This window comes from Bos grunniens, chromosome 2 (genome assembly GCF_055505025.1).
Source record: "Bos grunniens cultivar Pamir isolate PY7600 chromosome 2, Bosgru_T2T1.0, whole genome shotgun sequence".
NCBI classification, from domain to species: Eukaryota; Metazoa; Chordata; class Mammalia; order Artiodactyla; family Bovidae; genus Bos; species Bos grunniens.
The window spans coordinates 65,081,761-65,330,203 of NC_141166.1; the positions used below are offsets into that span (position 1 = coordinate 65,081,761).

The window sequence follows — 248,443 nt, forward strand, 5'->3', positions numbered from 1 at the left end:
AGGAGCGTCTCATCAGACATGGTTTAATCTTCTAAACCCCTTTTAGTTCCTGACTCACCCACTCACCCGCAAATACAACCACTACATCAGTAATTCTAGAAATAAAATTTGCATTTAGCATTATCCTAGTCTATGATCACCCAATAATGAAAATAACCATTGTTTGAAAAGCCCAACAATGAAAACTCCCATAAAATAGTCTTTAAAACTCTTATATTTAAATTACTAAAGCACATCTTTATTTTGCAATTGAACAATTTAAAGTCACAGCTAGAGTTTTTTTCACGTTGAACCTGAACAACTATTTCTCAGTCAAAATGAATCGTGGCCAAGAAAATACGTATAATGACTGCATTTCACATAAAATTGCTTTCAGGGTTAAACAGTTTCAATGCAAACCAACATTTTTATCCTGTTTGCTGTTAGTACATAAAATTCATTGCAGGAATTCTAATTTTTCACGGAAATTAAGACAAATCCACAAGGTCTTTCAAGCACACAGTAAGCTGCAGTGACAAATGCACAGAATGCATAGTGATGATTTCAAATAACCCAGTGTTGACCAAATTCAAGTTCACAGATTTTAAATGAACTATATGATTCTTTGTCTCCTAATTACGGAAAACCATAGGGAAAGAGGTATTTTTGTGAAATAGGGGAAGAGAATTTAAAAAGTTAAGGGGCTAATCCCATTTAGCTACTAGTTCAGTACAACCAAACGTGAAATGGCAGCAAACAATGTAAAATCATAATCTAATTAGAAAATTAACTAGACTTTTAACTAGGTGACTTTTTGCCCTTCATATTTACATATAGCACCTGTGACAAGAAAAAAAATTCCAAATTGAAACAGTCTCTACATAGAAATACTATTTTTAAAACTACTACTTAAAAATATCACTGATGAGTCTATCATATACTATCTGTCCTAAAAATTAAGCCTACACTGTAGAAAATAAAGACTAGCTTTTCTTATTTGAAAAGATTACAATATGGGATGTAATTGCAACATCCTGATGCTGTTGGAACACCAGGCTGGACAGTTTTTATTTGCCTAAGCACTAATACTCTAATGACAGAAAAGGAAAACAGCTTAATGTAAACTTTTAGTCTCTTAAATCTTGCCCTTCAACATGTATACAAAGTGTCAGAACTTTGCCCCTTTCAACTTACTGGTGGTGAAGCACTGACTTATCACCTAATTACAACTCAAAACAAAACAAATGGATTCCAGGTGTTCATTATGTAATGTACAAAAATGCAAAGCAGAATGATTTTAGTGAACCAAATGTGGCTGAAGCTAGCTGACAGAACTCAGAGTCCAGCAAGACTGTCAACTGGGTAGCCTTTATTGTACCAAATAAATTACAGAAGAGTGGCAAAGCTAAAATCACACAAGTTACCTTTTAAATATCAAACGATCAAGGGATCATTGTAAAGCATTTAAACGTGGGTCTAATCCAATGAGCTCTACGTGCTAATGTTATATGTTTCCATATTTACAAGACTCTAGGATAAATTTTATCTTTAAATGTATAAATTAAGTCAGTAGTAAGCTTGAAATAAAGTGCTATTTGAAATTCAAAAAATCAATTTCAGCAATGAAATATGACCTACTCTATTGGATACTAGGAAGCTTGAGTAATCTTGTCAACTAGCTGAAGGGTTGGCAAAAAACTGGAACACAATTCAGGAATAGAAATGAAGAAGCTTCTTTTAGTAACAGGTAAAATGGGTTCAAGCGTGCCTACAGTGAATTTAGGGAAAACAAATCAGAACCTATTTTAGCCTAAGATTGTAGGGCTGAGTCTCCTTAATGATTTTACGGTGATAATTTCATGCAGCAATGTGACATTTTAGTTAAGATTATCAGATTATCTGCTAAATTTTGGAAACTCTCAGGGTTGAGGGGGCCTGATATTAATCTTTTAACAACTATAACAAAAATTAATGAAGGAAAATATTACATCATAAAGACTACGATAAATGGAAGTTTAAAAACCTTTTTTACCTTGGAGAAATGGAAGTAGGAGCCCAAATAATAAAGGCCCCGCTGAGTCAAGCTCAGTGCATGATGAATAATCAATACTACCTTTCAAAGAAATTGTTGAACAAATTAATCATACCTGTTGGTTTAAAATGTAGAGCTTTTTTTGTCTTCTGTTCAGCTAAATTAATAAACCCTCAGCCATGTAAGACACCACTGCTATAGGTCAGAGTTGGGCTCAGTGGTTTTACCTGTCCAAAATACTGAGAATAAAAAACAAACTATCTGTCAGGGCCTTTGCACTGATTTACTGTGGTGAGTGTTAGCCACACTTTTCTGGCTTCACCGAAGTCACATACTCCAGACAGCTGTCCTCATCTGCGGCTGAGACAGGGACGGAGCCTGAGAACTCTCCTTCACAGTAAACACATGCAGCAGAATGCTTACCCTCACACACACACTCCCCCAAACCAGAGGTCTACAATTTAATGATCTTATACTTAAAAACAGTATGCACACATTTTTTGTGAAAATTTCTATTCTAGAGCTAACACAAAGCAAAGTGAAAAAGAAGGAAAGTATTTGAAATATTGAAATATGCTTCAGTAATGATCATTGTTTATAAATAAAGTGACATTTTCTTCTAAAATTGCATTTTGTATAATGAAATGGGAAACACTCTTTCCTTTTCAATTCCTTGCTAACTTTTTTTTAAAACAAAGCGTATCCTTACCCTTAAGATCAAGTCTTAATTCTAGTAACATTTGAAAGATACATTCATTTCTTTACAGCATGAAAGACATACAAATATTATTTTTTTTCCTTTTTAAAGAACAAAGCAAAAGAAGTTAACAGTTTCAATCTTTTGTCCATAGAAAAATATTTTCTATATCATTTACACAACAATAGGTAGGAAAATTCTACAGTGTTTAACTGAAACTTTCTATGAGCAAAACAAGGCTTTCAAACATTTTCATTCTTATACTGGTTTTAGGAACACATTAGAACCTCTTCCTAAAACTATAGTCTTAAACTTGCAATATTGCTAATACCTTTCACTTTGTAAATTAAAAAAACAAAACAAACAAAAACTGGTTTACTTATTTATTCACTGAACCCTGCCTAGTCAGCATTGATGGACTGTACCCCAGTACCCCTGGCTGCCCAATCAGCTTAGATTACGACAATAAAGATAACAATAACCACCAAACTTTAGAAATCAACAATAAACTGTAGAAAAAGCATACAAATAAGTAGCAGCAAATTTAGATATGGGAACAAAAATAACTATTTGGTGTCTACCCACAACAATTTCACCCAGATTATAAAAATAAAATGTGTCATTTCTCACTGAAATAGGGATTGTTTTTGATAACATTGTAAGGCTTACTGTAGGAATTGCTACTGAGAAAAATGAAGTCTATGTATAGTAAAATGTGTTGAAAATAGTTGTAGATATTGTAAAGTAAGTTAATCCCCAAAAGTACAATTTTGAGATTAACTTCATGAGCTCTCTGTAAAATTGCTGAAGTTGCCTAATAGCAGTTAGCCCTCAAATAAATTTTGCTATTATACAAATTCCTTTGGAGCTATACAATTCTCTAAAAACTTTATAAAACAGTTGCTACAAGCTGTGTTGTGATCACACTGAGACACCAATAAAACTTTGCCAACAGATCAGTAATTCTGATACTTGATAAAATTAATCCAATGGGTTTTAAAACATAGGTATTTTACTTAGAGGAAATACCAGGAAAAAAAATGGTTGCAGAAACTGTAGTTGGCTAGCTGAAGCACACATTGAGAACCAATAAGCTATATTAATATAAAGCAGTTACTTTGTTGATGTGGTCATTTACATACAGAAGTTGTGGCACAATTTATCTTTCTCTTGTATTATTAAAAGGTATTTGTTCTAACAAATATTTTCCTTAATGTAAATGACTTAAATGCAAATTGATCAGAACTACAAAATAATTACTACAAAATAAAAGAGGTGTAAACATATCCCACATTATTGTGGTATAAATAATTTTTATGAATTCAAACTACTTTGGCAACCTTACCATCAGAATATCTTTAAATATTCAAAACACAGATATTACACAGAACATTGTTAAAAATCCTTATTTCCTTCTTCCTTCCTGATTTAAGATTATAAAACAAATATAAATGCTTTAATTCTACATGTTCACATTATGAACATAAATTATTTAAGTGGACATACATTCGAAATCTTCGTTCTATGTTTCAAGTGCTTTTAAAAAATCAGTCTTCTAATTTGCTTTTTCAAATGTTTTCACACTGCATGTACATCAGCCCAAATACTTGACAAAAGCTATTGTTTAGTCAGGGAAGCATGACAAGCAGACAGAGTGGAGCCCTAATTAGATTGCTTTTTAAAGCCTACTTGTTTTCTAAATTAAGTAAAAATACTGCCTGAGTATAATTCTTGAGCTGAAATAGACTATAAACTTCACAAGAATTTATGATATTCACAAGTTACCTATAGTAATAGAAGGTGAGCCTTGATAAAATCTTTCAAGTTTCTTTCAGCTCTCAGGTTGTGGTACATCTAGTGGAGACGGGAGACTTTTGTTCAAATAGCTGATTAGACCTGGCTAATCACCTGCCAACAGATTATAAACAACTCCCATAGTTAACATAATCCTTTACCCCTGTTTGTATCAGCCTTGGTGAAATACACAAATGCATAATCGCATAAAACATCTCTATGTGTATATACTAATACTTGAAATCTTCAAGCAGCTGTCATAATGGCTTAAAATATTTTTATACACTCGAAGTCAGTTTTTATATATAAATTTTCTCTTTACTCTTAATCAACATGGTCAACCCTTTCCGCCCTCCTACTTGTGCCAGCAGGCTGTACAAAGGAAGTGAATTCTTATGCTATTTACTCTGCCTTTATTTTGAATTATGCACTGATTTAATAAATACTAAGTGTTCTTCTTATGAATGCAGTCTATTCCAGAATATTCCTCAACCTGTGTACACAGTGCTGACACAAGTCAGATGGTCAACACAACACCTTCAAAGAACGTGGTAAAACCATCCTGAATCAGAGGCAAGGTTTTTTACAAACATTCTTAGCATTTACAAAAGTCCTTTGATTCACCAGGACCTATTTCCAGTTGTGAGAATAGCAACATTGATTTCTTGCACGTGTGGGTTGTTTGGGGGAGGCAGGGTTGGCTGCTGGAGAGGGGAGTAGTTTAGATACAAGGAATTTGGCATTTTTGTCACACATTATTACATTGATATGAATGGAACCTAGAACTACTAAGTGTACAAAAACTGCGATTATTCCTAGAACTCTACTTAGATTTATGAACAGATCAAAAACATTCCCAGGCAGGGAGTCCCCTGGAAGTCCAGTGGTTAGGAATTGGCTCTTTCACTGCCATGCACATGGGTTCGATCCTTGGTTGGGGAACAAAGATCCCAAGGCGTGGCCAAAAAATATCAGGCATAAACTCTTATTTGTTAGGTGAACAGGGAATCATAATTAGCAATGTTTACTTTAAAAAGCTGTAGGGATAATTTAAGTTTAAGTTACTAATAAATATGTCTTTGAAAAAGGATATTTTCTGTACATAAAAATACTGACAGGGTGTAGCTCCCAGAAGAAAAATTCATATATGAGAAATTTAAAGGTAATTTAAAATTTTTAATATATTATCATTTAAAAACTGGCATTAATGATTTACAAAGGCAGCAGTGCTTATTGTCAATAAATGATTAGTTACTTTCCAAAGTGTAAATGTAACCCTAAGTCAAAAAACATGACACCACGATCTGCTTACATCTATACAACTTTACCTTTTTGTCCATGGTTGTCATATTCTGCCCATACAGTTAGGATAGGTTTTCTTTTTAATTCAGGTAAAAAACTACTGCCAAAACAGTTACTAATTATGTAGACTCCCAACATTTTACTTTTTCACATTTCACCTTACCATGATGTCATACAGCAGTCTAAATCACACCTATCTGTTGGCAGAGAATGGAATGTTCAAATAAGACTGTGTGGCTATTTACTATCTTATACTGTCTTGACTGTGAAATTCAGAAACAGATACAAGAATTTCACTTTGACATAAAGGTTATGCTTACTTTTCTCTTTTAAAAAAAAGTAAAATATTTTAATACAACAATGTATTTGGTATTTTGGCTATTAACGTTTAGGACTTAACTTCATAAGATTTACTATTATGGATTTTTAACATTTGAAATAACATCATTTAGATTATGCCAAAAATTTAAAAATGTACATTTTCCCGCTCACACTAAATGACGTTCCAAAATATCTACCATTCAACTGTAAATTTTATCAAGACTATACAGAAATATTCAGAAACCACTGGTAAATGAATCTATTTTAACCATAATCCATATAAAGTAATTTTGTAATGTAACATTTCAATAGCCAAGAAAATTCCCACTTATATTAAAACTGGATAATTTTAAAGTTCTATCTCTCTGAGGACTTAAAAAGAAAAAAACAACGAAAAAACCTGAAGAGGATAATATACACACTCTTATCAGGTCCTCCATCAGGCTGGACAATCAAAACTCTCCATATTAACATGCTTATAACTTAATAAGTATATATAAATTGGAGTAGTTGTACACAAAATGACAAGAAAGTCCTCATCTTAGCTGTTGAGGGATTACATTTAGAAATAACTCAATAATGTTATATTCCTTGTTTGTAGTATCCCAATCAACAGACCAGTGTGAACAAAGCTTAACAAGAACTGAAATGAATGCTAAAAAGGGATAATTTAGTTAGTGATAGAAACAAGTCACAATTAGCTGCTTTAACTTTAGCTTATTCATATGTTTAACTTCAAAGTGTATATTAGGTGCCATTTCTAAAGGTAGGGGTAAAATAAATATGAAATTTGAAGAATAAAGCATCTTTTAACTTCAGCTGCTAAACTGTAACCCCTGTCCCTCAGGAAAGGAATGTGCAGGTTTTGAATAATTCCATAGCAGCAGAGCACTCACTCAGTAGGTCACAAATTATCTTGGCTTCTTGTGGCAAAATACAGGAATTGAGTAAGAAACAGAATTTCATTACCCTCCTTTGACTGCATAACTCTCAATACGAGAAGCCATTTTAAAAATGGTGAACTGATTCAAAATGCATAAAACTGTAAATGTACAATATACATACATACCTCCTAGTAGGGTCAAAGGAGTGCCTTTTCATTAGACATACAAAGACGTCGCAAGGCACTTAAGGGGTTAAGACACAATGCATGCATTCCTTTACATCAAGTATGTGAAATCACATGATTTGGAATAAGCCAACCTTATGATAAATGTTAAGTTACATTGTTAAATTCAAGAAAATTTGTAGATTCATATTTATACTTTCTATAAGATGCTGGTAAATGGACAATGTGCAGCATTTCCTGGGAAAAGCAAATTCCACTTTCTTCTTCCAAACAGCAGGTCTCTATGGGGGGAGTGTAGGGGAAGATGTGCTGCATCCATAGGCAGTGTATTGGCTAATATTGAGAATGATATTGCTAACATTTAAAAAGTAACATCTGGTCATCAGTATAGTAAGAACACGAATCACTGGGAGACACCAGAGCTGACTCCTGATGTTGAATGCTTTTTGCTTTCAAGATACAGGTATACAACAGAGATGCTGAGAATTCTGAGCCTTGTTTGTGGCAATTCTACCAGAAGGGGACGGCATGGCACCACCACAAGATGTCATAAATTACCCTGAACATACTCAGTTATTCACTATTTGTTTGGAGCAAAGAATGAAATAGTCTTCAAACACATGAATTATAGATTTTGAGAGAGTGACTTTTTCTTTAAAACATAAAGTGCAACAGTGCTGAAGTTTTCAGTTTTTGTTAATTCTTCTTCTTCTTTTTCGTCTGTTTAGATACCATTTCCTGTGAGCAGTGTTATGGCACAGTGACTATAATGGAAAGCAATTTCCAATACATTTCCCAGACCTTTGCTTTCTTATTTATTTGATGATGTCGTTAAAGGTTTAACAAATCCTTCTTCATAAACTTTCAAGATAGCTTCACATACAAATCTGTATTGACTCTGAAAAATAAAATATAAAAAACAGACTTGATCAGAAAGACTAGAAAATAAACAAACAAAAAAGACCAACATCTCACCTGGCTTGCTTATACAAGAAATACAAAGTAAAACTGCACGGATACATAATTTTTCACTAAGACTGGCAAAAAAAGTTTGACAACATATTTTGTTGGCTAAACTCACTCATACATTGCTAATAGGAATGTACAATACTACAAGCCTTATGGGTGAACACCTGGCAGTATCTAACAAAATTACATTAATGTATCTATTGACCCAGCAATCCCACTTCTAGGACTCTATCCAAAAGATAAACTAGAAAAAGAAACTGAAAATATTTATTCATAAATGAGGCTATTCACTGCAGATTTATAAAAACAAAAAAGTAGAAGCAATTCAAATTGTCATCAGTAAAGGGCTGGGTCTGTAATCAGGTACATTCTCAAAGTGGGTACTATGAAATGGAGAGAAAAGGAAAAAAGTCTACAGAATATTACAGAATGATTCCAGGATATTTTGCTAAGTAAAAAAAGGCAAGACAGAGAAAAGTGCATATATTATCTTTATAAGAGAAACGGGACAGGGATATAAATATGTACCTAACTCAACGTGTAAGAAAACAGAGAAGGAAGGATAAATCATTATGGCTTGCTATAAGGAAAGGACTCAACAGGGTGAAGGAGAGAGAGAGAGATTAGACTTTATTGAATATACTTCCTTCTTTCATAAATTTCACTTTGGAATCATGTAAAGATATTCCGTAATTAGAACATGAATTTTAAAAGCCTCTATAAACTGAAAATACATAACATATCCATGTGTGTATCTAGTTGATGGCATAACCACACAGAAAGGAGCTATTTCAAAGGACTTTGAAACAGTAATTTGACTATATATCTTTTGTAGAATATATATTCCAAAACAAAATAACTGTGGAAAAGAACTAAAAATTCTCTTTGGTAATCGGTGTTAGCTTTGTTATTCTGAGACTTTGTTGGGTATTGTGTAATAAAACAAATGAGTACTTGTGACATGCTACATCTTCCATTTCCAGTACCATGGAGAACCTGCACTCTTGTTAAAGAAGGAAAAAAAAGGGACAAAGATGTTAAGTAGAAAATGGTAAGTGAAAACACTGTGGTCTGAATCTGTAGCGGAAGCACCAGTGTTAACTCGTGATAAGTTTGTTTTCCCTCTTCTGGCCACCGAAGATTTTCAGACACATACTGACACTTAGCCAACAGCAATAAAAATCCCTCAGAAGGTGGTCCCTAAAATAATTCCTACGTCTTCCATTTCCAGTACCATGGAGAACCTGCACTCTTGTTAAAGAAGAAAAAAAAAGGGACAAAGATGTTAAGTAGAAAATGGTAAGTGAAAACACTGTGGTCTGAATCTGTAGCGGAAGCACCAGTGTTAACTCGTGATAAGTTTGTTTTCCCTCTTCTGGCAACCGAAGATTTTCAGAGACACATACTGACACTTAGCCAACAGCAATAAAATCCCTCAGAAGGTGGTCCCTAAAATAATTCCCCAATAAAAAGGACCAGAACTTAATGGAGAAATTACTAATGCTAAGTCTGGGACAAGAAATGTACAAGCAGGACATCTATACTGATAGCAATAAGCTATCAAAGTCACTAGGTCTTAACATAAAGGCTCAGGAGCTAGAATGAACAGTCTCCTAGGAACCAAAAATGGAAAAAATTATGCATATTTAAGAAAAATAATTGCAATGGGTTGAAACATATCACACATAAGTTTAAATACATGAATTCAAAACAATACCAAAACAAACAAAAGTAAGTGGTCGCCACTGGGAGAGGCCAATGAACCAACTCATTACATTAAAAACTTGTAAGTAAAGGGAAAGCATCAAGTATTTATCTTGCCTTTCCTATGCAGACTGTATCACCAGTTAACCAAACAGCAGATGAGAAGTTTTAAAGAAGTATTCCAACTCTTTTAAAGAAGTATTCCAACTAATAAATAAAAAAAAGGAGTAATAGAATATCATCATTTTGCAAGCCAAATGGATAAATGATGCAGACACTGATCACTCAAGGCTGCTACCATCACAAAAGGAAGGCAGACACATCATGTGCCTCTCGAAGGAAGAACATAACACCACGAAGGTGCTATAGGCTACAGATCCATTTACCAGATAAGACAGAGAACACCACCTTGTTCCCACCAGAACGCAACCAGCAAAACCTAGACTATGGGAAAACATGCAGCACAAACATCCTGGTTTGCTCATCAAATAAACTGCAAGATAAAGAAGAGAGATTGGACTTCTCTGGTGGCGCAGTAGATAAGAATCCTCCTGTCAATGCAGAGAATATGTGTTTGATCCCTGGTCCAGGAAGATTTCACATGTGGAGCAACTAAGTCAGTGCACCACAACTACTGAGCCTGCACTCCAGAGCCCACGTGCTGCAACTACTGAAGGCAGAGCACCTAAAGCCTGTGCTCCGCAACAAGGAGAAGTCACTGCAATGAGAAGCTCATTCGCTGCACCAAAGAGTAGCCCCAGCTCGCCACAAATAGAGAAAGCCTGCACAAAAGCAACAAAGGCCCAGTGCAGCCACAAAAAAAAAAAAAGAGAGAGAGAGAGGTAGGAAGAAGATACAGATTAAAAGAGGTTTAGGAGACAAAGACCAATCAAAATATGTGGACCATATTTGAATCTTGGCTTTACACAAACTGTAAGAACAAAATCAAAAACTTATTATGTATGACATGATCCAGCAATTTGACTCCTGAGTATATATCTTAAAAGATTGAAAGCAGTGTCTAAAAGACACTCATGCTCACACTCATGAGACATTCATGCTCACAGCAACATTAGTCAACAAAACCTAAAAGTACCATCACTAACTCAATAGACATGAGTTTGAGCAAATTCTGGGAGATAGTGAAGGACAGGGGAGCCTGGCGTGCTGCAATCCACGGGGTCACACAAGTTGGACATGACTTAGCAACTGAACAACAACAAAAGGTGAAAATAAATGTCCAATAACGGATAAAAGGATAAGCAAAATGTGGTATACACATACTATGAAGTATTTTTCAGCTTTAAAAAGACAGGAAATTCTGCCACACAACATGGATGAGCCTTGAGGATATTATGCTCAGTGAAATAAGCCAATCGCAAAATCATATATGTACGATTCCATGTATATGATATATCCAGAGCAGTCTGATTCACAGAAACAGAAAACAGAATGATGGCTGCCAAGGGACCGGAAGAGAGGAAAATGGAGAGTCATAGTTTAATGGGTACAGAGTTTTAGTTTTTCAAGATGAAGAAGTTTTAATGATTGGTTATACAACAGTGTGAATATACTTAACACTACTGAATTGTACATTTAAAAATGGTCAAGATGGTAAATTTTGTGTTCTGTATTTTACAACAATTAAAAATAAATCTATTATGTATGGATATGGATATAAAAACCTCAAGAAAATACCAGCAAATCAAGTCAAGCAACACATAAAGAGAATTATATACCATGTCTAAGTAAGATTTAGCTCAGGAATGCAAGGTAAGTTTAACACTCAAAAATTAATCAATCTAATACACTCTATTAATAGAGTAAGACACAAACCACATGATCATCTCGACAGATACAGAAAAAGCATTTGACAAAACTGAACACCCTTTTGTCATGAGACCACTCAATAAACTAGTGTGAGGGCACCTTCTCAATTTGATAAAAAAGCATTAATGAAAATCTATGGCTAACATGATACTTAGTGGTAGAAAACAGAAAGCTGTCTTCTAAGGCCAGGAACAAGACAAGGATGTCTAGTTTCATCACTTCTACTTAACACTATACTGGAGGTTCCTGCTGGGGCACTTGGGCAAGATGAAGAGAAGATATGAAATGAGATAAAAAGAAAACCATACCTATATTGGAAAGGAAGAACTAAACTATATTTGCAAATGACACAATTTTATAGAGAGAGAATCTTAAGGAATCTACTTTCACACATACAAAAAATTGAGTTAATAAGTGATTTCAGCAAGGCTGCAGGCTACATGGTCTATATTCAAAACCAGCTTATTTCTATATTTAAGCAATGCATAATCCTAAAACAAAATTAAGAAGACAAGTCCACTTACAATATGACCAAAAAGATTAAAAAAAACTTAAGAATACATTTAACAAAAAGAAGTACAAGATTTGCACTTTGAAAACTACAAAATACTGCTGAAGAAAATCAGTGAAAACATAAATAAATGGAAAGACATTTTGTGTTCACGCTTTTGAACATGGATTATTATTAAATGGCAACACTCTGTAAAATGACCTATACATTTAATGCAATCCCTATCTTGCTTTTTTTGAAGAGAGGACAAACTGTTTCTAATGCTCATATGGAAATGCAAGGGACCTAGAACAGCCAAAACAGTCTTGAAAAAAACAAAGTTGCAAGATACAGATTTCCTGACTTCAAAATTTATTATAAATGTTTAGTATTCAAGACAGTGTGGTATTAACATAAGAACAGACATAAAAATCAACGGACTACAACTGAAACTCCAGAAATAAACACTTGTATTTGTGGTCACCTGATTTTTGACAAGGGACCCAGAAACAATTCATGAGGAAAGAATAGTTTTTTCAACAAATGGGGCTGAGACAACTGGAGGTCCATACAGAGAAGAATCAAGTTAGAACGCTACCTCAAACCATATGTAAATATTAACTCAAAATGTATCAGACATGTGAGACCTAAACTATAAAACTCTTGGAAGAAAAGGGAGGGATAAATATTTGTGACTTTAAATTAGGCTGTGATTTCTTAGCTATGACACCAAAAGTATACGTGATTAAAAAGAAAACTAGACTTAATCAAAATTCTAAAAATTTGTGCTTCAAATTAATCAAGAAAGTGAAAGATCAGTATAATACACTTGCAAATCACAGATCTATAAGAGACTTTATTTAGAAAATATAAAGAACTCTTAACAATTCAATGATAAAAACCCAAATTGCAGAACAGGCAAAAGACTTGGATATTTCTTGAACAAAGATACACAGATAGATGACCACATGAATCATTACTTATTACAGAAATGAAAATCAAAACCACAATAAGATACCACTCTATATTTAACAGGATGGCTAAAATAAAAAAAAAGATAATGACAAGCAATGACAATGATGTGGAGAAAATGGAACGCTCACATTCTGCCAGGGGACTGCAAAATGGTAACATCTGCTTTAAACAGTTCCTCACATTACCTAGCAATTTCTCTCCTGAGTATATACCCAAGAGAAATGAAAACATTTCCACACAAAAACATATATACAAATGCTTATGGTATCATTATTCACAATAGTGAAAAAGTGGAAACAATCCAGAAGAATATGTATCTATTCAGTGAAAAAGGAATGAAGTACTGATTATACTACAGAATGTATATCCTTTTAATGTTATGCTAACTAAAAGAAGCCAATTATAAAAGATCAAATTATAGGATTCCATTCACATGAATGGTCCAGAATAGGCAAACCGATGGAAATCAAAAGTAGATTAATAGTTGCCTAGGACTAGGTTGGGGAAGGCTGGGGAAGATACTAGGAAAAATGGGTACAGGGAACCTTTTTTGGAGTGAAGAAAATGAGCTAAAACTAGATAGCAATGATGGTTGCCAAACACCATGATATACTACAAACCAGTGAACTGCACATTTGTTATAAAGGTGAATTTTATGGTACGTGAATTATATAAAGCTATTCTAAAATTTGAGAAGACATGATTAATATGAAACAACTGGAAATCTGAATACTGGCTATTGCTAATATTAGAGAATTATTGTTAATTATAATTTGGTGTGATAATGGTATTACGGTTTTGTTTAGAAGGAAAAACACTCCTTATATTTTAGAGAAACATACTGAAATACATATAGACAAAATGATATGGTATCCAGGGTTTGCTTCAAATATGAGGAGAGTAGGTAGCCGTATAAAGGAAACGTGATGGCCAATGCCAGGGCTGAGTACGCAACACAGTGTTCAGTACATTACATTGTCTATTTTTGTGTAAGTTTGAAATTCTCTATAATTAAATGCTAATAATATAGCAGGCATTTATTAGACCACATACGTCAGTTCACTTGAGTAACCTTAATGCTGCCAACAATGCAAACATTCCACAATGGCTTAATATAAAAAATAATCTTAACTTTAAATTTTCATGATTCTTCTTTTGATTCTTGGAACATAATTCAGAGTCATTATAAAATACAGTAAGTTAATAGCTTAACTTAATATTAACAGTAAGTTAATAGCTTAATTTCTATGATTTTTGCTGTTGCAATTTAAGTTCTTATGGAAAAAAGAGAGGCAATTTCCCCATAGCTGTTTCACAGAAAGCAGTCTATCAAGATTCTCCAGTCTAGGGACACTATGGTTCTCAGCATTCCATTTGACTAAGTAACACAGGATAAGTTGCTCCTCTGCACCTGTTGAAGCAGTCAAAAACTAGCAAGCGAGGGTAGTGTCGGCAAACATTTTCTATAAAAAACCAGATAGCAAACATTTTTGGTTTTGCAATCACATGGTGGCCTGCTGCAACTTTTCAGCTCTGCTACTGTAATGTGAAAGCAGCCATAGATAATATGTAAATACATAGCTGTGGCTGATTCCAATAAAACTTTATTTATAAACACAAGTGGCAGGCCAGGTTTGGCTCATGGACAGTATCTGCCAATCCCTAAGCTAGAGTTATTACCTCCTGGAAGAGAATTAAAAAGAGAAAAGTATAGTTTGGAACATACACTGATAACAAAAAACCATGACGTTGAGAATATACACTTACACATGAGCTATGTAGTACTTACAGGAGTTTGGATCATCATGGCTCGCTGATCTCTCATTGTTCTCACAATATCTAGTGGATAAACTGGCTGATTGCATTCAATGAGACACATGGCTGTTTCCATAGTAATAAGAACCCCAGTTCTTCCAATCCCAGCACTAAAAAGGATAAATATGGGGCAAAGTCTTACTGATACTGTTCTGTTAAACTCCTTATGCCTTTTGTGCAGAAACTTAGAGAACTGAATCATATTACAGTAGAAGAACAATTTGATTTTAATATTTTAACAAAAGTGGCAAAGCAACTGGAAACCATTTTGAAAACAAAAAAAAAATTTCACTTAATACAGATTAAATGGTTTATAACCACCTCTCCCCCACTGTTAGTTGCCAATATACAACTTTAAAAGTGTTACATTTCAGTTTTTAAAATCTGAACTTCTAACAAATAGAAGATTAGTGACATAATAGCTTTAAAATGCAAAATAAGAGAATTACAATAATAAATCATTAACAAAAGCAAAAAAGACAACTAAAACACTAAAAAAATTAGCTTTTAAAGCCAAATTTAATTTTCATTAAACTTTACCACTGAGGTGGTTAAGAACTTTGTGAAGCATTCTGCAGCTACTGAGAACTAAGGATATCCAACAGCCGAATGTGCCCACCATTCCTGTCATCTGCCTCTCAAATAACTAGGCTAAAATCTGTTTTAATGAATGTGAAAGTCTACCCTTAAAAAGTGCTGGAAAGTATAAGGATAAAGAGATACCTTAATACATCCTCTGAATCAAATCACTTAATAACAGAAGTAACAAGGAGAAGGAGAAAATATTTCCTGGCTCCTAATCTCTGGGTCTGTGGCAGTGAGGCTGGAGTCACTGATTTCAGTCCCTTGAGGGCAGATGGGCGCCTGAATATGAAAGGAAGGAGGGTGTCCACTACTGCTCACTTGGAGCTCCTGGAAGTGGCACATCCTGAGGTAGTATTGGGTGGAGTCATCACCGACTCAATGGACATGATGAGTATGGGTAAGCTCCGGGAGTTAGTGATGGACAGGGAAGCCTGGTGTGCTGCAGCCCATGGGGTTGTAAAGAGTCAGACATGACTGGGCAACTGAATTGAACTGAACTGAACTGACTCCAAGGATGTGAAATGCCAATCAAAGGTCTTAGGAGGGGCCAGGATGGAGTACCTTGCTGGAGGGGGAAATCCAAACCTTATGATACAATCTAATTCTTACAATATTGTTATTTCTCAAATCTATAATACCATTAAATTTAAGACATAACCCAATTTCAGAAATGTTTGACTATGAAAAAGATAAACTTCTAAGAACTAGTATTATTTTTACTTTTTATGATAAAGTTTCTGCCAATTGTATGTTAAGTCATATTCTTTGCTTTCTACCTTCAGAACACAGCTTTGAGTTCTAATTTACCAGAATGACAATCACAACTTAAGGGCAAAATAAGAGTACATATTCCCTTTAAAAAATGACCTATTTAATCACTACGTCATTCAGTAGTGTCCAACTCTTTGCGACTCCACAGGGGTCAGAGCCCACCAGGCTCCTCTCTCTGGTGGGGTTTCCCAGACAGGAATACTGCAATGGGTTGCCACTCCCTTCCGGGCTTCCCTGGTGGCTCAAACGGAATCTAGTCAGTTACTCAATCATAAAAGACAGAAAATAAAATACCTGCAATGAACAACTATAGGTTCTTCCTTGCCAGCCCTCTTATTTCGTACGTGGCAAACAAAATCCAGGAAGTCGCTTGAATCGTCAGGGACTCCGTGGTCGGGCCAGGCTATGTACTGGATTTGAGTGAGTGGACGACTCTCGTTTTTCTACGTATAAATGAAAGATTATGCAACTGACTTAGAAATAATCCTTAAAATATATGTAAACATTCATGTCATTTTAATTTTAGAAGCAAAAGAAACTACTTTCGTTATGCCCCAAAAGTAATGTATAAATTCAATAAAACTCAAAAGTTTAAGGAAAAGGGAAGAAACCACTTTATAGAAACAGCTGCATCCATTTAAGAATCAGTCACCTGGATTATCACTCTTCTTATAACTAAATTTCTATATTTATATTTTTAGGATGATAATCAGGTAAACAGACAAAAATAGATTAAGATTCCAGAGAAATGTTTAAAACAAAATAAAAACTAGGTGAGCAAAAAAGGTTAAAAAAATTTTTTTTAATGAACGAAGTTGGGCTAATCCTGATAAGAACAAGTGAAATTATGGACACCAAGAAAATAAAATCTCAAAGTAAATGCAGATTAAAAACTGGAGACCATAAAACACAAAATCAAATCAATATTTAATTCTTCTTTGGGAATCAATTTCTCCATTGGTATAATGGAGAAAGTAAGGTATTGAATGTATACATCTTAGTTCAAATCTCAATTTCGCCAGTTAAGACAGTATTTCATGGTCTCATTTTCTTCAACTGAAAAATGAAACAACATCTACACCTAAAAGGGATAGTCTTACGTTACAACTGATTCATTTCAAGGACCTGCAAATCACCCAATCACAGCTGTTTGGAATCATATACTCATAGTCAGATTCCAACACTGTGAAATCTGGTTACTGTCACTTACATTGGATGAACTTCCAAAGAACATGAATGTAAAGGTACTTAAGAAAAAAGAATTCCCAGAGAGACCTCAATTTAGTCTGGGAACTAATGTTACAGATAATTAAAGGCATCTAATACAGAATACCTTTGACTATTATTGTTAACAAAAGAACTTAATGGTACCAGTAATCTGCAAGAAGGATAATTAAAGTCATACTTTATTAAGTTTTGGGGAAGTGTTTATCTGTTTGTCCATCTATCCATCCATGTACATATGTATTTATGGCAGCAAATTAATTTTCCCAATTATATTTGGCTCAAAAATGAAAAAAACAGCTTCTTGGCTTGCTTTGTTACATATAAACAAGCACACATGCCCAAACCCAAAATTCATTCTGATAGTATCTCCAGCCCATAAGGTTTTGAAACTGTACTTTCTTGTAACTTCAGTTTTATTCAGTGCCAGATTCCTGCAGTATACATTAGCAAAACTTCTAGCTCCCTTCCTTTCTAGTCAGCAAGGTCCCATCTCACTGGACTCTTCTGGTCACTTTCAGGGATGGGGTGCGTTAGGAGTGGTGTGTGAGTGGAGTTAGGGGAGATGTGGTCTCATCTCCGAAGGCTTCACTGTGGATGCCTGTGATGTTGGCTCTTCTCCAGCAATCACTCCTTTCTTCCTACAGCCCCTTAGCCCCAACATGGCTGGTGTAGGCACTGGCAGCCTGACAAGACAAGCAGATTCTGCCTCCACATACATCTTCCAGTTGGGTTACTGAGCTGGCATTTATTCATCAGTTTGCACTTCTGGCTTTAATCTGGAAGCCAAATGGAGGGACTCAGGGAGCAGGTAAGGAAAACTAACAATTAAAAAGCTGTAAAGACACCCACTCCAGTATCCTTGTCTGAGAAATCCCATGGACAGAGGAGCCTGTCAGGCTACAGTCCATGGGGTCACAAAAGAGGTGAAGATGACTTACTGACTAAACAATAGCAGCAATCTGTCTGATGTTACAGTGTCCTGCCTACAATCTTACCCTCCTAAATAATGAGGAGATTGTGAAACTGATCTTCTCCACTCATTTCATGTTCAGTCACTTAGTCATGTCCAACTCTTTGTGACCCCATGGACTGTAGCACAACAGGTCTCCCTGTCCTTCACTAAATCCCAGATCTTGCTCAAACTCATGTCCATTGATTCAGGGATACCATCCAACCATCTAGTCCTCTGTTGTCCCCTTCTCCACCTGCCTTCAATCTTTCTCAGCATCAGGGTTTTTTCCAATGAGTTGGCTCTTTGTATCAGGTGACCAAAGTATTGGAGCTTCAGCTGTAGCATCAGTCCTTCCAATGAATATTCAGGATTGATTTCCTTTAGGATTGACTGGTTGGATCTCCTTGCTGTCCAAGGGACTCTGAAGAGTCTTCTCCAACATGACAGTTCAAAAGCATCAAGTCTTTGGCCCTCAGCATTCTTTATGGTCCAACTTTCACATCCATACACAACTACTGGAAAAATCGTAACTTTGATGACATAGATCTTTGTAGGTTAAGTAATGTCTCAGCTTTTTAATACGCTGTTTAGGTTTGTCATAGCTTTTCTTCCAAGGAGTAAGCATCTTTTAGTTTTCTGGCTGCAGTCACCATCTGCAGTGATTTTGGAGCCCCCCCCAAAAAAGTCTGCCACTGTTTCCACTGTTTCCCCATCTATCTGCCATGAAGTGATGGGACCGGATGCCATGATCTTAGTTTTTTGAATGTTGAGTTTTAAGCCAGTGTTTTCACTCTCTTATCTCACCTTCATCAAGAGGCTCTTTAGTTCCTCTTCACTTTCTGCCATAAGGGTGGTGTCATCTGTGTCATCTGCATATCTGAGGTTATTGATTTCTCCTAGCAATCTTGATTTCAGCTTGCGTTTCACTTAGCCCAGCATTTAACATGATGTACTCTGCATATAAGTTAAATAAGCAAGAAAACAATACATAGCCCTGACATACTCCTTTTCCAATTCTGAACCAGTCTGTTGTTCCATGTTCAGTCCTAACTGTTGCTTCTTGACTTGCATACAGGTTTCTCAGAAGGCAGGTAAGGTGGTCTGGTATTCCCATCTCTTGAAGAACTTTCTAGTTTGTTGTGACCCACACAGTCAAAGGTTTTAGGATAGTCAATGAAGCAGAAGTAGATGTTCTTCTGGAATTCTGTTGCTTTTTATATGATCCAACAGATGTTAGCAATTTGATTTCTGGTTCCTCCACCTTTTCTAAATCCAACTTGAACACCTGGAAGTTCTCAGTTCATACACTGTTGAAGCTAGCTTGGAGAATTTTGAGCTTTACTTTGCTAACATATGAAATGAGTGCAATCGTGTGGCAGTTTGATCCTTCTTTGACATTGCCCTTCTTTGGAACTGGGATGAAAACTGACCTTTTCCAGTCCTGTAGCCACTGCTGACTTTCCCAAATTTGCTGGCATATTGAGTGCAGCACTTTAACAGCATTAGCTTTTAGGATTTGAAATAGCTCAGCTGGAATTCCATCACCACTATTAGCTCTATTCATAGTGATGCTTCCTAATGCCCACTTGAGTTCACATTCTAAGATGTCTGGCTCTAGGTGAGTAATCACACCATCGTGGTTATCTGGGTCATTAAGATCTTTTCTGTATAGTTCTTCTGTGTATCCTTGTCACATCTTCTTATCTTCTGCTTCTGTTAGGACCATACCATTTCTGTCCTTTATTGTGCCCATCTTTGTATGAAATGTTCCCTTTGTATCTATAATTTTTTTACAGAGATCTCTACTCTTTCTCATTCTATTGTTTTCCTCTATTTCTAGGCATCGTTCACTTAGGAAGACTTTCTTATCTCTCCTTAATATTCTTTGGAACTCTGCATTCAGATGAGTATATGTTTCCTTTTCTCCTTTGCCTTTCATGTCTCTTCTTTTCTCAGCTATTTGTAAGGCCTCATCAGACAACCACTTTGCCTTTTTGCATTTCTTCTTATTGGGGATGGTTTTGATCACCACCTCCTGTACAATGTGACAAACCTCGCTCCATAGTTCTTCAGGAACTCTGTAAGATCTGATCCCTTGAATCTATTTGTCACTTCCACTGTATAATCATAAGGGGTTTGATTTGGGTCATACTTGAATGGTCCAGTCATTTCCCTACTTTCTTCAATTTAAGTCTGAAATTTGCAATAAGGTGTTCATGATCTGAGCCACAGTCAGCTCCCGGTCTTGTTTTTGCTGACTGTATACAGCTTTTCCATCTTCGGTTGCAAAGAATATAATCAGTCTGATTCTAGTATTGACCATCTGGTGATGTCCACATGCAGAGCCATCTCTTGTGTTGTTGGAAGAGGGTGTTTGCTATGACCAGTGCATTCTCTTGGCAAAACTCTGTTAGCCTTTGCCCTGATTCATTTTGTACTCCAAGGCCAAACCTGCTGTTACTCAAGGTATCTCTTGACTTCCTACTTTTGCAGTCCAATCCCCTATGATGAAAAGACATCTTTTTTTTTGGTGTTAGTTCTACAAGGTCTTGTAGGTCTTCATAGAACCATTTTACCTCAGTTTCCTTGGCATTAGTGGTTGGGGCACAGACTTGGGTTACTGTGATGGTTTGCCAAACTGAATGGTTTGCCCTGGAAATGAACAGAGTTCCTTCTGTTGCTTTTGCGACTGCACCCAAGTACTGCAGTTTGTACTCTTTTGTTGACTATGAGAGCGACTTCATTTCTTCTAAGGGATTCTTCCCCACGGTAGTAGATATAATGGTCATCTGAATTTAATTCATCCATTCCAGTCCATTTTAGTTCACTGATTCCTAAGATGTCGATGTTCACTCTTGCCATCTCTAGTTTGACCACTTTGTCCACTTTTAATTTACCTTGATTCATGGACCTAACATTCTAGGTTTCTATGCAGTATTATTCTTTATAGCATCAGACTTTACCTTCACCACCAGATGCACCCACAACTGGGTGTTTTTATCACTTTAGCTCAGTCTCTTCATTCCTTCTGGAGCTATTTCTCTGCTCTTTTCTAGTAGCATAATGGGCACCTACCGACCTGGTGAGTTCATCTTTCAGTATCATACCTTTTTGCCTTTTCATACTGTTCATAGAGTCCTCAAGGCAAGAATGCTCATTAAAAAGGGGGAATAATCTAATAGCTGTCTGTTGTTATTTCCATTTCCATCTCCATTTCCATTGGAGATGTACTTCAATACCTTACTGATATTACTTGGAGAAAGAGATGTATAATTAACACCCTGGTATGATTTTTATGAATAGGGAAAATATTAATAGTAATAAGTATTATTTACTCAATTATTTTTTTACTGATCATTCATACTTAGCTACAGAAATTGGAAATATTATACTAAGAGAACATATTTTATAAGATTCCAGTGTATCCTAATGAAGCAAATAGTTCAATAATTTTTTGTATTTCCTAATAACTAGGACTCAAGATTAAAAACATTTTCATCTTTCAAAGCCTTTACCTTAAACATAACAGCTCTAATCAGTAGGCCCCCCGGTTCCCCTACCTCCTGGTTGAACAGTGTCATCTTCCTGAAGACATATGCAGTGTTCCCCTCTTCTGAGTGGCAGGTGACTTGGTAGCAGCCGTAGGATGAACTTCCTGTGGGTTCCGGCCAATACTGGTGACACTTAACCTGGTATCAATAAATTTTAGAAATAGACATAATTTAGGTTCTCCAATTTTTTTAATATTTTAATTTTTAAGAACTTTCAAGCTTAAAGAAATATGACAAAAATAATTTAATGAATTCTCATATACCCTTCAATTTCACTCGTCTCACACACTAGTAAAGTAATGCTCAAAATTCTCCAAGCCAGGCTTCAATAATACGTGAACCGCGAAATTCCAGATGTTTAAGCTGGTTTTGGAAAAGGCAGAGGAACCAGAGATCAAATTGCCAACATTCGCTGGATCATCGAAAAAGCAAGGGAGTTCCAGAAAAACATCTATTTCTGCTTTATTGACTATGCCAAAACCTTTGATTGTGTGGATGACAATAAACTGTGGAAAATTCTGAAAGATATGGGAATACCAGACCACCTGACCTGCCTCTTAAGAAATCTGTATGCAGGTCAGGAAGCAACAGTTAGAACTAGACATGGAACAACAGACTGGTTCCAAATAGGAAAAGGAGTACGTCAAGGCTGTATATTGTCACCCTGCTTATTTAACTTATATGCAGAGTACATCATGAGAAACGCTGGGCTGGAAGAAGCGCAAGCTGGAATCAAGATTGCAGGGAGAAATATCAATAACCTCAGATTTGCAGATGGCACCATCCTTATGGCAGAAAGTGAAAAAGAACTAAAGAGCCTCTGATGAAAGTGAAAGAGGGAAGTGAAGAAGTTGGTTTAAAGCTCAACATTCAGAAAACTAAGATCACAGCATCTGGTCCCATCACTTCATGGCAAATAGATGGAGAAATAGCGGAAACAGTGGCAGACTTTATTTTTCGGGGCTCCAAAATCACTGCAGATGGTGACTGCAGCCATGAAATTAAAAGACACTTACTCCTTGAGAGAAAAGTTATGACCAACCTAGAGAGCATATTAAAAAGCAGAGACATTACTTTGCCAACAAAGGTCCATCTAGTCAAGCAGTCGTGTATGGATGTGAGAGTTGGACTATAAAGAAAGCTGAGCGCTGAAGAATGATGCTTTTGAACTGTGGTGTTGGAGAAGACTCTTGAGAGTCCCTTGGACTACAAGGAGATCCAACCAGTCAATCCTAAAGGAAATCAGTCCTGAATATTCATTGGAAGGACTGATGTTGAAGCTGAAACTCCAATACTTTGTCCACCTAGTGCGAAGAGTTGACTCATTGGAAAAGACCCTGATGCTGGGAAAGACTGAAGGTGGGAGGAGAAGGGAACGACAGAGGATGAGATGGTTGGATGGCATCACTGACTGAATGGACATGAGTCTGAGTAATCTCCGCAAGTTGGAAGAGGCCTGGCCTGCTGCAGTCTATGGAGTCACAAAGAGTCGGACATGTCTGAGCGACTGAACTGAACTGAACATATACCCTTCACAGAGATCTGTCAACAAGCAACATTTTTTTTTGGTCATTTCTTCTCTTTGTAATAAGAGTCTGTTTGGATATATTTCGAAACTTCAAATATCTTGTTTACAACAAGCTTCCAACCTTAAGTAATTATTACTACGAGGGTGGCAAATGGTATACTAATCGCTATATTTCTTAGATTTAATAGTAAGAAAGACTCTTCAACTAAAATGGGAAATGCAATCCATTTACTTTCATAAATTAGGATTAAAAAAATAAGATTTAATGACATACAATTCTGTTACATTCTATTCAGCCATTTAAAACACACTACTCTATCATTTTTAGAATATCCACAGAGCTGTGTAACCCTCACCACAATCACTTTTAGAATACATTCATTACTCCCAGAGGAAGGCCCACATCCATCGGTAACGACCATGCAACTCCTCTAAGCCACCTGTCTCCTTCCATCCCAGACCTGGGCAACCACTGCTCTACTTTCTGTCCCCTGTGGCCTACTTTGGACATCACATATAATTGAACCATAAAATATGTTGTGTTTTGCCGGGAGCCCGCGAGAGACATTCCACTCGTGACAAAGGTCATGAGGAAGGAGGCTCGGCATACGCAAAGGCGGGCTCGAGCCTCAGGAGTCCCCTCGGATATTCTCGAGCATCTACCCCCCAAAAACCAGAGTCTGCCTGCTTTACTGCTTTGTGCTCTCACCTCTGACTTTACTGGGGGCTGTCCCCCACCACCATCTCGCTCTCTCTGTCAAAGAGTTAACTTACAGCTCCAATTAATAAAGTTCCTGGGCAATTAGGAGTGTTTAAATCTCTAACTCGCCTGACAAGTTTACCCGGACTCCTACAGCTATGCATACGATTGTTTACAGTCTCCCAGCCTCCAGAGGCACGGGAAGCTTAAGATATTCAAATAGCTTAGAGCCTCTCAGAGAGTTAGAAACTGTCAGAATAAATCTAGTAAAAGATTTCATTGATGAGCCAATGTTTGTTGCCAAGTTTCCACATCCCCTGTATTGTATCCATGAATGTGTATTAATTAATAAAGTTGGTATGTAGAAAAAATAAGTAGTGGCCTTGGTGTTAGTAACTTTAGACCCTTAAGGTAATAAATTCTTTCCTTTGTTGTAAACCCATTACACATCCGCCCTATATGAATGAAATTTTATCTTCGGAAGATGGCGCCAAACCTTAAAATAATTACTCTTAGAGAAAATAAGTCTTTGTTGATAAGTCCTTGTCAAGAGTCATAAAATGTTAATAAGCCTTCTGGCCAGAAGATGATGTAAATCACCTAAACCATTTGTATATGATAAATTTGCAGGAAAGAAACCCTGGTTTTTGATAAGGATCAAAGACTGCTGACTTTGCATCCCCTATTATCCTCTATGTGTAACTTAGGGTATAAAAACCCCTGTTGAAAATAAAGCTACGGGCCTTGCTCACCAACGCTTGGTCTCCCCATGTCATTTTACTCCTTAACTTCCAGCAGAGTCTCCATCTGGAGCGTGGATATCCTCTGCGACCATTTATTTGCCTGGGCTTCTAAGACCCACTAGAGAAGGTGTCTAAGGTGGGGCACCTTCCGCTATTCGAGAGGGCGCCTGCGGCCTCCGTGGTCAGAGCTAACCTGGTGTCACGGGTTATATTGATTTTCCGCGTAAACCAAGCTACTCAGCTTCTTTTATCCACTGAATTTTCCTACTGAGCTATCCTCATTCTATTACTCTTTATATCTCTAATTAACATTTGAATAGGTCACTTAAGCCGTCTCTCCTTCGAATATCCTTGATCAGCCGGGGCTGGACCCCGGCAGTGTTTGGTGACTGGCTTTGTTTACTTAGAATAATGTTTTCTAGGTTTATCCATGTTGCAGCATGTATCACTTTTCATACCTTCTTATTGCTAAATAATATTCAACTGTATGACTACACCATATTTTATCTGGTACATTTCGCTTCTTTCTACCTATGGGCTACTAAGAATAACGCTGCTGTGAACATCTGTGCACCAGTTTTTGTGTGGACATGTATTTAATTCTCTTGGGTATTTCTATGAGTGAAATTGCTGAGCTGCAGTCACAATGTTTAGCCGCTTGAAGAAATGAAGGGTGTCTTCAAGGTAGTTGCATCATTTACCAAATCCATCAGCAAGACAGTAGGTTCCACTGTCTCCACATCATTACCAACATTGATTATTTTCTGTCATATTTACTTTAGCTATCCAACTAGCTATGAAGCAGTATCTCACTGTAGCTTTCACTTGCATTTCCTTGGCGACTAATGATGCTGAGTATCTTTTCATGATCTTATTGGTCATTTGAATGTCTTCTTTGGAGAATCATCTATTTAGATCCTTTGGCCATTTTTAAATGGGATATTGTTATTTCATGGCTAAGTTGTATGAATTCTTCACACATTATAAATACAAATCACTTATTCAAACATATTATCAGTCCATTTAAATAATAATAATAACAGCTAACATCACATTTCTTTTAACACAGTATGTGTTAGTTGCAGTTTTAAGCATTTAACCATGATGATTTTAATCATGACACCATAAGAAAGGAAGTTTAAAGATTACAAAAGAGAGTAAATCAATATGAATATTTTAACTATAGATGTAACGTAATTTGAAAAATGTCTGAGCAATGTGTAAGATTCAAGTATGACTTACTCTGCCACGTTCAACCTGTGTGGTCAACATCACAACCATGGAGGAGCCTTGTTCCCAAGTCATCTGCCAAAAATCTGTACAAGTGTGTGGTAATGGCCCTTGACAAGCAATGTACTGATTTATAATTCTAGAAGAAGGAATTTCCATCTAAAAAGAAAAAGACACAAAACCAAAATTGCTTTGCATTATTACTTTTTCTTAGGATCAAATATAGGAAAATCATCTACTAAATGATAACTGAATTAATCTCAATAAATTGCAGAGTCAGTAAAACAAATCTCTATCAACTATTTTATTTGAAGAAGTTTCTTGGCAATGTGCAGTAGCTATATATACTTATCTTTCAATTAGTGGAAACAGAAATTTAAATATTTTCCAAAGTACTCTTATGAAATTAAAAGCATCTATATAGAGAATCCTGTTTCACAGGCAGGGACTTGGTATAGAAATAAAAAATATTTCTCTCTATAGGAAACAAACACTATATATAAAAATAAACAACAAGGTTCTACTATAAAGCACAGGGAATATATTCGATATCTTTTAAGTTAAAATGGAAAAGAAAAAAAATGTCTCTAAACAGCTTATTAGTAAATTTTGTGAGGAGCAAAAATTCTGCCATTTGCTTTAGTTTAGATTTTTCATATTACATATGTGTTTGTATATTATGTAATATGCATATAATTATATATAATATACATATAACATGAAAAGATTGGCAAGTATTTTAAATTCATTATTTTCAGAAGTTAAGACTGTAACTATTTGGGGAAGATAAACTATCATCCTATTACATTTTAAACACTGAATTCAAAAGGTGCATGTGTTTATTTCTGGGCTTCCCTGGTGGCTCTGCTGGTAAAGAATCTGCCTCCAATGTGGGAAACTTGGATTCGATCTCTGGGTTGGGAACATCCCTGGAGAAGGGAACGGCTACCCACTCCAGTCTTCTGGCCTGGAAAGTTTTATGGACTGTATATAATCCATGGGGTCGCAAAGAGTCAGACATGACTGAGCGACTTTGACTTTCACCTCACTCACCATACTGTTGTTAACACTTTGAACAATAATAACAACAAGCACTTAAATTATTCACAAAAAGTACAAATCAAACTGTAAGAAATTACCATTTTTTACCTACTAGATTGAAATATCAGAAAATTTGATAATACCATATACGCATATGTAGCCTTTATCAGAAACCACAGGTTCATATATGCATTGGAATTCAGAATTTGGGGGATTTTTGAAAGGTTCTTCAGTGCACACACCATGTAATAAGTAATGTTCCTTGCAAGCTATAGGTCATTATTCTGTAATCAGTCATTATCAAAAAGTCTACAAATAATAAATGCTGGAGAGGGTGCAGAGAAAAGGGAACCCTCTTGCACGGTTGGTGGGAATGTAAATTGATACAGCCACAGTGGAAGATGGTATGGATATTCCTTAAAATTCTAGGAATAAAACCACCATGTGACCCAGCAATCCCACTCCTAGGCATATACCCTGAGGAAACCAAAACTGAAAAAGACACATGTACCCCAATATTCACTGCAGCACTATTTACAATAGCTAGAACATGGAAGCAACCTATATGTCCATCGACAGGTGACTGGACAAAGAAGCTGTGGTACGTATATACAATGGAATATTACTCAGCCATAAAAAGGATCACATTCAAATCAGTTCTAATGAAGTGGATGAACCTACAGTCTATTATACAGTGTGAAATTAAGTCAGAGACAGAAAGATAAACATCGTATACTAACACATATATATGAAATCTAGAAAGATGGTACCGATTAATTTATTTCTGAAGAAAGAGATATAGAGAACAGATTTATGGACACGGGGAGTGGATTAGAAGAGGGTGAGATGTATGGAGAGAGAAACATGGAAACTTACATTACCATATGTAAAATAGATAGCCAATGGGAACTTGCTGTATGACTCATGGATCTCAAACAGGGGCTCTGTATCAACCTAGAGGGGTGGGATGGGGAGAGAGATGGGAGGGAGGTTCGAGAGGGAGGGGACATATGTATAATACTTACAGCTGATTCATGTTGAGGTTTGACAGAAAACAACAAAATTCTGTAAAGCAATTATCCTTCAATTAAGAAACAAATCAACTTTTAAAAAAAGTCCTCATCAGAGGTACAAAGTAAAGTTGATCCTCATTAATTATGGATTCGAGAACAAACCTCAAAGTTTAGATCAGCCCCTCTTATTACAAACGACAAAGGTATAATTAAAAAAAAAACTTACATTTATATAATTTGCATTGATATAGTCTTCATTACCCTTTAAAATGACCCGTGTAGCATCATCTGAAAAAATTTAAAAGAAAGAATATTTTAATAAAGTTATGTTAAGAAGATTAAACTTAACACACAAAGAGAATAGATACTTACAAGGCGAAATATCTCTGTATCTATTTTTGGAAATGTTCTGAGGTAATTTGGCACAACACATTGTCATTCCAGGCTTTTTCCGATATAGTTGCTAAAAAAAGAAAGTATAAGACAGGTTCAGAAAGCCATCGAGAGTTTTTACTTTTTTAGACTTGATTCTATGCTATCAAGAAATGGGTTTTTACCTTGGAATACCTCATCTATACAATGATGTATCTTAGGTTAGTAAAGTATTAAACCAGGTTTGCAAAGCTGAATTCTGCAAAATTTCTAATTTGAATTATAAACATTTTGAAAAATGGTAAAACATGTAAAAACAATTTTGCTTACAGAAAGAGTACCTGAAGTTTTAAATAGCAAATCTATAGGAAATATTTATTTCATTTATTTTATATTTAAAGGTACTCCTTTATTTCTTTTTTAACATATATCCACTCTTTGTTAGATTTTTCTTCCCATTTAGGTAGCGTTCATTTAGAGGTGTTTAAAAGGAAAACTGATGTGCCCTAAATATTTTATCATCATTTATCTATAACATATACTCCAGAGCAACAGATATTAATGATGGCTAACTATGTTGAAAAAAATTAGAGAAGGATTAAATATGACAAGGCACAAAAACTATTCTTTAATTCAGGATTTTTAAGTCTATAATAGTCTATCTTCATCTGCAGCCTTTCATAAAAACAGCTATTTAATTATAGAAAAAAATGTTGTTTGATGACATAGACCTATAAAATATTTTCTCCCTCTTTTAAACTGATACCTATTAGTGAAACCACAGCTAGAATTTGGGGAGTAATTTTTAAAACTTTACACTTTACAGCTCTTTTTGCCAATATTTCTCAGTAATATTTTATTAATACATTATAACTGATACTAGATTAGGCAGTTAAGAAGTCATGAAATTAATAAAAAAATATGGGCAAACACCTTTTCTATATCATGTTACTTACATCAAACTGTGTCAGTACTGTTCCTGTGATAAGGCCCTCAGCCAGCTGGATCATCGACTCTCGTAGGGAGTGGTCATCCTGATGGACACTGTCGAGAGGGGCTTTCTCAGGAATGTACTGGAAGTCTGGCTCATTTTCTAGCTTTTCTTCCACTACATCATACACAGCTACAAACACAAAACCAATATGGAAACCTTAATGAACTGGCAAAAGGAATTTATCAGATATTATTTAATTTAAAGTGAAAAAAATATTCACTTATTTGTCACTCATCAGATCTGAGTCTGGGGTCACTGTATATGGGCCAAGAATGTTGTAGAGTTGAAAAAGTACCTCTGGGGAAAAGAAGGGTTCTTGGCCATTATTGCTGAAAATGTCTGCAACTTGCAGAGACAGTAAGAAAAAGAGGAATGTCAAGAAGATCTGCTCTGAACATATCTGTCCTTAATCTGTAGAATCTTGGGCAACAGCACCAATGGAGACCTATCCACCACACATGTAGACAGGAAGAGTTACACATGAACTGAACAGAATGCTACACTAAATATGTTCTATTGTTGTTTTTCGACATATTTATTAAACAACTTAGAGGACTAGTTTTTTTATTTTTTAATATATTTCTTTATTTGGCTGCACAAGTAAGGCACTTGGGATCTAGTTCCCTGACCAGGGATGGAAACCAGGCCCTCTTCTGCCTTGGGAGTGTGGCGTTCTAACCACTGGACCACTGGGAAGTCCCAGGAAACCAAATTTCCAAGGAGAATTCTAGGCCAGAATTCATAGTCATGGGAGTGAGGAGAGCCAAACTCTAGGCTGTAATCCTTAGCCCAGTCTCAGCCTGCCCTCCTCTTCTTTCCACCCTCAGCTTCACTCTGTAATTCAGGGGCCTATAAACATACCATGAACAACATCTCAGTCCACACAGAAGCTCAGTCTACACTCCTGTGGAAACTGCTTCTTATGATACCTTATTGGCCTATATCCTGACACCAACCCTTGGGAGAACGGACCTGGGAAAACTGGCCACAAAAACCCAGGAAGCAGGCTCAGAGCTATTTGGTCAGAGAACTGAGAGTTGAAAAAAGTGGTCTAGAAAGGAAGGAGAGGCCATAGGTGCTGGCTTGCATGCACCCTTGGTCCTGCAGAATCCTGACCCCCATGGGGGCAGCAGAGCTGAAGAAGGACAGAACCTTCTAAAGGACAGAGTCAAGCTCCTGCCTTTAAGAGGCTTTGTTCCCGCTCAGATACAAATGCATTTTTGAGAACAGATTTCTGAAATGAAGAATGCAAAGACAAAAAGATATGAATGCGTTTTGTCTAAGAAGAAATAAGATTTAAAGAGGAAAAGACCAGGAAAAACAAGCAGAAAACTGATATTTTTGACAAACATAATTTAAATTTTTGATTATACATTATTTTTTTTAAAAAAATGGATATGACACCTACACTGAAAGTGAATCCTGGTACAGATTTTAATGATAAAACAGTATTAGAAAGATATTTGCCAAAAGAAGTAGGTACCAGGTGGGTTCCTCTCCTAAAGTATAAATGGGGTAACTTGGAATTGCAAAATGACCATGCCTTTTCCATTATATAGACTTTTGTTCATATTCTCTCTCTGTACTAGTCATGAATTTGCAAGCAGGTAATGAACGTCTTCGTGAATAAATGTCTTCAACTATAATACGATGTTAATTCACTTGTCTCACTGGATGGCTGTAAACATTAAATGAGAAGGTATGGAAGAGCCAGGTCTATGGAAAGCATTTAAGAATTATTAGCTAATATGATTATTAAGTTCTCCAGGATCTGTTATCAAGAGAAAATTGAAAAAAATAATCAAATTCAGAGACAACTCTTAGTATGAAAATTAAGTTGCTTTATGTGACAGAAAATGCCTAAAAATATCCAATCTAAATAAATGAGTTCCTTTAAAAGTCAAAAATGTAACATTCTGTTGAAGTCTTCTAAATTTTCCTAGAAAGCTAATTTTTTTTTTTTTAAAACAAATTGAAGGTGTATGGCAATTCTGTGTTGAGCAAGCCTACTGGTATCACTTTTCAAGCAGCATTTGTTACTTTGTGTCTCTCATATTTTTGTAATTCTCCCCAAAAATTTTAAACTTTTTGTTTTTATTATATTTGTTATAGTGCTCTATGATCAATGATCTTTGATTTAGTATTTCAAAAAAGATTATGACTCCCTGAAGGTTCAGATGATGATAGCAATTTTTAGCAATAAAGTATTTTTAAATTAAGGTATGTACATTACATACTTAACAGACTACAGCATAGTATCAACAAAACTTTTATATGTACTGAGAAATAAAAAAAATATGTGACTTGCTTTACTGTAGTATTTTATTTATTTACTGTGATATTTATTGTGATGGTCTGGAACTGAAACTGCAATATCTCCAAGGTCTGCCTGTAGAGAAGATAAAATGAAAATGTCTGTACCCAAGAGGCAAAATGGGTGTGTAGGGGAGTAGATATTTCTAATTACATTTTGCTCCTTATGGTATGTAGTCAGCAACTAACAATGTGACATTAACCAATAATTACTCTTCTGACTAAAACTATGATTAACAATAAACTGTTCAGAACAAAACTAGAAGAATATGTCTAACACTAGATAGTACAGGCACTTAAGAATTTTTTCTCAGAGGAGAATGATTAATGTTGAGGAAACTTGAAACTATGCCATTATGAACACAGGTTGAAGGACCTGGGATTGTATAACTGGAAAAGAAAAAAAAAGGACAGCTTCTAGTAAAACTCACTGCAAAACACTGATGAGGGATTGAACTTATCTGTATTATGTTTAGTCTGCATACTGCATAGCACAAAGAGACAGCACTAGAAACACTGGGATTGAAGGAAGATGGACTTTTAGGTCAATTAATAATTTCACACTGTCCACAGGGGGAATGAACTGCTTCAGGAGCCACTGAGCACTCCACACATGGCAGGATATTCTTGAGGCTGTCATGGAAACTAAACTCTAGCTTGTTGGTTTTCTACAGGTGGAACAGCAAGTATATCTGAGTACCTAGGACTCCTTGAGCACCTTGGGGGTGAGAGAGGCAATTTCAGTCATGGTGGTCTGGAGAGAACTTCCTGAGGCTGACATCTCAGCAGAGCCCTGAACGATGTGAAGGTATACACTGTACAAACGTCAAGAGGAGTGCTTTAAGCAGAAGGACCACCAAGAAGGCCATTACAGACAACAAGAGAGTGAGTAAGGCAGAGGGGCAGGCAAGGTGGCTGAAAATTTGCATTTGACTCTACATGTGAACAGTTCTCTGGTGGCTCAGTGGTTAAAAAAAATCCACCTACCAATTCAGGAAACGTGGGTTCGATTCCTGGGCTGGGAAGATCCCCTGGAGAAGGAAATGGCAAACCACTCCAATATTCTTGCCTAGAAAATCCCATGAACAAAGGAGCCTGGTGGGCTACAGTCCATGGGGTCTCAAAAGAATTGGGCATGACTTAGCGACTAAACAACCACCACTCTGAATGGAAGCCACAGGTCACACACTCTGGTGTGACCAAGTTCTAAGAAGTCCACTCTAGCTGCTGTGTCTAGTAATAAACATGAGGGAATTATTAAAAACATGCAGTAAATTATAGAGTACCCACCGTTAGGACGAACTAGAAGGACCAACTCCCCAGAATGTCTCTCACAGCTCGCTTTGATCAGCAGGACCACCTGGTCGTGGGTGTGCTCTGCAATGTCCCGACCGTTGATCAGTACCACTTGGTCCCCTTCATTCAATCGAGGGACACACAGGTCAGCCTGTCAAGGGATGCAAAGAAGGTTTCAAATTCACATGTAGCTTTCTGGAAGTAAGGAACAGCAATTTACTTTTATAGACTCCAGAGCAGAAATAAAATTACATACTGAAATCATCTATCCATTCACTCATCTATTAAAAAAACAGAAATAGAAAACTCACTTTCAGACCTCCCTGGTGGTCCAGTGGTGAACAATTCATCTGCCAATGCAGGGGACACAGGTTCAATCCCTGGTCCAGGAAGATGGGGCAGCTAAGCCTGGGCACCACAACTACTGAGTCTGTGCTCCAGAGCCTGTGCTCCGCAACCAGAGAAGCCACCAAAATGAGAAGCCCATGTACAACTAGAGTAGCCCCTGCTTGCAGCAACTAGAGAAAGCCTGCATGCAGCAATGAAAACTCAGTGCAAACAATAAGAAATTAAAAACAAAACTCACTTTCCTATAAAGACATCCTTTTTTTCCTTCTTTATTAATAATTTTCCCCCTGATGCCCTAGTACAATTCCAGACATACAAGTAAGACTAATGCTCTCAAGTGCATAGATCAAGGTAGCTCTCACTTTGCACTGTCCAGATACATACAATTTCAGTTGCACAGTTGAGTTAAATAACACCAAACTCCTAACATGGTGCGAATTTCAGTTACTGCATAAATTACAAGTAACTGCATAAAATTCAAAACTCGCTGTTAGCCCGACAGTCCAAAAATCACTATATAAATCATAAATATGCAGCATGATCAATGACCAATCACATCCCTTCTTTCCAAATGTACTGATGGCTTGTTGTTATGCATCAGTTACTCAGTTCATATGGAGATAGCAAAGCAGGTACTTGTGTGGTCTCCTTGTCTCCCAAAGATAAACCCATTTTGAGTAAGGAGTAACTGGCCAAAAAGTTACGAGAGCAGCAAAGAAACAAAAAGGGACAGTGCTGAAGGTGAAATTCAAAGTGAACATAAATGGAGTTATAGAAGTAACTGACTATGTAAATATCAACATTTCTATTGTTTGAGAGACCCTAGATATGCAGAGAAAGGAATTTAGAGAAGATGAACTTATTAGAGAGAAGAACTTATTTAGAGAAGATGAACTTTCACAAATGATGAAAGTGGCTGTGACAAGAAGGATGAAGATGTCCAAGGAAGTGATGCTGGCAAGAAACTTCTTGGGACTTCCCTGGCGGTCCAGTGGTTAAGACTCCACACATCCAATGCAGGGGGTGTAGGTTCTATCCCTGGTCAGGAAAATACCATCCCACATGCCACAGTGTGGCAAAAAATAAAAATAAAAAATTGAGAGGAAATAAAAATGGACAGATCTTTAAAAAACAAAAACTCAATCCAGGAAGTCCTGGAAGATATTTCATATCACTGAAAGTGCAAAGGGCAAGGGGACGTGGGATCCAAACTTAGATAGAATTATCACTATTTGTTGAGATAAATAAGGAAAAACGCTCACCCTGTAATTTAGGGTATATGACAAGAAAAAGAAAAGCACTGTTCACAAATTACCTTTGGTAAGTTTTCACAAAGAAATAAAATACTTTGATTCTCAATGTTTCTAATGTTCTGAATTACAGGATAATAAATCAGTATTAGTTTATTATTTCTTCATTTCCCAATACGTTTAAAAAAGAAAGCATTAGAAATTTTAACGTTCTGATAAAAAATTTAAAGGTCATGGAAAAAAACACAATTTTCCCCATTGACTCAGTACGGGTTCAGGCCATATGGTTATATTTATAGCCCTGCACCACTGTGCGAAAACAAACAAGTAAATAAGGTAAAAGAAACCAACAGAAATAGGGACAGCCTGTTCCAGGAATACAGTAATGAGAATACAACAGAATTAAGTTTGCAGGATGATGGAGCTGGGCCTTACAGAAAGGGCTGTGGCAAAGGCTTGAAAGATGGAAGCAGGACTAAACTCACTATATAACACAAAGTCAACGAAATCCAACAAGGTACTGTCATTAACAGAAAGAGCACTGATCCAGAAGTCAGGTTCTTCCACTGCTGCTTATGAAATGTGTGATTTTAGACACCCGAAATTCTGAAAATGGAACAGGTATCTATTTTAATTATGCATAGTTGTAAAATTTAAAAAATGAGATATTTCAATGTAAAGAATTAAAACCTGGGAAAATTCAAAATTAAGGTTCAGACCATTTCCTTGAGGTGCTCTTTCTCTATTTCTCGGCATGTTATAGCACACTACTAGTTACCTATTATAACTGAAGGGAACCCTCTTACACTTAATCATCTTCTGCTCTTTGTCAGGTATAATTTCTTACTTGCATTTCATTCTGATTTGGAGTCTACATCAGATGAATTTTGCTGGGACAACAGCTATTGGCTTGAATATGATCAGACAGGAAGAAATACACGACTTTGGAAATTGCTGTTGTTCAGTCACGAAGTCATGTTTGACTCTTTGCAAACCCATGGACTGCAGCACGCCAGGCTTGGAAATAACTTGAAAATTACTCTGTTTCAAAAGGTGTCCAATAGAGAAAATGACATTAAACTATTTTAAACACTGCCCTTTTCTACCAATCACCTAAAATGAGGTTTCTAAACACTGTGATGGTCTCTAAGTTAATAATATTTATTTTGTTATTTATTTAACTGATTCTAAAGTCAGCCACTATTTACAGAACATCGTTCTGGCAGAAAGGAAAAATTACCAATATAGTAATCTGTATAGCCTAAAAAAAATTTAGAATCATACAGTTCTGTTTGGAAATTAACCTGTCTATAGAGTGCTCCCTGAACATCCTTGACTGAATTGCAAACTATCCACGTTCACTGCTCAGAAAAAATCAATATTTGTTTTATGACTTTACCTGGCATACAAATAAAAAAAGATTTCTGTCCTAATTGTAAGGGCAATACATGCTCACCATCATGATTCAGACAATTAAAAAAAGGAAGCAAGAGATAAATATCAGTAATTCCACCACCACAGTGAAATACTGTTAATGATTTCAGCATGTTTCCAGATTTTTAAAACATAACTCAATTAAAAAAACTGGATAAAACACATATGAAATTATAATATGTATTTTCATTTAGTTGATTTATAATATTGTGTTAGTCTCAGAAGTACAGGTAAGTGATTCAGTTATACATATTAATACAGGTATGTCTTTCAGTTCTTTTCCATTACAGGTTATTACAAGACATTGAATATAGTTCCCTGTGCAATGAAAGTAAATCCTTGCTACTTAACTATTTTATATACGTGGTGTGTATCTGTTAATCCTGAACTCCTAACTCACCCCTCCTAGCCTCTTCCCTCTTTGGTAACCATAAGTTTCCTTTTTATGTCTCTGAGTCTGTCTCTGTTTTATAAATAAATTTATTTGTATTATCTTTAGATTCTACATATAAATAATACCATATAATATTTGTCTTTTTCTGTCTGACTGACTTCACTCAGTTTGATAATCTCTAGGTCCATTCACATTGCTGCAAATAGCATTATTTCATTCTTTTTATAGCTGAGTAGTATTCCATTGTAAAATATTTTTCAAAATACTATCTTACGAAAACCTTTCCATACTTACATAATACTACATCATCTATTATTTCAATAGCCGCAAACCAAAGCATAATTTATTTAGTCAGCTCTAATGATGTACATTTTGATCTTCCCTCCAATTTTAATTTTCACAAACTACAATGAACATTGTTGTGTATCCTATGTTCTGTTTCATAAGAGGTAATTTTTAAAAGTAGAATTATCAGGTCAAAAGACATATATTTGACTTTTAGTTAAAACTTTTGTACTGGGGAAAGCTATACATTGCACAGTTTAAAAAGCTGACTTGGTCTGTAAGATTATTAGGACAAGAAACCATTTTCTGCATTCTTCCCTATGCTCTCCTCATCCCCCCACCACCTCATTTGAGGCAACTAGTTTCAACATTTTAGCTACAGCTTTTGTATTTACCTTAGTATCACTATGTAACTTTGCAATTTCATTTTTTAGTTTTTATTTTAGACATTATCTTTCTACTTGATAAATGAGAATACAGCCACCTCTCACCTCATCTTGCAGTAGCCCTGTCCCCCAATACATATTTTCCTATACATACTAAACAAATAATTTTGGACTACTTCCCTTATCTTTCACATGTGTAGTAAGTTTATTTTATACATCACATCCCTGTCTTGTCACTTCTGATCACAAGGGATTTGTTTAAAAGAGGACATTTGATCCAAGCTGAATCTATGAGGTTTTGCTTCCTCTGAGTCTATAATTTAGAGTGAGGAGTCTAATGACTCTGGGGTGCTAAGCTGGTTACATAAAATACAAACCCAGAAGTTGCTGGTAGGCACATCCCTTCAAAAGAACTGAGGGACATAATAGTGGCAGCTACACAGTTTCTATTTAGTTGAAATTTTGGAGTCACCATCATATCTAAACAAAGAGTGTGTCTGTGGTGCTAATGTTACAGGAACTTGGCTTGAAGCTGCTACTAAGTACACTTTTCATTTAGAATGTATTTTATTGTAGCTTGAGAGATTAAGCTGATTCCAGTACAGACCGGTTTACACCGAGAAAGAAAAATTCACAAAAAAAGAAATGGACATGAAAAGTAGTTCTGATGATTTGTAAAATTCTTTCTAGAAGTCTGATTATATTCCTGTCTTGGGGTTTTGTGATACACCTCTACAGGTGTACGAAAAATTTTGTATTTATAATTAAGCCAGGGGTATGCAGTGACAGACTTTATTTTCTTGGGCTCCAAAATTACTGCAGCCATAAAATTAAAAGATACCTGCTCCTTGGAAGGAAAGCTATGACAAACCCTAGATGGTGTACACCCTAGATGGTGTATTCAAAACCCTAGACATCAATTTGCTGATAAAGGTCCACATAGTCAAAGCTATGGTTTTTTTCAATAGTCATGTATGGATATGAGAGTTGAATCATAAAGAAGGCTGCTACACAATTTCTACTCAGTAGAGATTTTGGAATCACCAAAGAATTGATACTTTCAAATTATGGTGCTGGAGATTACTTTTGAGAGTCCCTTGAACTGTAAGGCGATCAAACCAGTCAATCCTAAAGGAAATCAACCCTGAATATTTATTGAAAGGACTGATGCTGAAGCTCCAATACTTTGGCCACCTGACGCAAAGAGCCGACTCACTGGAAAGGACCCTGATGCTGGGAACAATTAAAGAGGAGAAGGGGGTGACAGAGGATGAGATGGTTAGACAGGATCACCGACTCAATGGACATGAATCTGAGCAGACTCTAGGACACAGTGAAGGACAGGGAGTGCTGCAGTCCATAGGCTCACAGTGTGCTGTAGGCCACGGGGTCACAAAGACTCAGACACAACTTAACAACAACAAAAATTTCACAAGTACTCTGTTATTTGCAATCAACAAGTTCTTAAAAACCAGAACCAAAACTATATATCATGATATCCTTGATCAATCTTGACTGTGATCTTCAAATCAACTTTGAGGTTGCTGCAAAGCACCAAAATCCCATAACTGGTCTCTTTCTCTCAGGCTGCAGGTTCCTACCTTTCCCAGGACAGAGACAGTTAAATGATAATGGGTACTGACTCAAAGTTTTTTAAGAAAAATGCAGTTAAACAGAATAAACAACAGAAACGGGAATCTGAAAGCAGTATTTACTATATAATGAGCAATAAAAATGATGTATCCACAATTTATTAAGAATTGTCCTTATGATTCACAAGCAGAAAGTTTATGAGTGCTGAAGCTGAAAGAAAGGGCAGGGGGGCAGGGGGATTTTCATCATCATGGGTACATACAGTATTTTCTTTACTTTTGCTTAGCATGTTCACAATAAAGAGTTTCAAATAAATATTTTAAACAGAAAGTAGACAAATATAATGTAAATAAATGATTCTAAATGAAAAAAGAAGTCAATGAAAAAGCAAACAAACTATACCTCTGTCTACATTTTGCTATTTAGAGGGGTTATTTTGATAGAATCTAGAGTCTTTGTAAAAACAAGTATTTGAAAAACTGTTCTAGAAGATAGGGAAGAAATAAAAATTAACTTCTCAGCAATTTAGGAGATTCAGCAAACAACATGTGATACTTGACAAATTAAATGATTCATTTCATTGTTTTATTTATACTAAGAAAATAAGTATGTATTCTTGAAGCTAGGATCACTGAGAAGGCTGTTGAACTCACAGGGGTTCCTGGCGCAACTCGGGACACGATCACAGGCATCTTCTGGTCACATCCTCCCTTCACATTAGAGTAAATCAAGCATTAGTCAGCATAACAGATATAGAAACACCTTATTTAAAAGATAAGTGCAATACAAATTCTAAGTTACCTTTACATTGAATCCAAACCTCCCATTTTCATCAGGTTTCATTCTGATTAGAACGAGATTATCATGTGGAATACCACCGTTAGGCTTAAAAAGACAAAAATAGATGACTCATCATTCTCTTCATTTATAGGCTACTTACTTTCAGATATACAGGAAGCATGCTTTGTGTATGTTGATATTATCTAAAGTGTATAAAGAATCATAATTCAAATTTCTCTCTTGCCTTACCACTGTATACTGGACTATAGGCGCCAGAGTAACAGGGCCTTTATTAATTACCTAATTAATTAACCACAGTGTCCCTAGAACCTGGCTCAAAGCTTTGCACAGAGCAAGTATTTGTAAGTTTTACATGAATTCATGATTCCCTCTGCTTTTTAAAAACAGCTTCATTGAGACACAATTTACTACACTTCACCCATTCAGAAAGTATAATTCAAAAATTTCTGCTACAGTGACAAAATTGTACCAACACCCCTACTATTTAACTTTAGAACCTTTTCCTCATCCCCCAAAGAAACCCTGTGTCCATCATCAGTCACTACCCCTCTGCTTGCCCCCATCCCCCAAGTCCTATTCAACCCCTCATCTATTTTCTCTCCCTCTATATATACATACTTGACTATTCTGAACGTTTCATGTATGTAGAATTACACAATATATGGTCATTTGTAGCAGGCTTCTTTCACTATATGTTTTATGCCTATTCTTTAAGGTAAGTATCTGGCTAATTCTTTCTTATCCTTCAAGACACAGGTCTGAGATGATCATTTCTGGGAAATCTTCCCTTAAATCCACAGCTGAATTAGTTGTATTTATATACTTGTGAATTCCCTAAAGTCACTTCTAATTACAGAACTCATCCTCCTCAATGCACCAGTAGCATCTGACACAGGTGATTACTCTCTCCGTGACCTTCTTCTCATCAGCTAGCTGGCTAGTTTTCTTTCCTACCATTTTGTCTGCATCTTTTCAGTTTCCTTTGCTTTCCGTCTCCCTCATGTTTATAGCTTGGAGGACTAAAATTTCAGAATCTCTTATTAAGGTAATCTGCACACTCTACACTTCCTGTCTCATGGTTTTAAATATTCTGTCTACATGCCATCAACTCTCAACATTATAACTTCAGCTTCAATCCCTCCCTTCAACTCCAGAATCATGTCTCTAAATGGATTCCTAGTAGACATATCATTGTGCCCCTATCGAGCTCCCGATATTCCCCCCCACACCGGTTCTACCTGGAACCTTTCACGTCCCAGCAAATGGCAACTTCATCCTCCTAGTTGTTTAGGCCCCAAATCTTCCTATTATCCTTGATTATCTCTCCCTAGTACGCTACAACCAGTCCATCAGCAGACTGTGTCAGCTCTACTCTAAAACTCCACCCAGAATACAGCCATGTTGGTCCAATCACCACTGCTTAACAGGATGACACCTCATGGCCAGTTTCTCTACTGCCACCCTGCTTTTGATTTTTTCTCAACATAAAAGCCAGAGTGAAACCATTAAAACCTAAGTGACAGCACATTGCTTCTCTCCTCCGTTATGTCCATTTGCTTCCAATCTCACTTAGAGACTGGACAAAACCTTTACAAGACCGGGTATTTAGGATCTGGCCCTTTCCTGTTCCTTCTAGTTTGCTCATTCTGCTCTGGCCACACTGACCCCCTTGGTGTCCTCTGACAGTATCAGTCACACCCTGTCTTTGCACTGTTGTCCTCTGGGCTTATCTGCTCTCTTGTCAAGTATCCATGTAGTTTATCACCAAACTCATCCTTGGCTCACACTGTAATACTCCACTCTGGAAATTTCCTAGCCCTTTTCTGCCTTGTCTCTGTAGCATTTATCTAATAGGCTATAAATTTATTTAATTTGTTTACAGCTCGTCTCATCCTTATCCTTAGAATATAAGTTCCTTGCAGGCAGAGTTTTTTAAATTTTATTCTACTATATTCCCAGAGCCCATAACAATGCATGGCACAGAGCAGGTATTCAATAAGTAATTTTTGCTTGAGTGGAAAAACAAACTAGACTGTAGATTATTTAACAGCAGGGACAATGTCTGATTTATCTTTGTATGCCCACTACCTACCTTAGTAGGTAAAGAAAGACCTCAGTTAACTATGAACCAATGAATGATACATAGGAATCACCACACAGGTAGCACTAAAGTTGTCATTCATTTTGAATAAGGATTTTGATCTCTATGATGTGTCTGTGGTGGTACAGTAAGTGTGGGAGAACTTTAAATGGCTGCCTCTGGCTTTTCACTTTTAGACAGTGAGGGAGGATCATGGGTGAAGAACAAGAGGGTAAGTGAGCAATGGCCAACAGGCCATTTGGCATCACCCACACCTCCTGTGGGGCCTCCTCTCCTTGTATCTCATTTTATTCCTTGATATCCCTTTAAGTTTCCTGAAATACACCCATATTTCTGTCTGTCCTATACTTCTTCATAAACACAATGTATCCTTAAAATTTATTAACAACAATCTGACCTTTGATTCATCTACTTGAAAAAGCAATGAAAATTCACAAATCAGGGGATTCTAAAAATTTACCATTTTTGTTTGGTACAATGTACTAAAATATCTCATGGATATATTTTGAAGAACACAGCAATTATATATTCCAAAGACCTGCATTCAATTTCAAAAGGTTGATTAAAATGATAAAGTTGCTGCACTTAATTATATAATAAAATTAATGATATTTAATAGGCTATCAGCATTTGTTCTGGAAATGTGCTTTGCAAGACTGAAACCAACAAATCTGTCAAAAATTAACTTCTAGCGCAATGTTTTATAAATGATGATAAAAGAAAATTCCACAATTGGGTTATATGATGGCACAATTTATGAGTAAACATATGATGAAAAAGAGAAAGTACTGTAATATAATTTACAGATAAAACAGGCTAGGGTACAAAAGAAATTTCATTTACAATTAAACATTTTCAAAGAAATGTGAGTATCTGAAGAAACTACTTACAGTAGATTTTTCAGGAGACGATGGAACATCAAATGTTTCATTAACATGGTTTTCCAGATCTTGTTGAGAATGTGAATAATGAATCTGGCTCCAACTGTTTTTCTTTGATTGTTTGGGTGGTAAAGCTGGAGGCTGCCCATCTCCAGGAGTCTCTTGTGATCTAGTTAGGAAAAGAAGGGAAAAAAATTAAGTATTTTGGAAGCTGTCTTACAGAATTGTTATTTTATTTTATTTTACTTTATTTATTTATTTTTTTTTCAGAATTGTTATTTTAAAAGCTGGGGTCAAGCAACTCAGATATTTACTATGTCTAGTAGGAGACAAGCTTTGAATACCATATTTATTTGCAAATGCCACTGTTTAATGAAAACTTTCTTAACTTTGAAGTTTAAAGTAATAAATCTAATTTCTTAATTTATCAAATCTGTAAACAATTCTACAGATTGTTTATATAATAAATAATAAAATAACTTTAAGGATACCCCTATGAAGAGATTTATTGATCTACCATAACAATGTATATACATTTCCAAAAACCCCTTTCTAAGGTCTTCAGTGGAGTTCTATGGGCAGGCAGAGAGATAACTGAGAGCCAAGCTGTGCACAGATACCAAGCTATAACACAGATACTCGGTGCCACCTTAGAAATCAAGGGATTGTTCATTTTATTTGGAAATAAAATGCAATCTATGGAAGTGATGAACACAATGGGCAAGAGTGCTGAGTTCACTGAGGGGACAAAACTAGAGAAGACAGTGTTGGAAAACCTGATTTTAGGTGAGGATGCAAGAACCCAATTAACATTAGAAAGCAGATGCCTTAGGCAGAAGCAGCAGGAGCAGATGAGCTGACTCTGACAGGGGAAACCTCAAGGTTAAAAATGCACCTTTTAGGAAGGAGCACAGTGCATGCAGTAAAAGTTGAGTTTTTCACAAAGGCCAGAAGGGGGAACCAGTGGTTCAACTTGGACCCCAGAAAGCCTGTGTCCATAGAAGTCTTGGACTTGAAGGGACCCGGAAGGGGAAAACTGACCATCAGTGGGGTTTTTATTTATCTCAGAGGTCGCAGGAGATCCTTTGGGAAAATAAAAGAATTTTTATCCCACTGCCTAAGGACAGGTGAGAGAGAGTTGACAGCTGCTGTGTCAACCTCATGGCTGCTGCTGTGGTAATTAGGACAGGCTACAGACAGATGCTGCACATCTACAAGGCCTGCAAGAAGCAGAACTGTACCCTTCAGTCCTCCCTGGCTGACATCAGGACTGGCTATATGATGTGCTCTGGGCAATGAAATATGAGTAGCCACTTCTGAAGGGAGTATTTGTGTTTGTGTTTCTCTCTTCCCTCAGGCAGGAAACCAGCCATGTCCCAACAGGGGCTGCTATCAGTCTGAGCCTTAAATGATCATGACATAGAGCAGAGCCACAGGTGATCCATGAGTATACGGAATGTAAGGGAGAAAGAACCCTTGTTGTACGTTACTGTGAGTGGGGAGACTCTGCTACCATGGAATAATTTGGCCCAAGATAACTGACACACAGGTTATTGCCAGAGTGGTTCTTGGAGACATGCTGCTCTTGGTAGAGAAGCTGTGAACTTATTGAGACTTGCTGCTAGACACGTGGTAGATATGGCAGTGATACTAAAACCTGCTTAGTGCCGAGGTAGTCAGCCAGGATTAACAGTGAATGATCTAACTTCTCCTAAGAGAAAATACAGCTCTTCTAATCTAGTATAAATTATACTTGCTAAATACGCAGATTAACAATAACAACCACTCAGCGGTCTACATCGAAGTCTTCAGGGCTCAAAATGCTCTAAATTCTGGTAAGTCTATAAAGACTGCATCAGAGAGCATATCTCCCCATTTCAGCAAAAGCTTCTCTGAGGTCTATCTTGATGGCTAGAGACTCCAGGTCCCAGACATACTAGTTTTTATTCTGCTAATTTCAATTGCCAAGAACTCAAGCCTCTGAGATCTAATACATTCAAGGGTTGGTGGTCCAAGAAAATGTCCTCACAGATTACAATAGAGATGTATGTTTCCACTATGGCCTGCTGTAGGGGATTAGGACAGGTAACTGTAGGCAACCCTTGGCAGAGCCTCAGATATGAAATTTCTAAAAAGCAGTTATCAAAATACTCTAAGACTTCACGAAAACCAGAAGTCACTGGATCTCACATGGATTAATCAATAGGTCTCATCTCTTCTTTAGGACTAAGTATTACCATGTGGGGAAGGTGAAGAGAAGCTTTTTTTTTAGTTTTGCATATGGCTATCACACCTGGGAAGCATTTCATATTAAAACTAAAGATCTTGGCAAAACTATAAGGTTAAGATCAGGTGGGAATGGAGTCAGAGCAACTTTCTTTATCCTTGGTTCAGCTAACTGTCTAAACATAGTGCCAAGACAAACAACAGGGACAAACATACACCTGATAGGCAGCACGGTGTCTAAGTGAGCCATGCCTGGTGGGCAGGGGCATCACGGCAGCAGCACTCAGTTACAAGAGGGGACACTCTGCTGACTGCTGAATCTGCATTTCCGGGGTTAGAGACTAGGGGTATATGGTCCAAAAAACTATAGACGTGATTTTTATTATGTGCTTTTGATTAGTACCTAGAGAAGGAAATGGCAACCCATTCCAGTCTTCTTGCCTGGAGAATTCCATGAACAGAGGAGCCTGGCAGGCTATAGTCCATTGGGTCGCAAAGAGTCAGACACAACTAAACAACTAACATTCATTTTGATTAGAAATTATTGTCCAAGAACAGTGGCTGCAAATTCATGGCTTGTGGGCCAACTTTAGCTAACAGACATTTGGCCTGTTCACTGTAAAACTGTGAGTTGACTACATTTAAAAAATTACAAATCTGGATTTCCAGAATGAAAAACTTGGAAGCTCTGGAAAAAATGGACCAGCACTACAAGTTGTTAACAACTGAACAAAGCCAAGTGATAGCTGCTGCCTTTAGGTGACCATGGGCATTCCAGTCCACATGAATCCCACCCACACTTCGGTGGGTGTCTGAATATACCTTCTCCTTTACTTATTCAGAGTCTGCAAGAAGACACAGGAAGGAAGAGACTTTAAGTGTACTGACCTGAGTTGGGATTTGAGTCAAACTCTATAAAGAAAAGGTAAGGAGAATACAGTGCAGGCTGGAAGGACTAGGCAAGATCTCAGAGAGGAAAGACAATACAATTTTGGATTTCAGGATAGGACTATCTGTCGTCTTTCATTGTTTTATGTAACTTTTTTGTTAAAGTAACTTCACAGAGAGTGAGACAGGCTCTCCACAAGTCTGATTATTGCAGAGGGTTATTATAGTTTGTCTGGGGAACTTTCACAAACTAATTATGTGCTCTCCCAGTAATCCTGGTAGCAATTACCCTTTCTATTTTTTCAACTTCAATAACCAAACATTCACTCTCTCTTCTTTCTACCTATCTTTCTACAGTGTATAAAAGTAATTAAGAATATAAACAAAGACTCCTAAAATTCTTATTCTGGGCAAAAGCTATCAATTACATTTTAAAAACATACCCATATTAACTCATCTTATTTTAAGAAATAACTTCCGTGTTCATATTTAATGCAGAAGTATTACATGCAGTCAATCTACTACTTAAACAATTATCTAGGAAGATGACTTTTTTTTTAAAGCAACAAATTTTATTTAGCATAGTCAGTCCCAACATTCAGCACAAAAAAAGTTTACAGAGGATAGAAAATGCATTAATAAAAGCCAGTCTTTACCAAAAGAAAACAGAAAACATATTATTGATTCAAAATATTTTACACTTGAATGATAAACGGCAATAACTTATTTGGGACACCTACTAATATAAGAGAAAGTAAGAGAAGAAAAGAATACTTTAGAAAAGTTCAATCTCCATCTGGTATCAGAGAAGTCAGTAGAGGTCACTGAGACCAGCAGTCTTTCTTGCTTTCTGCATTAGTGCCCTCAGCTGGAACTGTTTATGGGACAGAAGACGTACATGCTTTAGGAAGATGTCTAGGTCTGTTACTCCCTGCCTCAAAGCTTCTCCCAGGTAAAAAATAGTGTCTTCAATAGCATTTTCCTCTGCATACAGATTTAGGATCTGTTTGTATAGTGGGGCTGTGGGAATGATAACTTCATCAATATCATTGTTTTCAGATTGATTTTCCATTTTCTCCAGAGCAGAACTGAGTTCTTTCTCAAAAGTTCTATGTTTTTATCAACCTCAGCTACTTCTTGGGTAACCATCTCTTTGAGTTTCTGGTGACCTTTTTTCAGGTCTTCCTCTGTTCGTTTCAAGGCATTGAGTTCTGCCTGGGCACAATCCGTTTCCTCCTTCATCCGCCATCTCAGTCTGTCACTGACTGCTGAGATGAGAGAGGCTTGGATAGTGTCCTTGCTGATTGTGCCATCTCTACTGGGACCAAGAGTGGTCACAGGAGGCTGGGAAGGGTACTAGGAACTTGTTGTGGCAGGATACTGACCACCAGGTCGGTAAGGACAGCCTGGGTAACCACTCGGATTGGGAGGGTACCCGGATGGTATGCAGAAATCCCACTTGTCATACCTGGCATGTAGGAAGAATCTTGTGGCCCTATTGCCTGGTATGGTGGATAGGATGCTGAAACAGTAGGACGAGAGAAGACTGGAGGTTCATCTCCAAACACCACAATCATGACTTGAATAAGCCCCAGTAAGTCTGACTGTGGGTGCTTCCATTCATGTAGATAAGGAAGACGTATCTTACCATTAGCATCCACATGCTTTCCTGTTTTAATAGTCATTGAGCTAGTAGGCTTAACAAAACAGATAGGGGGATTATACGGATATGTGTCCAGCAGCCACAGGCAGATTGGAATATTCTATGTATTACTTCTATAAGGCACAGGAATTGTTCCAGTAAGGTTCATTAGTTCCCTGGAACTACCATCATTAAAAACGTATGAATCCAATACAGGTTTGAGATCTTTGTATAAAGTAATAACGTTAACAGTTTCACATACAGTTAGGTCTCTGTATTTGTACTTGGACACCATTTTCTTGAGCTGGCTCTCCGACCCTGCCACGGTGGCCGCCTCGTGACTCCGGTCTCTGCAGGCAAAGGGTCAGCCACTCCGGGGCCGCCCCAGGCTGCCCCACAAAACCGCACATGGACGAGCCAGCCGCCCCACTCCCACCCTCCCTCTAGCAACAGGAAGTCAGCCTCCACCGGAAGATGACTTTCATAGGTAAACCATGTATTGTAATTTAAAATTATAATACATTTGAAATAATATCATGAAATAGGCCAGTTCTTTAAAAAGCTTCTATTTCTAGGCCAAAGCAAAAACAAACAAAAACTGCCAAGGAAAACAGAATGAAGAGACATCACATACTCTGGAAGGACAATCAGGCAGTGTAGTGGAACGAAGCCCTACAAGGAATAACAGCTAGCATCTGAAAGAAGGGATCTATAACTTACAGGAAGACCAGCATCTACTATCAGGTAGTTTAGACAGGACTTGGGAAATAGGAACAAAGTAAGAAGAGGGATCAGGGCTGTGGCTGGGGTCTTACAAGGAGAAGTAATCAGCTGGCTTTAAGTATGGGAGCTGGGGAAAAAATTGGTCATACAGACAGTATAGAAAATATAATCTCAAAGAGATGATTATAATTACTCATAAAAAATAAAAATAAACAGGATAAACCCTGAAAACTGTAAATTAAAAAAAAATGCTGCCAAAAGTTTAACCGTACCAATACATCTTTCATACATATAAGTATAAAGTTTATTCTAAGTTAAGAGTAGAAAACAAAAACCATACTCTTGGTAGACACTAATACAAACTTAACAGAAATGATGGCTCCTTTTTCATTAAAACTCTCATTTTTTAAGATACACACCAGGAGCTCTTGTCTCATTCAATTACAATCACTAGTGTCACCTGTCTTCATTAGGCATTTACCCCTGCCACACTTCTGTGAGATACAGACAAAATTCTGGTTCAGAATTCAGGCTTCTTGATATTTTGGCTAATTTATAGTAACATTTAGAGTATTTCAAAGTAAATAACCATTTCAGACTGGTTACTAATTTATGCTCAAGACAATTCAAGTGTTTAGAAACTCCCCAGGATATGATTGGTGGTGGTAGTTTAGTCGCTAAGTCATGCCCGACTCTTGTGACCCCATGAACCGTAGCCTGCTGGGCTCCTCGTCCTTGGGATTCTCCAGGCAAGAATACTGGCGTGGGCTGCCATTTCCTTCTCCATAGGATATGATTAACAGAAGAATACACTTGAAAATGTCATATTATTTTATCAGTAGGCATCTAGTCCGGAACCAAGGTCGCAGACCTGAGATTTCTGGTTTCAACCAAACTTCAAGTCTCCGACCTTCACTTCCAAATGCAAGTCCTGGAGACTTTTGCCGGAGCTGGATGGCAGGTAACCATACTTCAGTGAAACAGCCTACACCTGCACTTAGTCCTGCTCTCACAGGTACAGCATCTCACGTGGTGAATCCTCTGAGGCCCCGCGACTTAAGACTCTTACATCGAACCCTCTTTGGTTCTTTTATTTCCTTGTCCTAGAGCAGTTCAGTATTTGCAGGTTAGACTGGATCAAGACTGGCATGGGAGCTGGGTTGCACTGAGCCTGCAGGCAAAGTGATCAGTGCCAGTAGTTCAGAGAAGCAAAGGGAAAGCAAAGCTTTGAGGACTAGTCAAAAGGAATTGAAAAGGTAGGACAAAGACACAGTGACTCATTAGACAAGACTGGAATGGGGCAGTCTAGGAGAGAATAGCTCAGGGAACTAGATTTAACATTTGAGAATTATGAAATCTGCAGTCTCTGGTGATTAGGAACTGAATGATGAAGTTGAGAATCTGGGGAATTCCTCATGGTGTTCAACCGGATATCCATACTTCAGACATGCAGACAGATAAAGGGTTGATAATATACTTAAAAGCTGCTGGTATACACTGCCCCCCCTCAAATTAAATGAAAGATGTATTTGTATTTATTATAGTTAACATATACTAAGTACATTTTCCCCTGCTGAACTACTAATAAGCATCTCATTAAATGTTCACAGAGGTCCTATGAGGTAGATATGATCGTCCTGCTTTTACAAACAAGGAAATTAAGGCTTACAGAGATAAAACAACTCACCCAAGGTCACAAAATTAGAAGTGGTGGAACCAAGTTTTAAACCCAGTCTGAATCCAGAGCTTGTGCTCTTAACACAAAGTTATAGTTGCACCTCAAAGAAAACAACTGCAAAAAGCAGGAGGAAACTTAATTTAAATCAGGGGTTTCTTAACCTGTAGCACGCACACATGGTACACATACTTTAAGGGCTTCCCAGGTGGCGCTAGCAGTAAAGAACCCACATGCCAGAGACCAAGGTTCGATCCCTGGGTTGGGAAGATCCCCTAGAGAAGGCCATGGCAACCCACTCCAGTATTCTTGTCTGGAGAACCCAGGGACACAGAAGCCTGACAGTCTTACAGTCCATGGAGCCACAAAGAGTTGGACATGACTGAAGCAACTTAGCATGCATGCAAACCTGTAGCAGTGGACCCTTTTCTTTAAATGAAATGCTGCTCAGAAGCCAGTTTTTAAGATAGACAAAAACTAAGCAACCCTATCTACTAGTATCTGAGGCTTCAACAGACCTTGTCAGAGCAAATGCTGAACATGACTATTTTCTTTCATTCCATTTTGCTTATAATGGTAGCATCTTAAATTCTACCAGAAACTGTTTATATTTAAAATGAACAGAATACAAGACCAGGGCTCTAACAACATCCATATTTACTTTAATTGATAATATATTCCTAATGCAAAGGTTTTTGATATATCTGAAATCAATAACTTGCCTAAAATGATCCAAAGTGGGGGCTAGATGGGAACAAGGACTTGAAACACATACTGTTCAAATTTTATCCACATAAAAAATTTATGGACAAATTACCACCCGTCTTAACTTTTGGATGTTAAAGAAAAAAGGAGAACCAGGAATGTGATTCTATAAGTGTTCCAATGCCCAACTTTCAATAATATGCTTATCTTATTCTCTGACATTTTGGAAAATGTTATGTGAAGAACAAAAAATGAAAATATTATACTTAAGTGCACTTTGCTGTTACAGGCATATTCTAAAACAGCAGCAAAAGAGTTGTTAAAATTGTCAATCAAGCCAAGTGAGTAAAAACTTTCCTGACTTTCAATCCAGTCAGTTTTAAATTTCCTCATGAATGCTTCAACAACAGCAGTGATTTGATTTGCTTACTCTGCAGTCAAAACAGTTCTCTATTGCAGCCTTTAGCAATCTGTATCATAATAAAAATAAAATTTATCCATCTCCCATTCACATGCTCTGCTGATTACTTTTTAGAAATAACTGAACTTCCCTGTTACATATCGGTATTGTGGTATGAATTTATTTTTTTAAAAATCTGTTATTTTTAAAGTAATTTAGGGCTAATGATTATCTTAGAAAAATTACAAACTAAAAATAGTCTGATTTTCTGTGGAACATTTAAAGAAAGGAAGGAAATGGTAGGATGTAGTTTCAATCACCCCTGCCTTTAAATGGTAACTTTATTCTAAGCAATAAAACAGCCTCCTATTTGTTTCCACAATAAACACACCTGTGAGTTAATAGCATTTTCTCCTGTGAAGCAGGCAAGCTCACCCAGTGCCCCAAGCCAGGACTCACCTTAACTCCCATGGACTCATTTAAAAACCAGGCAACTGGTGAGCTAGCTCAACATCTATTTCCATGCACTACACTGAGACACTCTGTGCTTAATCCAACATATTGCTGGAACTCTTTTCACATTTGACCAAGGTAAAACTAAAATCTATGGAGTCCAAGTTGAAAAATATTTGCTCTAAATGGAAAAAAAAATATCAACAAAGCCTTGTCCAGGATACAAAGTTCTACAGACTGGCTCAGGTAAGAAAATCTGAGTTTTAGTTCTGTAATTTGGAACAAATGCTGTAAGTGTGGCTTTTTCTCTTCTATAAAGTGGGGTTATATACCTTTTCTATTTTATTGAGTTCTCTTGAGTAGAATAGTGAGATAATTTATGAAAAAAGCTGACTGTAAGCTACTAATGTTAGTTACTATTATTAGTTTACCATTATGCTTGTCTTTTCAGAACTCTCTCATTAAATTGGCCGAATTTCAGACGCAGTTATAGATTCAAAACTGAATACAAACACATAGGCTTCATAAAATACATATCCAGAGAGAAAGCCCAAAACATCTGAAATTCTTGTGGACTGGGCAGGGGAAGCAAACACTCTGCATGGTTCCAGTCTATGCCAAACCTGCTTTTCCATTTCAGGTCAGGAAAAGACAACAAAGGTATTCTGAAGAGGGTAAGTGATTTGGGGGATTTGTGTATCTATACAATTCACAAAAGGAAATATTCAACTGTATGTGTATGCAGATGTGTATGTGTCTCCACGAAAACAGCCCTTCAAAAACCAGACTGAGACCATGTGGTCAGGTCCCGGGAGTGACACTGATCTGTCTATAATGAGATGGGCTTTGTCATTCCTCTATGTGGTCAGCTTTCATGTGCTGAAAGCATGTCATTCTAAAATTTAATCAGTTGGCATTTCAATCACATCCTTAATTATTGTACACTTCTTAAAATTTCAGAAATAGAAAATACATGCTTATTATTTACAATCAAACAAAAAGGTTACAGTTATAATTTTTAAAGTGATAAAACATTATAAATTTCCACCAATCTTAACTCTCGTCCATCCACAGTGCACACAGGGCACACTCCACGGTGTGCAGTGTGTATCTTTCTATTCCTCCATCCTTTATAAAGTACACACACAGTCAAGATCTTTCATGCAGATGTACATTAGCCAGACTAACCACCCAGTGGTCTTGACAGCTTGGCTGCTTCCCTGCTGGCCATGCACTGAGGACAGCAGTGGCTCCTCTGGACCAGGCAGGCTTTCCCGGAGCACAACACTCCACCTGTTCTCCATCTTTCCATCATTTAGACCCACCCTTCAACCCTGATCACTTTTACAATATTTTAAACTTCTTTTTCCTTCTCAACAATTAATGGATCATCTTATCTATTATCTTACAAAGTATCTTTTTCCTAATTTGTACACTGTATTTTTACTTCCATATGAATTAGCTGCATTATATGAACCAATAAATCAGGAAACTGCCTATTAATATGAGGTAAGCATGTTGGCATTAAACTGACATACTGAGTTATGAAGTTTAATTTACGCAGTTTGTAATGAGATAGAAATAAATTTTAGAAATGGTACATGCATGCTTTCTACAACTTATTGTCAGTGTGATCTTTTCCCTTGCTACTTAATTTCCCTCAATACTGCCTATTTATTCTTATGGCTCCCTTCCTGAAAAATATTAAGAAAATTCTACCTTTCATCACCTTACTGCCGGACCACAGTGATACATTAAACTACAGAAATATGTAATGGTATAAACTAAAGTTCAAGAATATATAGAGTCAAAAATAATAACAACAGTGATTCTGTGAAGTGAGGGGCCACCAAGACCTTCAGGAACATATAAGCACATTTACAATGAATTTTTAAAACATTGTACAAATAAAATCTTGTATCAAATACCATAATTTCCCAGATTATTTCAAATGAAATAATTTGGGGCATTATTATTTATAAGAAGGAAGCTAAATGAAAAAAAGCCTTACGGTGATGATTCCAAAACAATGCTATTAGCTTGTGTGGAAGATGGAGAGTGATGATTCCCGAAGGCCTCGCTCGGGGAAGCGTGGACCATGTGGCCCACCAGATGACCCACCGAAGATGGCCGCAGCCGGGTTCCCTCTTGGGTGAACGCAGAATTTCGACTATGAGAAGAGGAAGAGAAACTGAGTGAAAATGTGCTTTACCTCAGTATTTTCAAGTTTCTTAATTATATGATTGCATTAGAAAGTGGGTATGTGTTTTAAGACTAACCACATTTTACTAAGCTGAGTCTCTGACAAAGACAGTATGGGGTAAACAGAAAGAACACAGAATAGGAAGTCAAAGATCTGAGCTATAGTTAGCAATCTGCCATGGGGATTTTATCTGTTTCAATCATCTGTTATCTCTACCAACCTTAATGTTTCTGGGTTTTAGTCACTACAGATTTGCATCTTAAGCAGCATTTACAAAATAAAAGGAATAAATAATTCAGAAATATTTTTTCATATTTGGTCTGAACTCTTTTTTAATCCTTTAATAAATTCTTTCATTTGTAAATGGGGCTTTCTATAATTTCTAAGAATAGAGATATTGAACACAACATTTCCATCCTCATAAGAGACGCAGTCACTTTAAAATTTAGGGGAAAATTTTTTTTTTTCAGATCATACCTAAAATTGTTTTATTACCAGAAAGTTTGACCAGAGTTAGTGACAATTAATTAACTCAATTGTCTGGTTTAAATTTCTTGTGTTTTCTACAATTTTCTGTAATTGTTTAGAGGGATACTGGAAACAAGAAAGGCTGGCTGGAAAAGAGACCAGGTTCGGGATCTTCTTCAAGCAAGTTGATTAGCCTTTGAATTTATACGCAGTCTATTATAAAAAAGATAACTTAGCAAGATACTGAGAAACTTTTGAGTCTATTTTATTTCTAGTAGTAAGGAAGACAACATGCTATGAACCAAACTGTTTATGACCATACTTTACATCCAATACAGTAGAAATTTACTCTTAAACTGACACTCATCAGCAAAACAGCTTTTAGGATTTAGTGCACATTTATTGGGAGAAGGCAATGGCACCCCACTCCAGTGTTCTTGCCTGGAGAATCCCAGGGACGGGGGAGCCTGGTGGACTGCCGTCTATGGGGTCGCACAGAGTCGGACATGACTGAAGCGACTTAGCAGCAGCAGCAGCAGCACATTTATTGAACATTAATGTGCATAAAGTACGTCCAAAGGAACTTCTTTAAATATTATATTCCATGCAAAACTTCAAATATTTTTTGGGTTAACAAGAACAGTCAACATTCAACTGACACTCAACAGTCAACTGACACTCGTTTTGTTATCATTATCTTAATCACATACATATAATACAACACATCTGTTAACTCTATAAAATTAAGATAACATCTTTGGCCAGAACAAATGTATTATTATTACACCCTACACCCAAGCATCCAGCTTTTGTGAGAAATGCTAGGATGAAACATATTCACAGTAAATACTGAATATCTGTGCTCCTCAGCAGAGCTATGGCTGCGCCTGTGGGAACTGAGGCTGGAGACCACTGTTTCCTAGAACACAGACAGTCGCAACCCAGGAGCAGGGTAGGAGCTTAAGTAAGAAAATCACAGCACCTAGCATATTCAAGTAATATGTGGTCCCCTAGAAACTGTGTTGGAGACACACAAGGAAAAGGATTATGTCATCAACAACCATACCCCCAGATTTTAAGTCTACTAAGAGATCTTGATTTATTGGTCAGTAATCTGACTATGAAAGTCAGCTTTGTAGTTAAGGGAGCATTTTTATTTCCTGTTCTGCTTACATAGGGAGTTTCAAGATAAGAGAAAATAATGCCCTGGAGCAATGACAATCATGCCTGAATGAACAATTTAAATTTTACATATTATGATGTTTAGCCCCTAGAAACATAGAGCCAAAAATTTAGAACCTAGCAAAACGTACCCCTGATGTACTTACTGGTTAGGTGTTCCTGGTGGAGATCGTGAAGGAAGGCTCTGTGTTTCTAACCTGTCATCAGATAGTGAATTTCTGCTGACTACTTCCCAATCCATTAATTTCCGTGCCAAGGGTTTACTTGGGGATCTGGAGTAACAATTTAAATAATATGTAAAAATGTTTATTTGTAAACCCCAAACTATGTATCAAACTTTAGAAATCATCTTAATAGACTATAGTTTAGATGAGTAAACATAATGCTTTTACTTGTAAGAAATCAATGCATTTGGAAACTATTTACCAAACAATTTCTTAAGATAGTAAATCTGTTTACATGAAGAGAGAAGGCTAAGAAAAAGAAGGAAAGAGAAGAAGGAAGAGGAGAAAAAAGAAACAAAGCAAGGACAGTAAAGAAAAAAACAATGGAACAGCTGGTTAGCAAGTTTTCCCAGATACTATCAGTATTATAGGCATTATCTGTCTCTTTTCCACAGTTTCTGTGACTCTTATCTTGGGATGTTTTAATTCCTAACATATCATTTCCTGGGTGTCCTTAAACTGAAACCCTGATCCTCTGACTCAATGAGGACAGGACAAAAACGCTGTGTATATTTTATTTAAAATTTCCCCTTTTAAATACAGTAGGCTAGTGGATTTTTTTTCTTCTTTAGGAAACATTTAGAAAGTTAACTATTTTGTCTCACGGTGGGGCACAGCATATGTTTCTTAACTTTATATGGTCAGTTACTATAGTGATAAAGAGACTAAGTGATCTTTGCAGAGAACAAAAAACCTTAGAATTTTAGGTAAATTAACAATTGAAGTCATTTGTTATACATATTCAAAAAGTGGCCAAAGTTTATGAAACATACATGATATCTATTTAAATGCCTAGCTTTTTGACATGCAGAGTCATATGAAGATTAATGTAATGAATTAAGTAAATTACATAAAAATACATACTATATCATCTTCTAAACTCAGATAGTTTTATATTTCAGTAATAAATTCACTGATGCACCCATACCAGATTTAAAAAGCATGGTAATACTGACCAAGAGTACCCAAGAAATTTTACATACATAGTAGAAAACATTAAAATAATGAGTGGGGACCATCAATCCTAGCTTTGACCTTCCCTTAGACAAACCACTTAGGCTTCTACATCTAAATACCTAAATTTACTTGTAAAATATACGCTCCCAAGGTCCTTCCCTACCTTCTGAAATGACCTATGAGTATGTAAATTTTCAGTGCAATGTTTTAGTTTATTAATTTTACTAAATCACAAATAACTTTACTTCTGAATTCAAACCACACAAATGCTCTATCATTTCATGTACTCATAGCCAAAATATTTTTACATTGGCCAATGACATTGCTTTTTTCTCTTTTTATTGAAATATAGTTGACTGACATCTCCTTAAGAACACTAAAAGTTTTCTAAAAGAGAAGTAATGTTATCAATAAAAAAAAAAAATCATTGACTCAGATTTCACTTTTCATAAGTGAATTTGAAGTAATCTAAACATAAACACTTCCCATTATCATGAGTTTAAATTACAGGTTTTTCTGATTTGAAAATAACTCGGTATACTATTTAGCCTGCCTCATCACTCACAAAAAAGTAAATAATCTCATGTATTAGATTTTTTTAAACTGAAATAAAGATTATTATAACATATAGTATTTATAGCTTTTCTATTAATGCTAATTCTTAATGTAATAAATAGATTACTCACATATTAAGATTATTAAATGTAAACTGTTTAAGTGAGTCCACTAACCACAATCAGAGATCACCTATTTTCATTTTCTAAAAGAGGGAAAGAGTTACTTGAAGGAGGAAAAAAAAATCTAGTTATACTCACCTAATGTAAAGCAATAGAACACTTTACTGTTGTTAATAAACTAAACATGGATGGAAATGCTTTGCATTTAAAACTAAATTTCAAGGTATTTTATTTTATTAACAGTTTCAACCTCAGGGACCCACCCACTCAAGCTTGCTGTCTATGTTTCCTGTTCAGTGTGGAAATTTCAGAGAAAAAAATACCACACTTCATCAGTGTTTGCAATGTGGTAAATTTATTTTCTGACCATGGCACCTTATTTTTCTGTTGCATGGGAACATTTTTTTGTTTTTTTCTTAGATATTATATGACAATTGAAAAAGTCTGGAAGCAATTCAAAGAACTGATGTATCAGAAAAATAAAATAAATTAATATTTATTATTGCTGAAAAAGCAATCTTACATAAAAAAGTGTAAGGAGAAACCTTTTCTATCTATTTATACTGCCAACTGAAATCCCAAGGAGTAGGCAAGGACTCTAGAATTCTCTAATACGCTAACAGAATAATTAAATAATTGCTAAAAACCTCCAGGGTATTGTGATAGATGTGCATCAGATTACCACAATCCCAGAAAAGCTTAGTCTTTCAGAGCTAGTAAGATCATTAAAACAGTACTAATAAAAACCCCATCCTAGTGAGGACTTATTATTTCAAAGAGGATTCATATAATTCCAGCACAACAAAAGAAACATGACACTTCTTTGGAGCCCATCATATTGGAATTTTAGTTCTATTAGTCACTGAATAATACGTATTTGTTTTATAAGATAACCAATTAAAATAATTTCACACTTAATAATTTCACACTTTAATTATGTATATATAAAACAAAGAACTATCTGACCAGTGATCTTATTACTAAGTGAAGTAAGTCAGACAGAGAAAGGCAAGTATCATACAATACCCCTTATCACGTGGAATCTTCAAATGAACTCATTTACAAAACAGAAACAGACTCACAGACTTAGGAGAACAAACATGGTTATCAATGGGGAAAGCTGAGGGGCAGGGATAGATTGGGAGTTTGGGACTGACATGTACACACTGCTATATTTAAAATAGATAACCAAAAAACCTCAGATAAGCAGATGACACCACCCTTATGGCAAAAAGTGAAGAGGAACTAAAAAGCCTCTTAATGAAGGTAGAAGAGTAGAGTGAAAAAGTTGGCTTAAAGCTCAACATTCAGAAAACTAAGATCGTGGCATCTGGTCCCATCACTTTATGGGAAATAGATGGGGAAACAGTGGAAACAGTGTCAGACTTTATTTTTGGGGGCTCCAAAATCACTGCAGATGGTGACTGCAGCCATGAAATTAAAAGACGCTTACTCCTTGGAAGGAAAGTTATGACCAACCTAGATAGTATATTCAAAAGCAGAGATATTACTTTGCCAACAAAGGTCCATCTAGTCAAGACTATGGTTTTTCCAGTGGTCATGTATGGCTGTGAGAGTTGGACTGTGAAGGATGTGTGCCGAAGAATTGATGCTTTTGAACTGTGGTGTTGGAGAAGACTCTTGAGAGTCCCTTGGACTGCAAGGAGATCCAACCAGTCCATGCTAAAGGAGATCAGTCCTGGGTGTTCATTGGAAGGACTAATGCTAAAGCTGAAACTCCAATACTTTGGCCACCTCATTGGAAAAGACTCTGATGCTGGGAGGGGTTGGAGGCAGGAGGAGAAGGGGATGACAGAGGATGAGATGGCTGGATGGCATCACCAACTCGATGGACATGAGTTTGAGTGAACTCTGGGAGTTGGTGATGGATAGGGAGGCCTGGTGTGCTGCAATTCATGGGGTCGCAAAGAGTCGGACACGACTGAGCAACTGAACTGGACTGAACTGAACTGAACTGAACTGAAAGGCTTACTGTATAGCACAAGGAGTTCTGTTCAAGATTCTGTAATAACTGAAATGGAAAAAGAATTAATACTTGTATGTATGTAACTGAATCACTTTGCTGTCCACCTGAAACTAACACAACATTGTTAATCAACTATGCTGCTGCTGCTGCTAAGTCGCTTCAGTCGTGTCCGACTCTGTGCGACCCCATGGACGGCAGCCCACCAGGCTCCCCCGTCCCTGGGATTCTCCAGGCAAGAACACTGGAGTGGGTTGCCATTTCCTTCTCCAGTGCATGAAAGTGAAAAGTGAAAGTGAAGTCGCTCAGTCATGCCCAACTCTTAGGGACCCCATGGACTGCAGCCCACCAGGCTCCTCCATCCATGGGATTTTCCAGGCAAGAGTACTGGAGTGGGGTGCCATTGCCTTCTCCGTAATCAACTATACTCCAATATAAAATAAAATTTTTTAAAAAATTTAAATAAAATTGAAAAAATAAAACATATTGGGAACCACTCTGGGAAAAAAAGAACTAAGATGCAGATGTAACTATCTGCATATTTCTCAAAATCTGATATGCTCAAAATATTAAAGCATTAACACATACAAATAAAGGAAGTCACTTGCATGTGATATTAACATATAATACATCTATGATTTGGTATTCATATTAGAATATCATATTACAATAGAACCAGTTATGAAATCATGTTCAGTGTTTTTATAAATATCAAGCAGCAAAATAGTTAAGCTTCTTGTTAGGAAAAGAATAAAAAAATATAAGTATTTTGTTATGGTGCAGTTTTAACAAAGAAGAATCAGGAAAGTATTTATTTTGATTTTAACAAGTCTGAAAGGAGTGTTGCAAAAAAGTTATAGTACTAAGAACTAGAATAAACACATACATTCTAAGTTAAAGCAGAATTGATAGGAAGTAAATTATTTCTTTCTCAAGAGCAATTTCAAGGAAAATTATTTCAAATTAACATTCTGCTGTTCATTTTACCTTTATACAGGTCCTTAGAATTTTCTAACTGGAAACAAGGGTATCTATGACTGTAGAAAGGAGGAATTTGAATAATTTCAGTAGGCATATCTATTAGGGTAGATAACTTAAGTGTTCTTACTTTCTTTTCTCCTTTCTGAATAACCAAAACACTAACATGACACTAAGATTTATATTTAATAGAGAAATAGACAATATTTCCACCAATAAATCTAAAAATAAAAGCAAAAAAAAAATTTCAAAACTTCTTTGAACAAATGCCAAAATGAATTATATCATTCCAATTCAAGTTAAACTTATCACAGCAAAATGCCTATAGCCCTGACCAGCTAAATCTTTCCTATCAAGGCATTTTTCACCAACAATTTTCCAGTTGGGTAGATTATTCATACACAAATCAGGATGAAGGTAAATCAGGAAAGAAGAAAAAAAAAATTAAGTAAATTTTATTATTCGAACACACAAAAATCATGTTTTAATGATTTTATTTTGTTTCAAATGTCCTTACTCAAAGGCACTTGTAATATTATTTATTTTTACAAGCATTCCAGGAATACTGCTGGCACAGCCTCAGATTAAGTAATGACTCCTGACTCTGGAGGCAGATAAGTGGCAGAACAAAGGGAAGAATCTTAGAGTTAAAGCTACAGATTAGGCTAAAAGGACTTAGCTGTTTAAGATTTACTGACATAAATGACTGCAGATTTTTCAACACTGAAGAAAATTCCTATGATACGCTGCAGAAAAACAAGCAAGAAAAAGCATGAAACAATTTTTGAAACAAATATAGACATACATAGAAACATCTCGGTGAGTGTATATATGGTAAAATTTTGAACAGTAAACACTGTTTTGGGGTCAAATTTTTTCTTTACATTATTTGACATTGTTGGAACTTTGGAAAAAACTGAACTATCATTTATATGAGTAGAAAAAAATAAAGCAATTTATACTTTTAGAGGAAAGAAAAAAGAAACAAAAAACTTTTTACTCTAGAAACACAAAGCAGGGAGGTCTTTTGGATAAAGACTAAGAAGAAAATTAAAGTCAAAAACAAAATTGCCTAATTCTCATTTATTAAAACTCTCAGGCCTCCACTGGCAGCAGACTCTCAGCACAGGAACTCTTTAAAGAGCTGTGGCTACTACGGTGAATAAGACTGAGGAACTGCCATCCTCCTAGAGTTGACATCCTACTGCAGGAGACAGACAATAAATAGGATCATCGTTCACATCTGTGGCAGGGAAGGAATCAAACATTCACCTGTCTGATGCAGAACAGCAAAAACTACTGCAAAGAGGTTAAAAGTATGGTTAGAACCTAGGATACCTGGTTAGAATCTTGTCTGCATCCCTCACTATCTATATAACAATCTCAGGTATGTTGTTCAAACTTACTCAGTTTTCTCATTTGGATTAGATTTATTACAGTAATTCACTGAGTTTGAAAACTGTGAGTTAACATATAAAACCTGACTGGTACAGATAAGTACAAAATAAGTATTAGCCATTATGCAATTACCTGATCACCCTCTTTCCATTCACACCCCATACAGTGATCCTACCCCAGCAGCCAGGATAATCTTCCACCCTCCCCTATATTTTTATTTTGAATATTTCAAACATAAACAAAGTAGAAAGAAAAGTTTGATAAACTCCATGTACTCAGGACCCAGGTTTAGCAATCATCATCATGAGAATCTTGTTTTGCCTTTCCCACCAATTATTCTGAAGCAAATCCTAGAAACCATATATGATATTTGGAAATATTTCAGTTTATCACTCCAAAGCATGAGAATGCTACCATATTTTTTAAAAATATGTCAGTTTACATCCCTCCCACGCTCTCAGTCCCCGTGGCTCCTACTTAAGACTCCTAAGTCCTTACCATTCCCAGCACAGGGCCACAGAGACTCCAGCTGCCGCCTGCCACTTTGACCATTTCCTTGACTATGGCCTTGCACACTCTGGCCCATTATGGGCTCCAGCTTCACGGCCTTCCTTGCCACAGTCCTTTACCTACTGTAGGTCTCTGTGCACCAATTAGAGTTTAAACTTCATTAGACTCAAGATGTCTATCTTGTTCTTCACTGTATTTCCAGGGCCTGAAATAATGTTCAGCACAGTAGGTCTTCAATTTAATATTTGCTGCCACCAATCTGGTCATTCTCCCTCATCAGCTCTAATTATGTAATCATCTACTGGATAATACTGTTAGATTACTGCTCAGACATCTCAAACTAGACCTGTGCAGTTTAACTTTTCTATCACTATCCGTTTTCTCCTGTAACTCCTGTCCAATTTGCATCACTCCAATCTGGTAGTCTTTTCCAGATACTCCTGTCTCTCACATACCTCTACCAACTGGTCAAGGATTTGTGCTAGCTCTACCCACAAAGTAAATTCCTCAAATTTGTTCCCAATTAATCATTTCATTGCCAGTGTTTTAGTTCAGGCCTTGGCTATTTTCATTTGGATTACTGCCTAATTGGTCTCTGGGTATCCAGTCTTTACTTCCAAATCATTTTCTGTCCTTACTCATAAAACTATTCTCTAAACCACAAATCTGATCATGTCATCTCACTTTTAAAAACCAAATTGGTTATTTATAGATCTTAAAAAATGAAGATAACAAAACAGTACCCAAATAAAAAGCAACTTCTTAACAATATGATTTAAAGAAAGATGTAAATGGGCTGGATAATACATAAAATGAGTTATTATGTTTTTCAAAAGTGTTAACAAAAGGAAAAAAAAACTTCCAACAAAATGTAGCATTTTTTTCCTCAACATAATTTATTGTTTAACTAAAGACAGGATCATGTGGTAACTCTGTGATCATATGTGGGAAAAGAGTTTTCAGTAATTTTAATCTTGCTTTGAAAACAACTCAAGACACTGAATTAGATGTCACTTACCTTGCAAATACTCTGTCTTTATTTGCCTTTTCTTTGCCATACTGAACTGACTGAACTTCAGTTCGCCCACTGAAATATATAAAAATAATATATGTACATATATATATATGTACATATATATAAATATGTACAATAAGAAAACCTTAAAGAGAACCACAAGATAAAATGACAATACACAACATGATGAGATTACAATTACATGAGACGATATTTCTAGTGGAGAAAACAGAGCAGAGGTTAAAAAGAATGGACTATACTCCACTTCAATCTGGATGGATGAAACTTAATTACAGTTCTTCCATTAATGAACAAGGACTTGTTCCAAAGACACTGTTTTCAGGTACTCTTTCATTTGGAAGTTAGTGTGAAAGAAGTAATTTTGTGTGAGAGGAAACCCTCTCTGCTATGCCCTGGAAAGGCACTCCCTCTAGACTCAGAAATAGGCTGCTCTGTCCCAGCTCATATAAGCCCTGCCCTCACTCCCCAGTTCTGCGGTTTGGCTAGTGTCTTTACTACTACTACAACTGAAGTGACTTAGCACAGCACAACAGAGCACAATCAAGGGCCTGATACATGTGGACATCTTCAAAAACTAACTGCTCTTTCCCTGGGAAGCTTTTCTTCCTAATCTACTGATAATGATCATAGATATATCCTCAAATCTCTTCATGTCCAGATATAGGCAACTCCAGAAATTTTTATCAGAGAAGGAACAAAGGACAGAATGTGGTTGGGAGTTGGGTACTGTCTTGGAGCTGATCTGTCTCCAAGCACACCATTTATGTATGAGAATTTAGATTCCTCTGTGGTACTCCAATAGTTCATAGAAAATTTATTAAAAACTCGGTTCTCAGAAAACCCATTACCTGACATGTAACATACCTAAGTGAATAAACATAAATGTCTAGAATACCAAATAAAAAACCATTTACATATAGAAATTTAATATATACAAAAGCAGCCAAATACAGATTTCCAAAGCTAAGCAAGCAATTTTAAGATCATCTTCTACAGACAAGTATAGATAAATGTGAACAGAATGGCATGTTTGTTGAAGTTTTAATGGAAAAGTCAGAAAAATTATCATGATTTTAAAATTTAGATAAATTGATGTTTCTTGAGAAAATATATTTCCTCTAAGGATAAACTATACTTCCAACTGTGAACAAGGTAACAGATTTAGGTTCACTATTGCTTTGTATTTCCACACTAGAACAAGGACAATAATGCCCTGAATATTTTGGAACAGAGATAATAAGGGTATGTGTATGAGGAAGTTGATAGAGGAAGTACTAAATCCTCCGATATTCCAAATTCCATCCCTCAGTCTTCATAATATTTCAACATTTTAAGTATGACAATAGTTCTAGTATTCCTGTGTACATGCTACGTCCTAAGTCACTTCAGTAGTGTCTGACTTTTTGCAACCCTATGAACTGTAGCCCGCCAGGTTCCTTTGTCCATGGCATTCTCCAGGCAAGAATTCAGGAGTGGGTTGCCCATGCCCTGGTCCAGGGGATCTTCTAACCCTCAGATCAAACCTGCATCTCCTGTGACTCCTGAATTGCAGGCGAATTCTTTACCGCTGAAAACCGGGGAAGCCCCCCTAGTATTCCTAACCACTGCTTGTTATGAGGGAGGGAAAAAAGCATTTATCTAATGTGTATCCATTAGGCGTAGGACTGTGTCCAGACAAACATTTGTCCTGCTGCCATTCCTATATCATTTACAATACTATTAATCATTTAGGTGATTAAAGACATTTTGGATATGTCTTTTAAAGTTCTTAAGGACTAGAAAAATAAAACCTAACTTTTATAACTATAGACATACATGGTTTACTTATACACTCATTTAACTCCATGTTAACTGAGCTGCCAGAGGCCTCAATCCAGTCCTTCTCTGCTCAGCTCAGCTCTGCGGGAGGCTGGAGGTTCCTCTGCAAGCTGGCTTTCTGTTAGGTTCTGTTTTTTTCTGGTTGGAGACCAGAAAGTGGAGCAAGTCAGAAGCTGAGGACTGTCAAATGCTGGAGTTGCTGGGATAGAACACACAAAGAAACAGAACCCTGTGGATGGTGCCATCCGCAGTCAAAGCGGCACCTCCCTGACAGGTTCAGAAGCAACCTACAGTGCTCAACAGTGTAGCAGCAGGTCTAGATTTGTGGGCTCTATAGCCTATGAGTGACACAAGCTTCAAATCCTTAGGCATTACTCATTCTTCTTGTTTGCTTCTCCAAAAGCCCCCTTCCCTTTTGGATTTTTCAGTCTTTCTAACATCTGTGTAACCAGCTGCCATAATTGTTTTTATTTGAAAAATCAAAAAGGCTTTCTGTATTCCTGACTGATATGGTACTTTTCTGGTGAAGAGGATTCAAATGGGACACCACTACTCAAAAGGCTTAATTAACAAATTGAATTTCATAATAAAAATATATAAAGATTAAATTAAAATATGAGGGAGAAATTGTTTATATATCATATTATCCATAATATTATTCTATAAGGGTTATTATAATTAGAACACAGTGAAAAACTATACCATAATCTAAGAACAATAACTTCTGACAGTAAGATACTTGTCTTTAGAACAATGAGAAAATACCAGTTGGTGAAAGAATACAGGTTTATTTTACGTGATGCAAACAATATATATAAGCACAACAAAAAAGTAAACAGATTTAGCCACAGCCATACCCCTAAGAAATAAACCCCATTATAAGTAGGCAAAAATCATTCTGAAACTCTGTACATACATAGGAAAGGCTATAAATATGGACATAATGCTATTACAATGTCACTATGCTATATACGTCACAATAAAAATATTAAATGGATTTCCTTTGAATTAAAGGAAAGAAAAATGCTACCATTCATTATTTAAAAAAAAAAAAAAAAAGGAAAAGGAGAATAAAAAGGCCAGGGAAAAGCTTAAAAACTTAGCATATTAACATTTAATTGTTAATATGCATTCTCATAGTTCACTAGTCCCTGCTTTCTCTTGCCTTCTTAGTTTTATTATTGCTTGTACTTTGTCAAAGTTTACAACATATATTTTATGGGGGGTTTGCACTGGGTCTTCGTTGCTGCACATGGGCTTTCTCTAGCTGCGGTGAGCAGGGGCTATCTTCACTGTGGAGCACAGGCTGCTCAGTGTGGGGGTGTCTCTCATTGCGAAGCACAGGCTCTAGGCACATGCACTTACAGCATGGGGCCTCAGTAGCTGCGGCTCGTGGGCTCTGGAGCAAGGGTTCAGTAGCTGTGGTGTTTGGACTTTATTTGTTTGCATGTGGAATCTTCCTGGACCAGAAATAGAACCTGTGTCCTCTGCATTGGCAGGTGGATTCTTATCCACTGTACCACCAAGGAAGTTCATAATATTTTAATACTATGCTATAGTTTTAATTATCATAGTTGGTAAGGATTGGTTCCATATTTAAAGATTTTAATCTTTATTCTTAATTAGCTCATCAAGATTATTCTAGAGTCATTTTGATTTCTCTTGGATGACTTAAACTTACCATTAAAAAAAATTTTTTTTTCAAAATGAGGTCAGAGATGTTATATTCCCTGAGGTTTTGTATATGTGATAATGCCTATCTACTGGCCCTTGTTCTGAATGGGAACCTGGTTAAGTGTAATATTTTCTGCTTATTTTTTTCCTTTAAGACTTTGTAGACAAAGGGTGGCCCATAAGCTACATATAAACTTGAAGCAAGGTTTTATTTAGCATTTACAATGTTTAAAAATATTTAATCTAAAGTGATAAACTTCTAACAAGACTAATAAGGGATAATGACAAATTATCAATAACAAGAATGAGAGAAATGACAGTAGTAGATTCTAGAGATATTGAAAATATAATAGAGAAATATTGCAACTTTTATGCCAAAATACTAAAGAACTTAGACAAAACAAATTCCTTGAAAAAACATGAACTGTCAAAGCTCACCTAGGAAGAAAGAGAAAACCTGAACTGCTTCATTTGTGTTAAAGAAAAAAATGTGCTGTTCAAAAGCCTCCTGTATATCACACTTCTGCATTAGTAGAACAGAACAGGAAAATTCTATCAAATATTTAAAGGGAAATAATATTACTACAGAGACTCTTTTAGAAGACTGAAAATGAAGCAATACTTCCCAACTCATTCAATGACGCCAAAATTACCCTGACACTAAATCTGACAACAATATTACAAGAAAACTGAAGAGAAATATCCTTCATGGACATAGATGCAAACATTCTAAACTAAATGCAAGCAAACTGAATAAAATAATATATAAAAAGTATAACAGATCATAACTAAGTGGGGTTTCAGAAATGTAGGGTTACTTTACCACTTGAAAATTCAATCAATATAATTCAGCACATAAATAAAAAGAAAACCCATATGATCATTGTAATAGGTGAAGAAAAAGCTTTTGACAAAAATTAACATCTAATCCTAATAAAAACTTACCACAAATGAGAAATAGAGGAACTTCCTTAACATGCCTGATATACAGCATCTGTGAAAGCCCAAAACCAATAGCACACTTAAGAATGAAAGACTGAGTGTCCCCCACTAAGATAAGGAACAAGACATGATATTTGCTTTCACCACTTCTACTCAACACTATACTGGAGCTATCAGTAAAGAAAAAGAAATAAAAAAGATCACCACTACCCTGGCAGTCCAATGGTTAAGAATCCACCTGCCAATGCAGGGGACACCTATTCAATCACTGGTCCAGAAAGATCAAGATGGTGTGCCAAACTACTGAGCCCACATTCTAGAACCCACAAGTCACAACTACTGAGCCCATGTGCCACAACTACTGAAGCTTACATGCCCTAGAGCCTGAACTCTGCAACGAGAAGCCCGAACACAGAGAAAGCCTGCATGCAGCAATAAAGACCCAGCACAGCCAAAAATAAAACAAATAATTTGAAAAAAGATCAAACTGTAAAGGAAGAATTAAAACTGTCTTCATCCTCCAGGAAGAAAATCTGCTGGAAAAGAGTTTTTAAAAGCTCCTAGAAGACACAAGGTAAAGCAAAGTTTAAGAAAATCCAAGAGCAACATAAAAAAAAATTGCATTTCTAACTGTGATGAACAATCTGAAATTAAAACATAGTAAGACAACTTCTAATAGCATCAGCAACATGAAATAATTAAGGATACATTTGACAAAGATGTGAAAAAGCTATATACTGAAAACTACAAACAGAGGAATAAGATTTAAATAAAAAGATACCATGTTCCATGACTCAGAAAACTCAATACCATGTCAATTTTCCTGAAACTGATCTATAGTTTCAGCACAACTCCAATTAGATTTCCAGAAGTGTTTTTTGTAGAAACTGATCAGCTAATTCTAAAATTCAGATGGAAATGCAAACAACTTTTAAAAAGAACAAAGGTAGAAGACAAATACTACTGGATTTAAGACTGTTTATTTAACACCCATTTATTCTCTAGTTTTGCCAATATAGAGACACCCTCCTAGAAAAAGGCACTAAAATCCTTCCATTCACTTAAACACCCTGTGCTGAAAACACTGTGTTTCAAGGTTTTAACTATAAGACTCAAGTTCTCAACACTAATTCTTAAGTCTCATCTAGATTTCTCCCCATGGGTCCGGGGGAGATGATCAAAACACAGTGAAGAACATCTTAGGATTGTAGGCTCGGCTGGCCCAGAAGATTTTGCAGCTCCCTGACCACTTGGCTGGAGGATTTCAGGATTAGGACCCCAAATGGGCTGTGGCCACCAGCGGTGGAACACCACTGTCTTGGGTGCACCTGCCTGCCACCAACACGAATGGCACCCCAACTCCTCTTGTCCTCTTCACCACATATGCTGTGACCTGGAGTTTCTGGATTCCAGGCAATCTCTGTAAATACACCTGCTGCCTCAGCCCTGGTGACCCACACCAAGGGGGGAAAGACACACAGAACTGTTTTTCAACATAGCATCATTCCACACAAAATTATTTTCCTAAGCCTGCAGATTCTTTTTCATTGGAGGACATTCCCAAGGCTGTGAGTTTCTCCGACTCTGCGGCACCACTGTGAGAAGGCTGGCTGTGCGTGTCCAGTGCTGTGTGAGTTGGGCAAGCCCCTCTGGCTCCACGCTGGTGCACTCTCCTGAGAAGCTGAGGATGGGGCCCTGGACTCCGTAGCAGGACACCCATTTTGGGTGGGAAACTCAGGACCGCAGAGTACTTCTGTCCTGAAGTAACTCCTGGAGTGACAAAAGCCACATGCGCAGGACTACTCCACTGAGCAGCCGCACAGGACTGAGCTGGACCCACAGATGGGTCGTTGATGGCTGACCATTCTTGCCTATCTTCACAGGCTAAAAGTCACTGTCCTTCCTTTCCTGCCCATAACTGTACCTGCTGCTGTCACACATAAGGCAACCTCATGTTCTGGGACCAGCCAAGAACTGAGACCCTAGCAGGAGGCCCCTAGTTCATAGTAGACAAACTCCCCATTGAACAACTGCTACCTCATGGTGTTCTTGATGCTTCAGAATTGGAAAAGGATGGAGAGCACAGCAGTGTGCAGGCCACTTACCCCACCCCCACGATACCCTGAGGGGCACCAGAACCTCGCCTCACTCAGCCCCCCAAGCACAGACGACCTCCGTGCCCATCTGTCCTATGGGCCCTGGGCGCACCTCCAGCCACAGGCACCGAAGACAGAGGTGCAGGTGCAGGGCTCAGTGCATAGCAGGCTGTGAGGCCACCCAGACCTGCCATGGTCCCCAACATCTCATCTGCTGGGAAAGCTGGACTAAGACTCACTATTTAAAAAAGAGTCCAGAAATATGTCCACACAAATATGGACTACACTGATTTTCAGCAAAGGTGCAAAGGCAATGCTGTGGAGAAAGAATAAGCTTTTCAACAAAAAAATGCTGGAACAACTGGATATCCATATACAAAAAGATAAACTTCAATCCATACTTCACATCATATACAAAAACTACTTTCAAATGGATCACAGACCTAAATATAAGAGTTTAAACTATAAAACTCAGAAAAAAACAGAGGAATAAATCTCTCGGACTGTGGGTTAGGCAAAGATTTCTTAAATATGACAAAAGAAAGATCTATGAAAGAAAAAACTGGTAAACTGAACTTACCAAACTTATATGCTTTTCAGAAAACTAGCCACATGAAAAGATACCAGGAGGCAGTGGTCTGAATGTGGTGGAACTGGAACTCTCACAAACACTGCTGGCAGGTGCATAAAATGATGCAAGTTCTTTGGAAAACGACCAACAGTTTCTTAGAAAGTTAAACACACATCTACTATATGATTTGGTCATTCCACTCCTAGGGAACTTAAAGCAAATGTCCATACACATCCTTCCATACTAATGTCCACAGCAGCTTTATACCTAACAGTCCAAGCCCGAAAGCAACAAAAAGAAATGAACTATCAATCCAGGCAACAAAATGGATCAATTTCAGAATAATTATGCTGAGAAAAAGAGTATATAATAAACACAGAATATTTTAAATGTGTGCTTCAATTTATATAAAATCCTAGAAAATGCAAACTGATATTTAGGTGCAGAAAACACAACAGTGGCTACACAGAGACAAAGAGAGGTGGGAGAAAGGGCGTTTCAGAAGAGTATGAGGAAAATCCCAGGGTGGATATACTTACTGTCTTAATTGTGGTGTGGGTTCATGGATGTACATACATTATATATTCCAAACAAAAAATTTTAAACTTTAAAAATGGTAGCTTATTGTATATCAATTATATCTTAATAAAGCTTTTAAAAATGTAAAATCTGCCAGGACTAGGTCCACATTCCCCCAGGGGCAAGAACAGCCTGAAGGGCAAGTGTTGCTCCCATGCGAACCAGTATTTTCTTCTTAAATTATATAGTTCTTAAGCTCATTTTTCAAAAAGAACTATTTAATTTACTATTTAGTACTTGAATTTCCATGATGAGAAATCTGCCTCCTTCTTTTTTGTTTTGTTTGGCTGCACCACGTGGCATGCAGCATCTTAGTTCCTCGACAAGGAATCGAACCTGTGCCTCCTGCAGTGGAAGCACAGAGCCTTAACCACTGGACCACCAGGGAAGTCCATTGAGCTTACTTTTTTTCAAATTAATATCCAGGTAGAAATTTCATCCTGTTTCAGGGATGATTTTCTCCCAAAGTGGTTTCCTTAACTATCTTTTGTATCTATAGTCATCATGATTAGATTTTGTTTTCTATGGTACAGTCAGGGTAAATTACTTGATTTTTCTTTTTTCACCTGAGTCTGGTTTAAATCTGGTTAAAGACTGGTTACTATGACCTATTAATATTTTTATTGCCTAAATGAAGTGGTGTGTATATATTTACTGTGTATATCATATTTTCAAGAAGAGAGGGAATAAAAAATGCCGCAAAAGTGTAGTTCTTGTATAACAAGCCTGGTGGTCTTTAGGTTAGGGATGCAGTTTATCGAGGGAACACCGTTATGGTCTGCACTGCTCTCTCATGGGGCTCTCGTCTGTCCCTACTAAGATTTAGCACCAATAGATAAGACTGTTTGATTTTTCCTTGACTGTCACAATTGTTGTCATGTTGCTGCTGCTGCTAAGTCGCTTCAGTCGTGTCCGACTCTGTGCAACCCCAGAGACGGCAGCCCACCAGGCTCCCCTGTCCCTGGGATTCTCCAGGCAACAACACTGGAGTGGGTTGCCATTTCCTTCTCCAATGCATGAAAGTGAAAGTCAAAGTGAAGTTGCTCAGTCGTGTCCGACTCTTAGCGACCCCATGGACTGCAGCCCACCAGGCTCCTTGGTCCATGGGATATTCCAGGCAAGAGTACTGGAGTGGGGTGCCATTGCCTTCTCCGAACTATTGTCATACTCACTATCTAAATCTAATTACCTTTAAATTTACAAGTACTAATACCTTACTTTTCCCAATACTGTTTTTAGGATGGTGACAGGGAATCAATTATAACATCAAGCCAGTTAAGAATGTTCTGTGCCTATTTTGTGATTACAATTTCCTTAATTCTAGTTAAGTGCTGATAATGAGTTTTTGGGCTATTTTTACTACTTATTTGGAAGAAGATGTATTTTTGATGGTATATCCTGTACTACACTACATGCTGTGTTTTGTTTTTTCTGATTACATATAGGGCAATTATAAATGCTTGAGGTTTATAAATCTTTTCTGGGCCACACCTGAATATTCTCCTCATGAAAAGGTTTTCTTGTAAATATTTAACAAAGATACAATGGAAATTATAACATGAGTAGGTTGTAAATAATATGGTTGATTCTTTAGAAAACAATGACCTGGAATTGTCAATGGAACAAGTTTCTTAAGTCTGTTTATATGTTGAGAACCTACAGAACTTTTTGCTGATATAAATTAAGGAGGCCACATTTCACGGAGATTTTGACCCAGTTGGCATGTATGAGTAAGAGATTCTCTAGTTCAATAAACTAGACCTTTATTTAAGGGGAGGAAAAATCAACAGTAAAGAATCAAAGCATAAGCAATACTTACCAGTACCGGAATTTTGAACCTAATGTAAAATAATGTGCAAAAAAATTCTTTTGAGGTGGAAGTGGTCTGTCCAAACGGAAGAATGTGTGATGTTCTACACACGCTTTCCACAAGTTTTTACATGCTCTGTAGTTCACCATGTTAAATCCCAATAATGTTTCTCTAGATTCATGCTGTAATAAATGACAAAAGGCAGAGAATATCATGAAAATGTCAGAATCTAATGCTCCATTTATTTTTTACAGATAAATAGTCTAGTCCTACAAACACTAATCCTTCTTGTGTCTTTTCTGCTTATCCAATCGAGAACCAGTAATATAAATAGGTGGCAAAATGTGGACCTTATTTGGCAATGTTACAAATCATAGGAACTTTTACTTTAGAGTACAGTTAGAAATAAATGTAGGGCTTCCCTTGTGGCTCAGCTAGTAAAGAATCCGCCTGCAATGCGAGAGACCTAGGTTCGATCCCTTGGGTTAGGAAGATCCCCTGGAGAAGGGAAAGGCTACCCACTCCAGTATTCTGGCCTGGAGAATTCCATGGACTGTAGAGTCCATGGGGTCGCAAAGAGTCGGACACAACTGAGCAACTTTCACAAATAAATTTAAAACTTGATATATACCTATTTTCAAAACTTAATAGCTATAATCATTTTAAAATATAATCCTTGCCCACAAATTAAACTTTAAGATACATCAACATACCTTTCAACAATATTTTTAAATTTATAAATCTGTCTAGATTGTAAATAAGTAAATAAAAACATTCAGCACTTCAGAACACTATTTTGAAACTCATTTTAAAACTAAGTAGCAACAGAACAGAAGCATTCCTTTAACTTTTAAAACATTTGGCACCAATTACTATTTAAGTAAACAGTTTTTTTTTTACTATTTAAGTAAACAGTTTTTTTAAATCTATAGCAAGGCAGACACGTCATAAATGTAGAGCTCTGATTTTCAGTGACTGTAACCTTTGACCCTCCCAACCTGATTCAGAAATGTGTCATTAGCAGCACCTGTGAGTATCCTTCATCCTCCCTTTCTACCAGATTACCTCTGTAAAGGTGACTACCCTTCTGACTTTATGACCACAGGTTGTTATGTTTGTTTTCAATTTTACATACATGGACTCATTCATGTGTATCTTGACTTCTTTTGTTCATTATTATGTTTCTATATTCCTCCATTTAATTGTGAAGCAGTAATTGACTCATTTTCACTCTACACAGTATTCTATTGTATGACAAGACCACAGTTTATTTATCCACTTTTGACAGACATTTACTGTTTATAGCTTGGTAATGTAAAAATATCGCTCCTATGTATATTCCTGTATTTTGTCTAATGCATGTAGGTGTGAATTTTTGTTGTTGGATCATAGATGTCATGTGCTCACCTCTAGTAGATACCACCCAACAGTTTCCCAAGATGATTAGCTCAATATTCACTTCTTCCTACAAGCAATGAATGTTCCACATACTCCCAAATCACTGGGTTCACCAATCTTTTCATTACACTATTCTGATGGCTGTGAGGAATTATCACATTCTGGTTATAATTTGTATTTCTCTGCTGTTTAACGAGGTTCATGGTACTGGATGAGGAGATACTCTCAGTTCTGTTCTCAACTCTGGAGTGTCTGTTCAAGTCACTAATGTATTTCTGGATTGGCTTGGATATACAACGAAGGACATGGTGTGTGTGTTTATTATACACATATTCTATGCTATTTGCCATAGTTCTTAATTTTAACACAGTCCAAATTATCGATCTTCTCCTTTAATGTTCATTTTCCTTCTACATCCTATTAAGGCAATCTTTGCCTATCAAAAGGTCATGAAGATTTTTTTCTGTAACTAAAATACAGTAAAATGTCCATGTATAAATATTAAATAGTGATGCTAGAAAATGATATGTTAAAATATTACTTACTGATCATCAGAGAATTCTTAATTATGCATAAGAGTTGGCTTTGTATGTACTAACACTACCTCAGAGAATCGTTGTGAAGACTAAATGATATGAAAATAGTTGATACACATTATCAGGCACATAGTAAGATCTCCAGAAATGTTAGATACTATATTATTATTATTACAAATAACAAGAGTACCACAGGAAGCCAATGGAAAAATTGGCTTCAGTATCACCTCCTACAAATATAATTATCAAAAGTAAAATAAAATGTCTGTTCTCCAGTTTCCAGACATGATTTAATATATTTTATTCCTCTAAACATTTAAACATGTACAATAGTGTTCATTAACAGCATTAATCATAATAGCCACATTCAGAAATGGCAAAACTGTCCATTAAAATAATTAAGAATGAATAACTAATTGATAGTATATTCAGTCAGTAGAATTCCAAATAGCAATGGAGCAAAATACTGCTCTGTGTAACAACACAGATGAATCTCCCAATGCTAAGGGAAAGAAGGCAGACAAAAACATTCTGTGTGATTTCATATTTTAAAAGCTCAAAACAGGACAAACTAATTCATGATGCTACAAATGAGAATAATATTCAGCTTTTGGGAGAGTTAACAACTGTTACTGCATCAGCTCTGTTAGCAATAATACTAGCTTCTGAGGTGGTAGTAATGTTCTATATAATAACATTGTATATTATATACCTATCAAGCACTATACTTAATTTCTGCCTGATTTATTTCAAAAACTCTCTTCAAAAAACTTCCATATTTTGTGAATATAAATGATGATGAATTATACTTAATAGATCAAGATCCTCTATAAAATGCATTTGATTCAAATACATTTTGCACACATATAAACACCCTAAAATATGTGTTAATTTGTCAAGACTTCTAATAATGTCAAAGGATAAGGCTAATTTAATTCAGTGAAATAGATAAAAACTATTTATAAGATGACACTCTTTACAATACTGTACTTTCTACGATAACTCAACATGTTGTATTTATTGATAATATTAAAAAAGGACATTACCATTTCTAACAATGGCAGGAAATGTACTACACGTTCATGAACTACAAAGAAAACTAAACACTCAGATTCCCTACAATGAAATGAACTTACATATAAAAGGAAGTGCTACAGATTTAGTTTAAAAAAAAGAAAGGTACAAAGAAAAAGGACATATAAATCCTCAATTACTGACCTTATGAATAGAATACGGGGACTGACAATGAATATCACAACTGAAATTAGTTTCTATGTTCAAGAGACAGCAGAACAGCTATCTAGAATAACCTCAGATCAGAACCACAGAAACACTGGAGAAATAATTTGTCACAAACTATAAATTAACTTAGTTGGCAGTTATTAATAGTATTAATAACACTTTTATTTACACTAAAAGTTCTGTAATGAATATTTATTTCTTTATAAACAATTTATATTAATAAGAACAATACTTACCAATTCTTTTCTTAACTGAATAAAAAACTGTTTGCACTTAAAAGAAATTTTCACAATTTTCAACCTGGATAAAAAGAGAATGAATTGAAGTATTTAAAATATTGAACAAATATAAAAGTATCAACCAAAGAGTAGTTAAAAATAATCTTTTAATTGCATGTTTAGCAATATCTATTTAACTATATGTACATATACACCAAATAATATATATATACATATATACATTAAAAAATCAAAAGTTTTTGGTGTGTCATGAAAAAATAATTAGAATTTATACACTAAGTTGAGCTATTTTACCAGAACATTTACTGAGAACTTATCCATTTTTCAATTTTGTATCCAAAATTTACATAAAAACACATATTACAAGTTAAAATTTCAAGAATACCAAAAATATAGTTTATTTATTCTTTAAAACTACAAGTAGTTTCCTTGTTCTGCATGCAAAGAGCTTAGAAATCACCACTACATCCTAGCAACAAGTAAAGAGCTAAACAGACTTAAACATCATCAATTCTTCTTGGATCCGAAAGAAAGAGAAGAGCACAGAGCAAACTCTACCTCTGAGATTTGAGATATGAACAGCTGAGTACAGGGAATCAGAGCTTCCCAGGGAAGAGAACTGGGAGCAGAAACCATCAGAGGAAGCAGTGCCAGGGTAGGAAAACCTGAACTGTATTTCATGAATTGTTGAAAGCTCAGCATGGTTAACTATGAGAGTGAAAAACTCCAAGAGGACCCAGTCATAGGAAGGCCCTCACAGAATTCTAAGATTTATCTCCAGAAGCTCAAACAAATTCCAACAGTAAATATCAGAGGAAAATACCCTCAGGTTTCCAACAGGGAAAGGGGAAAAGAAACCATGTTGAAATAGGCCAGAGCACTCTGCTCTTAACAAGGTCTGCATTTAGGGGGGAAACAAGTTAACAAGAGCCTTAAATGATCCAGGGAAAGAAAATACCCGATTTCAGTCCACTCTAGAAATCTTGTCCCACCCAAAGAGGGAGAAAAAATTAAGAAACACTTGTGAAGCTCACAATCCAGAGGTTGAGGCTCAGAAAAACACAAAGCTAATCACAAGACTACACCCCCCACTCCCCCCAACCCAACCCCCACCTCATCACTACATTCAGTTCAGTTCAGTCGCTCAGTTGTGTCTGACTCTTTGCAACCCCATGGGTCGCAGCACGCCAGACCTCCCTGTCCATCACCAACTCCCGGAGTTCACTCAGACGCACGTCCATTGAGTCAGTGATGCCATCCAGCCATCTCATCCTCTGTCGTCCCCTTCTCCTCCTGCCCCCAATCCCTCCCAGCATCAGAGTCTTTTCCAATGAGTCAACTCTTCGCATGAGGCGGCCAAAGTACTGGAGTTTCAGCTTTAGCATCATTCCTTCCAAAGAAATCCCAGGGCTGATCTCCTTCACAATGGACTGGATGGATCTCCTTGCTTTCCAAGGGACTCTCAAGAGTCTTCTCCAACACCAAAGTTCAAAAGCATCAATTCTTCGGTGCTCAGCCTTCTTCACAGTCCAACTCTCACTTGCATACATGACCACTGGAAAAACCATAGCCTTGACTAGACGGACCTTTGTTGGCAAAGTAATGTCTCTGCTTTTGAATATCCTATCTAGGTTGGTCATAACTTTCCTTCCAAGGAGTAAGCGTCTTTTAATTTCATGGCTACATTACTAAGAGCCTATTTACAGCAGTTCCTTTTACCAAGGTTACCAATCAACCCTGAATATTCATTGGAAGGACTGATGCTGAAGCTCCAACACTTTGGCTATGCTATGTGAAGACCCAACTCACTGGAAAAGACCTTTGATGCTGGGAAAAACTGAGGGCAGGAGGAGAAGGTGGTGACAGAGGATGAGATGGTTAGATGGCATCATTGACTCAAGGGACATGAGTTAAAACAAACTCCAGTACATAGTGAAAGATAGGGAAGCCTGGAATGCTGCAGTTCACAGGGTCGCAAAGAATCAGACACAACTTAGTGACTGAATAACAATCTTTTACCAGGATATCAGATCGGCCCATCAAGAAAAAATGACAAGGGATACCAAAAGGCAAAACAAACAATATAAAGACACAGTATGTATCAGGACCAGATGTGAAAGGAGTGCTGGAATTATCATTCTGAGAGTTTAAAACAACTTACTTAACATGCTAAGAGCTCCAGTGGATAAAGTAGAGAGCAAGAAAAGATAGGCAATGTAAGCACAGAAATGAAAATCATGAAAAAGGGTACCAAAATATAAAATTAATATTCAGAAACCAGTTCCACTTCTATACACTAACAACAAACTAACAGAAAGAGAAATTAAAACAATCCCATTTACTATCACAGTAAAGAGAATAAAATACCTGGGAATAAACCTACCTAAGAAAATGAAAGACATGTACTTGGAAAACTGAAACACACTGATGAAAGACACTGAAAATGATGCAAACATATGGAAAGATACACTGTATTTTTAGATTGGAAGAATTATTATTGTTAAAGTGACCAATTACCCAAAGAAATCTACATATTCAAGGCAATCTCTATCAAAATACCAATGCATTTTTCACAGAACTAGAACAAATAATTTCAAATTTTGTATAGAAATACAAAAGACTCTAAACAGCCAAACAATCTTGAAAAAGAAAAACAGCAGAAGGAATCATGCTCCCTGACTTCAAACTATACTACAAAGCTACAGAAATCAAAACAGTATGGTACTGGCACAAAAACAGACACAGAAATCAATGGAAGAAGATGGAAAGTCCAGAAATAAACTCATGCATGCACCTATGGTCATGAATCTATGACAAAGGAACAAAGAATATACAATGAAGACAGTCTCTTCAATAACTGGTGCTGGGAAAACTGGACAGCTACATGTTAAAAAATGAGGTTAGAAAATTCTCTAACACCATAAACAAAACTAAACTCAAAATGGATTAAAGACTTAAATATAAGACTGGATACCATAAAACTCCTAGAAGAAAACATAAGCAAATAGTCTTTGACATAAATCATGGCAACATTTTTTGAGAACCATATCCTAAAACAAATGAAATAAAAACAAACAAATGAGACCTGCTGCTGCTGCTAAGTCATTTCAGTTGTGCCCAACTCTTAGCGACCCCATGGACTGGAGCCTACCAGGCTCCTCCGTCCATGGGATTTTCCAGGCAAGAGTACTCGAGTGGGGTGCCATTGCCTTCTCCAAATGAGACCTAACTAAACTTAAAAGCTTTTGCATAGCAAAGGAAACCAACAACAAAAAGAAAATCTACTGAATGAGAGAAAATATTTGCAAATGATATGACCAATAAGGGGTTAACATCCAACATATATAAACAGCGCTTACAATTCAACATGAAAACAAAACAAAAATCAAACAACCCAAGTAAAAAGTAGAACTGAACAGATGTGCTTCCAAAGAGGAAATGGAGATGGCCAACATGCATATGAAAATATGCTCAATACTACTAATCATCAGAGAAATACAAATCAAAACCACAAAGAGATACCACTTCACATCTGTCAGAATGGCTAGCATCAGAAAGACAATAAATGTTGGGTGGGAATGTGGAGAAAAGAGAACTCTCACGCATTGTTGATGGGAATGTCAACTAGTACAGCCACTTGTGGAAAACACTAAAACTACACCAACTAGTTAAGGGATATATACAAATTAAAAGATGCAAAATATAACATTAAAAACATATAATATGAAAGGGGAGGAGTATAAAAGATATTTTTCACAGAACTAGAGCAAATAATCATCTAACTTGTATGGTACCACAAAAGACCCAAATATCCAAAGCAATCTTCAGAAATAATAAAGCCAGAGGTATCAGGCTACCTGACATCAGACTATATATTACAAAGCTACAGTAACCAAAACAGTCTGGCACTGGCACAGAAATAGATATAAATATCAATGAAACAGAATAGAGGGCCCAGAAACAAACCCATGCTCACATGGTCAATTAATTTATGACAACAAGGAAAGAATGTACAATGGAGAAAAGATAGTCTCTTCAATAAATGGTGTTGGGAAAACTGGATGCTACGTGCAGGAAAATGAAACTGGACAACTTTGTCACACCATATACAAAAATAAATTCAAAATGGATTAAAGACAAAAATGTTAATACCTGAAAACATAAAACTCCAAGAAGAAAACACAAATAGTAACCCCTTTTGACATCAGTCTTAGTAATATTTTTTGGATATGTCTCCTCAGGTAAGGGAAGCAAAAGCAAAAATAAACAATGGGACTGCATCAAATTAAAAGATTTTGCACAGTGAAGGAAACCAACAAAAAGAAAAGATAGCCCACCAAATGAGAGAAGATATTCGCAAATGATACACCCAGTAAGGGGTTGATATCTAAGTATATAAACAACATATAACACAATACAAAAAAATTTTGATTAAAAAAATTAGGCAGAAGACCCGAAGAGGCATTTTTACAAAGATATACACATGACCCACAGTGACATTAAAAGATGCTCAGTATCACTAACTATCAGAGAAATGCAAACCACAATGAGATACCATCTCAGACCTGTCAGAATGGCTATTATCAAAATGACAAGAAATAACAAATGTTGATAAGGATGTGAAGAAAAGAGAATCTCTGTGCACAGTTGGTGGGAATGTAAATATGTGCCATTATCATGGAAAACAGTATGGGGGGCCCCAAAAAAACTAAAAACAGAACTACTGTATGATCCAGCAGTTCCACTTCTGGGTATTTATCCAAAGTAAATAAAAACACTGAATCAAAAAGATTTATGTATCCTTCTGTTCACTGCAAGAAGCAACATTTAGAACCTTATATGAAACAACTGACTGATTCAAAATTGGGAAAGGAGTATGACAAGGTTGTTTATTGTCACTCCATTTATTCACTTTTACGCAGAGCACATCATGCGAAATGCTGGGCTGGATGAGTTACAAGCTGGAATAAAGATTGCTAGGAGAAATATCAACAACCTCAGATATGCAAATGATACCACTTTAATGGCATAAAGAGAAGAGGAACTAAAGAAATCCTTGATGAGGGTGAAAGAGAAGAGTGAAAAAGATGGTTTAAGACTCAACATTCAAAAAAAATTAAGTTCATGGCATCTGGTCCCACCACTTCATGGCAAGTAGAAGGGGAAAAGGTGGATTTTTCTTCCTGGGCTCCAAAATCACTGTGGATGATGACTGCAGCCATGAAATTAAAAGACGATTGCTTCTTAGAAGAAAAGCTATGACAAACCTAGACAGTGTATTAAAAAGCAAAGATACCACTTTGATGACAAAGGTACGTATAATCAAGGCTATGGTCTTTTCAGTAGTCATGTACGGATGTGAGAGCTGGACCATAAAGAAGGCAGAGCACTGAAGAACCAATGCTTTCAAACTGTGGAGCTGAAGAAGACTTAAGAGTCCACTGGACAGCAAGGAGATCAAGCCAGTCAATCTTAAAGGAAATCAACCCTGAATACTCATTGGAAGGACTGATGCTGAAGCTGAAGCTCCAATATTTTGGCTACCTGATGTGAACAGCCAACTCATCAGAAGACTGCTGCTAGGAAAGATTGAGGGCAGAGGAGAAGGGGGAGACAGAGGATGAGATGGTTAGATGGCATCACTGATTCAACAGACATGAACCTGGGCAAACTCCAGGAGATGGTGAGGGACAGGGAAGCCTGGAGTGCTGCAGTTCATGGGGTTGCAAAGAGTCAGACACAACTTGGCAACTGAACAACCAATGTTCACTGCAGAACTATTTATAACAGCCAAGATACAGAAACAATCTAAGTGTCCATATGAGGGGATAAAGATGTGATGTATGTGTGTAGATGTGTATGGATGTTCAGTTCAACTCAATTTAGTCGGTTAGTCGTGTCTGACTCTTTGCGACCCCATGAACCTCAGCACACCAGGCCTCCCTGTCCATCACCAACTCACAGAGTCTACCCAAACTCATGTCCATCGAGTCAGTGATGCCATTCAACCATCTCATCCTGTCATCTCCTTGTCCCAAATTCAATCTTTCTCAGCATCAGGGTCTTTTAAAATGAGTCAGTTCTTCGCAGCAGGTGGCCAAAGTACTGGAGTTTCAGCTTCAACATCAGTCCTTCCAATGAATATTCAGGACTGATTTCCTTTAGGATGGACTGGTTCGATCTCCTTGCAGTCCAAGGGACTCTCAAGAGTCTTCTCCAACACCACAGTTTAAAAGCATCATTACTCAGTCATTGAAAAGAAATCTTGTCATTGTGGCAACATGGATGGACCAGGAGGGTATTATGAAAATGAAATAACTAGAAAGAGAAAAACAAATACCTTATGATTTTATTTATATGTAGAATCTAAAAAACAAAAAAGTGACTTACAGATATAAACAGCAAATGAATGGTTGCTGAGGGGAGGCTTCAGTGCAGATAAAGACAAATATGTGAAAGGAATTAAGAGCACAAACTTCCAGGTGTAAAATAAGTCATGGGAGTGTAATACACACGGAGGGAATACAGTCAAAAACACATAATAATTTTATATAGTGACGGACGAAAACTGGACTTATTGTAGTGATTGTTTCATAATGTATACAAAATACTAAACTACTATGCTGTATACCTGAAACTAATGTTACACTAATTATAACTCATTAAAAAAAAACTGTTGAAGCTTGTTTTATGGCTAATATATTTCTTCTTCTAATAAATAAGCTATGTATCCTTGAAAGGAATATGTATTTTGCTATTGCTAGGCACAGTATTGAAACGAGGGAAGGGGGCAGGGCGCAACCTTTAAAAGAATGACACAGCCACAGGACATGACAAAAACTGGTTAGAACCAACTAGATCCAAGATGATGGAAGCTTTGATTTCCAGTGGATCTTGAGCCTTGTTATTTGCTTACTGTAATGCATTAGCTACATGACACACCTGAGCTTCCCACTGAACCTGAGATTCAGTGCTAAAGAAACCTCATGCAATGTAGGAGACATGGGTTTGATCCCTGGGTCAGGAAGTTCCCTGGAAAAGGAAATGGCAACACACTCCAGTACTCCTGCCTGGAAAATCCCATCTTCCCAGCTTATTATTATTTGGCAGTTTACTTGCATGAACTCTACACCCCAATCTTCAGTTTATGTTTCTGCTATTGCTCTTCAGGAAGGCACAGCCCTGGGTGTGCCCAAAGTAATACTGAAATGACGGTAGTACCAGTCACCCCATCCTTTCAAAAACCACACCCAGCTGTGAACTTCTCTAACTGCCAACACACTGGTCTATTATTTTCAACAGTGCCCTATGTCATGAATTCCTTTAGAAACTAATTCAATTCAAATTGTTGCTATTCTGAAGAACAGTTTCTGTGGTAAGCATTTGAGGCTATCTCTTCTACTGTCCTTGATTTTGTCTCCTCTGTTGCCTTTGGGTTTCCCAAGAGAGTCCTTCTTAATTGGTCTGAGCTTTATAGTTAAATTTTGAACCTTCGTTATTATACAGGAGCCCTGGTGATGTGGCAGTTAAGTCTGGGGTTGGGCAGATGCCAGTCTCTAATCCTGTGATCCGGTCTCAGTGGGTTAGTGGTCTGGGCCTCTTGGCTGCACCCTTCAGTGCTCTGCAACTCACCCTTCCAGAGCTGAAACAAAAAGCAGAGAGAGGGCTTCCCTTCCTCCACCTCGGTTAGGCCCTGGTAATACCCATTTTGATTAAGTATAAATAGACTTCCTTAAGGACAGATCTTTGCTAATGAGAAAAGAAGGCTCTGAGCATATTTCAAACTACTTTCCTGCTCAACCCCTATATCCTGCCCTTCAATCACAAGTGGATTTTCTGTCAATCTTGGCCCTGAGATCACTGGTAGCAAAGGGCCCTTCCTAAGTAAGCAAGGCCTGAGGGAGTGTTTATCTGACAAGCTAGTCTCTGCTCTGTCTCCAGCAATTTGTCAACCACCCTTTATGTACTCCTGCCAGGTACTGCTGTAGCGGTGGTTTCTAGACCTGGTAAGCTGTCATTTCTTGTATTCATCTGTTTCTTCAGTTTTCAGAAATGCAGTATGCCCTGTGTTTTCAATTCTTTAGAAGATCTAAAAAGAGTTGTTGATTTGAGTTTTTTCAGAGTTTTTTTTTTTTTTTTTTCTTCTGAGAATAGGAGTAACAAGCTGCAAAATCTTTACCTGCTAGACTGGGAACCAGAACTGTCCCCTTCCCTTTTCATTTTACTAATGATGTTTTTTGATGAGCAGTAATTTTAATGAAGTCTAATTTACAGAATCCAAGTAATTCCCAATCCAGTACTCAACATTTTAAAGCATGAACTTGAACTGGATAATTTAGGGCTAATCATATATAGAAAGAAATGAGGAAGTAATTTTATTCTACACATAGCTCTACTTTTCAAAGAAGAGGTTAAATGAGAAGCTTGTGTTTCAGAATCTGAAAGACCCAAGTTTAAGGTTCCACTTCATATTTATCAAACTTATTAACCTTGGCCCAGTTAGCTTCTCTGGCATTTCTTATTCCTTATCCACAAAACAATGCTAAGGACATCCAAGTTGCAGGGTTATAAGGTACAGATAAAATGCATTAAAATCCATGAGTGATTTTCTTCCTTGCCTTAACCTCCTTTGAAAGGACTTAGGCCACCCCACCACAGCTCCCAGGACTGTTGTAGTCAGTGACCCTGACCCCATGACAGGCCACTGTCGACCCACACCTCCACTGGAGACTCCTGGACACTGACTGGCAAGTCTGGCTCAGTCTTTGGTGGGGGTCACAAAAAAACATCTATCTCTGTTTCATCGACTACACTAAAGCCTTTGACTGTGTGGATCATAACAAACTGTGGAAAACTCTTCAAGAGATGGGAATACATGACTATCTTACCTGTCTCCTGAGAAACCTATATGTGGGTCAAGAACCCTGTATACATACAGTGAGAACCCTGTATGGAACAACTGACTGGTTCAGAATTGAGAAAGGAGTACAACAAGGCTGTTTGTTGTCACCCTGTTTATTTAACTTATACACTGAGCACATCATGAGAAATGCCAGAATGAATGAGTTACAAGATGGAATCAAGATTAGCAGGAGAAAAACATCAACAACCTCAGATATGCAGATGATACCCCCCTCTAATGGCAGAAAGCAAAGAGAAACTAAAGAACCTCTTGATGAGGGTGAAGGAGGAGAGTGAAAAAGCTGACATAAAACTAAATATTAAAGAAAGTTCACAGCATCCAGTCCCATCACTTCATGGAAAATAGAAGAGGAAAAGGTGGAAACAGTGACAGATTTCCTCTTCTGGGGCTCTAAAATCACTGCAGATGATTACTGCAGCCATGAAATCAGAAGATGATTGCTTCTTGGCAGGAAAGCTATGACAAACCTAGGTGGTGTGTTGAAAAACAAAGACATCGCTCTACCAACAAAGGTCTGTACAGTCAAGGCTATGGTCTTTCCAATGGTCATATACGGCTGTGAATGCCAGACCGTAAAGAAGGCAGAATGACAAAGAATTGATGCCTTGGAACCGTGGTGCTAGAGAAGACTCTTGTGAGGCCCTTGGACAGTGAGAAGATCAAACCAGTCAATCTTAAAGTAAATCAACCCTGCATACTCATTGAAAGGACTGATGCTGAAGCTCCAATATTTTGGTCACCTGATGTGAAGAGCTGACTTACTGGAAAAGACCCTGATGCTGGGAAAGATTAAGGGCAGAAGGAGAAGGGGGCATCAGAGGATGAGACAGCTGGATGGCATCACTGATGCAATGGACATGAACTTGGGCAAATTCCAGGAGATGGTGAAGGACAGGGAGACCTGGTGTGCTGAGATCATGCAGTTGGACATGACTGAGCAACTGAACAACAGCAGATGGAATATATAAGATCCTTTAAAATCTGAATCCAATTTCTCTTCTAAGCAATATCATCTTAAAATCTTACTCCCTTGCTTCTGTCCTCAGTGAAGATAACTTAAAAAAAAAAAAAAAAATCAGGGGCTTCCTTGGTGACTCAGTGGTAAAAAAAACCCACCTGCCAATGCAGGAGATGTGGGTTTGATCCCTGATCCAGAAGATCCCACAATCCACAGAGCAACTGGGCCCAAGCACCAAAACTATTGAGCCTGTGCTCTAAAGCCTGTGAGCTGCAACTACTGAGCCCACATGTCACAACTATTGAAGCCCATGTGCTTTAGAGCCTGGGCTCCTCAACAAGAGAAGCCACCACAATGAGAAGCCCATGCACTGAAACTGAAGAGTAGCCCCAGCTCTCTGCAACTAGAGAAAAGTCTGCAAAGCAACGAAGACCCAGCACAGCCAAACATAAATAAATAAAAATCAAACCACATATCCCATCATTTGAACTTGCCACATCCTTTCTTACTATGAAAGAAATTAAGTGAAGTCGCTCAGTAGTGTCCAACTCTTTGCGACCTCATGGACTGTAGCCCACCAGGCTCCTCCCTCCATGGGATTCTCCAATCAAGAGTACTGGAGTGGGTTGCCATTTCCTTCTCCAGATTCTTACTATGAGGCCTCTGCAAATGTTTGGTACCTTTACCCCAAATTCTGACTGAACCTTCCAGACACACATTCCTCTTCCATACTCCCTCTTCATTGAGGAAATTTCTATTCATCCTTTAAAAACCACCTCAAATACAGCAAAGGCCAACACAATACTGCAAAGCAATTATCCTCCAACTGAAACAAAACAAAACAAAACAAAAAACCACCTTAAATATCATGAAGACACTAAAATTTTCCCTGGTAAAATTATATCATTGGTACTTCCAAAGTAATTTGTCAAAAACTCTTCCAGAATCTTTATTTTATAATAATAAATATATATATATGCATAAAGAATTTTGAAAATACAGAAAAATTTAGATTATCATTTTAACCCATATTATCTGAAAAGAATTTCTGATTTTGACATTTATATAATATGTAAAGTTAATAAAAAATGTTTAATTCTCTTCAGTAAATCAGAAAAGCATTAAAATTAAAGATACACATTTACCATTATGAAAATAAACAATCATAACTGTTTTTTCTGAAACACTTAATTCACCAATCTTCTTCTTATGTTTTGTAATTAATTTTTATGTGCTCACTTTTAGGCAAGGACCATGTCTCAAGCTGTTTTGTACTTTCCTCTAACCATAACACAAGTTGAATTACACAGAAGAATTTAAAGATATGACATGAAACATTAAATGATCTTTGGCTTTCTTTAATGAACTTTAGAGAGGTATAATCTATATATAAAATGAAATATCCCAATTTTAAATGAACAATTTAATGAGTTTTGACAAATGTATTGAGTTATATAATGTCCATCCACCAAAATCACCATATAGCAATTTGCATCACCTGAAAATGTCCCCTTAGCACCCTTTTACAGTCAATTTCCTCCCATTTTTAATCCCTGGCAACCAAGTGGTCTGTTGTCTCTATAATACGTGTTTTCCAGAATTTCATATAAATAGAAACAGAGTACGTCATCTTTTGTGTCAGGCTTTTCACACTTGACATCATGTTTTGAAGGTAGGGTCACCCATATTGTTTAGTGTGTCAAACAGTTCATTTCTTTCACTGCTAAACAATATTTCATTGCATAGATGTAATTTGCTTGTGCAGTCACCAACTGATAGACATTTGAAATTCTGTTTTGTGCTATTATGAATAATATAGCTATAAACACAGTGTGCACATCTTTATACAAACTTACGTTTTCATTTCTCTTGGGCAAATATCTAGGAACAGAATTGCCAGATTATACGGTTAATCTAAATTTAATCTTTAAGAAATGCCGGTTTTCCCAAGTTGGTCTATTACTTTGCATTCCCACCAGCAATATATGAGGTTTCTAGATGCTCTGCTTCCTTGCCATCACGTGGTACTATCATTTTTAAAAATATTTATTTATTTGGCTGCACCAGGTCTCAGTTGCAGCATGCGAACTCTTACTTGGGCATGTGGGATCTAGTTTGCTGAGCAGGTATAGAACTCAAGTCCCCTGCACTGGGAACATGGAGTTCTAGCCACTGGACCACCAGGGAAGTCCCACTGTTGTTCTTTTTAATTGGAGCTATTCCAGTGGGTGAATGGAAATAGTTCACTGTGGTTTTAATTTGCATTTCACTGATGACTGAGCATTTTTTTGTACTTATCTGTCATTTATATAACTCCTTTGGTGGAAGTATCTATTCACAAATTTTTCCAATTCTTTTAAATTAAGTTAAAAAGTTAAAGTACCTAAGAGTCTTTTACATTTTTTGGATAAGTCCTTTATCAAATATATACTTTACAAAAGACTGAGTTTTACCTTTTCATTTTGTTTACAGTGTCCTCTGGAGAACAAAAGTATTTAATTTTGAAGAGGTTCACTGCATCAGCTTTTTATTTTATATTTAATTTTTTCCTAGTGACCTACCAGGGAAATTTATGTTTCTTTTCTCAACATAATTGTGGTGATTTTCTAAAATAATAGCTTCTGTCAGTTATCATATTTCTATTAAGTGTTATATAAGTGACTAATTACAAAAATCTATTAATAATAATCACAGATATTGAAAAGCCTGGCCATCTCATTTCAGAGATATATAAATAAACAGATTGATCCAATATATTTCTTTTGTATTTATTTCTTCCTTAGAAAGGGCTTGGGCTTGGCCTTAGGGCTTCCCTGGTAGCACAGACAGTAAAAAATCTTCCTGAAATGTAGGAGACCCAAGTTAGATCCCTGGGTGGAGAAGATCCACTGGAGAAGGAAATGGCAATCCACTGGAGAAGGAAATGGCAACCCACTCCAATATCCTTGCCCGGAGAATCCACGGACAGAGGGGCCTGGTGGGCTACAGTCCATTGGCTTGCAAACAGTTGGACACAACTGAGCGACTAACTTTCTTCCTTTCTTCCCTTAGTGAAAATCATTGTCTTTACTTTTCAAAAACCTAAGATATTTATATGACATATGCACAAAAATCAATGTCGTGTTTACAATTTTCAGGCTATCCCCTTAGAGGGTAGTGGTAGATGCTACTTCTCTTTCTACCTCACTCTGGGATGCTAAAGTGATGGTTGGTAAGTCACTGGACAGTTAGGACAAGGACAACAATGCTAAGGGCAGTAGAGCAATGAGACAAAAGAAACATGAGTTTCAAACCACATGGAGTCACCTTACTTTCCCAGCACCAATCTAAACCATGCCAGTGTTCCAACTAATAAACTAGCACCCATCAAATGCATTTAAATGAGGTACTGTATTCAATACTTTGTACAACGCTCCAATACTTTGCCCACCTGATGTGAAGAGCCAACTCACTGGAAAAGACCCTGATGCTGCAAAAGACTGAAGGCAAAAGGAGAAGGGGGTGGCAGAGGATGAGATGGTTGGATAGCATCACTGACTCAATGGACATGAGTTTGAGCAAATTCGGGGAGATAGTGAAGGATAGGGAAGCCCAGCACGATGCAGTTCATGGGATCACAAAGAGTCAGACACGACTTAGCAACTAAACAACAACTGTATCCAAAGCAATTGGCAAGGTGCAAGACACAGAGTGTACATGATGATATTAGCTATTGTACTACAGTACAAATTGAGAGACTGTCTAAGAGGAAAAACTTGCAAAGTAGTATTTTCTTTAAGCTAAGAAATTTTTGAAAAAAATAATTCAACTATTTTTGTATCTTCTAGTAGATTCCAAGTAAGTGGGATAAAGTTGTATGATAACATTAAATAGTTCAACAAAAATATGAACTATATTTGGTAATACAATAGTAAAAGTGAAAAGTATTGACGGAAGTTCTTACCATGGAAAGGTATTCATTCGTACTCTGTTCTTATAAATCAGAATTCCTCCTGACATCACTCCAATCATAATTTCATTGTTACTTTGATCCTTCAAAAAACAAACAAAAAAAAATGGGAAATCTAAGATAATGAGTTTTAACTGATAAAGATATAATTTTTAAATATGATTAGTTATTTTACACAATGTGACATTATATCAAAGGCAGCAGTTAACTGCGCAATATATATAAACCCAGATGGTAACTATTACAATCATAAAAATAAGACATACTTCAAATCAAATTTAAATGTTGCATTATTAAAATTTATTAATAATGTAAAGCAAAAATAATCTTAGGCTTTTCCATAGTTTATAACTGGACTCTTTGGGATAGAAAATCCAAGACCACATCTTGTAGAATGTTAAGTTAGTATCCATCTTTCCATTTCTAAAACTATTACAATCCAATCACTGTGTAAATATGGTGTCAGGATTGCAAAGGTGAATAAAACCTGTAGTTCAGAGCATAGTGAAAGGCAATTTGTAATAAAACAGTATTTCCAATATAAGGAGAAATTCTTTAACTAACATAATACAATAAAAACATCACAGGAAAACAGAGTGGGGAACACTGTTGGAGAGTGTGGAAGAAAATTTGAATTGTGCTTTCATGAGTGAGTTTTCATGCTGATTCAACTTGAACAACTGACTTGCAACTATTAACAAACTAAGTAGAATTAAAAGTTTCCTCACTTGCTAAAAAGTCTTGAAATAGTTTTGCTTAACTTGAGACCCACTCCGGTATTCTTGCCTGGGAAATTCCATAGACAGAGGAAACTGGCAGGCTATAGTCTATGGGGTCGTGAAGATTCAGACACAACTGTGCATGCATGCAAGAGTGCTTAATTTGAGACATACTACAGGCAAACTAATATAGCAATAATGCTTTTATCCCTAGCATTCATGTGATCAGAAGATAGAACTAACTGATGAAAATATAACCAAGAGTTTATAACTGTCTCTGTAGGAAAAAATGTCTAAAATGTAGTTTCAATAATTTCTAATTACTAGAGTAAAAACTTGTTTCCCATCAGGTCACTTCCATGTGTTTTGTATATCCATAATTATATGTTCTATTAATACTGTTCTCAGGCACCCCACTCCAGCACTCTTGCCTGGAAAATCCCATGGATGGAGGAGCCTGGTAGGCTGCAGTCCATGGGGTTGTGAAGAGTCGGACACGACTGAGTGACTTCACTTTCACTTTTCAATTTTCATGCATTGGAGAAGGAAATGGCAACCCACTCCAGTGTTCTTGCCTGGAGAATCCCAGGGACGGGGGAGCCTGGTGGGCTGCCGTCTATGGGGTCGCACAGAGTCGGACACGACTGAAGTGACTTAGCAGCATCTCTTCTTAATGTCTCTCTGATGGATCATATCAAACCTAACCAAAGTCTACATCAAGTCCAACTTCTCTGTGAAAACTTCATTAGACCTCAGAATGTACTGAATTATACCATGAATATGTGATCAACAGTCCAGACTGTGGGAAACTAAAGGCGAAATGGCCCAGTTCTTTAACAAAAAAATTCTATACAGTAAAGGAAGAAGGCATTAAAAGACATTTAAAGTTATTCAGTTCAAAACACAAAGCAAAATAAATTATAGTATCTAGAAAGACACACTGGGTGATAAAACCACAAAAAAATACATAAGGTGGGCAGGAGCTGGGACAGGGTGTAAAGAAGGTTTCTGGAATGGCTGGCAGAAGTCTAAGGATGACCTGGGTAGTATTTACAAAATTGTCACGAAATCAGATTGATTATATTCTTTGCAGCCAAAGATGGAGAAGCTCTATACAGTAAGCAAAAACAAAACCAGGAGCTGACTGTGGCTCAGATCATGAACTCCTTATTGCCAAATTCAGACTTAAATTGAAGAAAGTAGGGAAAACCACTAAACCATATGACCTAAATCAAATCCCTTATGATTATACCTCCCGCACTGCTTCCCTGGTAGCTCAGAAAGTAAAGCATCTGCCTGCAATGCAGAAGACCCGGGTTCGTTCCCTGAGTTGAGATGATCCCCAGGAGAAAGAAATGGCAACCCACTCCAATACTTTTGCCTGGAAAATTCCATGGACTGAGGAGCCTGGAGGGCTACAGTCCATGGGACCACAAAGAGTTGGACACAACTGAGTGACTTGACTTTCACTTTCACTTATGATTATACAGTGGAAATGAGAAATAAATTTAAGGGACTAGATCTCATAGAGTGCCTGATGAACTATGGACGGAGGTTAATGACATTGTAAAGGAGACATGGATTAAAACCATCCCCAAGAAAAAGAAACACAAAAAAAGCAAAATGGCTGTCTGAGGAGGCCTTACAAATAGCTGTGAAAAGAAAAGAAGTGAAAAGCAAAGGAAAAAAGGAAAAATATGCCCATTTGAATGCAGAGTTCCAAAGAGGAGCAAGGGGAGATACGAAAACCTTCCTCAGTGATCAGTGCAAAGAAATAGAGGAAAACAACAGAATGGGAAAGACTAGAGATCTCTTCAAGAAAATGAGAGATACCAAGGGAACATTTCATGCAAAGATGGGCAAGAATAAGGACAGAAATGGTAGGGACCTGACAGAAACAGATATTAAGAAGAGGTGGCAAGAATACACAGAAGAACTACACAAAAAGGATCTTCATGACCCAGATAATCACACTGGTGTGATCTCTCACCTAGAGCCAGACATCCTGGAATGCGAAGTCAAGTGGGCCTTAGAAAGCATCACTATGAACAAAGCTAGTGGAGGTGATGGAATTCCAGTTGAGCTATTTCAACTGAAAGGTGACGCTGTGAAAGTGCTGCACTCAATATGGAGCAAATTTGGATAACTCAGCAGTGGCCACAGGACGGGAAAAGGTCCATTTTCATTCCAATCCCAAAGAAAAGCAATGCCAAAGAATGCTCAAATTACTGCACAACTGCACTCATTTCACACGCTAGCAAAGTACTGCTCAAAATTCTCCAAGCCAGGCATCAACAATATTTGATGTTCAAACTGATTTTAGAAAAGGCAGAAGAATCAGAGATCAAATTGCCAACATCCGCTGGATCATTGAAAAAACAAGAGAGTTCCAGAAAAGCATCTATTTCTGCTTTATTGACTAGGATAAAGCCATTACTGTATGGATCACAACAAACTGTGGAAAATTCTTCAAGAGATGAGAATACCAGACCACCTGACCTGCCTCCTGAGAAATCTGTATGCAGATCAAGAAGCAACAGTTAGAACTGGACATGAATAGACTGGTTCCATATAGGAAAGGGAATATGTCAAGGCTGTATTTTGTCACCCTGTTTATTTAACTTATATGTAGAGTACATCATGAGAAATGCTGGGCTGGATGAAGAACAAGCTGGAATCAAGTTTGCCAGGAGAAATATCAGTAACCTCAGATATGCAGATGACACCACCCTTGTGACAGAGAGCAAAGAAGAACTAAATGCCTCTTGATGAAAGTGAAAGAGGAGAGTGATAAAGTTGGCTTAAAACTCAACATTCAGAAAACTAAGATCATGGCATCTGGTCCCATCACTTCACGGCAAATGGATGGGGAAAGAGTAGAAAGAGTGAGTGACTATTTTCTTGGGCTCCAAAATCACTGCAGATGGTGATTGCAGCCATGAAATTAAAAGAAGCTTGTTCCTTGGAAGGAAAGTTATGACCAACCCAGACTGCATATTAAAAAGCAGACATTACTTTTGCCAACAAACGTCCGTCTAGTCAAAGCTATGGTTTTTTTAGTAGTTGTGTATGGATGTGAGAGTTGGACTATAAAGAAAGCTGAGTGCCAAAGAACTGATGCTTTTCAACTGTGGTGTTGGAGAAGATTCTTCAAAGTCCCTTGGACAACACAGAGATCCAACCTGTCCATCCTAAAGGAAATCAATCCTGAATATTCACTGGAAGGATTGATGCTGAAGCTGAAATGCCAATCCTTTAGCCACCTGATGCGAAGAACTGATTGATTTAAAAATACCCTGATGCTGGGAAAGATTGAAGTCAGGAGGAGAAGAGAATGACAGAGGATGAGATGGGTTGGATGGCATCACCAACTCAAGGGACATGAGTTTGAGTAAACTCCGGGCATTGGAAAGACAGGGAGGCTTGGCATTCTGCTGTCCGTGGGGTCGCAAAGAATCAGACACAACTGAGCAACTGAACTGAACAGACCTGATAGCTCAACTGGAATTCCATCACCTCCACTAGCTTTGTTCCTAGTGATGCTTCCTAAGGCCCACTTGACTTTGCATTCCAGGATGTCTGGCTCTAGGTGAGTGGTCACACCATAGTGGTTATCTGGATCGTGAAGATCTTTTTTGTAAAGTTCTTCTGTGTATTCTTGCTACCTCTTCTTAGTATCTTCTGCTTCTGTTAGGTCCATACCATTTCTGTCCTTTATTGTGTCCATCTTCACATGAAATGTTTCCTTGGTATCTCTAGTTTTCTTGAAGAGATCTCTAGTCTTTCCCATTCTGTTGTTTTCCTCTATTTCTTTGCATTGATCACTAAGGAAGACTTTCTTATCTCTCCTTGCTATTCTTTGGAACTCTGCGTTCAAATGGGCATATCTTTCCTTTTCTCCTTTGCCTTTCACTTCTTTTCTCAGCTATTTATAAGGCCTCCTCAGACAACCATTTGGCCTTTTTGTGTTTCTTTTTCTTTGGGATGGTCTTGATCACTGCCTCCTGTACAATGTCATGAACCTCTGTCCATAGTTCTGAAGAACTATGTTCTCTGTCCATCAGATCTAGTCCCCTCAATCTGTTTGTCACTTCCACTGTATAATCGTAAGGGATTTGATGTGGGTCATACCTGAATGGTCTAGTGGTTTTCCCTACTGTCTTCAATTTAAGTCTGAAATTTGCAATAAGGAATTTATGATCTGAGACACAGTCAGCTCCTGGTCTTGTTTTTGCTGACGGTATAGAGCTTCACTATCTTTAGCTACAAAGAATACAATAACCTGATTTTGGTATTGACCATCTGGTCATGCACAAGCGTAGAGTCAGTTCTCCCACACTGCAGGCAGATTTTTAGCAGCTAAGTCACAAAGGAAGCCCAAGAATACTGGAGTGGGTAGCCTATCTCTTCTCCGGCAGACCTTCACAACCCAGCAATAGAACCGGGGTCTCCTGCACTGCAGGCAGATTCTTTACCAACTGAGCTATCAGGAAAGCCCGTCAACATTAGTTATTAGGAAAATACAAAGTAAAACCATGATGAGATAAAACACACTTATCAGAAAAGCTTAAAAAGAACAAAACAAAACGGGCAGTACCATATGCTAAAAAGGATGTAAAACTATTGGAACTTGTAAATAAGCTGGTGGGGATGCAATGAGGCTCAGGTACTCTAGAAAACAATTTGGTAATTTCATATAAAGCTACAAAGGTCCATCTAGTCAAGGCTATGGTTTTTCCTGTGGTCATGTATGGATGTGAGAGTTGGACTGTGAAGAAGGCTGAGCACTGAAGAATTGATGCTTTTGAACTGTGGTGTTGGAGAAGACTCTTGAGAGTCCCTTGGACTGCAAGGAGATCCATCCAGTCCATTCTGAAGGAGATCAGCCCTGGATTTCTTTGGAAGGAATGATGCTAAAGCTGAAACTTCAGTACTTTGGCCACCTCATGCGAAGAGTTGGCTCATTGGAAAAGACTCTGATGCTGGGAGGGATTGGGGGCAGGAGGAGAAGGGGACGACAGAGGATAAGATGGCTGGATGGCATCCCTGACTCAATGGACGTGAGTCTGAGTGAACTCCGAGAGTTGGTGATGGACACGGAGGCCTGGTGTGCTGCGATTCATGGGGTTGCAAAGAGTCGGACACGACTGAGCGACTGATCTGAACTGATACACTTGCTGCATGATCTAGAAAGACCTTTCTGGGATTTGCACTCTACATAAATGAGAATTTAAACCCATATAGAAATTATAAATGATTTTTTGCAGTAGGCCTATTAAAAAAAAAGAAACAAAAATTAGGGAAGCAACCCAGGATATCCTTCAATGGGTAAATGGAGAAACAAACCATGGTACATCCACACAACGGAATACACTTCAGCAATAAAAGGCATAAACTATTGAAGCACAGTATGTCAGATCGATCCCAAATGCATTACTCTAATTAAAATAAGTGAAGTGAAGTGCAGTGAAGTGAAAGTCACTTAGTTGTGTCCGACTCTGCAACCCCATGGACCATACATAGTTCATGGAATTCTCCAGGCCAGAATACTGGAGTGGGTAGCCTATCCCTTCTCCAGGGGATCTTCCCAACCCAGGGATCGAACCCAAGTCTCCCAATATTGCAAGTGGATTCTTTACCAACTGAGTGATCAGGGAAGTCCCTAAGTAAAAGAAACCAGTATCAAAAGGTTACATACTATAGTATGATTCCATTTATAAGACATTCTGGAAAAGACAAACTATGGAGTCAGGGAATAGGCCAGTTGTGGCTAGAAACTGCGGGTAAGAATGAGGCTGGACTACTTAGGCGGAGCAGGAGTGCAGTTTTTTAGGGGCAAGGCAGGGGTGGTGGTGATGGAATCGTTCTGTATTCTGCTTGTGGCAGTGGTTACACAAATCTACACATGTTAAAATTCATACAACTGAACACCAAGAAAAACTGTATTTACTGTGTTACTTTAAGAAACAAATATTCCCATGCTCCCTCCCCTCAAATCTTTTTTCCTTCCCTTTAATCGTGAAGTTGTCATTCATTCTTTACTTTTCTACACTTCTCTTATTCATATAATCCTCTAGGCATACCAAATGTCTTCATGTTTTCAACCAAGCCATGTTCCCTCTTGATTTCAGGTTTTCCTTCATCTTGATGGGTCTATGATGGGAACTACTATCTTAGCTAATTAATTCTTACTCATTTTTCTGGCTTCAGTGAATTACTCCTAAGAAGCCTTCCCTATGCTCTGCTCCCAAGCTCAATTAGAAGTTCCTGCCATAGGATCCCACAGTATTCTGTACTTTCCCTTTCATGTTCTCAAATGTTTAATTGTTTGTACAGGTCTAACTTTTTCCCCTCACTGTCTAGTGTGCTTCACGAGGGCATGGATGACTGATATTTTGTTCACTGAGTCATCCTCAGTGCCTACAATGTACAAGGCATGTAACAGATGCACCACAAAGAAGGTTCTAAGATGTTTCATATCTTGCAGATTGCTATATATAACTTGGTTCCACCCTGATCTTTTTTCAGCCTACAGTCTAGAGGCAGAGAGAAAAGATCTTACCTTGCTTTTCAAAATAAAGTATTATTTTATATTCAATTAAATATTGTTATTCAGTTAAAACAAGTATTTTCTTTATGTGTCCTCTTCCCTCTTCCCTTTGTCCCTTTTTGTTCCTGATGCTGAAAATTTCCCTTCATGTTCACTTAACATCTGCACATCTTCTTAAGTTCTCCATATCCATATACAATAGAAACACCTTTTCCTAGCTCATTTTTTTTGGAGTCTGTACAAAATACTTAAAAATTCCTTTAATTTGGTACTCCACATTTATGGTTTTCTGAGTTTTTTTTTACAATGTAATAATTTAAACAACAAAAAAACAAATCAATAAAAAATAAAAGTTAATTATGTATGAGATCCAACCATGTCACTTAATTTAAAAAAGGAGTATCTAACATTCTTTGGTAGGCTCAGTGGTAAAGAATCTGCCTGCCAATGCAGGAGATGTAGGTTCAATCCCCAGGTCAGGAAGATCCCCTGGAGAAGAAACTGGCACTCCAGTATTCTTGCCTGGTAAATCCCATGGACAGAGGAACCTGGTGGGTTACAGTCCATAGGAGTGGCACAGAGTCAGACACGACTTAGAGACTGAAGAATAACAACAAACATTCTTTGTACTTCACTGACAGCAGTCAAAGAAAGCAGACAGCAGTCTAAACTACCTTTAGAAAACTGTTCAGGACTAAAATGACTGACTTTAGTGGTCTTTTTACTGTTAACCACAGACTAGTATACATATTTACAATTCCATTTGTTTTAAGCTGTATTATAATAAAAAAACAAAATCTAGTGACAACTTGTGTCCAAAAGTAATAGCCACAAAGAGAGAGGAAGGGTGAAGGGCCCATTTTAAAGAATATAAAAAGTTCAAGAGGAACTTACTTAAACACTTCAAGGTAAACCTGTCTGAAAACCAGACAGGTTTTCAAGTCACAAATGCTCAGAATTACCAAATACAGTCATGTGACTAAAGCAAGTCATTTGATTTTTTTTAAAGGAATGACTGACACAAGCTTTGCGAAAAGTAAGAACTAATCAATCCTCCTTTCCGAGAAAATGGCCAAAAGAAGCCCTATATAAAACCATTACATGGAGTAGGACTCTGAGTTCTCAAACTACTATCTGTCTGTGGGTATGTGTATGTCTGTATACAAAAATAAATTCAGAACAATTACCTAAGGAAAACTTAACTTCCTTTCAAGCTGGTATCCTTATGAGGCTTAGTAGTTGTCCCAAGAAAACATAAACCTATTTACCAATTCAACTGATGATTACCTATAATCCCACTTTTCATCAGGTATAGAGAACAGCTGTACTTCAGGTACTTCTAAAGGAATATAACCTCTTGATAATTACTTCTAAAGGAATATAACCTCTTGATAAAACAATCATAAAAAGGAATCGAGGTGACGAGGCACACAAACAAAGGACAGCTACATACATGTATGCTTACAGTAGGAGGATAACAGTCTTCTGGAAGCATCAAATTGACACAGTGAACAAGAAGTTAGGGTGTTATACAGGAAAAACCAGTAATTATAAAATTTCGTGTTAACAAAGGGATGGTGTAGGGGGAAAACCAAAATATGCAAATACAATTGATTTTGTGCTTTATAAGTAAAAATTTATAATGATATCACTAGATGATGAAAAGAATGTAGTAACACAGGCCTCAGTGAGGTGGAATCATCTTTTATAATAATGATTTCCATAAAAATGAAAACTACAAATAACTACTTTTATTGTAACAATTTTTAGTTTGCAAAATAAAAATTCTAAAGGCACTGTCTCTTATGGTCAGCAAAAATTATCCTTGTAACACACTACCTTGAAGAAAAATAATATGTAAAATTCATGGTTCTTGTCAGGTAATGAATCTTGAGTGACTGGGTTAGTAAAATTACTTATATTCAAAGGACATTGTCACTGCAATGTTGGTGGCACTCACTATTCCATTTGTTGCCTAATCCTATCAGGGAATTAAAAACTTTTTTTTTACTGAATATTTATGCTTAACTCAACATCAGAATGTTTTCTTCACTTACCCTTGCATAGTGGAATTCAACTCCATAGAGTTCTAAGGTACGTGCTGTGTTCAGGTAACTAAATTCTGCTTCTGCAGGAGATAAGCCTCTGTAAAAACATCACTAGGTTAAAAACTGTAACAATCACAATATGACCAAGTTACATAAAGGTTATTTAGAAAATTTTCAGCATTCTAATTAAATCTTTTACAAAATACAAAATGTACGACTATTCCTCTTAGTTATGTACAGTAACAGCTACCTTTTCTGGAGGGTACATTTTCAGTAATGCTAACTATTTTGTAGAATATGTTCTTATTTTCCAGAAACACAAGAATGGGTCAAGTTTTTAAAGTTCCAAGCTATACTTATGTATGTTACAAAGTCACTCTCAGACCAAAACAAGTATTCTTCAAAATTTGGTCTACACTCCACATGTGCATTTTAATCACACAAGGTACTTCTGACATATGCAGTCTTTGGGGCGAGCTCCAGAGCAGGGTTTCTCAGGGTGTGGTGCCCAGACAGGTGTTGACTCGTAACAAGGACAGAAATTAAGAGCGTCAAAGCCTTTCGTAGCACTTTGGCAGAGTTATTTTACATCTGTTGCATCTAACGACAACAAAAAGCAACTGTAATTTTTAAAGCCTTTGTTTATTTCTCCATTTTGTTTTTCGAGTGATTCATTTTTATTATATTTTTCAGAAGTACTGTTCCATGAGAGACTGTGGGGAAAACTGGCCTTCCGTCACAGATAGTTTCAGAAGTACTGTTCTATACAACCCAGTATTAGAATAAAAGGGGTTCAAATCGTTTATATTTTAAGACATATTCCAGTGATTCTTATGAACATAAGTGTGAGAACTACTACTGTAAATGCAAAGCCTTTAAAAAGGTTCTATTATATATAGTTCTAACAACTTTGGTTATCTGATATCAGGCTCTAGCAGAGCAAAAGCACCAAATTAAAAATGCAAAGATAACCATTCATTAATGATACCAGAAAAGGGAGTAAGCAGCTTGCCAATGTATGAACATAAAAATAGGACTCCTCAAAAAAAAAAAAAAAAAAAAAAGCAGATATACTTCAGTTTTCTATAAAATTCAATTAAGTTAAGTAAATACTCTACTTTTTCTCCAAGCCCCACAGTTAAACTGGTTGATTCCATTTTTTTTTTCTTTAAAAGTTTGCAGAATCATTTCTTAAAGGCAAAATAACCAACACTTTGTAAAATGTACAAACATTCTTCTAACAGAAGAGGCTTTTCATTATTGGTAAATTTTTTAAAAATCTGATTTATCTTCAAACCCTTAGTTCAGATATGCTATGTGTAGAACTTTTATAATAAATGACATTTACTTTTAGAACAAAACAGCCCCCACACCTCATGAAGCCAATCTATTAAAATTTTCAGTCATCAGTCTTATTTTAGATTAGGGGTCAGCAAACCTTTGCTGGAAAGAGCTGGACAGCTAGTACTTCAGGCTTTCAGGCCATTGAGGTCTCTGTTTCAACAACTCAGCTCTGCTGTTAACAATGTAGAACAATGAGGGAATCTGTGTGCCAATGTTCATTTATGGACATGGAAAAGTGAAATTTCTCAAGCTTTCATGTGCCATGAAATGTTATTTTTCTTTTGATTTTCTTCAACCATTTCAAATGTACAGACCATTTTTATTAACCTGTAGGCCATACAAAAGGCGGCAGGGGGTCATAGTTTGCTAACCTGTTTTTGACACATGGGCCATTACTCAATGAAAGTAAGTTTCTTTTTACTAAGAGTTAATATTTCTTCAGTGCTTACTATGTGCCAAGCACTATTCTGGGTATTTTGTATATATAAACTCACTTGATCCGTAAAATAACACCAGAGGTAGATCACTTTATCATCCCCAATTTACATATAAGGAAACAGAGAAATAGAGTGATTGGGCCAAGGTTTTAAGATAGTAAGCTGCCTCATTAGAATTTCAAACCAGATTGAATGAGTCTGATTCAGGCTCTTAGAATCTAGTCTTTCAATCAATACTTAACACTGCAAAATACTCCAGGAGTATTTTGAAAAGTGTGGTAAAGCAAAACTGAACTCTGAACCAATAAACAATACAACTTTCTATTCAAAGCAATGAATCTCTTCTTGAAAACTCATGTCACAGAAAATTAGACTCACAAAATATCAATGCTGAATATTGTTATGAATGAAAAATGTTACTATTTCAAAAGAATGTTTTTTATTCATTTAAAATTCCATGGACAGAGGAGCCTGGTGGGCTATACAGTCCATGGGGTTGCAAAGAGTTGGACTAACATAGAGTCATTACCGAACAGAATGGATTTCTTTCACACAGCTAAAAACTAGAAAAGAATGCTAAGTAGATTGATCTGTATATTATGAGTACATTATTAATATTCTAAAATTCCTTTTTAAAGAACTGGCAACTTTGTAGAATAGCAAATGCTATGTCTATTTACATATAGCTTTATGTTTCTTAACAGACATGAAAATAAGCCTCATATATTCTATGAAATGGGCTTCGCTGATGGCTCAGCAGGTAAATAATCTGCCTGCAATGCAGGAGACACAGGACTGGTGGGTTCAATCCCTGGGTCAGGAAGATCCCCTGGAGAAGGAAATGGCAACCTACCCTAGTATTCCTGCTGGGATAATCCCACAGACAGAGCAGCCTGGCAGGCTATAGTCCACAGGGTTGCAAAAAGTTGGACATGACTGAGCATGCATGCATTCTATGAAATAAGTGATATTTTTTAGTATAAATTACCTACATTTCTTTATAGTAATCATACTATTTTATATAATAGTAACTGTTCTATATAAAGTAAATAAAACCACATTAGAAATAATTTAAAACATTTCTCTAGAAGAGATATCATCAAGAAGTTTACTAAGTAAGCAGAAAAGTAAATAAATTCTTACATATGTTGCTGATGTAATTTTGTAATTTCTTTTTCAAAATCTTGAGGTTGATTAGGAATGAAAGAATAATCTGAGAGGTAGCCTGACAAGTTTTCTGATTGATTGTAGTCTCCAAGTTCAGCTAATAAATGGAAAAAATATTAACACTTTATAAACAAATATTCAAGTTTTACTGCCAAATCAACAATGTCATGAATTCCATTATATTTCTGGAAGTAAAATATCTGTTTCTACTGTTACCATTTAAGCAAGTTATAATGACACATTTAACATTTTTCTAGGTCTGAAACAACTTCAGGAAAAGTCTTTCCAGGAACTAAAGTAATTGCTAATTGGATGTTTTATTATGTTTTCTGTGCAGTCACTTTTTTCTGTATGGTAACATACGTCTGAATAACTCATACATTAAAGGTAATGCTCTATCAACAGAAACCATGCAATCATATGCTATTTGGCCAAAAACTGGGCTGATACTTACACTGAACAGCAAATGAAGCCAAAAGAGCAGCAGTATTATAAGGACAGGGCAATCTAATAAAATAAAACAGAAAATAACCCAAGGTTAAACACAATAATTTTAAAAGCACTATAATTTAAATTATATTATTCACACTTGAAGTTTCCAGGTGATTTACATGTTTAACTATTAAGTAATGAACTTATCTGATGAAAGGAATTCATGCTACATAGAGCCATCTTTCAATAGATAATCTGTTTGCAATGATCACAAACTACTAAATGCAGAATTAAAAGTATTTTTAAAGCCCATTACTAAAAATTTAAAATAGCCCACCTTCCAGTAAGAATGTCTTGTTTGATTTGCAAAAAATACTGGTACCTTGGGGAAAAAAAGAAAATTAGTATTTATTGGAATTACAAAATTTAGAGTTTTAAAAACTGTATATTTACATTAACAAATAAAACTGAAATATTTGCTTTTATAATGAACATATTAGCACATGTAAAGATATTTTAAAATAAACTTTCATAAATTCATGAATCCAAATATTTAGAATTCTTTGATAAATGAAATTTTATACTTCAAATATTTTGTTTCCTAGCTTCTATTATAAAACTCTCATGATTTTAAGAATTACATGACTGAAGAAGATGAGGGAGAAATACTCTGAAGATTGGTGTTTGCCAAAAGTAGAACTGGAAAGCACAGGAAATGTAAGTCAAGAGACACAGAGAACTGACAGTAGCAACATACTAGCGATCAACTGAAGAAAGTCACTCTTTCTGCTGAGCCAGGAGGCCAGCTCAACATAGTGAGCCTATGTTGCTCACTACAGCATCAGGCAACAAGAAGTTGCTAACTGTAGAAAAGCACTTTTCCATCTTCATTTGAGTTAAGACAGTTCTCTTTGATCGGGGGCAGCGGGGGTGGGGGGGGGGGGTGGAGTTCCCTTCCTTACTGTTGCTCTACTATTAAAATTGCCAAGTAGCCAATTTCCTTTAAAACCAACAAAAATTTAAGTATCCTATACTAAGAATACCAAGGTTGCTCACAAGATGGCCTTGCCCTTCTGTCCCTTCTGGTGGGTACAGTCATTCCCTCACTGGGTTTATTGGTGCCTGGGTAAAGGCACCTGTGCTGTATCATGTGGGCAGAAGATAAAATTGTGTGGCTTTTAATGTTTAAACAGAGAATTAAGACTTTCATTTCACCCCACTAAAAAAAGTACACCACAGACTCAAAATTATTTAAAATTTTAGTTGTTTGGCTATTCCAGTTATTAAAGAGTTCCATGACAATCAAATTACCAAAGAATGTAATTAAGATTTTTCAGAGAATCAGATATAAAACAGCTGATACAAATATCCTGGCTTCATATATTAATGAAGTACATAAACTCCTTGTGAGGCTTAATATATAGTATTACAATATTATCCATGTACTCAACCCAAGACAACATATTTCTATCTGGTTTACTTAATTTCATAATTAAAAGTTAAAGATCTCTGGTGGCAAACAGTCTTATAGTTAAGACTGAAATGTGTATATCCTTGATATAATACTGTAAATCCTATACAAATAACATCTATGCTTCCTGAATTTTGATTTACACACTGAACAGTAAGAACTGATGGAGTGGAAACCAGAATTAAAGTCCTAAGTTAAACCAGCCTATGATCTTTGGCAAATTACTTAAAATTTGGTGGAGCCTTAGTTTCTCTATTTGTAAAAAGGAAGTAATATCACTTGCCTAGTATATGTATCCGAGGGGCCCTAAATATGGTGATAAAAGTCCAATTTTTAAAGACAATTAAAGACCTTTAAGATAGATTAATAATGACTGACCTAAACGTAGAGACAATCTGTTTAAGTTGTAAAAATAATATAATAACATATCATGCACTAAACACCTACTATGTACTGAATATACTAAGCACTAAAAAGGTATGAAAGAAATGTCGTTTGTATCGTAATGCTGCTGCTGCTGCTAAGTCGCTTTAGTCGTGTCCAACTCCATGCGACCCCATACACGGCAGCCTACCAGGCTCCCCTGTCCCTGGGATTCTCCAGGCAAGAACACTGGAGTGGGTTGCCATTTCCTTCTCCAATGTGTGAAAGTGAAAAGTGAAAGTGAAGTCACTCCGTCGTGTCCAACTCTTCGCGACCCCACGGACTGTAGCCCACCAGGCTCCTCCATCCATGGGATTTTCCAGGCAAGAGCACTGGAGTGGGTTGCCATTGCCTTCTCCAGTGTACTGTAATGACTCCTAAGAAAATGCCAACTCTAGTTATGCCAGCACCTATTAATACAAATGACATTTAACCTGATGAAAGGTCTGTAATTCTTTTTTCTTTTTTTAACCACTAATACAAAAAAGAATCTCAAGGCAAGGAAGCACAGCAGACTTCCTTTTTGTGGGGTTTAAAGCAGTCCTTAAAACTGAGCAACTGTGGCTAAGGGTGTCCTACCCTACTCATGACCATAACCACTAAAGTTTTAAAGGAGTCTTTTTTTTTTAAACCCTGGCTGCATATTATTAATAGAACCACCTGGAAGCCAGGTCTCATCTGATACCTATTAAATCAGAATATCTAGGGGTCTGGCCATGGTATCAGCATGTTTTAAAGCTCCCCTATGGTGATTCTAACTTGTAAATAGGGTAGAAAATCCTTGATGTACAAATGGTAATAAAATTAAAATTTGCCATTTACTCATTTTACCAAAAAGCACCAGTTACAAGATTCCAGGACATTACATTATAAAGGATTTTTAAAATAATGCATTATTTCTAGGGAAAACATATTTTAGACTGATAAACTTTAGCACAATTCCACTACTACTACCAAACGTGATTTTACTTTATTCTACTTCATGAAGATAGTTTGACTTTAATTATCAGTGAAACATTTATTCCCTGGTTATGTTTCAACACAGGCTATAAAAGAACCAACACATCAAGCTTATTAAGAAATTTAAAGACACTGTTTTGAGTGAAGTAAATTATGAATATAGCTAAAATTGACATTTTAATTGTTTATGCTAACAATGTTTTCATAAACATTAAACACATTAGAAATCCAATTAAAAATTACTGGTCTTTTATTTTTCATATACATTTAAAAACTAGTTACATAAATACATATTATGGAATACTTGGTTATTTGATTTCAAGTTCCATGTACCAGTAAAAAATGCATTTTAAAATGCTTTATAATTCCCAATTTTCAGTAATTCAGAGCAGTTTCCTTGAAGTTCATCCAAAATTTGGGAAAGTTTTATTATACTGAGAACTATTTATTAAGACAAAAGATCCTATTATTTTAATTATTTAACAACAACAAAATCTGACTGATTAAGAGTTACAATATTAAACTAAGGCTTTCATATGATACAACTTTGCCTTTCAAGATAAATTATGTTGGACATTATTAGTGTCAAAGGTTAGGACTACCTAATCCTGGATCTATATTCCTGAGTTGTTATAAAAACGGTAACACCCTGCCCCACAACAAACACATAGCAAAGGACTCTCAACAGTGCTTTGCTTCTCCACTTTACCAAAGTATTCTAAAGGATAATGAAAACATTAACATCTAACAGCCTACCTACAGATAGCTTTAGGGGTGTGTGTGCGTGCTAAATCGCTTCAGTGTTTTCAGACTAATTGCAACATCATGCACTGTAGCCCAGCAGACTCCTCTGTCCATGGGATTCAGATATTTAATTTGTCACCTATCTTTTAGAGTAATTCTGAATATAGTCAATGACCTATATTCTTATATCATGTGGAAGGTATAATATACTAATTTTTAATTCTGTCTTTAAAAACAAAAACTACTAATTCTGTCTTTCAAGCAATATGTAAGGTTATCATTCAAGTTATTTTAATAATGACAGTTACCACACTGCGATTATTCCCCATGATTTCTACCTTAAACAGTTCACCTAACATTTATGTGATGTCAAAATGCTTATCTGGGTCATTCTTGTGTACATTATGTCAAGTAGAAGGGACAACAGGATTAATTGTAAATGAAGATCAAACTTAAAATGGCCAGTGATGTGGGGATTTTCAGCCTGAATGTGCTAGTGAACTCTCTGCCAGCATGCTCTACAAAGACACCTCCTGACCATCACTCCTACACACAATGGTTATGCATTTAATAAAGTCTATGCTCTCTTCAACGGAAGTAAAATACAGAATATGCTTTCACAAGGGGGAGAAAAAAAACTGGATAACTGTCACTATGCAGAATCCCTGGAATACAACTGCAGCATCATCTAATTACTACAATTAGTGACAGCAGTGCTTCTGAACCATTTTTCACAAAGTTAGTATTTACATGGTTCAGGAAGCTGCTTACGGCTGGATGAGCTGGCCCTAGGGTTACAACCTCCTAAATCTCTCCCAGCCATCTAAAAGTGGAGGAGGAAATTTATCTTAAAACATCCACAACCTATTCTGTGTGCTGGCAGGGAAGCTCAGAACTATGTCATGGTCATGTATTTTTGCCTAATTTCAAAATTTTGTAAGAGTTTTGACAATATTTTCAAGTAAAAATATGCTCCATAAACCCACCTTGTATATTCTTCTTGTAACTTGTTGGGGTCACTTACAAAAAATTTGACTCTAAAGTTCAAACTGTAAGGAGATCCTCCTAGAATTAATAAAAGCAGTTCTAATTAATCAGATTATATTAATCCTTTATCTTTATAAAGTATATTTGTATAACATCAAGTAAATATGTTTGCTCACTCTTTAGCTGCTTCCTTATTGGTTTGTTTGGATCCAGCCACCTCTGAAAGATAAATAAGTAAGACTGATTTGTTTTTTCCTTGAGGAACTAATACATCAATTCTTGCAAATCTATTCCATTTGAAGATTAATGCTAAAAATTGCATTTTTTGAAAAGGCCTACTAGGTGAGGGGGGAAAAAATCACTAAATTACACACTCATATCAAATGTAACAAAATTCTACAAGAAAGTACTGAATATATTTGTGATTTAAGATTTTGATTTAAATTTCTCATTAAGTTATAGTGTGTAATAACCTCTATTCCAAAAATAAAAATGCTTCATCACTACAATATGAATTGATTCTGTTAAGTATTAACAGCCTATCAATTTTTAAAAATTCTCTTTATCTCTCATAAAAATACTCTTGGCTTTATGCTCTCATTCAGACAAAATTTACAAATCATGAAAATCTACTCTTATGAAAAAAAGTTAACTCCTTCTCTATTCCTCAAAAAAGAAAACAAAACACTCCCCCTAAAAACATCCCACACTAATTTTTTTAAGAGACAATGTTTAGAGAAAGACTGCTTTTTTGTATATGAAAATTTCAAATAGTCTAAACACTTCTGAATACCACTTAAGCTCTATTTCAGGAAAACTATAAATTCAGAAAACATTTCAACAGCCAATGTTTCAGTTAAAAAAATTAAACACAAAACGAGGTCATAGATACAGCAGTATTTTCAAAGCACTAGAAAAATATAAGCTTATATATTGTTACTTATAAAGTATCCTGCTACCACCCACAGTTGACCCAATAAAGTGCACACAACAAGTGGCTGAGAGTAATCCACAAGTCTTTTCTTTCCACTGTCCAAAACATCCAACACATCAAATCCAAGTAATTCTACCTCCAAATCATCCCTAGAACTTAACAATTCTTCTCCACCTACTCTGCTACCATCCTTTAGCCTCTTAATAATCGTAGTCTGTCTCTTCTCTTCCTCTCATCCTTCATCCTCCAGAAGCTAGTCCTACTTTTTTTTCTTTTTGGGTCTTAGTTGTGGCCCTTGGGATCTCTGACCTTCGTTGTGGCATGCAAACTCTTAGTTGCAGCACATGGGATCTAATTTACCAAGGATTGAACCCAGGCCTCCTGGATCAACTCTGGTTGACGGTTCAGCTTTTGAATGCACAGGAAGATCCCAAACCCCAGATCACCAGAGAAGTCCCTAGCATAGTCTTTTAAAAGTGTCACTCCTTTGCTTGGTATCTGTTGATAATTTCTTAATGTAAGATCCAAAGGCCTTACTATGGCTTACATGGTCTCTCCTTACCTCTTCTTTTTTTATTTCTTTAATGTTTTATTTGCCTCAGTTAATTTAAAAAATGTATATTTCAAAGAGGCAATTCTAGACTCCTGCTAAGTTTTAGAAGCCTTACAATACCCATCAAAATAGGTGTCCAGTTCAGATTTGACAATTCCAGATCTGTGGCTGTCAAATTTTTTTTTACATATCCACATATCTACTCTCTTTTAGATACTTTTCCCAAATAAGCCAATACAGAGTATTGAGTAGAGTTCCCCTGCTATACAGGAGGTCCTCATTGGTTAATTATTTTATATACTGTAGTGTGTATATGTCAGTCCCAATCTCCCAATTTATCCCCCTTCCTTCCCTGCCCTGTAACTCTTGTTTGTTTTCTACATCTGTGATTCTATTTCTGTTTTGTAGATGAGTTCCTTTGTATCCTTTTTTTAGATTTCATATTTAAATGATATATTTGTCTCCTTAACTTCTTCCACTGAAGTTTTCCTAGCTTCAGTCATAATGGCCTCCTTTTTGTTTCTCCAAGATGCCTCAATTCCAAGCATCCTGATGCAAAGAATGTCCTTTCCCAGCTTTTACCATGGTTGATGTCTTTTGTTATCTGTCTCAACTTAAATTTCACTTCATTAGAAAGGCCTTCATTGACTGCCCTATCAAAAATATATCACAAAGCTCCTATCTACTTAGTTATTTTCCTTCTGGTAAGGAACATTAAATTCCTTTGTAACATTTTAATTGCAATGTGTTTGTTTTACTTTTTATTGCCTATCTCCTTTTGTAGATTATGAACTCGTTAAGGTAAGGAATAATATCTGATTTATTCAAAGCTGAAAGGGTGAGTACCCGGCACAAAATATAGCATATAACATCTACTAAAATTATCTGGTGAAGGGCTAACTAACCCTGTTGAATGACTCAGCAGTTTTTATTTCTGTGCCAATAATCAGATGGTTTTATCCCTACTTAACACATCTGTTCCCCCTAGGTATCCACCCATTTATCCACATTCTAACCCATGTATTTATTAATCTAGTGATTTTTTTCCTGCACATTTTCTAGAAAAAAAGCATAAATTATATTTATTTTACTGTCTGTCTAAAATCAAAATTTGGGACCATTTAATTCCCCATAGCCTGCCTTCCTCACTTAGTTCCCCTTCAAAACATTCTGATATCATAGATCCACATGTTTAAATATACAAGATATGTGAGGCTGGCACAGCTTAGAGAAGTACACTAACAAGCACTGGGAAATATCACAGATTTCCTCAGTGATGGCAATTAGACAGAAGGTATACTCTTGACTTAAACCATGAAGATGGAGCAAGATGAACTTGAGGGTGATGGGGTCAACTTCACTCACTCCACCCCAAAAATTCAGTTCAGATTCTAACTAGCAATTGTTAGTGAAATCTTCATAACATTCTTTCTCATCCTGAACAGGCTATTTCTTCATTTACTCATGTCGTCTAGTATCTCTTCCTGTTAAGTTTTATGGTTTTCTTCCTATAAGTTCTGATACCTGTAATATCAAAAGTTTATTCATAGATATTTAATGGATTTGGGTTTTCAAAAGAAAATCTATTTAATTTGCTATTTTGTTGGATTATGTTCCCTAATCAGTACATAGAAAGTGATCGACACTTGTTTGTTCAGTTTTAAGTCCTACTAGTTGTAAAACGTTTTCCAAAAGATTCATTTGGACTCTCAAGGCAGATTAATCATATCGCTAAGAAGATAGTTCTCTGCACCTTCATGCCAAACATACAAATATATTTATTCTACAAAGAACAGTACACGCTGCCTGAGGGGTTAAGAGCCTAGATGTTTCAAACAGTTTCTCAGTGAACTGTTTGACAAACTGTACTGCATCACCCTGAAAACTCTCCCACTTCCCCCATATTTCTCTTCTACATTCTCTTTTTGATTCCCTCTATTTGATTCTTCCACTAATCCTTGTAAGCACAGAATCTAAGAAGTCCTTAAAATTTCTTGTCTGCTCATGGCACTCATTTTTATTCTGTGTGTATGTACAATATTTGACATTAGAAAGCAACCAAAATCAGGCAGAAGAAACAGTACCCAAGTTTAATCTTGAAAAACAGAAAAACTGCAATGGGTGAGATTTATACATTTGCAGTTTTTTCCCTGAGGGCAACCTCAAATCCAGCACAAGGTAGGGGACAGTCTCACTAACTTGAGGTGTCAATGGACAGAGTTCAGGCGGAGGAAATCCTTGAGGAGGAAATCCTGATAGACAGGAAACAGTAGAAGCATTTAACTCAAGTCTAGATATAAAAGCCATCACAACTCTGGTTGACGGTTCAGCTTGTGCATGCACAGGAAGATCCCAAAACCCCAGGAAAAAGAAGCAGTTGGAAATATAAGGAAATGATATTCATTTCCGATAACTGAGATAACCGTTCACCCAAAGGGAAGCAGAATACGGATGTGGGTCCAGCCAGACGGCACTCATTCTCCATCCACAGTCCAAGTCATGCAGGGCCTCACTACCGACCTCTTTCTACAACGCTGAGAAGTTCCCTGTATCCTTTCGCAATCAGCCCCTCAACCCCCCAGGCAATCACTGATCTGCTTTCAGTCACTATGGACAAGTTTTGCTTGCTCTACAATTTACTATGAATAGAATAATCGAGTATATACCATATAATATTCCACTATGTAAAAACATAACAATTATTTTTCATCCATTCACTTACTGATAGATGCTGAAATTAATTCAGGAATGAGCTATTATGAATAAAGCTACTATGATCATTTGTATACAAAGTTTCACAGAATGTGTTTTCATTTTCTCCTGGATAAATACCCCAAAGGTAGGACTGCTTGGAGATATGTATTAAACCTATGTTCAAGTTTATAAGAAACTGCCAAACTATACTTTCCAAAGTGGTTGTATCCTTTTAAAGTCCCAGTGGCTCCACATCCTAGCCAAAACCTGGTACTGTGAGACTCTCATCTTTTAACTATTCCAATGGATGTGCAGTGACATATCATTGTGCTTTTACTCTACAGTTACCTGATGCACCTGTGCTTAGTATACGTCCTTTATCACAGCGGTAATGTTCCTTTCCAAGTTTGCTGATAGTTTTCATTATGAACGGATGTTGGATTTTATCCTATGTAAATTATGCCTTTGGGCTTCCCTTGTAGCTCAGGTGATAAAGAATCTGCCTGCAATGCAGGAGACCTGGGTTCAATCCCTGGGTTGGGAATATCCCCTGGAGAAGGAAATGGCAACCCACTCCAGTACTCTTGCTGGAGAATCCCTTGGCCAGAGGAGCCTGGCAGGCTGCACAGTCCATGGAGTTGCAACAGTCAGACACAACTTAGCAACTAAACTACCCAATTATGCCTTAATTATACTGTTTTTTAAAAAAAACAAACCCAGCAGGTAAAAGCATCCTTAATGGTGAGACACTGAGTACTTTCCTCTGACAGAGAACAGGCGAGGCAGTTTGTTCCCTTCACCTCTATTCATCAGTATCCTCATAGTCTCAGCTTTCATGAAACAAAGAATGAAAAAATAATGGGCAAAAAAATAAATAAATAAAGACTGGGAAGGAAGAAGTAAAACTGTTGCTATTCACATATGACATGATTTACACAGAAAATTCTAAGGAATCAATGAAGAAAAAGATACCAGAAGTAATAAGTGAATTTAGGAAGGCCTTATGATACCAGGTTGATACACAATCGTGTATCCTGGTTTCTTTCTTGAATACAGAGTTGGTTAAAAATTTTTAAATAAACGTAATTGACCATATGTTTACATGACAATCTCTGTAGAAAATTCTAGGGAATTTACGAACAGTGACTAGAATCAGTAAGTGAGTTTAGGAAGGTTGCACAATAAAAAATAAACCATTTCAATAAATAGTTGGTAACTGAAAAAGAAAAATCAATCCTCTCTCTTCACTGTGGAACTCTGTATATGTTACTGATTCTCTGTGAAATACTTCTCTGCACCCCAGATCCCTCTGCCATTCCCTCCGCAAATGAAACCAGGAGAGAACAAAAAAAAAAGATCTACCATTTGGCAGACTACTGAAGAGGCTTATACAAAAGGTAGTAAGAGTTGAATTGAGGTACACAGTAGAAACAGATGGAACGTGAGAGAAATACTATAAGAACATGACAGAAAATAAAAGCATTTCAGCAATCATGTCGTACTAAAATGTGGTGTGTCAAAATAAATCATCCTCAATGTAACTGCTATATTTCCTCAAACTGGATAAAATAATTCAAGAATACTGAGTTATGGTAAAATTAACTCAAATAGTACACTAAATTATTTTCTATGAATCATTTCTTACTTAATTAACAGCCCACTGGGTTAGAGCAGTGGTTTTCAAAATGTGGTTCCTTGAACTGGCAGCACTAGCATTATGGCGGAATTTGTTTGAAGTGTGAATTACTGAGCTCCACCCCACACTTTTTGAATCAGAAATTCTAAGCATAGGGTCCAGAAATCCTGAACTGTGAAAAGCCTTCAGGTGTTTCTGATATAGGTTCAAATTTCAAAGTCACAAGGTTAGGGGATATGGAAATAGTAATAAACCAGTAAAATATCATAACCATAACAAAACTATCATCAGAAGGATGAAACTGAAGAAAGAATAAGTGTAAGAATAATCAATTTAGTCCACTCTTTGTCTCACTGAAAGGCACTATAATTCACTCTGGGGGGAAACAAAAAAGTAAATACATTACCCTTGATGCACACAAGTAATATAAGGATCAAGGCTCTATTGAAATCATGCTGCTAAAGGCCACCAAGGTACATCACCATTAAGTGTGTATGAAATTAAAGAAATCATGGATAATGAATTATAGCCATTTACTCATTATTTTGCCCTCTCATTCAATACATATTTACTGAACAAAATTATTATATAAGACATTATGCTGACAGCTAAAGCTCTGATAAATAAGTTTTAAATCAAAGCAGAAGAAATTTCAAAATTCAAAGCCTTTAAGTAATTTTGTTTGCTGCACTGGAACTCGTTGCCAGGGGAGATTCTAAAGCAAAGGATAGTCAATTATGATTCTGTATTTCCACATATAACTCTAAAATCAAATGCTAAGTGCTTTTTTAGTTTATCAGTTAAACTGATATCAGTAGCTATGTGCCTAGACAATATTAATTCTGATCCCGTAAAGTGAGTATATAGTGTGTATATATGTGTGTGTGTGTATATATATATATATATATATATATACACACGCAACATACATTTATACACGTACATGTATAAATAACATATATAAGCTTTAAGATGAAAAAAGCTGTTAACTAATAAGAATTGACAACAATTCATTTTTTAGGAATATTACCAAATTCCTTTTGATCACTGCTGGTAATTTTATGGCATGATCACCCCCTCTCCTCAGTATGTTCATTTTTATAAGTCCTGTGTATCTATATCATTGTCTCTTGGGAAGCAATACTTTTCAGTAGAGAAACAAAGGCTTTGGAGTCAGATAAATATGACTTCAAATCCTTTCTCAGCTACTTAATTATCTCTGTAAATAAACAAGTTTTGTAAGCCTCAGTTTTTCATCTTCGGGAAAATTTTAATAACAGTTTCATAAGATTATTGTGAGAATTTGGTTTACTAACAAGTCCACAATAGATGTTTCATAAATGTTACGCCCTTACTCCTTCTCTTTTTAAAAATGGCATTTTTCTCCTTCAGTCCGTTAATTATCCTTAAAGGCTTGATACACTTCATACTGACAATCAGAAATGGGACAATAATGAGATTTGTACTCTAAAGGCTCCTCCTCAGGCATGTTTTCCCATTACACGGATTCCTCTGAATATTTAAATACTGAAGTTGTAGTGCTGTGAAAAGACCTGCAGGGGGAGTTAGGAGATTCAAGTCTAATTTCATGTAGCTTGGGCTTTAGGGCTTCCCTGATGGCTCAGACAATAAAGAATTTGCCTGAAATCTGAGAGACACAGGTTCAATCCCTGCGTGGGGAAGATCTGCTGGAAAAGGAAATTGCAACCCACTCCAGTAATCTGACTGGAAAATCCCATGCAGAGAGGAGCCTGGTGGGCTACAGTCTGTGGGCTCGCAAAAAAGTCAGACACAACTGAGCGACTAATGTTCTTTTTCAGCTTGGGCTTTATCTCTTTTATGTCCTTGGATTGGGGTATTTCTCATGAAAATTAAAGGTGGTAGACAAAATAATTTGTTCTCTTCTTTGAAACTGTATGATTCTAAGCTGGTAGGGTGCGGGGTGGGGGTGGGGGGGTCCACAGGGAGTGGTAGAATTCTTTTGGATCATCAGCAACTGGCCCCTGGGAATGTATCTTATTTCAGAAGGAATGCTCAAGATAGAAAAGTAAAACAAATTAAGAAAAAGTGTGTGTGTTAATGCTCAGTCGTGTCTGACTCTTTGCGACCCCATGGACTGTAGCCCACCAGGCTCCTCTGTCCATGGAATTCTCCAGGCAAGAATACTGGAGTGGGTTACCATTCCCTTCTCCAGGGGATCTTCCAAATCCAGGGATCAAAACCAAGTCTCCTGTATTGCAGGCAGATTCTTTACAACTAAGCCACCAAAAAGTAGGAGACAGCAAAAAGACCAACCTAGCTCAAAATATTTCTGCTTCCTCACATTCATCCTGCTGTAATTGTTTTACAGTACAAATGTCTTCTTGTGTATAAATTTATGTGACAGAATTTTAACTTCCTGTAATACATGTGGTCTCACATACAAGTCCTTCTGGAACACTTTCTTAGTGACCATGCTGGTTAAGTATTGATAGTTTATCTCTTTCTCCTCTGTTTACTAATCACTTCTTCAATCTATCTGAAGACAGGCTTATATTTAGAAAGTCTGACCTATGAGTGTCAGTAAGATCAAGTAAGAATTATCTATTTTTTTAAATCTCAATATTGCACATTGTAGTAGATACCTTTCAGGTGTTTGCCTGGTTAACAATTTATCTTTCAGTGAAAGGTAGCATTACTGTCATTTCTCCTCACTTCTATTCTCACATGCATTTATTTATCAAGAAATAACATTGTTTCTTCCAGGCCCTTGGAGCAGCCCAAGTCATCTGTTGAAGTCAAGAAAGTATGAGAAAAGTTTGTTTTTCTCATACTTTTCTCATTTCAGTTCAGTACAAAACGATTTATTTCCACTGAGACTAACTGGATCTTGCTTTATTTCATCCACATTTTCTTCAAGTTTTTCACACAAAATCAGTAAGCAAAGCCAAGAAAAAGTAATATTTAACATTTCATATTTACTTCCCACTAACCATTCATTCAGACATCCAGGACCTAACCATGAGAGCAAATGAGAACAAGAGATAGAAAGAAACTCTACTTTTCTCACAAGAGTTATTCATATTTTCCATAGTCCTTCTATTAATAAGGCCTCACAAACTGATTTCTAAAGTTCAGCCACCCCTGTATACAAAACATTTCCTTCTAGTCATTCTCCTTTACTAATGAAAAAGATATCATATTCTTTTGTGAAAAACCCCCACTGTATAACCATATAAATTTACAAAGAATTCACTATTTCTGTTATTCATCACATGGTATCTTCTATTTCTATCATGTGATCTTTCTAATAAAAACAATCCTTACTGCACTTACTAAGTAATTAGTTAATAATCTAAGGAACTTAATGCCCAAGAATTGTAGACCTCTGAAATTTAACCTCTGTCATTTGGAAGCATCTCCTGTAAATCTCTGTACTTGGAAAATTTACAATTAACATATTAAGAATTTTGGTGAGAAATAGCTTGCCATGAATGCCACAAAAAACGGATTTCCTCTTAATACAGCCTGATTTATGAAAGACTCAAGATACATCAATATTTTAAAAGTATTTACTTCAAAATTTTAATGTTAACATTATAACTTTTATGCCCAATATTTCTCTCAAAAAAGTATGAATTAGGTTTGCCATTCAGTTGTCTAAGACATATAGAGAGAGAAACAGGCATTTGATTAGAAGAATGACTTATGATCATGAAAGCCAAGGAAATAACCTAACAGATTAAAACATAAGAAACTGAAGTTTGAGGCTAACAAATTACCTCTAATCATTCAAATTAAAATTTTTTAAAAAACTCACAAAATCAGTGAACAATGTAAATCAGAAAGGACCTAGTATAAAGACAGAAAAACTGCAATGACAATGAAAGACAACAGCTTAAACTTACTGGGTTATCTGTGGAATCATCAGTCAACTGCAAACCAAAATAGTCACGCTCAGTCAAATCAAGATGCTTGAAGACTATATCCAACAGAACTTGCCCCTGATCATGTTTCTGGAAGAAAAACAAAAAGGAAATCAAACTCACAGGCTATATACTTACAGATTGTTAAAACTCTTGGACTCTTCTCTCATAGTAAGTTTGCAACTATTTTCATGTCAATGACTTGGTTGAGCATAAGAACTCCACACATCATACAGTAATTTAAAAAGTCTGACTCGGGGCAAATTGGTTCAAAGAGTATATAATTAAAATGAAGATAGAAGATATTAGGAGAACTTTGCAAATGTCTTCTGCTTTCAGGTTATTCAGTTCAGTTGCTCAGTTGTGTCCGACTCTTTGCAACCCCATGGACTGCAGCATGCCAGGCTTCCCTGTCCATCACCAACTACTGTAGCATACTCAAACTCACGTCAATCGTGTCAGTGATGCCATCCAACGATCTCATCCTCTGTCGTCCCCTTCTCCTCCTGCCTTCAATCTTTCCCAGGATCAAGTTCTTTTCAAATGAGTCAGCTATTCACATCAGGTGGCCAAACTATTAGAGTTTCAGCTTCAACATCACTCCTTCCAATAAACACCCAGGACTGATTTCCTTTAAGATTGACTGGTTGGATCTCCTTGCAGTCCAAGGGACTCTCAAGAGTCTTCTCCAAAACCACAGTTCAAAGCACAATTCTTCAATGCTCAGCTTTCTTTATAGGCCAGCTCTCATATCCATACATGACTACTGGAAAAACTATAACTTTGACTAGACGGACCTTTGTTGGCAAAGTAATGTCTCTGCTTTTTAATATGCTATCTAGGTTGGTCACGGCTTTTCTTTCAAGGAGCAAGCGTCTTTTAATTTCATGTCTGCAGTTACCATCTGCAGTGATTTCAGAGCCGAAGAAAATAAAGTCTCTCATGGTTTCCATCATTTCCCCATCTATTTGCCATGAAGTGATGGGATTGGATGCCATGATCTTAGTTTTCTGAATGTTGAGTTTTAAGCCAACTTTTTCACTCTCCTCTTTCACCTTCATCAAGAGGCTCTTTAGTTCTTCGCTTCCTGCCGTAAGAGTGGTATCATCTGCATATCTGAGGTTATTGACATTTCTCCCAGCAATCTTGATTCCAGCTTGTGCTTCATCCAGCCCAGCATTTTGCATGATGTACTCTGCATGGAAGTTAAATAAGCGGGGTGACAATATGCAGCCTTGACGTACTCCTTTCCCGATATGGAACCAATCTGTCGTTCCATGTCCGGTTCTAACTGCTGCTTCTTGACCTGTTGCTACATTAACTCCTGTATTTAATCCATGTCTTATTGTCCTAGTCTTACCTTTAAATTATGACAGGAAAGTAACATATTTGACTAAATACAATTTAAAATTTGCATGTGTAGAATAAATAATGTCACAAAAAGGGAAATAAAAACAGAGAAACTGATTTGTAGCAAACTGATACTATTCTAATTATACAAGTACACAGGAAACTTTAGAAAAATATCTCATTTTAACCTCACACCAATTTTATCATGTAGGCATTACTACTGTTGTAGTAATGTAATAGTTAATTCCAACTTTCCAAAGTCCCATAGCTACTAAGCTGTGGAACAAACAGAATGATAACTCTCTAAAGAAAAGTGTAACTAATCAATAAAACATGGAGAAACTACTAACACGTTCAGCAATAAAAGAATCAAAGTGGAAAAGCATAATGACACATTATGAGCAAAGCGAAAAGTGAAAGTCACTCAGTCGTGTCCGACTCTTTGTAACCCATGGACTATACAGTCCATGGAATTCTCCAGGCCAGAATATTGGAGTGGGTAGCCCTTTCCATTCTCCAGGGGATTTTCCCAAACCAGGGATCAAGCCCAGGTTTCCCACAATCAACCAAAAAGTAAAATACAAGGAGCAAGGTAAAAGTCACTTGATGCTGTTAACCTTGTAGACAGGTATATCTGTCCGGAAAGCACTTTGGAAACATTAGCAAAAGCAACAGCAGACGAGAAGGGTCATCAAGCACCAAGTTTCTCTTCATCTCTCTAATCTGCATTCCTGATGTTGCATTTATAGGCTGTAAGTAAGATGGTCAGAGCAATTTTAAAATTAAAACCCACAGGTAACAATGTTCAAAAGGAGAATCTTCCTTGTAAAGAGCTTCCCTTCCTGTTTCAGGGCCTCATATAGTTTCATCAATGGTAGGAAGCATGTGCTTCAAACAGTGCTTCACAATGAAGGACCCAACTGAATAACCTGTATACATTTTCTACATTAATGCAACTCAGCTCCTTGACCCCTCTACCATTCTCATAAAACTGGCCCAGGATGGCGAGGGGAGCAGACAGTTCAGTTCAGTCATTCAGTCATGTTCAACGCTTTGTGACGCCAAGGACTACAGCATGCCAGTTCATCACCAACTCCTGGAGCTTGCTCAAACTCATGTCCATCAAGTCGGTGATGCCATCCAACCATCTCATCCTCTGTCATCCCCTTCTCCTCCTGCCTTCAATCTTTCCCAAGATCAGGGGCTTTTCAAATAAGTCAGTTCTTCCTATCAGGTCCCCAAAGTATTAGAGCTTCAGCATTAGTCCTTCCAATGAATATTCAGGACTGATTTCCTTTAAGATGGACTGGTTGGATCTCTTTGCAATCCAAGGGATACTCAAGAGTCTTCTCCAACTTCACAGTTCAAAAGCATCAATTCTTCAGCGCTCAGCTTTCTTTATGGTCCAACTCTCACATCCATACATGACTTCCAGAAAAGCCATACCTTTTTAGATGAACCTTTGTCACCAGAATAATGTCTCTGTTTTTTAATATGATGTCTAAGTTGGTCATAGTTTTTCTTCCAAGGAGCAAGAGTCTTTTAATTTCATGTCTGCAGCCACCATCTGCAGTGATTTTAGAGCCCAAGAAAATAAAGTCTCTCACAGTTTCCATTGTTTCCCCATCTATTTGTCATGAAATGATGGGACCAGATGCCATGATCTTTGTTTTTTGAATGTTGAGTTTTAAGCCAGCATTTTCACTCTCCTCTTTCACTTGAATCAAGAGGCTCTTTAGTTCCTCTTTGCTGTCTGCCATAAGGGTGGTATCATCTGCATATTTGAGGTTACTGATATTTCTCCCTGCAATCTTGATTCCAGTTTGTGCTTCATCCAGTCCAGCATTTCACAAGATGTACTCTGCATGTAAGTTAAATAAGCAGGATGACAATATACAGCCTTGACTTACTCCTTTCCCAATTTGGAAGCAGTTCATTGTTCCATGTCCGGTTCTGTTACTTCTTGACCTGCATACAGATTTCTCAGAAGGCAGGTAACGTGGTCAGGTATTCCCATCTCTTGAAGAATTTTCCAGTTTGTTGTGATCCACACACTCAAAGGTTTTAGTGTAGTCAATGAAGGAGATGTTTTTCTGGCATTCTCCTGATTTTTCAATGATCCAACGGATGCTGACAACCTGATCTCTGGTTCCTCTGCCTTTTCTAAATCCAGCTTGAAAATGCAGAAGTTCCCAGTTCACATACTATTAAAGCCTGGCTTGGAGAATTTTGAGCATTACTTTGCTAGCATGTGAGATGAGTGCATTTGTGCAGTAGTTTGAACATTCTTTGGCTTTGCCTTTCTTTGGGATTGGAATGAAAACTGACCTTTTCCAGTTCTATAGTCACTGCTAGGTTTTCCAAATTTGCTCGCAAATTGAGTGCAACACTTACACAAAATCATCTTTTAGGATTTGAAATAGCTCAACTGGAATTCCATCACCTCCACTAGCTTTGTTCATAGTGATGCTTTCAAAGGCCCACTTGACTTCACATTCCAGGATGTCTGGCTCTAGGTGAGTGATCGCACCATCGTGATTATCTGGGTCATGAAGATCTTTTTTGTATAATTCTTCTGTGTATTCTTGCCATCTCTTAATATCTTCTACTTCTGTTAGGTCCATACCGTTTCTGTCCTTTATTGTGCTCATCTTTGCATGAAATGTTTCCTTGGTATCTCTAATTTTCTTGAACAGATCTCTAGTGTTTCCCATTCTATTTTCCTTTACTTTTCTGCATTGATCAATTAGGAAGGCTTTCTAATTTCTCCTTGCTATTCTTCAAAACTCTGCATTTAGATAGATATATCTTTCCTATTCTCCTTTGCCTTTCAGTTCTCTTCTTTTCTCAGCTATTTGTAAGGCCTCCTCAGACAACCATTTGGCTTTTTTGCATTTCTTCTTCTTGGGGATGGTTTTGATCATGCCTCCTGTACAATGTCATGAACCTCCGTCCATAGTTCTTCAGTCTGTCTATCAGATCTAATACCTTGAATCTATTGGTCACTTCCACTGTATAATCACAAGGGATTTGATTTAGGTCATACCTGAATGGCCTACTGGTTTTCCCTATTTTCTTCAATTCTGAATTTTGCAGTAAGGAGTTCATGATCTGAGCCACAATCAGTTCCTTGTCTTGTTTTTGCTGACTGTATAGTGCTTCACCATCTTTGCTGCAAAGAATATAATCAATCTGATTTCAGTATTGACCATCTGGTGATGTCCATGTGTAGAGTCAGCTCTTGTGTTGTTAGAAGAGGGCGCTTGCTATGACCAATGCATTCTCTTGGCAAAACTCTATTAGCCTTTCCCCTGCTTCATTTTGTACTCCAAAGCCAAATTTGCCTGTTACTCCAGGTATCTTTTGACTTCCTACTTTTGCATTCTAGCCCTCTATGATGAAGAAGACATTTTTTTTGGTGTTCTAGAAGGTCTTGTAGGTCTTCATAGAACCGTTCAACTTCCACTTCTTCAGCATTAGTGGTTGGGGTACAGACCTGGATTACTGTGACACTGAATGGTTTGCCTTGGAAACAAGGAGAGATCATTCTGTCATTTTGAGACTGCACCCAAGTACTGCATTTTGGACTCTCTCATTTATTATGAGGGCTACTCCATTTCTTCTAAGGGATTATGGCCCACAGGAGTAGATATAATGGTCATCTGAATTAAATTCACCCATTCCAGTCCATTTTAGTCCACTGATTCCTAAAATGTCAATGTTCACTCTTTCAATCTCCTGTTTGACCACTTCTAATTTACCTTGATTCATGGACCTAGCATTCCAGGTTCCTATACAATATTGTTCTTTACAGCATCAGACTTTACTTACATCACCAACTATATCCACAACTGGGTATTGGTTTTGCTTTGGCTCAGCCTCTTTATTCTTTCTGGAGCTATTTCTCTACTCTTCTCCAGTAGCATATTCTGCACCTGGGGAGTTCATGTTTCAGTGTCATATCTTTTTGCCTTTTCATACTCTTCATGAGATTCTTAAGTCAAGAATATCAAAGTGGTTTGCCATTCCCTTCTCCAGTAGACCATGTTTTGTCAGAACTCTTCACCATGACCCATCTGTCTCAGGTGACCCTACATGCCATGGCTCATAGTTTCACTGAGTTAGATCCAAGTAAACAGTTTGGTTAGTTTTCTGTCATTGTGGTTAGTCTTTAAGACTAATTGAACATTACTGTTTTTAAAAAGCTAATAAGGTGAGTCTAATGCGCTTGTCTAGAAAAAAGAGTAGATGCATTTTTCCCGGCCACCTGAGTGAAATCAACAAACAACAACAACAAAACATAAAATTTTTTTTTAACTCTGAAAGAAAAGAAGTAGCAAGCAGCAGGGCCAGGGAACTCCTAGTGTTTTCTTTCTGTTTCTTTTTACTGAAATAACATTCACACAATGCAAAAGTAACCATTTATGAGTATGCACTTTTGGGAATTCCCTGATGGTTCTGTTATTTAAAATCTGCCTGATAAGGCAGGGGATACTGGAGGGACTGATGTTGAAGCTGAAACTCCAATACTTTGGTCACCTGATATGAAGAGCTGACTCATTTGAAAAGACCCTGATGCTGGGAAAGATTGAGGGCAGGAGGAGAAGGGGATGAAAGAAGATGAGATGGTAGGGTGGCATCACCAACTCGATAGATGTGGGTTTGGGTGAACTCCAGGAGTTGGTGATGGACAGGGAAGCCTGGCATGCTTTGGTTCATGGGGTCACAAAGAGTCAGACACGACTGAGCAACTGAACTGAACTGAACTGAACAGGTTCAATTTCTGGTCCGCAAAGCTTCCAAATACCATGGGACAACTAAGCCTACCCATGATAACTACTGAGCCCACAGGCTCTAGAACCTGGGCTGTGCAATTAGAAAAGCGACCGCAATAACAAGCCTGTGCACCTCAATGAAGAGTAGCCTCTGCTCACCACAACTAGAGAAAGCCTGCATGCAGCAACAAAGACCCAGCGCAGCCAAAAATAAACAAACAAGTAAATAGCTCAGTTCAGTTCAGTTCAGTTGCTCAGTTGTGTCCGACTCTTTGCGACCCCATGAATCGCAGCACGCCAGGCCTCCCTGTCCATCACCAACTCCCGGAGTTCACTCAAACTCACGTCCATCAAGTCGGTGATGCCATCCAGCCATCGCATCCTCTGTCGTCCCCTTTTCCTCCTGCCCCCAATCCCTCCCAGCATCAGAGTCTTTTCCAATGAGTCAACTCTTCGCATGAGGTGGCCAAAGTACAGGAGTTTCAGCTTCAGCATCATTCCTTCCAAAGAACACCCAGGGCTGGTCTCCTTTAGAATGGACTGGTTGGATCTCCTTGCAGTCCAAGGGACTCTCAAGCGTCTTCTCCAACACCACAGTTCAAAAGCATTAATTCTTCGGCGCTCAGCTTTCTTCACAGTCCAATTCTCGCATCCATACACGACCACTAGAAAAACTATAGCCTTGACTAAACGGACCTTTGTTAGCAAAGTAATGTCTCTGCTTTTGAATATGCTATCTAGGTTGGTCATAACTTTTCTTCCAAGGAGTAAGCGTCTTTTAATTTCATGGCTGCAGTCAAGATCTGCAGTGATTCTGGAGCCCAAAAAGATAATGTCTGACACTGTTTCCACTGCTTCCCCATCTATTTCCCATGAAGTGATGGGACTGGATGCCATGATCTTCGTTTTCTGAATGTTGAGCTTTAAGCCAACTTTTTCACTCTCCTCTTTCACTTTCATCAAGAGGCTTTTTAGTTAAATTACAAATAAATAAAAGTGTGCAATTTGTTGCATTACTATATTCACAGTATTGTACAACCACCATTTCTACCTAGTATCAAAACATTTCCATCAACACCGAAAGAATACCATATCCATTAAAGAGTATCTCTTATCCTAGCCCTGGCAACCACTCATCTGCTTTCTGTCTCTATGGATTTATTTATTGTGAATATTTCATATAAATGGAACTGAACAATATGTGACCTTTTTTATCTGGTTCCTTTCACTCAGCACTAATGTTTTCAAGGTTCCATGCTGTACTACATAATCACATTTAAATCCTTCTTATGGTTAAATAATATCCCATTATATGGATACATAACAGTTTGTTTATCAGTCAGTGGACATTTGGGTTGTTTCCACCTTCTGTGTACTGGCATTATGTACAAGTGGTAGATTTTATTTTTCTGGGCTCCAAAATCACTGCAATGGTGTCTGCAGCCATGAAATTAAAAGACACATGCTCCTTGGAAGAGAAGTTATTACCAACCTAGACAGCATATTCAAAAGCAGAGACATTCCTTTGCCAACAAAGGTCTATCTAGTCAAGACTATGGTTTTTCCAGTAGTCATGTATGGATGTGAGAGTTGGACTATAAAGAAAGCTGAGTGCTGAAGAATTGATGCTTTTGAACTGTGGTGTTGGAGAAGACTCTTGAGAGTCCCCCTGGACTGCAAGGAGACCCAATAAGTCCATCCTAAAGGAAATCAGTCCTGAATATTTATTGGAAGGACTGATGCTGAAGCTGAAACTCCAATACTTTGGCCACCTGATGCAAAGAGCTGACCCACTAGAAAAAACACCCTGATGCTGGGGAAGATTGAAGGCGGGAGAAGGGGATGACAGAGGATGAAATGGTTGGATGGCATCACCAACTCAATGGACATGAGTTTGAGTAAACTCTAGGAGTTGGTGATGGACAGGGAAGCCTGGCGTGTTGCAGTCCATGGGGTCACAAAGTGTCGGACACGACTGAGCGACTGAACTGAATGATAAGTATCTGAGTGTCTACTTCCAACCCTTTTAGGTTCACAGGCAGAAATGGAATCAATGGGTCATATGGAAATTGTTTGTCTTTTTCAGGAACCACCAAACACTTTTCCACAGCAGCCGAACCATTTTACATTCCTACCAGCAATGCCTGAGGGCTCCAATTGCTCCTCAGCCTTGCCAATGTTTTTTCTATTCTTTTGATTATAGCCATCCTACTGGGTATGAAGTGGTACTTCACTGTGGTTTTGATATGATTTGTATTTTTATAGTAACTAATAATGTTGAGCATTTTTTTTCATGTGCTTGTTGGACATTTGTATATCTTTGGAGAAAGGTCTAATCAAATCCTTAGCCCATTTTCAAAACTGGATTGATAATCTTTCTGTTGTTAAGTTCTTTTTATATTGTAGATGCTAGACCCTTATCAGATACATAATTTGTGAATATTTTATTCCTTCCCATAGGTGTTTTTCCACTTTCTTGATCATATTTGTATACACAGAAGTTTTAAACTTTTGTGAAACCAAATTTATTCATTTTTTTATGCTTGTGCTTTCAGTGTCGTGTCATATCTAAGTACTTATCGCTAAACCCAACATCATAAACAATTATCTATATATGTTCTTCTTAAAGTTTTAAATCTTACATGTAGTTCCTTTAGCCTTTTTGAGTTTATTTTTGTTTATGGTAGGCATATACCTAGGAATGAAATTTCATTTTTTGCATGTGGATATCCAACTGTCCAAGCATCATTTGTTGAAGAAACTATTCTTTCCTCACTGAATACTCCTGATAACTTTGTTGAAAATCTGCTGACCACAGATATATGAGTTTATTTCTAGACTCTCAAGTTTTCTTTTTACCTCCCACATACCAAAGACTTGGTACTAGAGACTCTTATAACCCAGAAACACCACCAATAGGAAAGAGGCCATGTAAACCTGTTTTCTCCAGCAAATGACCAAGAAAAGGATACCTAAAGCAAGACAGAAACCTTACTGCTAACTCTGACTCAAATCCTGCCAAACCCAATGGAAAAACACAGCAAACACAGCGCCTGTCTCCAACAGCACCATGGAAATCAAGTAAGGAGCCTGGAGTTCTATCTGCCTACTGGTACTGCCGCATCAAGTGGGAAGCCTGGTCTTCTACTCTTTCCCAATCAATAGCAAGCTGCAATACATAGTCTCTCCCCAGCCATGGTATCAGCCGAAGCTGAGGACACAGGCTAAACCTCTGACTAGTGGTAATAGGCAGTGCTCAGATTCCCCCATCGGGGTGGTGACAGCAGGAGCTGAGAGGGAAGCCTAGACTTCTACTCCCACCTCCACCCAGCTGCAGTAGGTAGCATCTGCCAAACAAAAACAAACAGGACGATCTGGGAGGGGAGGTTGCTAGAAAAAGAGAAAGTTAAATCCTGAAATAAAAATTCAAATAATGAACCATATGTAAAACTAACCAAAATTAAAACAGCAAACGTTTAAAACTCACAGTGTGGAATACATGTATAATTTTGAGTAACATCTCTAGATAAAACACACACACACACACACACACACACACACACACACACAAACTACACCGAAACAGTATTGCAAAGGATCTGGAAACTAGATTGTCATTAGAAACATAACTCAAAAGAGCAGGCCAGGACCTGTTTACTACCGGGTTGACTCTCTGCTACAAAGAAGATTAAATATAATCTGCAATCTCATAATATATTGCCCCAAATGTCCAGGAAAATTTACTAACTAAACTCAGTAATCATAACCAGGAAAATGGCAACTAGAATAAGGAAAAAAATCAACAGATGCCAACACTGACATGACTCAGATGTTGGAATTATCTAACAAGTGTTTTGAAGCAGCTATCATAAAAATGTTGCAATGAGCCATTACAATGTTGTTTAAAAAATAGAACATTTCCGCAAAGAAACATAAGGTATAAAAGAACCATACGGAAATTATATAACTAAAGAATACAGTAATGAAATGAAAACTGACTGGATGTGCTCAATAGAAGAATGAAGATGAGAAAGAAAATAATCAATGAATTTCAAGACAAATCGATTAAAAATTACTCAATCTAAACAACACAGAGAAGATAGATTACAAAAAAAAAAAAAACCAAAACACATCCTTAGAGACCTATGGGACAAGAAAAGATATAACAGTCATGGCACTAGAGTACTTAGAAGAGAAAGAGCTTCAGGATGATAAAATATTTGAGAAGAAATTCACTAAAATTTTCACAAATTTGGCAAAAAGTAAAAACACAGAACTAAGAATCCAAGTGAGGGTTTCCCTGGTGGTTCACTGGTAAAGAATCCACCTGCCAGTGAAGGAGACACAGGTTCAGTCCCTGATCCAGGAAGATCCCACATGCCGTGGAGCAGCTAAGTGCAGGCACTGCAAATACTGAGCCTGTGCTCTAGAGCCCAGGAGCCACAACTACTGAGCACATGTGCCACAACTACTGAATCCTGCGAGCCCCAGAGCCCGTGCCCTGCAACTAGAGAAGCCACCACAACGAGAAGCCTGCTCACTGCAACTAGAGAGTAGTCCCTGCTCACTACATCTAGAGAAAAGCCCCATGCAGCAGTGAAGAACTGGCACAGCCAAATGAATAAAATTACTTTAAACTTTAATCAAACTGAATCCAAACAAATCTACCCAAGACACATTATGATCAAACTACTGAAAACAAAATGAAGAGGAAAAATCTTTAAGGCAGTAAGAATTTACCTATAGGGAATGACAGCTCAATTAGAATAGGTTTATCATCTGCAACCATAAGACCAGAAAAAATGGCACAGCATTCTCTAGGTACTGAAAGAAAAGAACTATCAACCCAGAATTTGTTATTAAGCGAAAATACTGCACAGCAAAGAAGAATAACTGAAGAAAGTAGGGAAAATCCCTAGGCCATTTAGGTATGACCTAAATCAAATACCTTAGGATTATACAGTGAAGGTGACGAATTAATTCAAGGGATTAGATCTGGTACACAGAATACCTGAAGAACTATGGACAGAAGTTTGTAACACTGTACAGGAGGCAGTGACCAAAACCATCCCAAAGGAAAGAAATGCAAGAAGGCAAGTGGTTATCTGAGGAGGCTTTACAAATAGCTGAGGAAAGAAGAGAAGTGAAAGGCAGGGGAGAAAGGGAAAGATATACCCAACTGAATGCAGAGTTCTAGAGAATAGCAAGGAGAGAGAAGGCCTTCTTGAATGAACAACGCAAAGATACAGAGGAAAACAACAGAATGGGAAAGACTAGAGATTTCTTCAAGAAAATTGAGGATATCAAGGGTACATTTCATGCAAGGATGGTCACAATAACAGACAGAAACTGTAAGGGTCAAACAGAAGCAGAAGAGATTAAGAAGAGATGGCATAATACACAGAAGAACTATACAAAAAAATGTCTTAATGATGGGATAACAATGATGGTGTGGCCACTCACCTAGAGTCAGACATCCTGGAGTGTGAAGTCGAGTGGGCCTTAGGAAGCATTAGTAAAAACAAAGCTAGTGGAGGTGACAGAATTCCAGCTGAGCTATTTTAAATCCTAAAGATGATGCTGTTAAAGTGCTGTAACTCAATATGTCAGCAAATTTGGAAAACTCAACAGAAGTTACAGGACTGGAAAAGTTAGTCTTCATTCCAATCCAAAACAAGGGCAATGGCAAAGAATGTTCAAACTACCGTACAATTGTGCTCATTTCATATCCTAGTAAGTTTATGCTCAAAATCCTTCAAGCTCAGGTTAAGCAGTATGTGAACCAAGAACTTCCGGATATACAAAATGGGTATCGAAGCTGGGTTTTGAACAGGCAGAGCAACAGGAGATAAACTGCCAACATTCACAAGATCATGGAGAAAGCAAGAGAATTTCAGAAAAATATCTACTTTCTTTTCATTGCCTACTACGCTAAAGCTGAGCACTGAAGAATTGATGCTTTTGAACTGTGGTGTTGGAGAAGACACTTGAGAGTCCCTTGGACTGCAAGGAGATCCAACCAGTCCATTCTAAAGGAGATCAGTCCTGAGTGTTCTTTGGAAAGAATGATGCTAAAGCTGAAACTCCAGTACTTGGGCCACCTCATGCGAAGAGCTGACTCATTGGAAAAGACTCTGATGCTGGGAGGGATTGGGGGCACGAGGAAAAGGGGACGACAGAGGATGAGATGGCTGGATGGCATCACCAACTCGATGGACGTGAGTTTGAGTAAACTCTGGGAGTTGGTAATGGACAGGGAGGCCTGGCTTGCTGCGATTCATGGGGTCGCAAAGAGTCGGACACGACTGAGCAACTGAACTGAACTGAACTAAAGCCTTTGACTGAGTGGATGACAACAAATTGTGGAAAATTCTTAAAGAGATGGGAATACCAGACCACCTTACCTGCCTCCTGTGAAGCCCATATGCAGGTCAAGAAGCAATAGTTAGGATCGGACATGGAACAACTGACTGATTCAAAATTGGGAAAGGAGTATGACAAAGCTGTATATTGTCATCTTGCTTATTTAACTTACTTGCAGAATACATCATGCAAAAAGGCAGGCTGGACGAATCACAAGCTAGAATCAAGACACCCAGGAGCAGTATCAACAACCTCAGATATGTAGATGATACCACTCTAATGGCAGAAAGTCAAGAGGAACTAAAGAACCTCTTGATGAGCATGAAAGAGGAGAGTAAAAACGCTGGCTTGAAACTCAGCATTAAAAAAGCAAGTATCATGGCATCCAGGTCCATAACTCCACGGCAAATAGAAGGGGGAAAAGTAGAAGCAGTGACAGATTTCATTTTCTTGAGCTCCAAAGCCATTGCAGATGGTGACTGCAACCATGAAATTAAAAGACGCTTTGCTCCTTGGAAGAAAAGCTATGACTAACCTAGACAGCGTATTAAAAAGCAGAGAGACTACTTTGCCAACAAATGTCTGAATAGACAAAGCTATGGTTTTTCCAGTAGTCATGTACAGATGTGAAAGCTGGACCATAAAGAAGGCTGAGCACCAAAGAATTGATGCTTTCAAATGGTGGTGCTGCAGAAGACTCCTGAGAGTCCTCTGGACTATAAGAAGATCAAAGCAGTCAATGCTAAAGGAAATTAACCCTGAATATTCACTGGAAGGACTGATGCCGAAGTTGAAGCTCCAATACTTTGGCCACCTGATGTGAAGAGCAGACTCACTGGCAAAGACCCTGATGCTAGAAAAGATTGAAGGCAAAAGAAGAGGGCAGCAGAGGATGAGATGGTTAGATAGCATCACTTACTCAGTGGACATGAATTTAAGCAAATTCCAGGAGATAGGGTAGGACAGAGGAGCCTGGTATGTTGTAGTTCATGGGGTTGCAGAGTCAGACAGGACTTAGCAACTGAACAACAATAGATGAAGGGTAAATAATGACATTCTCAGGAAAAACAAAAAGTTAAAGTAATTTATCATCAATAGACTACCACTAAAAGAATGCCTAAAAGAAGCTCTCTAGCCAGAAAGGAAATAATAACATGAAGAAATGCAGAAAAATAAAAAAGCAATGACTAGGAGAAACTGAGAAATACATAAAAGCCTATCCTCTTCAGTATTAAATTATGTTTGATGGTTAAAGCAAAACATTTAACTTTATCTGATATGCTCCCAAATGTACAGAAAAAAAAACCTAGACAATTATAAAGGGGGGGAAGGTAAAAGTACACCTAAAGGGAGATAAGTCTTCTACACTCCACTCAAGGTGGTAAAATGGTATTACCAATATTCTATGATAATTTATATATGTAAAATGTAGTAACAAGAGCAACCACCACCAAAAACAAACAAAAAAACCTACCCAGAGATACTAAAAAATATTGAAATAAAAAAAATGAAAATTCTTTTGAATGCTCACATAATCCATTAGAAAGGCAGGAAAAAGAAATGAAAAACATAAAAAACAGAAAGCAAGTAAAAAATGGCAAACTTAAACTCTAACATAATAATTATAGGAAAGTACACGGTCTAAATACACTAATTAAAAGGCAGAGATTTATACTAAAATATAGCTGATTTACAATGTTATGTTAATTTCGTATGTATTTATTTAATATTATTTTCCATTATGGTCTATCACAGGATGTTGAATATAGCTCTCTATGCTATACAGCAGGACCTTGTTTATCCTAAAAGGCAGAGATTGACAAAGTAGGGGAAAAACCATAATCCAACTACATACTACCTAAAAGAAATTTACTTCAAATATAATATCAATAACATATATGTAAGCAAATGGACAGAAAATTTCAAATACTGTTTTGTTTCTTATCCCTTTTGAAAGGAAAGGGATAAGAAAAAGATATATCCTATAAACATTAATTTTAAAAAGTAGGTTTGAGAGAAAGTAACTTTACCAAGGGTAAAAAAGACATTAAAAAATATTTCTACACAAAAGAATATAGTTGGAAAATTAATGAACCAAAAATTAAAAGAATGAGAAGAAAATTAGAAAAAATTAAAGGCAAAAGTATAACTAAAGATGTCAACAATTAAGTAATTGCTAGAATTATTAAACAGAAAATTAGCAAGAATATAGAACTCAATGATACATCAACAAACAGGATCTGACATTTAAAGGACATGCTACTCAACAACAGAATACCCATTCATTTCAAGTGTCTATGGTCATAAAACAAACCTTACCAAATTGAAAACTGGTATCATACAGAGCATGTTCTATAATCGTAATTAATTGAAAATAGAAAACTGCAGAGAGATAAGAAGAAAAATTTAGAAACTAATCACCTGGTGGGGGGTAGGGGGCAAGGGCGGGGACACAGTTCCAAATAATCTATGGGATAAAGAAGATTCAGGAAAATTTAAGGAAAAAAAAGGGATAGATCTCACACATCAGTAGTCTAAGGTCTAAGCTCCCTCCTAATAAAAACCAGAAAAAGAGCAAAATAAACAGAAGGAAGGGAGTAATACAGGTAAGAGCAGAAATCTATAGGAAAACTGGATATCTACCTGCAAAAGAAGGAAACTGAACCCCTATTTAAAAAAAATGAACTCCAAATGAATCAAGCCCTAAAATTAATAGCTAGAACTATAAAAGTCTTACAGAAAAAATATCTTTGTGATCATAGACCAGGGAATGATATTTTAGATATGATACCACAAGCACATGTGATAAACGAAAAAAGGATAAATTAGAATTCATCAAAGAGTAAAACTTGTGCTTTGAAGGATACCATCAAGCAAGTGAAAAGACAACTTATGGACTGATATTTGCAAATGGTGTATCTAATAAGTAATCTGAATCAGAATATAAAAAGAATTCTTATAATTCAACAATAAAAGGCAAATAATTACAAAATGGGCAAGGGGTTTGAACAGACATTCTTCCAAAGAGAGCAAATATTATATAGTTCTACTTTTCTGAGATATTTAGAACAGGTAAAATCATAAAATTTGGGGAGCAGGGAAAATAGGGAGTTATTGCGTAATATTTACAAAATTTTAGTTTGGAGTGATGAAAAAGTTTTAGAATAGACAGTGATTGTAATGACTGAACAACTGTGTGAATGTAATTGATGCCACTTAACTACATGTAAAAATGGTGAAATTAGTAATAAATTTTGTTTTGTATGTACAACAGTGAAAAATTAATGTGAACACACAAAAATATACCTCCAAATCCACTGAATTATACACTTAAAAAGGATGAACTGTACATTTTAAATGTAAATTACATCTCAATAAAAATATTAAAAAATACACAGCATAAAAAGCTGAAAGGTCCTGTAAGAATAAACTGATAAATCCTGATTTTAGCAAAGGGGAACCAAATTACTGACAAACTACAGAGTGAGGTTAAGAGCTAGAAACCTAAATGACCAATAATTATATGGAAGAATGATACAAATATAAATAACAAAAACATCAAAATGAAGTGGTGATAGTGAACATTCTTGTTTCCAGTCTACAGGCAGAAATTTTCAGTATTTCATTTCTAGGTATAATGTTTGCTTTAGGGTATTTGTAAATACTCTTCATAAGTTAACAGAAATTCTTCTCTATTTCCACTGCACTAAGTTTTTGTTTGTTTTTAATACACTGAAGAAAAGATTATATGGTTTTTCCCCTTTATTTTACATCTCACATTCTTTGAACAAACCTAACCTGGTATTAACACATTTATATGAGTAAGTGTGTGTGTGTGTGTATTACAGATTTAATTTGCTAATAATCTGTTTGGAAATTTTATAATTCTTGTTCACAAAAAACTGGTCTATAATATTTCTTTTTTGTATAATGATATTATTAGCTGTTAGTATGAAGGTTATGCTGGTCATCATAAAATGAGTTATGCATCCTCCTATTCTCTGGAAGAGCTGTGAGAATAACATTATTTTCAAACGTTTGAAAAATTCATTAGTAGAAGAAAAAGTCACAAAGAGACACTACAACACAAGCATCAGAATGGCCAAAATATGTTATATACTAAGTGTTGATGAGGATGTAGAACAAATGTAAATCTCATAAACTGCTGGTGAAAATATACGTACAAATAAGCAATTCAGAAAACTTTCATAACACTTGATTCAGCATTTCCACCCTTAGATATCTGTTCAACAGAACTATGCGTATGCTCAGTCGCTTCAGTTGTGTCCAACTCTGTAACCCTATGGAACGCAGCCTGCCAGGCAACTCTGTCCATGGGGTTTTTCTGGCAAAGAATACTGGAGTGGGTTGCCATGCCCTTCTCCAGGGGACCTTCCCATCCTAGCAAATGAACCCACGTCTCTAGCACTGCAGGCAGATTTTTTACTGCTGAGCCGCTAGGGAAGTATATATTGATATACACATCAATATACACATGTATAAGACTTGTTTAGAGCTGCAGTATTCATAGAAACCCCAAAACTATAAAGAAACCAAGGGTAAATTTGATAAATTTTGATATACTCATGCAAGAACGTCTCACTATCCATTGCTAATATGGTAAACACACCGCAAAAGAATTTTTTTGAAGTATTAATATATCTCATGTTTCAGTGGCTTGACTAAGCCTAGCTTCAGTTCTCACTTTTGACTGCAGTTAGATGGCAGTGATTAGAGTCCTTGAAGTTTGACTGGACCTGACACACAAGATAGCTCACTGGTGTAGCTGACAACCAATGTGGACTGCTGGCTGGACAATCAGCTGTGGTTGTTAACCAAAGAACCTATGTACACAGTCTCTCCATATGGGATGGACTTCTTACAGAATGACAACTAGGAGTCTGAGCTGAACTGTTCCAGAGTGAGTGTCCTAAGAGACCCAACTAGAAGGTGGAAGGAAGACTTCTTACTTTACTAGGCGTCACAAAGACCAAGCTTCAGGGGAGAGGGACTCTGCATGGGTGTTAGTAGCAGAGGTGTGGAGGGAGGCCACCTTTGGAGACTAGCTACCACAAATGTAATACTATACAGCAATGAAGAAACAAAGAAATGTTTGCATTGAGCCATACGTGAAACTGTTAATATTATGACCTATATAAATAACAATTATACAGTTTATTCTAATAATGTTAAAAAGACAAGCAAAACTCATCTATGGTGATAGATGAAGTAGAATGCTAACTACTTTAGGCCAGGAACACATACTAAAAAGGAGAAAGTACAGCTATCCTTCTACTGGAGTGGGTAGCCTATCCTTTCTCCAGCGGATCTTCCCAACTCAGGAATTGAACCGGGGTCTCCTACATTGCAGGCAGATTCTTTACCAACTGAGCTATGAGGGAAGCCCCTATCCTTCTAAGATACTGGTAATATTCTTCATCTTGAGCTAATGGTGTTTTCACAAAGTATTATGCTTTGCAATTCTTATCAATCTTATGTTTATTTATTTATTTTTGGTCATGCTGTGCAGCATGTGGGATCTTAGTTCCCCAATCACAGGTAGAACTCATATCCCCTGCATAGGAAGCACAGAGTCTTAACAACTGGACTGCCAGAGAAGTCCCAATCTTACATATATTTAAGATTTGATTTCTACTGTATGCATACTATACTTCAAATAAAAAGTTACTTTCACCCAAAATCTACTATCAAAACCCTCAATGAAATACCAGCTCATACTCATTTAAACTGGTAAAAGTTTTCTGTTTAACCAAGGAAAACTAGCAAGTAAATGGGAACTCTCATTTACTGATGATGCACACAAAACTTGCAATTTTACTCTTTGCATATTAGAAACTCCCTACTTCAAAATTAATACTGGGAACATTCTACTTTCCCATTTTGCCTTCTTTTAAAGCTGAACTCAAATCGATTTTTTCACAGGAAGAAGACAGATTTGTACATTGATCTGTCTTAATTTAGCCACTTTTATTTATAGAGCATGATTAATATACAAATATACAATGCAAACTATCAACTTAGGAAGAAAATATTTGTGTATAGGGGTGCGAAGGGGATAAAACTAAATGTTTTAACTCTTTCAACTTTCAAAAGTAAAAACTCCTAACTGGCAGAAAACTGCAACTAATAGAAGATTCTTTTAAAAATTAATTTATTCATCAAAAAATATTTATTGAACACTAACTTTATAGAGTACAGTTTCTCAACCAATCTTGGCATTGTTGACAATTTTTTTCAGATAAATCTCCATGCAGGGAGTAAAGGTATGGGGGAACCGTTCTGTGTATTTTAGGATTTTACACAGCATTCCTGGTTTCTACCCACTAGATGCCAGTAGCTTGCATGGACTTTAACAACCAGGAATGTTATGACATTGCCAACTCAGTCCTATTTCAGTATCCCTGCTGTAGAGGTATATTCACAGTTCTGCAGAGGGGCACAAAACCTCCTGCTAGAGATTACCCTAGTAAAATAAGATTACTTTCTCATTCAGTTTTAGAAAAACACTAAACAGAAAATTCTACTCTATGAGTGATAGCAACGAGAAGTATAATACAGCTGGGATTTAACATGGATTTTGATTTTGTCCCATTGAGTATATTCAATGAACAAACAGGAAAATGTGCTCTATAAATAATGGCTAATAATAGAATGTTAATGAGGCCACGGCAGTCTCCATCCCTCCCAACTGTTTCTCTGCAAGGCTAGAGACTACATGCATCAGTAACCATCTTGTGTTCACATTTAAAATACAGACTCTTGAGCCCCAGTGGATCTATGAAATTGAGGTGTGGGGGCAGCAATGTGAACTTCCAGTAAGTCTTCCTTAAGATCTCACCATTAAATCCTTACAAAATATAAAAATGTAAGAAAAACAGCACAAGAGACTACTTATTTCCAATCTTTCATGATCACACTTTTTTTTGGCTGTGCTATAGATCTTCCTTGAGGTGCATGAGCTTCTCTTTGTTGTGAAGCATGGGCACTAGAGCTCAGTAGTTGTGGTGCATGGGCTGAGTTACCCAGAGGTATATGGAATCTTAGTTTCCTGCTCAGGGATAGAACCCACATCCCCAGGATTGGAAGGCAGATTCTTAACCACTGAACCACCAGGGAAGTTCCCATGACCACATTGGTTCAGTTCAGTTCAGTCATTCAGTCGTGTCTGACTCTTTGCGACCCCATGAATCAAGCACAACAGGCCTCCCTGTCCATCACCAACTCCCGGAGTTCACTCAAACTCACGTCCATCAAGTCGGTGATGCCATCAAACCATCTCATCCTCTGTCGTCCCCTTCTCCTCCTGCCCTCAATCCCTCCCAGCATCAGAGTCTTTTCCAATGAGTCAACTCTTCGCATGAGGTGGCTGAAGTATTAAAGTTCCAGCCCCAGCATCAGTCCTTCCAAAGAACACCCAGGACTGATCTCCTTTAGAATGGACTGGTTGGATCTCCTTGCAGTCCAAGGGACTCTCAAGAGTCTTCTCCAACACCACAGTTCAAAAGCATCAATTCTTTGGCGCTCAGTCTTCTTCACAGTCCAACTCTCACATCCATACATGACCATAGGAAAAACCATAGCCTTGACTAGATGGACCTTTGTTGGCAAAGTAATGTCTCTGCTATGTCTAGAATATGCTATCTAGGTTGGTCATAACTTTCCTTCCAAGGAGTAAGCATCTTTTAATTTCATGGCTGCAGTCACCATCTGCAGTGATTTTGGAGCCCAAAAAATAAAGTCTGACACTGTTTCCACTGTTTCCCCATCTATTTCCCATGAAGTGATGGGACCAGATGCCATGATCTTCGTTTTCTGAATGTTGAGCTTTAAGCCAACTTTTTCACTTTCCTCTTTCACTCTCATCAAGAGGCTTTTTAGTTCCTCTTCACTTTCTGCCATAAGGGTGGTGTCATCTGCATATCTGAGGTTATTGATATTTCTCCTGGCAATCTTGATTCCAGCTTGTGCTTCTTCCAGACCACATTGGTAATACGTTTCAAATTGGTGTCACTGACCACAAATTTAAATATACAAAGAAGCAATAGACTGTTCAATTGATAGCAGATAGTATGAAAAATAAAACACTAGTGTGAACAAAGTCCAGGATTCTAGCCTCAGTTCTGTCACTTAACAGCATGTATTTATGAGCAAGGCACAAAACCCCTGGGTTTGAAGTCTCTATTTGTAAAAACGAAAAAATTGCTGTACCACATTAATATTGATATAAAGAACCAAATACAGATATGAAAGCTCTGAGGAAATAGCACAGCACCTATATGAAAGATTAGTATCACTGGACAGATATGAATACAAAGGTACAACTGAGAGACAGATTCCAGTACAATTATCCAATGTACTACTAACTAGGATACATTAAAAAAAACCTGTTTCTGCAGAAACATATCCAAAATACTAAAGGAAGGGTTGTGAGCAACTGCCAAAGATAAACTTACTTTAGTATACTGTAGCTAAAAAAAGATTTATCTTTAAATTTTGGTGTAGACCAATATGACATAAGCATACCAGAGGCTGCTTTTCCCGCTGATTACAGCTAAGACTCCAGATAAGATTACAGAAAGCAGTTATATGAGAAATCCAAGCAGCAAATTATAGAAAGCCATATATTATAGAGAAAAAAAAATTACAGATTGAAGTATGATGAGTTTTCTGTTACCTTTTTTTTTAACTTTCTGTCCCTCTACTGTGACTCCAAGGTGGGTTACACTGAAGAACAGCACAGCAGGCATAGGTAGCAAGAGAGACAAGGGAAATGCTATTTTCTGGTAAGAAGACCAGAAAAGGAGCTCTATCAACTGGAGTGGGTTGGGGGAGGGGAGGGAAGGCTGTCCACTGCCCCAGTGCTAGCCCCAGTCCTGGAACTCTCCACACAAAAAGAGCAGAATACACTTTCAAGTGTACATGTAACATTCACCAAAATATGCCATAAACCTTACCAAATTTAAAATAAACCTTATAAAAGCAAACATTATCAAATTCAAGAGAACTAAAGTCATATAAAGTATGTTTAGTAGCCATAAAAGAATTAAAATAGAAATTAGTAAGAGAAAGATATTTGAAAAATCTTCAAATATCTGAAAACTAATATACATGTAAACAACCCATAGAGCAAAGAGAAAGTCTTATGGGAAATTAGTAACTATTTTGAACTGAACTGAATATGAAGAAAAATGACATTTGACACTTTGTAGGATACAGCTAAATCAGTGCTTTGAGATGTTTACATTAAAAAACAAAAAATATCCTAAATCAATAATGTATCCTTATACCCTGCTCTGTGAAGATTCCACATGCTGCAGGGCAACTAAGCCCATACACCACAACTACTGAGCCCATGCTCCACAACAAGAAAAACTACCACAATGAGAAGCCCACACAACGCAACCAGAGAGTAGCCCCCACTCACCTTAACCAGAGAAAGCCTTTGCGCAACAACTAAGATATAGCACAGCCAAAAATAAATAAATAAAAGATATACAGACAGCAAATGCACATAGAAAAAGATGTTGTACATCATATGGCATTAGGCAGATGCAAGTTAAAACAGTAAGATACCACAACACATCAATAAAACTGACAAAATCCGTAACACTGAGAACACCAAATGCTGGATGGGGAGCAACAGAAATTCTCTTTCAAGGCTTATGGGAATGCAAAATGGAACAGCCACTTTGGAAGACACTTCAGCAGTTTCTTACAAAAAGAAAGACTCCCACCATAAGATCCAGAATCATGCTCCTTGGTACCTGCCCAAAGAGAACAGAAATGTATGTCTACACAAAAACCCACACACAATGATTACAGCAGGTTTATTCACAGTTGCCACAACTTGGAAGCAACAAGATCCCCTTCAGTAGGTGAAGAGATTAAACTGAGTATTGATACATTCAAAAAACAGAATGAACAATCAACAATAATAACCCAGCACTAAAAAGAAATGAGCTATCAAGCCATGAAAAGATGAAAAAAACTTTAAGTACATATTATTAAGTGAAAGAAGTCTATCTGAAAAGGCTACATACTGTATAATTCCAAGTGTATGACATTCTGGAAAATGCAAAACTATGAAGAGGGTAAAAAGCTCAGTGGTTACAGGGCTTATAGGAGAGGAAATGGGCTGAACAAACAGAGCACAGAAGATTTGGGGGGCAGTGAAATTACTCTGTATGATACTTTAAACGGTGAATACATGTCATTTTACATATGCTTAAACCCACAGAACGCACAATATCAAGAGTCAACCCTAATGCAAACTATGGACTTACAGTAATAATGTGTACATCATCATGTATACCACTCTGGTGGGGAGATTGAAAATGGGGGAGGCCACGCATGTGTGAGAGCAGGGATATATGGGAAATCCCTGTACTTTCTGCCCAATTTTGCTGTGAATCTAAGACTGCTCCAAAAAAGGTCTTCTAAAAAATGTTTAGGCTTACTATAAATGTGATAACTGAACATGTGTTTACCTTTGCTTCTTCCTGAAAAACTCATTATATTGAAGGGAAAAAATAAGACAGACATGGGCTTTTTCTCAACCAGAGAAAGCAGCAACAAAGACACAGTGCAGCCAAAAATAAAATAAATAAAAGTAAAAAAAAAAAGGATAGGCATTGAAAACATAAACATCACAAAGACACAGCAGAGAGTAGACATCAGTTAAAGAAATATGAACATGTTTATAAAAATGAGAGCATAAGGCAGAGATGGTAGAGCTAAACACCAAATACCAGAGATAGAAGGATCCAACAAAAAGGAAGTCAAAGGCATGCAAAAGCTTGGAAATTGAAGGCATGTGTATCAGAAAAGGCGAGAAGAAAGCATGAGGCTAAAATCTGGAAGAAAGTGGTAAAAAAAAAAATTTTGTCAGGAACTGTAACATCCCTCAACTTCCAACTCCATTTGCTAAAGCTAAGTGACTATACAATTCCCGAGACATTCCAAGATAAACACAAGTGGCTGCAAACCTAGGGACACTGGGCATAGTGGAGGATAGGGAGGAGTGTCATAATGGGAACCAGTGGATTTTGTGAATAATCTACATGAACCTTCAAAACAAGATGATAGCAATGGGTGATTCTAGTTATACACCAAGTGTATAGAGCAACCAAGCCAAAAAGGGGCATAACAGAAGGCTCTTAGTTTTCTCCAAGAAAGTGAATTTGATAGAGTATCTGACACAAAGAACATATTAAGAGAAGATTCAGACAACTATTAGAGAGTCTGGGTTAATTAATAATATATACAGGAATCTAAGAGGGGAGAGAGAAAGGAAAAGGTAGTAAGGTAAGAAAGAAGGAAGGAGGGAGGGAGAGACGAAGAGAAACGACAAGTACCAACTGTGAAAACCAAGAAGTTTAGTACAAAAGAAAAGGATAACGTGCTATGTGGCTCAACTATGAACAGCATTTTCATGACATAATACTACCTACTGAATACTAACAAACACATTATAAAAGTCAATTATATTGATAAAATGAGAAGGGTTAGGGGTAAAGAATCAAATTCTCATCTTTTTAAACGGGGAATCAATATATGATGCCTAAAACTGAAAAATTAAGTATTAGTAACACAAACATGGTATTTAGAGATATATAAGCAAGTATCAAAAGAATCTACTGAAAAGATTAAGCTGGTTGTTTCAGAGGTGGCACTAGTGGTAAATAATCCGTCTGCCAAAGCAGGAGACGTAAGAGATTCAGGATCAATCCCTGAGTCAGGAAGATCCCCTGGAGGAGGGCATGGTAACCCACTCCAGTATTCTGACCTGGAGAATCCCATGGACAAAGGAGCCTGGTGGGCTACCGTCCATAGGGTCAAAAAGAGTTGGACACAACTGAAGCAACTCAGCACACACTCAAGCAGGCACACTGTAAGGACAGGGGCAGATGACTGCTACTTTGTAACACAGAGATAGGACTTGTAACAGAGGTAGGACTAGCTAACTCTTTAAATACAAATGGAAAAGGAAAAAAACTAAAAAAAGAAAATTAATCATACTTTTAAAAAGATGCAATGAATAATTCTAGAAGAACAAAATATCATGTAACCATACTACACTACATGGCTTAGCAGTGAATTAACTTACATAGTCACAAAAAGGTAATCAATGAAGCCAATTAAGGGAGAAAGCACTAACTGCTTCTGTCATATCCATTTTCTATTATTTCTTTTAAATAAAATTTCAATATTGTTTGAGATAGCAACAGAACATAAAATACCCAATGTGCCGACCAAATGAGGGCCTGTGACTAAATTTAGGTCAATAAAGTATAACTAGAAGCTACAGGGTATAACTTTTAAGCAAAGTTTCTTAAGACTGGGAAAGAAATTGGCACATATGCCCTTTTTGATTCTCCATCCTTCCCCTCTCCACCCTCCATCACCCCTCCCCTCCTGCCCTACTTGCCTGAAAACTGACATTATTGCTAGAGGTCTAATAACTATCTTGGATCATGAAGCGATCTTATGTACAGCAATGCTCTCAGCAAAGTGAAGGAAAAACAGGGAGCCTGGTTCCCTGATAACCATGAAATTGCTATCCCATTCCTTGGACTGTCAGTCTCTAGAATTCTATGTGAGAAGAAAATGAACATCACTCATTTATGTTACTGCTATTTCCAGTTTCTTTTACTAGAGCCAAATGCAATTCTAAACAGAGATTTAACTAAAAATTATGACCTAAGAATTTTAGGAGAGGGAGTGAGGGCGTAAAATGTACTAATATGAAATTCTCAACCCACGTAATAGGTAGTCAATAGCTAATGCCCCAAACAGAAAATATAAACCAGCATAGAAAACTAGTAGCGAATGTGTAAAGGAAATCTCCAAACCTATTTGGAAGCTAGTACTGAAAGAAAAGGGAGGGCGTGTTTCATTAGGCTTTTACAGTTTGATTTATCTTCTTGGCTTTTAAAAAACTACTTAGTATTTATTATACACTATTATTTAGATAAAAATCCCTCTGTCCAAGGGATTTTTAAGGCAATAATACTGGAGTGGGCTGCCATTTCCTTCTCCAGGGGATCTTCCTGACCCATGGATCAAACCCAGGCCTCCTATATTGCAGGCAGTCTCCTGCATTGCAAGTGGATTCTTTACCAACTGAGCCAACTGTTATTTAGATAGGAATTAACAACCAAAACATTAAGTACTGAACAATTTAATTAACCACTACAAAAATACAGCACTAATGTACAGTGAAGAAACAACCTTTTCCAAAGAGAGATCTGGCCTTTGTCCTCAGCTACTGAAGGAGGTGATCTCTAGGCCTCCAGAATGCCCTACCTGATAGGGCTGTCTTTGTCTGGCCTGGGGACTTTGGTCAATGGACAATATGATTTATGATGGAGGCTTTGGACCACATCACATCAGTTCTGATTTCAGAGGAATGGAGATTAAGGGTATTAGCCTGACCTCTGCGAAAGGACAGAGACTGGATAACTCACACAAGAAGTACGTTACTGAGTCCCAGTAAAAAGTTTGGACCCAAAGGCTCAGGGCAGCTTCACTGGCTGGAAATGCTCTGAGTGTAAGTGCCACACGCAGTGACCAGGAAGTGGCAATGTCATTCTTGACTCCACAGGGAGAGGAGGACTAGAAGAACCTCTCCATTCAGACTCCTTCTGACTTTGGAGTTCTTTGGATTGGTTTTCATTTGTATCCATTCCCTGTAGTAAGCCATAACATATAAGTATTAAAGCTTGCAATGAGTTTTGTTGAGCCCATCTAACATATAAGTATTAAAGCTTGTGATGAGTTCTGTTGAGTCCATCTAACAAATTATTGCAACTCAGGGTGACTTTAAGAATCTCCCAGAACTTCCCTGGTGGTCTAGTGGTTAAGAATCTGCCTTGCAATTAAAAAAAAAAAAAAAAAGAATCTGCCTTGCAATACAGGGGATGTGAGTTTGATCCCTGGTCAGGGAAGTAAGATCCCACATGCTGAGAAGCAACTAAGCCTGCATGCCGCAGCTGGAGAGTCTGTGTGCCGCTGTAGCAAAAAGATCCCGTGTATGCAACTAAGACCTGACACAGCCAAGTAAATATATAAATATTTTTAAAATAAAATAAAATGAGGAATAATCTTAGAGATATTAAAAAAAAAAAGAATCTCCCAAGCGTGCAACTGCTGTCGGAAATGCAGGCACTTTGGGGATCACTGTGCCCTCCTCTGAGCTGTGCCTTGGCTAACTCTGAGCAAATAAGGAAGAACAAGAGAAGAGAAAACAAAGGAAAAGGGTGAGGACGGTGTCATATTTCTAGAGCATCTACTAGAATCTTTATTGGGTGCATGATACACATTCATTTAACCCTGACAACCCTAGTATTAAAGATAATCTTTCTACTTCAAATATAAGGAAATTATATATAAAAGTCAACTTAGTGGAACGATGCCACGGAGCAAGTACTCAGTATGTCCAGGATACAACTCCAGTCTTTGGGATTCCCAGGCCTGTGCACTTTTCCTTGTAATACAGCATACCACAATGCTTCCTGTAACAATTCATACAGGGCTTAGGATCTTAATTTTGACATCACTATATGCTTAAATGATCTGTCTGTGATAGTCCAATACCTAGAATCCAGGACCAGATTTATGTAGTATGTTCTTTGTAGAACTATCATAGTTCCCACCCAAGTTATTTTTGATGAAGGAAAATAAAAGTCACCTCATAGCAATTCAAAGTAAAGTGATATCAAAAGAATACATAGTGAATCCAAAGTTGTAAATTAATCGAATACTAAATTTGAGTACCTACCTAGTCAATGTAATTAAGGGCCTTATCTCCTCCAGATTTCCTTATCGTGGGAAAAAAGTTAAACAACTGCAAAAGAAACAGCAAAAACTATACACTTTCAAGTTTAGTTTACACAAATCAAAGGAAGCATCAAAAGGGAGTATATGCACATTCAGAAAAATGTCTGTCATAACAGTACTACTAATTCCTCATATGTTACAGCTGTTGCTTTTCTTTGTGGAAACTAAACAAACTGTTACATTAAAAATTACGTGTAGAATTCAAAAGATGAACAAAAAAGTCAAAAAATCAGCTATTAGGAAAAATATTTAAGAGGAAGACATATTACTATACTGAATTCCCAAACAGGAGGAGAAAAGAGTTTCAGGATAAGTAAAAGTTTTTGAAAGTGATCAATTTTGCTGCATGTGTACATGCAATGCACTCCCAGTGTTGTTTTATTTTAAACTTTTGGAAGCAAAATTATTTTAAGTCTTTTTTAATTAAAAATAATGTTAAATAAAGGCAAAGACTCCAATAAGGCTAAACAGATGCTATCTCTAATATAAAACCAAATTTCTAATATACAAATATTTAACTACCTAACCTCCTAAATGGGTACAAAGCTGAAAAGGAATTTCCTTTCTATAGTACAGTACTCAGGAGACTCCAACCACAAGCACCAACATCAGCCTCTGTGCAAAAGGTCACACTGGGCTTCCTCTGGGGGAATGTTAGCTCCAAAAAGGACTCAAGACAGAATTTCCCAGGGAAGGTGCTCTCACAGGTATCACAGGCAGTGGGGCCTCAGAGAGTCCTGTAGCTCTCTTATGTGACAAAAAACTCCATCTCTTTCTGTGGTCACCAGCACCACTCCAAAGAATACTGACAGGTTGTTTGCTAATTCTAGTAGAGAAACAAAGCTATGACATATATCTTTTTCCAAAGAACAGGTCACATCTGAGAAGGGCATGCCATTCAACTTCAAAAGAGACACACATAGAACAAGAGGAAGAAAGCAGACTCCCAGCTAACCACTGAGGTTCATCAAATTAATCTTGGCAACCAGTGCCTAGACAGACAGTCCTTACATGCAGTACAATATAAAAACTCCATATGATGGCAAAAACACTTAAATGACTATTCCCTCAAAGAATATTAAACAAGCCATACAGTAGTACATACCAGCCCTGTATTCCATGCACACTGTGAATATGGCAGTTAAGAGACAAACTATGGGTTAAAATATTAATAAATTGTTTTAAAGATGCTGGACATGTAAATGACAAACACAAAATTGTTAAATAATCATTAAGAATTGATCAGCCAAAGAAAGTTTCTCTGATGCTGAGCCCAGCTCATCTAGGGTTAAGGTGTACCTTAAATGTGGCAAATAATTTGTGAGTTGAAATATTCTAAAAGAGCAAGCTGCTGGCTCACCTGGTTAGGGCCACATTCTTTGGAAAGCAAGTGCCATTTTATTTCTTAAAATTAATTAATTTTAGTTATTTATTTTTGGCTGCACTGTGTCTTCGTTGCTGCGTGCAGGCTTTCTCTATTTGTAGCGAGCAGGGGCTACTCTTTGTTGTGGTACTTAAGTTTCTCATTGCGGTGGCTTCTCCTGTTCTGGAGCACAGGCTCTAGATGCATGGGCTTAGTAGTTGTGGTGCATGGGCTTAGCTGCTCCATAGACATGGGATCTTCCTGGACCAGTGATCAAATCCATGTCCCCTGCACTGGCAGGCAGATTCTTAACCACTGGGCCAACAGAATGTCCTAGTATCATTTTATACCCTTTCCCAAATCTATGTATCTTAGAATGACCTGATTTTGTAAGATGCACATATTTACCATTGTACACTGAGATCCAAGTCCTTCTATTTGGCTCAAGTAAACAACGAATGAAGGAACAGAGAAAGCAGTATGTTCAGTTCAGTCACTCAATCATGTCCAATTCTTTGTGACCCCATAAACCGCAGCACGCCAGGCCTCCCCGTCCATCACCAACTCCAGGAGTTTACTCAAACTCATGCCCATTGAGTCGGTGATGCCATCCAACCATCTCATCCTCTGTGGTCCCCTTCTCCTCCTGCCTTCAATCTTCCCCAGCATCAGGGTCTTTTCCAATAAGTCAATTCTTTGCATCAGGTGGCCAAAGTATTGGAGTTTCAGCTTCAGCATCAGTCCTTCCAATGAATATTCAGGACTGATTTCCTTTAGGATGGACTGGTTGGATCTCCTTGCAGTCCTAGGGATTCTCAAGAGTCTTCTTCAACACCACAGTTCAAAAGCATCAATTCTTCGGCACTCAGCTTTCTTTACAGTCCAACTCTCACATCCATACATGACTACTGGAAAAATCATAGCTTTGACTAGACGGAACTTTGTTGGCAAAGTAATGTCTCTGCTTTGTAATATGCTGTCTAGGTTGGTCATAACTTTCCTTCCAAGGAGCAAGAGTTTTTTAATTTCATGGCTGCAGTCACCATCTTCAGTGATTTTGAAGCCCCAAAAAATAAAGTCTGTCACTGTTTCCATTGTTTCGCCATCAATTTGCCATGAAGTGATGGGACCAGATGCCATGATCTTAGTTTTCTGAATGTTGAGTTTTAAGCCAGCATTTTCACTCTCCTCTTTCATTTTCATCAAGAGGCTCTTTAGTTCTTCTTTACTTTCTGCCATACTGGTGGTGTCATCTGCATATCTGAGGTTATTGATATTTCTCCCAGCAATCTTGATTGCTATATTGTCTTGATAGCAGTATGTTAAGTGTTCTCAAATCAAAGTCCACTATTATGAGATATAGTTCCCATTTCAAAACAATCAGAATTCTGGTCTTGTCGTGATGGAGCAGCTAGTGTTAGAATACCCTTCTGCTATAAACCATCTACAGAAACTGGATCAAATATGGAGAAACAGAGAGAATACTATTTGTAAGCATTAGATGACAACCAACACAACACTATTATCCTAGATAGAAGAGATCCAGATTAATCAAATCCTACATTCACACTAGCTTTCTCCTTAATGGCATTTTCCAAATTATGATATAGAGAAACAGAGCCTAAGCAGAGTAGCTGTCTTGCTGGGATGAAAAAAGTTTGGGACTGCTAAGATAGCTAGATTGGGGTGGGGGCAGGTTATTAGAGGAAAGAGTGGGGGAAAAAAGCTATAGAAATCTATATAAAAATCCCCTCCAGGTCCTCATCTGCCTCCTAGACTGCACACACGCAGGGTGAGGCTCCTAGAGGCCTAAGAGAGAACAGCTGTTAGGAGGTTGTTAGCTAAATGAAAATTTAAAAGGTCGCACACTTCCAAAGAAATGGAGCTCAGCCTTCATCAGAAAAGAAGAACCTTGATGAACAGCCCAGCATTGAGCTGAGACTCTAGACAACCCACGCCCAAATTCTGAAAGAAAACAAAGTTAAAACAGATCTGTCTTACTTACCAACAGCTAAAACTAAGTTTCCACAGGATCAAAGTAGTCCACTACCAATTTAACTGGCTGTCAAAATAAAATTCAATACTATTTAGAGGAAGATAACACTCCAGAGCTTCTACACTAGGGCTGAATAGGGGTCAGCAAACCTTTCTCATAAGAGGCCAGCAGGTAGATATGTTCAGGCTTTGAGGGCCATAAATAATCTCTGTTGCTCATTCTCTTTAAAAATGTAAAACCCATTCCTAGCTTCATGGGCCACATAATAATTGTCCCTAGACTGGATTTAGCCCAGTGGTCAATCTGCTATCTGGTGCTCCACATTATGGTTTCCCAGGTGGCACAGTGGTAAAGAATCTGCCTGCCAATGCAGGAGATGCAAGAGATGGAGTTCAATCCCTGGGCTGGGAAGATCTCCTGGAGTAGGAAATGGCAACCCACACCAGTACTCTTGCCTGGAAAATTCCATGGACAGAGGAGCCTGGAGGGCTACAATGTATGTGGCTGCAAAGAGTTGGACACAGCTGAGCACACGCGCGTGCACACACAAACACACTCTACATTACCCTCACAATATCAATCATATAGATGAAGCAGGGAAAGTGACTAATAATCAAGAGACAAAGCAGTCAACAAAAATACACAGACTTATGAGGGATCTATATGTTGGTCTCGGTCAGTAAGGGCTTCAAAAAAATTATGATTAACATATGGACAACAGAGGCAGAATAGACAAAATATATTAAAATATGAAATACCTCAAAAGAGAGTTATAATCTATAAAAATGATCATGTAGACATTCTCAAACTGCAGAATACAGTATGTGAAACAGGAATTGGTTGGATGGTTTTAACAGCAGAATAACCACAGCAAAAAATGAAATCAGCATATTCAAGAACAAGTTAGTAGCTATTCAAAACACAGAAAGAAATTATTAAACAACAAAACAGAACATATGTCAGATGTGGGATATAGTCAAACAGTCTAACAGATGTAACTAGAGTCAAGAAGGAGAGAAGTAAAAATGGGCCAGAAGCAATATTTAAATCTGTAAAGAATAAGAAATTTTCAAATTTTATAAGGTTATCAACCTATGGATTCAAGAAACTCAGTGAATACCAAGCAAGGCAAATGCACAAACACAAAACCATATCTATGTATATTACAGACAAGAGACTAGAATCAAAAATAAAGTGAGAGAACTCAAAAACAGAGGAAGAAAGGACTTATGTCTCATCCTGCTTGAAAACAATAATAAAAAATTACTTCTCGAGGGAAACTATGAAAGCCAATGAAATGATACCTTTAAACTACAAAGAAAAAAGCCTATCAATGTAGAATTCTATACCCAGAAAAACTATCCTCCAAAATAAGGAGTAACTAAATGCATTTTCAGACAAACAAAAAGTTGAAAGACTGTTATTAATAGACTCTATTTCAAAAAATAATAAAAGAGATTCTTTAGGAAGGGAAAGATTCTAAATAAAAGCACGGATATATAAGAAGTGAATAGATGCAAATAGTGTAAATATAAACACTATATTTATATAGTGTTCATATTTATAAACAGAATATTGACAGTTTAAAGTGATGTCTTATAGGGCTGGCTTCTTATGAGAAAGGTTTGCTGACCCCTATTTAACCCTAGTGTAGAAGCTCTGGAGTATTATCTTCCTCTAAATAGTATTGGATTTTATTCTGACAGCCAGTTAAATTGGTAGTGGACCACTTTGATCCAATGCTCAGTCCTGCCTCTCTCTTTGCAATCCCATGGACTATAGCCTACCAGGTTCCTCTGTCCACAGAATTCTTCAGGCAAGAATACTGGAGTGGGTTGCCATTTCCTTCTTCAGGGGATCTTCCTGACCCAGGGTTCAAACCCAGGTCTCCTGCCTTGCAGGCAGATTCTTTACTGTCTGAGCCAACGGGGAAGCCCGAAAACACGAGGAGGAAGCCCCAAAACATATGAAGAGAATGGTAAACATAAGAATGATAGCAAAAAAAAAACAAACAAAAAAACAGGACACAAGTAAATAGATTCAAAATGCTTTAAGTTTTTCCACTTGGGGTAAACATGGTATAAGTACAGTTGACCCTTGAACAACCTGGGGATTAGGAGTACAGATACTCTGCATAGTAGAGAATTTGTGTGTAACAGTCTCCATATCCATGATTCCATATCCATGGAATTCCATATCCATATCCATATCCATGATTGCAGTGTTAACCAAATGTGAATTGTGTAGTACTGCAGTATGCATTCATTAAAAATATCCATGTACAAGTGGAACCACACATTTCAAACATGTTATGTTAAAGAGTCAACTGTATAAATAAAGGTAGGCTTTTGTAAGTTGACAAACTTTGCAATTTCTAAGGGAATAACTGAAAGCATAACATTAAAAGGTTAACCAAAAATTAACCTAGCAAAGATAAAATGGAGTAAGAAATACTTAACACAAGAATCTTTCTTGCTGAGGGAAGTATTTGGTATCTAATCTCTGCATGGTAGTTCCACAGATACATACAGAGATAAGCATTCATTGAGTTGTAAAGATCTGTGCACCACACTGTATAACATGTATTATACATATTATAATAAATAAACAAGAAAATTATACATTATTTCTAAAGTAGAGGGCACTAAGTTACAGAATCTTTCTAAATAGAATCCATCATATTCACCAAAAATTTAATGGCCTACAGCTGTTTTCTGAAACTTTTTCCCATCATGTATCAGATCAGATCAGATCAGTCACTCAGTCGTGTCCGACTCTTTGCGACCCCATGAATCGAAGCACGCCAGGCCTCCCTGTCTATCACCAACTCCCGGAGTTCACTGAGACTCACGTCCATCGAGTCCGTGATGCCATCCAGCCATCTCATCCTCTGTCATCCCCTTCTCCTCCTGCCCTCCATCCCTCCCAGCATCAGAGTCTTTTCCAATGAGTCAACTCTTCACATGATGTGGTCCAAGTACTGGAATTTCAGCTTCAGCATCATTCCTTCCAAAGAAATCCCAGGGCTGATCTCCCTTAGAAAGGGACTCTCAAGAGTCTTCTCCAACACCACAGTTCAAAAGCATCAATTCTTCGGCGCTCAGCCTTCTTTACGATCCAACTCTCACATCCATACATGACCACAGGAAAAACCATACATAGCCTTGACTAGACGAACCTTTGCTGGCAAAGTAATGTCTCTGCTTTTCAATATGCTCTCTAGGTTGGACATAACTTTCCTTCCAAGGAGTAAGCGTCTTTTAATTTCATGGCTGCAGTCACCATCTGTAGTCATTTTGGAGCCCAGAAAAATAAAGTCTGACACTGTTTCCACTGTTTCCCCATCTATTTCCCATGAAGTGATGGGACCAGATGCCATGATCTTAGTTTTCTCAATGTTGAGCTTTAAGCCCACTTTTTCACTCTCCTCTTTCACTTTCATCAAGAGGCTTTTTAGTTCCTCTTCACTTTCTGCCATAAGGGTGGTGTCATCTGCATATCTGAGGTTACTGATATTTCTCCCGGCAACCTTGATTCCAGCTTGTGTTTCTTCCAGTCCAGTGTTTCTCATGATGTACTCTGCATAGAAGTTAAATAAACAGGATGACAATATACAGCCTTGACGTGCTCCTTTCCCTATTTGGAAGCAGTCTGTTGTTCCATGTCCAGTTCTAACTGTTGCTTCCTGACCTGCATACAGATTTCTCAAGAGGCAGATCAGGTGGTCTGGTATTCCCATCTCTTTCAGAATTTTCCACAGTTTATTGTGATCCACACAGTCAAAGGCTTTGGCATAGTCAATCAAGCAGAAATAGATGTTTTTCTGGAACTCTCTTGCTTTTTCCATGATCCAGCGGATGTTGGCAATTTGATCTCTGGTTCCTCTGCCTTTTCTAAAACCAGCTTTAACATCTGGAAGTTCACGGTTCACATATTGCTGAAGCCTGGCTTGGAGAATTTTGAGCATTACTTTACTAGTGTGTGAGATGAGTGCAATTGTGCAGTAGTTTGAGCATTCTTTGGCATTCCCTTTCTTTGGGATTGGAATGAAAACTGACCTTTTCCAGTCCTGTGGCCATTGCTGAGTTTCCCAAATTTGCTGGCATATTGAGTGCAGCACTTTCACAGCATCATCTTTCAGGAACAACTTGTATATAATCATAGAACTAGTAAATCATCAAAATAAAAACTTTTAAATTCATCACTGCATAACTGCCGAGGAAATCTTTAAAACAGACGTAACTGTCTTGAGACTTCCCTAATGGACCAGTGATTAAGAATCTGCCTTTCAATGCAGGGTACTCATGTTTGATCCCTGGTTGGCGAACTAAGATCCTATATGCCGTGGAGCAAACCCATGCATCACAACCACTGAGTCTGCATGCCACAAATACAGAGAAGCCCATTTACTGCAACTAAGACCTGACACAAATTAAAAGAATACATTTTTAAAATAGTATCTATAATTTATTTTTAAAAAAGAAGTAAATGTCTTTATCAGTAAAGACTTATACATGACAAATGTGATACAAGACCTAAGAACTACACATTCCTGATAAAAATAAAAAACAATCAAAGAATAAACCAAGAAATATGGTGACTTTATGCACAACTACAAATCTAATTGATACTTTTCTAGTGCCTAATATTATATAGCTTAGAGAAAAAACATTCAAATTAAAGAAAAGATTTAATGATCTATCACATACTACAATGTTGGAAATTTCAAACACTATGACATGGAACAACAGACTGGTTCCAAATAGGAAAAGGAGTATATCAAGGCTGCATATTGTCACCCTGCTTATTTAACTTATATGCAGAGTACATCATGAGAAACGCTAGGCTGGATGAAGCACAAGCTGGAATCCAGACTGTTGGGAGAAATATCGATAATCTCAGATATGCAGATGACACCACCTTTATGGCAGAAAGTAAAGAATAAATAAAGAACCTCGTGATGAAAATGAAAGAGGAGAGTGAAAAAGTTGGTTTAAAGCTCAACATTCAGAAAACTAAGATCAGGGCATCCGGTCCCTTCACTTCATGGCAAATAAATGGGGAAACAGTGGGAATAGTGGCTAACTTTATTTTTTTGGGCTCCAAAATCACTACAGATGGTGACTGCAGCCATGAAATTAAAAGATGCTTACTCCTTGGAAGGAAAGTTATGACCAACCTAGATAGCATATTAAAAAGCAGAGACATTACTTTGTCAACAAAGGTCCATGTAGTCAAGGCTATGGTTTTTCCAGTAGTCATGTATGGATGTGAGAGTTGAACTATAAAGAAAGCTGAGTGCTGAAGAATTGATGCTTTTGAACTGTGGTGCTGGAGAAGGCTCTTGACAGTCCCTTGGACCGCAAGGAGATCCAACCAGTCCATCCGAAGGGAAACTGGTCCTGGGTGTTCATTGGAAGGACTGATGTTGAAGCTGAAACTCCAATACTTTGGCCACCTGATGCAAAGAACTGACTCATTGGAAAAGACCCTGATGTTGGGAAAGATTGAAGGCAGGAGGAGAAGGGGATAAAAGAGGATGAGATGGTTGGATGGCATCACTGACTCAATGGACATGAGTTTGGGTAAACTCCGGGAGTTGGTGATGGACAGGGAGGCCTGGAGTGCTGCGGTTCATGGGGTCGCAAAGAGTCGGACACAAGTGAACAAATGAACTGATACTGAACTGATATTGATGACTGCAAGGAGATCCAACTAGTCCACCGTAAAAGAAATCAGTCCTGAATATTCATTGGAAGGACTGATGCTGAAGCTGAAACTCCAATACTTTGGCCACCTGATGCAAAGAACTGACTCATTGGAAAAGACCCTGATGCCGGGAAAGACAGAAGGCGGGGAGAAGGGGACAACAGAAGGTGAGATGGGTGGATGACATCACCAACTCTATGGACATGAGTTTGAGTAAGCTCTGGGAGTTGGTGATGGACAATGAAGCCTAGCCTGCTGCAGTCCATGGGGTTGCTAAGAGTCGGACACGACTGAGCGACTTCAGTTGCACTTTTCACTTTCATGCATTGGAGAAGGAAATGGTAACCCCCTCCAGTGTTCTTGCCTAGAGAATCCCAGGGAAGGCGGAGCCTGGTGGGCTGCCATCTATGGGGTCACACAGAGTCGCACATGACTGAAGCGACTTAGCAGCAGCAGCAGCAGAGCATCTTTTCATGTGCTTATTAGTCATCTGTATATCTTCTTTGGGAAAATGTCTGTTCAAGTCTTTTGCCCATTTGTTTATTGGAATGTTTGTTTTTATGATATTGAGTTATAAGAGCTGTTTGTATATTTTACATATTAACCCCTTTTCAGTCATATCATGCCGGGGTCCAGCCCTGGCTGATCCAGGGTATTCGAAGGAGAGACGGCATAGGCGAGGATCAGGATACAATAGCTTCAATTAGATATTAATTAAAGATATAAAGAGTAATAGAATGAGGATAGCTCAGTAGGAAAATTCAGTGGAGAAAAGAGGCTGAGTGGCTTGGTTTACAGGGAGACCAATAAAACTTCAAAACAAGAAGTTTGCACCACTTACGTAGGCCACAGGCGTCCTTCCGTTCTCCCGAAGGAGAGGAGACACTGAGGCCTCCCCGGTCGGATCTTAGAAGCCCAGGCATAATTAGTAAGCATGGTGGGTTCCGCGCTCCAGATGGAGACTCAGCCAGAGTGAAAGAGAGAGAAACATGGGGAGACCAGTATTTTGAGAAACTGATCCCAATTCTTTATTTTCCATGGTCTACTTTTATACACTGAGATGTTATGCAAAAGTCACACGGGGTCAGCAGTCCTGACTTTTATCAAAGTCAGGTGCTTCATACAAATGTATACAGAGGTCTTAGGAGTGTTACATCATCTTCTGGCCAGGGGGGCCTGCTGACAATTTATGACCCTCTCCTTGTGACAGCAGTCAGTCAACCAGGACACTTATTTCTCCAGGGCTGATTATTCTCAAAACAGACGCCACCCAAATAAAGTTACATTCCTACAGGGTGAGGGTGTAGTGGGTTTTAGTTAAGGAAAGAATTTACTTAGCCTAAGGTCTAACGTGATTAATATCAAAGGTTAATACTTATTCCTTCTATATATTCATTAATGTGTGTAAGGGCAGGGGATGTGGAGACTTAGCAACAAACATTGACTCAACAAATGAAAAACCCTTCACCAATACAATTTCTAATCAGCCCACTATACTTATAGTTTTCTAACTTTTCTAAGGAACCTATTTTTAGAAGGTTTAAAGCATCTTGTGCCTCTCACGGTTGGGAGGCTGTGAGCGATCACATGTGGCCGGACAAGCCTGTCAGGCAGGCCAGAGAACCTTCAGAGGAGTTTGTAGGTTAAAACACTCTTATCACGCCCAGGAATTATTATTAACTGGAGCTCTAAGTTAACTCCTTCTCCGAAAGAGGTGGTGGGGGACAGCTCCCCGTAAAATCAGAGGTGTAGGTGAGCACAAAGTAGTAAAGTAGGCAGGCTCTGGTTATGGGGGTAGATGCTCGAGGAGTTCCAGGGGGAACTCAGCCAAGTGCCTATCAACAGATGAATGAATAAAGAAGATGTGGTATATATACATAATGGAATATTACTCAGCCATAAAAAAGACTGCATTATTGCCATTTACCATATTACCTAGGATGTACCTAGGTATTATCATACCAAGTAAGCAGAAAGAAAAATGCTATACATCACTCTTCTGTGGAATCTGAAAAATAATACAAATGAATACATATGCAAACAGAAACAGACTCACAGGTACAGAAAACAGACATGGTTACCAAACGGAAAGACAAATTAGGGGTATGGAATTAACAAACTACTATACATAGAATAGATAAGCCACAAGAACTTACAGTACAGCATAGGGAATTATACCCAGTATCTTATAATAAACTATAGTAGAATATAATCAACAACAACAAAAATGAATCACTACGCTGTATACCAGAAACAACATAATTTTATAAATTAATTGTATCAATACTTCAATTAAAAAATTATCAGTTATTCTTTATTGAGTACATCAGAGATACATAACAAAGAGAACAAAAAGGAAACTGAGGGAATAATGCTATGTGGACAAAAATGAAAAGAAACAAACATAAATCCTCACTGCATGACTCTTGTTTTGTCTTTAAGTACTGCTACCTATGAAGTGCCTCAGAACTGTGCATTGAATCATGTGTGCTAAATAAATGATCATATATTTTGAGTATTGTTTCAGTTTTTCCAAATATAACTATATATGTCAATTTTACATACATTCACATATAAAATAAATATATAAAACCCAGAAAAACAATTTAAATGATATAAAAGGTAGGTAGACAGTAAAAATTAAATCTCCCTCTTATCTCTGACCTCTGATATGTAAGCCATCTTTCAAGTAGCAAGGGAGACAATTGTGGGAGAACATTCTTAAGAACATATGAAGGCGAACATAGGTTTAGTTGTGTGAAGAGAATGTGTTAGATGGAAGCCTCCCACCAGAGGACACACTGGCAGATTATACTTTCCCCAGAGTCTACAGCAGTTGTCTGACCCCACATGATCTTTTAGAACCTTGCTACTTTCCATCAACAGACAGTCTATTCCCCTTTCCTTGATCCCACGTATGACTTTGTGATAGTCTTGACAAATGGAATATGGTGGAGCTGACATTACGTGCCTTTCAAAGCCAGATGAGAAAAGGTAATGTGGCCACATCCTGGTGCTGCTTTTTTTTCCATAAGAGGTCACATACAGGTGACCATCTAAGGTCTCAGGTAACTGTCATACGAGTGAGCTAGACTTCAAAGAATTTTAGCCTCCAGACTTTGAGTCTTCCAGCTGAGGTCCAACATATGCAGCAGCGGGTATAAATCATCTCTGTTGGACCCTTGACTCACAGAATCCCTGAGGATAATAAACACGCCATGAAGTTTTGGGGTAATTTCTTGCACAGCCCTAATAATTGCAACAGGCTGGTTCTATAAAACCCTTCCTTGTCACACAGGCTACTGCTAAACAGCTCTAACCAAAGTGAAAATAAAAACAAAAATTAGGGGAAAATGATCATAGACTGAAATCAATCCATGTATAATACGAATTCAGTTCAGTTCAGTCACTCAGCCATATTTCAACTCTTTGCGACCCCATGGACTGCTTCTGAAGCTTGTTTAAACTCATGTCCATCAAGTCGGTGATGCAACCGACTCATCATCAACCATGTCATCCTCTATCATCCCCTTCTCATCCTGCCTTCAGTCTTTCCCAGCATCAGGGTCTTTTCTAAAGAGTCAGGGCTTCGCATCAGATGGCCAACGTATTGGAGCTTCAGCATCAGTCCTTCCAAAGAGTATTCAGGACTAATTTCCTTTAGGATTGACTGGTTGGATCTCCTTGCAGTCCAAGGGACTCTCAAGAGTCTTCTCCAACACCACAGTTCAAAAGCATCAATTCTAAGGTGCTCAGCTTTTTTATGGTCCAACTCTCACATCCATACATGACTACTGGAAAAACCATAGCTTGGTCGGTAAAGTTGTCTCTGCTTTTATAGTACAGATACTATGTATTTTAAAGTTTCTAGTAGAAACATGTTTTTGGTAAACTGATGATAATTTAGGCCATGACAGAGACAGATCTATAGGCCGACTACAGTAAAATGAACGGCCATGAAAAAAGAACTTGAAACTGAAGTAACAGTAATGAGCTTATGTCACTCCTATGTCCACACAGAGAGAGAACTAATAAAGTTCTATCAACTCCTTTAACACAACATTTTCTCTCAGAAAAATATAAAGGAAAAACTTTGATGAGATGAATATCAGATGGAAAAAAAAGCAGGCTTTGGCAACAATGAATATTTTACCTATGATACAAAAATCTTTAGGGAGAGTAATGGCTCCAACAACTAAGGTGTTACAAATCACTCATTGGTAATCTCCAAATGAAACTGAGTGGTTCTCCTTCCCAGTGAAGAGATGCTGGAGAATCTAGGAACTGTCCACAATGGGGATTTCTGAGACTTACAGGTACTTAATGGACATGAAAGAACAACTAGTAAAGTTTAAGCTCCTCTACTAGTATGCAGGCTACCATGAACCACTGCACAGACTGTAAGCTGCATAAATAGGGAACTGTTCACATAGATTAAAATATGCAGCATCAATAACAGAAGTGCAAAGCAACTCTGACTCTGAATGATTCCAGACCTGACACCAAGAGGAATAAATATATTACATATCCAACAGTCAGTTTCTCATATTGTTTCCCATAAGTTTGCTGGTATCCTAAAGTAATGATAGAGAAAGTTCCTAGTAATATACTCAACTCTATTAGAAATGATATTTAACTATACAAAACATATTAAAAAGATATAAATATAAACATATATAAAATAAATATAGTAAACATATATCTTCCTGAAAGAATAAGTAGATAGCATGCTGATTACTACACTGAAAAATATAGAACTATTATCAACTAAAGTACACAACAAGAAAATTATGTCAGATAGGAAATGTAACATAGGCATAGTATGTGGTGAGAACAATTAACGATTCATTCTCTTAGCAACTTTCAACCACGTAACACAGTACTGTTGCCATTAGACTCCATGTTGTACATTAGCTCCCCAAAACTTACTTATCTGATAACTGAAAGCTTAACCCAATCTCCCCATCTTGCCCATTTCTTGGCCCTGCCAAAACTATTCTACTCTCTGAGTTCAGGTTTTTTTCACATTCCACATATAAGTGAAATCATACCATATTTGCCTTTCTCTGTCTGACTGATTTCACTTAGTGTGACATCTATCCATGCTGTTACAAAAGGGAGGAATTCTGAAGATTAATATTCTATATTATGTAAAGATTTAAAAGTCTAGAAATACCTGGCTAACACAGCAGGAAGCAGACCAAAGTGTTATCCTGGAGATGTGGAAATGAGGAATTCCAGTTTCAATATGGACTATGTACTAGGTACTACTGTTTTCATAATGTTAAATTTGGGGATGTGATAATGGCATAGCAGTCATCTATGAGATTCTTAGGCTGCCTTTCTTGGTGGCTCAGATGGTAAAGGATCTGCCTGCCATGTAGGAGACCCGGGTTCCATCCCTGGGTCAGGAAGATCCCCTGAAGAAGGGAGTGGCAACCCACTCCAGTGTTCTGCCTGGAGAATTTCACGGACAGAGGAGCCTGGTGAGCCTGATGGGCTGTATGTAGTCCATGGGGTCACAGAGTAGGACTCGACTGAATGACAGACACAATAGGCTCTTGAAACACAGGTAAAGTGTATCACCTACTTTCAGAAAGCTAGGAAAATACAGACAGAAAAAGAAAGATAAAAGAAACAAGCAAAATGTTAACAACAGGTCAATCCAGGAAAAGGGTAGGTGGGTATTCATAATATTATTCTTTCACCTTTCTGTAGGTTTGAAATCATTTTAAATTAAAAAAAAAAAAAGAGGAATGCCATTGTTCATACTTTCAAACACATTTACAAAAACCTCAGTGGTAAAGAATCCGCGTCCAATGCAAGAGACACAGGAGACGCAGGTTCAATCCATGGGTCGGGAAAATGCCCTGGAAGAGGAAAAGGCAACCCACTCCAGTATTTTTGCTGGAAAAATTTCATGGACAAAGGAGCTTCAAAGGCTACAGTCAGACACAACTGAGTACACACACGCATGCACCCACATACTATTGATGTGCTCTACTAATAATCCACTGCTGGCTTGTCAACCTCTTAATAGACCCAATTTGAATTTAGAATGTGTATTTGACAGTTACAAACCCAAACTAACAAGACTTTCCTCACTGAATAAGGCTTTTCAAACTGTAATATAATTAAACAATTTTAGCTTTAAAACTTAGTATAAATTCAGATTCATAACAAAAATATCAAAATTTAAAAAGACATAAAATACTTACATTAACTTTGAAAGCCTGTACAGTGTTATCCAGAAGAAGGATGTTGCAAACCACCTCTGTATGCTGTCTATCTCGGGCCAACTCTGATGCACGTACATTGTAGGTTCTGCCAGCAGGCAATCGGAAACGTGAGGTCATTACTGTCCACACAAGGTCTAAGTTGAAAAAAAAAATTAAATAAAGGGACAGTTGAAGATACAAATTATTTATATAAAAAGATACAAAGTTATTACATACTTTTCAACAATCAGTTAAAAAGCAGTTACAAATTTTGCAACACCTGGATAGGAATTGTAGGTATAAAAGAAGACACCATCTTTAGCTCATCATCTAAACTAAAATTACAACTGCCTGGAGGAGGAGCTTTATTTTGAACTGTCCATTAAGAAGACAATAAACAAATTGTTGAGGAAGCTATATTCCAACTCAAAATACATAAATTCAGGCGTAGTCAAAAAGAAGGAAGGAGAATATGCTACCCCAGGCAACTGGGCATTACTCACTGACACAAGCATTAAAAAGATATTGTAGGATGACCACAGGAGGGAAGGTTATTTGACTCTGAGGGTCTTTCCTTTTATTCAAGCTTAAGATATGGGGGGGAAAATGGGAGTTTATTAGTTGGGATTTTTTTAAATATAACTATACCCTTCATCTTACCTATCTTCAAATTCAAACTAATTCTAATAGAACTATTCTTAGGAAAACAAAAGCAAATTAGAAATCTTAAGACTACAGACCTTTGCTTCTCAACTTTTTAAGTTAACAGGGAACAAAAACTGCCTACCAAAAAATCCCCCCCAAAACTGGTATCGTATCATTTTTGGCATGTTATGATGTTAAAAGACAATGAAATGTAGCTTTGAAGTTCTGAAAGAAAATCATATGAAACAGAATTATATTCCCTCAAAATGAGCATTCATGTGAAAGAATAAAGCTAAAGCCATTTTCAGACATTCAAAAATTTGCATTTTAAAATCCATAAAACTTCCCTCTTTCAAAAGACAAATGGATAAACGAAACAAACTACACTACAAATAAACACAACTCTATAAAATTCTTAAATATGAGTAAGCAATAAGTACTAAGAAATTTAATAAGTAAAAATTAATAATAAAAAGAAATTGCAATTCAAATCGATGGTATTCAATAACTGCTGTTGACATCATACTGCTTATGTCAAAATGATTAAAGCTAGGAGTAAATGTCAATGTTATATATGGATAAAAAATTGTATAGAAGAAAATAGCTTTGGCACGTTGACAGAGAGGGGCTAGCCAAGTAAAATTCACAATTAAAAGACAGGGACTGACTGGGCCTTCCCTGGTGGTCCAGTGGTTAAGCACCTGCCTTCCAGTGCAGAGAAGGTGGGTTTGATATCCAGTCAGGGAGCTAGATCCCACATGACTCAGGGCAACTAAGTCCACTCACCCCAACTAAGACCCAACACAACCAAAAATAAGTAAGTAAATAAATATGAAAAATGAAGTGGAAGAATTAAAAAAAAAAAAAAAGACAGTGGCTGGCAGTGATTTCCAGTTCCACATGTAAAGAGCTCAGAAGTCCTCATTCTGTCCTAACAAGCAAAAAAAAAAAAAAAAAGGCAGAACAGACTGGAAAATCAGCAACCGTTCCTAGATCCATAAGAGAGGACACAGGGCAAACTGCAAAGATTGAAGAGACAGGTAAAAACAAAGAATCACAGCTTATGGGAGCAGAGATCTGAAGCAGAAACTGCCACAGAAACCAGCACTCAGGTAGGAAAGACTGAATTCAGCTGATAAATTGCTTGAGGCTCAATGTAGATAATTTTAAAAGTTAAAAACTTCAGGAGGTGGGGGTGGGGGGCAGTCATACCAGGACTCACACAATATTGTGAGATACAGCTCCAGCAGCAGTGTGAAGGCTAGTGTGCATTGTCAAGGATAGTGCACACTTGGAGGGGACAGAGTTGGCTTGGACAAGACACTGCACTTGAATAGGGAGACTGCAACCACTGCTGATACTAACGGAGACAACTGATGAGGAGCTGTATTGAGCTCTGGGCGGCATGCTGTGACCATCCATGCAAACGACTTGGCCTGTACCAGCTCCTCTTGTTTTAGTGTTGTTCCCCTTTGGGACGATAGTTCCATTGCTGAGAGGGGAGAGAGAACACACTTAAAGGGAACAGAACCACCTTGGACCCAGACTTCAAGGCTTTTGCTCCAGCATGTTAGGACATGACTCTGTGCCCAAGAGGGCAGTGACAACCACTAAGCACAGCTCTGGCTCAAACCTGAGAATAGCTCCAGCACCTTCATCTCCAGTCTCACCTCCTACCAAGATGATAGCTGTGAGTCCACCTTGAGCAAACATGTGACCCGTGCTCACTTCAGATCCAGATCTCCTAACAAAGTCACAGGGCATCTGCAGAGTGTATAGGGACACTCCCATGTAAATATACCTTCAAGACCAGGACAGATAAATGTGCTTCACCCAATTTCATAGACACAGAGAGTTTACCAAAATGAGAAGAGAGAAATTTGCCTCAAATCAAAGAACATGAGAGAAAACCCTGGAAAAGAAGAAGGGGGAAAAAAAAAAAACTAATGAAAGAAATAATTTACTGGATAAAGCATTCATAGTAAGAATGATGCTTGAAACTGGGAAAAGAACAAATGAACACAGTAAGAAATCTTACAAGGAACCAGAAAATATAAAGAATCAATCAGAGCTGAAGAATACAATAACTGAAATGAAAAATAGACTAGAAGGAAATTAACAGCAGACCAGGTGATACAGGAAAAACCATAAGCACTCTGAAAGATACAATAATGGAAATTACTCAATCAGAGGAGCAAAACAAAAACAATTTTTTCAAAAATGAGGAAGGAACTTCTAAGATAATATTAAGCATATGCTATCCACATTATAGAGGTCCTGAAGAAGAAAGAGAAAAAAGGGTTGAAAATATTTGATGAAGTTATGGTTGAAGAATTCTTGAACCTAAAGAAGGAAACAAATATCTAGGTACAGGAAGCACAGAATCCCAAAAAGAGAAAACCAAAGAGACCAAGACATATCGTAAGTAAAATGGCAAAAGTTAAAGACAAAGAGGATTCTAAAGGCAGCTAGAGAAAAAGAGTCACATACAAAGGAACCCCCAATAAGGTTTTAAGTTGATTTTTCAGCAGAAATTTTGCATGCCAGGAGAGAGTAGCATGATATATTTAAAGTGCAGAAAGGGGAATAAATACAACCTAGGATACTCTACCCAGCAAGATTATCATTGAGAATTGAAGAAGAGAGAAGCAAAAACTAAAAGAATTCATCAACACTAAATCAATTATAAAAGAAGTAGTAAAGGGCCTTCTCTAAGTGAAAAAAGATAAAGCTACAAGAAGAATTTATAGGAGAGGAAAAACCCCACTAGAAAAGCCAAATATATAGTAAAGGTTGTGGATCAACTATTTAAATAAGCTATTATGAAGATTAAAAGACAAAAATTATAAAATCAATCATAACTGCAAAGAACTGTTCAGGGATAAATATGATGATGTAAAATATGAATTCAAAAACACAAAATGAAAAAAAAAAACACAAAATGTAGGGAAAGGGAGTTAAAAATGTAGATCTTCTAAAATGTGTTTGAACTTCTGTAACTATCAGTTTAAAACAAGTAGATAGTTATATGTCAACACATATGAATCCCATGGTAACCATAAATCAAAAACCTACAATAGACACAGGAAATCAGAATGAAAGGAACACAAGCATACCACTGAATAAAATAAAATCACAATGGAAGAAATTATACTAAGAAGAACAGAGAATAACAACTTGCAGAAAACAACAAAAATGTCAAGAAGTATTTATCTAACAATAATCATTTTAAACGTCAACTGACCAAAACTCCAATCAAAAGACATAAGGTGTTGGATAGACCTAGACAGTGAAGTAAGGCAGAAAGTGACCTACAGAGTGAAGGTCACTGATAAGTCAGAAAGAGAAAAACAAATATAGTATATTAAGGCATATATGTGGAATCTATAAAAATGGTATAGATGACCTTGGTTGCAAATTAGAAACAAACTCACAGACATAGAGAACAAATGCCAAGGGGGAAAGGGGTGAGATGGGAGGAATTGGGAGATTGGGACTGACACATATACACTATCAATACTATGTATAAAATAGATAACTGATGGGAACATACTGCATAGCACAGGAAACTCTACTTAATGCACCGCAGTGCCCTAAATGGGAGGGAAATCCAAAAGGGAGTTGATATATGTATATGTATAGCTAATTCATTCTGCTATATAGTTGATGCTAACACGACATTGCAAAGCAACTATAATGCAATACAAACTACTTTAAATTTAAAAAAAAAAAAAGGAAAAAAAGATGAGGTGACTGATTAGATTAAACTGACCCATCTACGTGCTGCTTATAAGAGACTTGCTGCTGCTGCTGCTAAGTCACTTCAGTCATGTCCGACTCTGTGTAACCCCATAGACGGCAGCCCAACAGGCTCCCCCGTCCCTGGGATTCTCCAGGCAAGAACACTGGAGTGGGTTGCCATTTCCTTCTCCAATGCATGAAAGTGAAAAGTGAAAGTGAAGTCGCTCAGTCGTGTCTGACTTTTGGAGACCCCATGGACTGCAGCCTAAGCTCCTCCGTCCATGGGAGTTTCCGGGCAAGAGTACTCACACAAAGACTGAAAGTGAGGGAATGGAAAAACGTATCCCAAGCAAACAAAATGAAAAGAAAGCTGGGGGAACTAGACTTTAAAATAATCTATAACAAAAGACAAAGAAGGGTATTATATACCAATAACAGATCAATGTAAGTGGATGGAACATTTGTAAACATATATCCACTGATATAGGAACACCTAAAAGCAAATATTAACAGATATAAATGGAGAAACTGACAATATAATACAATAATAGTAGGGAACATTAATACCCAACTTGCATCAATGGACAGATCAACCAGTCAGAAAATCAGTAAGTAAACAGTCATCTTAAATGACACATTAGACCAGACTTAATAGATATCTATAGGATATTTCATCTGAAAATAGTGGAATACATATTATTTTCAAGTACACATGGAACATTCTCCATGAGAGATCACATTCTAGGCCACAAAATAAGTCCCAACAAATTTAAAAGGACAGAAATTAGAGAAAGCATTTTTTCTGAGCAAAACAGTATTAAACTACAAATCAATTAGAGGGGGAAAAAAATGGGAAAACACAAACATGTGGAGACTAAACAACATGCTATTAAAAAAAACTACTGAGTCAATGAAGAAGTCAAAGAGGAAATCAGAAAATACCTGCAGATGAATAAAAATAAAAACACAACTTTCCAAAATCTACAGCACACAGGAAAAGCAATTCTAAGAAGGAAGTTTAGGGCAAACACCTCAAGAAACAAACAAAAAAAAACCCTCAAATAAACAACCTAAGTTACTTATAAAAAGAGCAAAATCCAAAGATAGCAGAAGGAAGGAAATAATAAGGATCACAGGAAATAGCAAAATAAAAATCAATAGAAAACATCAATGACACCAAGAGCCACGTTTTTTAATTTTTTGAAAAGATAAAATTGATAAGTTTTTAGTCAGGCTCACCAAGAAAAAGAGAGCCTAAATAAATAAGAACTGAAATAGGAAAAATTACAACTGACCTCAGAGATACCAAAAAACCATAAGAAAACACTGCAGATATTTATATGCCAACAAACTGGACAACCTAGAAGAAATGGATAAATTTCTAAATACAATACAATCTAAATACAATACAATCTCTAAAACATACAATCTTCCAAGACTGAATCAATGCAAACATACCAATCACTAATAGTGAAACAATTAGTTTAAAAACTCCCAGCAAACAAAAGCCCGGGACTGAATGGATTCACAGGAACTCTACCAAACATATAAGAACAACTAATCCCTAGCCATCTCAAAATATTCCAAAAAACTGAAGAGAAGAGACTACTCCTAAATTTATTCCATGAGGATACCATTACCCTGATACCAAAACCAGACAAAGATACTACCAAAAAAAATAATAATAATTACAGGCCAATATCTTTGGTGAATATGGATATAAGAATCTTCAACAAAATATTAGCAAACAGAATTCAACAATACATAAAAAGGATCATATACCATGATCAAGTGAGACTCACTCCCGGGATGCAATGATGGCTCAATTCCCACAAATCAATCAGTGTAATACATTAACAAAAAGAAGGGGGGGGGGAATCACATGATCATCTACAGATACAGAAAGAGCATCCGACAAAATTCAATGTCCATTTATGATAAAAACTAATCAAAGTTGGTATAGAGGGAACACACTTCAACATAATAAAGGCTATTATGACAAACCATAGCTTACAAATTCAACGATGAGGATTCTGGGATTAAGAGATACCAACTACTGTATATAAATAGATAGGCAACAAGGATAGATAATTATAATCTTGTAATAACCTATAATGGAGTATACTCTGCAAATATACTGAATCACTCTGCTGTACACTTGAAACACAATACTGTAAATCAATTATACTTCCATTAAATTTTTTCCCAAAAAATTAATTTACATATATTTGCTATCTCTGTCTACTATTAGAACCTAGAAGCAAAAATATTCCAATAACACTGAACATACATACTGCCCTATGTACTACTCCCACTAAAAGAAACCAGGCTTTCTTGGGAGAAATGGCTGATTCCAGAACTGGAGCAAAGAAAATACAATATCAGGCTAAAATATCAATATTTGGTGCCAGTAAGTAAAGAAGTCCTCAAAATCTGATGGGAAAAAATGAAAAACCATGAGAGGAAATTAAAAGGGGCTGCCACCAGTCAAATGAGACAACATAAGTTTCAAAATAAATAATATGAATAGATAATACTCTGAATAACAAAAGAACACACAGGTCTAAACTGATACTAATTTTTTTAAGTGAGGGAGGAAAAAACTGTTCTTAGTAAAATAATGTCAAATGATAAATGTTGAATAATGCAAAAAGAAAACTGCCATTTACAACTACCATAACTGATTCAGGCAAGAATCATCAATGAATATTAAAATCACTGGGTGTATTGAGGAACAAGATACACATACAATCGCAAAGTATTTTCCCATTGATTCCTTATTAATTACAATAGGGAAAAGGTACCTTTACCATGGAGAAATCTGTCAAATCCCACCTTCATCAAATGATCAAATTTATCCTCACCAAAATTACTGTCACAGGCATCATGATGTTACACACTGAAAACACAGCGCCTATGTAATATTCCTGCAAAAAATGTTTAAGCTGAATCTACTTATGAAAAAAATTAAAACAATCAGACAAATCCAAATTGAGGACACTCTACAAAACAACCCGCTAGAGTCTTCAAAACTGTGAAGAGGGTGAGGAAAAAGGGAGAAGAAAGAGAGGATGTAGAAGAAGGGTGGGGAAGCACTGTAGATTAAGAGATGTAACAACCAAATGCAATGTGCAGTCCTTGATCCAAATATGAATTAGAAAAAAAAAGTCATATATGTGTGTGTATATAGACATACACACACACACATATTACATATGCACATAATTGAAGAAATCTGAATGTGGAATGTATTTCAGACTATAGTATTGTGTCAGTGCTAAATTCCTTAAGTGTGATCATGTGGTTATATAGAATGTGTTGATTTCTAGAAGATCAATGTTTGCACGCTATAGAATTTTTAGAAGTAAAGTGTTATGATCATGATATCTGCAACCTTCAAATAATTCATAAATTTTTAATATATAAATACAGAAGCAAAGTAGCAAATTGTTAGCAATTGGTGAATCTATATGAATGGTACATGGGTACTCAATATACTATTCTTGCTACTTTTCCCTAAGTTTGAAATATTCCAAAATAAAAAGTTGTGAGGAAAAAGTAAAAGGAAATGCCTTCCAAATTCTGTTTTCACACTTATAAAAAGAAGCAGATACACTAACACCTTTGCTATCCAAAATTATGAAGCAATTAACCACTCACAAAAAGTTATCTGGATAGCTGACAATCCCTTACAGTTATCATTTTCTACAGAATGTTCTCCAATGAACCATATGCTTTATTACAATCTTAATTTCTTATATATGATGCTCTGGATATAACTATAAATTAAAATGTTGGTGTTGTAAGTACTGGACTGGAATAACTTAGCTTACTGCTGTAATACTGTATTCAGTGAAGGCTCACTCAGTCCTCTGAACTGAAGCTGGTAATATAAAACTGATTACCTTAGGACAGTGCTATCAAAACTATGAGCTAAAATACTGATATTCTGTAGGAGAAAAAAAATCAAATTTAACAATAGTTTTGATCTAAAATTTCTCTCTATATTTAATATACCAAACATATCTGCACAGTAATTATTACATAGTAACTTACACAGGAAGCTTATTTAAGAAATGGTATATAGTACAGCAAAAAAGTATCCCAGATAACCATGTACAAACCAATGACCCAAGACGTGAGCACTGGACATGCACACTGATTCACTGATGTACAGGCAGCATTTTCCAAATGTCCTTTGCGTAGCTGGGCTTTCCAGGTGGCACTAGTGGTAAAGAGCCTGCCTAACAATGCAAGAGACGCAAGAGACGCAAGAGACACGGGTTCAATCCCTGGGTCAGGAAGATCCCTTGGAGGAGAGCATGGCAACTCACTCCAGTATTCTTGCCTGGAGAATCCCATGGACTGAGGAGCCTGGCAGGCTACAGCCCATAGGGTTGCAAAGAGTCAGACATGACTAAAGCGACTTAGCATGCACACATGCTTTGTATATCCTTTATTCAACTGCTACTGACCTGCTAAGAAGACTGAATTACAATATGATATCATTGTGAACTATGAACACAGGAATTGAATTGGAACCATTCTGTGTATCAAATTTACTTCTCTGAGGCTTTTCATTTTCTGCTACTTAATATTTTACATCTCATTATCCTATTTATACATTGTAGCATTTAAAGTACTATGTGCCTGTGTGTCTGTGAGATACAAGCACATAAGGGACTAAGGCCCCTAAAGAGTTCCCTAATCCTGTGTCTTCAATACACCTGTTTACTCATGTAAACATGTCAGCAGCCCCAGTTACTAGACACAGCATTAGATGCTAGATACACACACACACACACACACATATATATCTAGATCTCTGCCCTCAATGAGCTCACAGTCCAGTTGGGAAAAAGACTTTAAATAACTCAGTGAAACAGTAATACTAAAAAAAGATATAAACAAGCTGTCCCAGTGACTCCAAGAACTACTTCTCTTCTGTCTGTAGCTCATTACCTAAGTACCAGAAACAACTTCAACAGCCACTAGTTCTCTCCCTCTCTTCCCGTCTTCATTTTGTAAATTTCCAAAAATAAAGCCAATCCTTCCTAAGTACCAACAGTCAATGAAAAAAAAAATTTTCTTGTCTAAAAAGGGCCAGTCATGTAGCCTACGTGGTATCATTTTGGAGGCTCTGGTGTTCCCCTCTTATTCATTCAGCAAAATGAATGAATAGGGGTTTAATGTAGAGCATTTTTAGATGGAAAAAAGAGAGAATGCTGCGCTCTAGACTTTTGATCCTTCCTTTAGAAAGCAACTACTTCAGGAAAGTAGTTTTCTTTGTAACTGACCACAAACAATAGAGTTGATAGCATATAAATGTTTAATGAAATCTTTCAAAGTATAATTTGAAACTCACTGGCTATGAAATCAAATTAGTGGACCAAACACCAATGTTTTTAATGAAATAGAATAGCATAAAAGAGAAGCTATCAAGAGCATGATATAAAAGGTACCTCTTAATTAGGTAAAGTGCAAATAGTTAGAAAACTATTGACTTTACATCTCCTAATACCACCATACAATCCTATTTATTCTCTCATGTTTTCATGGGTCCTTTCTGTTTGTTGTAAAGAACTGATTATTAGTCTTTCACAAATAAAGTTAGATTAAAAGAGAAAGTCACCTGCAAAGAGTTCAAGACTAAAAAATACTAACTATGGGAAGTAACACTGATTAACAGGTAAGACTGTGGGCTCAGAAATCAGAATGTTTCAAGGCTCAAATCCCTATTACTTTTATGACCTTGATAGCTGCCAAACTGCTGTGCCTCAGTTTCCTCATTTATAAAATGAGCTGCTATGAGGATTAAATGAGATAACAAGAAGCTTTTAGCACAGTACCTGACATTCAGAAGTATCTAATAAGTGTTAGCCATATTATCATCATCATTATTAGGTAATAACTCTCTAAATACTAAAAACTGACTTTTAAGAAGAAATTTGGAAACGCACATGCTTTTATTAAAATATTCTAGTTACACCAGAATTAAAACAGTATTATTAAAAGCCTCAGAAACCAATATCCAAGAAACAACAGTAATCCAGTTGAATGGAACACAATTCATCAGAGGAACAGCAACCACTGAAGGTGAAAAGATACTAAAGACTACTGTGGAGGAATCTGCATTAATTTGGGCAAAGGTCACATAGTCCAGAGGTCAGCAAACTATGGCCCACAGACCAAACCTGTTCACTGTTTTGGGGTCACAAGGTAGGAATGATTTTTACAGATGAACATTCTCAATTGATCCAATGACAGGGGACACTAACTTTGAACTCTACCGAAGGTAAATATTATCCTATAAAGAAGAATTATATTCTTCTCATTATTAGACCAAATACAACAAAATATTATATTCAATTACTGTATTTTGATTTCACCAATAAAACTTTGTGAAATTTATAAAAAATAAAAGTCTCAAATTAAATATCTATATGTTAATTAATGTTACTCTTTACTTTCCCCAACCCTTCCCTATTCATATTATCTACTGAATGTCCCATAATTTGCCAGATACAGAGAAGCAACATGACTATATCAACAAATAAGAAGGTAAAAACTCCTGCCCTTATGAAGCTTCTTTCTAATAAGGAAAGAAAAAAGTTACATGGTAGAAAGCAGAGAATGTTCGAGCGAGCAGAGAGCAATTTTAGATGCAGTACTCAGGGGAGGCATGACTGAGAAGGTCATTTTTGGCAGACTTGAAAGGCAGTGCAAGAGTGAGTCAGTCATATGAATACTCTGCTTGGAGCACGTGCCTTGAAATGTGTTCCAGGCAGAAGGAAGAACAGCACGAAGACCTGATGTAGAAGCACACAGGCCTGTCCCCGGAAGAGCAAAGAGGCCAGTGCACGCTGCGAAAAGTAGACAAGGAGAGTAGTCAGAGAGAGAGCAGGAGCTACAGGCACTGTAGGGCTTTGGTGGCCGTGGTAAAAAACCTCAGCTTTTTTACTTCTAAGACAGGACATTAGGCAAAAGAACATAGTCACCTCTCTTACACGACAAGTTCATGAATTTTCACCTTGCTTCTTTTCCTACTGATGTGTTGGATACAAAAACCTTAGACTATGTCATAAGCATGCTACTGCACTAACAGAAAAATCAGTTAATGTCTGTAATATTACAAATGGGCAAGAAAAAAAAATTAAGACCCTATCAGAAAAATGAACAAAAAACTTAATGTTTCCAATAAGAAATGAAATCAGTAATTTTTTTTAAAAGCCTAGCTACACTATCACTAAAAAGATATTCTAATTAAAGATATCTTAATTAGGTAAAGTGTAAATAGAAAATTATTTTAAATACTTAAATTAGTTAAATATTGTTTAACTATTAAAACAAAATAAAACAAACTGTCATTTATCACTGTCTGCCAGGGAAACTGGTAGTAATAAAAACTGCTTCAGGTCTACAATCCTGTATCCGAAACCTCTGGTTTCAAAACACTTTCAAAAGTGTTTTGAATTTCAGAATAGTTAAATTATAAAGAGGTGATATTGCACAGCTACCTTAGATTAAGTAACATTCTTGGTTGGGTCTGGCTGTATTAGCCACACTGCTATTAAAATTTCTTTGGAAAACCTTAAGAATGTTCACTCTAAGGACTTCCTTGGTGTCCAGTGATTAGGAACTCGCCTTCCAATGCAGGTTCAATACCTGGTCAAGGAACTAATATCCCACATGCCACAGGGTGGGCATCTGGGCCCATGCGCCACAACTAGCGAGAAGCCTGCACGCTGCAACTAAAGAGGCGGACACACCACAACGAGGAGCTCATGAGCCACAGCTAAGACCCGTCACAGTGAAACAAATATTTTTTTAAAAGAGAATGTTCACTCTATGGGGAATAAATAATGTATAAACACCCTAACATTAGTACAGGTCAAGTATGACTGCCAAATTAATTACAAAAACTTTTGTAGTTCAAAAACCATAAAAATAACCAGATGCAAGGTGGGTCACAATATCAGATCACTTGGGGGAACTTTTCCAAACTACAAAACCCTTTCCACTGAAGATTCCCCATTTCCCTATTAGATTGTGTAGTAAGTCACTGGGACTGACATGAGTATGGATTGGGCATACTACACAATTTGGAAATTCTTGAAGTTTGTGAAATATTTTATAATACTTCCATTCAATAAGAAGTATCTTAAAAAGAAAACAGAAAAAAAAAAAAAAGAATACCAACTTATATTAAAGACTGAAATTTCCCAAATACTAATCTCCTTGGAAAATTCTATTCACTCAAAGAGTGAAAACTGAAAGTGAAAATGTTAGCCACTCAGTTGTGTCTGACTCTTTGCAACCCCATGGACTATGTAGCCCACCAGGACTATGTAGCTCCTCTGTCCACGAAATTCTCCAGGCAAGAATACTAGAGAGGATGGACACTCCGTTCTCCAGGGGATCTTCCCGACCCAGGGATCGAACCTCCGTCTCCACACTGGAGGCAGATTCTTTACCGTCTGAGCCATCAGTAGTCTATATTAACGAGCACGTATCACATTCAAGGCTTTGTAAGTACCACGTAATACCAGTAGAGAGGCTTAAATAGTTAGACAAGGGGCTGACTATGGGTTTAGATTTTACTTTACAAGCAGATGGAAAGGAAATAACAAAATTCTGAGCAGAGGTATCAAGTGGTCAGATGTGCATGTCAAATCACTCTGGTAGTAATACAGAGGATGGATTAAAAGGGCAACACCAATAGTGGAATGCACCTTAAGTAGACTATTAAAAAAGTCCAGATAAGATACAATGACCTTTCAAAAAAGATCACCCGTAAGTTGTGCCCAAGCATCATCCTGCCAAGTGGTGATAGGGCTATAAGACAGCACCATGAGGGCAGAAAGGGAAACTGAACAGTGATGATGAAAGGCAATCCAGACAGGCGATAAGAAAGATATCCATTTTAGAGTGCCAGGCAATAGGCAGTGACCCAGGCAAGCGGAGCCCAAGCTGCAGAGAGCAGATAAGCAGGTGGTACCCCAGCCGTCAGAAGACACATTAGGGAAACGTGTCTTATTTCATGGTTCTTGAGAAAAGGCTTACAGCACAGTACAGAGCTCCAGTTATAATACTGGAGTTCACGAATTCAAGAACAGGAGACAGAAAATAGGACAGCAGCAGAAAAGACACAGGTTCAGTACTCAAATTAACCTACTTTCAAAACCTAAATCTGTTATTTTCTAGCTGTGAAGGTCTAGACAACTCAGCTTTTTGAGCCTCAGCTTCTCTATCTATAAAAAGCAGATAACACTACCTATTGCACAGGGTTGGTAGGAGAACGAAATGTGACCTCATACATTAAAACATCTGGTAGAGTTCAAGGAATACTAGTTTTGTCCTTTTCTTCTTATAAGAAGATACATTACTGAGTTTTTTTCATCTAAGATACAGAAATAAGGAAGTCTTTTGCTTGGCCACAAGGTCTGAAAGCTTACCCAAAGGGGCACTGTGCTGTGCTTAGCCGTTCAGTCAGGTCCAACTCTTTGCAATCCCACGGACTGGAGCCCTCCAGGCTCCTCTGTCCCTGGGGATTCTCCAGGCAAGAACACTAGAGTGGGTTGCCATGTCCTCCTCCAGGGGATCTTCCCAACTCAGCGCCTGAACCCAGGTCTCCCAAAATGCAGATGGATTCTTTACCATCTGAGCCACCAGGGAAGCCCAAGAATACTGGATCGGGTAGTTGATCCCTTCTCCCGGGGATCTTCCAAAGCCAGGAATTGAGCTGTGGTCTCCTGTACTGCAGGCTGATTCATTACCAGCTGAGCTACCAAGGAAGCCCAAGGAGGCATTAGAGGACTTCATTCAGGTAAAGAAAGTAAGGTTGGTCACTGATGCAAAATGCCTCACAGGAGCTCCAGTCCATACTGAGGTGAAAGTAAATGAGTTACACAAGTAAAAGAATCTAAAAAACTAGAGTAGAGTAAAAGTTTAAATAATTAGGATTAGCTAGCCTAAGAGTGGGAGAAGGCGATGGCACCCCACTCCAGTACTCTTGCCTGGAAAATCCCATGGACGGAGGAGCCTGGTGGGCTGCAGTCCACGGGGTCACTAAGAGTCGGACACAACTGAGCGACTTCACTTTCACTTCTCACTTTCATGCATTGGAGAAGGAAATGGCAACCCACTCCAGTGTTCTTGCCTGGAGAATCTCAGGGACGGGGGAGCCTTGTGGGCTACTGTCTATGGGGTTGCACAGAGTCGGACACGACTAAAGCAACTTAGCAGCCTAAGAGTATACCCACACAATAGAACATGTCACTGTATTTAAATTAGGAAGGAAAAACGTGGGAAGCTCTCTGAATACTGAGTCAAAGGCTCTCCAAGGTATGTTTTAAATGAAAGAATTACTACAGAAAACATTAATATAGTGGGCTACCATCTACATACAAAGGTAGGGGAAAATAATAATTTACATTTGTATTTTATTTCTCTTTGCAAAAATACTGGTAAAATATACAAAAACAAAAGTGGTTACCTATAGAGAGCAGGGTTGGGAGAGACAGAGATAAGAGTAGTACTGAGACTTCTAATTATATGCTTTTTTATATTATTTTGAAATTTGAATGAAGTAGCCATACTTAACAATTGTCTAACAAAAGGGCAGTACACGTATTTAATTAATAGCAAAACTAACAATGATCCCTGAATAACTCCAGAACTCACTATAAGATGGCAATCATTTGAAATGGGTGTAGGGAGTTGGCTCAGATGTCTACCAAAGTTCATTCAGGACATTTTTTTGATAGTAGCTGTTGCTATATAGTTTCTCTTACCTATCTTTCAAATAATTACTACAGTTTCTTTCTTTTAATCCTCCCAAAATATTAAGGTGCATGTAATCTTAAAAAAAAGGTATTTTTTCAGGATTCCACGGCATCCAGTGGTTAGGATTTGGCACTTTCACTGCCAGGACCTGGGTTTGATCCCTGACTGGAGAACTAAGATCCTGCAAGACAAGTGGCACGGCCAAAAAATAAGATATTTTTCTTGATTCTGTTCCCGATTCCTCTATGACCTAAGAGCTCTTCCTTCTTCCCCTCATGACCAAATTTCTTAGTGTCATCTAGTCTACATTCACTGCTATGTCTAGTTTCCTCTATTTACTTTCTCATCACACCCTTCTATTGTAACTCTTCTGCTACAATGAATCTCGAACTTTACTGTACCTTAGAATAACTGTAGCAGTGGCAGCAGCACGGCATTTAAGCAGGTTTCCTGTGCGGTAACCTCCACATTCTTCACCCACCCTTTAAAAACTCTATGCAGTCTGAAAAGAAACCTGCAGAATTGATATTTTTATTCAGTAGCTCACTTGATTCTGATACAGGTGGTCTGCCTGAACACCTGAAAACCAATTAGCTTAGGGCATAATATGCTGTTGTTTAGTCACTAAGTCATGTACAATTATTTTGCAACACCATGGATCTCAGCACAACAGGCTCTTGTGTCCATGGGATTTCCCAGGCAAGAATACTAGAGTAGATTGCCATTTCCTTCTCCAGATCTTTCCAACCCAGGGATCAAACTTGCATCTCCTGCACTGGGAGGTGGGTTCTTTACCACTGAGTCACCAGGGAAGTCTAGGGTCATAACAACCTTCCCCCAAATTCAAAGCCCTTTGGATCTCATCTCTCTCTCTGTAGCATCTGACACCTTACACTAACTTTTTCTTCCATCACCTTCCCCCACACAACTGCACTCTCCTCTCTTTTCTGAGAGCCCTTATCCTTTACATGATGTTGGAGGGGCTCTCACAGTGGCCTTCGTCCTAACTTTACACACACTTCATAAGCAGTACAAGTCACATCCACTGCTTCAACTACCATCTGTATAACACTAAATTCTGACACTTTGATTTCCCAAGAATTTTCAGGAAGTTGGAGGTTATGCAGTCAGTACAGGAGAAAGAAGATGCTTCAACATCATGCACATTTGAATCCAAAATATCTGTTATTCACATGGTAATACATCCAAAGTCACACATCTTTCTGAATTTCATCATTGTTATCGTATGGGATAACACCTTTAAAACTAGAGATAACACCTTTCTGACAATTTTTGTTTGAATTAAATAAGGGAAATAAAAAGATTAAATGAGAATTTTCCTTCCCTTCCTAGCTCAGACTTGACAGCATGCCCTGTGGACCCCATGCCATGGGCCTGAGGTGGCGGGCAGGAAACAACCAGCCTGGAGCAGAGAAACTGGCACCTACAAGGGGATTGAGCAAATAAGTATATGTACTAAGGATAATGGAGCCAATCTCTCATTGCTGAAGACAAGACTTAAAAATATAGAAAAGGGACAACTGGAAAGAACTCTGGAGTGTTGGACTGGAAATGGATTATCAGTGTGAACTTTTGAATATCAGTTCAGTTCAGTTGCTCAGCCGTGTCCAACTCTTTGTGAGCCCATGGACTGCAGCACGCCAGGCCTCCCTGTCCATCACCAACTCCCGGAGTTTACTCAAACTCATGCCCATTGAGTCAGTGATGCCATCCAACCATCTCATCCTCTGTTGTCCCCTTCTCCAGACTTCAGTATGTCCCAGCATCAGGGTCTTTTCAAATGAGTCAGTTCTTCTTTTAAATATATATACATAGTTAGATGATGAAAGAGATTCAAATGTGTATACAAATATGTATATGTATATTCAAATGCATATATATATGTATTTTCTAGCTCTGTCTGCTTTAAATGTGATGATACTCCAGCAGAAATGAGTATATTAAGTACCGAAATCTTGGTTTCTGATACCACCTCCATTAAAAGAAATCAGGATTCCTAGGGAAAATGAATGATTCCAGAGTTGGGTCAGGAAAAGTACAAAGTGAGTTTAAAACTCATTAATGTGCCAGAAAGTAAGGAAATACTCAAAGGGTGGGATGTGTCAAAAAGATGGGAGCCATCTTGAAGGGGCTCCCGCTATTCAAATATAAGACAATTTAAGCATCAAAATAAAATCTGAAATTTTAATAACTAATAAAATCTACTGAATAGGAATATAAATCCATAGGTATGTTGATGTAAATAAATAAATTCATTTATTTACAAGTGAATGAATACATGAAAGAAAGGAAATTTTTGGTAAAAAAAAAATTAATAATGCAGGTGGCAGCCTTCATAGTAGTGGTTGATCCAAGCAAGTCATCAGTGGACCCAAAGGCTGGTGGGCGGAGATCTCAGGAGGAACAGGACATCAACAAAGTCTTGGAAATCTTCCCACAAAAGGCTTACCAGTTACAAAAGGGAAAATAATGATTGTATAATAAACTCAGCAGAAATGAACTTAACAAGGTGTTCAAGGTTAAAAACAGTCGGTGGTGGGACAACACACTGTGCCTCCTAGAGACACACTAAGAACACACCATTTCCATGGTATTCCTTCCCCACACAAGCAACTACTGAAAGAACAGAAGTTAAGGAACATCTCAAAGAACAAGAGTCAAGGCCATCAAAAGACAGGGAAATATCAAGGGCCCCAAATATTCAGTGTCATTCCAAACTAAAGGGCACTAAAGAGACATGACAACTAAACACAGCATATGATCCTGAACTGGACCTTGGACCAGAAGGGAAAGAAAGACACTATTCAGGGAGTTGGAAAACACTGAATGGCCTCTGGGTTGTTTTTTAATTTTTTTTTATTGAAGTATAGCTGATTTTCCAGCCACAGGACTGGAAAAGGTCAGTTTTTATTCCAATCCCAAAGAAAGGCAATGCCAAAGAATTTTCAAACTACCGCACAATTGCACACCATCTCACACACTAGCAAGGTAATGCTCAAAATTCTCCAAGCTAGGCTTCAACAGTATGTGAACCAAGAACTTCCTGATGTTCAAGCTGAACTTAGAAAAGGCAGAGGAACCAGAGATCAAATTTCCAACATCAGCTGGATCATAGAAAAAGCAAAAGAATGTCAGAAAAACATGTATTTCTGCCTCACTGACTATGCTAATGCCTTTGTGTGGATCATAACAAATTGCAGAAAATTCTTAAAGAGGTGGGAATAACAGACCACCTTACCTGCCTCCTGAGAAACCTGTATGCAGGTCAAGAAGCAACAGTTAGAACTGGACATGGAACAATGGACTGGTTCCAAATTGGGAAAGGAGTACATCAAGGCTATATACTGTCACCCTGCTTATTTAACTTATATGCAGAGTACATCATGCGAAATGCCGGGCTGGAAGAAGCATAAGGTGGAATCAAGATTGCCAGGAGAAATATCAATAACCTCAGATATGCAGATGACATCACCCTTATGGCAGAAAGCAAAGAGAAACTAAAGAGCCTCTTGATGAAAGTGAAAGAGGAGAGTGAAAAAGCTGGCTTAAAACTCAACATTCAAAAAACGAAGATCATGGCATCCAGTTCCATCACTTCATGGAAAATAGATGGGGAAACAGTGGAAACGGTGACAGCCTTTATTTTCTTGGGATCCAAAATCACCGCAGATGGTGACTGCAGCCATGAAATTAAAAGACACTTGCTCCTTGCAAGAAAAGCTATAACAAACCTAGACAGCATATTAAAAAGCAGAGACATTACTTTGCCAACTCAGGTCCATATAGTCAAGGCTATGGTTTTTCCAGTAGTATGTATGGATGTGAGAGTTGGACCATCAAGAAAGCTAAGCACCAAAGAATTGATGCTTTTGAGCTGTGGTGTTGGAGAAGACCCTTGAGAGTCCCTCAGACTGTAAGGAGATCAAACCAGTCAATCCTAAAGGAAATCAGTCCTGAATATTCACTGAAAGAACTGCTGCTAAAGCTGAAGCTCCAATACTTTGGCCACTTGATGAGAAGAACTGACTCACCAGAAAAGACCCTGATGCTGGGACAGACTGAAGTCTGGAGAAGGGGACGACAGAGGATGAGATGGGTAGATGGCATCACCAACTCGAGGGACATAAGTTTGAGCAAGTTCCAGGAGTTGATGATGGACAGGGAAGCCTGGCGTGCTGCAGTCCATGGGGTCACAAAGAGTCAGACACAACTGAGCAACTAAACTGAACTGACAACTGATTTACAATGTAGTGTAAGTTTCAAGTGTACAATACAGTGATTCAGTTTTATATATGTGTGTGTGTTAGTCGCTCAGTTGTGCCAAATCTTTGTGACCCCATGAACTGTAGCTTGCTAGAGCTCCTCTGTCCATAGAATTCTCCAGGCAAGAATACTGAAGTGGGTAGCCATTTCCTTCTTCAGGGGATCTTCCCGACCAGGGATCAAACCCGGGTCTCCTGCATTGCAAGACGATTCTTTACTCTCTGAGCTACCAGGGAAGTCCCTTTGTTCTTTTTCAGATTCTTTTCGCTTACAGATTATTACATAATATTGAGTATAGTTCCCTGTGCTACACAGTAGGTCCATGTTAGTTACCTACTTTATACACAGTAGTTTATACAAAGGGGTTTTTCTGGTGGCTCAATCAGTAAAGAACTGACTGCAAAGCAGGAGACCCAAGTTCAATCACTGGGTGGGGAAGATTCCTTGGAGAAGGGAATGGCAACTCACTCCACCAGAGTTTCAGAGAATAGCAAGGAGAGATAGGACCTTCTTAAATGAACAATGCAAAGTTATAGAGGAAAATAAGAGAATGGGAAAGACTATAGAGATTTCTTCAAGAAAACTGGAGATATCAAATGACCATTTCATGCAAACACGGGCACAATAAATGACAGAAACGGTAAGGACCTAACTGAAGCAGAAGAAATTAAGAAGAGGTGGCAATAATACAAAGAAGAACTATACAAAAAGGTGTTAACGACCTGGATAACCACAATGGTGTGGTCACTCATCTAGGGGCAGACATCCTTGAGTGTGAAGTCAAGTAGGCCTTAGGAAACATTACTATGAACAAAGATAGTGGAGGTGATGGAATTCCAGCTGAGCCATTTAAAATCCTAAAAGATGATGCTGCTAAAGTGCTACATTCAATACATCAACTAATTTGGAAAATGCAACAGTGGCCACAGGACTTTTTTAAAAGTCAGTTTACATTCCAATCTCAAAGAAGGGCAATGCCAAAGAATGTTCAAACTACTGTACAATTGCACTCATTTCACATGGTAGCAAGGTTGTGCTCAAAATCCTTCAAGCTGGCATCAGCAATACGTGAACCAAGAACTTCCAGATATACAAGCTGGGTATACAAGCTGGATTTTGAACAGGCAGAGGAACCAGAGATCAAATTGCCAACATTCATTGGATTATGAAGAAAGAAAGGTAATTTGAGAAAAACATCTACTTCTGCTTCACTGACTGCTAAAGCCTTTGACTGTGTGGATTACAACAAACTGTGGAAATTTTTTAAAGAGATGGGAATAACAGACCACCTTACGTGTCTCCTAAGAAAATCTGTATGTGGATAAAGAAGCAACAGACACAGAATAACTGACTGGTTCAAAATTGGGAAAGGAGTATGACAAGGCTGTATATTGAAACTCTGCTTATGTAACTTCTATGCAGAGTCTATCATGCGAAATGCCAGGCAAGATGAATCACAAGTGGGAATCAAGATTACCAGAAGAAATATTAATAATCTCAGATATGCAGATGATACCACTAAATAGCCTTTTGATGAAGGCAAAACAGGAGAGGTGAAAAAGATGGCATGAAACTCAGCATTAAAAAAACTAAGATCATGTCATCCAGTCCCACTGCTTCATGGCCTACAGAACGGGAAAAAGTGGAAGCAGTGATAGATTTTATTTTCGTGGCCTCCAAAATCACTGCTGACAGTGACCCTAGCCATGAAATTCAAAGACGCTTGCTCCTTGAAAAGAAACCTATTACAAACCTTGCCACTGTTCAGTCTCTAAGTCATGTCCAGCACTTTGTGACCCCATGGACTGCAGAAGGCCAGGCCTCCCTGTCCTTCACTAACTCCTGGAGTTTGCTCAAACTCATGCCCATTGAGTCAGTGATGCCATCCAACCATCTCATCCTCTGCCGCCCCTTTCTCCTCCTGCCTTCAATCTTTCCCAGCTCAGGGTCTTTTCCAATGAGTCAGCTCTTCACATCAGATGACCTAGATGCAAAACCTAGACAGCGTATTAAAAAGCAAAGACATCACTTTCCCGACAAAGGTCCATATAGTCAAAGCTATAGTTTTTCCAGTAGTCATGTACGGCTGTGAGAATTGGACCGTAAAGAAGACTGAGCACAGAAGAGTTGATGCTTTAGAACTGTGGTGCTGGAGAAGACTCCTGAGAATCCCTTGGACTGCAAGCAGATCAAACCAGTCAATCCTAAAGGAAATCAACTCTGAATATTCACTGGAAGGACTGATGCTAAAGCTGAAGCTCCAATACTTTTGGCCACCTGATGAGATGAGCTAACTCAGTGGAAAAGACCCTGATGCTGGGAAAGACTGAGGGAAAGGAGAAGAGGGAGGCAGAGGATGAGATGGTTAGATAGCATCACCGTCTCAACAGACATGAATTTAAGCAAAATCCAGGAGATAGTAAAGGACAGAGGAGCTTGGTGTGCTACAGTCCATGAGGTTGCAAAGGACACAACTTAAGACTGAACAAGTGCTACAGTGTGTAACTTCTAATTTATCCCTCTCCCTGCCTCCTTTTCCCTTTTGATAACACTAACCACACATAAGTGATACTGAATGATATTTGTCTTTCTCGGTCTGGCTTACTTTACTTAGTATGACCATCTCTAGGTCCATCCATATTGCTACCAATGGCATTAATTTATTTATTTTCTATGGCTGAGTAATATCCTATCATATATATGTACCACATCTTCTTTTTCCATTCATCAGTCAATGGACATTTAGGCTGCTTCCATGGCCAGGCTATGGTAAATAGTGCTGCAATGAACATTGAAGTGCATGTATCTTTTCGAATTATGGTTTTCTCCACAATATACGCCCAGGAGTTGGATTGCTGGATCATATGGTAGCTCTATTTTCAGTCCTTTAAAGGAACCTCCATACTGTTCTCCATAGTGGCTGTACCAATTTACATTTTCACAATGGAGCAGGGATCCTTTCTGTCCACATTCTCTCCAGCATTTATTATTTATGGACCTTTTGATGATGGCCATTCTGACTGGTGAAAGGTAGTATCTCATTGTATTCAGTTGTTTTGATTCACATTACCTAATAACTGGTAATGCTGAGCATCTTTTCACATGCCTGTCAGTCATCTCTATGTCTTCTTTGAAGAAGAAGGTCTATGCAGGTCTTTTGCCCAATTTTTGATTGGGCTTTTTAAAAAATATTGAGTTGTAGGCATCTGGGATTTTGAAGGTACTATGTGTCAATGCTGATCTCCTGATTTGGGAGTTTTGTAAGAGACTGCCCATGTTCTGGTAAAAACACACTAGATTATTAAGGAATGATAGGCATCACGTCTGCAACTTGCTCTGAGATGGTTCAGGAAAGTCTATTTAGATGAGAAATGGTACATTCCTCTGGAATGGTTATAAGCAGAGATGAAAATGAGGAACCAAAAATAAGATGATTAGGTAGTTTCACTGAAATTTGAGAATTCAATAACAGAGAAGGAAAGGGTTGACGACAATCTCAAGGTTCCTTCTCTGGGCACCTGAAAGGGAAGGCTTCACTGCAACCCCTAGAGTGAGCCAAGTATAAGATGTGCGGGTTTATATTCTGTTTACACACAATATATATGTAGTACTGTGTCCAAAACTGGTTGAGGTTCATGTGGAGAGATGAGAGCTTATGGGTCATCTCTGTACCTTCCCCTCAATCTTGCTGTGAAACTAAAAGTGCTATAAAGAGTCAAGTCTTACAAAAAGTATTTTTTTAAGAGGCAAGAATAGTTCAAGGAAAAGGAAGTTGGTTGAAGGGGATTCTGGAGCTCTTTGTGCTATTTTTGCAATTTTTCTGTACGTTTGAAATTATTTCAAAATAAATTAATTTTAAACATTCAGTGAGAACTCATGACAAACGCCGGTGCCTAGCAAAACACCTGGTTCACTATAGGCACTCAATAAAAATTATTTGGCCTTCCCTTTCCAGTTGCCCAAAGAGAAGTCTTAGCAGCAGCACCAACTCTTCCTCTTCCACTACAACCAAATGGACTCTCAGTTCTCAGGAAACTGCTGCATCAGTTTTCAGTTCCAGGCTGACACCCTCATCTTTATTTCCTCATTTCTGGCTCTTATCACCTCTCACCTGGGCTACTGCAAGAGCATCCTAACCGGTTTCCCTGCTCCTTCTAACCTTATCTTTGCACCATCCTTATATCTTTGCATCATTGTTTAGAAGTCAAGGTTTATCTTCCCTTATTTAAATACCTGTAATTGCTCCCAATGTAAATGCTGATTTCCCAACAGGCAGACAAAAGACTCCTGTAGGGCACTAGCAATGCAGAAGCACCAAAAAGATATTTCAGATACACACATAAAATAATCAACTAGTAATCCCTGGGGGGAGGAGGAGGAGAGAGGAGAGAAAAGATGAGGACTTTGACAGGACTTCCTTCATTTTTATATTAAGGTTTAGTGTTGGTTTTATTTTTTATTACATACACTGAGAATGCCAGGAGAAGTGTGGGTACCATAAATTTTCCAATACTAACAGTGCTGTTCCCAATGCTTTTCACAACTTGCACCAAAGAAAATAATTTTTAGCTCTCTGGGACAAGCCAAGGAGATTATTCTAGGTCAAAAGAAACCACCCTGGTGAGTCCAATGTGCTTTGGTCACATACACTGACAGCCATCTTATTCTCTGGCACAATAGTAAGCCATTCAGGGCACCCCAGTTGGGAAGCTCCATTCTAAAGGTCTTAATATGATTGCACTCACAGCCCAAACAAGGACCCTCACAAGGTTTTATCTCCTACCACAGTCAACAAACATATATAAGCACATGGATTCACACATAAAATCAGACACCAACGCCCATCTAATAGACCACTTCTCTAAACGCATGGATCCTCTCATGCATGCCTTTTTGTACATGCTGTTCTCTCTACCCAGAGATCAATCCCTACTCATCCTTCAAGACACTGCTCAAATGCCACTCTCCATTCCACAGATCTTATTACACTTGTCACTCTGAATTGTAATTGTTGACATATGTTACCACCCTAGAATTTGAGCTCAAGGACAAAAATCATGTCTTATTTACTGGTATACCAGTGATCTCTATAACAGACATTCAAATGTCTGTTTAATTACACACAAATAAATGTTCACTATATCATTTCCCAATAAGCCAAAATTTTCAAACTACATTAATTAAAAAACAAAGTATAATTTTATAATAAAATTAGTATTTTTCCCAAAACAAGAACACCCATTGTTCTATAAGAGATTTGGCAGAGAGAGATATTCAAACCATTATCCTAGTCCTAGAGTTTTAAGTTTTAGACTGAGGAAACAAACCTACAAACAAGCTATAAGCACAAAAATCTTCACTGCAGATTCTAACAGTGGAAACTTTAGGAACAACCAAAATATTCAACAAAAGGTAAAAGACTAAACCACCTGATTGATAAATCACCTGAATGTCTAAGCAATTGTTTATATTCATGAAGATGGGAATGGGAAAACGGGAAATAATGTTACCATTTACTGATCATCTCTTCTATTTAAAGAATAATGCTGGATGCTTTATATATATTATCCTAATCCTCCCAACAATTCAAGGGCAAGTACCATTATCCTAAATTCACAGACAAGAAAGTAAGCACAGAGGTTACATAGTTTTTCCAAGGTGTATAAGACCAGATTCCTACCCATATCTCCCTCACTCCAAAGTCTGTCACCTTTTCCCTGTATTGTTCTTCCTTTACAACATTCCAATGCAACGTTTCCAATATATTAAACTCCAAAACTGTTATCTCTACAACTGTATAAAAAAATATAATAAGACAGTGGCCTGGAAGGAAACAAAAATATCTTTTAGAGTAGTGATTATGGGTGAATGTTGTTATAGTATTTATAATTTTTTTATTAGCAACTTTTTAAAAGCATAATTGCTGAGAAATGGTCTAAACTCATAAAGCAATACAGACAAAACAACCCCTATTTTTTATTTTCTAACATGTTTATTAAGGACACACAGTAGGTAACATATAAAAACTTAAGAAGGAAGAACTCTAGGGCCCTCCTTGGTGGCTCAGTGGTAAAGAATCTGCCTGCCAATGTAGGAAAGACACATCAAACACGCATCCCTGATCCAGGAAGATTCCACATGCCACAGAGCAACTAAGCCCATGTACCACAACTATTGAGCCTGTGCTCTAAAGCCTGGGAGCCACAACTACCAAGCCCATGTGCCACAACTACTGAAGCCATTGCACCCTAGAGTCATATCCACAACAAGAAACCACAAGAAGAAGCCCGAGCACCGCAACTAGAGAAAAGGCCCCACAGCAACCAAAGACCCAGCACAGCAAAAATATAATAAAACTATTTTTTTTTAAAGAGAAGGAAGAACTCAAGAAACTATATATAAATAATCATATAGTAACACCAGGGTACTCATTACTAGGATTAAGCACCATTCTTAAAAGGTGAATTCTGTGAAAGACTTGTGGACTAGAGATGCGCATGTGTGCTAGTAAGTCATTTCAGTAGTGTCCAACTCTGTGCGACCCTATGGACTGTAGCTTGCCAGGCTCTTCTGTCCATGGGGATTCTCCAAGCAAGAATACTGGAGTGGGTTGCCACGCCCACCTCGAGGGGATCTTCCCAACCCAGGGATCAAACCTGCATCTCTTACGTCTCCTGCATTAGCAGGCAGGTTCTTTACCACTAATGCTACCTGGGAAGCCCCGTGGACTGGAGACAGGAATGTTTAAACTGAAGAAACGAGGGCAGGGGGAGGAAAAAAGAACACTTTCTTTTTAAGCAAAAATGAGAAACAGGGTTAGTGAGATGAAGTTGGCAGGAAACCTGTAAGGCCAAGCAAATTAATTCCAAAGTTTGGAATTAACCTGATAAGCAACAAGAACTGTAATATATTCTCAAATGGTAAGTGGCATTGGGCTTCCCTCATAGCTCAGTTGGTAAAGAAATCTGCCTGCAATGCAGGAAACCTGGGTTCGATCCCTAGGTTGGGAAGAACCCCTGGAGAAGGAAATGGCAACCCACTCCAATATTCTTGTCTGAAGAATCCCATGGACAGAGGAGCCTGGCAGGCTAAAGTCCATGGGGTTCCAAGAGTCCATGAGGTGGACACAACTTAGCAACTAAACCACCACCAAGTGGCATGCTGAAAATAAGATCTTTAAAGATTCAAAATTTGTTTCAAAGTAAGTACTGTCTTTGGTTACACAGTGTTTTCACCAAACAACTGAGGGTAAAATAATCCATTATCTTTTATGTGCTTTAAACATAACTCTTTTCCCAAAGAGAAAGTGACTAAACAAACAAAAGTTTTTATATAAGGAGTGAGTATATGAGGAAGGGATTCGTTCAGATATAATGCTTGCAAATATGAAATGCTATAGCATATTTTAGTAAGAATCAAAGAACTTTAGAGCAAGAAGGGATACTAGAGATAATCTTTTAGTGATAACATCTTCATTTTCACAAGGGATTAAATTGAAGCTCATGAACTAAGTAACTTAACTAACATCATATATAAGCTAGTGGTAGATTCAATATCAAAACTCAGATTTTCGGGTATTCCCTGGTGGTCCAGTGGTTAGGAGCTTCCGTGATAGCTCAGATGGTAAAGAATCTGCCTGCAATGCATGAGACCCTGGTTCAATTCCTGGGTCAGGAAGAGCCCCTGGAGAAGGGATAGGCTACCCACTCCAGTATTCTTGGGCTTCCCTTGTGACTCAGCCAGTAAAGAATCCACCTGCAATGCAGCAGACCTGGGTTCAGTCCCTGGGTTGGGAAGATCCCCTGGAGAAAGGAATGGGCTACCCACTCCAGTGGGTATTCTCTATTCTGGCCTAGAGAATTCCAGGGAATGTGTAGTCCATGGGGTCTCAATAAGTCAGACACCACTGAGCGACTTTCACTTTCACTTTCCAGTGGTTAGGACTCCAGGCTTTCACTGCAGGAGGCAAGGGTTCAATCCCTGGTAGGGGAACTAATAGCCTGCAAGATGAATAGTGAGGCTTGGCAAAGAAAAAAAAAAAAAAGAAAAGAACACCCAAACCAAAAACAAACAAAACTTCAGATTTTCTAGGTAGCAAGATCTAAAGTTGTCCTGCCCAATACTATAGTTACTAGTGAAATCTGATTATTTATATTTAAGCTGATTAAAATTAAATACAATTTAAAACTTAGGTCCTCGGGCACAACAATCACATTTTAAGTGTTCGATCTGTGCCATACACGGCTAATGGCTACCACATCTGACAGTGCAGAATAAGAATTCTGCCACCACTGCAAAAAGTTTAACTGAACAACATGATCTAAAGAATAAGCTTCAGAATCAGACAAACCCAGTCAAATTCTACTTACTAGCAGTATGACCCTTGACAAGTTATTCATGCTCCCATTTGGAAGAGGGGAGGAGAAGTAGAGGATTAATAATTCCTACCTTCCAAAGTATACTTGATGCTTATGTGGGATAGCATGAAAAGCCCCTTTACATTGTCTGGCATGTAACAGACAATAAACACGTCCATTTTGGATCCTTTTTCCCTTTATATTCCTCTATAAAAACCTCCTTCTTAAGAGATACAATAACTCACAATAATGCAATAACTCACCCAAATTAGTATCTTTCCCACAAGATAATCCACAGTGCCTAATTTTCATTCTGTTCCCCTCAATTCCTTCAAGCACTTGCACCTCTCTTACAGTGTTTCTGCTTAGGAAGAATGAAGAATGAACGTGGGGGAAATCACCTCTAATGAAATGGAGGAGAATGTAATAAATTTCCCCTCTAGTTTCCCATTCCATTTTAAATACGACTGTACTGACTGATCACACACAAAAAAAGAAATAAATTATATTCCTCCTAGGTACCATACTTCCACATTAAGAGAAGATTCTACAATACTTGTTCACTATACTCCTTCTCACCATCTGTGCTAATCGAATATTAAATGAAGAAATAACACCTTCCTCCTACAGTACTTTTCTGGCAAACAATAAAAAGATTTCCAGAATACTAAGCCAATCTTCAAAGCTTCACAGCTTAGCGTAGTAAACTAATTTGACAAATCTAGACTACTGAATATAAAAAACTTCATAACATGCATGTTATTACCCAGAAAAACAACAAAATTCAACTCAGCTTGGAACCAGTGAATTTCTGCCAATACTAAATTTTATTTAGAAGCAACAAATCATACTTAGCCACATTAAGTCACACAGACTTGCCATTTCTAGTGAGGTCTCCAACTTTACATTTTTAATAACTAACAATTAAAGGACAGCTTTAAAATATGTCTTTAAACATCCACCAAACAAGGTTTCTACATATTTTTAAAGCTTCCTTGTTGTTTAAAACTGACCATATTAATCCAGGGAAGGGGGGAGGAGAGGAGGGAGTCCTCTCAGCAACAGTAAGAATGTCTCCTTGAAATTATCTGTCATTCTTACTTCGTTCCTTAAAGATAATTTACTTAAAAACATGACCACCTACCCTTAAAGAGCTCAGAATAAATCATAATACTAACTAGATAACATTGCACACTATACTATCACACAATTTAAATTATGTTTAGTAGATGAAATTAAAATATTAGTATCTCAAATATACAAATCAGAGTTTAATAAGTCTACGGGAGTCATATAAGTTAAAAAAAAAAAGGCACTGTAAAAAGTTTTCATTACTATCCCACATGAAGTATTTTATATTAATAAAGTTAGGCTTCTATGCCTGAACTGATGAAATCTAATCGTAAGTCTATAATGTTTTAAGTCCTTCTGTAATAATGAAGTGTACACTGGTCACAGGAGAATAGTTCAAATGAATTTTCCTGAGGCTGCATTCTAAGTACATCTGACCCAGAAAGTATTTTTAGCAAGTGTGTTCAATCAATGCTGGTTTATGCCTAGTCTAAATTAGAAATTGGGTGCCACAAATTTAAAGTAACGAAGTTACTAGGGATATTTTTAAAGATATTCAATTAGAAAATCAGAAAAAACCACAAAGTTTAAACAATTCAATACGCACAGCCTATAATCTAAACAGGTTCTAGGAAAACAGGCAATAAGAAAGCCACATCTTCATCCATAACTACTTCTGAGGAACCTATGATTTTCTAATTTTAACCTACTCAATTAATAAAACTGCAAAACAGTGATGGCTCCCTGTTTTCAAAATCTCTTGCCAAATGTTTAAAATAGGCTAAGTCTGTTTTACAAACACTTCCATATACAAAAATAAGGTCATGAGTCTCTTCTTAAAAACTACTCAAGATCATGATATTGTGCGACCATGCACATGTTTCAAAGAAAAGAGGTGACAAAGATATGTGTGCCATTAAAAAAAAAGGAGAGAGAGAGAGAGAAACATAAAAATAGCTTCTGTGGTAATTGGAGCATAAATTTATTCTGACAAAAAATGGTGGGATCCACAAAATGATTGCGTTCTTCTGCTATGAGTTAGTAAAGAAGCTCTGTAGAGAAAAACTTTTGCTTACAAAAAGCCTTTAAAAAAAAAAAACTATAGGTTGAATTTCTCAAATTCAAGATTTAACTGATGTACTATCTAGCTCTATTCCATTAAGCACATTTTGGGCTCTGAACAATCATTTATTTTAAGGTCATCTCCTTCCCCTTAAAAATGTATTTTTTTCCCCTCTGGCAACAAAGATTAAGGTTCAAAAATCAGGATAAAAAAATATCCTGGCCTAACTGTTCCACAGTCTTCTTTTTACTCAAACCATTCTTTACAAGTCGGATACTTTGGCGTTTTGATTTTTTTCTCCATAAACATGGTTTAAACTGTAATGTTTCAACTGGGCCCAAGATTTGGTTACATAAACCGAATATTACTCCAATCTCTGATTCTAACAGCAGTTGGTACATTGCAGATACACAGACTGTCCTAGAAAAAGCGCCTGAAAAACCCTACCCATACACATCGTCCTCCGCTGTGGTTCACTGTATAATGCCTTCCAGGCATAAAGTCTCCCATTCTAAGTTTCCCAGAACCATCCGTGCGTATGTATGTGCCACTGTAAACTACTCCATGTTAAGGAAACCCTGGGAAGCGCATCCGTACGTCTATTTTGCTACATCTCAACTTTTTCTTTTGGCTCAACTACAGGTTCCTAAACACAAACATGCAAAGGCAGAATCATAAAAGGCTTAAAACTTCAAGGATAGGACTGTATGCCCAAGCAGCAAGTAGGAAGCTTTCAAAGGAGCCAATTTTTTTTTAAAGGAATCCCATCAGCAGTAGAAAACTGAATATTCTAAAACCTCACCTAGAGTTTAGGGGCCGTGGAACATTCCATCTCCGCACCTATTCCATCCCTTCTCCCCTGACTCCCCCAGAACAGAGATTCCAACTAAAACACCAGGAGGCTGAGAGCAGGGGTCCCACGAAGAAAGGGAGTAGGCAGAAAGCATCCTTTCCCCCTGACTTGAAATCAGCCTCACGCCTTCGGCCGGCCCCACCTGGCGGGCCGCAGGTAACAGCCTCGCGTGCCACGCAGGGCCGAGAGGCGGCTGGGACCCGGAGCCTCTTACCTTCGTGTCCCAGCCGCGTCCTCCGGGCTGGAGAAGAAAAGCCTGGAGGCCCGGCCGCGCCGCCCCCGGGGCTCCGTCAGCGTCCGCCCAGCAGCCGGCGCCGCAGCGGCCGCGCCACGGCCCCGAGCCGCCGGCACCACCTCATACTGCGGGGCTGCCGCGCGCTCCCGCACCTCCCTGCGGAGATGAGCTAATCCAGCCCCGCAGCGGTGTCGAGGGGGTGGGGGCCCCAGACGGGGCCCAGAATCCAGCCCCGGGGACCCCGGAGTCCTGAGAGAACAATGTGGGGCCGCGAGGAGGAGGAGCGGAACGGCGCGGCGAGAGCGAACGGGCGACAATCCTAAGCAGCGTTTGTGTGTGAGACTGCAATGGGCGCTCAGTCCCTCCCGCCGCCGCCGCCTCCTCCTCTTCCTCCTCCTCCTCCTACTCCGTCTCCTCCTCCCTCAAGCACACCCCGTCTCCCAGGCCACAGCATAGCAACCGAACATGGCGGCTGCGCAGACGCCGCCAGTCAGCCGCCCGGAGCTGGGGCCGCGACCACGGGAGGCGATCTCGCGAGAGGTGAGGCCAAGCCCCCTCCCCGCCGGCGCGGGCTGGAAGCGGCCCCACCAGCGGGAGCGCGGGGGAAGCGCAGGTGCGAAGGAGGAGGGACCTGGGCGGGTGGGAGGGACTAGGAGGGGCGGGGCGCTGTGGCTCCGCGGTGATTGGTTACTGAAACTGGGACCGTCCCCCCCGCTGGACCTAGAGACATGAGGGACCCCACAGAGGGGGAAAAAACCTCAGTTTAAAGTGGGAAACCGGACCTTTTGGCCCCAGGTTGTCCCAACTTCAGTGCTGAAAAAGGATACAGGTTTTAGGGTGCAGATTTGAATGATTTCCTCCCCCAAATATAGACCCTGAAACAAAGAACAAATAACGTTCATTTATAGCCTTTGAGTGCCTCTATGTGCCGGGAACGGTGTGCTGTTAAATATGAAATTAATTCATGCTAACCAAGTGTATGAATCGGTTATTACCAGGCTGGGGTTTTTAGCCAGGTATTCTAAAATCTTTTTGATGATACAAACTTACTGGCGGTGAGACAAATATGTGGGCTGGATAATAGTGGAAATTATGGCGGGAGGAATTTTTGCATTCATTTTTGTCAGAGTCCTCTTCTGTCATCAGATACCTTCTTGCTCTTCCTTGCTCTTAGCTTCAGGACTCCACCAGAGCTGTCCTTTCTGAAACATTCTTTCAAAAATCACTTTCCCTCCAACCCGACAAAAGGCCTATTTACTAATCAGGGATGGTTTTTGCAAGCTAAAACCTTGCAGATCTGTACAGATCTATGAAATCTGCAGTTTCTAGGGACTCTCTTCTCCCTTTCACCTGGCTCAGTTTTTCTGTTTGAAAAAGACAACCCATCAGTCCATGTTGTTCTGACTTTCCTTCCCACAGCTTGGTTCCAGCCAGGTTCCTTCCTCCTTCCCAGACAGGTTCTCCGGCCTCTGTGTCTCCGTTCTCTGTGCCTTTATTCATACTGTTCCCTCTGCTGAAATGCTCTTCCCTTCACCTTCATCCTGTCTACACTCAGTCATCCTCCAATAATGGATCTTACTTCTACCACAAGTAAGAATTTCTTCCTCTTTGACATGATACTTTTAGGTTTATACCTCCCTTTTCTTACAGTGTTCTTTTTATTATAGGATGCTTATCCCTGTGCGGGTTTTATCGCCACTATCCATGGGGAGCTACTGGAGTCAAGGATCTTGTCTTGGTCATCGCTGTATCCCCTCTCATGCCGGGAGACAGTGACATTGCCCGGTGTCAAAAGAGTTTGTTAAGAGAATGAAATGCTTAAATCTTTAATTGGTGGGATTTGGAGAAGGTACTTGAGACAGACTGGTCTCTTACTGAGCTCCAAATCTAGTAAATTGCTGTGACTCTGAGTGACACTCACCTGATTTGAATTTGTCTTTGTTAATGTCCTGTAGAGCTTTGTAACTAGCCCTCCAGCTAACCTTCATATCTCCAGACCTTCTCCCTCAGCCCATTCTGCCTACCCTCATCTATAAAGCACAGTGACCTTCTATACAAATAGAAATCTTGATTGTAATATAACTGGAGCCTCAAGATTGGAGAGGCAGGAGGGCGATGCCCTTTGTTTTAGAAAACTCCACAGGATGAGTCCTTTAGGTAAATGGACTATCTATCTACTATTCTTTAGGAAAACTGTGAAGTCACTTTTTAAAAATTGAGTTATAATTCATATACTACAGTGCTTATCTGCAAAGTTGTACAGCCATCACCTCTACCTAATTATGGAATATTTTCATCAGCCCCAAATGAAATTCCATACCCATTAGCAGTCACTCCTCATTCCCTCCTCCCCTAGCCCCTGACAACCACTAATCTACTTTCTGCCTATAGGTATTCACCTACTCTGGGCATTTCATATACATTGAATCATACCATCTGCAAATTCTCTATCAAAATGGATAAATGTGGGACTTCCCTGGTGGTCCAGTGGCTAAGACTCTGTGCTCTCAGTGCAGGGGGCCCAGGTTTGATCCCTGGTCAGGGAGCTAGATCCCACATGCTACAACTAAGACCCAGAGCAGCCAAATAAATAAATAAATAAATTTTTTTTAAAGGATAAATGTTTGTTTATATTTAAAATTATAATCTTTAAAAAAATTAATCAATGCCTATTCTGGATAATTTTGATGACCACCTTGTCATCAAATGCTGGCATTTGATTTTGTATTTGGCACCAAGAATTATATCTTGCGTTTTCTTGAGCTAATGAGAAAAAAATAGAATACTCTTTGTAGACACGACAGCCTTCTAACTAGGAGGTGGTCAAACGTCCTCATGGTTCAGTTCAGTTCAATTCAGTCGTTCAGTCGTGTCTGACTCTTTGCAACCCCATGGACAACAGCACACCAAGCCTCCCTGTCCATCATCAATGCCCGGAGTTTACTCAAACTCATGTCCAACAAGTCGGTGATGCTATCCAACCATCTCATCCTCTGTCATCCCCTTCTCCTCCCATCTTCAATCTTTCCCAACAACAGGGTCTTTTCAAATGAGTCAGTTCTTTTGCATCAGGTGGCCAAAGTATTGGAGTTTCAGCTTCAGCATCAGCCCTTCCAATGAATATTCAGGACTGATTTCCTTTAGGATGGACTGGTTGGATCTCCATGCAGTCCAAGGGACTCTCAAGAGTCTTCTCCAACACCACAGTTTAAAAGCATCAATTCCTCGGCTCTCAGCTTTCTTTATAGTCCAACTCTCACATCCATACCTGACTACTGGAAAAACCATAGCTTTGACTAGATGGACCTTAGTTGGCAAACTAATGTCTCTGCTTTTTAATATGCTGTCTAAGTTGGTCATAACTTCTCTTCCAAGGAGCAAGTATCTTTTAATTTCATGGCTGCAGTCAAGATCTGCAGTGATTCTGGAGCCCAAAAAGATAATGTCTGACACTGTTTCCACTGTTTCCCCATCTATTTCCCATGAAGTGATGGGACCAGATGCCATGATCTTCGTTTTCTGAATGTTGAGTTTTAAGCCAACTTTTTCACTCTCCTCTTTCACTTTCATCAAGAGGCTCTTTAGTTTATCTTCGCTTTCTCCCATAAGGGTGGTGTCATCTGCATATCTGAGGTTATTCATATTCCTCATGGTACACTGTGCAAAAGTTTCACAGAAATTCATGCCTAAAAAAGCCAATACCATTGGGGAAGAAGGATAAATTAGGAGGTGGGGATTAACACATACACACTACTATACATATAAGAGATAAACAACAAGGTCCTACTGTAAGGCACAAGAAACTATACTCAATACTCTGTAATAACCTATATGGGAAAAGAACCTGAAAAGGATATGCAAATATGTATAACTAAATCAGTTTGCTGTACACCTGAAACTAAAACAACGTTGTAAATCAACTATACTTCAGTATAAAAATAAAAAATTAAAAAAAAAATAGACCCTATAACAGCAGTGAGTTTCATAGTCTCATTACAAAAAAAAATTAATTTCAGCAAAACATCATTTACATTACATACTTAACATTAATTGAATTTTTAACTTTATTAATCAAAGGTTCAAAATTGTCATTTTATAGATGTAGAAGGGCTATGAGAATGAGGACTTTATACCTAATATTATGTTTACACAAAACAAAGAAACATAATCTAAATAATTTAATATTACATTGAGAGTTAGCAAGTTTTTATTTTCAGTTCAAAGTGGCAGCAAACATTCCTAGATATTGGCAGACAATGCTGTTGACTGTGACTTTTCCCCTTTGTCTGTGCCTGCTCTTGGCTGTGCTTTGGGAGTGAAGAGCAAGGGTTGTGTCCACACTTGGAGGGTGTTGGCAGAAGGGACTGGCCTCGCACTGTGTGACTGACTCCCAACCCCGGGTAGCTATAGCCAGAATGGAAAAGGCATCCGTTCTAGCTTGTGCAGCCAAGCCAGGCTGCCTGTGCTGAGGCAGTGACCTCTGGCAGTTGCAAGGCAGCAGAGAAGGAGCTTTGATCAGGCCCTGTGGCCAACTCACCAGCCACTGTCTCCCCCGACCCCAGCCTCCCTATCACCAACTTAGGAGGACCCCTTTGGAAGAATGATAAACTCTTGGGTCACTGGGGACTTCTGAGGAGGACAACATCTCAGGAAGCTGGACTGGGCTTGCTGGGTGGAAATCAGAGTGGTATGAATTTTAACATTAAAAACACGTGACTTAAAGTGACCCGGTTTTGTCACCTAAGCTGGTGAGGTGGGTCATACAAGGAAAACAGGGTTTCAAACACCTGGTTTCTGACATGTGACCTTAACTGAATATCTGTCTGCCTTAGCTGGATTAATTTCATTCTTTCATCTGTCTGGAATCTTCAGACATAACTTGAAGCAAAGCAAAACAAGACAAACAAATTCAGACTTAAACCTTTGAAGTGTCATACATTTTCCCAAGAAGTTTAGAATTCTATGGCTTGGGCTTGCTTTAATCGTAGCTCCTTTGCAGCTCAGTGTTCTGTGATAACCTAAATGGGTGGTATGAGGGGTAGGGGTGGGGGCAGTGGGAGGCAAGTTCAAGAGGGAGGGGATATAAGTATACACATAGCTGATTTACTTTGTTGTACAGCAGAAACTAACACAACATTGTAAAGCAATTATACTCCAGTAAAAAAAAAAAAAAAAGAAAAAACCCGTAGAGCTCCTTTGAATGTACTTTTTAAAAATAGGTATTTATTTTTAAAAATTACATAACATGTATGTCTAAGGCAGGTGACCCAGTTTGGTCACTCTTTAGATATAACCTGCTTCCTCTTCACTTGCCAGAAATTCTTTCTTATTCTTTCTTTTCTTCTTTCCTCCTTTCCTTCCTTCCTTTTTTTCCCCATGTTTTCTTTCTCAATCTTTTTCCCTCCTTCCTTCCTTCTTCCCCTTCTCTTTCTTTCTCCCTCCCTTCCTTCCTTTCTATAGCAGGAAAAGATCCACGTTAGCAATCCCTGGGATCAAGAACTATACAGAAAAATGTAAAATTTTTAAAATCAAAGACTTCCTCCTACTTCCAGCTCCAGAGTCCAAAGGTAAGCAGTATTCACAACTTCTTGAGTGTGCTTCCAGAATTTTCTCTGCATTTGTAAGCTTAATATCTTTTCCCCCTAACTACAATCAATGTCTTTTTTCCATACTTACTATATTTTACTTACAAATGTTCTTAATAGAACATATGGATATACGTCATTCTTTCAAAGGGCTGTATCATAGTGTATTTAATCTTCTCTATTGGGCATTTAGGGACTTCCCTGGTGGTCTAGTGGTTAAGACTACAAGCTCCTAATGCAGAGGGGCACAGGTTCAAGGAACTAGGATCCAGCATAGTCAAAAATGAAGGTGGGGAGCATTTAGGCCATTTCTGGTTCTTTGCTATGACATACAATGCTGTAAAGTACATTTTCATGACAAAGCTTTGTACATAAATAAAAGCATTTATTTCAAATTTCTGGAAATACAATTGTTGGCTTGAAGTATCTGAGTATGTTCAATTTTGACAAGTATTGCCAACTTGATTACGAGTTGCACCCATCAACTATGTGTGAGTTATCATTAATCTCTTTATCATTTCTAGGTTTTGTGTTCTCCTCAGTCCAAAATAAACAACAACAAAAGAAAAGAAAACATTTTCTTCTACTACTTTTAGGTTTTTTTTTTTTAATACTTAAGTATTGACCCATCCAGAAATAATTCTGGTGTAAGGAAATAGGGATCCTGCTTAATTTTGGGGGGTGAGGTGGGGCATCCTGCTTAATTTTTTAATGGTTTTCTAGCTGTCTCACTATTACCTTGTTGAATAATCCGTTACACACACACACACAAACAGTAAATTTCTTTTCAGATACTAAATTAAAAATTTTGAATTGGTGATTTTTTTAGTTTACTGCACAGAGCTAACTATCTTTCCTCCGTATAAGTTTCCTCTTGATACTATAACAAATTACTGCAACTTTAGTGACTTAAAACACAAAGTTATTAAACTGAAAGTGAAAGTGAAGTCGCTCAGTCATGTCCAACTCTTTGTGACCCTATGGGCTATAGCATACCAGGCTCCTCTGTCCATGGGATTTTCCAGGCAATAGTCCTGGAGTGGATTGCCATTTCCTTCTCCAGGGGATCTTCCCAACCCAGGGATCGAACCCAGGTCTCCCGCATTGTAGACAGATGCTTTACCGTCTGAGCCACCAGGGAAGTTCTGGACATAAGAATTATCTAAAATGGATCAACATGCTCTGTGCCTCTGGAGGGTCCAGGGGAGAATCTTTTCTTGTCTTTTCCAGCTTCTTTTCCAGAAGTCACATGGCCCCTTGGTCCATCTTCACAAGCAGCAGCCTAACATCTTCAGATCTCTGTGTCTTGTTACCTTCTCTGTCTTCTAAAGCCCTTGATAAAGTCTCTTATAGAGACCCTTGTGATTACATTGGATCCACCCACACAACACAAGACCATCTCCCCATCTCAAGAGCCTTCATTTAATCACATTGGCAAAGTCTCTTTCACCATGTCAGCTATGTATTGAGACAGTGACCCTGTGCATGAGGTTGTGATCATCTTTGAAAACTATTACTCTATGAGTCACCATGTCTAATATCAAACTTTTAAGCTATTAAAGTTTCTAATAAGTTATAATATCTGAAAGCATGAATTTCTTCTAACTTTTCTCCAAAATGAACATACTTTTACTTGTATGATTTTAAAATATTTGAGCCCCCTAGAAGACCTAAATAGACATTTCTTCAAAGAAGACATACAGGTGAAAAGATGCTCAATGTCACTAATTATTAGAGAAATGCAAATCAAAATTACAATGAAGATACTGCCTCACACCAGTCAGAACAGCCATCATTAAAAAGTCTACAGACAATAAATGCCAGAAAGGATGTGGAGGAAAGGGAAACCTCCTACACTGTTGGTGGAAATGTAAACCGGTGCAGCCACTATGGAGTACAGTATGGAGGTTTCTAAAAGCAAAATAAAAATAGAGTCACTATATGATCTGGCAATCCCATTATGGGCATCATGCACCTCCATGTTCATAGCAGGACTATTCACAGAAGCTAAGACATGGAAGAAACTTGAGTGTCCATTGACAGGTGAATGGATAAAGAAGATGTGGTACATATATACCATGGAATACTACTTAGCCATAAAAAAGAATGAGATAATGCCATTTGCAACAACATGGATGGACCTAGAGGTCATCATACTAAGTGAAGTAAGTCAGACAGAGAAAGACAAATATCATATGACATCACTTATATGTGAAATCTAAAATATGACACAAATGAACTTATCTATGAAACAGACTCATAGACATAAAGAACAAACTTGTGTTTGCTGAGGGGGAGAGGGTATGGGGAAGGGAAAGATGGGGAGTTTGAGACCAGCAGGTGCAAACTAGTATGTATACAATGGATAAACAACAAAGTCCCTGCTGTATAGCCCAGGGAACTTTATTCAATATCCTGCAATAAACCATAGTGGAAAAGAATATAAAAAAGGATGTATGTATGTATAACTGAATCACTTTGCTGTACAACAGAAATGAACACATTATAAATCAACTATACTTCAATAAAATAATTTTTTTAAAAGAAAAATAATAAAATATACAAGCCCCAGATCATGACTAAAATATTAAATTGTATTAATAGCATATTGGGTGTGTCTAATTTAAGATCTATATATTATCTGAAAAAAATTATTTGTAGATGTATAGTAGATGTAGGTGAATATAATCTTTATAGGTACATTCATAGGACACTGATCATCCATAAGTCGCTTAACCTATAAGTCTTTTTAATGAAATATTAAAGCAAATTAGTTCTCATAATTTTCATTTATTTAAAAACACATGCATTGCTCACATACTATTTGAGAGGCACTGGTAAAAGGTGGCCCTTGCCCTCAAGGCAAGAATTTTTCATTCTTAGATTGTGACTTATCAGAGGGTTTTGAAATCAATTTAGTGGATTTTGAAAAGACAAATGAACTAGCGTAGACAAGAAAACAGAATGTATCACACAAACTGAAGATAAACATGGGACTGTGAAACTTTCAGTTTATGCTTGTATGTATGTGAATTTTGATGTGAAATCTCTTTCCTATTTTGGATGTGGTGGTCAAAAAGGTATGAGATCCTCTAGTTGAGGGAGAATGAATAAGCACACCAACAATACTAATTAGTCTGAGGCGTGCTTTCAGATTAAACCCTATGAGGGGGGGCACCCTGGCTGTGTCACCATTATTTCATCATAGCCTGACCTAATGTCTGAGATATAATCAGCCCTTGGTTATTCTTCTTGAGTCAATTAATGAACGAGGTGGGCCTAGGGTGCCAGGGACAGCAGGAAAGCAGATCGGAGGATGAGAACATTTTGTCCTTACCTGTCCATGGCTCACTCTGAGAGCTGTGGGCTACAGGCACAGGGCCGGAGAGGAAAATGATCCAGTGAGGAATTGAAGGCTGGGCAGCGGGAAGCCTGAGGGACCTTGAGTGACATCTAGTGGCATTTTGGACCAAATGGCAGCCCCAGCCTCAGTGATCTCCCATTAGGTGGAGTATTATTGCATAAACTGCCTTAATGGGGGGAAAAGGGACTCCATTCCTGCATGGAGTGTAGATGAATTTGTAGATGAATCCTGTGGGTTTACTAGGTTTATCTTTTTTTTTTTTTTTTTAATATATGCTGGCTTTGTCCAAAGAGGCTTTCACATCACATTAGAAAATCTGGGTTAACATTTGTGCGTTTGTAGTCTGTTACTCAGCACCTGGGACAGCACTTTCAGGTGTGGTTCAGGTGTGTAATAAATGCCTGCTGGTGGCTGGCCGACACGTTTAAACATTCATTCAACCTGCGCTCCTTGATCAGCTATGGCCTACATTAAGGATTCTCATCCCCGGTCACACATTAGAAACATCAAGGGCATTTTTTAATAAATATAGGAGCCTTGCCCTACCCTGACCCCTCCTGCATGCTTACTTAATTGATTGGGGTGGATCCCAGACTTCTCTTTAGATATGGATGTAGGTATTTTTTTCAGCTCCCAGGGTGATCCTACAGTGCAACAGGGTTGAGACCCACAGCTCCCATTTGGACAGGCACTGGAAGTAACAGAACATCGGTGGAAAATGGGACTCCCTGAATCAGCGCTTCTCAAACTGCCTGGGGTGGAAGGACTAGTCTTCATGGACCCACGTTTTTTTTAAATACAAATAAAAAGAAATTCTGAGAAAATTAAATGAGACAAAGACATATAATAAAATCCAAGCCCCACTGTTCAGCAGAAATGATTTTCTCTGTTTTATTTCTCTTAAAGGTTTTAACTGCTTAATCTGAATTTCTGTACTTGTGAGCTAGTGACACACCCTCTGCAGGGCAGCACTTTGTCATGCTCTGGATGAAGGTGGGGGCATGAAGAAGACAGGAGATCCAAAAACACACCAGTGCAGTAGTGACAGAACACACAGGTTGTTCTTGTGTATTTGAGCAGGAGGCCTGTGGACACCTCTGCCCCCTCAGTCACAGCCCTGTGGGGCCACAGGGCCAGGGTCCCAGGCCTCAGCTCTCCAGAGCTAAACTCTGATCTTATCAGAACATCCACATGATCAGGCACTTGGTACCACCTATGAGTTAAATGTTTTTTTGCAAACTGGTTTATAAAGCAAATATCACTCTCCTTTTAAAACAAATTTAAAAGCAAATCACTCCCCTTTCCAGGAGCCAGACACTGATGTTTGTTATAAGGATAACCTCCTTCCAGATTGAAGGTCTTCAGGCCCGAGACGATTATTTAGGGAACAGGGGGTGAAGCCCTGCCCTGTGATGGAGCATTCCGTCCAGCAATGTGATGCTCACACCCACCCCATGCAGGTGTCTCTCTCTTAGACAGTAATAAATAACCACCATCAGACTGACAGCTGTCACACTTCTAGCTGTACCTCTGTCCTTCCCCACCTCCTGCAGGCAGGCTCAACACCCTAGATTGTTACCACTTCTTCTACACCTGGGTCTTTGTCCTAAGCTTTTTTTTTCTTAATGCTTTAAGATATCCCAATTTAATCACAGTAGTAAATTGAGAATTTTTCCAAGGCTGTGCCTTGTTTCTGTTTTGGGCATATGACGTTTGGAGTGATCATACGTATCAGAATCTTCCCATATATGAATGTTTATGCTTAGGGGATGCAGAAGGGAAGGAAGGGTTTTACAGGAACACTGATCCGATCATTGGGGGAAAAGAGGAGAAACAAACCCAACAGGAGACAATTGCAATTGTATCTTCATTTGGTGTATGAAGAGGGAGCAGATATCACTATAAAGCATAACTGTAAGGTGATCTTTCTTTTACAAGTATATATCAGAATCTACACATTTAAACTGGTACCACCCTCCAACTCAGTCATTCGGGGAAGCTATATGTTTTCCAACAATTTGACTATTTCTCAAATACCATCAACCCTCATCTAAGTTCATCTCTACCACCCAACTTCCTTTACGAGAGGATGCTTTGACCGGTCCTTTGGGGCTATTCTGCCACCCCACCCCTATTCTAAATCCTGGTTGAAGCAGAAGGGATCCAAGGACCTCTAACCCCATCAGCAGGACTGAGGACTTGACTTAGTTCAATGCCTTCTGGTGCCTGTGTACTGGGCATCATGCTAGGATTGGGGTTTGCAGAGATGAAGACAACACAGCACCTGCCCCCAAAAACTTCTCAGACCAGTGAAGAAAGGGTTGACCTAAAAGCCTGTACACTCATTCTTCCTCTATGAGGAGAAAATCTGTAGGTATTCATACAGTTGAGACCAAGTATGGGAGACCTGTGAGTGTTGACATAAGGTACACACTCCAGTTCTTGGGATATACCTTTAAAGCTGCCCCTGGATTGTTGACAGGTTGGCTAAAATCGAACCCAATGGGGGAAAAAAACTAGATAAATCCTGTGAGTGTGGAGCACGTTGCTCCAGATGAAAGCCAAGTTTAACCAAATGGGCAGCCACAAGTGGTCCTGTTTTAAAGCTCCTGTGAAGTGAAGACAACATAAAATGGCAGTTTTGGAAAGAGCAAAAACTGTCAAAATGTCTTTGAAGCTCTTTCCAAACCCCTTCATGTACAAGGTAAGAGATTTAACTTTGCTCTGAATTATTTGGGTATCAGTGATGTCAAACCAATTAGTTACTGGATCAATTCAGTGGAGAAAGAGAGCCTTTTTTTAAAAAAAAAAAAGAAGAAGAAGAAGAAGAAGAAGAAGAAGAAGTGGAGGTATTCTGGTATGGTTGAGGACATGTTATTGACCTTATACTAAAATTCTAGAAATTAGTTCTTAGATTTTTGTGTCTGCCGCAAAGTAATTTGTAACATGCTTATTAGAAACTCTGGTGCATATAGTTAGAGCAAATGGATTAATGTGAAAGACCTGCAGTCAGGAGGAGGTAGGTTTGCACCACAGTTAAGGGCAGGGTGTCCTGTGCTGCCCTGCCAGGATTCTTCTCCCGTCCTTGAAACAATCGGGGTGTTATTAGATGAGGTACTTGTTCTGAGCCGAATTACGTCTTCCCCCAAATTCGTATGTTGAAATCCTAATCCATAATACCTCGGAATGTGACTGTATTTGGAGATGGAGATCTCTAAACAGTAAATTAAAATAAGATTATTAAGGAGGGGCTCTCATCCAGTGTGACTAGTGTTCTTCTTCTTTAATTTTTTTTTTTTTTCTTTTTTCTGGCCGTTGTTCTTCTGTTTTGCAGCTGTGCACAGCAGCCGAGGAGAAGACCTGAGAGACAACGCGAAAGCCGGGAGGCTGCCCCGGGCCAGATGCACGCACCAAGCCGCCATGACTGCTGCCGGCACTGCCTTCTTCTTTAATTTTTATGTTTGACTGTACTGCATGGCACATGGGATCTTAATTCCTCAACCAAAGATTCAGTCTACACCCCCTGCTTTGGAAGAGTGGAGTCTTAACCACTGGACCACCAGGGAAGTCCCCGGTTCTTTCTTGAAGTTCTTTCAAGATGAAGAAATGTAGACACATGCACACAGAGAGGACCACATGAACACACTGCAGGAGTGGCCATCTGCAAACCAAGGAGGGAGACCTCAAGAGAAAACAAAATGCTTGCACTTTGATCTTGCCCAGATAGCCTCCAGAGTGGTGGGAAAATAAACTTATGTTGTTTAGGCCACTGAGTCTGTGGTCCTAGCTTACCATTATGCTACTCAAACCCCCTGTGCTTTCTGCTGCCTCCACAAAATGGGACTAATAATATGTACTTACCTCAAAGGATTATTATGAAAATGAAGAGAACTAGCAAATATGAAGCACTTAGAATTATTACCACTGACTGGACACTGAACATGTGCCATGTCTATTAATTTACTCCCCCCATCTTCCTTCTGAATAAGTCATATGTCTCCATTTTGCAGATATGGAAATTTGAATTTGGAGGTTTCAGCAAGCCCAGCCACATTTAATATTGGCCTCCCACCATGGAGCTATAAAGATTGAAAGTGTTATACATAAATGCAAGCCACCCACGTCATCAAAGCTACAGCAGTGTGTTGTTTGCAACCAGCATAGGGAGGGTATAATCTAGAAGAAAGAACAGGAATTAGAATGGAGAGGTGTATCACCTTTGCATTTTTGTGCCGTAGATGGTGTTGGCAGCAGAGGAGAACCACAGAAGGAGATGTGATTGCCTTCATGTTTTATAAAGTCCATTGTGATGATAGGGGAGCATAGACTGGGGGTGGAATGAGGGATCAGTTTCAGACCATTGTAATAACCCAGAAGTTTATTATAAGTGCTTGAGCCAGGGTGGAAATTGTGGATATAAAAGAGAACACAGATCCTTGAGATATTAAGGAACATAACTCAATCATTTATTACGTGATCCAGGTGAGACCCAGGTTTCTCACTTGCCCAGGTGGCTGGACGGGTGGCACAATCAGTCACCAGGATCAGCAGCACAAGAGAAAAGAGGGTGGGTTTGAAAATGATGAGGATGAATCCAGTTTAGAAGAAATTGAACTAGAGGTACCTGTGAGATTCCAGGTAGAACTACCCAGAATTCAATTAAAGACATGGATCTGCAACCCAGGTCTCCAACTTGCTCTGGAGTTAGCGGTTTGTGATGGTAACACAGGTCATAAGGACAGTGTCTGGAGGAGGAAGAGAAGGAGGAAAGGAAAGAATCCTGGGGAATGAGCACCATCATTTGGGAATAGGCCCCCATGGTGGCCCAGTTGGGGTGGGGAGAGAGGAGGGTCCCATGCTCCAAGGGAAGAGAACCCCTCCAGACTGCCATAGAGGTTGACGGCGCCAAGTGCCCTGGAGCTGACTGAGTAAGCGGTGGGTAGGAAAGGATGCCCGGAATTGAGAATTCAATATTCAATCATGACCTTTGCCAGACAGTTTCAAGGAAGAGGTGGGGGTGGAAGGCAGATGTCAGTGAAGAAGGAGTGGGAAGGAGAGAGAAAGAAGATAGGTTGCAAGGAGCTTCGCTGAATAAGGGAAGCGACAGGAATAAAAGGCGGGGGACAGGAGTGAGGGGAAACTTTGATTAGAACATTGTGCCAACAACGTTATGTCATGAGGTTCAAGTTTTCATGAGAGTCAATGAATATGCTCTTTTAAAAAAATCACAGTTAATAAACCCTAACCCAAGGTAACCTTTTGGTAAATGAATAATCCGTGCTTCACCAGCTCCGCAGTGAGTCTGGAGCAGCCTGTAGGGTTGTTGGCCTGCCTTTCTGACTACATTCCCCCAACTGTCCTGGGCTGCTGGCCCACTGAGCTCACAGACACAGTGCTCAGACCTTGTACCCCCTCCAGCACTGGGCAAGCCAGCGTCCCCAGCCCTGGTTCCCATCTACTGGCCCTGCCCACTGCACAGTCAGCCAGGTTTTCCCAGTCCTCTTCCTATGTTACAGCAGGTGCCAGGGAACCAGCCCCCATATCCGACCAAAAACCACAGAATAAACCCTGTGGCCAGAAGGTAACATCAACCAAATCCACACCCTTAGCTACTGTGACACTCCTTGGGGGAAGGCGTCTCCGTCTGTCTTTCACCCTTAGTTTAGGAAGACGGTGCTGAGTCATGAAGAGAATGTATACTTTGGATCAAGGCAATGATGCAAATCCCAGCTTCAACTCTTAATAGCAACTTGAATTTGAACAAACCGTGTCATCTTTTTAATCATAGCAATGACAGTAGTGGTAACTAGTATTTATTGATTGCTTATTTCTCTGCTAAACACAATGTATTCCTTCTATCCCCTGGGGTACCCTATAATGGCGAATGTGTTGTTCTCGCCATTTTACAGATGAAGAGCCCAAGACATAGATTGTTAAGTAACTTCTCAAAATTACAACCAGTGGGTGGAGGAGCTGGATTGGCTTGATTCTGGAGTCCAGACTCTTTGAGACTCAACTTCTTTATGTGTGGAACGTGCACAATGATAACAACCTCATGGAACTGATCTAGAATGAGACATAACTTCTATGAGGCCCCTAATAGATGCCTGGCAACACAGGTTCCCTCCTGCTGTCTTCGCTTCTAAAGGAATCTATACAGACTGTTAGGGCAATGGCTCTCAGTGAGGATTTATCCCCAAGGCCATTTCCTGGTGAACTGATTTGCAACGAGGAATCACTATTGTCATCTTGCAGGTCCTTCATCGGTCCTTTTGAAAGAGTTCTTGCAGGTTTCGGTCCTCAATTCAGTACATTGGACATGCAGAAACAGTAAAGACTGTCTTCACATTCCATTACTCAGACACCGACAAAACTCTGTTCTGTGCTTTCCTGGACACCAACTGAGTGTCCCACCATTTAAATCAGTCCTGACACTTATTACCAAGAGTTAGTGTCTGACCCCACAGGTTAAGGACTCAGTCACACAAAGTGAAAGTGAAGTTGCTAAGTAGCGTCTGACTCTGCGACCTGATGGACTGTACTAGGTTCCTCCGCCCATGGGATTTTCCAGGCAAGGATACTGGAATGGGTTGCCATTTCCTTCTCCAGGAGGTCTTACTGACCCAGGGGTTGAACCTGGGTCTCCCGCATTATAGGCAGACACTTTACTGTCTGAGCCACCAGGGAAGTGACTACACTCAGTTGCAAATCCAAAGTCACCAGCCTCCTGTATTTATGATCCACTGGTCATAAAGAGGGGTCCCATGACTCTGTCCTTCAGCTCGATAGTTTGCTAGAATGGCTCACAGAACTCAGGAAAACAGTTTATTTACTGTTACTAGTTTAGTACAAAGGCTACATACAACTCAGGAAGAGCCAAATAGAAGAGGTGCATAGAATAAGATATGGGGTGAGGCATGGGGCTCCCCTGCCTTCTCTGGGCACACCACCCTCTGAGGACCTAAATGTGGTTACCAACCTGGAAGTTCTCCGAGCCTTGTGGTTTAGGGGTTTTTATGAAGGTTTCATTACATAGGTATGATTGATTAAATCATTGACTAGGGGTGATTATCTTAACCCTCATCTCCTTTCCCCTTCCTGGAGGTGCCAGGCTGGACTGCAAGTTCCAACCCTCTAATCCATGGCTGGTCCATCCTGAAGCTGTCTATGACACCCTCATCCAAGAGTAACTCATTAGTTTACCTAAGGCACCACCCATCATTCAGGAAATTCCAAGGGTTTTAGATGCTCTTGTGCCAGGAACTAGGGACAAAGACCAGATATATATTCCTTATTATATCACAGCATCACACAGTGACACAGTTGTTGAGAAAAACATCTTCCAGAAACACACGTATTCTTAGAGGACAACCAGTATTAGTTGGGACAGGACAAAGACCATGGACAAAGACCGTCTTTGGGGAGGAGGCAAACTTGGATACCAAACTTGTGTGAAGTTCCTCCGAGTTGACTCAAGTCTGTAATTTAGAACCACACATAAAAATTACCTTTTTGAGAAAGGCTCAAAATTACTTAAATGAAACTTCTTTCTTTCCATAATGTGAGAGCAAAGACTCCCAGACTCACCCACACACCAGTTTCCTCCACGTTCTCTTACAGCTGGTTAGTTTGCTTCCCCTGCCCATCTCCTGCCCACCTCCTTGGGTTCATGCTTTTCCTGGCACTGCTAAGAATAGCATAATTTGGAGTGGGTTTTTTTTTTTCTCTTTTGGTCTATGTAAACGGTCTGTGGATGTATTTCATTCCAGATGTTTTTCCCCAACCTGTCTTTCTTAAGAAACCCAGAATTATTTTTAAACATAATTTGGGGGCTTCCAAATAAAACAAATATCCTAACTGCCTGCGGGTTCCTAAGTTACAAGTCCTTGCTTGGTGGTGGGGAGAAAAGAAGACATAGAACAAATAGGGCCAGCTCTGGAGACGAAGTGAGGCCTCCGAGGCTGTCCCTGGGCTGGCCTGTTTTCCTCTTCTCTCTTTTCCACTTCTTGGGTGTTGTTAAGGGCTGAATTTCGTGTCCCTCAATACCTGAATTCACATGTTAGACCTCTAATCTCCCATGGGAATGTATTTGGAGATGGGTCCTCTAAGGCAGTAATTAGGGCAAAATGAGGTGCTAAGGGTGAGGGCCTGATCCCATAAGATTCGGGTCCTCATAGGAAGAGACAGCAGAGAGTTCTCTATCTGTCCACACACACTCAGAGGAAAGGCCATGTGACAATGAAGTAGCCATCCGCCAGCCAGGAAGAGAGCTCTTAGCAGAAACCAAACCCTGTTGGATCTTAATCTGGGCCTTCCAACCTCCACAACTGTGACAAGATAAGCTTCTGTTGTTCAGGCCACAGCAGTCTGCGATGGTTTGCTCTGGCAGCCCTCGCTAACTAATACAGGCCCTCTGGCTGTCCCTGAGGCACCCTTCTTGAGATACTCACTTCTGTCCCCTAAAACACACCAAGTAGGTCTTCTGTTGAATTTTGTCAGCCTCCTTGTCCCCCAGGAGCTAATCTGAGAGAGTGACTCATCCAACAATAACAGCAAATCACACCACTTCTCCCAGTTAATACACTGGTGGGGACCCTTAAGGCTTTAACCCGGGGTTCTCCATTCTGGTTTCATATGAGAATCATACGGAGAACTTATTTAAAAGATTTTATTTGTATGGGAATCTGAAAAAATAATAGGAATGAACTTATTCACAAAACAGAAAGAGACTCAACAGACAGAGAACAAACTTGTAGTTAACAAAGGGGAAAGGTGAGGGGAGGGATAAATCAGGAGTTCAGGATTAACAGATACACACCACTATGTACAAAATAGATTTTAAAAAGGACCTACTATATAACATAGGGAACATACTTAATATTTTGTAATAACCTATAAGGGAAAAGAATCTGGAAAAGAATATAAATATGCTCAGTTACATATATGTATACAGTTATATACATATAACTGAATCATTTTGCCCTACATCTGAAACTAACACAACATTGTAAATCGACTATACTTCATAAAAAGTATTTTCCAAGCCACACCAATCCCAGATCTGGGGATAATACCTCAGAAACCAGACCTTAAAAAAAAAATTGTTTCATTTTTTATTGTAAATGTAATGTGCTCAAATGTCCAATTTGGTTTCTTAGATAATTAAACTAATACTCTATTTTCCACTCTTTATGGGGATTACCTTCTGAATTTCAGGGTTATTTTCATCACCCTTTCCAGTACGGTGATGTGTCAAGGAGGAGAGAACTCACCCCACCCCACCCCGCTGCCCTGCCTTGTAGTTCTGGTTCTGTCACTACCTTGGTGTATAAGGTGACATAAGTCTTGTAACTTGATTCGGTACCAGCTTCCTTAACTATGAAATGATGTGAATAAGTTAAATGATTTTTAAGGTCTTTTCTGGCTTACAAATTCAAGGTTCCATAACAATGACCATACACAAACCAAAAAGGAAGTTTTTAAAAACTACAGCTGAATTCAGACGGTAGAATCCCACCACCCAGCTGGGTGGTTCCTATTTACACTGTTGCTTTCCTGACCTGAGTAGCTCTTTCCCTTTCAAAACTTGCTGTAATTGGTTTGAGCTTGCTTTTTCCCAGAGTTACCACCACCCTATCACTTATTTCATGAGAATATTGTCCAGTGTAAAGCACTGTAATAACAGTGATGTCTTATTTGTATGATCTTTAGTAGGATATCATGAATGGTATTTTAGAAAGTACATGGGATTTTCAGGAAGAGATACCAGGGTTTGAATTCAGCATTGTAGCAGTCTGGGATTTAGATGCAAATAGAAACTTTTCTGGTTAAGGTAAGCAGGAGGGAATTTACATGAGGATCAATGGGTAATTCACAGAATCACTGGGTGCTGGGAGGTGCTGGCTGGGCCAGGACCAGAGACGGAGAGGCACCTCAAGAGGTGGCCTGGGGACCAGCTACCTGGTGGGGGAGGGAGACGTGCTTGTCGCAGCACTTCAAGCCACTTCATAGAACCTCTTATGGACCTTGTGTCCTGGCTTGTCTTCCTCAAGGGTCAAAGTTTTGAACAACGAAAATGATACAACTGACAAGGGCCTAATCTCTAAAATATACAAATAGCTTATATAATTCAATAGCAAAAAACAACCCAATTGAAAAATGAGCAGAAAACCTAAAAAGACAGTTCTCCAAAGGAGACATACAGATGGCCAGCAGGCACATGAAAAGATGCTCATCATCGCTAATCATTAGAGAAATGCAAATCAAAACTACAGTGAGATACCACCTTACACCAGTCAGCATGGTCATCATTAAAAAGTCTACAGATAATAAATACTGGAGAGCGTGTGGAGAAAAGAGAACCCTCTTATCTCTTGGTGGGAATGTAAACTAGTACAGCCACTATAGAGAACAGTAAGGAGGTGCGTCAAAAAAACTAAAAATAGAACTATCATATGACCTAGCAATCTCACTCCTGGGCATATATCCAGACAAAACAATAATTCAAAAAATATAGGACTTCCTTGGTAGTACAGTGGATAGGAGCCCACCTGCCAAAGCAGGAAACATGGGTTCGATCGCTGGTCTGGGAAGATTTCACAAACCACAGAGCAAGTAAGCCCTTGTGCCACAACTACTGAAGCCCACAAACCTAGAGCCTGTGCTCACAGACAATCACCAAAATGAGAAGCCTCTGCATAGCAACTAGAGAAAGCCCTCTTGCAGCAATAAAGACCCAGTCCAGCCAAAAAACAACAACAACAACAAAAGATACATGCACTCCTATGTTCATAGCAGTGCTATTTACAATAGACAAGACATGAATACAATCTAAATGTCCACTAACTGAAGAACGAGTAAATATATGGTACACATATACAATGGAATACTACTCAGCCATAAAAAGAATGAAATAATGTCATTTGCAGCAACATGGATGGATCTAGAGATTATTATAGTAAGTGAAATAAATCAGATAGAGAAAGAAAAAATATAACATGATATCATTATATATGAAATCTAAAATATGACGCAGGAAATCCCCTGGCAGTTAAGCGGTTAGGACTCTGGGCTTTCACTGCTAAGGACCTGGGTTCAATCCCTGGTTGGAGACTAAGATCTCACAAGCCACACAGGGCAGCCAACAAAAGAGAAAAATGAACTTATCTATGAAACACAATAGACTCACAGAGGTAGAGACCAGATCTGTGGTTGTCAAGGAGGAGAGGGTAGGGAAAGAAATGATTGGGAGTATGGGGTGAACAAATACAAACTATTATATTTATAATGGATAAACAACAAAGTCCTACAGTACAGCAAAGGGAACTATATTCAATAGTTCCCTGTGATAAACCATCATGGAAAAGAATATGAAAAAGAATGTATATATGTATACAATATATAACCGAATCACTTTGCTGTATAGCATAAATGAATACAACATTGTAAACTAATATACCTCAACAGTATAAATTTAAAAAGAGAACTATAAAACTTATAGAAGAAAGCATAGAATAAGTATTAAATATATCCAATGGATTTCCCTGGTCCAATGGCTGACTCTGTACTTCCAGTGCAGCCCAGGTTCCATCCCTGGTCAGAGAACTAGATCCCAAATGCTGCAGATAAGCATTCTGCATGCCTAAACTAATGGCCTGGCACATGCGTGCTTGCTTAGTCGCCTCAGCCGTGCCTGACTGTGTGTGACCCTGTGGACTGCACCCTGCCAGGTTCCTCTGTCCATGGGATTCTCCAGGTAAGAATACTGGAGTAAGTGGCCATGCCCTCCTCCAGGGGCTCTTCCTCACCCAGGGATTGAACCTGTATCTTCTGCATTACAGGCAAATTCTTTACCATCTGAGCCACCAGGAGCTCCCCAAATATCTCTGTTGAAACTCCCATGATGGGGTGGGGGGCGGGGGGTTTGCTGGAGGCATGAGCTGCCATACCTGTACCGTGAATTCGTCTGTCCTCTGGCCGCTGGGGCCTGAGAGAAGGTGGGACACATACACTCTCTCCTCTTGGGTTGTCCTCGCAGCCCTCTGAGGTCTGCAGAGCAACTACGCACAGGCTCATTTTTCTCCCTAAAGGGGGAAAGTGAGGCCAATGAACTGCGTACAAGAGATTTGCTGAGACCATTGAGCTCGGTCCAGGGGCTTGTTTTCCTTATCCCGAGCTCAGCATCCTTTCCACCATCTGATAGGCTTTCCTGTGCTGGTCCCTCCGTTATTAGAACACCTGGATATTCTTAGCTAACAATGGGTGACAGAAATAAACTCTCTGCGGTTTCCCCGAATTTCCGCACAGGCCCGTTGCAGGTGGCAGAGGCCTTGCTCTGAACACACCGTATGAAAAAGCATGTCAGAGGAGCTCCGGCACTAATGGCATGAATCATCACCGGGTGGCAGGGAGTGGCCTGCAGGGGCCGGAGGCTACTTTAGGAAAACTGGGGACCCTCATGATGAGAGGTCAAGGTTGTCATCCCAGTCTAGTTGGGGGCTGACTGCTCCAGAGAGCAGTGCTTGCGCTCAGTCTTCGTGGATCTCACCGTCTGCTGCCCTCCCCTACAGAGCCTGGCCTGCAGCTTTATTCCGGGGCCAAGATCCGGCCTCATCCCAGGCCAAGGTGGGGGAGGGGTGGTGTCTGCCTATGAGGCCGGCCTGGAATTCTCCACGTATTTACTGAGCCAAGGAGGACAATCAAAAATAGATCCTGGAAGAAAGAAGAGGTCAGAGGCCAAGAGAGGCCGCTTCCTGTGTCAGGCTGGGAGGTTGTGGAACTGAGGTCCAGGGGGACGGCATCCTGAGCCCATGGGGACAGGGTTCAAGGGGGAGAGTCAGAATGCTCTGTGCCTGGCAGAAGGGAGACTGACAGTCACTGTTGGTTGAAGTAATTATTTTAGGTTAAGTCAACCTTTAGAAAACAATCAGCAGTGTGGAAGAAACAGTGTGTCCATTTAGTAACTTGTACAGATTGATGATTCTCGGAAGCTGGACTCTGAGGTGCAGGCAGCTCTGTTTATCTGGCGGGTGACCTTGGTCACATGGTCTCTTGCTGGGGAGGTGACAGAGGCCACTGAAGCCCTGTTCCAGCCCACCCCCGCTCACTAAGTGCCCATCCGGGCTGCTGCACTCTCTGAGCCCTGGGGGGTCCTGGGGCTCTGTGGTTTCGTTAGCCCTCAGGGATGCCCTCCTGGATGATGGCACCGCGGGCGTCCGGTAGCTCTCAACATTCCTCGCCTTCTAATTTTCATGTCACGCCATCCCTTGGAATCCTGCCACTGGAAGAGGGATTTTTCTGGCTGTTCACTCCAGCTTCCTCCTTCTCCCCCTTCCTTCCTTTCATGTAAAATGACACGATTGGGCTGGATCAGCTCCAAATCCTTGCTGTTCTAACTGGCCCATGGGTTTAATGAAGGCGCCATGGACATACCCAGGCAGGGGTCCCTCTCCAAAACCACTGACGGAGATGGGTGGGTACTCCATACGCTGTGTCCACACAGCTTTGCTCCCTACGCAGAACTGAGAGGGCTTTCTGGACAAAGCTAGAAGACACAGGAGCCAGATGGGGAGCAGGACTGAAGGCCGGTTTTCAAGGATCATTGTGCCATGTAGGGAGGAGGGCCTGCCCATGGCACTCAGGGCTTTTGCAAAGTGGATTTGTCATCCCATTCCCTCAGGCTGACAAGCAACTCATTGTTCTCAGAAAACAGCTGCATCTGGGGAGTTTTAGCATTTGGGTGTGACAGCACAGGGAAGCTCTTCCTAGCATCAGGCCAGAGGCTCTCCCCTCACCAGGAAGGGGAGAAGTCTCCTGGCAGGGCCTTAGTTTTCCCAGGCCATTGCAGCAAATCTGGTGCTTCAAACAACACAGTTTACATACAGTTCTGTAGGTCAGGAGACTGACATGAATCGTGTTCCTTTGCGGAGGCTCTAGAGGAGCCTCTGTTTTCCTAGCCATGCTGTGAGCAGAACTCAGTTCCCTGGGGTTGTACGACTGAATGTCCACTTCCCGGCTGGCTGTCAGCTGGGAGCTGTCCTTAGCAATTCGAGGCTTCTCTCTGGTTCTTACACCTGATCCACTGCATCTCAAAGCCAGTGTCAGGGCCCCTCCTCCTGCCATCTCCCTGACTTCTCTCCCCTTGTCCACAGCTGGGAATGGTTATTCACCTTTAAGGACACATGTGATTAGATTGGGCTCAGCTGGATAACCCAGGTGACTCCCCTCACCTCAAAGCTTTAACTTAATCACACTGGCAGAGTCCCTTTTGCCATGTGAGGTAACACTCATAGGTTCTGGAGATTAGGGCATGGACATCTGTAGGTGTGTGCTAAGTCGCTTCAGTCATGTCCGACTCTTAGCAAACCCATGGGCTGTAGCCCGCCAGTCTCCTCTGTCCATGGGATTCTCCAGGCAAGAATACTCACGTGGGTTGCCATGCCCTCCTTCAGGGGATCTTCCCAACCCAGGGATCGAAACCACGACTCTTATATCTCTTGCATTGCATTGGTGAGGGACCCACATTCTGCCTCCCACAGTCAAGGTGAGGCAATATGATTTGCTGACCCTCTGCTAGAAGTCACACTACGATGGTAGACCTTTAGCAGGTGACTCACATCTCCTATGCGAGTTGAGAGGTACAGATGTATGTGAGCTACAGTGAGCCAGGGCCAGCTGGCATTGGGCAAAGACTTGAATGCATGTGTCCCAGGCACTTTGTGGTCAAGCCATCAGATTCACTGCATAATTAATGCTCACACAGCTTTGGGAAATGCAGTTATGTAGGCTTGCTCATAAAGTGGTTTTTTACAGGATCTGACAGATAGAACCCTCTCAGCCTGCTTGTCCTGTTCTAGCCTTGCCAGGTATAGTCGGGACCCTTCTGGACCTTCCCAGCATCCCCCTCTCACCAGTGTGGTTGGGTCCCTTTCAGCCTCTGACCTGCAGGCTGGATCTACAAAGGCACGTTGACCCACCCTAAACTCCTCCTCCGTGTTCACACTTGCCATCCTGCCTGCAGTGCCAGCCCTCCCCGTCAGGAGCTGAGCAATCCCCTCTCTGCTCAGAGTGGGTCTGAGTTGCAGGAAATGTAGAGTCTCAGGCCCCACCCCAGACCTATTCAAGTCAGATCTGCTCTTTAAAATTTTTTTTGATTTACAATACTGTGTTAGTTTCAGCTGTACAGCTTCAGGTTGTTTCCTATTATAGGTTGTTACAAGATATTGAACGTAGTTCCCTGTGCTACAGTAAAACAACAGTGAATCCTGTTGTTTATTTATTTTATATATAGGGTGTATATCTGTTCAAATCTGCTTTTTTTTTTTTCAGTCCCGGGGATCACAGGCACTTTAAAGTTTGAGCAGCACTGGATGAGGGCTTGCTGGGGGGCTCCTCTTCCAGGACGCCCTTCCTGATTGCTCCAGACTTAGCTAAATGAGTTCTTCCCCAGCTCCCACTGTACCCCATTTGCCCGTCACTCATAAGAAGGTCATATAACTGGATGTTAACAGGGACTTTTTCCCTGTGACACAGAAGTTTCAGCAGAGGCCTCAAAGTCAGAGAAGCCCCGTTTCCAAGTGAGGTGCCAAGACCCCACGTAGGTCAAGCTTGGAGAAAGTGAAACTTCCTCTGTCAGCTTCAGTCCTTCCCCACTTCTAGCCTCCAAAGGACAAGTCAGAGGGTTTCTCTGGAGAGAGAGGGTTGGCTGGAGGCTAGGTCCATATATCCCTGTTGCCCTTCCATTGGGGAGGGGGAACAGCAGCCTCCCCTCACCTCCAGGTGAACCAGAAGGACTTCAAGGAGAGCGTTTCTTGTACCTGTAAGTGTCTGGGGAAATGTAAGGATGGGTTGGAGAAGTGGGGGCCAATGCAACCCTGTTCCCGAAGGCAGTGAGACAAAGGTGTGTGGTTTCCAGGGACCTGATGAGGCTCATGAGCTGGGGAGACTTCCTTGAAAGGGACCCCACCCAAGAGAGCTGCCTGGGGACGGCTGACAAAGGGACCCAGCAGAAAGAAATGGACCGCTGGAAAACCAGAGGCTGAGGGCTACTGCAACCCCTTCCCCAACACACATACCCTAACCTCACAGTGAAAACTACCAGAATTAACAAATACAAATACAAGGTGGACATTTAAATTTGAATTTCAGGTAAACAATGAATGGGTTCTCGTACGTTTTCAGTGTGTCACATGTAATATCTCAAATAGATACACTTTAAAAAAAGTATTTATTGTTTATCCGAGCTTCAAATTTAATTAGGCATTTTGCATTTTACCTGGCAACCCTAAGTCAGAAGCTTTGCAGCAGAAATCCTTGTGGGTTTTCAAAGAAATCCACAGAAGTGGCCCAAATGGTAGTCAGCTATTGGACCCTAATGTCAGATAACTACTGAAGCAATCAAATAAGATTCTTGTTGCTCCTTCATCCTTGTTCCTTACCCCTCCCCTTCCAAATTTCTCATCAGTTACCCCGGCTGATGAGTGGGAGATGGAAGAAGGGAGGGAGAGTCCCTGGAGATAACTCCCAACCTCTCCCTTCCACCCCCGCAGAACTAGTGGACAGAAACACTTGGAGTGAAATTGAGCATTTGGATTATTACCTGGATCAGACTTCCAGTCACTGTTCCTGTGATTTAAAGGGACCTAGAGATGCTGCCTGCCTGAGACATCATGCAGGGAAGGGGAAGGAAGTGGACCCCGGAGCCAGACTGAATGACAGTGACTGAAAGACTAGCGTTGCCTTGTGGTGTGCCTTGCTGGGGGTGCTGGCTCTAAATGGATTTCTCGTTTGCATCCATCTCTCTCTCTTGTGTCCTCTTATTCATCTGCATCCCAGTGCCTGGTGTATATAGAAGATCTTCAGTAAATGTTTGAGTGTTGAATGTAAAAAATTCAGTGAATTGACCCATTTTTTTCACCCATAGAAGCTATAGAGGGTTTTCCTGGGGTTGTATACTCCTTCCCAAAGGTTATTTGGCTGTGCTAAGCCTTCTTGTTACAAAACACACCAGGTGCGATGATAGAGGTGAGCTCTGGATCTGAGATCGTCTCTGAGAATGTTTCCAAGGCATATGCTCTCAGCCAGGGCTTCCCAGGTGGAGCTAGGGGTAAAAACCTGCCTGCCAATGCAGGAGACAAAAGAGACATGAGTTTAATTCCTGGGTGGGGAAGATCCCCTGGAGGAGGGCATGGCAACCCATTCTGATATTCTTGCCTGGAGAATCCCATGGACAGAGGAGTCTGGCAGGCTATAATCCATGGGGTCGCAGAGTCAGACAAGACTGAAATGACTTAGCACACACGCACATATACTCTCATCCGGGGCAGAACCATGGTTTAGGGAACCTGAGGCTTATATAAACTGGAACCCTTCTGAGAAAAGAATATCAAATGGTGAAGTCAAAATTAGGCATAAACATGAACATTAATTTTGGGGAAATCAAAACAGATTACAAATTTTTTTAATTAAAATTTTATTAAATTTATTTATTAAAAGCTAATAGATACCCCCCCAAAATCACAAAATCCAGGAAAATAACAGTATTTGTAGTGTTTAACTGAACGACAAATTGCTATAATACATTATATATAATTTACTTTTTTTGCTAGATTATTTTTCTACACTGTTTGGCCAATGTCCTTTTAGGTGAAACTTTCTCAGTTGTGTCCAACTCTTTGCATAGTTCATGGGGATTCTCTAGACAAGAATACTGGAGTGGGTTTCCATTTCCTTCTTCAGGGACTCTTCCCAACCCAGGGATCGAACTGGGGTCTCCCACATTGCAGGAGGATTCTTGACCAGCTGAGCAACGTACTTTTAGTAGCAGCCTGTTATGAGTCTGTTGATGTCAATATTTTGTGGTCAAATCACAAAGAATGCAAATCTTTAAAAAATATATTCATATGATTCATTTTTGTTCATTAGATTGGGATTTATTCAAATCATTTTTTATGGTCAAAACATATCTCTTCCTCTTAATGAAGTACTGCTTCTGACCTGATCTGATTCTTATAAACTTGTCATTTTCATGATTTATATATTCTTAGTTGTGATTTTTTATGACTCCTTCCCTTAATTTCATGCTTTTATCAAGTAGACTCTTTTAGCTTCTGTTGTGATAGAACAAGAGAGTTTTTGACATTTTGGAGCTTCTTCCAGTCAGTTTTTGTCTGAGGCTTCCACTAAGATTTTTTCTAAATACATTTGAGTTTTGTATAATCAAGAAATCTGAGAAAATTCCCTGGCTGTTCAGTGTTTAAGACAGCACTTTCACTTGCCAAGGGCATGGGTTCAGTCCTTGGTTGGGAAACTAAGATCCCACGAGCCGTTTAGTATGGCCAATCAATAAATCAATAAAAAGGATAATAAAATAAAGAAAATTTAAAATAAAATAAAAAGAATAATACAATAATAAATTAAAAGGATAGATTTTTAAAAATTTTTTACAGAATTCTGAAAAAAATATACAAAATTAATCAGAAATAAAGGCTTCCTCAAGAACAATTCAAAAGCACTTAAGATAGTTTGAACTGAAAAAAAAAATTTTTAAAGCACTTAAAACTTGCTGAAATTTCTATTGAGTTAATACTGCCTAATCAATTACTCTTCTATATAGACTGATCTGTTGGTGAGTATGTGTAGGGGTTTGGTTACCATGAAATATTCTTTTCCTTTTTTTTTTTTCTTTTCTGTATCCGTGGTAACTTGGTGCACAGCTTCATCGTGAACTACCAGAGCTCATCATGACAGAAGCATCACTCTCAGGGTGATCTGCTCAAAGGAAAGCTTTGGAAAGCTTTATGTGTGAAGCGCAATCTCCTTTCTTTACAGAGAAGAGTGGTAAAGCTATATTAAATGGAAAACATAGACTTCAGACCAAGGCTTGGTGTGAATTGGGATAAAGGAGTTGGAAAGCAGTATATATTGGAAACCTTAAAAATATTTATATGCCTCTCAAACACACTTTGCTTTGACTTTGGGGTGTTGCTCTTAAGAAAATACTACTTCTGAAAATGAACAAAAAATATTATGCCCCATATGTTAACAATACATACCTAACAAAAAAACATTTGGAATAACTTGCTCTAATAATAAATGACTGATTATCTAAATCATGAAACATCAATTTGATGAGTATCAGATCAGATCAGTCGCTCAGTCGTGTCCGACTCTGCGACCCCATGAATCGCAGCACACCAGGCCTCCCTGTCCATCACCAACTCCCACAGTTCACTCAGACTCATGTCCATTGAGTCAGTGATGCCATCCAGCCATCTCATCCTCTGTCGTCCCCTTCTCCTCTTGCCCCCAATCCCTCCCAGCATCAGAGGTTGTAGAAGCTTTGTTATATGGTGCAAAATAGTGCTTATATAGTGTTAAGCCAAAAAAAAGCAAGTTATAAAATTATGTATACATTCTCATTTCAGGTGGACTTTAATAATACCTATGCTCTGAAAAACCTTGGAATATACACTATTTTATATTGTATAAAATACATTTTAAAATGTATACTCTATAAATATATACACTATACATATTGTGAACATATATATATTTATATTAATATATATAGATCTATGATATCACTTTTAATAGTCCATCAACAGATGAATGGATAAAGAAGATGTGGTACATATATACAATGGAATTACTTTGCCATAAAAAGGGATGAAATTGGGTCATTTGTAGAGACATGAATGGACCTAGAATCTGTCATACACAGTGAAGTAAGTCAGAAAGAGAAAAACAAATATTGTATATTAACACATACATGTGGAACCTAAAAATATGGTACAGAGGAAATTATTTGCAGAGCAGGAATAGAAATGCCAATGTGGAGAACAGACATGCAGACACGGGGCCGGGAAAAGGGGAGGTGGGATTGACGTACGTACCCTGCCACGTGTGAAATAGATAACTAGTGGGAACCTGCTATAGAGCACAGGAAGCTGAGCTCTGTGCTCCGTGACGACCTAGATAGAGGGGGTGGGGGTTGGGGGCGGGAGGTCCACGAGGGAGGGGATAGATGGATACGAACAGCTGATTCACTTCCTTGTACAGCAGAAACTAACACAACATGGTAAAGCAGCTATAACCCAATTTGAAAAAATGTTTGGATTGTTTTCAAGCGTTTCCTATGTTAAGTATATTTGCAGTGAATAACAACACACATTAATCTTTAGCCAGTTCTTTGTTTCCTCAGAATAAATTCCTAGAAGCAGAATTGTTGGGTCAAAGGCATTTTTAGGGCTTTGGAAACTTATTGCTAAACGATCTTCCAAAGAGACTGTTAAACTCTCCCAAGCAGTGGATGCATATGTGCCCTTTCCCTGGAGCCTCTGCAACACTGACTCATTAATCTGCTTTCAAGTAGAGAAAATAGCTTAGGAAAATACGCCTGCAACAGATTGAAACTTTTAATAGTTTTTATTACCCAATCCCAGATTGCTGTAATAATGTTGATAAAACTAACATTTATTATGCAATTTCTAGGTCCCAGACACTGTGCTACGTGGGTTAACTCATCATCCTTAAGGTCTTCTAGGAGGTACGGACCATTGTCAACCCATTTCACAGGTGAAGAAATTGAGGCACAGAGATGCTAAATAACTTGCTCGAGGTAATGAAAGGATGAGCTAAAATTTGAGCCAGGTCATGATCTACATCCAGTTGCACAATTTCTCTCTTGAAAATCCCTACTGAAATGTCCTTAAGCACCTGGGAGGAGGGGGGTGGATCTCTTTAGTTCAGGACTCACTGCAGCACTGGAAATTTCTCTGATCCATTTGGGAGGATGGGTTCCCATTTAGGCAGAGGTCTCCGAGGCAACCACTTAGAAAATGCCAAGGATCTACACTTTAGAGCGAGGTAGACCCTCTATACTGAACCTGCTGAGAGACCATAAAGTTGGTCTGCCAGTTCTAACCCACTGGTCACCCCAGGCTGAAGAGTCACAAGGAAATGGTTCCTTTGGAGGGAGCTGAGGAGGATGGCATGTGCACCCCCCTGAGTAAGGTGACCAGTGCCTCCTGGTTTGCCTGGGGCTGTCCCAGTTCTAGTGCTGAAAGCCTGCATACTGGAAATTCTGCAGCCCCAGGCAGATAAGGACAATCGGGTACCAGATTCTTAGGAGAGGGTTCTGGCACTTTTCTTTCCCCTCCAGACATGGGCAAAAGGCTTTGGGGTTCCACTCTGGAGCCATAGTCCTGAGCCAGAGGGAGGTCCAGTGAATCAGACACCCGGAAGACTCGGCCAGAGCTCCCAGGCCCTTTGTCTGTGGAATCTGACCTCAGGTGGTCTGAAACCCAGTGAAGGACTCTGGGGTTGAGATGGAGCTGGGAGAGAGAAGAAGCAGATGACACAGACCCCCTACCCTCGCCACAGCAGCTTCTAAGCCCGAAGTAGGCCTCAGCCTGCAGCAGCAGGACAGCACAGAGCTTAAATCTAATGCAGTTTTGAGTTTGGTTATCACACTAGTTGGTACATTTTAGTCACTGAAATGAGACTTGAAAAGGCCCAGACACACAATGGCAGGTTCAGGAGATGGTCCCCAGGGATGCAAAGATGATTGCGGAGGGCAGCCTGCGTTACAGTTGCACACTGCTGAGTCTAGCCCTTTCAATAATGGGGTTACCTGCAGTGGCCGTGGAGGGCCCCCCTAGGGCCCTGCTCCCCTCGGTGAGGGGTGGAGCCCCAGCAGCTGCCACTGCTGCTGCCTAAGAGACAGGGGTGGGGCTGAGAGCCCAGGGCCCCCTCACTGCAGGCTGTGGCTGGACTCTTCCTCAGAGTTCAGAGTCCCTCCCCCAGTGGAGCACCCCAGTTCCTCAAACTGCTAGGGCCACCCCTGCCCCCTCTCCTGAGCTGCGACAGTAATAAATGATGGCTTGCTACAGACACAAGATTCTTTACTAGGTCCTTCTAATGCATTGTCTTCTTTCATGCTTGTATGTCACCTGTGGGGTATTAGAATCATCCTCATTTTTCAGAGGCTCAGAGAAGTTAAGGAATTAGCCCAGTTATTAATTAGCAGAGGTGACTCAAAACCAGCTCCATCTTCATCCAAAGCGCATGCCCAGTTCATAGGTTTGTGGGGCCTCTTAGCTATCTGGGCCAGACCTCTTCCTGCCGGGGGCCCTGGTAAGCTTGCTGGTTCCACCTGCTGTTGTTGATTAGCCACTAAGTCATGTCTGACTCTTTGCAACACCATGGACTGCAGCCTGCCAGCCTCTTCTGTCCAAGGGATTTCCCAGGCAAGAATACTGGAGTGGGTAGCCTTTCCCTTCTCCAGGGAATCTTCCCGAACCAGGGATCGAACCTGCGTCTCCTGCATTGCAGGCGGATTCTTTACTGCTGAGCCAGCAGGGAAGTCCTGCTGGTTCCACTAGTCCCACTTGAAACTTAGAATGTGCTTCTGCTTGGAAACAATAGGATGGAGGGTTGTTTTGACTCCACTGTGGTTACTTCTTGGTTAAGTCAGCCTTTGTGACCTGGCCTGGGGTTCTCACCACATCAGATCACATGATTTCCTGGGAAGAAAACACATCCTGCGTCCTAAATAGCAAATTCCAAACACACTGTTAGAACACAGCTTATTTGTGAGTTAGGGAAAGTCTGCCTGAAACCATTTGATTCCGCATGACAAGAAAAATAAGCTGGGTTCTTAAATTTGACTGTTTGGGTTGTTGGTTTAAAATAGCCTAGAAGCCACCGGGCTGCCTCTCACGTTGTCCTTCTGCAAGGGCGGCGTCTAGTTGAATCATGAAATCTTACAAGAGTCTGTGACTGTGGTCATAAGAAATCATCAGTGGTGCAGCGGGTAAAGTCTAGCTTAGGATCAGGTGATGTGGGTCTGATGCTGCCCGTGCCCTTGCTAGTTGTATGGTGTTGGGTGAGTCACTTGACCTCACCAGGCAACTGCTTCTCCATCTGTAAAATAAGGGGTTACATGAGAGGGTCCCCAAGCCCCCTTCCTGTTCTCAGATTCAAGGAAACAAACAGCCTCAGGTACGGAATTACGAATGAGCATCGGCTCAGAAATCGTGTTTTTTTCTTTTATTTCCTTTGTAATTTTTATCTCTTGGGAGGGGCCTTTTAGCTGCAGCAGAAGAGAAAAAGGGGAGAGAGGTTCTTTTGTGCTAAATGGAGCATTGAATGATGGATAAGCAGAAAGATGTGTGATGGCTCTTTTTCTCACATTAGGTATTTGACTAATAGATCAGCAGACCCCGGCATCCAAGTGACAACCTGCATTGAAGAGGGTGGAACTTGGCTGTGCGACCCTTCCAGCTGTGAGAGCTTGAAAGGGAAGCTCTGGGGAAATGTCTCTCATTTTCCCCTGGAAGCTGGGAGACAGCTCAGCTCAGCACTGCCAACTGTGTGATGCGGGTGCTTGTAAATGAAGCCTTTTTCCTTGGATGTCTTTCAGGCTGCAGTCTCCCCTCTGGCACCTCCACCCCCTTGGAACAAAGCCTAATGTAAAGTCTGGGTGCAACTCAGACCAGCCTGGGAAAGAATTTGCTCAATAGTGGCAGGGAGGCCTTGATACGTCTTCAATGGCTTAAAAAAAAAAAAGAAAGCTAGAATTTGGTTTGTCTGTTTGTTTTTACCCTATCTCTTTTAACAACAACCAAAAAAATGGCTTATATCAGGGACACAGCAAACTGCTCCTGGGAAGAACAAAAAAACATAAATAGAAATATAGGCACAAGGAAAACAGCAATAGAAAATCAAAATAAGAGACTTCCCCGGTGGACCAGTGGCTAAGACTCCATGCTGCCAATGTAGGGGGCCTGGGTTCAACCCCTGGTCAGGGAACTAGGTCCCACATGCTGCAATTAAGTGTTCACATGCCACAACTAAAGATCCCACCTGCCACAAGGAGGCCTGAAGATCCCGCATGTCACAACTAAGACCTGGGAAAGCTAAGTAAATAAAGAAGGAAAAAAAAAAGAAAACCAAGATTTTCTTGGGCCCACATCAGCTGGGCCAGCAGACTGAACACAGAGCCCCAGTTGCTGGGTGGGCAAAAACAGGGGAGCCTGGGCAGGTGGGTGTATGGGGTCACACATGGCTATAGTTTATGTGAGTTTGGTAACCATATAGGTTTTTATGGAAGGAATATAAACAGGGGTCCTAAACTCCAGAAGCATGGGCATTTATTCCTTTTGCTCTAATTTCAGGTACAAATTGTGCCAATGATTCCTGCTGCCAAGCTGAGCTCTCTCAGACTAGGTGGGCCCCAACCTGTGCTGAAGCATCCTTAGCAACAGCAGAAGGAAACAGCTCAGGGGTGGCCAGGCAGGCAGAAGCAAAGAGAGGAGCTTCTGTTAATATGAATCTATCAGGCACATCCTCCTTTTAAAGTCTCTGGTCAGGGGCAAAGGCCAACCATGGGAGAACTAGGAGAGGTTCAGGAAGCTGTGGCTTGTGACCAGGCACATAGCTTGTCAACAGCCAGAGGCTCAAGAAAGAGCTTCTGAATAACTGGACTCCATCAGCCAGATGACAGTGTGGTTCCCAGTAATTACAAGCAGAGTGGGCATGTGATGTGTGTAGGCACACGGGGCCCCAGGCTCAGAACAGCCCTGCCACTCTCAAGATTCTTCATAACTCTGAACAGGGGCCCTGCATTTTCACTTTGCACTGAGCTCCACACTCTCAGCAGCCAGTCCTGGGAATGAGAAGGGCCAGCGGGGGGAGGTGCCTTATGCCTCCTCCCTGCCCCGAGGTCCTGGTGGCCCGTGAAGAATTCAGTCCAATTGGTCCTCTGTCTTCCTGCCCCTAGAACTGCCTTTAGGTTTCCCAGCTCCCTGCTTCAGGCCTTCCCTACGTCAGAAATCCCATATGGGTCTTGCTGGGCTTCCCTGGTGGTTCAGATGGTAAAGAATCCGCCTGCAAAGCGGGAGACCTGGGTTTGATCCCTGGGTTGGGAAGATCCCCTGGAAAAGGGATAGGCTACCCACTTCACTATTCGTGCCTGGAGAATCCCCATGGACAGAGGAGCCTGGTGGGCTACAGTCTATGGGGTCACAAAGAGTCACGTCTGAGCGACTAAGCACAGCACAGCACATAGGTCTCACTGGGCTAAAAGAGTCTTCTAAAGGCTCTGAGGGGAGAATTTGCATCTTTGCCTTTTCCAGCTTGAGAGATCAGCCATATAAACCTGGGTTTCCAGCCTCTTCCTTCATCTTCAAAGTTGGGGTGGTGGGAGCCCTTCTCACAGGCCTCCCTCTTCCACTTTTAAGGACCACTAGGAATATGTCCAGCTCTCCTGCATAACCTCCCTACTTAAGATCAACTGATGAGTGACCATAACTCCCCTTTGTGTAGCCTAACACATTAGCACTTCTGGGGATTGGGACATAGACAACTTTGGCAGTGGTGGGGGGCTGGGGGTGTTACTGTTCTGCAGCATTACTGTATCTTTGTCCTTTTTTCTTCAACCTGAGGCCCCAGTTTATCTTGTCCCTTGGCAGGTTTTTGCTCGGGGCTATTTTTTTTTCCTTCATAAATCTCCTTCATATGAACCTTAAGGAGAAACTGATGCAAAATGGAAGGAGACAAATAGAGGGAACATATACAGAGTACCATATAAAATAGATAAACAGCAAGGACCTACTGTAGAGCACAGAAACTATACTCAGTGTCTTGTAATACTCTATATTGGGAAAGAATATGAAAAAGAATATATATATTAATATATATATACATACATATGTATACATTCAGTTATATATATATATAACTGAATCACTTAGCTTATACCAGAAACTAACGCAAAATTGTGAATCAACTGTGCTTAAATAATAATTAAAAAAAAAAAAAACTAGGGGAGGGAGGGGAAGGAAGAGGTAAACATTTTGATAGCCTCTCAATTTATGATTTTACATTTTCATACTCCCTTTACCACCTCCATTTCCCTTCAGCACTCCTGTTTCTGACATATTCTAAGATCAACAACATTTTAAAGTTAAAAAAATTACTTATGAGAAGGTAATAGGAATTATAGCCATTGAGCAGGCCAAAGAACCAAGGCCCTAGAAAAAGCCTTTTAGAAAGAGAATATAAGAAAGATCCTTGAATAATTGCATTTCTTTTCTTCTTTAATGTGACAATTTTTAAATTGAAGTATAGTTGATTTACAACATTGTGTTAATGTCAGGTATATAGGAAGTGATTCAGTTATGTGTGTGTGTGCTCAGTTGTGTCGGACTCTTTGCAGACCCACAGACTGGAGCCTGCCAGGCTCCTCTGCCTGTGAGATTTTCCAGGCAAGAACAATGGAGTGGGTTGCCATTCCCTACTCTAGGGTATCTTTCTGACCCAGGGATCAAACATGTGTCTCTTGCGTCTCCTCCACTGGTGGTAGATTCTTTACCACTGCACAACCTGGGACGAACCATAAATGTATTCTTTTTAAAAATTTTAATTTTACTGGAGTATAGTTGATTTACAATGTTGTGTTAGTTTCAGGAATATAGCACAGTGATGCAGTTATACATATACATATTTGTATTCTTTTTCAGATCCTTTTCTCACATAGGGTATCAAAGAAAATTGAGTAGAGTCCTCTGTATTATACAGTAGGTCCTGGTTGGTTGTCTATCTTATGTAAAGAACTGTGTGTATGTTCATCTCAAGCTCCTAATTTATCCCTCCCCTCCACGTTTCCTTTTTAGTAACTATAAGTTTGTTTTCAATATCTATAAGTCTGTTTGTTTGGCAAACAAGCTCATTTGTTTCATCTTTTTAAAAAATTAGATTCCACATGAGTAATACCATATGATATTTGTCATGTATATTCTTTTTCAGATTCTTATCCCATATAGGTTATTACAAAATATTGAGTATAGTTTCCTGTGCTATACAGTAGGTCCTTGTGAATAACTGCATTTCTGCCTTTCACTTCTGATTGTGAAGTCTATGGTCTGGACCAAATGAATTACTCAAGACTCTTAAAGTTCCCTGGAAAGTCTCCATTCCATTCCTACCTCCAAGGTCAGGACCTCCCTTCTTTGAGGGGGGTGAGTGTAAATTTGCCCCTGTATATTCCTCACACTGCCTTCTCCCCCTGCTGGGTTTTGAGCATTGCAAACAAGAACTTTGAGCAGATTGCTCAAAGAGGATCCTGGCTTGGAAACTGTTGCCAGCTGGTCTCGTACCCATATCTTTTCAGTAAATTTCTCTCAAGCATATGTACACACACAAATACGCCTTCTGTTGAAGGCAATGAAATCATCGTTCACCACGGAGACTGGAGGAGAGTGTGCTGAACCATGAAATTGAAGTAATGCTTTTGGGTCTGGGTACAGTTTTTCCTGGAGTAAAGGTTCTTATTAACATGACTGTTTTGTTCATGGGTTCATGACTCCTGTACCCGGCATCTAGGACCTGGATGTTCCATCCACACTAGGACAGGCCTGACTGTGAGGACCACATGTCTTAACTCTGGACTATCACTTAGAGCTCCTGACTGTCAGGCCGCCCAGCCCCTCAGCTGCAGGGCAGTCACTTCTGACCCCCATCTTCTCCTCTTGACCTAAGACCCAGGGAAAGGCTTTGCCAGTTGGAGGTCACCCTGCAAGAATCTGGGGCAAGCAGATCACAGGGGAGCAGAGAGGGCTGGCGCTGCCAGGGCTGGGAGTCAGCGAGGGAGAACCCTTCATCTGGTAGAAGATGACACGCAAAGAGCCGCCTCCAGATCAGTGTGGTGGGTGCTCTCGGAGAGCCAGCTCTAAGTGCTTGAGACACCCTGGGAGAGCCAGCTCTAAGTGCTTGAGACACCCTGGGGCAGCCGGGAAGGCCTCTAGAGGAGAGGTTCTTGAGTGGAAACTTGAGGAATGAGCAGGAGATGGCCAGGAGCAAGGTGATTTGTGCCAAGGGACATGGGTTCGAATCCCATCACTGCCACCGTGTGACACTCATACTCTTGGTTTCTCCGTCTATGTAAGTTTGATCATAGCCTCCATACTTTAGGCTCCTAGAATCCCCAGCAGTGGAGTTGAAGGACCTGGCTCCTGGCTTTCAGTCCTAGGTAACCCCATTCCAAGCGTAGGGGGCACACCCATCCTGGCTTCCCTCTGCCCTCGTTCCCTCCCTATTGCTTCATCTGCTCCAAACCCTCTGCCTGCCTGGGGTCTGTGCATCAGATCTTGCCTGTATTGAATCCCATGGGTCTCAACCAGGGCTCTACCTGGACCTCCGCCCAGCACGACCCCCAACCAGCATCACAGGCTGGTCTTTATCACCGGGACCCCGATCTTAGCAGCTTGGAGTGACCCAGCCCAGTGTCCCGCATGGCCTGTCCTGTGGCTGCCCCACCCTGTGGGGCTGCAAAGCCAGGCCCGTCCCCAGGCTGGGTCTGAGGAACTGGGCAGAGAAGCAGACTGGAGGAGGGCACATTCGAGTGGCATCCCACGAGGAACCCTCCGGCTGCCGGCTACTCCTCTTTGAGGAGGTCATCCACATGTCGTCCCCACCTTTCCTCGTCCCTATACTTCACTCAGGGCTCTGGAAGGAGGATTCATGAGCTCATGTCTCAGAAATGCTTTGAAGATGAGACGCCCTGAACATTTCCCCACAGCCCTCAATTTAACTTTCCCAGAACTCTCTCTGGGTTGTCAAGACTTTGTAGCTATTTTTATAAACAGTGATCACTGGCTGCTTCCATTTTTACCGTGGCTACCCTCCTACAGCAGACTGGGCGAGGGGCTGGATCTACCCTCTCGCCCTTCTTCTCACATGTCTTCCTCTACCTCAGACCCACCTTTACCATCCCCTGTGTGCTCACAGGGTCACCTGTCTCCTTGATGCCCAGCCACTGATCTACCCCAGTGACTCCCGGCTTCTCCAGTATGGTGCCCAGTGCCCTCCAGCTCTGGGAGCTGCTCACCTGCTCAGCCACACCCCTGCCTGGTGTCCAACTCTGGACTCAGAGGCCCCAGGCTCGGTCACACCTCCACGCCAGGAGAGAAGCTAGGTCAAAGGAAATGGAAACTGAGTCTGCTGGTGGGCCTGCCCAGCATGTGACTAATCATTGGACATTTTTTGAATAAAATATTTAAATCATAGAAAAACTGTATGGGAAGACAAATATACCGCTTACATGTGGAATTAAAAAAAAAAGATACAAATGAGCTTTTATCCAAAATGGAAAAAGACTCACATATACAGAAAACAAACATATGGTTACCAAAGCAGAAAAAGGGGTAGGGGGAGGGATAAATTAGGAGACTGGGATTAACATATACATACCACTATGTGTAACATAGATAAATAAGGACCTACTGTATAGCATAGGGAACTATATTCAATATCTTGTAATAAACTATAAGGGAAAAGAATCTGAAAAAGAACAGATATATGTGTATATATATATCAACTATGAAAGTGAATGTGTTAGTCACACAGTCATGTCCCACTCTGTGACCCCATGGATTACAGCCCACCAGGCTCCTCTGTCCATGGAAATCTACAGGAAAGAATACTGGAATGGGTTGCCATTCCCTTCTCCAGGGCATCGTCCTGACCCAGGGATTGGATCCGGGTCTCCTGCGTTGCAGGCACAGTCTTTACAATCTGGCAACCAGGGAAGCCCAATCTACCTTTATGTCTCTGGATCTCTTTTATTTCTTTCTCCTACGATCTCTCCCAGAGAAAACCACTATCTTAAATTTGGTGTCTGGTATTTCTAGGAAAGTCTTAACACTTTGGTTACATATGTATTATTAATATGTAATATTAATAATATGTAGTATTATTTTGTGTTTTAGACTTTACATAAAGTGGTGAAAGAAAGTGAAAGCCACTCAATCGTGTCCAACTCTTTGTGACCCCATGGACAATGCAGTCCATGGAATTCTCCAGGTCAGAATACTGGAGCGGTAGCCTTTCCCTTCTCCAGGGGCTCTTCCCCACCCAGGAATCTCACCGGGGTCTCCTGCACTGCAGGCTGACTCATTACCAGCTGAGTCACCAGGGAAGCCTGTGGTACCTATCCTCATCAGATCTACCTACTGACATTTTAGTCACTTATTCAACACACTAACCCTGCTTCCTTGATGATCCCAGTAAAATCTTTTTGTCATAATGACAAGACATGGAGTGGTTGATGGGAGTGCTCTAGGCTGCAGGAAGGAGCATTTTATCACTGACGTTCCTTAGAACTGCTGGTGCATGCTGGTAACAGAGCTGACTGACTTTTAGTGGTATCTTAGCTCGGGCTGCTGTAACAAAATACCACAGGTTGGGGGGCTTAAGTAAAGACATTTACTTCTCATAGTGCTGGAGGCCGGAAGTCCAAGGTCGAGGTGCCGTCAGATTCAGTTCCTTTTCTGGCTTGCAGATGACCGCAGGGGAAGGGGAGAGACAGAGACAGAGAGAGGGAAATAAGCTCTCTGCCACCTCTTCTTAGGAGGACACTCATCCCATTTGGGTTTCCCACCCTCGTGACCTCATCAAAACATAATCACCCAAAGGCTCCACCTCCAAGTACCATCATATTGGAGATTAGGGCTTCAACTTAGGAATCTGGTGGGGAGGGACACAATTCAGTCCATAGCAAATGGTTTTACTATTTGTTTCTAAATCCTTTACAGACAACGCACTCCTTACTGCCTGCAGCAGGTTGGCAGGATGGGGACAGAGTTCAATACCTAGCTGTGGCATCCTGAGATGTCCTGGGAAAGAAAGCATCTGTGTAAGGGACTCTGTGAGGGAGAGAGGGTAGAACTAGGGTAAGTTGGGGGCTAAGTGTGGCAGTGCCCCCCTGAGTGTGTATGACAGGTTTTTGTTTTTGGCCATGTTGCATGGCATGTGGGATCTTAGTTCGCCAACTAGGGATTGAACCAGGACCCTGTCAATGGAAGCGCCAAGTCCTAACCACTGGACCGCCAGGAAAGTCTCTGTGTGTGCATCTTGTGACCGGAGGACGGATCAGATCAAAAGACACTCAGAAAAAAAGACACTCGGGAAACACATGTACCAAATGCAATGTGTGGGCCTTGTTTAAACATTAATTCAAACAAGCCCAGTGGTAAAATAGTCAACTTCAGAACTGGGAGAATATGACTGTGGATTGGGTGGTACATGACCACAAGGAACTTTCGCTCGTTTTGTTAGGTATGTTGGACTTTCCAGGAGGATCAGTGGTAAAGAATCTGCCTGCTATTGCAGGAGACTCGGGTTTGATCTCTGGGTCTGGAAGATCCCTTGGAGAAGGAAATGGCAACTGCTCCAGTATTCTTGCCTGGCAAATCCCATGGACAGGACAGCCTGGCAGGCTAGAGTCCATGAGGTTGCAAAGAGTCAGACACGACTGAGTGACTGAGCATGTTAACATGTGAATACAGGTAGGAGCTGTTTAAATATACTTGTTATGTAAGAAAACATCCTTATTCTTTAGAGATACACACTGAACTCATTTAAGCAACATCAGCAGGACTGGGATTTTTTTTCCCCACAAAACCAAAAATAGATGAAACAAGTATGGCAGAACTGCAATCTTTGTCAAACCTAAGTGATGGTTATTTGGGTGTTTACTGTACTGGTTATCTGCATCAAGATCTAGCCAGGAGGCGAGAACCACTTGAATATTTAAAGCAGTGGGACTTTGAGGCTGAGTGTTGGTCACACAGGCGATGGAAGCCGACAGAGAACCAAAATCAGTGTGGACAGCTGCAGCCTGGAGAGTGACACAAGAAGGTGGTGTCACTGGGCCCAGAGGCTGGGATCACTTAGCAAAGTAGAAAATCAGCAGGCCTTTTGGGGGGCGGTGGAGCTATGGTGGGGACAGCACCTGAGGTAGAAAGGGAAGAGAAAGACTCTTCCTCCTACCCGTCACCCTGCTGCCCAAGCTGTGATCACAATGAAGCCATTGGGGTCACCCTCGGGGACACAGGGCAGAGCGAGGTGGGCAAGTCTGCTCTGGGGACAGACTGGGCCTGCATGGAATCCCCTTACATTCTGCATGTTTTTCAAAAGAGAAGGAAAAGAGACCTCCCCTCTAAGCACTGCTGACACAGAGACCTCTTCTGCCTCCAGAAAGCATGGATGGCAGGACTCCTGGGGCAGAAGAGCCATGAGCTCCATTTTATGGCAGCTGTTGTCAGGATCAAGATTGCCAAAGATCAACAACCTCAGATATGCAGACGATACCATTTTAATAGCAGAAAGTGAAGAGGAAGTAAAGAGCCTATTGATGAAGATGAAAGAGGAGAGTGAAAAAGCTGGCTTAAAACTCAACATTCAAAAAAAGATCATGGCATCCGGTCCTATCACTTCACGGCAAATAGATGGGGGAAAATGTGGAAACAGTGTCAAATTTCATTTTCTTGGTCTCTAAAATTAATGTGGCTGCTGACTGCAGCCATGAAATTAAAAGACACTTGCTCCTTGGAAGAAGAGCTATGACAAGTCTAGGCAGTGTATTAAAAAGCAGAGACACCATTTTGGCAACAAAGGTCCATACAGTTAAAGATATGGTTTTTCCAGTAGTCATCTATGGATGTGAGATTTGGGCCATAAAGAAGGCTGAGGGCCGAAGAACTGACGCTTTCAAACTGCGGTGTTGGACAAGACTCTTCAGAGTTCCTTGGACACCAAGGAGATCAAACTAATCAATCCTAAAGGAAATTAACCCTGAATATCCATTGGAAGGACTGATGTTGAAGCTGAAGCTCCAATACTTTGGTCACATGATGTGAAGAGCCGACTCATTGGAAAAGACCCTGATGCTGGGAAAGATTGAGGGCAGGAGGAGAAGGAAGCGACAGAGGATGAGGGAGTTGGATGGCATCACTGACTCAATGGACATGAGTCTGAGAAAACTCAGGGGGACAGTGAAGAACAGAGAAGACTGGCATGCTGCAGTTCACGGGGTTGCAAAGAGTCAGACATGACTTAGCAACCGAACAACAACTGTTGCTAGGATAATGCTCTCCTGGCAAATAAAGTAGGAACCCCTGGGTCAACATAGGCTGTTGATGAAGAACCAGAAGGAATTGGCCTCTGTCATTGCAGGAAACTGTAGACGTGTTTCCTGAGCTTTGAGAGGCCATGGAGATTTGGTCTGGGGCCCTAAGTGGTTCTGCAGATGATCAACCCCCAATCCATTTCCCATCTTTCTACTAATGGAACTTTAATTTTGTTCCTCATAACAATGTGCCCAGCTAAAAAATGCACCTCCCCCAGATCTCTCAGAGTTAGTGGTGACCACGTGGTCAAATTCTGGTCAACGTGATGGAAGTGGAAATCCTGAGGAAGGGTGATCCTTCCAGAAAAAAAGGCATGTCTCCTTCTTTCACCTGCTTCTTCCTGTGTGAAATACGGATGCAATGGCTGGTGCTGTGGTAGCAGTCTTGTGACCATGAGGACTGAAGTTAAATGCTGGAGCAAGGAGTTGCTTTGAGCAACTGCATTAACCTTAAGACTTTCTAGCCCTGGGCTTTTTGTTGGGTGATTAAAATATACCCCTTACTTATTTAAGTCACTGTTTTTTGGGTTTTCTGTGGTCTGAGGTTAAAGAGATATCTCGACTGAAAATGAAGAAATTGGCTTTTACTCAACAGAAGGAAAAGAAAGAAGTAAAGAAATTGGCTCCCTAGATAGAGACTAGCATTATCTTTATGAACAATGCTAAGCACACAGCAGGTGCTCAAGAAATATAAGCCAATAAATGGGTGAATTGATATGGTAAGTGCATGACCACCTGAGCAGGGAATCTGAAGAGTTTAAAGGCTTCTGGTAGTGAGTCCATCTCTTCCACTGCCTGAAAGGAAAGCAGCTGCAAACACTGCCATAATATTATGGAATAATCTGGTGACAAGCGAACACTTCCTGAGCATCCAGGGGAAAACGCAAATAGCATGCATAAGAGGAAAAGATATAAATGTACTTATCACCCAACAGAATATGGAACTGTGAGGGGACAGGTGTGGCACAGATACCCTAAGGTGACCCCCAGTGAATCACAGACTGTACAATCCTACCCACCCAGTCACCCACTCATTCACTGGGTGTGGACAGAACCTGGGGCTTGCCTCTAATCAATAGGATATGGCAATGGTGACAGGCTGTCACTCCTTTGATAAATTACATTCTATGGCACAGTGAGTAATGCTGACTCTGAGGAAGGAAGCTGCCATGTGGTGAGGGGGTCATTGGCAAGGAAGTGGGGGCAACCTTGAGGAGCCTAGAGGAATGCTTTCAGCCAGCCAGCATGAAAACAAGGACCTTAGTCCTACAACTAAGGAGCTGAGCTCTGCCAGCAACCAGAATGAGTCTGTGAGACCCTGAGGCCAGTTGACAGCGTGGGCCAAGGCTCTGAGCCTAGCCTCAGTCAAGCCTTCAGATAAGAACACACCCCTGCCTGCTCCTTGAACACAGCCTGCGAGTCCCTGAGTAGCAGACCCAGTGAGACCGCCCCCAGAAACCTCAGATAATAAATGTGTGCTGTTTCAAGCCACTGTTTGTGGAAATTCCTCGGGCTTCCCAGGTGGCACTAGTGGTAAGGAACCTGCACACACGGTAATTAAAACAAACGAAGCAGGATAGAGAACGACCTTCTGTGAGACGGCGGAGGAGGACGTCCCTGGTGGTCCAGTGCTTATGGATCTGTCTTCTAATGCAGGGGGATGCAAGTTCAAACCGTGGTTAGGGAACTAAGCTGGCTCGCTGCAACCAGAGAAGCCTGAGTGCCTCAACAAAGGGTCTGCATAGCAAAAAAAAAAAAAAAAAAAGAAAGAAAGAAAGAAAGAAAGATTGGAGGCTGCACAGCGTTCTTGGGAGTCAGCCTGGGGAGGGCAGATCTGGGCAGAGCATCTGTTTGTTCATTCACGGATTTGTCAGCTGCTTATTAAGGGCCACTGCCACATGCCAGGCATAACTCACAGCACGAAGTTTTTGCCTCCTATACCCCATTTCTTCATCACCACGCGGCTGCAGCAGTACGTCCACTCTAGACAAAGCGGCTGAGTCCCCACAGTGACTTGGCCTAGGGCCAGACGCTTCACATCACTGACTCATCAGCCATCACAATGACCCTGGAGGTAGGTATTAATCACCGTACGCATTTAAAAGACTAACATCACACAGTGGAAGAGCTGGGATTCTAAGAAATTAAGTCAGCTCCTCCTGTTCCAAGTTGGCTTAGAATTTGGCGTCAGGAAAAATAAGGTTATCTGCGCTCACATGGCCTCGTCCTCCTCCTCCTCTCAGAAGCACATTCTGGTAAGTATTAAGCATGAAAAATTACATTCTAGGAGACACTTATGTCAATTTAAAAACGAAATAAATATCCAGTGTGCATTTTTCACTTTTCCCTTGTCAGCATCTTCTTCCTTTCCATAAAGACATGATTAGAATGTTCCTTCCAATGCTTTCTAAATTTGAATCTGGTATCAACACTCCTTTTGACTGCATTCTGCCGTGCCGCTGTGAAGGTTCAATGAAACGATGCAGACAGAGCACTGGACCTCTTTTTCTGCACAAAGCTTTGTATTTGTCTCTCTTCACTTCACATGTGTGTCACCCAGAGACCTGACCGGAAAAGCATTCACTCTGATGGTTCAAAGGAAAAGCCACATAGTGAATGACAATACAGAGATGTGGACAAGTCTAAGGGAACCAGCGAAGGATGCCCAGGCACCCAGGAGCTGCCCAGAGCAAGAAGCTCTTACTACTTTCAGAGCCAAAAGGGCAAGGGGAGAAAATGGTGGTAACACAGCCCAAAGAGGGTGCAGATGTAGAGGGGGGCTGCCCACTGGGAGATCGCTTGTCTAGAGGCACCAAGGCAAGAGAGGGTAGTGGAAGACTCATCCTAGCTTTTCTCCTACCCACCTTCTACCTCCTGCTGCCATCTCCCACTGGCGTATCCAACTTGTGGCCAGAAGCAAAGGGACTTGGGATGACATCTTGTCCTGGGGTCTATATCCTGGGGTGCAGAGCAGTGCAGAAAGTGATTCTTGAAGGACAAGTGGAGAATTAGTGCATTATATTATGAGAATTATCCCATGTTATCAGACAGTTCTTGAAGACACTGTTCTTATAGTATAGTTGACATACAGAGTTTACAATGCCATGTTAGTTTCAGGTGCACAGCAAAGTTATTCAGTTATATATATATATATATATATATATATATATATATATATATATATTCTTTTTCATACTCTTTTCCCATTATGGTTTATCACAGGATATTGAATATAGTTCCCTGTGCTATACAGTAGGACCTTGTTGTTTATTTTATATATAGTAGTTTGCATCATGGAGAAGGCAATGGCACCCCACTCCAGTACTCTTGCCTGGAAAACCCCATGGACAGAGGAGCCTGGTAGGCTGCAGTCCATGGGGTCGCTAAGAGTCGAACATGACTGAGCAACTTCACTTTCACTTTTTACTTTCATGCATTGGAGAAGGAAATGGCAACCCACTCCAGTGTTTTTGCCTGGAGAATCCCAGGGACAAGGGAGCCTGGTGGGCTGCCGTCTATGGGGTCACACAGAGTCGGACATGACTGAAGTGACTTAGCAGTAGCAGCAGCAGTTTGCATCAGCTAATCTTAAATTCCTCTGATTTATCCATCCTCCATTCCCTCTCCCCTTTGGTAATCATAAGCTTGTTTTCTATGTCTGTGAGTCTGTTGAAAGTGAAAGTGAAGTCGCTCAGTCATGTCCAACTCTTTGTGACCCCATGGACTGTAGCCTACCAGGCTCCTCTGTCCATGGCATTTTCCAGGCAAGAGTACTGGAGTGGGTTGCCATTTCCTTCTGTGAGTCTGTTGTTGTTTTGTAAATATGTTTTAGTCATATTTAAGATTCCACATATAAGTGATATCATATTATTTGTCTTTGACTTATTTCACTTAGTGTGATAATCTCTAGGTCCATTCATGTTGCTGCAAATGGCACTATTTCACTCTTGTTCACAACTGACTAGTATTCCATTGTGTGTATGTACCACTGCTTTATGCATTTCTCTGTTGGACTTTTAGGTTGCTTCCATGGAAGACAGTGTTCTCAATGGCTAAGGGTTATTTCATCATTTGGTAGGTGTATTATTTGTTATTATTATTTAGTAGTAGCAGCATTGGTAGCAGCAGCAGCAGTAACATTAACCAATACTTAGACCGGTCTCTGTTCAATTACTACAATGGACATCTTTGCCCATAATTATTTTTCTACATTTGCCATGTTAAGGAACTTAGTCATGGAGGTCTCTCCACAGTCCTCAGGCTTGAGGAGTCCCGGTGGGAACACCACTGGCTCGGCCCACTCTCCAGCCATCCTGGGATCCCTGGAAATCATGCTGGGCCATCACCTCCTACCTTTCTAGCGCAGTTACGAGTCAGGATGAGGCCTGGGTAGCACTTGGATGAACTGTTCATAAAATAAGGGCTGGATTCAGGGCTGGGGGAGGGCGGGTGGAAGCCTGGGGTCGGGGGGTAGGGGCGGGAGGGGCTGACGCTCCCCAAAGTGCTCACTCCCTCGAAGACTATTAAACGCCGCAGGGAGACTCAGCATCCTGGCTTCCACCCGCTGGTTTCCTCCCTGGGGCTCCCGGGCCCCAGGATGTGGCAAGCTTGCGCCCCCTGCCGGTCAGCGAAGCATCTGCAAGAAACAGTCCTCAGCATCAGCCATCCTGAGCACAGTCATCAGCTCTGGAACTAGCCCCCTGAAGAGTTCTCACAGGGTTCTGAGCATCTGAGGGATCATCTCCCTGGGGTAGACAACTGAATTGGTTGGAACAGGATCTCCTGGACACTGGTGGAAATGTAAATATGCATACATATCAAGAACCTTCAAATTTTTGATTCAGCCTCACCTCCTCCAGGAAGACTTCCATGACCACATGCCTCAACATCCCAGTTTTAATCTGTATTTCTCTTTTCCCCGTAGCATTTTTGCTTGTCTCTGACTCAGCTGAATAAGAAAAGTAACTTTATTTTTCTCTAATTGTTTACATTTTCATTTTGAACCCCAACTTCACCAACTATTTGTAGTAACTTGATTTTAATTATTTCAGGGTTTCTCTGTGCCCTGTCTTTGGGATTACGTCCTGGAGGCAGGTGGAGGGAAGAAGGAATGTTTATGAAGCCAAGACAGGCAATGCACAGCTACCAGGCTGCCTCTTAATCATCTTGATTTCAGGGGGGCCTCGGCTTGAAGTGGGGCTTCGGCTCCCAGCCAGAAATTGAGATGGGGTCATGGCAGTGAGAGCACCCAATCTAGCCTTTAGACCAGGGGACAGTGACAAAGCCCTGGCCCCTTGGCTTTGCAGAAAAACAATTCTCACAAAGATAGAAAGTAGTGAAACAAATTATTTATTAGGAGAAAAAAAAAGAGTACAGCAGGTGTGGATAGACACAAAGGCAGAATCAAGAGGGAGAAACCCTGAGTCACGCCCTGGTGGTAGCTTGAATTACTTTTATGGGCCATTTCTTCTGGGTTTCCTTTGGCCAACCATTTTTATTTGCCTAGTTAAGAGTCTGTATTTGGTATAGCTCAGGATCTTCCCATGTGTGCACAAACATCTCTTAGCCATGATGAATTCTACCGAAGAGGCCTATGGGTAGCTTGGCATCACTTAGCATCATTCCCCTTTGACTGCTAAGGAGTCTTTCTGTGCATGTGTAGTCGCGGAGGTCTCCAGACTTCGAGAAGAAGCAATATGTAGTCTCATCTTATATCTGGGCAGGGCCAAGCCCCCTCTCTCAATTGTTCTGCTATTCTTGCCTTTAAGTATTGGTCAAGAATCTCCAATAGCTTCTACCTTCTGCCTCACTCTGTCCTTGCAGACAGCACCCAGGGAGTCCCCACCAAGAGGCCCCACATTCCCGCTGGCTGACTTCTTGCCTGGTTACATTTGGATTCTGTCGGTGGCCCCAACACTTTCCAGGGGCACCAGGTTTTCTGCAAGGACAGCTAAGGAAAGAGAAAGCTCAGCTCTTTCCCACTCCTTCCCTCCCCACATTCAGTACCTTCCGGGTTATGAGGGCGCCACCTGATCCTGCCACACCGCAGGGCTCAGCTTGGAAGCCAGGCCCAGGGTCCACCTTGCACCTCCCCCTCCTACCTGGGCCTGGCCCAGCCCAGGGAATCAGCTTCCATTCCCTGGCGGTTTCCTCCCAGATCTTTTGTTCACAGCCAGTGACTCTCTTCCCCTAATGGTCAGGGAGAGCTTTTGAAAAACAAAAGCCAGGAAGCGCCTGCTTTTATTCTGCTTTCTGCTCTGTGCATCTTCCTGTCTTCCCAGAGGCTGGGGGTGGAGGGGTGGGTGCACAGCGGCTAAATGGGGAAAAGAAAGGAAGGAGAGAAAAGGAGGGGGTGGAAGAGAAAGCCTTTCTGTTTCCAAAACAGCACCCACATTCCTGCTCTCCTCACCCATCCTCACCCCTCCTGTCGGGGGCTGGGATGGAGGGGGCAGTCGGAACTTCCCCTCCCAGAGGGGAGAGGAGGCACTGAGGGGTGGGGGCAATGCATGCCACCAGGAATGATCAGACAGCCAGAAAATGCAAGGACTGAGAGTGAAGGGCAGAGAGAAAAAGCTGCCAGGAGCTGGGGACCTGCGTTCAGTGAGACCTTGAATATAGTGCTTCAGTCATACTCGGGGCCAGGTCTGGCGACTGAATCCAGGAGGCAGGAGACAGAAGAAATTCTCGTCTTTGCAGCTGACCTTGTCCCGTGAGACTTGGCTTGGTGGTAGTGTGATGTAAGCAAGCACTGAACCTTTCTAGAAGTCTCATTTCTTCATCTGCAAAGCGAAGATCAGAATCTCCGCATCGCATGTGGTTGAGAGGATTAAGTAGGACAGATGATCAGGGACCACAGGCTACCTGCTGGCAGATGGAGATGTGCACCCCGCCAGGTGGACAAGCCATAGTTTAGATGTCTGGGGATGCCTGGGCCAGTGCAGGGAAACACTGGACCCTGGGATGTGTCACTTTGGAAGCCTGCAGACAGGCCCCTCCTGTCCCCTCCCTCTTTCTCATCTCAGGTGGCCTCAGCTTGCAGTGGCTTGAAAGCAGGGCTTTGGTTCTCAGCCAGAGATCGAGGTCAGGTCATGGCAGGGAGAGTACCAAATCCTAGCCACTAGACCAGTGGTCAGTGAGGCTTGGCCCTTTGACTTTGCAGGAAAGAATTCCCACAAGGACAGAAAGTAGTGAAGCAAGTAAAGTGTTTATTGTTTATTAGGAGGAAAAAGAGGACAGTACTTGTTGAGAGACACATATATGATCAAGCTCAGAGAGAGTTGCGCCCTCATGGTAGTTTGAATCACTTATATGCAGCATTTCTTCTGGGTTTCCTTTGGCCAATCATTTTGATTTTCCTGGTTCTGAATCAGTATTTAGTTTATCTCAATATCCTCCCATGTGTGCGTGCACATCTCTGTCAAGATGGATTTCACTGAAGAGGCCTATGGGTTGTTGACATCACTTACTATGGGGTGGCGCCCCCTCCCTTTTTGACTTCCAAGAAACTTTCTGGTTGAGATGGTTTCCTTGACTTTGAAAATGAGAAATATGTGGTTTCTTATCTTTTACCTAGACTGGGCCCAGGTAAAAAAATCAAGAGAAAATCCTCTCTTGATTTTCCTGGCTATTGATATTTTGGAGTTTCTGTCCACAGGGAAGGAACTCAAATAGCTTTCCCTGGGCTGGGGGTGGGGTGGGGTAGGGTGTCCATCTCCCTCCTGCATCACTTCCGTGGCCTGTGTCCCCATCTCCTGAGGTCAGGTCAGCAGAAACATGGAGCCACCAGCAGCTTCTTTTCTCCACTGCTGTTCATTCAGAATTTCCAGATTCTCTCCTGCAGTGTAACAATGCTGGGTGCTTGCGTATGGGGAACGAAACAGACATACCAGGAGGAGAGAGAGAAACCAGGAAATTGCCTTTAGAGGAGCCCCCCAGGATGGCAGGGGAGAGAAGGGAACTGCAGCGTGTGGCAGGGGACAGAGAGCAGGCCTAAAGAAGTGGATGCTGGGTTGTGGGGCTCCAGGCAGAACAAAAACCCCTGGAGATGAAGACCAGGCTGGGGTTCCATAGAGCTGGCAGGCCAAAGCCAGGTCAGGGGATGGAGCCAGGGCAGAGCCCCTCTGTGACCTCAGTCCCTTCAAGGCTGTGGTTCCCTGTTTTGACCTCAACCACTGACCACCCAGCCACACGCTCCCAGGACACTGTCCCCATCCAGGCTGTCCTGCTCCTGCATTTCTTCACTGCCTGACTCTGGCTAGGCCCTGTAGGATGCTCTATGGACATGGGGATGAGGTGGTGGAGGCCTGAGCCTGCCCTCAGACTCAAGGCACCTGCACACACATCTTGTTTGCCAAAACAACAATGCTGCAGTCAGAGGTTTCAGGCCAGGCTGGGGTATTGTAAGAAGGTGTGGCTGCAGAGCCTGCTCCCCATTATAAACCAGGAGATGAAGCTCCCCGAGGTCCCAGGCTGATTGAGGACTCAAAACACGTTGCATGTGTGACCAAGGCCACTGTCCCTCTGTTATATCTCATGTGAACCCTGTAGACCCACCCTCTTCTCAGGTAAAAGGTTGACTGTGTACAGGTTACTTATCATAGCATGTGAAATTAAAAAACAATGGACGTTAAAGAGAAAATAATGGATATGAAAGTGCATCTTACAAATCTGGTCTTTTCCCCAGAGCCATGCACGTGACTGTGCCCAGGAGGTGCTCAGTAAACGCTTTTGGGTCACCTGGCCCTCAGCCCCCGCCTTGTGGGGCTTCTCCCAGCCTCTCCACTTTTGCCCGGCCCCACCCCCTCACCTAGAGGCTGCCAGGTGCTCAGCCAGGTGGCCAAGAGGCAAGAAGGCCCACCCCATCCGCCCGGCGTTCACAGCCCAGTTGGGAGAGGCTGACAAGAGACCAGACGAGATGTGGTGTGAACAGCGCATGAGTGTGCCAGGCTGCCATGGGAACAGAGGGGTCGAGCTGCAAGCAGGAAAACAGCCCCTTACATCTGCGTGTTGCTTTCAGCTTTTCAGAGGTGGTGTGAAGGGCGGGGGTGGGGTGGGGGACAGAAAATCAAGGAATGGTGTTTTCCAGGCCCGTTTTGTTGGCATTCCAGGGCTGTCAGCTTAGTTGAGCTTAATCTTTCTTAGTGGGGGGGAAAAAAGACACAAAGACATTCTTACACACCCATACAAGAAGCATTTCTAGCAGCGGTGTCTTGCACAATCACTTCTTGATGTTTGTTTTCAGAATGGCTTTGCGGGGTCAGCTGACACCACGCTGCGGAGGGCTGAGCAGGAAGAATTTGCAGGGCTGCCTCGGAGAGCAGAAGCTTCACTCCTGGTAATGTATGTATCACCATGTGTATCACAGATGGCTAATGGGAAGTTGCCGTATAGCTCAGGGAGCTCAGCCTGGTGCTCTGTGACAACCTAGAGGGGTGCGATGGGGTGGGAGGTGGGAGGGAGGTTAAGAGGAAGGGGACGTGTGTCTACCTATGGCACATTCATGTTGATGTATGGCAGAAATCAACACAATTCTGTACAGCAATTGTCCTCCAATGAGAAATAAATAAATTTTTTTAAAAGTGAAAACAAAGTTTACTAGATAATTTTATATATGAGCTTGTTATTAATCCAACATAAGGAGTTGTTACTCCATGAACTCACTAAGTATGAAACATTAAACTTGTAATTTTATACACACACACACACACACACACATACATGTATATATATATTTATGAAGTCTCACTCCTTTGAATGAGTCCCTCACAACCGAATGACATGAACTAAGCTGAGGGAGTCTGACTCTTGCAGTTTGGCTCCGGCATGTGGTCCAGTGGCAGGAAGGAACTAATTCGATGGTAACAAGTAAGCCCCAAATCTGTGTTATAAAACCACATGGGTTTATTTTTTGCTGTTGTATGTGTCCCTTTAGAGGAAGGGGGGATGGAGACCCCAGGCTGTCAGATACTTTTCCGGGAAAGTGAGCAGGTCTGAGCGCACACCTGCCCTCCACGTGGGAGGGAGCAGGCAGGGGCAGAGCCTCGGCCCAACGTTACATGGCACATTACACGAGAGCACAGAGCACAAGCCACCCCGCAGGGACGGGTGTGTGAGCTGACCTGGAGAAACCACCTGTGTGTACATCAGGGATGACGTCTACACGAGGGACACTACTTTAGTTCACTATATTTGTTTCCACACTTCAGACAACAGCAACTGACATCAGCTGACTCTGGTTGATCAGTGTTCAGTGAGCACAGGACCGAGGTCAGAGGGGACGAGAAAGGTTCTGGACAGAGAGATTACTCATAAGCTCGGCAGAGGAACTCACTTTTGGGGGGACTTGGTCTCAAAGTGAGACCTCAGGCCAGCATCACATCCTCAGAGGACAAAACAGTGACTTGGTGACTGAAATGCTCCAGTTGGGGCTCCTGGGTGGCCCCCAGGCTACTGCTTCAAGTCTGTTCACCAAGAATATGCCAGAAGTGGTTGGGGCTCCCTGGGGTCTGCAGGAGGCTTTGCTGCTGTCCCAGCAGTGGAAACCCAGGGTGCTCCCTGCTTCCCAGGGAGGCTGCAGCCTCGCCAGAGGAAACAGCACAGGTCTCACCTTGCGGCTTCCAGGGGTCCCATCTTGGCCCCATCTGCAACAGTTGTGTGTCCGTGGGCAAGTTACTCTCTGAGCTGCTGCTTCCCATCTGGACCAAGGGCATAATCCACTGGCACTTGTCGTGGGCACTGGCTCTCTGCCTCTACAAGAATTAAATCACGTGCTGCTACAGTTGCTGACTTTCAATACCCCTTGAAAGGAGCTCAGGATGGAGAGCAGAAGTGAGGTGCTCTGCGTTGGGGGAGAAGGGGACTGGCAAAATAAGTATTTTCAGGAACCAATTTTATGAGCTCAATTCTGGTATTTCTTCACATTTAGAAAAGCATTAAAATTCTTCATGGTGATGTCTGCTCCCCATGACCAACAGAAGCCTTCTGGAAAAATATATGTGTTTCTCAGGAAGTAGTAGTTACTTAACAAATATTGGGGCAAATGAAAAATAAAATGTGCTTGATTGCATGTATTCCGCCTCCACCTAAATCACATATATATTGACCTTTCCCCCTACTTCTTTGGAGCCGTTTCTCAGAGCTGTGTGAGGTGCTGTCTCCTGGGCTGTAGTCCTTGAGTGCCTGCATGCTCAGTCGCGTCAGTCGTGTCCAACTCTCTGTGACCCCAGGGACTGCAGCCCGCCAGGCTCCTCTGTCCATGGGATTCTCCAGGCAAGAATACTGGAGTGGGTAGTCATGCCCTCTTCCAGGGGATCTTTGTGACCCAGGGATTAAACTGGTGTCTCCTGCATTGCAGGCAGATTCTTTACTGCAGAGCCACTGGGGAAGCCTGGGCTATAGCCCTTTTCCCCCAAATAAAACTTAATTTGCAACTCTCATTTTTTTTAATTGACAGGGGCTTGCTGTAATTTAAGAAAATAATATAAGGAAATTGCCTGCACTGCTCCCTACTGTTGAGTGGAGGGAGGTCCACCTGGGACCAAGCAAGGAAGGCCAAGGGGGTGACTCCCCACCAGGGCCTGAGGGACTGTGAGGGCTCTGCCTGGCCCAGCCCGTGAGCATAACAGCCATCTCTACCAGCTCTGTGGAGGGACAGACCAAGGTCAGTCAGGCAGGGGGCCACAGGCCTCGCAAGCCTCCTGCCTGGGGCTACAACCCCCGCTGAAGCCTTCTCCCTGGCTCGTAGGGCCTCCCGCCGGCTTTGTTGTTCAGTCACTCAGCCGTGTCTGTGTCCGACTCTTTGTGATCCCATGGACTACAGCATAGCAGGCTTCCCTGTCCCTCACCATCTCCTGGAGTTTGCTTAAACTCACATCCATTGAGTTGGTGATGCCATCCAACCATCTCACCCTCTGCCGCCCCCTTCTCCTCCTGCCCTCAACCTTTCCCAGCATGAGTCTTTTCCTGCCTGCTGGGCCTCCTCAGTTGTCTCTGGGCTTGTCACCCCTGACCTTTGCATGGGCTGTCAGCTCTGCCTTCCCTAGGTTAATGTAACCTCTGAATAATTTGGCAAATTCTCCCTTGCTCAACTGAAGAGCTCATCACGAGGCACAACAAAATCAATTCATATGTATGCAAGCATTTTCTAAGCAGCTGCCGCTGGCTTAGGCAGCAGATGGCTCCTGACACTCACTTGGCTGGCAGGGAGAGCCTCAGGGCCTGCATCCAAAGCAGGTCGAACAGGAGGTAGAGACAGGAAGCTCTGGGTCTGCAGTCACTATGACTGGGAGAAGGAGGCACCAACAGGCCAGAGGGGAGGGGAGGGGTGGGGTGGGGTGGGGTGGGGGGCAGCCATGGCTTGATTCCCACTGGGGCTCTGAGATGCTGTGCCCCTCTGCTGCCTGGGGCGTCTGTGCATGCTTCCTCCTCCACAGGGGCCAAGTCCAGGTCTGAAGGCTGGGACACCCTTCCTCCCCAGGGACAGCCAGTGTGCCAGTAGACTGGTCCAGACCTGTGGACTGATGCCCAGGTGGTCTCCAGCTGTTACTGGGAGCCATATCAGAGGTGCTGGGGGCCCCTTTTGAGGTGTTTTATCCAGAGGGGACAAGACTGGGGTTCAGAGGCCTTGCTACGGCAGCCTCTCCTCCGTGCAAACCCCTGAAAAACGTGAGCTGAGCAGACCTTCACAGGCCTGCACCTTTGGGGTTTGCCTGCATGTCACAGGCCTCTCACATCACGACTTCATCATGGATTCAGTCAACACTTCCTGAACCCCAACGGCATCATGTCCTGGGAGTAAGAGGATGGGGCTGGCCCTGTGGCTGCCCCAGGAGGCCCCAGGCTGGAGGACGAGTCAGATGCAGGAATGGGGCAGGGGCAGGGGGTTAAGGAGTCTGCACAGAGCAGTACCACAGTCCTGATTCCCATCACAACTGCCCGAGAGGTGCCTGCACAGCACCACTGCCCCACAACCACGCTTTGGTGAATACAGGTTATCGACTTCCACAGGCTTTAACACTGTTCTAAGTGCTTTACAAATATCAACTTATTAACCCTCTAAATCACCTCCAGGAGATGGGCACTGTCATTTACAGACAGGAAGCTGAAGTACAGACAAGGTGAGTCCTGTGCCTGGGGTGGTAAGCTGTACAACCAGGAACCAGTCTGGTTCTGAGGCCAAAGTTCACCTGCAGTCAGCTCCTGGCTGAGGGCCCCCAGTGGACCCCAGTCTCCCGGGACCCTAAATCCCATTTTTTCCTTCCCTTAGCACATCCACAAAGACACACATACTTCAGGCTGCAGGGCTGCGCACAAGCAGTGGGAACCAGAAGGGACCTCGAATCACTGTGTTTAGTTCTGAAGGGGACCAGCTCAGGGCGCAGAATCTCAGCGACCCAGTAAAGTGAGGGAGACCCTCTACCTAGGAAAAGGCTCAGGATCTGGGTCTTTTCATGTGTGGATAATGTTAGGGAAAATGCACTGCTGATACTGATTTTAGTTCTTCGAAAACTGAGCCACAGAGCAAGAGTGTCCACAGAATTGTGCTGTATGAGAGCAAGCATGACTTCCCTGGTGGTAAAGAATCCACCTGCAATGCAGGAGACCTGGGTTTGATCCCTAGGTCAAGAATATCCCCTGGAGAAGGAAATGGCAACCCACTCTAGTATTCATGCCTGGAGAATCCTATGGACAGAGGAGCCTGGCAGGCTGCAGTCTATGGGGTCGCAGAGTTGGACACAATTGAGTGACTAATACACACACACACACAGAGAAAGCATAATTATGGCCATTGAACTAAGTGGTCAGTGGCTCAGCGCTAAGGTATCAGCCTTGGCAGGTCTTGTTTGGGGACAGTAGTAAAGTCTATCAATACAGAGGGTCTGACTATAAAGTAACAACACTGCTTCTGTGTACGGATGCCTGGCCCTGCTGCTGCTGCTAAGTCGCTTCAGTCGTGCCCGGCCCTAGCCCTCCCTCAACGTGGGTTCTGGCATCAGCTGAGCGCCTTCCCCCACTGCAGCAGGTGGAGGACAGGTACATGGAGGAGGGTGATGGCATGAGTCTAGCCCACTGATGCAGTTTACCTCTGACTTGCAGCAGGGAGCAAGGCCTTCTGGAGAATAAAGGCTCTAGGAGGCTGGGACTGGAAGAAGCCCAGAACCAGGACAGCCTGGAGTCCAGGTGGCTCCAAGCACTGCAAAAGATAAACTTGTGTTCCCTAGCCTGTTGGAGTTCAGTGTGGCTGAGTCAGGGGTGTGAGGAGCAGGGGGCAGAGGGAGGGGCATAGCTGAGGAAGGAGTTGCCAAGATCAAGCCTGTGGGCAGAGGTACTTACCCCATTGGCCTTTGCTCTGAACAATCTGTGGGTGCTTTAAGGATCATGTTTCAGTTCTTCTTATTCATTCTGCCCCAATCTGGAACTCTCAAGTTCCCAGTGCATTGATAGGCTTCAATCACCATCACTATCATCACCATCACAATCACCATTACCACCATAACCATCATCACCATCACCGCCAATATCACCATCACACCACCACCACCATCAGTAATAACAACTGCCTTTTCAAGGTGGCACAATCAGACACTGTTTTGAGAGAATAGACATGACCCTGGCAACACTTCTCTGCAGCCATCACAATGTTGAACTTCATTGGCTGAGGCCCTGGAAGGACACTGGAGGAGGAGAGGTTCTTGCGGGGCAGGTTCTCTGAGATGGGCTCCTCCAGGGTGACCCCCTGTTGTCAGGCTTCTGCAGCCCCCCTTCCTTCTGGTTGTTTTGTCACAGAGGCTGCCAGGGAGGACCCTGCTCACAGACCACTTTCTCAGCATCTCCTCAGGTGGGTGTGCATCAAATTTTGGGGTGGTGAACCTAACAAGCGTGGCTTCCCTGTTACCCCAGAGGGTGCATTTCCAGGCAGTTCTGCCATGTGGCACCTAACGGAGCCACTTCTCTGCACCAGGGAGCCATGCTGACACCTTCTGCAGCGAGACCAGGTCTTACTTGGGCAGGGATGTTGGCTGCTCCTCATAGCTGCCTTCAACTATTATCAGAGTTCTCCCGACTTCCTACAAGCAATTCCCTCATCATGCCAAACCCATTATGGCTGTAATAATTCCTTACAGGATAACAGTTCTTCATATTAAGCTTTCCCTGTTAAATCACTATGTGGTTTCAGACTCCCAGTTGGGCCGTGACTGACACGAAAACCACACAAATTATCCTGTTTCTGGCTTTTGTATAAGCCAGTCCCACAGCCTGTCTCATCTGGCTAACAGGGTTCAGTGGCTAAGAGCACAAACTCTAGGGCCAGACTGCCTGTGTTCAGAGACCAGGTCTAGCATTGGCTGGTGGAAACTACTTCATCTCTCTATGCCTGGATCTAACCATCTTGAAATGGGGACAACAGGACTGTGGGCGGGATTATGTGAATTAACATATGTAAAGGATTTGGCACATCAGCGTTATGTAAGTATTTTATATTATCAGGATTAGGTTCTTTTGACTCACACTGAGGGTTTCAGCACCAGGACCTCTTTGAGAAGGTATCTGGCTACTTCCCAGCCCAGGCTGAGTTAGGCTCCCTCCCCTGTGCTTCCACACTGATCCGGCCCTCACACCCTCACTGCACTGATGTCACCCTGTTGTCACTGCAGGTTTAATTCTGCAGATCTTGATGAGGGCAGGGCGTGTCCCCAGGGCCTCACACAGCACCTTACTGAGGGAGGGGTGAGTTAAGATGCTCTGGAAATACGATTACTTGAGTAAGAGGTGTGCTAAGGGACATGCCTATGAGGTCAAAGCAGGCGGGAATAGAAGAATGTGGGGAGAGCCTTCAAACCACAAGGTAAGGTAGGTCTGACATGTGTGAAGGAGGTGGGGAAGGAAGGAGGTCTGGGTAGAAGGATCTCAGACCTCAGTTCAGTTCAGCCGCTCAGTCGTGTCCGACTTTTGCGACCTCATGAACCGCAGCACACCAGGCCTCCCTGTCCATCATCAACTCCCGGATTTTACTCAAACTCACGTCC

The 248,443-nt window shown here is 39.4% G+C and overlaps 1 protein-coding gene, 1 long non-coding RNA gene and 1 pseudogene across 23 annotated transcripts; 1 reads left to right on the forward strand and 2 right to left on the reverse strand.

The window, feature by feature from the left end:
- Window positions 1-216: 216 nt before the first annotated feature.
- PTPN4 (protein tyrosine phosphatase non-receptor type 4) lies at window positions 217-191,099 on the reverse strand. 22 transcript variants are annotated; one of them, XM_086349484.1, is made up of 29 exons: window positions 190,481-190,864; window positions 159,468-159,622; window positions 159,022-159,119; window positions 116,817-116,924; window positions 107,289-107,331; window positions 107,112-107,190; window positions 102,865-102,909; window positions 102,550-102,602; window positions 102,072-102,192; window positions 99,157-99,244; window positions 89,825-89,913; window positions 75,998-76,061; window positions 72,595-72,767; window positions 63,078-63,146; window positions 55,478-55,603; window positions 53,490-53,648; window positions 42,776-42,935; window positions 39,785-39,868; window positions 39,637-39,693; window positions 33,288-33,444; window positions 29,647-29,813; window positions 28,691-28,781; window positions 28,545-28,606; window positions 28,182-28,259; window positions 26,277-26,423; window positions 22,073-22,201; window positions 16,628-16,776; window positions 14,952-15,087; window positions 217-8,092 (listed from the first exon to the last, which is right to left on the reverse strand). In XM_086349484.1, exons 3-29 carry the CDS (start codon window positions 159,031-159,033, stop codon window positions 8,006-8,008), a joined length of 2,733 nt encoding a protein of 910 aa, XP_086205610.1. In that variant the 5' UTR covers window positions 159,034-159,119; window positions 159,468-159,622; window positions 190,481-190,864; the 3' UTR covers window positions 217-8,005. The 22 variants fall into 22 exon arrangements, with proteins under 22 accessions (XP_086205610.1, XP_086205555.1, XP_086205548.1 ...); XM_086349429.1 differs by lacking the exon at window positions 159,022-159,119 and having other exon boundaries at window positions 190,481-190,992; XM_086349422.1 differs by lacking the exon at window positions 159,022-159,119 and having other exon boundaries at window positions 107,112-107,211; window positions 190,481-190,941.
- On the reverse strand, window positions 46,557-47,886 carry LOC147378178 (tumor susceptibility gene 101 protein pseudogene; annotated as a pseudogene).
- A 4,671-nt stretch (window positions 191,100-195,770) lies between the features above and the next one.
- LOC147378179 (uncharacterized) lies at window positions 195,771-200,327 on the forward strand. The gene is made up of 2 exons (XR_015145152.1): window positions 195,771-196,068; window positions 200,081-200,327. It is a non-coding gene; the product is annotated as an uncharacterized LOC147378179 (long non-coding RNA).
- The last annotated feature ends 48,116 nt before the right edge of the window (window positions 200,328-248,443 follow it).

Coding starts and splice junctions, on each gene's coding strand:
- PTPN4 (XM_086349416.1), bottom strand. CDS start 159,605: ATGACCTCACGTTTCCGATTGCCTGCTGGCAGAACCTACAATGTACGT. Junction 102,910..107,111: donor TTACAAGAAGAATATACAAG/GTGGGTTTATGG, acceptor TTTTTCCCCAAG/GTACCAGTATTTTTTGCAAA. Junction 29,814..33,287: donor CCTTCTAGTTCGTCCTAACG/GTGGGTACTCTA, acceptor TTGTGTTTGTAG/CTGTGTATGATGTAGTGGAA.